Genomic DNA, 288,358 nt, shown 5'->3' with positions numbered 1-288,358 from the left:
CTATACATATTTTTGACCTAGGGGTGGGATTGATTGTGAACTGGAAAGGGAAAATGCTTAGGGAGCTGAGTACGGCTGCATCGTCACTGATTTGTAGAATCATTTTGATTCGATACAGGATCCGATTCAATTTGATTGGAATCTGGAAAGTTTTGCCTCAGTCAGAAATATTACAATTCTGATCATTTAACAGTATATATCCATAATTTCGTATCTATTAAAAGAAAGCTGACACATGTGAGACTTAATTAGAGATGTAAACAGAGAGTTATGAAACCTGCAGCTGCAGAAGCCAGCGAAAAAAAAAAGAGGCAAACACAGCGCGGACCCGCCGACACACCAAAATCTGACTCTGACGCGTCGGGTCCGCGCTCTGTGTTCACGTTTGTATGCAGAATCCGTAAACCCAGTTACTGTTTTAGCTGTATGGTGTTTGACGACATGTTGTGAGGTTTAACCTGAGATGCTGGCGTTTCAGGCATAATAACGTTAATTTACAAATCGACACGGGATTTTAATGAATCAATATCACTTTATTCAATTTAGCATGGATTGTAATCAGAAAGGCGATAATCAAAACCCACCCCTAATCAAGAACTTGCAAAGTAAAAACATGCTCTATGTCAGGTAGCCCTTTTGTTATTTACATTTAAAAAGAGGATTAGTGTTACTGTGCGCTGGCTGAGTCTGTTTCTTTTCTTAGAAATAGTTTCTCCTGCCCTGGAGAAAATCCACTTGCATGGAACAGAAGAGGCTGTGGAGTGCAGGAACTACACTGCAAGCTGGTAGATATGCAGGTATTCCTGGGTCCTGCAGACTATCACCTAAAAACAATAAACAAAATGATTTTCTAAACTGTAGCAATGTAATGTACGTATAGTGCCAAATACATTTTTGTAGTCTTCATTAGCTTTAATTCACATGGAAGTGTTCCTAAAGTCATATGCTGTAATGATATTTACATTATGAAAACATGATTTTGGACATTTCAAGTTTTTCACTTCGGCAGATAAAATGAATTGAGCAAAATCAACTCAAAATATTCCCACACGCCAGAACGTCCTCTCTTCCTCGCTGGCTCCATATCTGTCAGTGGAATGATCACCTCTTCGCTCTCTGTCACCATCAACACACTCCACGAATCCCGTGGATGATTCACTTCCTTATATCCGTTTGAATCGGGTACCGAAGCAGTTACGTGCGTAATGAAGCTTCGGACGTCACTGGTCACGTGACTTTTGCCAAACAAAGCAAGCCTCGACACAGTGCTTCTGAACCAGTGTGTTGTTTTTTTCGACACACGCTCCGGAGCGTCAGCTTCAAGCGGGCCATCACTACTTCTGCCTTTTATTTTTGTGCTCACTTCTGGGTCCTCACCACAAAATTTGATTAGATAGAACTTTATTAATCCCTCGGGTGGGTTCCTCTGGGAAATTCGATTTCCAAAAAAGCACAGCACCGACAGAAGTTACAGAGTTATACACACACACATATATATAAATACAGAGACAATATAAATAAAATATACGAAGGGGATAAATAGAATAAATAGGAATAAAAATAAAAATACAAGTGAAAAAATACACCACTACTATTCTGCAATGCACTTTGGTGTTATTACAGCATCTCGTGCACCTCCCAGTTTTTTGTAACTTGGATTATTTGCATGAGGATTCCGTTATTGTACAGAGTACTACATCACCTGGAAAAAACGAGGCGAAACATGATCACTTTGTTTCTGTTTGGACTTCGTCTATTCCCTTTCTAGTGCTGAAGAATTTATGAGTAGCCTGCAGCCAGTCAAGCACTCCGCACGCAGGATCACAAAAAGCCCAAAACAAAATGCCTCTGAATGAAACTGGATATCCTTACAGCAAACCAGATCAAGAAAACCTCTACTGTAGTTGTGAGTGATGACAAAATATCAGTATTGGTGTGTTCAATCTGCCCCACATTACATAAACAATTAAGATTTGTCTGAAACAGGCAAGCCTCATTAAATCCTTTTCAACATGGAGGGTGGCATCAGTGCATATGAAACACGAGCTCTCAGATTCATCTGATTCCAAGGCCGGAGGACGACTACAACATCCGAATATCTGCCTTCTGAAGCTTTAACAGCACATGTTTTAGGGAACAGTTTATTTAAACATTCAAGAGATACAGCACATCACAGGAGCTTTACTCCCCTTGCTCCCAGACTACACCAAGTTTCATGAAATTCTCTTCTTGGCAGAGGAACAATCAAAAATCCATGAAAATATACACGCCTCGGAAGAAGAACTAAGCTCAGCCAAAAGCTGATTTTTTATTTATTTTATTTTTTATCTTTTTTTGGATTTAATGAATTCCCATACAGCCAGGTTAAATATTTCAATGGAGCTAAGCATGACTGACCTCACTCTTTGCACTTAATGAGCGGTGTTCTTAACAAGCACCTTAACTCCAACCCGCTTAAATCTGCTTGTTATAAAAAAGCAGAACAATAATAATGGATTAAAATCATTAACATCTTGGTGCAAAGGCAGGATTAAAGTCAGCAAAGAGAGAACTAAGGAGATAGCTGGGAAGCGTGACTTGACAGACAGTGAGTGTCAACAGTTCATTACATAAACTGACACTAATTAGCAATGGGGAGCAGCTGTGTGGGCACAGCACAAAGTCAGGTGACAGGTGAGAGCAGCAAACCAATCAGTGGGGACTTGTGGACAGGTGGAGAAATTCCAGCGACAGGAGACAGGTAGAAAAAAATGACACACAGGAGTTGAGGGGGTGAGTATTAAACCATGACCACTGGGTCTGCATTTTATTCCACTCTGTTCTCGATAATCCAAAAAATGGAGATCCAATTTTTCCATAGAGCCTAAAAACTCGTCTTTTTTGCACTTATTTACTGCATATGTCTAGAATGCATTCCTATCTCTTCCCAACAAGCTTAAATTTGCAGGGAAGAGGCTGCTGTTTGGTGCAGGCTGAGCTCAAATAAGCGAATCCCAAACATGCTCTCGTTGACTCAACTCACTTATCTGCTTATGGATTTTATCAGCTATTAACTCGTTTTTATTCACTATGTCACAAAAACACACAGAGATAAACACAGACACACACACACACACACTCGGGGTCCCTAACTGCTTGTCCGTCCTGTTCCGGGCACGGTGCCAGAGCTCGCAGATGGCATTAGTGGAAGATGAAGTGCCCGTCTCTGCAGCCAGTGAAATGTGAATGCCAGTTAGTACCCTAACTGCAATGTGATCAGCCTCACTGAGTGTCAAAGACTTGTTGACAGAAAACAAAAGGAGCTACAGGTATTCTGCAAATATTTCAACAGTGAATGTCAGACTTTGTATGGATTGTGCAGAGGACGTGAGGTGTGTCTCCTAGGTTTGTTGTTGTGACGATACTTTTTCAGCGGCGCTTTTTTTTTTTTTTTTTTACCCCTTTTCAGTTCACATGTAAATTTCTGGCAGGAGAGCCAGATACTTGCACAGGGTTTCAATGAATATTATTACACATACAGTTGAAATTAATTTGCCATATTTGCAAACATGTCTCGTTAAATCACTTCAGTGCTTCAAAAGGTTAAATTGCTGCATTTATTATCCATTTAATGAATGAATGAATGAATATGAATATTCTTTATTGTCATTGTCACAGGTACAATGAAATTGAAAGATGTCTCTGGTCAGTGCAACATCACAAAAGATAAATACTTAAAAACTATAATTAAATACTTAAAAACTATAATGATAGGATATAAAAGATAGAAATACATATAAAATACAGTATTCTGATACCGTAGATACACCCAAGCAATCCAGGCCTAAGGCCCCATACAGACACTCAACATACGACCTAGTTGATATATCACTCAAACAATCAATCACTCAATCAATTTGTTAGCGCATCCAACAAAACATGTCTGAAAGCATTCCAACATCAAGGGCACAAATGACAACAGGGGCAATGAAAGTCATCTACTTTTAGTAGCATTGAGACATGATATTGCAATTGGGTAGAAACTGTGTTTGAGTCTGTTAGTCCTTGTGTATGTTGTTCTATACCGTTTACCTGAAGGCAGCAGTTCGAACATGGAGTGTCCAGGGTGTCAGGTGTCCTTTATGATGTTATGGGCTCTTTTGAGGCAGCGGGAACTGTGTAGGTCTTTCAGTTTGAGGAGAGGGCAGCCGATTGTCCTTTGGGCAGCGTTGATTACTCCCTGGAGTGCTTTCCTCTGAGCCACTGTGCAGCTAGCGTACCATATGCCTATGCAGTACGTTAGTATGCTTTCGATGGAGGCTCTGTAGAAAGACACCAGCAGTCTCTGTGTGATGTTGTTCTTCCTAAGCACTCTCAGAAAGTACAGTCTCTGTTGTGTCTTTTTCAGTAGCTCAGAGGTATTCACACTCCAGGATAGGTTTCCCTCTATGCTGACTCCCAAGAAGCGGAAGTCTGCCACCCTCTCCACACAGTCGTCGCTGATGATTAGTGGTTGGATTTCTGTCTTGTGTCTTCTGTAGTCAATTATGAGTTCTTTGGTCTTTTTCGTGTTTAGGAGAAGGTTGTTATCCTTGCACCATGAAGACAGCCGCTCCACCTCATCTCTGTAGGCAGACTCATCTCCCCCAGATATGAGCCCCACCACAGTAGTGTCATCTGCGAACTTTACAATGGCGGGGGTGCAGTCGTGTGTATAAAGCGAGTAGAGCAGTGGACTAAGCACGCAGCCCTGTGGCGACCCAGTGCTTAGATTTAGGGCTGGAGATGTGTAACATCCCACTCTCACTCTCTGTCTGCGGTCGGTGAGGAAGCTATTGATCCACTTACAGGTGCTGTGAGGAAGCCCTAGGTCTTTTAGCTTGGCGTCCAGTTTGTATGGAAGAATGGTGTTAAATGCCGAGCTATAATCCACAAAGAGCATACGCACATAGCTTCCTTGCCTCTCCAGATGTGTTAATGCTACATTGAGTGCTGTTGCTATGGCGTCCTCTGTCGATCGGTTTGCTCTGTAGGCAAACTGGTGTGGGTCAAGGCTGCTGGGTAGGGCTGCTGTAATGTGGTAACGCACAAGTTTCTCAAAGCACTTCATCACCACCGGGGTTAGTGCCACTGGTCTATAGTCATTTAGGCTAGAGATATGAGATTTCTTGGGCAAGGGTATTATGGTGGAGGTCTTGAGGCAGGGTGGGACGTTTGACTGTTCAAGGGATTGGTTAAAAATCCTGGTGAAAATATAGGCAAGCTGGTCTGCGCAGTCTCTCAGCACACGTCCTGGTACGCCATCTGGGCCGGCTGCCTTCCTCGGGTTAACAGCCCGCAGGGTGCACCTCATTTCATGCTCCTCCAGAGCGATGATGGTACTGCTGCTGTGGGCTGTATGGTGTAGCTGTTCCTCTGAGGCATAGGGTGCAGTGACCTCAAAGCGTGTGAAGAAGATGTTCAGCTCCTCCGCCAATGCTGGGTCACCTTCAGCCATACCTGATTTGGACTTGTAGTTTGTCAGCTGCTGGACACCCTGCCACACCAGCCGGCTGTTCTTACTCTCCAGGTGGTTCTCGATCTTCTTCCTATAGTCCGCCTTGGCCTTCTTAATGCCTTTTTTCAGGTTGGCTCTAGCCCTGCTGTAGCTCTCCCTGCTTCCGGACCTGAAGGCGCTGTTCCTCTCTTTTAACAGCTGCTGGACTTCCCGGGTCATCCATGGCTTTTGGTTGGTGTAAACCCGGATCTGCTTGTCTACTGTGACAGTGTCTATACAGTGTTTGATGTAACAGAGGACACTGTTTGTGAACATTTCCAGGTCTTGATGTTGGAAGATATTCCAGTTGGTTCTGTCAAAGCAGTCCTGTAGCTGTTGAGAAGCGCCCTCTGGCCATGTTGTTATAGTTTTAGTGATGGTCGACGCAGTTTTCCTGATTGGGGCATATGCAGGAATTAGGAGCAGGGATAAATGGTCAGATTGGCCCAGATGTGGTAAGGGTCTTGCCCTGTAGCCCTTCTTGATGTTGGAATAGACTTTATCTAAGGTGTTAGCCCCTCTCGTGGCACACTTCACATGCTGGTGGAAATTAGGGATAGCTGTTTTTAAATCCACCTGATTAAAATCACCCGCTATAATGTGCACTGCGTCAGGATATTTATTGAGTTTATTGTTGATGTTCGTGTGCAAAAGCGCTAGTGCCACTTTAGTATTTGCATCTGGCGGTATGTAAACAGTTGTTATTACCACAACAGTGAACTCCCGTGGAAGATAGATGGGCCTGCATTTGACAGTCAGATATTCTATGTCCGGAGAACAGTGACGGTCTATGATCACTGTGTTTGTACACCAGCTGTTATTCACGTATATGCAGATTCCCCCTCCTTTTCTCTTACCGGAATTGTTTGTTCTATCCTGGCGCTGTGCGGTGTAGCCTGCTAGCTCAATAGCAGAGTCCGGGATGGACTGATGCAGCCAGGACTCAGTGATTAGAAGAATACATGAGTTTTTGATGTGATTGTCCGTTGTTATTTGTAACCTTAGTTCGTCCATTTTGTTCGCCAAGGATCTGACATTCGAGAGATATAAACTCGGGAGCGGTGGTTTGAAAGGCTTCCTCCTTAGCCTGGTTAGCACGCCAGCCCGGCAGCCTCGCTTCCTCCTTCTCTCTCGTCGCCGTCTGCGTCTCCCTCCCGCCGGAATAGTAATCCAATGAGCGCCCGGTCTCCTCGCTACTTCCTCTGGTATTTTGTGTGAGTGGATAAATTCCATGGTCACGCTCACACGGTAACTCACTCCGATCTTAAGAAGATCATGTCTGCTGAAGATGTTATTCGCTTGACTGATCGCGCACAAAACAAAACACAAAACGTACAAAGATAACCAAACACCACACTGACCAGTGGTACATCGAGCTGCTGCAACTGTGTGCGCCGCCATTGCCTTACAGATACAGGACCAAAAGCATTTATATGGTACTCTCACTCCATACAACAGGTCACATATCACAACAGACCCTTTGACACCGGTCTAATCAATAACACTATTACTGCACACAGTTTAAGTCAGTCACAAGCAATGTTGGTCAAGTTACTTGAAAAAAGTAATTAGTTACTAATTATTGTTTACTTCTCCAAAAAGTTACTCCAAGTCCCGTTTCTTTACTGATTGCTTATTTTCAAAAGTAATTAGTTACTTAATTACTTTTCAAAAACATGACACAACCTGAAAAAAGCAACAGACCTTTCAGCCCAGTTCTATCCGGTCGTTCAGTCTGACGTCACTAGCCGTGTCTGGGCCTAATCCCCGCTGCAGGTCCATATATCAAACGATCACTATGGCATTACTGAGAGTTGAAAAACTGTCTAAAGTCTTTCATCTTTAATAAAATGATCAGCGTTCTGCTCTACCAGGTGTAACAATTGAGTTTAACATCCAGGCATCCATGAAAACGGAATTTATGAAATTTAACGGAGTTAGAAGTTAGCAGGAAGTTAGCTCGCTAGCTTCTATCTAAATACAATATAGCATGTCCTGACTGCGGGGTTTTGGAAACAAATTAAAATGTACAGCTCTGCTATCACTTCCAGCATAAATGAAGACAGAAAACTAAACAGCAGTGACGTTTGTAGGGTTACTGAAGTTTGGCTAGCTGGTATATAATGATGTGTTACGTGACCGCTAGCGACACAGCTATATTAGCATAATATAAACAAGCTAACTTTTTTTCCACTCGATAAAAGTTAACGTGAGTGTTCTCGGTGGTCAGGTACAAATGTAATCGCATGGCAGGATGCTGTAAAAGAACCAAACTTCAGCCAGGAGGACAACTGAGATAATCCATCCACAATACGAGGTTAGTCATTCATATACTGCTGCATGGGCTGGGCTGTAGCTACATCCTAAGGTTTTAAAAACTGATCTTAAATAAATGATTAGCGGTAATAAAAGCCGAGGGAGGCCAACAGTGTTTTCGTGTTTACGCTCACTCTTTCAAATAGATGCAAGTAAAACACAGCAAAAAATAGATAAAATCAAAGATTAAGCGACACATAGTCCTGTCGCTCTTAAATCTATTGTCACCTGTTTAGCAGAAGTGGGGCAGGTGGAGGTTTGCCCGGTGCTGCAGTGGTCATGTCAGTGGAGGGATCCACTATGTTGGGGGTTCAGTGGCGGGGTTTCTCTGTGAATTGTGGCTTGTAAGTGGTTGCTCAGATTTGGAAAGTAACAGTAATCCAATTACTTTTTTGCAATAGTAATCCCTAACATTACTTGTTACTTAAAAAAAGTAATCAGATTCTCTGGTCATGAGAGAACATTAACTTTTAGGAATGGCTTTTAACCACCTTCATCGTGAGATGCAGTCAGCAGAAATCCTCCTCACTGTAATGAGTATTTATAATTTACTGAATTTCATGTCATTGACTGCACTGCAGTCATTTATCATCATGCATTACTTCACATCACTCGTGTGTGTGCGCGTGTGTGTATGAGTGCCATTACCTAGCCATCCATACGTCCGGTGTACTTTAAACTTGGGAGGTGCATCACAGGGGACCCAATTAAAAGGCACTGCTGAATTTGAGGTATTTCATATAAGGGCCTCATTATATGTCTGTGTGGGTTCTCAGTCATCCAGGTCACTGTAGATGAAAGCCACTGGACTTATTTTAGATTAGGTTAGTTTTAAAGATCTAAAAACAGATGGAGAGTTCCCGATATTTGATGTAGGTGTGAATGTTTTGTGTCTTACACGTGACCCTTTACTACTCACACTGAGTCAAAGACTATTAAGACACACTGGCATTTTAGTGCTATGTTCCAAATATCTTGGATAACTTGGATATCACATCTGAGTTGGCATGATCCAGAGAAAGTGAGGAAAAACAGGATTTGTCTCTTGAACATTTGAGTTTTAAGCGCGGTAGAGCCATTCCGGTATCTGAGTCAAAATGGAGCAATCCCTGTTTTGGGTTTTTCTCATTGCTCTGTCCATGACGTCTTTAATGAGTCACAAATACACAACAGTACAGAGGCAGTACAGATTAAAGGTTTACACCGTGTCAGTAGTGTTTACGTTCAGTGCCGCCATTGTGGTTTGGTAACTCGGGCTCTTATAGTCCCTATAAACAGGTCTGACTCACAACAATAGTGTCTGCCTGCATCAGTAACACTGCACTAGCACATGACACGGAGCCAGAAAGTCCACAGAGGCAACAATTATTCAGTAATATCTGCACAGTAAGCAATCAATATGGCCATTATCTTTTCCTTCAATACAAATCCATTTGACCATTAAAACATGTTATCAGGCAGATGTGAGGCACCTATGTTTATCTTGCAGAAGTAACTATATCTTATCTTATTTACTGTTTCTAATGCCACAGGCTTATGCAGTGTCAGTGGTAAATTACTGAAGGGGGCTCGCAGAGATAAGAGTGCACCCAGCAAGAATAATGATGCTGCTCCAGCTAGCAAAGATGGCCTTCTCCAATTATTTTGAAGCTAATAATAACAACAGTGATAATAAGGCTGTGCATTAAAAAAAAAAATCCAGACATAATAGTACACAGAAAATGCTTCCAATGAACTCTGGCACTGGGTGCACTGACAAAAATCATTAGTAGGATGTGTCTCTTATTTCATTTTTTTTTTTCAATGATATGCAATGGTCAAAACATTGGGTTGTCTGATACAGCACTTCATTTTTTTTAAAATTTCATTTCACTTTATGTGCTTGACGAATGCGAGGCCAGCATTAGGAACATGCACACTTGTGATTGTTGTACATTTTCACAGTCGTGTGAAAAGTGAGTCAAGGCAATTGGGAAATGACTGTGACTGCCAGGCACAACCACTAATCAGTGCAAGGCGGTCCTACTTGCAGATGAGAAGTGGGCTGTTTGTGGTTCTAGAGCAATGCGATTGGCTACTTCTCTTTTATTCCTTCTATCTCTGCTGGTTAATGCCTGATTATGCGTGACTGCGTGGGCGAATTTACAGTTTGCTGAAACCACGTCTCTCCCCCCCCCCCCCCCCCCCAAAAAAAAAGTTGCTCAGCAGAATAACGAATCGAAAACATAGACCAGCAGTGCATCTTTGAGGCAGAAGCTCAAAAAAATAAAAATACAGTCTGAGTGTGTGCTTTTCTCTCTCTCGCTCTGATTCAGCATATGTCTCCAGGTTGGCTGACAGATTATGTGAGATATTTATGATGAAGTGTACTTTTTTTTTTTTCCCCTCTGAGATGACTGTGTCTTCACACTGTCAGAGATCTTCTAATAAATCCACTCATTCTAGAAGGTCACTGATTGCTAATTACAATGGCCTCATACAAGAACTGATCCCTTCACATTACAGCAGAGCATGAGTCTTTTCCACTTCTGCTCCAAAACACACACACACACACACACACACACACACACACACACACACACACACATGTTGCTATGGCAACACACACTCACACCTGGATAGTTTCAGTTGTTCAGCAGCTTGGCAAAAACCTTCCGGATGGGAATGGAATAATACACTAATAAGGCAGGAAGGCCATGGAGCCATGTGGCCAACACACACAAATACACAGATTCCACTGGTCCAAACACCAGAAAAGCGAACTTCTGATTAGATTGGTGGTACCTATTTTTAACCTATTTCCCGATTCCTTCGTCTCAAAGTTGTAGGTGTTCAAGAGAAAAACCTGAACCTTGCGGATTTATTTAAAAAGAAATGTATAGTCTCTCTTTCTGTTCTCCTATATTTCTCTCCTATGTTGGAATTTTTATTGATCTCTCACAGCACTCTTAGGCTTTGAAGGTGATGGGTCACAAGAACGCTGGCAGATAAGACGGCTTTCACTTTTCGAGGAAATTGAGCTAAAATTACTTGTTTGAACTTTGTACCGAGTGCACTTCTTCTACTGCTCAGCTCTCCTGCCGACTCCACACAGTAATGGCTGAATACAGAGGTCACCCACCCAACATCAAATCTATCTGCCATAATGGTCTCTCAGGTAACCTCCTCACCACCTTCACATAAAGGACTTTGGTTAAACCAAAGAGCGGCAATCTATTTTCTAGAGCCTACTGGTTTAAAAGTACAGCAAGTAAATTTTTTAAGGTTATTTAACAGAAAAAAGGAATGTTATACTCATAAATATGCATTGATTAGTTTATATAACTTAGAATTAATCTATCAAGAATATACAAGAGCTGGCGCTGGTTTGCAGAAGCTAACATGTTGCCCTTAATCCAGAGGCATCGATGTTCCATCTAATCTCTAACACACAAAAGCATACATAAACATACTTCCCTATATTATCATAATCATCCACAGATTACAAGGTAGCAAAACAACAAGTTAATTGTTATAAGCTAACATTAAACCAGCTAATGTCAGACTGGAGTGTCCTAAAAATCACACTTTTGATAAACTGTTTGATTACATTGTCACAATGAATGACAGTTTATTCCCCAAGTGTTCAACAATGTAAGATCTATTTGAGAGAAAGTTTTACTAACATTGACAAACATCAGCTAACACGTTAACAGCAGCTAGCAAATTAACATTAGCTAACAGTGGCAAAAACAGCAGTGCTGCTTTCAAACAGAAAAACTCAAGATATCCTCAACAACTCCCATCAGCATTACTGTCATTGGACAGAAGTGAGCTTCACTGACTCATCAATGACTATCGGACTCCTTTTACAAAGTTATACATACTCCTCGACAGTAAATAGCTGTGCACACATATTGGCAGCTAGGTAAACAGTCGACTGACAGGCTAAACCTAGCCAACGATGTCTGTCCTACACCAGTGACCGTATCTAGTAGTGCTTTTGATATCGATCTGATACCAAGTAAATACAGTCATCAAATCAAGCCTGTCTTAAACCAGAGACAATGGTAAAGGCATGTCACCTGGGCTAAAAAAGAACCGGGTTGTTGCTCAGTGGTCCAAAGTCCACCTTTTAAATGAAGGTAGATTTTGCATTTCTGAAGGAAAACTGGAGAGGCACAGAATACAAGGTGTTTGAAGTCCAGTGTGAAGTTCCCACAGTCTGTGATTCTAGGTGCCACAGCCTCTGCTGGTGTTGGTGGTGGTGGTTGGGCCACTGTGTTTTATTACATCCAAAGTTGAAAAGGTTTTCAAGCACTTCGTGCTTTCTTCTGCTGGCAACCTTTATGGAGATGCAAATTTCCTTTACCAGCAGGATTTAGCACCACGGTGCTAATCCAAGTGAGAATCCATGGCTTATTGTCAAGAGGAAAATGTGAAACAACAAATACAGACAAGCTAAAAATCCAAGACCATTAAAGCAACCTGTGCTTCAATAACACATCAACAGTGCCAGAAGCTTATTATCTACATGCTACCCCACAGTAATGCTGTAATTTGTTGTAAACTTTTTAGAAGTCAGATATTGTAAATCATTTTTTCATTAGGAATTCTAGTAATTTGAAATGTGCACATGGCTGATTTTCATGAGCTGTAAGTCATAATCATCAGAATTAAAACAAAAACAGACTTGAAATATTTCACTTCAAACAGGATGAATACAAAATACATAAAAGATAAATGACCAGAATACAAAAGTTAACCTTCGTTATATTAAATTCCAAAACGGAAACTTTTTCACAATATTACAATCGTTTGAGATCCTCTGGTATAGTCCTTTTATAAACCTAACAAAAGCAAGCAGATATCAATGTATGAATTAATAATTTAACCCTAAAATGAACTTATTATCCACTCTGAAGCGTTAAGCGTAAATTCAGCTGTCCTGCACTGAAGAAGGGCACTGAAGTTTGGTGCATACTGCATTGCTTGGCAGATGGGAGCAGAGGGAACAGGATGGATGGCTGGATGACTCAACTCCCTGACGTCATCACTGCTTGGTAGATGTTCGATCGCTCGGCGGGTTCTCGGCGCATATATTCACATGCTGGAAGAATATCCCAAACTCTTACTAGACTAACTGGTAGTGATGTGCGGATCGATCCTGAAATATCGATTCCTCCGATACCAATCATTTATGTTCTAGAATCGATTCTCACATTAAAATATCGATATTTTAGTAATTTAGAGTAAATTTGTAGTTTATCATTAACAGGAACACAGTGGAAAGAAACTATAACATTCGGATTGCCTACATTCAAAGGAACTACTTCCTCTTCCGCCTTTCATAGTCATGTGCGAAATACGGCTGTATAAATGTCTCGCAGCCCCTTGGCGTGCGCACTCACAACAATGGCTGAGCGTAATTGTGCGGATGTATTTTACCTCCACAAACAGCTGAGCCGTGGTTTGCAATAAATGTGGCAAAAAAAGTGAGGTGTTGTGGCCATACTTGCCAACCTTGAGACCTCAGAATTAGGGAGACATTCAAAAGGGCTGTTTGGGCGGATAAATATATTTTACAGGGTTTATTTATCGGATAAAATACGTTAAATGTCACCGTTATTATTGGCCGGCCCGGAAACAGCGGGGGTGTCCAAATTCAGAGGCTGCTTCCACCTGAGGACCGGCCTTCGCGGTCTAAAGAAAGCCGGGTAGTACGTCACGAGCTCCCTCGGTGGAGTGAAACTCTGCCGTCTGCTCCTTGCTGTCTAAAATATAACCGGACACTGACGTAAACTCTTCTGTTTAATCAGTTTTCTGTTTGACGTTTATTCAGCTGTGTGAAAACCCCGGAGGAACCCTCCCGAGGGAATAATAAAGTTTAATTTAATTTAATCTAATCTAATAACTTTAATCTCAGCCAAACCGATTTACTCACGAACAAATAAAACACTGAAAAAGCCAAACAAGAACATTTTTAAGTTATCAAAGTGACTTGTACATCATGTTTAACCCGAGTGGTGAAAGACCGCGGGGGTTTGAAGACGATGTGTCGGTCGGCTCAGATATTTGAAGTTTACACAGCTACATTCTCACCTGAAAATATGTTAAAAGTTTTTTTGCGACCCAGAAAGAGAAATGAGAGTGATATTAAAACTAAGTCGCTGCCGTCATTGTTGGAAACTGGAATTGGCTGGGCCACGCTATGAATTCTGCGATATGGTTTTTCAACTTTGTTGTCCGGGTGGAAAATCTGGAGAAAGGTGGGATTCTCCCGGAAAAATCGGGAGGGTTGGCATGTATGGTTGTGGCAACATCACTAACCTTGTCAAACACCTCAGAGTAAATCATATCACAAAATATGACGAGCGTATGTTGAGGCGAACTGAAGAGGAGGAGAGGGACAGGTGCTGCTAGGGTGAGAGTCTCTCACGGAGTCCTTTAGTCCTCCAGGCAGGCAAGGTGTTCAAATAGCGCACAACTTTAGTTTTTTTATTTCTATATGATGAACTCTGCATTATTAAGTGATAAGAAGAAGGTATTCTGATGTCCTGTAATCATTATGACGCTATAATTTGAGATACAATAAATAAAATCCGTTTTGTACAAAGTATTGGTATCGGATCAGTATCGTCGATACCACCCTGAATATTACTTGGTATCGGATCGGAAAGGAAATCAGTGGTATCGCACATCACTACTAACTGGACTCACAATCGAAGCAGTTTTATGACTTTTCTTTAAGAACCAGTGGCAACATCTGGTTTAGAGGCTGGTTTTAAAATCTTTAACATGTACAAGCATCCAAGGTTTACATTCTGATTGGAAGCAATATTAAGACGTGTCCATGTGTAATCTAGTCCACTCGGAATGATGAATTTTTAATGGGATCTTGCTGTCAAAATAAAGGTAAAGCCAAAATATGCCTTTCTTTGTACAGGCAAAATTGTCAAGTCAGGTTAGTCGATTCTATTTTTGAAAAACTGGGTCTTCATAAGGGTTTCTATATTTTACACATATCTATCTGTTTTTAATTAAAGTTTTACTGGATTTCTCCTAGAGTGCATTCTGAAAAAAAGCAGGTAAACACCCTTGATGAGTCATTAGTCTGGCGCAAGGCCCACAGACAAACCAACACACTCATTCTTAGTGGTGATTAAATTTTTGACATTCACCTGAGTGCAGGGTTTGGGATATGCAGAGACTGATTAATGCAAGTACAGTGGAAGTTTCCAATAAAGCTTTGCTGTGTTTTTTGTTTCTTTTCGTTCTTCAAATGCAGTTTAGTTTCACACGTATAGGCTAACCAAATCTGTCTACATGTGTTTGGATTCTCATGACTTCCCTCGTCAGCACAACTGCAACACAATCAACACTTAACACAGAATGCTATCAATATAACGGAGTCAGGCGCAGAATATTACTACACAAGCTTTCACACTTTTCATTCAAATGCCATAAGGACTGGATTTAGTGGAAGTAATTAGTGGCAATATTCCAGCGACGCACACACACACAAAAACATACAAACACGCACATGCACTGTCCTAGAAAAGTAAGTCTTTAAAAGCATTGTGTCTGTTCTTCAGTGACATATTAACTCTTTATTTTTCCAGAGGACGGATTTGTGAATTACAACCAATAATGCTTTGATCGATGGGAGAAAAAATAACGGCCCCATTTTCCATCCGACAGAAAAGCAGCAGCATATGTCAGTGTCATGGCATGTTTCGTAATTCCACGGCTCTGAAAATAGGGAGGAGAAAACATTTGTTTTGTGTTGTCTTAGAGGTGTGTGGAGTCACCGGTAGAAAATAAGTCTGGTGCAAGAAGTATCAATTTATTAAACAGGAATATGGAGCAAACCTTTGCTAGATATGCACACACACACACAATTTATTCGCACATTTCTGTAATATTGTATCTCCTCCAAGAGGTATTCTTTAATTATAATGTAACAGGATGCGTAAATATGAAAAAATAAAACCTTTTCATGTCTTATAAATCCTCTTGGCAAACGTATTCACTCACCCATCAGTTGTTTAATTTCATTGCTATTAAATATTCCACCATCAAATGTTAAACCAAAGCATTATAACAAAGTGGAAGTGATTGGGAATGACAGCAATTCAACCATGAAGTGATTGGCCGTGTAAAATTACAGAGCGGGGTCATACTCCCAACTTTGTAGGAACAGTTTGGGGATGGCCCCTTCCTGTTCCAGCATGACTGCACCAGTGCACAAAGCAAAGTCCATAAAGACATGGATGAGCAGGTTTGGTGTGGAAGTACCTGACTGGCCTGCACAGTGTCCTGACCTCAACTCAATAGTACACCTCTGGGATGAATTAGAGTGGAGACTGTGAGCCAGGCCTCTGGTCCAACAGCGGTGTCTGACCTCAAAAATGTGAAGTTTTCTAAACCGTGTGGAAAGCCTTCCCAAACAAGTTGAAGCTGTTATAGCTGCAAAGGATGTGCTGATGTGAAACTTTTTTCTTTTTCTTTTTTAACCTCTTAAGCCCCAACGCCCCCTGATACGGGGGGCAAAAGGCAGGAGATCAGGTAGGCTTGGGGCTTAAGAGGTTAATATATAATGTATGTATGCACCTATGACCTCAGCATCAACTGAAACTTTTGTTCCAGTAAATACAATACATAGATGGACAGTCAAAACATTTGCCTACTAGCTTTGTGGAGCGTTTCATCACATCTTCAACATGAGCTTGAATCTGCAAAGGGTCCATTCGTTGCCTGTGTCAAAGACATCTTGCCCCACTGTGGCCCTAAGGGCTGCAGACTCATGACACTGACATCACACATCATGAAGACCCTGGAGAAATACAACCAGCTCCATCTCATGGTCAAGCCACAGATGGACACCCTTGGAGCTGAGGACAACATTCGCTTCAGCACCATCAGACCAGCTGTCCTGGTTAATAAACTGAAAGCAATTAAGGTGGCTGTGTCACTAGTGACTTGGATAGTTAACTATCTGCCTAGCAGACGATACTGCGTGCGCCTGTAGCACTGCACATCGGATCAATATCACCACAGTCCTGCAAGGTGCCATCCTGTGTCCCCCTCTCCTTGCCCTGCACAGAGATCAGGCACCTTAAGGAGTTTTCTGATGACCCAGCTACACTGTTTGAGGAAGACCAGAACACCAGTGATCTCCCCCCCCCCCCCCCCCCCCCCCTTCGTTCCATCGATGCGGTCTGTATTAAAGTAGTGAATGACTACAAATACACTGACAACAATCTGCAATTCACTAAAAACAAAATGCCTTCAACAAGAGGTTAAAGCCATCTCTGTTATAGCTGCTGAGGTCTTTGAAAATATGCTCAGACATCAGCAGACTCAGGAAAAACAAAAACTACAAGGCCAATTGCATTGTGGGTGTGGAGCTTGACTCTCTTGAGTCTCTATCATGTGCTTGAGAGTTACAGCAGCACATTGAGTAATTCATTCCACCAACATGCACCATAGAAAACCACAGGAAATCACTCCTACTTGTGACACCTGGATTATTTTCACTGCCATTATCTTGTAGCTGTACATAATATTTGGGGTATTTATTTGAACATACTGCGATTTATGTTTTTCTATATTTCAGAATAAATACTCTGTAAAGAATGTAATTAGGATACTCTGTTTATGACTCTGATTCAAAGCAAAAACAATATTTATTTTATGACTTATTGCGATCAAAGGGCCAACTGTCTAATTTTGCTTCACCAGCAGCTGCTTCTCTTGCACTGGTTTTTAGAAAACAAGACCACCGTGGCCCCAAGTAAGGAACAGACAGTTAGCCTATTAGCTTGACTGCTCAGTAAGCCACAGTATGCTGGAGCACAGCTTCTGATATTGTAGCAAGGGCAGAGATGCCAGTGGAATATGAGGTGGCAGAAGATGAATATGGATGATACTCGAACAGCTGCACACAGTGGAAATGTTATTGGCATGTGCTGCTTAGTGTGCCAAAAAATGCTGTGAATAGAAACCACGATGTGGCTCATTGTGCCAGTTGGAACACTGACTGTGCGCAGGATGGAGATTTTTGTTGTTGTTGTTGTTCTTAACCCTCCTTTTTAGTTAATATGTCTAATAAGACAGCTTCTCCTGACTGAGCCGACTGCGCTTGACTGACGTCTCCCTGAACCATATTCTAGTTTGCATATTACCAATCAAAATAGAACAAGTTGTACTTTTCAATATACTGAGCACCGTGACATCAAGTAATTTCGAGGGTACGATCGTGCACCTTCAACCGATGCAGAAGCTTAATTAGCCGGAATAACTGAAAACACTTGAGCGGGTGTGAAGGATCCACACAAGTGTTATTAAAGTTGGGAGCTCAACGGCGTGCGTACGAGAAGCTGTTTATGGAAACAAATGTTTTGGGGTCACAACTGAAGCTTCATGTATCCTCCCTCTGAAGTTCCTGACTTCTATCTGCAGGATTTTATTGGTCCGACATCATGATTGGCTGATTAAGTATTTTCATTAACATAGGCATGTGCACACATTTCTACATGCTAGTTTAAAAAGGACGATTGTTTAATCTTCTCTTAAATCAATTTGGAGATGTGTTGCATCTGGAAACATTATTCTTTTTACAGCTTAATTTATTTGCTGTCTAATATATATATATATATATATATATATATATATATATATATATATTAGGGGTGCAACGATACACAAAATTCACGGTTCGGTTCGATACTTTGGTGTCACGGTTCGATATTTTTTCGATACAAAAAAATGTTCATGCATTTTTAATTTGTCATTTATTAAAATTATAAATATATATTTTAACTCAAAAGTACAGTTTTTAAATTTAACCCTAACCCTTGTGCGTGTTTTTTATTTTGACAGCGAATGCGCACCTGCGGACCACTTATGTGCAGCCCTGGTTATTTAGCTCATCATATTGCAGCCACAGAAATTCTTTTGTCCATGAAACCATAAAGCTGCACTTTCTTTTTGCCTTATAGTCTGATTTGTCATAACTTCTCCGTTTTGTGGTAAGCTTTTCTTTGGCTGTCACTTCTTCACCCTGACCTGTCTTATTTGGCTCAGCAGAACTGAAATGCTTTTACACACGGACTCACATAAGCTCAGCGATTCTCTGCGCGATCAACCTCTCACATGTTTAAGCTTGCTGTGGGAGATTTCACTTGTCATGTTTGCATAGTAAGCTAACGATTGATAAGACGATGTCAGAGGAATTGGTGCACAAATTATCATCACTCACAGATCAGTGCTGTCGCTCTCTATACACCGTTCGCACGATTGCAAAGTGAAAGCAAAAAACAAGCGCAAATTCAAACGCGACTTCAATATGTCATATATTGACAGTGGCTCACCGATGCCAATGACATAATTACCCAGCTACATTTCTGAAAGAATGCAAAAGCATTGACATATATTTTTCGTACAATAGCCCAACGGGCAGGGAAGAGATAGATTTTGGTAGCCCGACTGAAAAAATCGCTAGCCCCAGGACGTCAGGCTAGCGATATTGCAAGCCCTGTATCTGATTGAGGAATCACTCATCTTTGGAAAAGAGAGTTTATTACAGAGAAATGGCTCTTTCCAAAATAAAAGCTATACTATCCGCTTCTTCTGGGCTATATTCTCAGCAGCATAAGGAGAATCATGTGCTAACAGCTGTCTAAATGACTCGGCTAAAGTTAGTAGCATGCTTGTTGTTTTTGTCTTTGCACTAGGATGATGTCGGCGTAAACGTGCAGTCATATTCGTTGTGTTCCCACTAGTGCTTTCAGGTTAATCTCGTTGAAATGACCTTAACGCCACAACACGGCAAATCTCCGTTAACGAGCTACCGCCGATCGCCCCGTGCATGGGGCTAGACGGCCAACACGTTAACGAGCTAACTGCGCTAACACACTAGTTCACACCAATGTAATTGAGCATTGCATGGCACATCCAACATACTGTTTTACTTTAGTCCATGACTCGCTTACCTTCAGGGTCATACGTCACATGAAAACCAAAATAATTCCAAACGCCAGATCTGAATGAGGTTCAATTTGCCTGTTGCAAGTAGAGCTTAACTTCTGTCTCGCTAGCTTGCCCTGCGCTCTTCCTTCTGACTATGCTGTCTGTGTTGAGCGCTCAGTGGATCTGCGCTCGACAGTGCAGCCTAGGCGGAGTAGTCGAACGCAGATTCACTGAGCGCTCAACACAGACAGCATCGTCAGAAGGAAAATTGATAAAATAAATTACAAATGTTGTATTGTTCGATACATATGCGTACCGAACCGAAAGCACTGTATCGAACGGTTCAATATCGATACGAATATCGTTGCACCCCTAATATATATATATATATATATATATATATATATATATATAATTACTGTCTACTTATTAAAGTTTACTTTTTTGTTAATTCTTTTATCAAGACCTTGGCCCCTTGCGTATCCATGGTAGATCCGGTTACAGCGTTTGATGAAGTTTTCAAATAAATTTGAGCTCACATCAAAGAGATTCTGTAAATGTTGGAAATTATTCCTTGACACCGAGCGCATGATTACTCCAACAAGTGGCTCTCATTCACTGTCACACACTATCAGAGGTGCTCCTGATCAGTTTTTCCACGTTGTAGCTCTTTGATAGTACAGATGTGAAGTGAGAAAGGTGGTTTTCATAAACCAGTGCAGGGCGAACACACGGCTGAATGATGATGAGTCGCAATGTGACGAGGCTGACACGAGTGACTTCAAAGCCACCGGAGAGGAATCTACATTAACTTCCTTACAGCATTTCTGCATACGGCTGGCTGTGCACTGTGCAGGCGGGGCCGCGCAAGAATTGGCACGCGCACGGGCGACACATGCTCATACCCACGGAAAGCAAGAAACGGGCAAACAAACAGATACACAAGCGCACAAACACCCATCAATCTCCTTCCTTTCACCGCCGTGTCCCGTCTCTCCAGCTTGGCTTTTCCCCGCTCCATTCTTGCTTTCACATACAAACACACAGCCACTCAGGTGAGGTAATTAAATGTGACAGCAAATCCTGAGAGGGTTGTTGGCGGGTTATCAGGTTAACCTGTGAAATATAACCCACCTGACACCAGCGGGATGGCTCTGACACCTACAGCAGAAATGGTTGAACCATTCCAGCAGAGACTCCAGGGTAAACACGGTGGGTTCCTTTTCTTCAGCAGATGTATTTTCACTTGGCCCGAGTTCACCGTAACCTCCGAGTAATAAAATTAACATAATCAAGTCCATCTTTGCCATAAAATGCTTAAAAATGGAATCCACACTAAGGCCAGCACACAGACCGGAGTACAGCACCAGGAAAATTACATTCAAGCTTTAAACAGAAAAACAGATATTTAGTTAAGACTTCAATAGCCAATAGTTCTGACACTGCATTCTGGCAAAAGCAGGCCCTTCTTCCTCTGCACCAACTGTTTACCTGCATGCAGCCAAAGCCTGCTCAAACATGACTGGTCAACAGAAGTCAGATTAGAAGCAAGATCCCAACAGACGCTAGAAAGCTTTGAGTACCATTAGTCTTGTGGCTTGCCTGGAGATACCTTTTGACACTCAGGCTCTCCATCAAAGGTCCACACTGTGTCACAACAGTTTCATAATCATCATCTCGTCAGGAGTAGGAGTGAATTAGGTTACTGGTATGCTCTGCGCCTGTTGCTCTATAGCTCTAATTAACAGGTCTTTAGTTGAGTACTCCCATGTCAAATGCTGCAGTCTATTAGAGGGCTTTGCCATGTAAGATAGGCTTACGTGGCAAAGTTGTATTCTCTCCACTCAAATCTTACACCAGATTAAAGGAAGCACATGCGTAGCCTGCTGGAGGTCATTTTGGAAGGCTCTGGCAGTCTTTTCCTGTTGCTCTTCACAAAAAGGAGCAGATACCGGTCCTGCTGCTGGGTTAATGCCCTTTCACGGCTCTGTCAGCTCTCCTTGTGCAATGGCCTGCATTGCATGATCTCCTCCATGTTCTTGAGCCTGTGCTGGAAGACACAGTAAAACAAAGAGCATGTATTGGATGTGCCATCCTGGAAGAGCTGGACTACCCGTGCAACCAGAATGTTCTGCAAGTGCTGCTTCATGCTAATAACAGCAACTAGAATAGAAAAAATCTGAACTAGAGAAACATCAGTCACCTGGGATCAGGAGAGAACAATGGTGCGTGCTAAACCGTTCCCTTTTTTAGGGGTTGTCTTGTTGTTGCCTCTCCAGTACATGTGCACATAAAAGATTTTCATACTAACCTCATTCAACAGGTGGATGCTTCTTTATGTTTTCCAGAGAAGTAAAAATTCAGCAAATTTATTTCTCCTTTTTTTTTCCTGTGGTAAAATCTCTTGAGGAAGGCTTACGTCATTTATGTATCTTTCCAAGTTTGTTCCCGACATAATCAGAGACCCGTGAGTGGGAGCGATTCCAATCAATGATCAAGGCCGCATAATCAACTAGTTGCAGCAGAGCACATGTGTCTGGTGGCCACAAAATCAACCAAGATGTGGGAAAACATTAATCAAAATTCAGGAAGGAAGTGTAGGTCATGTGCGTGGAATAGCATGAGAAGTGTGAGAAGCGGCCTTGATTTTATTTGCATACACATATTAACGCCTTAGAGACTGAGGGTTCTGCACAGCATTCATGCTGTTCTATTACTGCATTCTTCTCAACAGATATTGCGTTGGGAATCTGCCGGAGCTCCTCTCCCACTTTGCTCCTTTAATCTCTTGCATGCTTTTAACTTCACCTTTCACATCTAAATGTGATTTTGAGTATGGTTCAATCACAAGTTATTAATAATCTCTGGCTCTCTTCCACAGCATGTTTTTTTTGTCCCGTCTTCCTCCCCTCACTCCAAATAAGATGCGGCAGATGGCTGCTCCTCCCTGAGCCTGGTTCTGCCAGAGGTTTCTTCCTGTTAAAAAGGAGTTTTTCCTTCTCACTGTCGCCAAATCATCTGATTGTTGGGGTTTTCTCTGTTTTTTTTTTCTGTAATATTCTTGAGTCTTTTCTTGAAAATAATAAATCTCCTTGAGACTACTGTACATGTGATTTGATGCTACATAAATAAAACTGAATAGAATTGTTGTTTTTTTACTCTGAATTTTATCGGAATTTAGAATTTTGTCTAAATTTGTAATGTAAAGATTTGAAAATTTGATGGGATTTGATCTCACTGTAAAAAAAAATTTTTTAAATTTTATGTGTACTAGGTAATAAACTTGGTGTGTTTATTTATTTCTTTTCTTTTATTCTGAAACAGAAGAAATGCCGTTTCCTCCTCTAAGCACAATACTCCGGTCTCATGCATATTAAATCCTTTTTGTGATGTTCAGTGCACTTCGATAGTAAGCACATACAGATGTTGCAGACAATATTGCTCAACGTCAGCATTTAAATCCCTCTTGTATCTGCTGTATGTCTCCTCCATTGGGGAGAGGATGTAGGTAGAAAGGGATTAGGGGCTTTATGCCTGAATTTACAGTGTCAGAAACATAAAGAAATGCTTTGTGAGAAGGGATGTGGTGAAATCTCAATTGTGATTCTTGCTTGGCAGCAGAACAATGTAACAGTTTACATAGAGTTGCAGTTGTCCTTAACTGATGCAGGAGTGTGGTGATGTCTCCTGCCATAGACAGCCATCGCGAGTCAGAGACCTGCCACAGTGTTATTGACAGCTCGAGATTCAAAAAACACCCATAACCAGTCAGTCAGCAATTGTCATTTCAACTTTTAAAATCTATGCGCAAGTCTGCTGCTGTTTAACTGATACCAACAAAGCTCACGCATGATGAAATGCAGCGCAATCGCCAGGAAGGTGGTACGTTCTTGCTATCAGTCACTTCTTCGACACAATGAAAGCGTTTTAACTCTTAGGGCCACAAACATCAGTCAGTGGTCTTCAGTCGCTCACTGCGACTTTGATCTGCAACGATAAAGGTGACTTTGAGGCTATCTGCACGCAATCGTCGCTTGATAACACAACGATGACTGACAGTGTAATGACAGATGACGATCAGGAGAAGGAAAAGATGGAGGGTTGAAAGAGATAACTTTGCTGCTGATCAAAGCGTGAGGGATGTGAGGGATAGAAAAGTAAGAAAACGGCCAACCCCCATAGCCCTACTTTTCTACCATTCAACCCACGTGCTGTTTTGTATTCACTGTTGGAGCCAAGTTTCCGTTCTGCCCCACATTCCCTTTGCCCGTATATCATGCAGGAGGATAAGTGAGTGTTTGATCGGGATTATATGATCATGCTGATGGTGCTCATTACAAAGACAGTGAATCCTGGACTCTGAGTTCAAGAGAGAAGTCTAAACATGTTCATTAAACCACACTAGGGATAGGGATATTGATCAGTCGCTTAGTCTGTACATTATTTCGGCCCTGACTGAAATATTTAAACAGAAACTGTATTCAGATTTTATTCATGTTCTCTACAAAGAGTCAATGTTAATCACATCTTAGTAAATGGCCTGCATTTGTATAGCGCTTTTCTAGTCCATAGGACCCCAAAGCACTTTACACTACATTCAGTCATTCACCCATTCACACACACATTCACACACTGGCAATGGCAAGCTACATTGTAGCCACAGCTGCCCTGGGGCACACTGACAGAGGCGAGGCTGCCGGACACTGGCGCCACCAGGCCCTCTGACCACCACCAGTAGGCAAACATGGGGTTAGTATCTTGCCCAAGGATATTTGACATGCAGCCAGGATGCAGCCTGGGATCGAACCACCGACCTTCTGATTAGTGGCTGACCTGCTCTGCCACCTGAGCTACAGTCACACTAGAGTAAAGCTAGGACAGCAATCTCCCTACTACTAGGAAAAAGTAGTGGTTGACTGATAAATGTATAGAGCCATCCATCCATTTTCTTCGCCTTATCCTGTGCCAGGTCGCAGCGACAGCAGCCCAAGCAGAGAAGCCCAGACCTCACTCTCCCCAGCTTATCCGGGGGAATACCAAGGCGTTCCCAGGCCAGCCAAGAGATATAATCTCTCCAGCGTGTCCTGGGTCTGCCCCGGGGCCTCCTCCCAGTGGGACATGCCTCACCCAGGAGGCACCCAGGGGACATCTTTGTCAGATGCCCGAACCACCTCAACTGGCTCCTTTCGATGTGGAGGAGCAGCGGCTCTACTCTGAGCCCCTCCCGAATGGCTGAACTTCTCACCCTATCTCTATGGGAGAGGCCAGCCACCCTTCGGAGGAAGCCAATTTCTGCCTCTTGTATTCGCGATCTCGTTCTTTCGGTCACTACCCACAGCTCGTGACCATAGGTGAGGGTAGGGGCGTAGGTCGACCGGTAAATTGAGAGCTTCACTTTTACACTCAGCTCTCTCTTCACCACAACAGACCGGCACAGCGTCTGCATCACTGCTGCCACTGCACCAATCCGTCTGTCAATCTCCCGCTCCCTTCTCCCATCACTTGTGAACAAGACCCCGAGATACTTAAGCTCCTCCACTTGGGGCAGGGTCTCGTCCCTGACATGGAGTGGGCACTCCACCCTTTTCCAGCTGAGGACCATGGCCTCAGATTTGGAGGTGCTGACTCTCATTCCCACAGCTTCACACTAGGCTGCGAACCGTTCCAAGGCGAGTTGGAGGTCATCACCTGATGAAGCCAACAGAACCACATCATCTGCAAAAAGCAGAGATGAGATCCTGAGACCACCAAAGTGAAAGCCTTCTGCCACTTGGGTACGCCTAGAAATTCTGTCCATAAAATTTATGAACAGAATCGGCGACAAAGGGCAGCCCTGGCGGAGCCCATCACCCACCAGGAGCAAGCCAGACTTATTGCCGGCTATGCGGACCAAGCTCTTGCAACCGTTTAAGTTTAAGACTGAATGGCCCGTAGCAATGGGCCAGACACCCCATACTCCCAGAGCACTCCCTACAGGACCCCCCGAGGTACACGGTCGAATGCCTTCTCCAAGTCCACAAAACACATGTAGACTGGTTGGGCAAACTCCCATGCATATCCTCCTTGAGTATCCTCGAGAGGATAAAGAGCTGGTCCAGTGTTCCACGATCAGGACGAAAACTGTATAACCATATAAATGTATAGAATTTCTTTGAATTTGACAACTAATTGCAGTTAGTTGCAGACTAACTACCTGGTAGGTAGCAACCAATCACTCAGATTGATGAAGGTTTACAAACTGCTATCTAACTCATTAACGCAGACAGGTTGCCAACATATTGCAATCAGTACGAGTCAGTTGGTTGCCATATGGTTGTAGTGTTTATATTGCAGTTAAATCTCTGTCATGCAGCAACTACGTCACTATTTATGAGGAATTTATGGTTCATATCTATAAAGTTCTGGCAGGATTCAGAATACAAGAAGTTAATGTGAATTTCTGTGTACCGACATGGCAATAGATTAGCAGTTATGAAGATTTTCAACAGTTAATTGTCACTGTAGGAGCCTTAGATGCAGTTTGTGGAGTTTATATGATTAACATAATTTGGATTAATAATTCAAACTAAGTTATGGCTCACTTGCTTAGATATTGGAAGTAATACAGATTGACATATTAAGAATAATGGAATATGTTTGTAACTTGATTTCTTATGCTTAAAACCTTTATTTTGATAGTCTGGTAGAGACAGGAAGTTAGGTGAGAGGAGAGTGGAGCCACAGTTCTTTAAGCTCTCAATCTCTCTGCATCCATTTGAACTGAACTTTGTAAGCCTTTGATAATTCTGGATTCAGTTACAAATGTGAAAAACAGGCATACTGTGAGTTAATATTTAAAAACTATATCAAGGACTCCTGTCAATTTTTGGATAAAGAAAAAAGGGGCTGGTGGAGCGACATTCACTGGAGAGCTACAGTCACAATGTCAAAACCAAATTTGGTTATTGTTCTTTAATCCTGCCCTGTCAGAGTTGTTGTGAGCTATGAGGTCATCATGGTGGTCCTGAACTTGGTACTGCAATATGAGCAAAGAAAGATACAATAGTACACAAAACACAACGGTTGTTGAATAAAACACAAGAGAATTAGGGGGGGAAAAGTCTCACGAAGCACATCTGAAGTGTTTTTTGGGAGATGTTAATATGACGGAAAAGCTGTGGAAGTGACATGTTAAGGATCACAATGCGATATACTTAAAAAAGCGGAGGATTTTTCCATGTTGTGAGGGAGGAAACAATGCAACGTATTGTATGTTGTATGTGTGTGTGTGTGTGTGTGTGTGTGTGTGTGTGTGTGTGTGTGTGTGTGTGTGTGTGTGTGTATTAGAAACTGTGGAATCACCAAGGGAACGCACCATGAACACTAAGCAGTTTAAATCCATGAATATAGAGAAAATGATTGCACAATATGAGTCAGCTGAACCGGTTTATAGAACATGGCCAGATCAGCAGCTCAGTTTAAAGTTAAAGTAATTAATTTGTTTCTCTTCTGTTTTTTAGCATTGAATAAAGTATCTGGTGATCTATATGTTTTTTATGCTTTGTTGATGCAAGCAGGTTATTTTTTATGTTATATATTCTAAGGCAAATACGCTCAAACGCCACCAAATTTGCACTTTGCCAACTTAACCCCATTCAATCGCAAACTAATTAACAGACAGACTCGGCCTTATTGCCATTATATTGACATATTGATGCACCAGGGTCACTTTGAAGATGGCAACTGACTGCGAGTGGTTGCACACCTGATCCCCCGTCTTCAAAGCAACCATTTCAAAGGCAAAAAGATAACAAGTTCATTGCACACAGTCGCAATTATTTTGCTCGTGTTGTAATCTGTTACCAAGTGTGACTGCAACATAGGTGATAGCGTACAGGCTGCCAGTCCTGCTTTTAACTTTGCACTAGTATTAGCATGATGTCAACCTTAGTAGACAGATTCAGCATTTGGTCACCACGTCAATACTCTCACCTAACAGTGGTTACACATAATATATTCTACATGTACCCCCCGTCATGGCCGCGATAGCCATGAGTTAGAGGAGTGGACCCAAAACAGATACGGGAGAGAAAACGAAGTATAACAAAAAGCGAGCCGTTTATTAAGGCTGATATCAACAAAAGAAAACAAGGCAAGGCAAACTGGGGAAAAACTGAACTAAAACCTAAACATGAAAACTATGATATGGACCGTTAGACTTGAAGTAGCACGACACAAGACAACACAAGCGACACGACACTGAACAGAGGGAGACAGAGTGGAAACACCTGGGGAAACACAGCAGACGCAAATGAACATGACAGGGGAAGCAAAAGTAAACACAGTGAACATGGAACACAAGACCTTCAAAATAAAACAGGAAACATGGAGAGACATACCCCGGGACGCACAAGCTTGACACAAGAAGGAGCAAGAGAGGGAGAGGGAAACTGAACGACAGGGGACATGAGAAAGAAGGAACGAGACATGACGGGCAGAGGAAACATACATGGATACACGCAGACATGAAATGCATGACAGATTGGGGAGACACGGAACACAAGGAGAGACACATGGGAACATATAAGGGAAACTTACACAGAGAACAGACAAACACTCATGAGTAAAGAGACATGGATGATAGCATTGACTAGACTAAGCCCTAACTGAAAATAACACAAGAACTTAACTTTATTCCAATCTATCATAAGAAATCAAAAGTACAAAATAAACTCAAAATGCTGGGTCACAGACCCGGCCCCCTGACACCCCCTTCCTAATGTAGTACCTTTGGGCATAAATTTAAGGCGCTGTATTGTGCCTTAAATTTATGTTTTTTAAATCAACTCAGGTGTACATTACTGCCTTGTATGTGTAGAATTTTGCTGTAATTTTTTCCCCCGCAAAAGAAGTCAGTTCAAGCATTGACAGTTTACTTAGTCTAATCTCTCAGCAAAATCAGTGGTGGGCAGGTATGCTTGAATAGGCAGCAATTTAAGTGTGTGTGTGCATGTGCGTGTGTGTGTTTGTTTGTTTGTTCCTTTGCAATTAATATTCTGGTTTCCAAATGCTGCTGTGAATCCTTTCATAATTGTGCATTTTTGTTAAATAAAAAGTGGTTATGACCTCTGAATTATAACCAAAAGCTCAGCTGGATCTGGTCTTGCTGATCAGGCTATACTTAAATCCCTCTTCACAAATGAATGTGAGCGTTGTGACACTATGATATTTCCTCCAGTTCCTCACAGGAGCTCGTGTCTGATAGTCATTGATGTGAGCTCCAAAGAACAGACTGCAAACTTTGTACTGGAATGAATTCTCTGAATTTATTTCGGGCTCCTTTTTCTGTGCATAAAGGAATTGGGTATTTGAGAGTGGATCACAGGTGTTTGAGAGATAGATATGGCTCTTTAACACAATTCCGTACTTCCGTACTTTGCGTACACATACATTAATGTGTAGCCAAGGGCAGCTGGCTCCATTCCTATTCAACAAGCTATTGGTGGCTTTGAAGAGCCATGTGGATTTTGCATATGCATATGTAAACATGCACTCACAATGCAATGCTGATTAAATTTTATCTGCATTAACAGTGGCTTACAGATACTGCGTGGAGCTCCAGAGTTTGTAGTTCTGTGTAAATATACTCACATCGCCTTCATTTATTTGAAACTGCAGGTCTATTGTTTGTCGTAGATACTGCAATTTGCCTAAAATCTGACAGACTTTGTTAGCTTTTGTGTTGTGTTTTTCTGCGCCCACATGGGATTTTGCATATCTGTGTCCTTTTTCTTTAGCACATTTGTGATTTTGGGATGTTTTGCTGTGAAGCTCCTTGCCTGCTAAGATGCACTGATTACATCTATATAATATAAGGCTACAATATACTATAAAATGGATCATTTTTATTATACTAAGTGTTATTTTATTCCTCTTTCAAGCAAGTAGTTTCATACAAAGCGTTCAGCTCCATAACTAATTATAAAGACATTATGTCGTCCTTCTACCCCTGGGGCTAGTGTACTGAATATGATCCTGATCAAAGTCCACCAAGTATCTTGTAGCTTGATTTTCCAGAAAAAAACAAGATTTCTGATAACATAGTATTCATGTGATTGTTGCAGAATTAGGTTTATACCCTGTGGGATGCTCACATGAGAGCAACTGCTTCCACATTACTGTACATAACAGACAACTATAGAGGAGCACAGCAGCCTGCGTGGATTGCCAGCTTCTTTGTTTTGGCTTTGATGTCCATGTGAGGCAGTACTCCCGCAGGACATGCTGCGCTCACTCCAGTGTGGATTGGCATTTCTGGCAGTAATATACACAGAATTATTATTTTGATTTCCACAGAGGCAAAGGGAAAATGGAAATATCCATGTGTCTATATAAGGTGGACAGACTTTATGTTTGTTTGTACTTGCATAAAAGAACGTGTGAGTATAGGTTCAAAGTAGAAGCAATAGACTCAGCAGAGAGCCTTTATGAGCCATAGAGTGCAGAGACACACTCCAGGGAATGTACAGATGGAGTATTTCTCTGTCCTCTGGGATTGACACACATGTAACATGTGCACTACACTGTCTAATACGGAATTTGTTGTGGAAAGATTCAAAAGGCTGTTCTGAGGTGCTTCATAAAAAGTAAGTTGACGAGTAAGACTTGGAAAATCATCAGTAAATTATTCATCCACCAAGAAAGTCTAAAGAAGTCAGACAATAATCAATAATCAATCCTACTCTGGGTTTAAACCAGCGTCTTGCTTTTTTTTTCATTCACACTTAACCTCTTTCTCTTGGTTAGTTAGTAAGTTGAAAATTTCAACTTACTTTGAGAAAATTTTGAGAAAATAAGTTAAAATTTTGAGTTAACGCTGCCAATCGCAAAGCTAAATGACACCATGTCTTTGTTATCCAGAAACAAATCGCACAGACACACTGAAAATCAGGTAGCAAAAGCAGCAGTGAGCTACCAATGTATAGTAAACATGAACAAACTGCATACAGTCGTTGTAAAATGAAAGTACATCCTCTTACATATCAGGACAGAATAAAACATTAGCTAGTCCATCCCATGTCTTAAAATTAAGTCAATACATTACAACCACAGATAAACAAATACATATTTATTAAATAAAAAATGAGCCCCACTGCAGAAGCATTGCTTCGGTTCATTGAGGTTTGCAAGTATTTATTCATGAACAGCTCTCCTAAAGTCTCTCTGGACTTTGACTCGGACATCTCAGCATCTGGATTCTTTTGTTTTTCAGCCACTCTGCTGTAGATCTCGTACTATGTTGAGATCACGGCCCTATTTTAATGACCCAGGTTTTAGCTGCCAGGCAGATACCCTCACAATTGACTCGAGAATAGTTTGGTACGCAGAGGAGTTCACAGTTGACTTGGTGACTGCAGGGTGCCTAAGTCTTGTGGCTGCAAAATAAGCCCAAATAATCACCCTTCCACCAACCAAATTGTTTTTCTTCTTGCGGTTTGCTCAGATGCAATGCTGCAAACCTAAGCTGTGCTGTTCTTATAAGAGTGAAGAAGCTTTCTCCTGGCAACGCTTCCAGACAAGCCATACAGGTCTGTTTCTAATTGTACGTTTAACATCCTAACTGAGGCCTGAGCTGGAGATCTGAATTCCAGGCATTTGTTTGCCTAAGTTAAAATTATTATTTAATTATGATTTATCATTTCCATATTGTTTCCCCCAACATTTTTTAAAATGTTTTTAAAATTTTGCTGAAGTTACATTACCATCGTTGTTCAACCAATTTTCCTAAAAGTTCAAGGTGGCAGTGTAATCGCTGCCTGAATTACTTTAATAAAACATTAAGCAACAGCTGGGATGTGCTGTGATAATAAAAAAGCACAGCTCTGCTTTGTATCCTATGCTAAAAATAGCTTAATGTATGTCAAAGGTTGAATCTGCACACAAAGAAAAATGGCAGTCTATGTCAAAGTCTGAATTTCCACTTCCTAGCATACAACAAGATCAGAAAGAGTATAAAGCATAATACCAGAGTTCTGGCTGCATTTCAAAAAACTTCTATGAAGTGTTGGAACATGAAGCCTAAAGGCAGGGAGTTATCTCGTTGGGTGGAAATAAAGGAAGCACTTGTTCTGCTTTGCTCAGTGATGAGACCTGTCACAGTGATGTATTGCTCTATAAGGAGTGAATTGGTGATGCTGGAAAGGATTACTTTTGTGATGATGCATTGGATAAGGTTCAGGATAGAAAGCCAGAGCGTCTTAAATGATTCAAAGCGGCACTAAGCATAGCACTAGTCCAAGTCAGCTTTATCACAGTTATCATTAAAGTTAGGTGGGTGCTGTGTTGGTCTTCTAGGCGAGGCTGGACTAGGCCATTGGCTTTGAGGACCAAACTAGTTAATTTAAAGTGTGTTATAGACTTCTGCTGTTTCAGTAACACTGCCCCAAAAACCCGACTGTGCACAATAATATGCTACTTTAATAATAGAGTACCACTGTGCCTTTATATCGCATATAAAACGGTTGTTAAAGAAAGAAAGTTATTAAAGAAATACCAAACATTAAAAGAAAATTCAGTTTACAGCATTCAGGTTCCTTTTTGGCATTTTTCATCAAGAGTTTTGCGAGATGTGTAAGGCATGCTGAGAATTAATCCATATTATTTTGTTGAAAAGAGTTGGGAAATTCATCAGCAACCAAAGTCAAATTAATTATACAGACTAAGACTTTTGCAAAACAAAAAAGACGTATAACCTCTGAAAATATTCACTGGTAAATGAAACGGCAGCTGCTGTAATATGTAATCACACAGCGAAAACACACAAGGAGCTTCAAGTATAATCTAATTAGTATGGGCAGAAGATCTCAACACTTAATTAATCTGCGGTCAATTGCATATTGTATTACAAGTATTTGTTTTGATCAGCGTATAAATAATGAAAGGGACCAGATCATAAAGCCCCCAAACGTGTTGAAAATAATGTTCATTTTGTAGAGCCGCCAACGCTGATCTTTAAGGTATTGAAAAGCAATCACTTCACTGAAAGAGTGTGGAGATCTGTCATGCTTTATAAAGAAAAAAGGTATTATAACAGAAAAGTCATTATTCCAGTTTTTTTAATAGAAATTCAATTCAGTTCACTCATTTATATAGTGCCAAATCACAACAACAGCAGTCGCCTCAAGGCGCTTTACACTACAGACCCAACAATAATGCAGAGAGAGCCCCAACAATGGCATGTTCCCTATGTGCAAGCACTGTAGGAAGAAAGAAACCTGCAAAACCAGGCTTGGGTTTGGATACAGAACAAGAAAGCTGTTAGAAAGTAGGATCAGATGACTGATAAGTTACCGAATGCTCAGGGAGATCGGGCATTTGCCTCTGCTACATTAAATGTATACCTATAAAAACTATATAAATAAATAAAAAAAATCAGAGATTCTTTTGTGTTTGGCTCATTAAGCAAAGAGAAAGTGAAAAATTAGCATTATGAATAAGTTTATACATAATTCAATTTGCATTAGGACCTTCTGTGCACAGTGGATTGGAGCAGAGTCAATTTATTGCAGTCCTGCACCATCACTGATTATGCCATCATGGACCGAAACCTCTAACCAGCTATCATCTCCCAACAAGATACAGACACCCTCTGGATCCAAATTCTTATTCTGTTTGGGTGTTCCCTTGAGCAGTAGTCTAAAAAGGCCAGGAGTTATTTCCATTTTTATTGTGCTGCTTCAGTCCCCCGATGAATAAATCAAAGGCGTAGCTAATAGCCTTCTACAGATTCCTTAATAAATCTCTGCTTTAATGCGGATCATTAAGTACTCGCTTGCGTGCGAGGTGGCTCAAAATGCCACAAGTACTTTGTTTTCATTTGCTAAACAGTCACTTCAAACACCTTTCAAAGTCCTTCCTTTCTCTCTTTGACGTTTTTTGCCACGCCTTTACTTCATGGAGGCAGTCTTGGGGCCTTAATCGTGGTACTCTCCCTGATTAAAATCAGTGTACTAAGCCAATTAGCATGCCCACAGGTGGGCAATTAGGAAAGTGAATGTGCAGCACAGAGCTGAAGTGGGTCAGCCAAGGCTACAGGTTGGGGACACGTGCTCCTTTGATTGTGAACACTGCACCAACACCAGCCACAACGTCTGTGCAGCACTCATTAACAGCGGTGCTAAAAATGGCAATTGTTTTCTCTGCTACATGCTATCAAAGAAGCCTTACTTTTACGATTGTCCAGCCACTTTATCAGTCCCATCAGATTTGGCCGTTACCTTGACTACACGATGGCAACATCTGTATCACTGAAATGGATCCTAGCATTAAGTCCTTCACACACCACTGGGAGCACACAGACCTGGCTTGGAAACACTTCAGTTTATTCCAGGAACAAAGGCCTGGATGGTTGGTCCGTTTGGCTGGCTGTAGAAGGCTGCTCTGATGTAGTACATCTCAAATGAGATGCTGGACTGTTGCATTGCGCAAACAGGAGAGAATAGGTCTGTGATTGGTGACAGAGATGGCAGTTGGAGGTCCTAAATTCTCTGTTTGAGTGTAATATGCTATCCTCTGCTTTGCTCCTCTTTACCCATTTGCTCTCCTTTCGTTCCACCCTGTCCTATCAGAATCATTTTCATTTTCAATCACACTAACACACACACAAACACACACCCTCTGTGCGTATGGGATGATTGTTATGGCACATCTGTTTGAGCAGTAGGGAGAGGACAGCAGTCAGGCTAATGCTTAATGCTATTCTATTGGTCCAGATACCCAGCTTGTGGCTTGGCTGAGAGAAAATAAACCCATCGCACAAACCCTTAACAGCCTCTTCCTCTTCTGCTGCTGCCGCCTTCTCCTCCAATACTGGAGGAGAAAAAAAAAGTTTGAATCCACAGCCTTAACTTCCCTTTTAAATAATTCAAGCACTGGACCACAAAAGTTTTTGGAGACAGAAGCTCCTGCCAAGATTTTCTCTCCAAAGTCTCCTGCCGGGAGTCGTTGCGCAGCCTCAGGTATGCACAAAGATGATTCTCAGGAGAAACAGGTTGGAGAAGGGAAGTAAAACTACAGCCACAAACAAGCATCTGCGCTATTCAAAGAAGTGCTCTCCAGAGGACATTAATGTAAACTTAAACTCACGTCCACGTGGTTCAGTATATTAACTTCAACCCGAATCGTCGCTTCTCAGGCGACCGCCAATTTGCTGCGTTTTGACGAGTGCTTCCTCTGATGTGTTCGGTATGATTTAATCAAGCAGAATCCAATTTCCATTCAGCTTCAAAGTGATTACTTTCTCTGCCAGTAAAGTTGGGAAAGAAAAGAAAAAGGTGATTTGAAAAAAAATTTAGCTGTCGCATTAAGGGTGATTGTATCAGCATACCAAAGGAAACCGACGTTATCCTTTCACCAGCAACGCTTGGCACAGCAGACCTGACAGTGTTCATTTGTCTCTATAAAAATCACAGTAGCATGTTTAGATTAAGTCCTCACACATCACAGTTAATTTGAACAGCTGCCTCAGAGCCATATCAGCTCCATGACTGGACAAACAGCCCTCACTGCTGCAAATAACCGTCACCAGGATGACACTGGAAAATTGGCTGCGCTGTGGAACGGACCTCACACAGGCAGCCCACGGATGTTTGCACACAGTGGTGGTTCAAACCTCAGTGGGTTTTTGAATGCTCTCATAGAAAAAAAAAGAAATGACCCAAACTACAACAGATAACTGGCATATGTTCACCTTTTTTAAAGATGCAACAACATGCTCAAGCAGTGCTACAATGCTTTAGTATCCCAATTTTTAATTTACACTGTTTGCTGTCCCATAAAGGCACAAATGGTAACCACCACAACCTACAATCTGTTCCCATAGAGAGACAGATGTAGGGAGTGGGTCAGATCTACCTCAGATCCATATTTTGCTCAGAAACTTACACATGACTGTGGCGACCATATTTTATATACAGTCATGTTAAAAAGACTGTTTTGCTGCAAAAAAACTCATGAATCCTTGGGTGTACTGTGCATAGAATCCTTTGCTTTGGTTTTCACCAGGCTGTAGAGTGGAGAAGCGGTCCCCAACCCCCGGGCCACGGACCAGTACACCAGTACCGTGAGTTGAGACTCGGGTGTGAAATTTATGGTTTTCGGGCCTTTAATCGTTAACTCTGTCTTTTCCTGTGTTGTAGTTGTGTGTCTTATTTTGAAAGAAATATTTTACGTGTTACCATAGCGACCAGAGAGCATTAACGGGCAGAGAGGAGGATGTCACTCTCAATGTTGTTGACGCATTTCAGGAGGACGCTGCTAATAAAGTTACACAATTACAGAGTGAATTCGGGTTTATTATTATATTTACAAAATACCAGTTTTTGTCTTGGTCGTATCATTTATTTTGTTGTATTTATCCGCGACGCCTTAAAGGCCAGTCTGAGAAAATATTGTCGGACATTAAACTGGTCCGTGGGGCAGAAAAGGTTGGGGACCGCTGGGTTATGGGCTTGTTATTGCTTTATGAATTTAGTGTCTCGTGTCTGTTTGGTCTCTATGTTCATCTTTGATCTGTTTGGGTGTCTTTGTCTCAGTCTCAGTATTAGTTATGTTTCCTGTTTTATTGTTATAGCCTCTTGTCTCATGTGCATTATGTTGAGTTTGACTTCCCTTGTCTCATTAGTCATGATTTACTTCCTGTGTTTCCCATGTGTCTCATCTTCCCCCAATCACCCTCCTGTGTATATGTTGTCCCAGTCTTCCCTGTTGTTTTGGTCAGAGTGTACTCTTTAGTTCCCTGTCTTTGGTCTCTAGTGGTTCCTTCCCCAGGGTTAGTTTAGTGCCTATAGTGCAAATGTTTTCATCAGCTGTAGAGTCTATATCTCTTCCAGTTTCTCCCAGATATTCAAACTGGATCAAAACCTTGAGTAAATCTATTGAAGGAGTGTGTCTCAAACTTAAAACACAGTGTTGTAAGTCACCCACCAGCATCCCACCTTTTTATTACTCCGCTTACTTCTCAGCAGTTTCCCTTTCAGACAAATATTTCATAGTTACAACTGGCTTTGGGAACTACTGACCAAGTTTTGACATTCATAAGAGGTGACCAGGGAGCAGGCATTTGGAGGAGCCTTAAATGAGATGACACCATTTTCAATCTAATCACAAATGCCCAACAGAGTATCTGCTTTCCGTGTCCACTAAGTACATCGCGGCTAATTCAATTCTGTCGATCATCACGGTTGACAGCCCCGTGCTTCTGCCTCGCACCACCACGGGTTGCACACAATCAATGAGGGGAAGGATGAAGGAGAAGCGGTCTTCACAGCCACCTGCTCAGAAGAGGATCCTCTATCATCATCTGTCTCCTAGAAAATGTGTTTATACCACTAATTTGCTTTGGCAAATACATTAATGAGTAAACATTAGAGCTCCCTGCCTGAGGCACTGCTTTTCTCAAATTCTGGTAATATTCTTACACTCTGACACCAGAATAAGGCCACAGCAGGCAACTTTGATTACTCGTTGCTCGTAAACTCAGCGCAACATTAACATTCAATCAGAGTCCAAACTGGTTTACACTCCACCAAGACTTGATGGAAATACTTCATTAGATCTATTAAAGCCTTAGATATGTTTTTAGTTTGACAAAAAGAAAAAAACAGGTCATCTTTTGCTCCTTTATATTCTATATATAGCATATTTGTTACTGCCTTTCGGCATAGTAAACACTTTGTGTGAAATAATGCTAAAATTTCATCATAAACATACAAAGTACAGTTTAGCCTGGATGGTCCATTTAGTGACCGAATGCTTTCACAAGCAAGCAGCAGATAAAGTTAAATGTAAACTGTAAAGCAGAAACACTTAAAAAAATTCAAGTGGACCTGATTCAACATGAGCTTTTATCAACTTGTGCTGACTTCAGTCAGATTTCACTAAGATGGAGACACAAGTTCTGACAACTTGGATTTTTTGTTTAACCTTGTGAGGTCACAGGCGCTGTTGTGTTACAGAGTAGTGAAAGCATGCTAGTTGTTCACACAGCAAGTAAACTGGAAGTGCGTCTGGGGCGGTGTGTGGCTTGTGGCTCGGCTGCAGGGGAGGCTGAGACACACCGGAGCTCCATCGGCCAATTACGCCTCCCCGCTTGCCACGCGGACGGCCCCCTGATCCAACTCATTCCTGCCACTGGTCCATGGGCTGGGGACGCAGGTGGTCGTGGCCAATTTCCCCCTCCCCCCATGGGGGTGGGGGTGGAGGGGGGTTGGCTAGGTCGGACAGCTCCCCGACCTAGGTTGGGCGATGGGGTACGTGGTGGGGTGTGGCTCCATCAGCCAATTACGTCTCAAATAAAAACCAAATAAAAACATCAAGCGAACTGTGTGGTTGGTGCCATCATTCGTGTGTCACAACATAATAATATGGAGTTTTATTTTGTTTATTTTTGCTGTGATGCAGGTATGATCAAGGGATCAGGCCTGTCATAAAAAGGGTGCTCCCCTGGGATTTTGTTGTGTTTGTTATTTCTTTCTTCTAAAGAAATACGGCCCAATAATTGAGGTGTTAACATGTGTACTGAAAGCTAAAGTGTGTGTGTGTGTGTGCATATGCAAGTTAAAACTTGTGGACTGGTTCTTATATAGCGCTTTTCTACTCTTCTGAGCACTCAAAGCGCTTTACACAACTTGTGCATTCACCCATTCACACCAGCACATTTTTCCTAGGTGCTTTCTAACTGACATTCACACACATTCATACTCCGATGAATGCATCAGAGAACAATTTCGGGTTAGTATCTTGCCCAAGGATATTTGGCATGCAGACTAGGGGAAGCCAGGAATCGAACCACCAACCTTCCGATCAGTAGATGACCTGCTCTACCACCTGAGCTACAGCCACCCATTGGGGGCTCGTCCGGGATGACAAGGATTTCTGAGTTACACAGACGACTACGGAAGTTTCCCTTGTATATGCACTCAAGTTTTACCAGCAATCAGTTTGATGCTCAGGCAAATGCAAAAGCTCATGCACATCGCACCCCCGCCACAAGGTGGCGCACACGCATGATGCCGTTAACTGCAAGGCTTCCTCAAGGGAAACTTCCGTAGTCGTCTGTGTAACTCAGAAATCCTTGTCATGCAGCTTTGTGCAACTTCAAATTTGTTGGACTGACAAGCTTTTACTTGCTGCCAGTGACAAATATTTATTTATTGAACGTTTTACTGAGACTAACAAATACTAGTTGTCATTTTTACAGTGCAGACCTGATGACAAAATAGTTTGAAAAGTAACAGATTGCCACAGTGCAATTCATCCTAAGAGAAACATTAAACTTTGAATTTCATTCATCTGGTAATTTTTCATTTTCCTCCTACTACATGCTCGTTCTGCTATGGCTGTTTATTACCCACTTGCTTCTTGGATCCATTAGTCTTTTTCTCTTCCACCATCTTTCCCAAATTCTGATCACCACTTACCCTGCTGCTTCTAATTCCTCCCACTTCTGTCTTCTCTCGGTTTCTTATCCCTCAGTCGTTTGCTCCCAGCCCTCCCAAAACAACCTCCAATCCCTCTGTGCTGCCTTCCATCTTCTCTCTCCCCTGCGTTTTCCCACACTGGCTGTTGGAAATGGCAGCAGGTTACATCAGACCTGAGCCAAGTTGTGCTGTTCCAGAATCTGCTATGCCTGGCCAACTGTTCTGCTCTGTTTGGCACACCTGACTGGGCTGGGATCTTTACAACAACCCCACCTTGAAATCCCCATCACGGTCATTCTGCTTCTCCTCCTCCATCTCACAACAATTAAACTGCGAGCCAGTCACTGAGCCCATTCTCAACTGCCATTAGCCTAATTGTCGCACTGCCTGCCTTGTTTTTTACTTACCTGAATGCCAAATAGTAGGGTCTCTAGGGAAAACTCACTGCTGGGCCAATACATCTTATTTATTCTCTTAACAACTCTGATTTTCCATCAGGGCTTTAGCACAAAAAGTCCCATATCTCTCCGTCCATTAATCAGAATCAGAATCAGAATCAGAATACTTTATTGATCCCTGGGGGAAATTATTTTTTGTTACAGTGCTCCATTTTAAACCAACATTAAGACAAGACAGACAATACGCTAACTAAGAATAGTACAATATATACATATATATACATACATACATACATAAGTCACTTATAAATAAATAAATAAATTAACTGATGATTCTCAGCTAAACTGGACAGAACAGCTTTAATGTGAGCACCTCAAAATGTGTAGCAATTACAGCACTCTGATTCTGCTAAATGTAATTTTTTCAAGAACATCCAGTTTTTGCTTGATGCATCTTTGACTTTACATTATTTGTCCACTGCTTTTATCATAAGGCCAGCATGAACGTCTGGACCAAGTTATGCAACAATCTGTCAAATAGTTGATAAGGCATATTTAAAATACATATATAAATAAACAGCTTCATTCCCACTAACATGAATTTCCTAGTCCTGAATTATTTGAGATGTTTTTGTTCCAAACAAAACATTGAAAATAGCTTAAAATATATAATTATTGCAATAATACTTGTCGACAGTAATATGGTAATAAGGTACCTGCAAACATTTTAGCACTTAAAGTAAGTGCAAATGATTTTTTGCTTTTTTTAGTAACCTTATGAATACTTTGTCTTCATGAAGTTAAAAACATTGGTATAGCCTACCTGTTCCGAGCATCTTGGAGAACTTGACACAGTTCCTCTGAGGATTTTACATTTTACGGTTAAATATTCCTTTTTGCTTTCTGTCATATCTCCCTTAGCATATGATGCTCTGGAATATTCTTTAAGAAAGTGAAATAATGCCATCTCAGCACCATCCATCCACATGTCAAGATAACATAAATCTAACTATTATGTTCATAGAGGCCAAGATGGTAAATGAGCCGGTTCTAATATAGCGCTATTCTACTCTATTCCAACACTCAAAGCACTTTATACAACACTCCTCATCCACCCAGTTACACACATTCGTACTGTTTTTTACAGTTAAGTGCTGTCTATCTAACATTCACACCCATTTACTGAAGTGTGTCTGATGGATGCATCTCAGACCAACTTCGGGTTCATTATCTTGCCCAAGGATACTTCGGCATGCAGAACCACTAACCCTCTCATTAGTAGATGACCTGCTCTACCTCCTGAGCCCCAGCCTCCCCATCAAGGGTCAATCCCCATAAAACTTTGAAACAGAGATAAACGTAGGGGAGAGTGAGGTAAGATGAGCCACTTTTTACTCATGTTGCCCTGGATGTGAGAAAAAATGACACAGAAATAGAATGATAACATATTCCTTTATTTCAGGATGTCTCCTTTCAAATGTAATGATCAGAATCTATGTCTGATGACGCTGCCCAAAATAATGACCTATTAAAAAAAAATGCTCCTTTGGCTCAACTTGCCCCAGATTAGGGGTAAATTGAACCTAGTCAGTGGGTAAACTGAGCCATCTTGGGGCAAACTGACCATGTAGTTTTTAAAATGTAAAACTGATCATATTGTGAAAAAAACCATTTTAACAGTTGTAAACCTGTGAGAACAAACCTGGAAACTGGTGGTTTCTAAACAAACCACCAGTTCAAAACCATTTATTCAAAAGAACTATTCAATATTCCAATGATCAAGGTTGCAGGGGAATATGAACTGTTGCTCCCTCCTTGCAGTTCCTCCAGCCTGTTGAGGTTGAGGTAGCTTCTTCAGCACATCCTTGCGTGGGAAAGATGCCTCATCATTTTCCTTGAACACAAACGTGGGTTTCTTACTGCTAGTGATCCCTCGGATTCTTCTGAGAAATCTGGCACTCACTTCGTTGTCTGCAAAGCTGTCAACCAGGCCAATGTAATGGTGGCTCCTGGATTTCATCGCTGGAACTCAGCGTGTCAGAAGTGTACTCAGAAGTGTCTTCAAATGGGATGGGAACATCACTCTCCTCAGAGCTGCTTTCCACTGCAATTTTTGTCTGGGTTTGTTTCCTCTTCCACATTCCTTGCTTTTTGTGGATTATTTCTTTTTTGCCTTTCAGTTTATTTGTCCTTTCTTCATGGGCTCTCTCTCTCAATTGCCTGCTTTTCAGGTGTATCAGTCAGGATTCGTGTCTTCACACGCTTTCGATTTGTTTGTTTCCTGGGCTGCTGACTTTTGGGTAAGGGTAGAATATCAGTGGGAGACACATATCGAGCATGGTTGGGGTCACTTCGTGAACCACATGCATGTACAGGGTCTGGTAAAAATTTGGAACTGCTCTGCAAGCTTCTTGATATGCTCTGCTAGCTCCTTCTCCACCTCCTCAGAGAAGACTCTCTTTGCTGAAGCTGTTCCACTATAGCCAACCGATTTGACCTCCTATGTGTCCCTCTTTTTAATATATCTCCTGAGTGTTGACCTGTCAATTTGTCTTTCTTTAGCCACTGATCTTATGGACTTTCCTCCCTTGACTTCACTCGCTGCCCTTTCAATCTCCTCCAGGGGTGTTGAGCCCCAGCTGGTCTTCCGTCTGTAGGTCCTTGGCATGATATCTTTTCTATAATAGTTAACATATGACAAATACAACAAAAGGGTTCAGTATACTGAACTAAAATACTATTTAATAAGTCAGAGCCTTAAATAAATTTCAGTGCCTTATGGTGGGGTAGGTTGAACCATTGGATCAATTTACCCCATAGCCTTTGGCTCACTTTGCCCCATAGCCACCATTTTGAAAAAAACGGGCTAGCTTAGCAATTTAGGCTAATCTTTAGAAAACTTCTTCAGATGATATTATATTTTAGAAACCCACCAACATGTATAATATATCATCTTAGACACAGATACATTTGTTTTAATATTACAGTCAATTTACCTGATATGCAGAAATTTTACTTTGACAAGCAAAAAACATTTTTTTGTGTAATACAGACTTACCCCTTCTCCAATGTGCTCCTCTTTAATATAGCAGGATGGAAATGATGAGTGCTTCCTGGATTTATGGTCACATGACAAAACATGTACACAGTTACCTAGATACAAGGGGTGGTTCAACTTACCCACTGGCTCATCTTACCTCACTCTCCCCTATGTGTATAAAAAAACATCTTCAACCCGTCAGTTCAAAGAGAACTAATGGCTAAACTTTTAATAAACAAAAAATGATATTTTCACTTCTATCTCTACATTTTGTGTTTACTTAGTCACTCTAACAAGTTGGCTATTCAGTTTTGTTTTGTTTGTTTTTTTAACTAGACTTCTACATTAAGCTGTAACCTGTAACCAAAACTTTAGCCTCCCAATTTAGTCAACTGTGAACTATAGATGCACCACGCTAAGCTAGCTTATGCTAGCATTAGCTGAAAACTTCCCTCCACTTTGTACTAGCAGCACAGCATTCTTTGCTTTAGCCATTTCAACCATTTTCTCAATGATTTGGAGACAGAGAGAAGACATGTAAGCACAGGAGGAACATGCTAACACCACACAGTAAAGCCCTAGCCTGCTAGTGGATGTAAACAGAATTTTCCTTAGGATTTCTTTTTTCATTGATCCCTTTTATTATTTTTCACTGATGTCAGGAAAAAGTTAATGATATACCATGAACCATAAACAGAGCATCTCCTGTCATTTCTTCATTCTGTCTGGTAAAATACTGTTTAAACTTTTTTAATTCTTTTTTAAATCTTGGTCTGCAGATTGAATTTGACACCACTCAGATCTTTACCAGGTGTTGTGTGATCGATAAGAACCTAAACATATAAAGTGCATATAACTTTTCCATAGTATTCTATCATATAGTGGCTGCAACAAAAATATTTGCCTAACACATTACTCTGTATGCTAAGATAATGCATTGTTATTCAGTATTGCGTTAGTCAATGGTATAATTACATAATCTATTTTTAAAAAAATCATGTAAATTACACCATTATATTTGACATTAAGCAGCAGTGTTGGTCAAGTTACTTGGAAAAAGTAATCAGTAACTAATTACTGATTACTTCCCCAAAAAAGTAATCCCATTACTTTACTGATTACTTATTTTCGAAAGTAATTAATTTCTTAGTTACTTTTTAAAAACACGATTTACAACCTGAATAGGTGATAAAGTGATAGATCTTTCAGCCCAATTCTACATTATCTGCATAATCCATCATACAAAATGTAATCAAATGGAAAAGTGTCTTTTTAAAACTTGTTTTTATTAGTTTTAATCCTTTAACTTTATGCATCAAGCAAACATTAAATTATATGCAACATTCACTGACTGGAAGAAATTAGTTTAACATTTAAATCTATTTTCTGCACATTCCAGCACATAAAATAAAATATTTTTTTGTGTTTACACTCAGTCTTTCAAATAGATGCAAGTGAAACACAGCAGAAAATAAATAAAATAAAAGACTCAGTGGTCCTGTTGCTCTATTTTCACCTGTAAAGCAGGAGTGGCGTAGGCGGAGGTTTGCCCTGGGTCAGGTGTGCCGCAGCGGTCACTGGAAGAATCCGCGAGTTTGTCTGTGAATTTCCCATTACGTGGTAGCGCACTGTCGGTACTTGCTCGGAAGTTTAGGGGTTTTTTCGCTGTAAAAAGAAGTTTTCTTCCCACGCAATGAACAGCGGACGCTAATGTCTGTGAAGGTTCTCAGTCATCCAGGTCATCGTAGTCAAAGGAGCTTGCAAAGAAAAGCGTCTGGACTTCTTTAAGTTGCTTGAAGACGTTTCACCTCTCATCCGAGAAGCTTCTTCAGTTCTAAGGTCAAATGGTGGAGAGTCCCAGATATAAACCTAGTGGGAGAAACCCCCCACAGAGGGACAAAAGGACCCCCTGATGATCCTCTAATCACCTGAGCCAAGGTGGGAAACTGGGCGTGGGTCCCAATCAGCCAGAGTTTCGGGTGTGTTCCCAGTTTCCCACCTTGGCTCAGGCAATTAGAGGATCATCAGGGGGTCCTTTTGTCCCTCTGTGGGGGGTCACTCCCACTAGGCTTATATCTGGGACTCTCCACCATTTGACCTTAGAACTGAAGAAGCTTCTCGGATGAGAGGTGAAACGTCTTCAAGCAACTTAAAGAAGTCCAGACGCTTTTCTTTGCAAGCTCCTTTGACAGCGGACGCTAATGTTTTTGTCACTTTTTATGGAATCAAACTCAAAGTAAGGTCAGTACTTCCACGCTTTAAACACTGCACGCTCATACTCTCTCCGCACTCGATATATTATCCATTGTTGATCTGCACACAGCTGTTGCCATGAACGTCGCACTCGCTTATGTCATGAGACATTCTTAGCAACGCAGTAACGCAGCGTGCTTACGGGAAGTAACGGTAATCTAATTACTGTTTTTGCAATAATAATAATGGATTGGAATTATACAGCGCTTTTCTAGGCACCCAAAGCGCTTTACAATACCACTATTCATTCACTCTCACATTCATATACTGGTGGAGGCAAGCTACGGTTGTAGCCACAGCTGCCCTGGGGCAGACTGACAGAAGCGAGGCTGCCATATCGCGCCATCAGCCCCTCTGGCCAACACCAGTAGGCAAGTAGGGTAAAGTGTCTTGCCCAAGGACACAACGACCAGGACAGAGAGCCCAATGATCGAACCGGCGACCTTCCGGTTGCAGATGCGATTCCCAATCCCCTGAGCCACGGTCGCCCCAATAGTAATCCCTTACTTTAATCATTACTTGAAAAAAGTAATCGGATTACAGTGCCCATCTCTGTTAAGCAGTGTGGTTTTACTTAGCACTCTATTACACATTTAACATTTGCAGCACATAATGACAAACATTGTTAGCTGCAATTACAACATGATCATTAGCTACATTAGCTGTTACATTCTATCTGCTGCCGTAATGCACAAGGGATTAGTGTTTTTGCATTTTGTTTTTATGTGTGTGGCGATTCGACTTTAATGTCAGGACTCAAGGGCATCACAGGAAAGGAGAAGCATGGGAGGAGACAGTGGGAGGGCTGGCTTTGACAGGTGGAAGGATGACAACGCTATCTACCTGTATATGAGCCTCTCTACGCTTTGATACACGGCAGACGACTGATTTTCCAACAGACAGATGTTATCATCAACAGGAGATACAGGTGACAAATGACTGTCTGGGAGACGGGACGCGGGTGTGGGTGGAGGGGTAAGATGAAGTGGCACGTCTAGGATGTATAGGCAAGTGAAGCTGAGGTGAAGTGGGAGAAGTTTCAAGGAGAAGGGAGAAGGGTTATGTACATTAGCAGACAGTCCAATAAGTGGCTCAACACCTGGAGGAATACATGTGCACATTTGGTGACAGGTAACTTGAAATAGAGTCAAAAATGACAGAAGCCACAGAGGGAGGATGGGGAAGAGAGTCAGCGGGATATGCCATGCTCGGTAAACTGTGATAACTGGCTGGATGAGAGAGATGTTGTTAGGCAGAGCAGAGCTGCTGCTGTATTGATCAATGCAAATTAAAAAAAACAAAACAAAAAAGAAAATGACATGGGGAAGACAAGAAAATAACAGTACATTCACGAGGCAGAGCAGCCATTTGCAGCAGTTTCAGATGTCATTGATAGTCAGCCAGCGTCTCTCGTCTGCACATGCTGACTGGAGACGTGTGGTAATATTCCAGTTATCCTGAAAAGAAACCACAAACCTGCTGCACTCTTTTACCCTGCGCTGCTGTCCTCTGAAGCATGAGACGCAGCTCAGTGCTTGTGAGCATCACAAAATGCAACAAGTCGAGCTGGACACACACACACGCACACACGCAAAAGCCCTTGTTGCTATGGAAACAAGGCCCTCAAAAGGGGCAAAGAGTTTTGGAGGATGCAAAAAAAATACCCACCGAGGTTCTGACTTGCAGGAAAACAGCAATGTTAGAAACGGGGAAAAAATGTTAGCACTTACGCCATCAGCCGGTTATGACAACGTGTGTTTGATTTATCTGTAAGGTTAGGACGGCTGCTCTGTGGCATTTTTTCCTCAGTGATTATTAGCTTTTCGGCTCTTTCAGCGCACTGAATATGGTTTGGAACGCAGCACGGCAGCAGCCCACTTTGTGTTTCGTTTTTCTCTTCTGGCATTTGACTCGACAAAAGACATTAAAATAGATGTCTTATCCTCCTATGTTCACGTCCTGTCACATAAGCACAGAGGGAGATGTGTTCGCACGAACGCGCACACCGAGGAGAGACATGTAACTTATTCCAGGATTTCAGACAGACCATTGTTATTTAGAGAGCTCCCACCATCAGCCACACCACCCACACGCACACACACACACACACACACACACACACACACACACTCCAGTCATACCCCTCCCACACTGCCGCCCATCATCCTACCTACATCACCACGCACAGAGACACACACAAAATCAATGCATCCTCCAAATATTTCACTCTTGGCAGCGTGGCCAATCCTTCAAAGCAGCATTTAGACATGAAATTCAGAAATTGGGACAAATTTTCAGTTAGTAGCTCTTTAAGAAATATCAACAAAAAACCCGACAACTTTACAATAACCAGGGGAAAATCCTCACACACAGACACACACCAGCCAGACTACCCCTGTTCACCCATCCGGCAGCCAAACAAATTAGCGAAGGAGGCTTGACCCCTGTTAAAAGAGAGGGCATTGCCAGGAAATTGGAATGCAAAACTTGATTAGAGACCCCGCGAGTGCCACGCACAGATGCATGTCACCGATATGCTACATCGCCCCACACGTGTTTAGGGCCCGTAATTAACACACACCACCGATGCTCGTCTGTGACAATGGACATGGGCCAGGGTGAGCAGATTAATTTTTACCCATCAGTGCATGAATATGCAATTGTAATCAAAGCTCTCTAATTACTCTCTTTTGGTCCCGAAGCCTCCGGAAAGGACGGAAAGGCTGCGAAACTCAAGAGTTCAGTCCATGTCTGAAGAGCTGAAATGTTATTAATGTTCTGTTCAGCTGTGTAGGAAGCCAAACAAAAATCTGTTGCTGTTCCGCCCACAAAAATTATTCTCAATTCTACCTCCCCCCCAAAAAAACAACAAAATAAAAGTTCACAATCCTCGTTTACCAGAAAGTGCACAATCAAGCTCTCCATTTTTTTATGTAATGGTTTTGTCAAAATTTTTGTTAACTGCATCTTAACATATACCCTGTTTCCACATTTAGCCCTTTTTCAGGTCATTATGCCCTATTTTGTCAATCTGCAGTCTATTGTATCCATCCCCGCGTCTCTCCAGCCACGTCAGAGTACATAAATGCCAGCAAGCAATGAGGAAGCAGGAGTGTTTCTAAACCCGAACAGACAGATAGATTTGGGCTGCTTATTCAATCCATTCGTCTTTGGATTGGCATTAATGAAAGAGCTATTAGACTGAGAACACATTAGGCTCTGTGTGTGTGTGTGTGTGTGTGTGTGTGTGTGTGTGTGTGTGTGTGTGTGTGTGTGTGTGCGCGCGCGCGCAAGTCCACAAAGAGAGAGAACATGAGATGGTATCGGCCACTAAAGGCCAATAGTCTTTAAAAAAGGAGTATTAGTCCTTATTACTGTTGAGCTTTTCTTTCAGCAGTTCTCCAGGTGCTATTAGTGTAACATATCACATTAATGCTTCCTTACACACTCGGTGTGACTCATCTTCGCAGATGGGCAAAGGATGTGAAGATGGGTCAGGTCTGTTTGCAGACCTGCGCTAATTACAGTCTTTAAATGTTGTAGTATGAGCTGTTTACTCCAGTAAAATGAGCCGGGCGAGGCCAGCTGTTTTCCTGTCACTTTAGATGAACCACGCTGCACTGCTGCTTCATTCCCCGTTGACATTTAAGAACAGATGAACCGAGCTTCCCTCTTAAGAAATAGGCTCCTCTATTACCTCCACCTGACACAGCGAGTCTGCCCGTCCCTGTCTCTGTCTGCTCCTCACACCACTGCAGTAGCAAACTCAATAAACAAACCACTTGTTCCTGTTCTAATCACTATCCATCTTCCTGAAAAAATAGAGTGTGACTTCAGTGATTGTCTCCAGCTGTTTTGGTGTCTTCTTTCCCCCCCAAAACCTAATTCACTTTAGACTTGATGATATGCTTGGTAAATTGGAGTCTGAATTAGGAATGGAAAGAGTGCCGGGTCAGGTAAAACGTATCAGTGATTGCAAAGAAACAAGCACTGTGTTATCTAAAACGGCTCCCATTAGGGCTCGAATGCAACATTCTCAACAACTTTTGTTCAGAATGTGATTGCGCAACAGGCAACCTGTCTCCAAACAATTGCAGTCCAACTTGGACTGATTGCATTCACCCTCAGACAGCCTGGTGAAGGTTTGAGTCTCTTTGCAATTGGGGACACGACTCAACTGGTTGCCAACTTGTTGCCATTTTGTTTCTATTCCTATGTCAAAGCAAGGTTGCTGAGCACTTGTGCCAGCTTAATTGCTATTCTTTAGCAACTATGTCACTCTTTGTGGAGGAATTTCTGAAGTTCTTATTTTTTATGCTTTTTGCTGATTTATCACAGTAAATCAGTCTCACAAAAAGAGTGGATGTATTTGCCAACTTGACCCCATTCAATCATAAACCGATAGCAGACTGTCTCACTACTATTTCTCACTGTTCTCATGCACTAAAGTCACTTTGACGACTTGGACTGACTGTGAGTGATTGCAGGCATGACCCCATCTTCAAAGTAACACTTTCAAAGGCAAGAAGACTGCAAGTTCATTGCACACTGTTGGCACAATTTTCGCCCTGCTGGAGTCTCTAACAACTGTTAGCCCTAGTTTGACTGTAGTATTAGAGATAGGGTGAAGACCTTAGTCATTCACGAGAGGCTTAGAGTAGAACCTCTACTCCTCCACGTTGAAAGGAACCTGTTATGGTCCTTTAGGGATTGAAGTTGGATGACTCTAAGGTGAGGTGCTCTGGGCATGTCCTTCTGGATAGAGGCTCTTTGGCAGACCCAGGACTCACCGGACACCCAAAGAAGAACTGGAGGAGGTGGTGAGGGTAGAGGGAGATTTGTGTATTTGTGTTTAAACCAGGGGTGGGCAACTCAAGGCCTCGAGGGCCGGTGTCCTGCAGGTTTTAGATGTGTCCTTGATCCAACACAGCATATTTAAATGGCTAAATGACCTCCTCAACATGTCTTGAAGTTCTTCAGAGACCTGGTATGAACTAATCATTTGATTCAGGTGTGTTGACCCAGGATGAGATCTAAAACCTGCAGGACGCCGGCCCTTGAGGCCTGGAGTTTTCCACCCCTGGTTTAAACTGCTGCCCCATGACCTGGACCTGGATAAAAAATAAAATAAAATGGATGGACAGTAGGAAGAATTCACTGTCACACTGGTTTTGTAATGAAGGTTACTCCAACATTAAGTCTTTCTTTTTGTGCTGGGCAGCTTTGGTTTCGAAGAAAACTGCTTACTACACCAACTGGACTTGGAAGTTAATGTCCTGGCTGCAAACAGATAACAGCAGGGACTGCTGACATCCTGTCTGTGAGGTGAGACCTTTACCAAACCAAAAGTATGGCTGAATAGAAAGTTTCAACCAGGCAAAAGCACACTGAGGATTGAAATGCCTGAATGCCTTTATAGGCAAATGCGTGTCCTCATAAAACTTCAACAACTCACCAGGCTGTCTGCTAACTGACTTTCTGTGGTATGTCATTGTCAGACTTAATGTGCAAAGCAGTGTCTCATGTCTTACAAAATTAGGCCTTAATGAGTATCTCCAGCCCCCGAAAAAGGTTGCAAAATCCTCCGAAAACTTTCTCCCCTCTAAAACTGCAGACACGCGGACGCCCTCGCTGACAGTACATGAGCATTTGATGAGCTCTATTGTCAAGGCGCTACATGATTTTACAGTGTCTCGCGCTTCCCTTTTGGCAAGCTCTCTTCACCCATCTATTACTGCATGTAACATCATGGACAAGCTGCTTTTCCTCCCCCTCCCTCCCTCCACTCCCCTTTTCTCCAAAAATGCCTCATCAAGGTCTGAGTCAATGTGAGCCTGTGAGAAATTAAATTCCCCTAATTAGGCCAGCAGATTTGCCTACTTTATCCTTCTGCCTCCCAAACCTCCCCTCATCGAGACAAATCTTTAATTAATCGCCGCATGCTGCTGTTGACTATACTTCAGAGGCCGGGCCTCAGTGAATAGTGAAGCTTCACTCTAGAAATAGGATTCTAAAAAAGGCTATTATAATCAGAGCTCTTCTAGTATATATGTGCATATTCTCTCAAGGGTTGTTCAGTGTTTACATCAAAGGAAAACTGATAGATGGCGTAACTGGTGATATATATATATACATATATGTGTGTATGTGAATTTAGCAAAGGCTTGTGCATGTTATATAAACCGTGCCTCCCTGTTCGCGTCCCATCGGCCGTGATGGACTTTTGAGTATCTCTGGAAACACTGCATGTGGACAAGATGGCTTAATTGCAACAAGAGGGCATAAGATGGGGGGATTTCTGCAGATTTCTTCAGCTAATTAAGGATCAAAGTTGCTGGTCCAGACGACTTCAGAAGTTAAGATTGCTAACAACTATGTCATCAGTGCTTCATACTGCTGCTTCAGATCTGCAAGTAGGAAAATAAAATCATTTTCTTAGAGGAAATCTGAGTAAGTGAGTGAGAATTTCTGCTAGTTCAGTTCATGAATACTTCTGCTGGTTTCTGTAGGGTTTTGCCTAAATGTGAGTCATGCAACATACAACAAGTAACCAGTGGTGAGAAGAAAATAGTCCAAAATAAGACACACACTGAAATCTCCTGGCTCAGAAACCTCCAAGTGCAGAAGTTGCCACTCTAACCATTATGACCAATATGGCCAATAAATTTGCCAAATAAGATCTTTGTGAGACCAGAACAGCAGTGTTTGATGCCAGGAGATGAAAATGCATTGTCAGCATCCAGAGTCGTGTTCACTTCATTAAAGACAACATTAGATTTCTAAAAATGTTTATATGTTTAACACACACAAGCAAGAGTGTAAATAGTTTTAATAGTTTTTGCGGGTTGGTTCACGGGTTGGTGGTTGCTCTTTTAATTGTATTGTAACGATGGTTAAATGTTATTTTACAGTGACAGGTTGGTTATCTCTGCACGCTGTTGTTATTTCTTTAAGATACATGTTTGTTTGTGCTGCAGGAAAAAGGGAGTTAATGTGTGCAGGAAGGGGAGGGGGGTCCTTGTTGTTGTGTGACTGTATGGGGCTGAAATGAGGTGTTGTACGAGATCAAAACGTCTGGTTCTTGAGAACGTTACGGTATTAATAGCACTCTCTAATCCTGCCACGGTGTCTTGGGCACCAAAATAATTTCTTAGCGGTATCAGTTCTTGACTTCTTTTGTAGATTTTCTTTCAATGTTATTTCTAAACTTCTAAAACATGACCGATCAATCAAGCATAAAGAAAGTTAAACACAGGAACTGCTAAAACAAAACAATGCTAATGTGCAAACTTGCTGAACAAGAGTCTCGACTGAAATCCAGTCCAAGACGTGTCATTTTATTACTGCTTTCTGTAATCTGTACCTGGGAAATGTCAGAGCAGGTGTCAGAGTGCTCTAAATGTGCTGCTTTAAAAATAATTTTTTAAAAACCTTTAACTCCTGTAGAGAATTTAAGAAGATACTAGTCCCACTGATCAGCCAAAGAACCATGAAAAAACCTGTGTGACTTTGATTTACAAGCAAATACAACAAACCAATTCCTATCTTGTCTCTGTCCTGCGTAGCATTTGTTTATAGATGGTGACTATGTAGATATAGTAGGTGTAATGCATAAGAAAAACCAATATCCCATACCCCACCCCATACATCCTCACACACACAACCACATAGAGTCACCTGCTGTTTACCCGGGCACTGCTCCCGTCCCACTAAACCTCAGTTAGAGAGCAATAGAAAATTCATCTCAAACTCTCAGCTAGTCCAAAGCAATCAGTGAGATGGGATTCAGCTAGCTGCTGGCTTTACATATTCAATCTGTCTCTATCCTCTTTAGATAAACATGGCTTGCCAGGGTCTCCAGCTGCAGTCGCAATGTGGCTTCACTGTAATGAGTCGAGGACAGCTGACAGCGATGAGGAAACGGAGACCGTTTCGACTCGTGCACTGATAGAACCGTGTGTAGCTGTAGGTGACTGCTGGACTACACGGGGGGAAATATGTAGGTATACATGCCTGAGCAACTGAAAAATCTGTGTACAGTCAAAGTATGTGAGTGTAATCCATCTTGGAGAGGGCCCATGCATACCCATTTATGTGGAAAAGAGGCACATTTCACCTTTAACCTCCAAACACAAACAGACAAACACAGAGAACCCTGAAGTTTCGCTTGCAGCTGCCGCATCTCTCAGAGGTTAATGCATTTCCTATGAGTGCAGGGGAAAGACTAAGAAAACACATTGTGTAGATGCATCCTTGTAACAGAAACACACACACATGCGCGCTTCAGATGCATGGAAATTGATTTTCCCAGGGGCCGTCTGGGCGTTTCGTGCTGCTCGACCGTAGTGTTTCTGCAGCTAACTGTTCATTCACGTGTGTCGTGCAGGGATCACAGCAGCACTCTGAAGCCGGAGTCTTTGTGAAGTTCTCAAACAAAATGCGAAACAGTGCCGCTTCCCTCTCCCTGCTCATGTGAAAGTCAGTAGCTGTCCATAGTTATTACTGCAGCAACCAATCAGCATCCTTGGAGGTTTGCTGGACATCACAAATCTGATCTAGCATACCGTTAATAAACACAAACAGCACATCTGTTTGATCCAAGTGTTTTTGAGGTCAAAGTCAGTCATTTGCTTGGATATAAACTGGGTTTTCTCATTTTGTCTTAATATCTTCAAACAGAGGGCGAAATTTAATGAACATCAGCGTTTCCATGGTGATGCGCAAAGGAATAAAAAAGCCCTGGTTGCCATGGGGTTTGAGGCGTATATTGAGTTAAAAGCTCCCTAAATACACTGTCAACACACTCAGCAGTCTCCCGGGACATAACAGGGAGGATCCCTCCCTCTCTTTCTCTCTCTCTCTCTCTCACTCACACACACACACACACGCACACACACACACACACACACACACACACACGCTGGCTGACTGACAGAGACACAGAGTGAAGACACTTAAATGCATGGGCACGTCAATCACCAGGGGGACAGACAACAGAACAAATATAATTATTGATTTCCATATAATTATCGGTTTGTTTTAAAGTTGCTCCTTACTTCTTCAGTTCACAGTTGCATGTTATGGTGAAGAGAAAAGTGGGGAAAAGTGTGCCTGTTCTGTAACCTTTATTTAATTGGACAGGAGAATAAATTGCTCCTAACAAATGGCGAATGAAGAGTTTAATTTGCTAAAACAAATGTGAAAAAATTCAAATAAAAATGTGGTTCTCTTTATCTTCTTTCTAAATGAAAGTATCTCTGTTTTTTTTCTATTCTGCGGCTGTTGTGTACTCTTTAACATGCAGGACAGGGAATGAGATATGAAAAAACACTTAAATCCTTCAGTTTATTTCATTTGTATAAATCTAATTCATTTTCATATATATATTTAATTGAACTTTTTATTTTATTTTCTGAGTCGCAGTAGAAACATTTCAATTTTAATTTTGACTATATCCTCTCAGCAGAACTCACTCTTCATGCTGCCAAATGCTTGCAGACATCACTTCTTGCCCTTTTTTAACTGTAAACTGTAGCTATACTGTCCTAACTTACACATTATAACATATGTATTTGTGGTGTTTCTGATTTCTTGCTCAGGAACATTCATACCAATGTCCAGCTGGAGGTCATTTTGTAGCTCATCCCTCTTTGTCAAAGGAGCTTGCAAAGAAAAGCGTCTGGACTTCTTTAAGTTACTTGAAGACGTTTCACCTCTCATCCGAGAAGCTTCTTCAGTTCTAAGGTCAAATGGTGGAGAGTCCCAGATATAAACCTAGTGGGAGTGACCCCCCACAGAGGGACAAAAGGACCCCCTGATGAGCCTCTAATCACCTGAGCCAAGGTGTGAAACTCATTGTGCTCATTGTGAAACCTGGCCCCACCTTATCATGCGAATTCCTGAGGTCAGATGGCCCAGGATGTGAGTGGGCGTTAAGGCGTCTGGGGAGGGAACTCAAAACTGGATTATAGATGATCAAAGATGGTCGCTCACAGTGGACATAGACGGCTTCTTTCACTCCTCTTTCAAACCATCTGTCCTCTCTGTCCAAAATGTGAACATTGGCATCCTCGAAAGAGTGACCTTTATCCTTAAGATGCAGATGGACAGCTGAGTCTTGTCCTGTGGAGGTGGCTCTTCTGTGTTTATCACAGAGGACCATCAGGGGGTCCTTTTGTCCCTCTGTGGGGGGTTACTCCCACTAGGTTTATATCTGGGACTCTCCACCATTTGACCTTAGAACTGAAGAAGCTTCTCGGATGAGAGGTGAAACGTCTTCAAGTAACTTAAAGAAGTCCAGACGCTTTTCTTTGCAAGCTCCTTTGACTACGATGACCTGGATGACTGAGAACCTTCACAAACTCATCCCTCTTTGCACAAAGGAGCAGATACTGGTCCTGCTGATGGGTCAAGGACCTTTTACGGCCCTGTCCAGCTGTCTTAGAGTAACTGCCTGGCTCCTGACATCTCCTCCATGTTCTTGAGGCAGTGCTGGGAGACACAGCAAACCTTCTGGCAATGATACGCGTTGATGTGCCCCCCCTGGAGGAGCTGAACTACCTGTGCAACCTCTGTAGGGTCCAAGTATCACCTAATGCTTCCAGCAGTGACACTGACCTTAGCCAAAAGCAAAAACCTACTGAAAAAGCAGTTAGAAGAGACAAGAAGGTGCATGTGGAACCACCAAAAATGGGGAAAAAACATTATTATTTGTCTATTCACAAGAGAAGAAAAAACATGAGTATTTGACTTGTATTTGATAGCTTGATTTATTTCATCCCATTTTTCCAGTATTGTTAGTATTCCAGACTTTATCTGAGGATTTAACATTTTCGACCTACTTCTTAGGTAGATAGATGTAAGTTTGCTTAAGACGCTCCACCTGTGACTTTCTGAGCAAACACCTCACAGATATTTCATAAAGACCAGGTCAACGGTCCTCCATAATCCTCTTGATTTCTTATTCATTTGTCTTATATCGTTAACATGCTGGTCTGTGGCTCAGGTGGTAGAGCAGGCTGTCTAGTTAGTTGCAGGGTTTGCTGCCGGTGTCTGACCCTTCCTTTCTATAATCTGAGGTATCCTTGTGCAAGTATTAGTGGAAAGTTTAAATCCCTTGGGCAACTGTTCGGGTAAAATGAAAGTATTTATTGCCAGTAAGTGCCTGATATCTTTGTTTTCGTGATGTTTTCTGATGGGCGAAAAGAAAAAGGAGATATTCTTGTTTTTGCCTTGACCTTGTCTTTGAGAGGTACATTTGGGAACTGAAGCAAACCCGAAATAATTTCAGTAATGCACATTATTCCTGCAGTAAATATACTGCACAACACAGGGGACTATCCAGCCTATCCACTTTACCACGTTGCTCTTGTTGACACATCCGCCCACGGCCACTAAGCAACCCAAATATGAATTGTCTCCGACCAGCTGCTTCTTTATCTGCTCTCAAATCCCATGCACCATGTTGGAGCAGAGACGTCCTCTTCCCGCTGTAGGTGGAGCGGTGGCTGTCTTCCAGATCAGACAGAGAGATGACACCCTCTGCCCTGGGCCACATGTAATTACTCCCACAACAGAAATCACAAGTGGGCAGAACAGAGGCTGCCAGAGATTTGTCTTCTCGCTCCTGACTGGCCCACAGTTTTGTCTTTTTCCTGATATCGTCTCTCTAACTTTCTCTCCTATTTTTGTGTCACCCACGCACAAACGTTAATAATAAACAGTAACAACTTCACCTAAATGTCCACCGAGTCCAAAGCGTACACACAACCCGGACACAGTCAAGCGGATTGCCAGATACTAACAACAGCAGCACCGCTGGGAGTGCTGAAGGTTATGGTTCATGGAGAGATTTATGTCTAGGCAAACAGTCCCAGAACAGAAGTGTGCTCTCTGGTGTCACCGCTGGAGCTACTGTACTTCCAGAAAAGCATCACTGTTTGTTTCTGGGAGTCAATACAGATCGCTTAAAAGTTGCTGAGATTTCTAACTTTCTCTATAATCTAGATTTGAATAAACCTTGTTTGAGACGCTCCCAATCCCCCCTCTGGATTTCCACTTGCATTTCAGCTGCTTAACAAAGGAGGATGAGAAATCACTGCCAGCGTGGGATTTAAAAAAAAAAAAGTTTCTTGCAAACAGAAAGAAAAGAAAGTGCTCTGGGATATCTACTTTCACTGCTATAATGTGGATGTATTCATGGGTGCTAGATGTATAGTTGCCAGTCTGCATGGAGATGCCACCTGTTCTGCAAAAGCAGCCACAAACTCGCTAAAAATGGAAGCGAACAGCTAATCACCGGCCGTGAAAGACCTGTGAAAATGAGGCGAGCGGGCTGACCGACCCGTGATGGTGTAATTGTTGCACTTCTCCGAAATAGCAGCAGTCGCCACTGTTGCTGAGAAATGAAGATAATTAGCGCACAAACAACAGAAGGGAGGCGAACGGAGTTAGGTGTGCACATGAGCAAACAGTGGCATCTTCCTTTGCAGTAACACTCGCGCGCACATAGACGCACTTACTTCCAGCAAAGCACCGACACTTAGAGGCATGTGAGGGAAGCCTTACGTAGGCGAGGAGGGAATCTACAGTACCGACAGTGTGATATTTCACAGTTTATCGTGTCGTCCTTCATGGCACTAAATCACAAGGATTCCACCTGTGACTCAGCAGTAAATAAAATTCTGCCATCAGAGGATAAATTGTCACTTTCTTGAGCTGAAGAAATTCTCAGTACATAACTCTAATATTAATAACACACTTAGCATTCATTGTGAGTTGATGGGGGGCTACATGGAGCAGATGCTGGCTGCTTTCAAGATGTTTCTAACCTTGAAGTGTATTGGCTACAACTGCTCCATACTTTTTTCATCTGACGGACTCCCACAACCCTGTTCGACAGACTCAAAAATCCCTTTCTACTCAAAACCTTTTATGTATGAAGCTGTTCAAATAAATTCTGATTTCTTCTCTGGACAAAAGCAGATTTGCTCTTGTACATTTGACATGTTTTCTGTGGTCTATTGTGAGTAAAATGTGGGTTTATGAGATTTCCAAATCATTGCATTTATTTTTATTTGGATTTTACACAACAACCCAACTTCTGGAATTGGGTTTGTACACACATGTTAGGTTAGCTGGTCTGAATCTGTTTCTGTTGTATTAGAGGAGGTCATCTTTCCATGAAGCCCCCGTGATGCTTGTAGCTGAATGAACGTCAAACCGACATCAATGATGTTTGTTCAAGGTATGTCTTTAGTGTTGCTTAGCCGTTGTTGTTAGAGCTTCAAGTAACAGAGGAGAGTTGGGTTTTTTACTACTTTTTCTACCAAAATGAAACAAAATAAAAATGTTTCTTGATGATAAGTTCATGAAAACTCCAACTACTTCAAGGGAAATAGAATTTGAAATAAATTACTTAAGTGTGTTTTGTTTTGTTTAGAGAGGCTGAGGTGTACAAAGAAAAAATGTTCTAAGGATGTCTGTTCATATCTGTGCAAAAAACTGGACAAATGTATTCCCTCATTCTTTCTTTGCAGTAATCTGATCTATTATCTGTTCCTCATTTTGTAAGAGACTACATGGAAACATCAACATCCGTCTGTGGTTCTGTTTTTGCTATTGTACCGCAGCGACGAGGGAGATGATGTAGGTGTTTCAACCGTATGTATGCATACACAGAGAACAGAATGATTTAAGATTTGATTGTACTTTGGGAACATTATGCTGGCCGTGTGTTTCACCTATGCGTCTCAGCACTGGACTTTTATAGGATCTGCCAGTCTGTGACTGAGTTGCTGTGGCTTTTGAATGCTTCCACTTTGCAGTAATACCATTTACAGTTGATCCTGGAAAATCAAAAAGCAAAGAAATTCCACAAATGGACTTGTTGCAGTTCAATGCCCAAATTCAGCGAGCTCCTTAGAGCGACTCATTCGTTCACAAATGTTTGTAAAGGCACAGCGAATGGCTAGGTACTTGAGTTTTAAATACCTGTGTCAGTGGAGTAAAAACATGACTTTACACTATAGGATTCAAAGATTAGGAGGTATCAGCTTTCGTCAGTGTAGTGTTTCTAGAGTGCCTCTTGATCAGTTCTGTTGTGTAGAAACCTATAAGTCCTTTAAAAACCTTCTAGAGTTAGAAGCAGTTGGTGAGAAACTGGGAAACCTTTTGATTTTCTAAAAAATCTACATTATTATCTTATTCCCTCCCCTAAAAACATTTGACTCTGAATTAATTGTATTTTGAAAGTAATCTTTGGGTTAACTTTGGGTTCCAAGCATGCAAAACTTGCCTTTTTACATCAGCCTTGAAAAGGCTAAAAAGACGAGGACTTTCCTGAATGCTGTCAAACCATGTTATTTTTCACCACTGAAGGCCATCCTGTCACTTTCTATTCATATGCAGCGCTGTAACGGCAACACCATTATGAATTCATAAGAAGCACCTGCTTGGCAGTCAAATATATTCCTTTCTGTCACCTGTGTGTCTGTTTACTGGTTACAAGACCTCACAAGATGGGATCAACCTTCATGTTTCCCACTGTGGACAGCCTCATCGCTCTTGCTTTTCTCGCTCTCGCGCTCTCTCATCACATGAGGGACCCTCTTGTCTCTGTGAAGAACAAATGAGGCTGACCTTGTCTGAAGCACATGAGATGGATCCAGTGTGGTGCATTTGCCAACTGCGACTTTGAATTCCATCTCCTCCATGTGCTCCATTTCTGTTTCTGAAGAGGATGGTAGGTGGCTAGCTTCACTCTGTCCACTCCTTTTAATCTTTGCCTCATTCATGGGATCTCTACTTTCTTCGGATCGTTCCACCTACTGTCCTCTTCTCAGTTCATTTCTTGTTACCTCCTGGTCCTGATTGGTCCTTAACCTCTTCTCACTCTCTTCCACTGCTCGCATCTTTCCCCCCCCTTCATCCTGTGAGCAACACATTTTCTCCTCTCTCTGTGTCCTTCCAACTTTGGCTCTTTTTTTTTGTCTGTGTGCAAAGAAAAGACATCTCAGAAGCAATGACAGGGGTCATAGTCCAGGGTCAGCAATTTCTGCATGGAGCTAACGACTGAAACTGTCAAGCAGCCAGAATCTTGGCTAAAGTAAGACAAAGAAGAAAGTAAGTGAAAGGAGGAATTTAAAGGTAAGAGAGAAAAAGTAAATGTAACTTATGTATACCTGTATGTGCAGTCATGCTGCAAAAAGGTGATTAAAGCCAGTCTTCTTCATCTTTTTCCTCCTCCACTAGTACATCCACCCCTTTCTTCCATTAAGGGCCATCAGTTCTAACTGTGAACACCACTTCCTGTGATTAAGTGTCCAATTAAAGCCCCATTTTAGTCCTACGCCTTTTTTTGGCTCATTGTATGAAAGCAGATTTGAAATCATGTCTGAATGATACTCCAATATGAAGAAAAGCCCAAGTAATCACTGACTGACTTCACCTGACTCAGATGTATTTAGGACATTCACGTGTTCTAATGTAATTTTACCTGCTGGGCAGAGCTGATTGTTCCTGTGTACGCCAGTATGTTTATTTGGAAATTAGTACCACGTAAGTGCTTCTAATTTTGCAACACTCTGCCCAAATCAAAGACTGTGCAAAAGGTGGTTTGGCCTCTGGATCTGAGAGGTTGTAAAAGTGCTTCAAACCTCCTTTCTGCCTGATAACCAGCAGCAGGCAACTCTTCTGAATGAAAATGGAAGTCTGATTGTGTCTATGACAGGATGAGGTGAATTCTTAATAAGAAAGGACACATTGTACTAGCTCAGAAGGACCAAAAGGCCCCAAAGACCACAGATAACAACTCAAGTGCATGACCACAGAATTATTTTTATGGTTAAGACATAATTTCACAACATCTAACCACGTCACAGTATTCAGGAGGCTGGTGCATCACTGTCAAGGTCAACAATTAAGAGACACATTCAAAGGTGCAATATGACACGGTGGACTGATATTGCCTGTATATTAACTCTACTCTATATTTGCTATAGGAAATGGGCACTAGTGTGGGAGTGGTTTTATGTGTCTCACAACTGCTGTAAGCCAGGTTGGGTTAACTGAAGACAGGTTTGCTTACATTCACAGTCTCGTCTACTTGTAGCCCTCACTGCAAACGCTGTATGTGGGACTGTTTCTGTCTCTCTCTGCAGGTATGTCATGTGGTTTTCATTAATAATATTTATAATGAACAACTTGTTGCTCTGACGTATACAATGAAGATACATTTGAAGGAGAGCATCATCTCTTTGTGCAGGCCAGGGCGTATTATATGCTGCAGCCTAAAGGCAGATTTGGCTTACTGAGGCTGGGATGATTGCCAGCCTACTACTTACATGGTGGTGGCTGTTTGGTCTTGGGTCTTGGAGGACAACTGCTGTTTCCTGTCGAAGTTGTCAGCATGTGAAGTGTAACTAATTTGTGGAATAGCTGGCCGTGACCCTGGACTATGTGTTTTTTCCCCCTTTACAAGTGGGACACCGGGCTGTTATAGATTATATTTTAGAATCTTATCGGTTGTGGTCTTTTGCCCACAGCTGAGGCTGTCGGTCAGACCTAGACTCTGTGTGTGTTACAGCAAACCACCAGCTACACTCAAGCACAACAAGGCCAGATCAGGCTTTTCTGTAAAACATGTCGAAGAGCCAGCGCTGCTCTGTAATTAAAAAAAGATTGAAACAGAGGAAAGCAAGATTAACATGTACCAGAATGAAGAGAGAAGTATAGAGCAGGAGAGAAATGGCTCACAGTCAAATGCATATCATTGGTCAGAAGTGTTTATTAATGATATGATTGCAAGGGGTTTTCATTGGAGTATTAAAAACAAACCTTTATATTGTCTAAGGAGCTTAGAAAAAAAAGCATCTGGACTTCTTTAAGTTGCTTGAAGACGTTTCACCTCTCATCCAAGAAGCTTCTTCAGTTCAATGCAAAAGGGGTTTAACAAAAACCCCTTTAATTAATGCTGAAAGTCGGCACTTAAAAAAAAACAAACTGATTGCTAAAACTTAAAATTCACTGTGATGGCGTACAGAGGCAAAACTACAGAAACTTTGTCCAGTAGATTAGAGCCCTACTGTAGCTAAGTGAACATTTTCCTGACAAGTCTGGTGTTTTGCCAAGTTTCCAGTCATCTTCAATAAAACATGAAGTTTATTTTGTAATTTAAGATCCCACTGAGATTAAATTAGACAACAAAGGGTATGCTTGAGGGCCCGGATCCTGTGTGATTGGCAAGTCCAGTATTTTTTTCACTTTAGGCGAGCATGAGCTCCGAGTCTGACCTGGATAGTTTATCTTACTTTTGATGAAATGTTTGGTAGATTTTTCTAGGGTCAAGCTGTTAACCTTTGTGGGTTCAATCATGCCTTTCCATGTTCACATGAGTTTTCTTTTGCAGTGACACTGACAGAACGCGTTTCTATCAGTGACCAAAGCACTGATAGAAAGCACATTTTTCTGCCTCACCAGGACCATGAGTGTGGCAGCCCACTGTAATCTTTGATGTAGTTTCAAACACACAGTTTATGTTGGCATAATTAAAAAAAAAATACCTTTCATTACCGGCTTGAGTATACCACTTGACCTTAGCTATCCATAGCATGAAGTAGAAGACTAGAGAGGAGCTCAGATTTTATTTTTTGTACTTTACACCCAGCTGTGATCTGTGCACACACACTTTTTGCAGTAGCGGTATGAGGTTGTCTCCTTTAAAGCTTTCAAGAGCTGACCTTGAAGTCCACAAGTGTGAATATAACCTGTGTGGTGGCCAGTTATGAAATGACTGTGTCTGCCTCTCCAGTGGAGTCGCCACCTGCCAGGTGTTTCTGTGCCCTCCACACAATAAATGCCAAGAATGACTCCAGCGTACGAATCCCTGCGAGAGTAAGGAATGAGGGGTCGTCTCCTTTTATTTTGAAAAATCAAACAGTGATGTTAGTAATATTTGTAAATGTATTTTAGGGTAAAAGTATACACATACAAATAATTAAATTAATTTGCATTTGTTTACTGAAGTGAGCTGTTATTTCTATGCAGCAGAGGTCAGTTATGCTGTTGAATGCAGCACATCATCAAATGCGGTTTGCTAGCTGTTATATGCTCTTAAAAGCTGTGGGAAGTTGGGCAAAAAAAGACAGGCAGGGGACAAAGACATGCATGTTAGGTTAATTAGTGACTGTAAATTGTAGGTGTAAATGTGAGTGTGAATGAAGTGTTGTCTGTTCGCCCTAAGATAAATTGGCAACCTGTGCAAGGTGTACCCCGCCTCTCACCCCGTTGATACCTGGGATTGCCTCCGACACAACCATAGCTCTGAATGGGATAAGTGAAAGGAAGGGGATTCATCGGTGCTTTTGGAAATCTGTTTTTTCCTATTTCCGTTGTGTTTTGTGTGCTTTTGCAGCGTTTTCCTTATTGCTGGTGTTTCCTTATGGTAAGTTGCAGTCCGTTTGGCCTCTCAGGGCCACCGTACATTCTCTTTCAAAGCGTCTGCAGAGACTAAATGCTAGCACCAAGCTAGTACTGTAGCAAAGAACCTAGGACCCTGAATGATGTTAAAGCTGAGTGCGTGCTGACCTGAGATAATTAGTCAGGCTTGTATTATTGCAGCTTCCATTTCCCACCATACTCGCCATGTACTCTATGATACAATGCAATGTGTGTTTGGTGGTGGGTACAGCAGTGTAACAGCATTTTTGCCCTCCAGGGCTTCACACCAGTCGCATAACAAAACTATGAAGTAGTGCGAGACATTAAAATGTCCTCCATTGCTTAACATTGCAGTCTATTTAGAGAAATCAGCATTATTTCCACCTCTGAGTTGGAACAAGTTCTCAGACACCTTCAGAAGTCTTGCCAGCGCTAGCAGCTGCATTGTTAGCGCAACGCAGGTCCCTCTCACCTCCCACTTCCTCCCCTGCTGCAGTTTAAGCACTTCGAGGTGTTCTGATCAAGCTTCTGGGCTGATTAAAAGAGTGCCATGGACTATTGTGGAAAGCCTGCGATAGCTTTGAGAGGCAGGTAAAGCACAGTTCAGGACCTGATTGCATTGTGAGGAGGAGGCAGGTTGCAGTTAAAGGAAAACTCAAATGAAGACAAAAACAAAGGAGGGCCTCGTGAGAGCTGTTGGTTTTCTGCAGTAGGAGCTGAATCCCAACCTGAAGCTGTGAAAATAAATGAGAAATTGTAAGACAATCCATGCTGCTTGTGTACTTTAAGCATTACCATGAAATTAACATACCATGCCGCATGCATATTTGATTCTTTTTTCTTATCTGGCCCCCAACATGATGAGAATCTGCACATCAGTTATGTAATTAACGCTGCTGCATGTTCCCTTCATACCGGAGACGTTTATAAACAGCTTAGGGATAAAGCACACAGTTTATTTCCCATGTTCCCAGAACTGATAGCATATTAATTAACATAATCCATTACAGCTTAACTTGGGATTTCATTTAGATAAGATACAACAGAAATGTATCCTCTGATCAGAGCCTTAAGTGATCGAACCCCCTGCTCCCTCCTTATAACTACAGGTTATGTGAACTTTGATGTAACAGGCAGGAGTCTGCACTCAATGCAGAATAAATTGAAAAAGATGAAAGGAGGGGGTGAAGAAAAGCCTGAAACAATCAATTTTCCAAGACACTATTTGAAGATTCAGCGACAGACGGCAGCAGGGAGAGTTGAGAGGAAAATCCTCCGAAGGGCTGGTTCACTCTGTCTCTCCTGCCTCATCGCCGAGTAGGTAATAAATAGAGGCGGCGAGTGACTGGCTGAGTAAATACAATGTGCCAAGCAGGCTCAGTCTCTGAAGGAACAAGGTATGGCAATGGAGAGAGAAAGGATGAGATTGGAAGTGGTGGAGGGCTTGAAGAGACAGGAAGGGATGGGAAGCAGTGTGAGAAGGATAAAGGTAGTCTTAGGGTTTGAGAGGCTAGAGAAGAGCAGGATAAAATCAGCTGCCTATAGGTGGAAAATGGAAGAATGGAAGAAGACATGGAGAGTGAAGATGAGGTGGGGATTGGAGAGCACTGTTAGAAATGAACATCCTCTGAGAGAGGGTGAGGGGCTGAAGGAGGGCAGGATGAACCTGAAGAAAATCAACAATGAAGGAAAAAACGAGGCAGAAAAAGGTATTAAGGTAAAAGGTAAGAAAATAAAAAGACAAAGGTGAGAGAGGGAGCAGAGAGGAGAAGAAAAGACTCAGAGAGAAAGAAGAGAATGAGAGAGCAAAATTTGAGAAGGTGCTGTTCATTGGCAGTGCAGAGGAGGGGCATGGCCCACCTGCAGGGATACAGTGAACATTTAATTTAGCTTCTGCCAGCTGAAGAACAGCAAGACTGTGAACACACACACAAAAAAATGCTCACGCTCAGATGCAGGTCGTGCTTTCTGACAAATAATCAAAACCTCCAAACACTGAGAAACACAAACAGCCAAGCTGAATCACAGGCTGCAGGGAACTGAAAACAGTAATAATTGCCACTTATTAACTCGTGCTAATTGAAAGGGCTTATTCTGGTTTTGGCATAATAGAAAATTCTCTGCAATCCTAACAAGCACAGGTAGGGATAAATAAATACAGTGGAGAGGGATGCTAAGTAAAATGCAAAATAACTATGGTGAAGGGTAGAGGTGAGGCTGTTCCATGTCGTTATAAGTAACATGCAATCCGATGCCACGTGTGTCTTGTAAAGAGAGCAGTTCTGCTTATACAGTGATCTTGTTCAAAGCAGGGTCTCTGTCTCCTTGATTCTTCTCACAAATGTAATAGCTGTGTAATTACACGCTGTCCCGTAAAATGATCCCACGAGGATCTCTGTGTCTTCAAGGAAAGGCTGGAGAGGCAAAGAAAAAGTGGACGGGGGATGAAAAGGTGAAACATGGTACATTTCTTTATGAAATTTAAAAAAAAAACCCAGGAAAAATTCTAAATTTGCAAATAAACATACTAAATATCTCCCAAAAAGACTTTTGGGAGAACAATGTCGTGCCATTCTCTCATTTCATGATGTAACAGATGTTTTCAACCAGTAAAAGGTCTGCACTGCAGGCAAGTTTGGAGTCTTTGACTATGAAGCCGCACTGATACACTGAAAAAGATGTCATCTGGATGGGAACATGTGTCATCCTAAAACATGTACATACCTTCCAGCACTGATTGTACCTTTCAAGATGTGCAGACTGCCAATTCCATAGATAATGATGCATCTCATCAGAGATGCAGGCTTTTGTTTTACGCGCTTATAACAAGCCGAATGACACGTCTCCTGTTTTTTTTGTCCGATCACGTCACAGATTTTTACTTTGAACCAAATCTAATTTAAAAAGAAGGAGATGGAGAAGTTGGCAGTGTTTATACATATGTGGCATTTTCATTGCATGACAGAGCTTTAACCTACGTTTGTGGCGAGCTGTGTTCACAGACTGATTTCTGAAACCGTTTCTGAGCCCATGCAGTGAATCATGCCTGATTTTAAGGCAGTGCTGCCTGAGGCCCCAAAGATCACAGGCGTCCAATACTGATTTTCAGCCTTGCTTTGGATTCTCTGACTCTTTTGATTATTTCGTGTACTATAGATGATGAGATATTCAAAGTCTGAGACAATCTGCGTATCTAAGATGCTCTTTTTATACCCAACCATATAACTGACTAATATGACAGTTGAACTAATTCGTTGCACAATTTTTCTCCAGCTGTTTCCTTTTAGTACCACATACTTTCTAGCTTCTTTTTTCTGCCTGATCCTAACATCCCAAAGGGGTTCAGTCTGGTTAAGGTGAAGACTGTGCAGGCCAGTCAAGTTCTCCCGCACAGGACTTGCTCATCCGTGTCTTTATGGACCTTGCTTCGTGCACGGTGCACAGTCATGTTTGAACAGAAAGGGGCCATCCCCAAACTGTTCCCACAAAGTTTGGAGCATTAAATTGTCTTGGTATGGCATGACTCGAATGGCATCCTGGTACCATGCTGGAATTCATTGAGCTTCTAAGAGCGATCCATTCTTTCACAAGTGTTTGTTAAAGGTGTTTGCAAGCCTAGGTGCTTGATTTTCACATGTAGCTGTGAAAGTGAATACATTTGGTAATATAGTGTATATGTAAAACACAGGAACATCCCAATCGTTCAGGTTTGCACCACTTAGGTTTTTTTAATCTCATAAAAGCCAAAGCCAAGCCCGGCAATTTTATTCCATTAAAACAATAGAAATGTTAGAGAACATGTCTCGTGCTCAACGCTCGGTGTTCTTGACTTACATGCAGCCAAATAATGTTTAAGCAGCCATCCACATCCTAAACGGGCTTGTAACCAATTTTCCGGTCAATGGACGACAAGCATTTTGTACACCCTTGCTGTTCTTTTTTTAAATTTTCCCTCTATTCCAATTGAGCACAGCAAACCCAGAAACGGGGAACTGTGTTTCCCAAAAGCTCAGAGAATGCTTAGTGAGGCAGTGAAGGTTAAGTATTCATTAAACCAAGAGGAAAACAGATGCAGCGAAAATCAAATCCACAGCATCCATCCATGTATGCATACGGTTCACAGAGAGAATGTGATGGGAGGACTGATGAGTTCATCTCGCAATATAAACACATCTACGCTTTACTACACACCTAATCTGTATTTAAATTGCACGCACACACCATCTGCATGCGTGCATAAATGCACTCTGACATGACTTCGCATTCTGAGCTTATTATGCAACAAATGTAGTGGCCGATTTGCTTTCATCCGTGAACGCGAGCGACAATGTTAACAATGACAGTAAGTGACACAGAAGTGTTGGTAGCGTAGATGCGATACTCTTTATTGTTCAGTCCCTCTTTGCTGTGACAGTGATGGATAAGGCCAGGCCGCCGACAAAAGGCAAGGACAGAAAAGTACATAAGAACAAACGAGGCATACTACAAAGAGAACAGTTTGGCTGCAACTCAATAAGCCAATTTCACTTTCTTTGCTTGTCATCACTCTTGTTACCAGCCTCAAGGTGCAGCAAGCAATTACGGGGGAAGGAGATGGACTCATTTGAAAGAATACTGATGTACTGAAAACTCTACCCAAAAAGAAGGGAAGCTCCACCACTGAGCATTTTAAGACTACCTGAAATACGTAAAGAAGTGTGTGATGTGCAGCAGTGGTCACAGAGTTTCAGTTTTAAAATAAGCCCTGTGGAGTATTGAGTGCTTTTTCTCCAAAATAAAAGAATTGCAAAGCTTTTTTTTATGTTTTAAATATACTGCATTGTTTACATCAACAGGAGATCGGGAGCCTTGGTCAAAATAGAAACAGCGTGTATATGGATGCTTCATAGTGCTATAAAAACCCCAAAGCGTATCAATCAGCTGCTTTAAGGGTTTCTTAAGTCTTAAATCACAAAAGCTTTTTGTTATTAGCGGGAGCTGCACAAATCTGATAAATTAGCTCCTTGTTTCTGTCTTTTAGGTTATATTAGCCACTAACAGCTAAATGCACCCTAAACTTCAACTGCAGCTGTGTGAGCTGTTTGATTAATGTGGACACCATCCAGTCTAAAGCTCAGTGATGGCGGCTTTCTGATTGATGCTGCATACAGTTGCTGTACAGGACACTACCACATATATCGTATGAATATTTGTGCTGAAAAGTTAAATGATTCCCACCTTCACTGTAAAACTGATGAATGAACAGCTGCTTTTTTATTACTACAATGAACACACGACATGTTTGCTAGCAGTACAGATTACACACAATCATGATCTGTGGGCTTATTTTCTATAAGGCAGTTCTGCACCTGCAGTGTTTTATTGTATCACAGTCATATAAAAGGAATGATAATAACTATCTCAGGGATTAAAAACCTGTATGTATTGATGAAAGTCGTGTGACAGTTTCCTGCCACGACTGGAGTGTTTAGCAGCGGCTCGATACTAGTGAGGGTCGTTTTTTGTGTGTTTTAGAATATCAACTTAATTAAAAACACACGAGGCTTATTCTGTTAACCTCCCATCAACAATAGTCAGGAGTGTTTACCACTTTTGCGAGCCGCCCCCTTTGATACAAGTTTCCCAAAGCCCTTCTAACACAATCACTCATTTGAACGTAGTCCGACTACTCTTGCGTAATCTATGCATATGCATGAGCTCCTGCTTTACACCACACTTGATGCTTGGCAGCACTTTGCTTGCACTCTAACAAGCAGCTTTTCTTCAAGTGTTTAGTCATTTTTAAAACATTCATTTGCAACATAACACCGCATGAAAATCTTGCTAAGACACATTAGCAAAACAATCATTAAATATTGAATTGCAGTTCAGTCAGTCGACCTTTGATAATCACCCATATTTATGTAATGAATAGGAGGGTAAACCTCCAAAACACGGCTATTTCACAATCGTGTTTCCCCCCTCCCAAAAACAAACCAGTTTAAAATATAATTAAAAACAGAGTGCAATGATATGCAAATAATTTAAAGACCCATATTTATTTGAAAATGGATGCAAGGACAACATATCCAATGTTATAACTGGTCATTTTTCTAGATATTTTTGAAAACGTGTCTGTTTTAAATATGATGTCTCTTGTCCCAAAGACACAATGTTTTCCACTAACTTGCATCATTTTAGAACTGAGGACACCAGCTGCTGTAGTTCTAAAAGTGAAATATTTTATTAATCTTACTTTTTAAAAAATAAGATTTCTAATGTTTCACAGTTTAGAGCCTCCTTTGTCATATCTTTTGTTTTAGTTTAGTAATAGGTCTGCACTGCAGGTTGGTCAGATTAACAGCCGTGCTGTTGTGACAAAATGCATTGTCTTGGAGAAATAATGGGTCAGCATTAATGGTGCTTTATAAATGTGCAAGATGTGCCTCAGTGCTTCCTGTGTACCATTTTCAATATCATGAAATCATTTGCAGATGATCGCGTTCTGTTTATTAGCATTTTACAGAAAAGTCAACTTTTTCGGTAAAAGAGTTATTTGGTAAATTTTAGTGGTATTTTGTTATTTTACCATTTTCTAATCTTAAAATATGTACGACACGAATTGATATTACACAAGGACAAATGTACTGGCCCATCTCATTACATCTATAGGAGCTGCTCTATCATGGGAACCGATGCCATGAAGCTCCTGGTGCACAGTTTCTAAGCTGATGTTAACACCTGCAGATATTGAGTCACTTTTATGCACTGTGTGCCTCAGCACTCGGCAACACTGCTTTGTTACTACACAGTCTGCAACTTTGTGGCTCGAGTTGCCGTTCTCCTAATGCTTCCTCTTCTAAGTGATACCTCTCACAGTTGGTTGCGTTTGTAAAATTTGCAAAGGTGGAGCACACTGCTAGGTTCTTGATTTTATAGACCTGTGGCAATGGGACTGAAAACCCCTGAATTCGAAAATAAAGAGGTGTGGGCCAATATTTATGTCAATATTATGTTTGCATTTACTCATAAAATGTGGCTGCTTTTATTCTAAGTCACAATCGTGGTTATCCCAAACCTTATAACCGTGCATCAAACTAAGATCACTGGTTATGTGATCATGTATTTTTGAGAGGACATACGAATTTACACTCATTTACAGCAATTCATTCATTTAGCAAGGGGCTATTCAAAAACTATGAAGGAAAGGAAAAAGGAAAGACTTTTTATTTTTCATTTTTAAGAAAAACTGACTCCCCAGACTTTTTCACAGTCTCTTAGATATTTTAGTTTACCAGTGGTGTTTAAACCAAATCCTTTACCGTGATTATTAAATTGGATTTCTAACTTCTTTTGATAATTACTACACCCATGGTAACATTAAGTTATGTTACACATATCACAGATTTTCTATAAAAGTCATATAATATATCAGAAGCAGGAAGAAGGAATGCCCGTTGCCTGGTGGTCCACGCCACTGATGGTGAATCAGTGTTGTCCATAAATGTAATGGCACTAAAATGCTGAGACATAAGCAGAGAAAAAAAATCATTTCCAACCAAAGACTTTAATCCCCCCCTTTGACCTCCTTCACATGCAAACCCGTTCCCTACCAACCCAGAGCAGGAATGCAGCTACAAATACTGTAGGCACTGTGACCATGAAATACTTTCACTACAAAACTTAAGAAAAACAACATGTCCCCATCATCCCAGTGTGTTTGAGAAAATAGAGAGGATTCCAAGCTAGTCCATGTGCAGCTTATAGAGTCTTACAAAGAGTCTTGGCAGAGAGTCTTTCAGTCTCTCAGTGAGGTAAAAGACACTATTTGATTGGGTCCATCAATAGGCAGTTTCAGGGGAGCAATTCATCCCTTACTTAGCCAGGCAACACAAAGAAATCTTTTGATATTCTCCTGGAATTGCCTGCAGTGAAGGTTTAGGTGACCCAGGCGTTTTATCTGTAACGCCTTTAGTGTCCTTCAGATGCTCCAAATGTCCTTTCACACATTTGAGCCTGTGGTTCACAGTCCAGAGGCACTGCAACATCGTCCCCAGATCTGAGTTCGAAGGCCCTCGGGTTAAAGGTCACCACTCTGAGGTTCAGGTCTGGCTTCCTGGGTGTTCCTGCGGCCCAGTCTGGGAAAACGTGACGAAGTTTTCGACCGTGGCGTCTTGGCTCCGCCATCGTTGGCTTGGGGTGTGTCTCTAGATAAGAGAGAACAGCAGGAAGGAGAAGAAAGACACATGGAGTTTAAACGAACATCTGCTGAAGTTTATTACCAAGTTTATTATTCAAACACACCACTGATGCTGCGTCTGGTGGAATAAATGCATCATTTCCCTTCTGCCACAGAACCTCTCCCCTTTGAAAACCAGCTAATAGATACATTTCCATTTTGCTTCTCTAATTGACTGTTTGTTTCCCTTTAGTTACTATTACTACATCTGCCAAGAGTCTCTCTTGGATGGCTCATTTGCAGTTTACAAAGGATTCATTATTCAAAATTTGGAGCAATTTATGAAACATGAGGTCATTGCTTTTAGACAGAGGGTGACAAGAACAGACTTCTCATTTCTAATTAGTGTGGTTTTTTTCTGTGACTAACTGATTAATTCAGGAATACCTGTAAGTACCACTACATGGACTATACACATGATAGTCACATGGGAATAAAATTAAAGAATTGTTTTTCCAATTCAATGCAATTTTATTTATATTGCGCCAAATCACATCAGTCGCCTCAAGGCATTTTGTATTGTAAGGTAAAGACAGTGAAATAATAGCAAGAAAACCCCAACAACTAGCCCCGCCCCCCATAAGCAAACACTTGGCGACAGTGGGAAGAACAAACTCCCTTTTAACAGGAAGCCAGCTTTTGTGTTGTAAAGCCACAGAGTCCTGTCATTAGTTGTGTAATTATAAGAAACGTGAGATCGAGTTCTAAAAGCCTCTTTTTCTTGGCTTACATATTTGCTTGGATTCCTAATCAAATCCTAAAACAAGACAAAATCCTTTAAACTGGATTACATAAACTTTTATAATATAAATTTATATAAACTTCTGCTACAGTGTGAAAAATGTTGCAGTATGTAAAGAAATCCATGGCTTGAGCTTTTGCAATGATTGTATAATCACTGTTAGTTTCACCCTTTTTTAATTTCAACCTGATGACATTGAACGAGAGCCACTTGTCTAACAAAGGAAATCAAAGGCAGGAGACCGAACACATCGAGTCGAATGCTTTCTCTGTGCACCTGTGTTCTCCTGCTCAGATTTGATTCCTTTCAGAAACAACCAGCAGCGACTGCAGCAAATTAATCATTATTTCTCAAATACAGCATATAAGCCAGTCACCTCTCACTGCTGCTGGTGACAAAACTGTGACCATTAAGTGTAAATAAAAAATGGACACAGTCAAAAAAAGTCAGCCATATTTTTTTGACACCTTTAGAAGCTAAAATTCAGCATCTCGGCTGCTTCACAACAAGCAAAAGGTGGATCAGACTGAGAAATCAGGGACACTGTATGCTCATATATACTTGGTCAATTGCAAAGTGGCCTCAACCTAAAGTAGACCCTTGTTTATTGTCAGTTTTGGCCTAAATGGGACCACTATTTATACAATATTTTTGATTAAATACCACATGACACTAACTTTAGGGCTTGAACTCATATCAGAAGAGTGTTTACTGATGTCTTTTTTGCAGTATCCTGCTGCACTTGGTTTCACCTTTGTTACCTGAATGCGCCATCTTTCTCATACACTCTGTAGCAGTGACTCTGTAATAGAAGCAGTGGGTTCAACTGTTCAAGTAGCAATAAGGAAGAGAGCATCTCCTTCTTGATGTCCAATTGGCCCAAATTAATGATGCGCCACAGCTGCTGGAGGTATGATTAAGATTAGCGGGGACATCTGAGCTATTCAATGTCAGGGACTTTCATTTCCACTCGAACAATACGGGCTAAAAATAAACACACTTGTGGCATGGTGAATGGGTGGAAGGCAGCAGGGGCAAAAAAGCTTCATGGTGGCGGATCCCAAAAACTCTGTCATGTTAAAACAGATGTATGCATAGAAGGAACAGTCACAGCACAGCCCTGCAAGCATACGTTTGCATTCAAAAATGCAGTATATAAATGCATGGCTCACAAGTGTCTGTGTCATAATCATCAAGATCAGAGAGCTTTGGGCTACAGCGAACTGCCTCAGATCAATTAATATATGGTGAATATTTTTTCCCCCCTCTGGCATAACGTACATTTAGCAGTGGCTCAAGTACCACTTATTCCCAGACCTCCACTGCACCAGGCAGACTCAATCAAACACAGTCACACTATTTGAATTTGACAACGATTGGGAAAAAAACTGATATGATGGGGAGTTTTATCAGCAAAAATCATACTAAATTGAGTGCAGCATGCAGAGTTGAAACTGCAAGCCACCTCATTTATTCATAGCAAACTGTGTAAAATAGCAAAATGTGTCAAATTAATTAGGCCTATAGATTTTTTTTCCTGCCTCTCAGCATGTGTTTGTCCTCCATTTGGACACGATATTGATTTGTGCAGGAATAATAACTTTCCCAGGCACTGTTGGAATATTAAAAACTTGAATGAAGAGAAATCTAATTAGAGTAAACAGGAGCACAAATACAAGCACGCAACTAAATGACTGCCTAACCCAAAGGTAGGTTATAATAAACAGTACAGTTTGAATAATTATCAATTCTCGGCCATACACACGCAAACAATGCACCACCGCAGTAAAAGGTTGTATACTTATTCTGAGGTCAAACTGCCTGAAACTCCTCAGCAGTGAGATAAAGGTCTACAAAACTCTTTTTTCCCCCTGATGCAGCAGGTCAGTAAGGCGAGAGCCCAGATTGAGTACCGTGTTCTGAGTAAACTGCAAAAGTGGTACTAAGTGGTGGCGAATCTAGGAAGAGGTGTTACCTCGTCACTGTTCCAGACAAGTGAGGAAAATTGCAGCATGCAAGACCGGAGAGAGTGTGGAGAGAGACGAAGATCTGCGGCCAGATAAGTGTTGGCCACCAAACAAAGTGTGTGCCTTATTTCTTAAAAAAACACAACAACAAAAAACACACTGCTGTAACTGAAATGGTAAATGAACTGCTCTTCTATGGTGCTTTTCAAGTCACAAAGCATTTTACACTACAATCAATGATTCACACACACACACACAAGAAAAAAAAAATAAAAAAATCACAGCTAGGTCTGCCCATGTTCGCCTCATCATCAACAATGAAGGACAGAATCACCGACCTTCTGACTGCTGAACTAGGTGTCTATCACAGTGAAGCTGGTCATTGTTAATAAAACAAGGGTACATCCACGCTAGCAACTTTATAATCCTGCTATCAATTAAGCAAACGTACAGGACATTTATTGGCTCTTCTGAAGTAAGTTTTCATTTGAAAAATGATCTTAAAAACCAAATCAATCAGTAAAAACTCCCATAAAATTGTGCACTTGAAAAATAGACTAAACTGTTTATAAAGCATCTTCTGTTTGCTTTTCTAAACCTTAACTTTAGCATTTTTGCTACCACCATGTTGGTTCATTGGAGCCAGAAGTCTCCAAACTTGAATAAGGTGCCTAAATGCCAAGTTATCAACTGATGCTAGAAAATTCTGTTAAAATGCTCCAAAAAAGCTAAAGAAGTCACTTGAATTAGCTTAGCTTAGAGCAGTGTTTCCCAACCACTGTGCAGCGACATATAGGTGTGCCATGAGAAATGATCAGGTGTGCCGTGGAAGATTATCTGGTTCCACCTGATTGGTACTCTCAGCGATTGGCTGAGTAATGGGCAGAACAATTACATTCTCTTCCACTAGAAGGCAGTACAGCTACCTGCTCTAATTAAGTGAGTTGCCAACTGCCAGTAAAACAAAAGAAGAGGCAGGGCATAATAGCGATAGCTAAATATTTAAAAAGAAAAAATCTGACCTGTGTCCTGGAGACAAACCGAGCTAATTCTGCTATACCTGGTGCACAGGGAAAAATGATCAATGTGCTTTTTGTGATATTTTTGTTTGGTGGTGTGCCGTGTGATTTTTCTAATGTGAAAAATGTACCGCGGCTCCCTTAGGTTGGGAAACGCTGGTTTAGACCTATCAGCTACAGCTAGTCAATCAAAGTGGCCACTGGACTCCCTTTAAGCATCAACTAAATCCTAAATGGGTGAGTTAGAAACTAAACCCATTTTCTGGTTTTATTTAGTGAAGACAATCTTTTTAATGTGTTAGATTTATGCATTTTAACATGGGAATCTCTGGAAACGGACTCACTTTTCCTTTTTTTCCCAATTTCTTCCTACACTTCAACTCCTCATAAACAAAGTTTCAAGTAATATCAAAAAGCACAAAGCGTTTACTTTTAGAGCCTGCCTCATGTAACCACTCGAGGAACACTGCATGTTAATTTAAGTGTGTTGTGCAGTGAAAAAAACAAACAAAAAAACACTGAAGATCACAGAAGATACAGCATACTGACATCAGATAGGATTTAGTTACACAAACTCTTTGTACTCTTTGTTTCGCATTAGAGACGTTTGAGCCTCTGGAAATAAAGACACCGTCCACTGTCACTTTAAAATCTCATCCTGTAACAGACTGCTGTGATCAAATAGATAAGCGTCAGTGCTTATGTCAAAATAATGCTAAGTAACGGGAACACTTCCAGCTCTCCGACACTTCGGACAAACCACAGGAGGAATAGTAGTGTTATAGCTGTTTAATGACTCAGCGATGGTAAACTTATTTTTGAAGTTTGTGACAAACAACCACGAATTTTCAGGTGTTGACGTCACTGCTTCAGCAGCAAAAAGCTGTCATATCAATTCTGGCTTTGATTGATGCATCTCTCTCATAGCGATCTTTGAGCCACTGAATTTTGTGTCTTTTTTCAATGCACTGCAAGATTTGTTATCTTGCATTTGTGGATCTTCAGTCTTAGTGTTTGCCATTGTATCTGCCAAATCAGCAACCATACCTGCTGGCATCTTGTAACCCCAGACAAATATTGGCTGTGCACAGTTAACAGAGGGGGCGGGGAAACAGCTATTAACAAAGTGAGCTGAAAAACTCATGTGCACAAATGCACTGAGTATCTGAAACTGTGAAGTAAACAATCGAGAGCTACTTTTGAGGTGAAGGTCACAGTTTATGTTAATGTTTCTCTCTGACACTGTGGTCAGATAATAGAGTGATGCATGGTTTCTTTAAAGGCCGAGCGCTACTCAACCTTGCGCCTCCTCCACCTCCAACCCCTCCCTCTTCCTCCATCAACAGGTTCATGACCACATTATTCAGGTGCTCATTCCTCACCACAGAGGTTAGACATCATGAAAACACCAAAGGCAACATTATCAAGGGCTGTTGAGATGCACGGCCCCTTACAAACCCACAGGAGTCGGTATTATTGTGGTACAGTATGCTGATCTGAGTTGATGAAGTGTCATCTACGATTTCACTGAGTCGTGTGTAAAGACTTCAGCGTCACTACAAATTACAACAAGAAGACAACAGCTATTCAGCAACTGACATATTTAGAGGCTCTCTGCTACATGCTACACGTCTGCTTGCACACCGACTACAAAGCTTAGTTGTGCGATGGTGTCACTACGGTTACACTACAAACCAGAGTTTTTTTACTTGTAGTTTTAATTGAAAACCAGCACAAATGAGCTTGTCAGCACGTTTGTTTTCCCTTTCTGCTCTAATACTTTGTTGTCTAAAAACCACACACAGAAAATATAAAATCTCAAGGACATGCTTTAAATGGGTACACACTGAGATGTACATCAGACACCAAATGACAAGGAAGGACTGCAGAAAGACTGCAGAGTTATACCACACACACAGACACACACAGACTCACTCCTGAGGTGAAAACAATATCATCCACGCTGGAAAAAATGTAGTCGTTTCATTTTGAAAGATGACGCCGATGTCTCGGGAGAAGAAACAGCATTCCACTCGGATGGCGCGACAGGTCAGACATGCTGGCTGATCGCAGTAAGTGGAAACTGATGTGAATATTGACAGGAAACGACTGGAACATCTCATTTTGAAATGTAGCCTGGGCGGTAGGTGGGCATCTGAGGCATCATACATTTTCACACTTGCTAGTCTGAGAGTGTGTGTGTGTGAGTGTGTGTGAGAGTGTGTGTGTGAGTGTGAGAGAGAGAGAAAGAGGGAGAACATACTGTGTATTTTCCATGTGTGAATATGAGTGTTAAAGTCAGGGAAAGTTTGTTTTCCAGAGACTTCCAGGATTCTGTCTGCTCGCTTGTATCCTGTGCAAACTCTTCACACAACACTAGTGACAGTTAACGCTTCCTACAAAATGTTGTATATTACAATGATATAATAAACAGAGACAAATGCCAGGAAGCTGTTATTTTTTTCTTTTTAGATGTTGTGTATGCAAACAGTGGTTAAACAAAACCTTTAAATAGGTAACCATGGGGACTATATTTGAGCTTCCTGTAGACAAAAAGCTAACACCTGCATTTGATGATAGATGTTATATAAAGGAAACTAGAAAATTATTTACATTACTCCCACTCAAATTAGTTGAGTTTCTTAGAAATTTCTGGCAAGATTTCTCTCGGAAGTTTCTATAAGACGACGCCAACCTTTAACAGACACGATCTGAACATGTGCTAGAAGCTGTTACCTGAATCTGTTGCACCTACGCACACAACTGCATGTCATATATTTAAGCTAATATTCTGTTTTTCAGGAGCTTATGTGTGACCACTTACTGACAGAAAGGCAGCAGCGACAGCAGCGTCTCTTTGGTGGGGCTGGCTGTGAACTCTGGCAGCGTCTGGATCAGTTTGTTCATCACCGTGCGAAGGTAGCCCTGCAGCTGCTTCCTTCTTTCCTCCACAAACTTGGCATCCTGAGACAGATGAAGAAGAGTTAGTCTGAAATAGACACTGAGGTTAAAGCTGCACCTGAATACATACATCATGGACTGCGTGTGACAGGATAATATTTCTTCATAGCACCGAAACCACACATGACTCTGCCTTAGAATCCATTTTCTTTTGGACTTCTGACCTGCTGATTTGGGTTCACTTTAACTGCTATTATCGGTATAGCACAATCCCACTGCAAATACAGCAAATTTTATTGGAGGATTTAGCCAAGTGCCAATGAAGGTGGACGTTTTCAATGTTAGGTTTACTGCTGTTCAGCTAATAGTTAGCAAGTGCTTGAAGACTAGCTGGCATCTGACATGAAAACTACATGTGACTGTGGAAACCTGCTAACAACCACAGAAACTCCTCTTCGTGACCAATTTCATCTAGTGACTCGCAGCAATCACTTGCTATCCAGTGGTTGCTCGTGGCCAGTGATTGTTCTTTAGGCTCGTGAAAACTGAGGCGTAAAGTAATTTAAAAAATAAATAAAGGAAAAAAAGCGCGTGTACGCCATTAGAAGAAATCAACGTCAACATTTGGAAAGGTCAAAGAGGACCTTTTTGTAGAAACAATTGCAAATACTGTATACATTTACACATTTACATTTTTCTTTCTTAACTGTATTGGTGACAGGAAGTATGTACATTTTTGCACATGTGTAAAATGACATAGATCATGTTGTGACAAGCTGACCGGGACCGTGGAAAGGTAAGGAGTTGCAAATTGTGACTTAAAGACATGTAACTGACGTGCCAGATTCAGATCCTTTGCAGGTATCCTCTGTGATGAATGGCTTTCAGTTTTTCTAGCATCCATACAAACCAAAAGCACCCTGCTGACTCTCTGCCAGCGGCCAGGCTGTCCAATCCTTTCCAATCTGCTCTGACAAGAGATATTGCATAATCCAAAAAATAAAAAGCATTTTTTAGGATTACCACATTTATTATTTGTGTTGATTTTGTCGTTTCATTTCTGATGTTGATAAAGCGCAGTGTTCTGAGCATTCAGACCCGCTTCCACTGTGCGACTCTGAAGGCAGAGGCACAGAGCCACATGGCCAATGTGAGCATGGCTAATCGGCATCCAGCAAGGCTCAGAACAAAGCCTGGGCAATGCTCCGTGTTACTCTCTGGTGTTTGGGACTGGAACAAACAGCCATTGAAGGAGGCCAATATTTCCCTTTTTTTTCCCCCAACTACTGCTTCTCTTTTGATCTCAAATCCCAAAACGCATGTGATTTAATTGTTATGACTTGAAATGCACATGTGGTTCTTTTGAACAAGAAGAATGAATACCAAGGCTGAATATGCAACCATGGGAAAACAACGCTTTATTTTAAGAAGATACAGCATGTGATAACACATCCAAAGAACAACTCACAATTAAAGTGAGAGCACAGGAGTGATACGGTCTTTCTTTTTTAAAAACATCTGGAATGCTTGGTGAGTTTTCTCAAAACTCATTTTCCAAGGAGCAGCCACATTCACACTTCATTCCTATCAATGCTTAAGAAATAACTATGGCAAATGCTTATAAATAAAGACAAAGCAAACACCAGGAGTCTTCCAGCAGTTTTTTTAAGATAGGAAACCGTCTGTATACCTGCGACACGATGCCTTACAGACAAATTGTGACTCAAGATTTGTTCCTTTCACGGGAACAAATCCACACCTCACTGACAACTATATCACTTCTAGTTTGTTAAACAGTGGCACTGATGCTGATAGGACAGCGCAGAGCAGACAGAAAAGTGGGAGACGGTGAGAGAAAGACTCGTAGGTAAGTATTCATGTGCTGTTCCCAACTAAAAATGAACCCGCCTAAAATCTCACATTTGAGTTGCAAGTCCTACATTTCAAAATTGATTAATTTAGATGGATAGCAAAAGGAAAAGAATTCATTTATTTTCCCATCCCAAAGTCAAATTAAATCAGTTTAACCCACAATACACACTTTCAGTCGGATCTTACACGCAACGCACGGCAGTGCTCCGATTACATCAAGTAGCACAGGACGTGGAAGCTAAAACACTGAATCCTCACCGGTTTTGCCAAAATGTTATCATACATTAATTTGAATTCTTCCTATTAAATATGAGAATATATTATATGATTTAATACTGAAAAACTGAACAAACTCAGTTTGGATTTTGTGTTTGAACATGAGAGGCACTCTCAAACCTTTAAAATGTACTTTAATTATTTTTAGATTATTCTTTTATCCTATCCTTCATGTACTTTATTTGAAATTGTTCAATAATGCAATGACTGGATTTTTCAATTATTGCTATTGTGAACTACAGAAAAATGAACTGAGCTGAGCCCAGTTATCTCTTGTTTGCGTGTGCAACCTCGGAAAAGCTCATTTTAATAATAATAATAATAATAATAATAATGGATTGCATTTATATAGCGCTTTTCAGGACCCCTCAAAGCGCTTACAATTCTACTATTCATTCACACACACATTCACACACTGGTGGAGGCAGCTACAGTTGTAGCCACAGCTTCCCTGGGCCGATGGTGCCATATCGCGCCATCGGCCCCTCGGGACATCACCAGTAGGCGTTAGGTGAAGTGTCTCGCCCAAAGACACAACGACCGAGACTGTCCGAGCCGGGGCTCGAACCGGCAACCTTCCGGTTACAAGACGAACTGCCAACTCTTTGAGCCACGATCGCCCTTAAATGGGGACCACTGAAACTCACCTCTCTGTCAGCATAAAGAAGTTCACCTACATATTTAATCCCTCAGATTTTTCAAGATTTTTCTACTCACAAAGAAATCCTGTTGTAGCACAGAAAGAAATTGATCAGCAACTCCTTGGGCTTAATTTCTCAGAAATAATAAATGAGTAAAATTACAGGAAAAGTTCTGGCAGCGTTTTTGCTATGTCACAGAAAATGTCCTTTTTTTCCTGTAGTCCCATAGAAAAAACAAAAAACAAAAACAGGAACAGAAACTTTCCTGTCATTTGATTGTTTATCTATTTCGTTGTTGGCTTGGTGTTGTATGATTGACCATGAGGGATCAAAAGTTGCAAAAAATTACAATACAATAAAAAAATTTACAATTAAAAAATACAGTAGGAACTATAAAGTCCTTCAAAGCCATGAAGTGGACCAAATTACGGTGTTTGCCAGGATGATTCTGGCCCTTGGGCCTCGTGTTTGACAGTCCTGTGGTAAAATATGTTTAGAATGAAGATGTTAAAGGTTGGATAACAACAACTAGTTATTATTATTTCAATCATTAATCATTACTAAAATCTCTACATTTCTACCAGTAGTCTTTTTAGCCTTGAGTCACAGCAGAATGGCAACAGTAATAATAACCAAGCTAAGCTGAACTTTGAATAGTACACTATTATTGCATATTTCATACAGGCAGCAAATACTAAAGGACCTCTTTAGGTCTAGCACTGCTCGGCTTAAAACAATTTAAAGAAAATCATCAGCACTTTTCTCTGTGCTGAGTTAGTAACTGTATAAATCACTGCAATAAACACTGTAAATGTGGTGACAAGAAACATCCTCTGTGGGAGGATATGAGCTGCGTTCGGTGCAGCATTTTCAAATTTTTCCTGTCTGAACCTACAAATGTTAGGTAGATGATATGCAGGGCAACAGCTAGAGAGAACTTTAAAAAAAGTTCATTGTAGCCCCAAATAGAGGATAAGTATGCAAGTTCAGCAGAGTGGGAGTGGATAACTAAACTCAGCTGCATGCTGGGTAAAGCAGACGGGGGTAAGAGCGGGTAAATCTGATGTGTCAGATTAGGCTGTGCATGCCAGCACGGGTTTCATGCTATGTCGACACAACAAGGGACACCCTGCCTGCTTTCACGGATGTCAGAGCAGTAATAACACTAATGGACATCATGACAGACTCATCCTCTTGTGGAAAAACAGAAGTTTAAAGAGAGGCCAGGTGCTGTGTCTTGTTTGCAGAGATGAACAAGAGGGCAGAGCAGAAACTACTGTGGCATACTGATGCTGGTACAAGGCAGATGCTGTCCTCTTAAATCTGTCCTCTTACCTCCTGCTATCATAACACTGCTCTTTACTTGCTCCCCCACACTACTACACTCGTGTGATATCACAAGGACATATAAACATAAAGGTGATGTTTTATGAGCATCTCAGTTCTAAGCTTTATACTGTGTGTCACACAGACTGTTCAATCAAGATGGAAAAAAGAAGAAGCAGCAAGACCGACTGTTTAGTAAAGTCAAAACTAAGATTTTGCATTTTTGTATGTTATAGAACATCTGTTCACTAGATATTATGAAGCACGTTGGATTGGTACATCTAGAATAAAAGACTGATTAGAAGCAAGTCGTGCATCTTGGCATTGCCTTCATTTTAAATTCCTTATTTACATAAAAGGGGAGACAGCAACAATTTTCATTTCTATGGTCCGAAGGACTCGCATTCATGAAATCAAAAGACAGATCTGATTTTTAAAAATGATTTTACATTTTGATGTCGCCCAAAATGAGATTCTTCAAAGCCCACAAGTTATAGTACAACTGCTACAACACAAACACTGCAAAACATTACAGCTTCATTAACTGCTCAGTGCAGAGCGCCGACACATCGACATCTGTGGCTCGTTCCACCACAGCACTAAACTAATGCCATGCTAATTCACATGAATAAGTTAACCAAGTGAAACAATAACTACACCTTCATATATCATTTCTGTGATAAAGAGCAGAGATGCCTTGTAAACTTCAACTGTGTATAAGTCAGTGTGACACTACGGCTGGCCCATATATTTCCTGTTTGGGCTGTTAGCTGGTTCTTTGAGGGCAAAACCAGGACAACCCTCATCTTCTTACTCCTGTAGTTAGCCACATATTACAAAGCAAACTTTTCCCATCTGACTGCTCCCGCCACTGATGATGTAGCTGATATAAGAACTGACAAAGACTTAGAGTGAGTGATCAGCGATCTTAAAACATTTAGTTAGATTAGCTAAAGTGTAAGTGCAGTAACGACCCTGTTTCTGTCCTTTTCATGGTCAACATTAAACCCTTGTTTCTTCTCTGCTGTGGTAGTTAACTCAAGCAATGTCCATTAATAAGTCTCTAAAGTCATTTGTTGCAGGAGAAATTGGGGTTGTGTCAGAAAATGCAATGCAAATGCAAATTCCCACTACTGAGCCATAACGACTCAACAACATGGTCTTAAAGTGCAATCTAGATACATGACATTATAATAGCAGCACTAGCTAACATTTAACTGTCACTTTCCCTAGATGTAATCCTTGTTGTTTATTTGATTCTTAGTGTTATTTATGGTTTATTTTGATTTTCATTCATTGCTGAGCCTTTAGCTCTTCTCAACTCGTAGATCTAGTTCATGTTTTACATTTGTGGAGTCCCTTCTGTGGTTCCACCTTCTGTTACGTTCATGCATGTTCTATGGATCCTTGTTCCAGTGTGGTTGTTATTCGTCTGCTGCTTTGCTTTGCTAGGCCTTCCACTCTTGTGTTTTGCATTTACTTCTACTGCCTCATTGACTTCACCTGCAGGATTATACACCCCTGATTAGCCTTCTGTGTATTGTCCGTCTCTGCTTTTCTTTGTCATCTGTAATCCTACCCTGTCTGTTTCCCTCTGTCTTATCAAGTGGATGTTGTTGCCCTGCAATTCAGTTTACTGGATCTTTTGTTATTGGAACTCTGCATTCTGCATCCTCTCGCTGGACATCTACGCCGATCTGCCCCGATCGGGGATTATGAAATGGTCGTGTAATGACAGACGGAAAAGCTGAATATATAGCACACATATGTACACACAGCACAGCTAAATGTCACCTCCCAGAGAGACAGATAAGCAGGAGACAGGAGCTGCCAATGGAACAGAAGTGTAAAGTAGTCACATATGCGTCAGGGTCTCCACAAGTACTCTGTAAATTTGCTGCCAGCTTTTCGGTATTCAAGTCTGGAGGAGGGAAGGAAAAAAACTCTAAATAGATAGTCGGAACGACGGAATGTTGCCTGGCAACAGAAAAACTCATTTAGAAGTGAAAAGTAACTACACCCTACGGTATCAAACATTCTTACCCCCCTGAGATAAAATCAATGCCTTTGACCAAGACTTCGATCCTGCTTGAGAATCTCGAATTACTGTGTTTACAATGAAATAAATTCCTGCTGTGGTTTTTTCCCCCCTTTTAAAGAGAGAAAGGGCAGATTTAAGGACTTTATATGATAGAAGCCTCAGGCAATGCCGTTTTTTTCCCCCAGCAATTCGCATAGTTATTAGAAGCAACATTTAAACACAGTGCTTTGAAAGCATCTGGCACTTGGTGTCTATCAGGTATTTCCTGGAAAAGAAGGTTTTTCAGCACTACCTACTCAGGTGAAACAAAAAAAATTATCATAATGAGCTACCCTTAGTCATCACATTAAAGAAGAACATCAACCTGGGCTCTGATTTAGCCTGCAGTCCACTTGAATTAAGAGAAAGGACAGCAGTGGTACATGCTGGCAACAAAACAAGGTCAAAATGTTCCACAAAGTCAGCCCACACTGGACCACAGTGTGGGCTGTAGAGGCTTCTCTCTTGATGCCTTGTTTAAACACTCTCAAAACTACGGGTCCGGATCATGAATAAAACATCGCATGCAATTCAAGAATGCCCATGCAAGACCTTCACAACGTCTCCTTTGTCATAATTAAAAGCATATAACATGCATATTGCATAATATGCGAGCACAACATACTAAGACTTGTTAATAATTCACTGTGTAGTTTCTGATTAATTAATCAGGCCGGCCTCGGCACTCTACTCACTTTTTGTCACCGTATGCATAGATGGGCCAACCGCCACCAAGGGCCATGCTACTTTCAGGAAACCTAAACAAATGTTGAATGATTGTGATCACTGTTCACACCCTTGAATTCACATCAGACTGTTTTAGCATTTTGTGCATTTTAATGTATCACACTGCTATAAATGAGTAAAGCTCATGACCTGGCTAATATCTGCTGCAGATTTGAGGTATGATCACCAAACCCAGCGTGACCCATAACTTCACAGCTGTATCTTAAAGATGTAGTTTTTATACATAAGCAAGGAGCTGAATACATTTGGCATCAACAGAGGTCATGGACAATATAAAGAGACCGCTTGCATGGTTTTAGTTGCAGGAGGAAAACAGGATACTTAAAAATCACTTAAACCATTTGATGCCAGAGAAACACCACATCTCCCACCTACCCCATGCTGTAGGTGATTCAGTGCCATTAATCAGCAGCACACATGAAATCTGTGTACTCTGGTTCAAAGTTTCAGCTCTGTTGCACTTCTAATCATGCACAACAGTGGCTTCAGAGTACACTCCTTCACCTTTGAGTACACCTGTTTTTACTGCAACAAGGTAAGAATTAAAATCAGTGAATATAATCAAAAATTAAGCTTTTAAGGAGCTCTTAAGTTACACTTTAGAGATACTCTTAAAGCTTTTAATTGCCTTTCTAATAACCAGTGTAGTGCTGTGTGCATATCTTGACAGACTGTAGGATTAAAAGTGACTACCCACCTCTACTGCTCTCTTAGTACTTTGATAATGCTCAATGACCACAGGGGAACTATCCTACTATTAATGCCAGGGTACGCTTGAAACAAGCTACCCTGACAATTATCAGACCTGTTTTCTGACCTCATCTGCAGGAAAAGTTTTCATAGCTCTTCAAAGGGTGCAAACTTTAGGATAACTTTTCCTCAAAGGCATTCATGGGCTCGTGCTCATTTACGCTTCCAGAAATAACAGGCAAAGCATGTTGGTTTACTCGTTTCAGAAAATTCCCAAAACTGTGAAGGTGCTGAACCTCAGAAGTAAATCAGTTTACAGTTTATATCCTATAAAAGTACATATTTTGAACCTTCCTATGGAAAATATTTGTGAATTCCCTGCTGTAGAGAAACTATTTCACCCCTGGACTGTTTGAGCCCTGAAAAACAAACCAAAAAGAAAAAAAGATTTGGGGGTCTGATAATAATGTCTCTTTGATGTCATCACTCTGCCTCCTCTGTGCCTCAACATTAGCAGAAGGGAGGAGGAAGCTGACAGACATGAACAGGGAACACTTAGGCTGTAAGCGTGGGCTGGTCCCTGACAAATCAGCTGTTTAAAGGCTGTCATAAGCAGAGAGCGTGCATGTGTGTTACATCTTCTGTTTTACTTAGTTAAACAGCTGGACAGTCTCACCTAAAGCATATGCAGATGCAAGAGTGGGCGGTGGGGGTGTCGCATTAGCTCAATAACAGGACTGAAGAGACACAGAATGAAAACAAAGACTGATCAGGTCCAAACTAGCACTGACTTTGGGTGTTGACACTAAAGGTGAAGATACCATGAACAATATTAAAATCTCTAATGTTTGCCATAATCAACGATCTCTTGAAGACACCAAAAAACCTACTGCATTAGGTTTGCCTACTTTAACAGACTTTGAGTCAGAGTTATGCAACTTAAATGTAACAAGACTCCAGGATGTAATTACAGTCTTTATTTTGTTTATTCCTGGCCTCATCAATCCTGCGTTTCCTTGGGACCTTGTTAGAACAAAGACGCAAAGGTAGGACTTACATGTAAAAGCTTTAGAGTAATTAATTTAGTGAAGTAAGAGGCATTCATCAAGTAACCTTCTGTTATTCACTGTACAGTGAATCTTTAAAGTGATTATGTCAGAGAGTAATGACCCACCTGCAGCCTGACATTGGACAGGAAAAAGCCAGTGATCACATTTAAATGAGACAAAAACAAAAAACAAAAAACCACATGATTTATGTGAGGCAGATGAAAGTTACATAAGTGGTCCAATCAGGGTGCTAGTTTAACTGCCCAAAAAGCCAGGCACATGCTTGCACATGCAGGGTTAGCTGTTACATGATAGAAGTATGTATCAAAAACTCGTCCATAAGTTTCCCTGCAAACATAAATCCATAGCGTAGCTGATGTTCTTTGACAACTTCAGAAACGTGTCTCTCTGAGATGTCAGTCACGTGTGTGCATTTATGTGCGCTCTTGTTAACAGGCATGAAACAGAGAGTAGGAGCCATGTAATACAGTTAGTAAGGGGTGTGTATTCACTCAGTTCCTCTGTTACCTGATATTCACTGACAGCCGCTGTGTTTCATCCCTAACACAGCGAACCACAGCAGAGCGCATATTCACGGTGCAGATAAAGCGCTTTTGAAGGTCTTTCTCCTTCTCTCTCCCTTGCAACACACCAAGTACCCTATTCCTAACATTAACATTTCTCCATCATTAGCTGGATATAATGGTGTGAGGCTCTGTGTGTGTATGTATCAAAGTCCGCTTTGGATTTGCAAAGTGTGTCTGTGATGGTGGAACCCTTGAATGAGACTAAAAGCACAACAGACAATAGGAAAAACAGATGGACTGGCAGCGTTTGTGAATGCGCGTTTCAATCAAGTCCTGGCATTGTAAACAGACAGGAGACAAATTAAAGGACAAACTACAATACGCTGTCTTAGAGTAAGGTGCCTCCACGCGCATCCAAAACAGCTTTAATACACCTTGACATTGATTTTTCAGGCCTCTGGGGCTTGTCTGGAGGGCAAAGCATCTGTCTGCTAAATGCAAGGTGGTCTATTCAGTGCCCTATGGATAGGAGCACTGTTATGCTAGAATATATCATTCCCATCAGAATAGAAATGTTTCATTAGAGTATTAAAGTTCTAAACGTGAACTATAAAGGCCAAAATGCCCCCATCAGCATAAAGGACCAAGGATCTCCTCACTGTAGGAATGAAGTTCAGGTTTTTTTCTTCCATGCATGTGGCTTAGGACATTTAATCCCTCCATAGCCAATTGTTCTGGGAAAACAACTGTTTTTTAATAAAGTAAAACTACATATTCTGATAGCATTGAGTTAGGGTAATCACCAATAATGACACATGACTCAGAGGGGTAAATTATTATATGTCATCCCCAAGAAATGACACTGCAAAACATTTACATAATCTTTACATTTCAGCTAGATTTACAGCTTCCTTTAAGCCAGATGCTCTGACCACAGGACAGACAGCTACTTCACCTCACACCATATTAGGAGATTAAGCCCAATGTTTCTGCTAGCTAGCTGGATACTGATACATTTTATATGTACACATATTAAGCTCTTATCTATTAATTTGTTCTTTTTTTCATTAACCATAAATAAATACGGTTTAAATGCTGATTAATGCTACACATGTACCTATGAGGGGGTTAGACATAAGGCACATGACTTTTTATAGTAAGTCATGTGCCTTATGACAACTCCATGTAGAAAACTGTGCTACAGCTAAGCAAGCACATGATTGTACAGTCACACCAATCTCCGTTCAATATATGATTCATTTTATGATATATTTAACTTCAACTAGAACAAAATGTATCCAGAAGAAACATCTTTTTTCAGCTTACAGTATATTTTCTTATTTCAATTTGGAACTATTCAATCCAGGGTGTGAGTTTGAGTAAACGCGCTGATATACTCCATTCCTGTTTTCAAAAGCAGCGCTGCTCTGTACTTCACCTGAGGTCATCACTGATACAAAAACTACAAAGTACTCCCAGGGAGCCAGAAACAAACGCTCACTGGACTGAAATAACAGGGAAACTCAACACGGCAGGCCTGCTGCTTACTGATACAACCAGGTACACAGGAACAAATACACAATAAATACACAACTAAATGCCATATACAAACTACATGCACTTACTTTCGCACACATACGCAGACACACGCACACATTTTGTTGTTTCTCTGCTTTGCTTGTACACAGAGACACAAACACTAACAACCACTTAATATTTATCATATTTTGAAGCGGTTCATCCCTCCGCCTGCTGCTGCATTTGATTTTAGTCAAGACCAAAGACTTTGAACTCTGTTTCCTCTCCCAACCTTTGTGCCTGGAACACCGGATTTTAGCATAAATGGTCAAATCAAATGAAATTTACAGACATAACAGAGGTCAAACAAAATGTAACTAATATGAAACAACTACATTTAATGCAAGCAAAAGGTCAAAGACTTTCAGATTTTGAATAAAAACAGAATATTATATATGCAAATCATTTAAACTGCATATCTGATTCAAAATAATCCAACGGCAACATAGAAAATGCTGGATTTGTGACTAAATAAAGGCTCATTTTAAATCAACAATGCCAGAAAACACTTTTCTTTTTTTAAAAACTGGGCTGGGCACATGGTAATACGGGAATGAAGCCGTCTTGCATTCGTTGTTTTGCTTCATAATACACTTCTTTTAATGGGTAAGAAGTCTGGACTGCAGCCAGGCCAGTTTAGCACCTGCACTCTTTCACTGCTGTTGGAACACATTTAGAAACTAGGTTTGGCATTTCCTAAAAAACTCTGCCTAGATATGCAGTATATGTTGCTCCAAAAACTTCGGTGTTCATAAAATCTTCACACATATGAGAGTTACCGCACCGAGTCCAGTAACACCCTCCCTGGCGTTTGTGTGCCGATACCAACTGAGCCATTTCCTCTTTAGCCTAAAGGACTATGCTTTCACAATTTCTAGAAGTATTTTAACATTAGCGCGGTAACAGAGTGAGAAAGATCTGCTCTGACACAACTTTTTGGTTGCTGGTGTCAAATTCAAAATAATAAAATGGGGATAAAATCCAAGCATTGGAGTTCTGTAGTGTGTGAACCACTAATTCGTCTCTATGTCGATTCACAGTTGTTGAAAGAGAAACAAAAGCATTTCTACTCATGTGCTGCTTCCAATTAAATATAGGTAATAAACAATATGTAAGTCATTGCATTCTGTTTTTCTTGACATCTACCATCCGAACTTTTTTGGAAGCATGTGTTTCTCTTCGAGAAGAAAGTGGTGTCCCTGCTTTAAAACGTGCTCAGAGTGTAACAAAGCCTGGACTACTTTTTCTGTCATGATGGGCGACTTTCAGGAGATGGTAAAAACCAATAATTCACACAGACTGCACTGTAATGGGCTTTCAAAGAGCTTTCCAGAACACAATGACACCAACTGTCAAGGCCTTTGATAGACACGTGCACTTCCACATGATACCACATCACAATGTGAGACAGACACACACACACTGATGGCCTCCTGCTTCTTCTTACATATGCAGTGCCTGCAAACACAGCGTTCGGTCCGCTTTCTATCCATGAAAGTGCGCCGTCTTTGAAGGTGGGAAGTCACACCGCATCGTTTTGGCTGTGGCAGCACTAAATCCAACCAGCCACAGAATTGAGGTCAGAGCCAAATTATCCCCCAAAGGTTGTAGGCAGACAGTGGAGAACAGGATGAAGAAGAGTAAGGGAATGGTGCGATGAGGAGAAAGGTGGGGGCTCTCCAACCAGACAGAAGGGACACAAGCTTTGAGAACCCAGGCAAGCAGATGAAACCGGTAAAAGAGGAGGAGTGATAAACTGATGTGGTTGTTAAGGTTGCCTTTTTCCCCTCTACAGAGCTTACCATCTTAAAAGGCTCCAATCAGTTTTTACAGTCTGATATAAAATTTTATGAACATTATGCAAGGAAAGACCTCTTTTATGGGGTTTAATGCACAATATATTGAAATATATTTCAGTAGGAGTGCTTCCTATAATCAAATGAATTCGTTTGGGATTTTATTTGGATTCTCTGAAACAAAAAATACACATTTGTTTAAGAGGCCAAGAACACACTGCCTGTATTTCTTAACAGCAGCCGATCCACATCATACTGTATCATACTGCACTGACCACATCACACTTGTCTGTCACCTTTTCATATGACAGACAAACACAGTTTTCTGGATTTATAGTAAATATGCACTTTAATTGTTTATGATAAACAGCTGTTATTATTTGTACAGTTTTTATTGTCTTCTTCATTTTGGTTTAAGAATATTTTGGAGGGAGAAATGTCATGCTTCTGATATTTTTATATGCTTACACTTTAGCTCAGTTCAATTCACAAATTTTGAAGATTCATATTGACAGACATGTTTAGAGTTCAGTTTTTCTGGTTTGTTTTTTTTGCTTGCGATTCATTTGTTGCACGTTTCTCTGTGATTCTGCTGTGATGTGTTTCTGTAACAGGTTGTGTTGGGTTCTTCTGCGGCTCTGCTGTAATTGATTTTTTTGGTTGTTGCTTGGTATTATTTGTGTGTCTGTTTGCAGGATTATTGAAAAAGTTATGGACAGATGTGAACAACAGTTTTATCAGAGGCAACTTAGCAATGATTAACAAAGTGAAACTGGACATTTCAGCTACCAAACAGCTTAGCAGGGACACACAATTCATCATTGCTGAAGTGGGTAAGTGAGAGACAGAGCGAGGGTTGAGGTGGCTGACAGTGAGACAAAGACACACATTAGATTTACTATCAGCTCACCTTGTTCCCTATGGCTTTCTTGGGTGGGAAGTTGAAGGTGTCCACCTGAGGAAACTGTGATCTCAGATGATTGTGGAGCTCCCTGAATTCGGTGTAACGCCTGTACACATTCCACTCATTGTCCAGGATGCGGATATACACCTGAAGACATGCAGACACATCACCATGGTTGTCATCAGTATCAACACAAAGATAAGTTAGATTAGCATGTCCTGATTTTCAAAAGTTCGATATACAGTTTAGGACCTCCATCTATAATTAAATCTAATTTCAGTTACAACACTATAATATGTAACCTAATTTCGATATTCTTGAAAATGTCAAACACACCAACGACCCGCTGTTATGCAACAGCCATTCTGCAGTTCACATATTGGTCATCAGGCTCTTGACGGTGCTTTACAATAACCCTTGTAAATGTGTATTTTCACTTACATATTGCAGCACATAACAGAAAGAGTCTATAGACGTAGCTGTGCAGTCACCATTTCTATGCGCCATTAGCTGCTTTATTCAGACTCACGAGAGATAGAGGGAGCAGAAAGAAAAGAAAAGATGAGCCTATTACAAGAAAGAGGGGGAGTCGGCTTCCATTTTCACAGCAGAAAACGACTGCACAGAGACAAAAGAAAGAGCAGAACAGCTTTTGAAAATTCAATTTTAAAGTGGCCTACCACAAAAAATACAGCTTTGATTCAAGTATATGAAAACAGAAACTGATTTAAAAATCCACCAAATGAACTTCAGCATAGCCCCCCCACTGCCAAGCAAATCAACAAACGCCCAAACTGTGGTTCAATAATGAACCGCGTCCCTTTCAAACCCACATAATACTGAATGTGTCCATAATGGAAATCACGCTTTTATGTATAAAAGCTGTGATAGAGTACGTTAAAATGATAATGAACACTGAGGCAACCTTAAAAATGGAGAAACCCCGAGTAGAAACATCCACGCTGCAATGCTGTGCAAAAGTCTTGAGCCACCTCACATTTTCAAGTATTCTTCATATTTTCCTAGGAAAACTGGAAATGGGTTCAGTTTGTCATTGAAACGTGGAAAAACATACACAGAAGTAACAGCTTATCATGCAAAAACAGAGTTTGAATAATTTGAACACATTTATTTCTTTAACTAGTCTTCAGGAAGAGTTCTCCAGACTTCTTGGAGGACATTCAAAGCTACTTTGGATGTTGGCTGCCTTGTGTTCTGTTCTGTTGCGATGACTGTAGAAATGGAAACAAATTGTATCGTTGCAAGATGCTGCTAGTAACAAAAGACTAAAGATATCATTTAAAACTGTTTGTCTGTCACGTCTAGACAACACTGAATTATCCTTTGAGTTAGGTGCTATTTTTATACTTAAATGATTTATAGGTCAGTGTTAAGTGGCTTAACTCTGAAAGACCTTCAGAAAATCAGGAGAACTACTGTTCATGACCACCACAGACTCCTTCAGAGCAGATATAAAGAAACGAAAACATTTTACAGAGTACTATACATTGATGGTTATCTTTAATGTAAACTTTGTATTTACATAACTCAGCTTACTAACTCTAGGTCTGTGATCAGCAGACTGATTTACAGCTACAGGAAATCTTTCTACATTTTGTTCATGTCGGCCTCAAAGGTGGTTTGACAGACAAAGGAGGGAGCAGATAATGACAGAATTTTTTTACTTTGAGGCAACATTTGCTTTACACCACTGAACTTTTGTCAGCATGGATGCTACCGTGCAGTCTAGACTACATAACAAACATAAGAAAATGTGGCACTTTTGACAGCCATTAAGAGCAAACCAGCAGCTGAAGCTCTCCAGAATGTTTCATGGTGAATATCTCAGCAACAGTAATAGGCAGGTCTAGACAGGGTTAAAGTTATAAAGGTAAACTTTAACTAAAACCGCATGATTGTTTAAAAATAGCATTTAATTCATTACAAAAGATATAAATGATAAATATCACACTATGACTCCATCTCCTTCACTTTGTTAATTGATTTCATCTACAGCACAATCACTGACTAGTGTGATAATATGCTTACAAAAAATATGAATTTAATACATTGTATCCCCAATAAAAACTAGTTGGTCAAGGTTCTGTTTAAGCAGCTTGTTGTGTGGAGAGCAGCCGTGCACAAGCAACGACCTAAATCTGGTAAGTGACAGTGGTTCATGACAAGATGGAAGAAGACAAGGCCACTAATGGACCGAAGACCTGTCATCTCAGCACTTCACATCTGACCTACAGAAGCACATTTAAGTTTCCACCAACTTCACTTTTGCAAGTTCAGAGAAGCACTGCCCCGATACAGTACGGTCTAATTGTGTGTGTGCGTTGATCAAAGTGGATGATGGAGACTCAGGTGACAAAACTGGGGCATGATGACGTCCTTATTCAAGACACATTAAAGCTGCTTTGACGTTGTACAGGTCTTCTTTTTGTTTACGGTAGATATTCTGACAGCTGATGGGAAAAACACAGGTGTAATTAATCGCACATCAACAACAACAGCTACTCTGCATTAGATGAGCTAGTTTCTAGTACCTGCTCACTGTCACTACTTTTGCTGACATAATGTGTTCAAGTATAGAAGTTCAAGTACGTATTGATTCTAACACATACATGTTGGAAAATGAGTGAAGAATACAAACGACTTAAACTGTGCTTTGAGCACACCCAACATATCGGGTGTCCTAGCCCAGCTTTCTCAGCATGACCGCTTTCCTTACACAATAGCCTCATAAATATTAGAGGTGGGGAACTAATACAACTAACAGGGCTGAGCATGTAACCCATATCATGCGAGATGATTGCAGGCCCTACTTTCTCTCCCACTTTTCCTGTCCACTTTCAAACTGTGAAATATAAGAGAATCTTCTAGCCACATGCAATATTTTAGTTTCACATGCTTAATTGGCTTGCAGTTTTCTCCTCCTAGAACTGGTGTGAAAGTCTATTGAGGTTTTAGGTCATATTTTTGCAGAAATAGAGACATTCTCAAACTTTTTCACCAACTGTATTGTCACGTCTGAACCACAACAGCTGCATTAGCAACAATAAGACGACAGAATCTGTGCAGTTTCTCAGCCATCACATGGCTCCTTACATATGGCTGTGTGAAGCTTAATCCACTTTACAGCGTCTCATTGGCATACTTATTTATGGCAACGCATTAGCCTTTGCACACAGCTACCAGCTCCTTTCCCTTGACAGGTCACAAATCTCTCTCATTATCTCCAACAAAGATCTTGGCACCATCTAAATTGTATCCCTAATGTTTGAGCACTGGTGGTTTGATATCTCCAATAAAACCAGTTTTCAAACAGTGACGTGGCCTTTAATGATGATTCAGATAGACCTTGTGGAAGAGAGTTGATGGGTTTGCGCTGTTCCTGAAAGCTTAACTGTGATGGACGCAGTCCTATTGTCAGTATTTGAATGGCTTAAAAGAATATCTGAGAAAACATAATAATACGCTTAATAAAAATACGCCCTCAGCGGGTCAACACAAAAAGGAAAGAAAAAGCATTTGGCTGCAAAAGCATAAGAAAGACTTTTTTGTTAGTACTAAAATCCATTCGGTGTGCTGAATATACCAACAAAATTAACTCAGTTACCTCAGTATTAAACTCCCAGCTTTGAGCTTCTGCCTTGAGAAACAGGCTAAAAAGTGCGAGCATTATTCATAATTCTTAACACAACCATAACTTCACATCTTTGCGTACTCTCACTGGTGCAGGTAGAGAAAGTTCCCTGTTTATGCCTGGAATTCCCACTTTTTGGGAACTATATGCACTTGAAACACATTTTTCTCTGGACAGATGCTAATTTTTTAGAAATTATTATTCGTACACAAATATATTAGCATTTTTTTTTCAAGTTTGCTGCCATTATCCTGTGTACTTTAAGGTTGTGTTTAATTCACATAAATAACTTGTGTTACTTATTTATCTAATTTTCAAATCAAGAGCAGTTCGTCTACAGAAAGTGTGAACACTGCTGATGGTTAACGGTGTTCTCACAGCTGTTTAGACTCTTTTTAACATTCACCACAAGCGTGGTCACTGCTAAACAACTTTCACTATGCTTATATAGTGAATCTCGCTGTGCACTGTATTTTTCCAGAACATTTGTATGTCAAAAGGCTGCTATGTGCTTCCATTTATTCATTAGCATCCCCTTTAACAGACACCTCAGTGACTGAAAGCTGGTCTGAGGTCCCCATAAGTCCACATATCCACAAAAACGTATTCAAAGTTTCTTACAACGTAAATTATCTAGAACATCCAAACAGCACACAGTGACAGAACCATTTCCGCAGTTTATCCAGAGTAGCTGACAGCCGAACATCTTCCTGTGAAAACGAGCCCTTGTATACTATGAAAACCCTTCGGAAACAAAGATCTGAAACAAAGTCTGTGAACAGATAATTGCAGCTATTTCTTTCCTTGACATTTAACTGGATCTTTAGCCTGAGGGTATTCCAACAAGCAGGTTGAAATGGGAGTAACTGTGAGCACAGCTAAGAAATGCAGAAAGTGCGGATGATAATTGATGTATTTCTCCATCTTATATCTTCCAGCACCACAGGAGACCCACAGAGAAAGCCCTGTTGCTCAATTTCCAATTTTAACAATATGCAACTACAGGGCACAGAGAAAAGATGGCTAATTATGGCTTTCATTCAATGTCTGACATCATGAATATCACTGTTTTTTGGAGGCAGCTTAAGCGGCTCACACTTAAGCTCTGAAAGATGGACATAGCCACCCTGACATCACTCGTAGGATAAGTCTCAAAGTGAAGCCTTGAGCTGGTGGTTGTGGTCATCTTGGTGTACTAAGACCAGATGTGATGGGCTAAGGACAGGTGGATCTGACAGTAGAGGTGACATGTACAAAATGAACATGCTATCATTACTTACTCATTAACTCAACACTAGTACTTGAGGTCATACACCCAACTAAGACAGCGTTTGCTAAGGTCGTACATCAAAGGTGCCAAACTTTTAAAGTCTGTTTTTCCAATAAAACACTTTAAAAAGAGGTTTAAGGCATTTCTGCATCCTTTTCACATTTCAGACCCAGAACCTCCATCGATCTGTAATAACGTGGCCTCTGCAAACATACATCTGTTTTTGCTCAAAGCTATTGTAAATTGTACCAAAGACGTTGAAAAAAACAAACAAACAAAAGTGCTTTAATTAAAAAACAAGTACCTGCAAGCTACACGGTTACTGTATGAATTAATGATAAATTTACAAAATAAACAACTAAAGAGGAAACAAATCTTTTGAAGCCTCAGAAAGACACAACAGACACCTGACTGTCATGAAATATTTGTGGATGTATGTTTGTTGAGAAGGGGAGAATAAGAGGTTTGCTCAAACCAAAGGAAAAGCAGCAGAGTTTCATATTATCACCAGTCTCTTGCAGGCCTAACCAGCTGCCCAATTAGGCAGAAAATAGAATCCATTTGGAGGCTTTAGAAGGGAGAAGAGCAGCGAAGGACCATGGAGAAAAGAGGAGTAATGTGCCCTTCCCCCATCTAGGTTAGCAATATAATCTGGTCTCTTCGGCCCAGACTGAAAGTCCAGACTATTGGGTGGACTGGCATTCATGGTCCCCAGAGGATGGCTTGTAATGTTTTTCTTGATTCCTTAACCCAGAGGTATCAAAGATAAGCCTCGGGGGTCATACTCAGCCAGACAAAGACTCCAACCCCGTCCACACTGCTCTTCTTCATGTTTTCCAACATAAGGTCAAAGCAGGCTGTATCTGGCCCACGATGTAAAATGATTTTGACATCCTGCCCTAATCTTTCCAGCTGAAATAATTATGAGGTTCGCACATCTTTGGTTTTGTGCAAAATATCTCAATAATGTACTCTATTGACTACTAAACAAAAGGATGTTTGTATCACCTTCATAAGTTAAAATGACAAGATGAACTCAAAGCACCACCTCCCAAAGGTAGCTGGTAAAATTTGGTCTATCAACAGAGGCCAATGAAAGTTTCTACGAATGGAGACGGGTCTCTCCACTATATGAACGCATAAACTTGCAGAAAGTTCATATTTCTATTATGTTTGCCACATCCTTTTCCAGGACGGTTGGTCTCATTTAATCGCGCTCTGTCACTGTGATTAGTTTCTTTCAATTTTTTAAAAGACACGTAATTATAAAGTAAGCACAACTAACTGTTCTTGAGCCAGTTTTAATTCAGTTAAAATTTGAAAACAGGTTAATCGGAAATGAAAACTCATAAGTAATGACAATTTAAACAGCCATAATTCAAAAAACAAAGAGATCATATAATAAGACAGAACCATTTATGAATCTGTGTTACTTGTTTATCTAAAAAAGGATCAAAGAAGAAGCAAAAACAAACAGAAGGTAGTGAATGGCTGATTATTGTCTTTGAATGCAGCAAAGGCGTTTGTTTTGGAGCGCTGGCATCCTGCAGAATTATAACAAATCAGACGAGGAAGAGATAAGGAGGAGGTGAAGGGGAGGTAGATGAATGTTGGTGAAAGATTAGAGAGGAGGAGGAGGAGGAACTAAAGATGTTCAGGACAAGGGGCAACTACATTTAGACAACTATGAAAACAAAAATCAAGAAACAAGGAAACAGACGCAGGACCAGGGAAAAAAATGGTGACGATTAAGAGAGGACGGAGGTGTGTGGATGGAAAATAAACTATGCATCTCTTTGATGAGTGTGTTTGCTTTTAACCTGTTTAGACCAGATGTGACATGTTTGTATTAAACGATCCGATCACACAATCAAATGGGGAAATTAAGGTTTGACTGAATGATTGATGAATGACCCGGAAAGCAATGGGTGGTGAGAAAATTAATAAGAGATTTTATTTACCTGGTTTTTTAAAACTAGTTTTGTTGATTTGGGTTTCATTTAAACATGGCCATTTCATTGATGGAAAAAATGCATGAATTACTGCCAAACAAGCCAACGCTCTCCTCACCTTTAGCACCCAGTTGTTCTGGGTGCTAATCAATCCAGAATGCTTAACGTGAGTCAGGAAACACTGCAGAGGATGCTACAGTGTAGAAAGCTGCTATCTGAAAGACCAACAGCCTGCTGTGTACACTTTATATTCATTTGCATGGATTAACTGATGAAGCAAAGCACCTTTGCTGCCTCAGTGAGAAAAGTCAACAGGAGATAACTTGAAAAACTGGAAGGAGCTCGTATATATTTGCAACTGACATAAAGATTGAGGGGAAACAAGTTTTCATCATACAATATTGAAAATATTCCTAGAATTCTTATTTGCGGTGCACACATCAATAAGCCACTATTGTGTTGCTCCCATTAGCTGGTAATATGTGACAAAGCCAGTGTTTCATGTAGGATTCTTCTCATTAAAATATAATAACTGAAACTAAAGGCGCCTGCACAGGGAAGGCTTTTCCACCGATTTTACCAAGTACCTGAGCTTCTCTTGCATCTCTGTTTGAAGCAACTCTGGAAAAGGAAAAAGGGGGTTTATATTAAACAGTTCTGTTTTCTATTTATCTGTCACATCACTCGACAAATCAAAGACACAAACACATTTCCATCTGCTACAGAGCATATTGATGCTTTAGGAAAACTAAATTACCTAAGCTAAAACTTGTTGGATTGCAGCATCTGCAACCTAATCAAACTGCATGTGGAGCCCACGCAAACACGAGGAGAACATACAAAGTCCATACAGAACTAGTCAGATGGTGGAGTTGAACTCAGGACTTTCTTGTAGTGAGGCAAGAGTGCCAACCACTATTCCACCGTGCTTTTGATGACTAAAATATAAAAGTTGCCGTCTTTTTTTCTACTGACAGTTGCTCCAAACACTTTACAAAGCATCTTAGTTTCCTTAACATCAAATGCAAAATTTCTGTTGCATTTTCATGAGAAACAGGGAGCACAGAAGCTAGTTGTACAGTTCCCTGATCAAATGTTTGCATTTAACCTTACTGCACAAGCAGATTAGTTGGGATTGAATCACTTCCAACTCATCCTGCCACGAGTCTCGTTTATATTCGCTGACCAAAGTCGCCGTACATTACATCAGTTTTTGTGCTCGTACATTCGTTTTTATTTAGTTATCGTCGTGTTTCTGTCAGGAAACAAAGGTTGTTGACAAAAAGTATGACGAAACTTACACTGATGGCACAAAGCAGCTTAAAAAGTTGTAGACTTTTAACTCAGAATAGCCATCTCAAGCAACACATGAAAGCAGGGAGAGTGAATCAAACGAGGTAAAGCTGTGGGTCCTAAAACAAAAAGAACGAGTTCAAAGGTTTATAAAGCCTTCATAAAGCACAGAGCTGACAAGGGCAATGACCGGCGACCATTCTCTCTATTTATCATCAGGAACAACCCCTTTCACAAGTGGTCCTGTGATCTATTATTCATATAGAAAATTGGATCGTAGCAGCTTGAAAACAGCATGAGCCAAGATTTAAGGAGGCCTAATCATCTGTGACAAAAGCAGTAACCTCAGAGCTGAAAAATAAAGGCACAACACAAGAACCAAAAACTGCAGTTTCCAGTATCCAAAAAAAGTCAACCCTGATTAAACTCTTCAAACGGATATCTGCATGAGGAAGGGCACACAGTCTGTGTTCTTTGGTACTTTCTTCTGATCTGGGTTAAAAAACAAACAGTAAATATGCTATAATGTGTAATTAGGTGCTAATGGAGCTTTGCTTCCATTCTGGTTTCCACCTGGAGACCACATGTAGTATTGAGTTTTATTAACTCATTCACTGCCAGCCATTTTCAAATCAGGTAACTCCCCACTGCCAGGGTTTTTGAGCATTTTTACTCATTTTTGAAGAGCCACAGAAAACTGTGTGTTATGATCATATAAACGCTGAACCTACCAAAATGAAGAACAGACTCTCTTCTTTCATCCAAAAAAAAAAAAGCTTGTTTCTACCATTTTCCATGCTTTAGTAATCAGCTGTAGAAGAGAGGTGGGTTCCACCAAAAATGCCTGTTTTGACCAAAAAAAGGGAGAAAACGAGCTTTTTGTGAAAAATACATTTCAAGCAGAAAAGTGCCTTTGACACTAATATTTCTTGCTTTGTGACACCTCTAACATATAAAATAGTTTTTCACTTCTATAAAACAGAAATAACACTGAGAAAGGTTATGTTTTATCAAAACTATTTATTTACAAATATATGAAAAAATAAAATTCACTGACAAGCTGCCCGAGGTTGTATTCTGGCCCCTCCCATTGAAAAACGTAATTGACGTCTATAGACGTCAATGGCAGTGAATGAGTTAATAACTCAGGATTATCAGGACAAAAGCTGCGACCAAAAACTAGCAGAGAAAAAAGCATAAGTGTAACATATACAAAGTCAACATAAGCAGGACTTATATGAATACAGTTTTTACATGTTGAGATGATATCAGTCCACTAATTAGAGCAGATTAAATCCATCGCTGAATATGAGCAAGGTCTAATTCTGTGCTCTCGCTGGTATTACCTTTCATCCTGGAAGTGGAAAATAAACCTCCTGGTTTTGTGTTACAGTGGGTGGACAGCTACATTAATTGACTTCAACAGTAAATTGCATCATAGCACAAACTTTTGCCTAGTAACATATGCAAGACAGAGTCGAATCATCTCATCCTTCATTTGTATGTATACTCTGTATTCTTCTTCTTAATCTATACAGTCTGACATGTCCTGTACTTATGGATGCGCCTTGCTAGCCAAGCTAAAACTGCACAAACAAAACTGAAACAAAACATTCAAAATGAAATCAAAACGGATGACACGAAAAGCAAGTAATAACACATGACAATGCCTCAGTGTGGTCTGTAATAAGGTGGTAAAACTCTTGCTATCATCATAAACGTAACCTAAGACTCGTAAGGCCTATAGGAATTATTCCACCGTGTTTTCCAGTCCGAATTGATCTATTCCTAACACAGAACAGCCATCGACACGTCAGACATGGAGCTTTTTAATCACCAGAGCAATCAGCTAAAGTTCTTTCTCGAAAACCGGCAGGTGGTAACCAGATATGAGCACTCAACATTGAAGTTGGAAACTACCCAGGAGAAACTGAGTGACGCCACAGCAGGAGGAAAATGGGACATGCCGCAGCTATTATCGCCATCTTTTTATCACAATTGCTTCCCTTACGCTGTTCTCTTCATCTCCCACTTCCTTCACCTGTCAGCGCTCTCCCTCCCACTCTTCGTATTTGTGTGTCCCACACCACCACCACCACTCCTCACTCACACACATACACATACACTCGCATGAACAAATGAGTCACTGACAGTTTGTGAGAAAGGGTTTTCAGCATAGTAAGGAAGTCAAAGATCAAGTGATTGAAGGATAGGCCACGCAGTGGATGATGCAGTGCAAATTAGAGCTGAATGAGACAAAAAAAGAGGGGAGGGGAAAGAGGAGTATCAGGAAAATGGAGCCAAGAGGAAGCGGCAGACAACTGGAGACACAAATAAATGTGTAAATATAAATTGAGGTTATCAGGGGAGAAGAAAGCATGGAGATGAGGCAGTCTGACAAATTATGTTCCAGCTCAGAGATCTAATCAGATATCTGGAGATTACCACATTCCCTTCTGACTCCTTCCACCAAACGACGTCACCATCCAAATCCTTCCATCAGTCCAACCTCCCCATCACCCTCAGGGAGAAAGTTCCCAGCCCCCCACATCCCATTTCCACCTGCAAAGACACACTTTGAAGTGTTTATTGGCGGGTAGGTCACTGATCAAGTGCCGCAGCAGGGCTTAGCCCATACTGCTGGGTGCCTTTCAAGAGCTCAGTGTTGCTTTGCTATGTTTATAAGGGTTAAATCCAGAAACAGGTGCTGTGCAAGCCAAACAGTAAGAGGTGTATGATAAGATAAAATAAAATAAAATAAAAATTCAGCCTATTCTGAACTGCCTTCATAAAGCAGTGTGTGGATTGATCTTTGCAAATAAAAGTGCAACAATATCTTTGTGAGATACAATATCTTTTGTTTGGACAGTTTTAGCAAGGAGGAAACTCCATCCTATAGTTTCTCCTGCAAATGACGCTACCCACAGGCACAGCTAGAGGTAAATCTCCTTCATGGGGGCTTGCAGTTATGATAAATAACGTTTAGTGCAGATAAAACTGAATCGAATAAAACTGCAAGTTGAGAAAATTAATCATCCTAATTCGTTACACCAGAAACCTTTTGCCTTTCCCATCTAAAGATATTTGTACAGGCTCTAGTTGAGGCGAACTGGTAATTCCAGTTTTACTCTTTTCCTATGCATTATGCAGGTGTTGCATTTTCTGTTCTCCCCCTCAAGTCAGAAGGTCACAGCCTCATCCCTACTCCTGCCAATGCCCGTGTCCTTCCACAAAAATGCATTTTATTTAAGTACTATTGAATGAGACACTGAAGCTCAACCTCCCCACTGTGAAATGCTCTGGATAAGAGCACTAACTTAAGTGCCTAAAATGGAAATGTAATGTAAATTACACTGATGCTGAAATTGATGAGGTGCCTGTGCTGCAGTGTACAGCAGCAAAAGCAGCCTCTGCGTCTTCCCGAGGGTGTTTAATCTATGACTGATGGATGTAAGACGAAGACAACGATTGTAATTATCATCATCATCTTTGTAAAACATTCATCATTACCATCATCAACATAACCGTTATCTCGCTCTTTCACCAACCAGCCATTATCATAACCATAATCACTCACGTGCACATCCATACAGAGTCCAATACGTGTGTGTGTGTGACAATACACACACACAAAAAAATCCTGCAAGCTCATGATCAGCGATATTCATGTGTCTTTAAATGCAACACCAACAAACATGCACAGCTATCTGCACATGCTCAAAGATCACATTTAATACATATGGATGTACTATCTCATCTGCACAGGGAAAGCAGTCCAGCAATGCAGATTAAGCCTCCGGCTAATCAGAGCTGCTCACGTGGAGCAGGTCTGGATGTAGGGCATGCCGGCTCAGTAGCCATGAGTCTTCCTAGCTATATCCAGTGGATAACACAGAAATTAAAGGTGTTAACACAGTTCCCAGTTTGCATGTCTCTGGGGGATAGCAGTCCATTGAAGGCAGCTGTGCACACATCTGAAAGAGTTTCAAGGACGTATCAAAGATTCACAGATGCGCTGATTTATATAGTTTATATACATTAAAGTCTTTGAGAGAAGCAAGTTAAACAAGGTTTATGTAACTGCTATTTCTGTAATTGAGACTCTGCTTGAACAGGCTTGAAGATGAGCATACGCAAAGTAGATAATAACAAATATAATTAATGAACTTTAATGAACTGCAGTAAAATTAATGGACTTAATGATAATTACATATTACTTTTAGAGATGCATCCCTTGTAATCAGATTAACAGTCGATGTGGTCAGTTAACTAACAACCGTAATCTGTAATTTATCACCATCAACAGTATTTTCTGGGATCATTTTTAAGCATTTTCTGGCCTTTGTTACAGTTTAAAGTGGACTTGAAAGCTGAGAGAGAGCAGGGGGAAGACACAGGGCTGGAGCAGATGGCAGCATGGAAACGGTATCATCACTTTAACTTAGCTTTGAGTGCACTACAAAGCAGGTAAGGTTATATTTACTTACCGATGTTTTGAGTGTCTAGCATTGTTGTGTCTGCATTATCGTTGCTGTTTATCTGCTGACATTTGAGATCTGTTTTATTAGTTCCAGTTGCCATAAATGGCAAAGCAAGCTTTGTAGCTCAAGCAGTTTTAACTAGCTATGGTCTGTTTAAAAACTTCTCAGGAAAAGAAGCCTGTAAATTTAACTGCAAAACAGCTTTTCAACCCAGGAGAGTGGAGCAGCAATGACCAGTGGACCCAATCCGAGCCTCCCTGTTACCCAACTAATAGGAAAAAAGAAAAAGAAAAAGAAAAAAAGAGCAACACTATTTCTCATTTCTTATGGTGTGTACAGTCTACACCTCATCTCCATCACACCCTCTTCTTATTATCTTGAGCTCAAGAAATACACAAGACCTCTGAAGCAGGCAGAACCTTCTGCTGAATAAAATTACCTCTGATGGCTTAGAGTGCATACGCGCGCGCACACACACACACACACACACACACACACACACACACACACACACACACACACAGCCTCGCTGCTTGCAAAAAATATATTTCATACATAATTTAATGCCGTTTTGTGGAAAAAGAGCAACAGTGTGAGGGACAGACGAAAGAAGAGAACAGTAGATGTTTCCAGTCAGATTAGCATAACTGAGTTTTCAGCACTGCAATTATAGGTGCAGCATTTGGCTGATCAAAGAGACGTGCTCCTCTTGTATGTGCAGATACTGTATATCTATTGAATCTATATGTGAAACGGCTAACGCGGACTGGAGACACCAGCTCTCAACTCCAGCATTTTCCATTGGACTCACTTCAAACTACAGGATGTTACATTTGTTCTTGATGCCTGGATTGTGTTTGAGTTTATGGATGGACGCACAGATGTAGGCATCTGTGCATCTACTTTGCAGTTTTGTCAGTTTGCTGTCCCCCCTGTTCATGTTATCTTTGTCTCATCTGGGAAGTTGTATGAGTTTAAAATTATGATGCATTAGTATTAAATTGCTGTGGAGGTGGAAAGATCCCAAGTATTTTGTCCTGGACTTTGTCAGCAGCACTAGAATCAATGAATAGAAAATTAATAGGTGAAAGAGGATTAAACCAGTAAAGGAGAAAAATAGTAATTGGAGGAAAAGTAAAACAGCAAGACTGATGAAAATAAAAAGAACAACAGATAGATAATAAAGCAAAGGAGAGGAAAGCAGAAAGAGCAATTTTTAAAAAGAGATTTGGAAAGGAAGATGATGAGGGGCTATATTCAAAAACTTTGAAGTGAACGGTGCATTTGTTGGACTATTTCCAGCTAAAACCCCAAGAAAAAAAAACAACTTAAGAATCTTCTTGCCTTTGGAGTTACAAAAGTGGTGTTTAAAAAGCTCTTTTTATGCAACTTTTCTCCTTCTTTTGATGTAAACTGAGGTGTAACTTCCCATTTTCAGCATTTTGGTTGGAAAGGTCCCAGACTAGCTTTCGCAATTATATGTCACAGCCCATGCAAATTTACTGAAGTTATTGCTTTACTGAAAAAAAGTCAGCTCATGATGATAATACCCGTTTCTGCTTTGTTAGCAGATAAAACTTTATCATAGGTAAATGCTGCTGTGATACAAAGAGCATATCTTTCATCTACACCACAGGTATGACGCCTCATAATCAACAAACTGAAAGCTCCCATCAGACAGCAGCACAGCAGTAAGCTTCTCAGCAGGACTACTTTAGAGTGCCTGACAAGAAATAACATAAAATACTTTTGAGCTAAATGGCACAAGGCTTTTATCTTTTATTGTATGTGAGCAAAAAATGAGCTATGGCGCCTAACCTAAGGCTAAAAGCTTCCCAGCTTCACTCTTGTCACACTTTGCCATGAAAATGATGTGTTAAAAACTTTATTGCAAAAAGAGGCATAGTATGGCACAGTCGTAGTGTGCAGCACGTTGCATCATCTGATACCTCACAGATTGCACAACAGACTGCAAGAGAACAAATATGATTGTCAGAATGTCCCAATGCAATGCATGCGATGAATTTGTTATTTCTCTATAGCCCCTGCTCTCATACCCTGACCCATCATGACACATCTTTATTACATCCTATTAGATTAATTTGTGGAACTGCATTGAAAACAACAACACTTATTTTATCTGGCCTAAGTAATATCTCCAAAAGGCACAGTAACTTTTTTTGAATTGAAAGATCAATAGGGTGTTATGTCCCTGAACATTTCTTGGTCAGGACCCGTAACTAGGCAACCAGTGAAGAATCCACAAAGTTAGTGCTTTCAGCAATGACAAAGGTGCGCCATTAGTTTTGCAGGTATTTGGTTGCCTGGGTCCACACGTTTTAATCCGTCTACTCTGATGTATCTGGCATTGTTAAATGTAACAGCAGTCTCTCCATTACAAAAAAAAAAGAAAAGAAAAAACAGTCCAATGAAAGCCGCAGACAAAAAGTGGCGGACCAATTTACCAAACCACTGACACCGCCATCTCCAGAGGCAAATACCTTACATTTAGTTCTAAGATGTCTTTCCCAGAGTGTTTGTTTCTTCTACTTTTCGCTGACAGCCTTGTTGCAAGCACAAGGATCCCATAACACACAAGCAGCCAGCACAGACACTTCTTTGGAGGAGAGTTCCTCATCAGCCTCTGACTGATGCTCTTTTCACAACACAATGCTGGTCCAGGATACACAGGTAATGAAAAGCACAGACGTTCACGCGCACACAGAAATCACCGCTTGTGCTCGCTGCCGGTGTGCAAACCATGCGTTCTCTCATTCTCTTTTAATAGCCTCTATTGTTGGGATTGTGTGGGAGCGAGTCAGTGATTTGCCACGGCCGGTATAATTCTCTCATTATGAGTTCAGAAGGGGAAAGTAAAGGGACGGAATGATGGAAGAATAAAGGCCCAGAGGCGCACAAAGAGCAGAACCCAACTTATAATGGAGCAAATCCATCAGTCTCTCTCTTCATCTCTGTCTGTCTGTCCAATGGCCGTACCACACTTCAGATGGAAGTCATTTTAGAAATCTTGGAGGGGGGAAAAAGGGGCTCTGAGGACATGCAAAGACGAAAATGGAGTACAAGTAGGCTTACCCCTGTCATAATGGTATGCAATCTGGCAGGGGGAGTGAGACAGATATGCAGGCTGAAAAGGAGGACAGTGAGAATGAAGCAAGGAGGCAGACGCGCTATGAGATGCGATGGTTAGATCAGCGCTTCCACCTCTCTGGATGGGTTTAGCAGCAGTATAGAGCTCCTAGCGAGCTTATTTTCACCACAAGGTTGCCGTGACCTAACTCGGGCTCAGGCTTCTGAAATCCCATTCACTCTCCAAGCCTTACAAAAGCCAGCTTTGGCTATGGCTCATTGCTCGCATCATTGGTTCAATTTTGCAAGCATATGAGTGTGTGCGCGAGTGCAACAATGAAGGAAAAAAAGACCCAAAAAAATCTTTGCACTCGCTTGAGGGTAATTTAAAGAGACCCCTGCCATTTCCTCATGATCCCCTCAGGTCTTTAAGACTGTTGGCTCAGTGTTCAATCACCACAACAGCCTCACCTTAACAACAATGACTCCAGTAACCTTGGCCATCCATTAACCTGTCTAAGAACAAAAGCCGTTTCCACAGGGAGCCATTAGACGAATATAGCTCTGTGAATGGAAGTATCCAATACACCAGATGGGTTGTGCTTTATACCAGCTCCAGGGCTGGACAGTAGTCTCTCAGAGACCATTTTTCAGATGGAGAAATTAGGCTAAATTAGCACAACACATGGAAAATGCTCAGCTTCAATACTGGAGTCCATCCATAAATCCGCAACTGCAGGTGGATGCTAATAATTGCCTGCAGCGCTGTACATGCCTGTGTGCGGTTCACCTACTTTTAACCAACCATTACATCGCATTCAGTTGAAAGCGTGGGATTCCCACAGGCAAAAAAAAATATCTTTAGACTCTCGTAAAGACTACGACTTTTTTTATTGTTTGTTGAACAATATATCCAGAAACGAGAGGCTCAAACTGGGTGTAGTGCTTAACAGTCTGTAATTATTTCTTGCAAAAAATAACAACAACCTGCCTTTATGGGAGCACAATTACAAAGCAGTCACCCGAATATAAAAGTTACCAACTGCATTGAACGACTCACTTCACCCAACACTGCACAGCAGTTTGAATGTGGGCCACTTTCCACTGAGCATTTTACTAGCAGCAAATGATAATTCTAAATTATTGCCATCATGTGTTTGGTGGTACATTTATTACTGTGCATGCATAATGCAGAATAAAGGCACTGCCCCGTGCGGCGTGAAGCTGCGAGCGGGTAGGAGAGAAATTAAAACAATGCGTCTCATTTGCCTTTGTCGCGCATCAGTCCTGCTGAGAGGACGGAGACAGTCTGGCTCAAAAAGATGTCACACAGCTAAAAGTTTGAGTCCTGAATTGGGAATTTACATCTATTATGTATAAGTTGAGCCAAGCTGAGATGGTAGCCAGTCACTCCTGCCTATCCGTTACAGCTAAGGATGTGTCACCTGTCTCTTCCTGTCCCATATGGTTTTCACTGACTAACATTACAGCTGTACCTCCTGGCTACAGAGCAGATAATACCAGTGTGTACACACATGCACTTTTCTGTCTGACAGGTGTATTTGTGCAGCGTGAAGAAGGTGTCCACTGTAGCAGCACTTGTGTGTGTGTGTGCGCATCAGTTTTTGTCTCATCTCCAATAGTGCAGGTTTGTGTAAACACCTGAGCAGGCAGGTGTGTGTGTGTGTGAGTTTGTCTGTCTGATGAAGCTCAACCATGGGACTTAATGTCTGAGTATGTGTGTGTTTCTGTCTCACATGGGGGAAGCAGGGGACAGCCACGGCGAGAGAGCTGAGGTGTAACACCTTGTTAATGTGACAGACACAGTAAAACAGCCACAGAGGGAATGAGGTGCCGTTGTCTACTTTGCTCGATAACTTGACAGATACAAGAAGCAGCAGCAGTTCGGTTTGTTAAGCTGCTCTCGAGTCCAGTTCCCAACACACCTTACTTAGATAAGTACCTGGCACAGAGCTCTGGAAACACTATTTTAGTTAAGTGGAGTTGCTTTATTATTATCGGTGTAAACGCTTAAAGTTCTGACCAAACTTGATTGCAAACTCAGAAATGGCAGGCTCGAGTGGGAAGCGCAGTGAGCATTCTGGGACTTATTTAGGTCTGCAACAGTTCTGGCAGGGCACCAGTCGATGACGAGGGACACACAGCCATCTTGGAGCACAGACTGCCCCCCAAAAAAAGCGACAGCTAGCCTTTTATTTCTTGGCGTTTCTAGACAAACCTTTTCTAAGCTTAAAGAGCAACTCACAGGTTGAATTTGTCACAGGATTTATACTCGTATGTATGATTGCAGAAGCTCAGTAACTTTATGTTCCTGAAGATGGAGTTCAGATGTGATGATGATGAAGCCAGGACCATGTTAGATTGATATCCGGTACAGACGCCCACCATGTACCAACATTAGAAATGATCCCAGATTCATCGGATAATTAGTTTCAACAAAAATGTGAACTATGCGATTTTTTTCCTGATGTATGCCAGCTTCTACCTTAGTCATCTCCCCCTCTTTCTGATGAGGCACAGTATTGATTTATGTGGTCAACGAATCCCAGCTGAAGCATTCGTTTCTGTTATGGACTGTTAGAGTTGTTACAGTTTTGTATTTTCTGACTAGTTTTTATTTTTATTTCCGTTTTACTTTTTGTTTACACAGTGGATTTACTCGTTTCTGTTCAGTTTTTATTAATTTCAGTGTATTTTTTTCTAGTACTCTTGTATGGCAGGCACAAACCAATGAAAACAGATTTTTAGGTATTAAAAAACTTTCAAACAAAACAATTTGAATAAAAACAGATGATGAGCTATTAATGCTCACGTGAGCGAATGTGTAATTATTTCAGAGCTTTCTCATTTTGTTCCTTCGCTCTGTGCCTCCATGAACTTTTAACTTCTTGTTCTGTCCATTACTTCCTTCCACTGTTTCTATTCCAATTAAAACGTTATTTTTGTCTTATAACTACAGCAGTCTGTACATCAGACATCAAAGTCAATGTTTAAATCGGTATATTTTGATGAAATGACTCGTTTTGCCTGGTAAACACAACGCGTGGCTCAGACAGAGATATTAATGTGGCTGTGTGTACCTGATAGACGTGGTAGGCGTTGGCAGCTCTGCCTTGCAGGAACACAGAGGGGATCCATACGTTGATGAGAGCGCGATGAGCCCTGAGTGACACAAACAACAAACAGTTCTCACCGCAGTCTTCATTATCATCATCATTATCCCGAGCAGCGGCAACATTAACAGTATGTCAGCACTGTGTTTGGACAGCTACCATTGTTTGCAGTTCACTCTGGTAAAACACCTGAAAATCTAATTTAGTTGTAAACTCAGAGGAAACAGTGCAAAGGGAGAAAAAGGGGTGAGAGACATCAAACTATGAGAGGATAGAAAGGGGTGAGAGAAAGATGCGTTGGACGGGGGATATAGAGAAATGTTCTTACGTCTCAAAATCTGACAGGCTAGGGTCATCTGACGTCTGGCTTAAATCACCTGGAACCTGGAAAAAAAATGAATGAGAGGAAGAACGCTAAAGAGCAGGGAACAAACAAAAGGAGGACTTTCATTTCAAATACAGGACAAACTCCTGCACAAATATGTTATCAGATACGCACAAAAAAACACTGGATCCATCTACCAGTGATCCCTACACCAGTGTGTTCCCTGTGTATGTATTCATCAAGCATGCATGCCTCCAGGTTGGTGAAGTAACCACATTAAACGTGCTACATGTTGGCCTTGTGGATGAGAAAGAGTATGTGTGTACATGGCCGTGGGAAAGAAAGGAGACAGCAACTGCCCCTGCCCAACAATATGTATCAACATGCGAAACGAATAACCAAGATATACACAGCATACCCATGCATCCATACAGTGTGTAATTACTATGTAATCAATCTTAAACTTCTAATACTATTCAATTTACTGCTATTGTGCAATGTCCAAACACTCAGACAAATTACATTTTGATGCTTTGGCAATTTTGTCTCTTGACACTTTCATGCCAATAAAAGCCTCGAGAAATGAAGTCAATCGAATTGATAAAGAGAGTGAGTGTACTTGTGTTACTCATGTTGTGTGTGTGTGTGTGTGTGTGTGTGTGTGTGTGTGTGTGTGTGGGGGGGGGGGGGGGGGGGGGGGGGGGTCCTAAATCTGTTTAGAAAATCATGTTGCCGGGATAAAGCAAGAGCCCGTAACAAAAATCATCAAATTTCACGGTGCGACAGCTTGGTTTTGATAAGGTTATGGTTGGGTGAGTAGTGCTTATATCTAAGGTTAGGGTAAGTCTCCAGGGAATCAATGCAAGTTAATGTAATGTCGCCTGAAGTGTTGGGAATATGATAGCTTGTGTGTCTTCCCCCAACCTGTCTCTCCCAGAGCTGGCATGTCAGCTATTCAGATTTCCCAGAGAGCCTATCTAAACCTGAGCAAAAACACTGTCACCACAGCCAGTGCAATTGGGCCGCCAGCCTCCAGGCTTTCATCAAACACACACACGCACGCACGCACGCACGCACGCACGCACAGAGAGAGGGTAATAGAGGAGCAAGACCAAGAAAGGGATCAGTGAGGCAGCGACCCTTGTTTGGCTGTCTGCAGCAGCTCTGAGTTGTAGAAAGCACGGAGCACTTAGGAAACAGAGATGGACATGCACAAAACACACACACGCCCACAGGAGTCCAGTACAGCAGGGCTGAAGCTCAGGGATAAGAGCTCCTATCTGCTACCTGGGGCTCCCTTCACTGAAGCTATACCAACTCAAACTGTGGGCAGGCTGTGTGTGTGCACGTCTAGACAGCTTTAGGCTCTCCAGAGCATGACCAGACGTTGGTAATCTGTGCGTTTTTCTTGTTAGTGTAGAAAGTAGTGAGAAAAAGTAGCTCTGTCTGTGTACTGTCTAACAAGAACAATGGATACTTAGTATTAACATCGATAGCCATCAAGATCAGGAGAAAGTCTCCCGGAGAAAATCAAATCTCACCAACAGAAAATAAGAAAGAAGATAACTATTATTGACGCCGCCGACTGTTGGGGAAAATGAACCGAGGGATGGACAAACAAACAGGACCAAGTAGAAATGAAAATCAAACAGAATCAGTGGGCAAGTCAAAGAAGAGAAAAGGAGAAAACCCGCAGAGAAATCAGACGAGACAGGATGCGTCTGTTGCTGTGTGCCACTCACCGGTCCTCTCAGGTCAATGAGCTCCTGTCTCATCTGGATTATGAGGTGGTCTTTGGCCATGAGCAAACGGTACAGGCGCTCATTAAACTCTATCAATTCACCATGCATCTCAGCCACCTAAAAAACACACACACACACACACACACACACACACACACACACACACACACACACACACACACACACACACACACACACACACACACACGAAGAAAACTTGAATTAATCAAACCGTGGACCACTCTTCTGCAGGACACAATTATGTACAGTGTAAAATCATTTAAACATCATTGTAGGAGTCAGAAAACAAAAAATTAATTGTCAGTTTATATGAAAATCACACAAAAGGCAAACACACTCCAGTTAAGACATAATGGATAAGGACAGCAGGACAATTTCCAACAGAGATAGGAATGATGGAGGGAGAGGAGGTGAAATTAGTTCCCATCCTATGTGTTCTCCTTCCTCCCTGCTATTCAAATGTCATGAGCTCTAACTAACCTTGACACAATGTTATTCCGTGTGTGTGCGTGCGTGTGTTCATGCAAATACAGCCAAGCTATCCAGTGTGTCTGTGTGTGTGTTCCCCAGCCTGTCTGCCTAACCAGGCTGGACGCTGTGGACAGGTCTCTGTCAGGAGACTGACAGCTGTGACACACACTGTGCTGTATGGAGGACACCTGCTGTCACAGCCACTTGGAAAGAGCGCCGTTGCCGGCTGACAGGTGAGCTGAGCATCAGTGTTGCTCCAGTGCTGACCTTCATACATTAACTTTATCCCATCGCATTTAGAAGCCACACACTGCCATAAAGAAGAGGGGAGATTTCTCGAGTAATAAAGACAAGAGTGTTGACGACGATATTAAATCTGTGGTTCCCTGAATATTTTACAAAATAGCTTTATGCCAAAGTCGGTTTGTGTTCTCGTACCAGGCAAGGTATATGAAAACTGCAATATTACCAAAGGAAAACAGTGAAAAGAGCAACAGGAAAGGCTCATTTCAAACAAAGGTGACAGTGAAAGTAGCCAGAAAATGTTTTTAACCAAGAAAAATGAAATATTGCAGCTTTATTTATAGAGTATGTGTGGCACTGAAAAACATTTACACAGTAGTTCTGATGCTGGTTGGCTGCGGTCTTTGCTGGCTGTGAGGACAACAACTCTGTTTCTCATTTAAGTTTTTCTTCAACTAGGTGAAATCGACTGAGGTTTAGGGGTGGGTTTTAATAATCGATTCATCGATTAAAATCGATTCTGGCTTGGAGAACGTGATATCGATTCATTAAAATCCTGAATCGATTTTTTTATATAAATTTATTTTGCCCAAAATTTCAGAATCTCAGGTGAAACGTCACAAAATTTTGACAACCACCAAACATTTAAAACAGTAAATGAGAGCAGGAACACGGCTTCTGCACAAAGACGTAAACACAAAGCGCGCATCAGACTTAGTGAGATGTCGCCTTTCTCACCCGACGGCACGGACACGCTCGGGGCTGAAAGCCGACAGCTCGCTGATTCCGATGTTTCGGCGGGTCCGCGCTTTGTGTTTACGCCCTTTTTGCGCTGATTCTAAAGCTGTTAGTTTTATCTCTCTCCAAATAATATTGACCGAACCAGCAGCAAAAGAAGATCCAAACTAAGCTTCACATAAACATCGTCATGAATTCACTCTGACTTTTGCTGTTTTGCTGCCACCACAATAAAATCCCACTTCATGCACAGCTCGCTCTCTCTCTCTCTCTCTCTCTCAGTGTACTTCAAGAACAGTTTCCCGTCTATCCCCAAAATCTGTTTTCTGCATCATTCGCTTGCTTGTTACGCGCAAGTCTACCGCTGTTTACAGCGCTGTCGGACGATGTTTTTTTTAACTTTTACTTACTTCCGAAAAGAAAACCTAATTTCTGCCGTTCAATAGGCTTTTGAACAAATTTAAACTTTTTAAAATTAAACAAAATGCAAAATGCTGTGTCTCTAATAAAACCGCTGTAACTTCAGAGGTAATGTTCATAAGTTGATTAATGGTTTTCTTTCGTTTTTGATGTACTGCAGAATATTTTTATAAAATCCCAGGCCAGGAAAATCACCTTCATGTTTTTATGTGTTTTATCTTCAGCTACTTTGACACAAAGGCATCTGCTGTGATGCTCACACCTTTGATAAAGTCTGGAACGTGTCAGCTTCCTTTTTATAGATACAAAAATATGTAAATGTACTGATCTGAGTTATAATATTTCTGACTGTCTGAGGCAAAATTTCCCAGATTCAAATCGAATCGTGGATCGAATCGATTCAGGACCTTGTGAATCGGAATCGAATCAATTCTAGAAATCAGTGACGATACCCAGCCCTACTGAGGTTGCAGCCCACTTTTACAAGCATCTGCCATTTAAACTTGAGTTTGTCACTTTATCGGTTTGTAACAATGATTGAAATTAAAGGGGCAGTATTATGATTTCTCTTCCTCAATACAATACAGTAGATGTACTGTTACGGCACATCTTTCGTGCTCTATAAGGTCATGAGAGTGGATATCACCAATTTGGTCTGAGAAACTGAGCATGAGCTCACAAGCCCAACCTACTTGCTGTTTAAACCTTGCATTTGTAAGAGAGAACCAATTAGGAGACAGCTGGCTTACAATCAGTGAAAAAAAAAAGCTTGTTTTACCAGTGACTACCACTGCCAGAGACAACAGTGCTGTCTGTCAGGGAACAACTGACGCGTTCTATAGGTAATTTGTCAACATTTATTGAACGTTTCAAAATTGTATCAAATTCACTTTTCAGTTGCCATGACAACCACAAGACAACAGCAAAGACAGCAAAGCTGCAGTGGAGCAGAGACGAGTTCTGCCACAAGAACAAATAACGAATCTCCTTGAAATCTGACTGCATTCAACTGGACAAAAGAATGAAATACAAATAAATAAATGAAAAAGAAGAAGATCACGCAGAATAAGCTAGTCTTAAGTATTCAATAGTGATAATGGGTTTTTCCTTGATTGCAAAAGACTTTACAGGTTTTGTCTTAATTGTCATTTGCTGTATTCATCTCAGTAAGGCCGCGGAGCACAAATCACACTGAGTCATGATGCCTGCCGTGTATTTGGTATAAACCGTGAGCAGGAAAAGATCATTTTGCCAACGTAGGTGGAGATGTTAAAATGCTCTTTTAGGTGATACTGCTGTTCACTTCTGTCACAGCTTTGTTATTTTCAGGCAAACAAATAAAGTCATGTGTTAGACTACTATTAGATTGAGAAAGACAACTACACAAAGTAGACACGATTCATTTTGTGTTATATGCACAATCTCAGCACATTTGTAGACTTCAAATGTAAAAAGGGAAACATGAACAACAAATGCACACGTCCAGGAAAAAATGAAGCCACTCCATGGTTTATTTTGATAAGTTATCGTGTTGACGTCGCCAAAGTTTGTGTTTCAGTTTTGCTATTACTTAGCACTCATTAGCATCATGTGGTGTGTGTGCCAGTGTAGTCTATAGATGTAGCTTGCTAGCGTTAGCTCATAAATTTGTATTCTCACTTCTCATCCAAACATGGCCACTCGTGCCAGAAAAAAGGACTAAACTGGTGAAACTCTGATTTTCTCAAGCTTTGTGCCAGGGCTTGTTTTTGTTTTCAGGTATTCCACGTTGAATAATTTTGGTCTGGCATTACAAATGTATGTATAATTTCAGAGATATTATCAGTACTGCAGATTTCATCCAGGGTGATGCAACAAATAAGTACTGTATGCAACTCTACAGTCACAACGACTGTTATCTACATAGTCGTAAAAGTATATTATATATATCTTTTTTATTTACCTGTGAAAAACAGACTGTTAGGGGGGCTGGGTCGTCGACCCAGTGGTTTTGTGTTTTTGGTCCTTTGATTGGATTAATTATATCTAATGGTTTGTAGGGTTGTTCTGAGTTTAGGTTCTCTGTGTGGTTTATGTTAGAGTTTTAGTCTTTTGGCTTCTGTCTGTATTCCTTAGTTGCTGTATCCCCTTCTCAAGTCTGCATCTCTGTGTTATGTTTCCTGTTTTACTTTGAAGTCCGTATCTCGGGTTAATGTATCAGGTTTTGCTTCCCTTGCCTCGTTAGCCCTGATTTGCCCCAGCTGTGTTTCCCGTCTGTCTCTCATTCACTGATTGCTCCCTCTGTTTTTAAGCCCTGTGTTTTCCTCTGTCCGTGTCGCGATCTACCCTCATTCTGTACTGTGTGTTCTGTTTGCCAGCCTGGTTAGTTTTTTGTATTTTTTCAGTTTAGTTTTTGGTCTGGTTCACCATTAAAGCTGTTTTCAAGTGCACCTTTTTCGTATCCAAGAGTCTGCACTTTGGGTCCACCATTCCAGTCCTGCCTGCATACAGCCACACATGACACAGACTCATTTTTCTTCAGAATTCTGTTTGAGCTCGGTTGATACTCTGCCTTGACGCTTTTTGTTTAAGCAGGTATACCAGTGCTCTCAGTCAATATAAAAATGTCTCTAAATACCCGAGGCAGTATAAATCACTGGATCAGACAGTGCTGCAAAGCAATAAAAACAGCTGATGCTAATCTTTAAACATAAAACATAACTGACAGTGGCTCAAAAATTAATCCCCCAACCCTTAAAGTTTCCATCTCTCTCTCGAGCCCAGACATTTGTGATGAGACGAGATGAAGATGCGACATGATTTGTACGAATGAGAAACACAAACGCACACTTTGAACTTCAATTTGATTTGGTAAGCCCAGGTCAGACAGGGAAGAGTAAGGGACCCCGCACATGTATGCTTAACACCTTTGACTGCCATGCAAGCCATTCATCACCTCTATTTATTTAGCTGCCATGACTCTTAAATAGGACATTATAAAGGAGGGAATTAATTTTAAGCGTGAGGAAACCCAATTAATTCTCAGTGAGAGTGTGCTAATAAGTTTTTCTCTGGCTGTAGATGTGTGCGTGTGTACAGTAGTGTATGTAGTATAGAGTATCCAAGTGTGCATGTGAAAATGTGAATTGCAATTTTACACGCCAAACACGGGTCTGCATTAAGCAGTAGCTACGTGCTAGCATTGCCAATTTGTTTCACCAGGCAAGGTCATCTCCTCTGTGTTATTAACGCTTCATTAAAATGCACAACTAAGTTTCAGCGTTCATTCACTCATATCTGGACCTCACATGCAATGGGCATTACTCAGTGGGCATTATCACATTCTTTAGCTGACCTTTCTCTAGACAAGGCCACCCAAAGCCTCACTTCAGTGTTGCATCAGCCAATAAATATCTACTGGGTAGCAGCTAATTAGTGGCTTTTGAAATTTCATCAGAAAAAAGACAAAAAAATCTGTACTTCATTATGGAGATTCCAGAAGTTAGCTTTAGAGTTCAATTTGATGCCGTAAATGGTTTAAAAGGAAAGTATATACATACGGTGTGGTAACATGCCAAACAGTAATAAGCAAACTAGGGATATGATGCAATTTAACCCTTGCAGAGAGTGTACTGCTAGACAATACACAAAGAACAGCAATAAAACCACTGTTGCATATGTCGCCCCTACTCTTCCTTGGCTGACCCGGGCTTAAAAAAATCAGGTTAAAACAATGTCCTTCTGGCAAACCTCAGACATGGATTCATGTGGATGTTAGACAACCAACTAAACACTGCTGCAGACACAAGAGGACAGGACAATGCGCCTCACCACAGTACAACAACATGACATGACAAAGAGCCCTCCAGCGTTTCCAGTGTTACCCAGTGTGAGTGAGAATCCATAGAATCCAACCCAAAATACCCCAGGACAGCATCAGAGGTCTCTTGCATCAAAGCTATTGTGGGTGGCACCTCCAGAGTTAGGAAGGTGGCAGGGATCTGTGTGTATGACATGTATGTCCTCTTTCTCCACCTTTATTTTCCTCCTAGTACCTTCTTAGCCTCAAGGCTGATGGACTAGCTGACAATTTCCATCAAGCAGCTTCAAACTCTAAAACCTTCAGTGTGGAACCATAAAACACAAGGAAAAGCCCTGACAACTCAAAAAGTCTGAAAAATGGAAGCCTGACAGGCAGCTGTTGTAGAGCTTTGTACAACTTAAAGTCATGGCTCAGGTAGGGATATCCAGAGGATATCCTATAATCAAAACTGAGAACCAAAAGTGACCAGAATGAGCTGCAATGGCCTGCCTGAGGAGGTAGGACATGTGATAACTGCACTCCCTTGCTCCGAACTAGGATGACTTAAAGGTGCTTAGGTTTGATGAATAGGCCACAATTCTGAATATTGTGCATGATAACAATATCAGACATATACTTGCTGACAGTTTCAAGCTATTGCACTGTTGGTTATGGCAATACCTTGGGAGCCGAGGACACACACAAAGCATTTTAATGACAAGCTGTGAACGTGAAACATTACTTTACAAGGTGCTTTTAATAAGCCATGAAGCCGAAGTTTAATTGCTCATTTTGCAGAATTTCATTTGCAAGCAATTAGATTTACTTATTGTAGGAATAAACACATTCATGGCTCGTTGCATTTCCTGGAAGCTGTGCTAATCAGATTAAAAATGATCTAGCAAAAACTCTGAAGGACAATATGCCTTCTCTAATTATAATCTTGCAGTATAACAGTATACAGTACCATACTTTTACGCATTTGTAAAAATAAGTGGAAATTAAACTGCAACTCACGCTGTGATTTTTCTGGGCTGAACGAGTCTATTATTTTAATTTTCTACAAAACTGATATAATTTGTACCGTTAGCAGCACTTAAGTGGGATTAACAGCTGGAACCTTTAAATAAAACAAACGAAAAATCTGATTCAACTGATTCTCTTCCTCTACCATTAATAATGACAAATATACTAAAGCTCCGTGATTAAAACAAATACCTTTGTTGGTTATTGTGTATGTAAGAAAGACAAATTGCTTTCTTTTATTCCAACTCTGCGACTCTGCGAAGTTGAAGTGTACGGCTTAAAAGCAAATACAAGGCAACATTTATTTTTAATCGCACTGCGTGAGCCTTCACCAACCTAACTAATCACATCAAATATTTGAATAAATTAATCAGTCATGTTTTATGTAAGGATGTCATAAAAATAGCCAACAGCTTCAAAAAACGAAAACAATCTCATCTTAGCTTCAAATGCCTCATCCGATGCAGATATATCCAAAATACCGTAATGACTGACTGTGACTGAAAACTGGACTACAGAAGAGCAGAAGTCTCTCTATCAGGCATGCAGGGCTGGTTTAGTAAGATGCACTGCCTCACTTCAGCAAAACTGCCACCCAAGTGATGTCGACCCCATACAGTAAAGACTCCCCGCTCGAGTGCTCAAAGGCCCGCTCGCACAAGGACAAAAATCTCATGGAGGAGGATAACGCCTTATTCTTCTCTGCTTCTCTCCACTCCCATCTCTACAGAATCTCTCCGTGCGCCTCTCCCTCTCCTCTCCTCCCGTTTATGATCTGATCTGTGCCAAGCTGAGCTGGCCTGAATAAAAAATGCCATCGTGAGCTGAAACCCCCAAAAGAAGAAAACAGACGGGGGGAGCAGTGGTACAGCTGACCCAAAACCTCATAACCTTAATTACACATACTATAAATGGGGTGGAGCAAAATTAGATGGAGAGGAGGAAAAGCTCATCAGGACAAGAGGAAACAAAAGGGAAAGCTGATATCAGGGTTTGGAGGTCACAGGCTGTGGTACGGTGACCTCCACACTGAGTAAAACAGGCATAGTGGGTGTAGGGTAATGTGTGGCTACATACTGACTAACAACTCACTACCACATGAGTGTGCGTTGTCCCTCAGTTTGAGTCATATCAAGCCCTCTATTAAGCTATGAGGTACCAGCTGTTCAGTTTTTACAGCAAGTACATTTTGTTTAACGTCGCCAAAATCGTCATCCGAATTAACATTATAGTGATTACAGGGATGTCAATGGGCAAAAAGTCAAACTCTAGCCTTCATCAGTGGGTGATGTTGAGGTTTTATTTGCATACCATTTATGGATTCAATAAGTAAAATTGTTTTAGGAGTTGCTGTCTGATACTGACCTAGAAACCATCATCAGAGGACTGTCTATGGACGCCAGCAGGGTGTGCTGTGATGGAGTACACCCAGACTTCTCCTTTCTTTTTAATACTTGATTTTAAGTGGGTTTCTGCTGAAGTGGAGGCCTGTTAATTGGAGTGACAACTTGACATGAATACTCTGATCACAGAAGACAGAGAAGCAGGTGCAGCAGCACAAACTGAACCTGTTGTCTATGAACACAACACCCTTTTTTCATGTTACACTTATCCACTTTTTGAAGTTCGCACATTAGTATGTGCTCAGTTCGAAGCCAAGCCCGAGTGTTTCCTCTTAAATAACAGAAAGCACTTTCATAAACGATAATGTTCATACTATTTTGCTTTTCCGGGAGATTGGAAGGTAGTGAGCAGCTGGAGACACAAAGAAAGGGGATGAGCATGAGTCAAAGTGGCACCGGTGTCCCTGTTATTTAGCAACTACACTGCATCAATACAAGCAAACAAACAATGCAAAAATCATACGTGGTTAAAGATATTATGAATCAGTAACAGACATTGTTTTTGTTCATTTGTGTCCTTCCCAGTGCGTCTGAATCATTTTAAAAATAGGACTTTGACTGTGAGATTACATAAACTGTTCATCAGATAGGAAACCTAATAAAAGGCATCAAAGGTTCATTTAAATGTTAAACCTGGGTGAGACCTTAACCATAACAGGGCCGGTACTGGGCTTCTTTGTACATCTAATAAATGCAGCTTGGGTCTCTATGTGCATCTCTGAGTCACTTCAGCACAGCTGCTCCTTAAGAGGAAGAGACACAGCTGAGAAATGAGGGAGGGGGGGGCAAGAAAGAGTGTGAGAGAGGACAAATATAGACATCACAAGCTGTGCTGTCCACTCTGAACTGAGGTGGAAAAAAACAACAACATACAAATAGAGATGGAGAGATGCGTTAAGAAGTGTGAGCTCATGAGAGCGGAAGATGGGCCGATAGAAAAGCTAGAAATAGAAGTTTATGGGGGAAAAAAAAAGAAGCTAAATCTGTCCTGTGGTACAGACGTGGGTTTTTGTCACTGCGGCATCACACGGCGAGCTGCCTGTGCACTTGGATCACACATTTTTTTGATTATGCAGTATTATTACTTTGAGACGCTACAGTGATGACAATGTTAAAATACAGTCTGTCAGCTTTAATTTTAGGGGTGTTTTCATCACATGCGGATGAGCATTCAGGAAATGAAAGCCCTGTCTTGGTAAATGTTCTCGTGGCCTACACATGCCAGAAGTATTTGGGTGGATTAAGATTAGGTTTACATTGGAAAAGTTGTCACTTTCACCATCAAAACTTAACATTTTAATATACACTGACAGGAATTTGTCGGGATGAAGATTGTGGATTAAAAGAACACTCAGCTGGTAGTTATAGATTATTGCAACACATAATAAATGTTTTCTCTTATTTGTGGACTTCTGTTCTTCCATGAATCTGAAGGGCTGATCTGTGTTTGCTGTGTGGTGTAAAACCAGCAGAATGAGACATATATTATGTACGCTGTGGTGAAAAAGTATTTTCTCCATTTAATAGGTTTTTTTTTTTTTTGCATATTTGTCAAATTTCAATATAAAGATAATCCAGGTTAAAGCCAAGCGTTTCATATTTGATACAAGCTTTGTGAGTTTTTGAGACTTTTACATCATCATCTTCATCAGTATGATTAAATCATGGCATAATGTGCTGATTTTAGAGATGTTTTAGCCTATTTCACTGTTTAAGAACACACCTCTCACATGTCAGGTGATAGTTGTAACTTTCAGGCAACAAAATAAATGTTGTGAACCACTGAAATAATCCAGTTGTTTTAAAAAACTGCAAAGAAGTTCAGTGATAAATCTGCCAGTGTCTTTAATATAAACAGCATCGTGTGAAGATCAGCAGGCAAAATGATGGAAACTTGGAGGAACCTGTCCTTGGTGAAAAGATAATAAGACTGGCTAAATAAATTCTGTTAATCCTTTTAGAGTCTGGCTCAACCAGCTTTTCAAATCTTACTCTGGTGCTGCAGAGCTTCTGTACAGTAGCAACGCTCAGGACTCCAGGATTCATCAGCCGAGTTCGATAGTAACAGAGACGAGCTGCGTAGCATTAATATACTTTGGCATATTGAAGCCCCGCATCAGGTACGCTGTGTTTTAATGCTGGTCTGGTGTTCGACTGCGTTACAGGTCTTGAATGATTCATCTGAAGATGAATAAAAATGCCCACAAATAGTAACTGAAATCATTAGTGCATTAAGGTTATGCAATCGAAGACATGAGAGAGCTTACCAGTCCAATCTGAACAAAGAAATCCATAATTCCTATAAAAGAGAGAATTTAATGCTCTGAAAGGCTTTTGTGCTCAGAGCCTGTCTGAACACTTCAAAGCAGATTCACCTGCATTATTTGAGAAAGAATAATATGCATTATGCAATATCTGGGCTACTCAAGGGTCACATTCACTTGCATTACACAGCAAAGACAAGGAGAATTATAGAAGCATGCTGGTTCATATTTTTCTGGTTATTAATATCGCTCTTGTGAGTCAGTAGCTTGTAATTGTTGCACTTGTTCTTGATGTTGTTTATGGTTAATTAATGAGCTTGTGGATCAAAGGGAGAATCCCTGATCCCACTGGAAGTTTCGACCTATATGTCTTTTCTACCCTGCAACAGCAATCTCATTCTACTTATCAATGCAGTACAGCAGATAGAAAATACTCAACACACTGCGTACTGAAACAAGATGAAAAATATCTGTAGTGTAAGACGTGACAGATCACTACTGAACAATCTGGCTAATGATGACAGAGGATTAGCCTGGTTAGATTACAGCACTACTGTATGATGTACCAAGCTCTCAAAATGAGGACAAAACTTGGCTGTTTAAATTAAAAATGAGCAATTTTCAAACTACTTTCAAACTCAAAAGAAATATTAAATGTTTCCAAAGACTAATTACTACATAATTATTAATCTCACCTTCCAGTTTGATTAATGGTTACCAAAATTAAAATGCCTGTTTTGGATTTTTATCAAATACATTTTGTTAACAAAACAAATAATTTTATGGTTTTTTAAAACATAAGTAGTTAAATCTCTGTCTATAACGTGCAATTATATGCCTAAATATGGGATATTTAAACGAAATGAAAAAAGAAATCTCTACATATCTGATCTGCTTCAGCAGCACTTGTTGGATTTAATTAAACTGACATTTGAAAAGTGCCCTTGTGTGCATTTTTTAAAATTTAATCTGGGTAAAGACTTCTTATCACTAGCGTACAAATTCAGTGGTTATGGCTAACAAGGTGTTTTATGAAGTCACAGTGACCTTGACCTTTGACCGAAAGATTCTCATCAGTTCTCCGATTTCAAGATTTTAAGAAATTACCAAAAGTTGTTCTTGAAACATTAAACGTATGGATGCAGTAATAATGCTTTTGCCTTATGAATGAAACTGCAGGACACTATGTACATATTGCAGAGTTAGATGTGGCTGTTCTCATGAAAAGGATCATCACTGGGCTGGGTTGTCAGGTGACAGGTGGGAACGTTATAAAAAGAGCATCTTCATATGATAAAAAGAGACGCAGCAGTCTGTTGTTGCCCACCGGTTCCACTTTTTTAAATGAGACTTCAGCCTATTCGTAGGCGACATTAAGAGGTTCTTAAAAAGATCCAAATTGGTTTTCAGAAACACAAAGAACTGATTTTACTCAAAGGAGTATTTGAACATCTCCTACTGGCTTAGAGGTTTCCAGGTATAAATCTGAATTGCCTAAAGAGAAGTAGCCTTTAAACTCTCCCTTTTTAAAATCATAACTAAGGAAGAGTTTTTCTTTAAAAATCTTTTCCTTTATTTATTTATTTTTTTAATAGGAGGACATTTTGTGCAAAATGTTCAATAAAAACATCCTGAATGGCTGAGTTAAGTTAACTTTAAGTGAACTAAAGTACTGCGCAAAAGCCCCAAGTCTCTCTTCATTTCTTTATAGTTTGCTTTAAGAAAATGGGAAATGGTTGCAGTGATTTATTGAAATGTGCAAAAATATTAAAACCTAGTATGAAAGGCAAAGATTCAGAGAGGTTTTTGGAATTCTAACAAACTTGAGTCAGTATGTGGTACGACCACATGTATTTTTCAACACAGCCTGAACTCTTAGGCATCTTTCTGGTCATTTCAGTAAGGATCGGCTGCAAGAATAGTTTTCCAGGCTTCTTCCCTGTCAAGATAACATTACTGGAACAATGTGGGAATTAAGGTTGGGCTCTGGAGGAAGCCAATCCATGACTGATAGCATGTTTTTCTACCCAGGTATGCTTGGACTGCATTGGGAGATAGTATTGCATAGGATCAAAAATTTTTTAAAAAGTGGCGATTTTCTCTGCAGTTTTGCAATTTTGACAGATTGGCCAACACCCCTGGCTGAAGTTGGAGTCCCAAACCATTTTATTCTAAATTTACAGCCACTGGTTCTTTGGGAATCACCCCATTGCTGCCTGCAAAAATACTATTTTATGCCTGTCAAACTGTTACCTCTGGTATTATTTGCTTATTCATCTAAAAGGTATGATTGCACTGTTTGCTCAAGGCCATTTAAAGAGATTACATGAAACTCTGCTTCTTTGGAAGCAAAATACAAGGACATGAAAGCTGGCTCGAGACTTTTGCAAAGTGCTCTGTCGGATCAGCTTCACAATTGATAAAAAAATATAATTAAAAATGAACAGTCACATCCTGGTGAGTGTGCATGACTGGAAGCCTGATAAGTTCATAGAGGTGTTTCTGTACTGTACACCTTCAGCCTGCCACCAACAGCCTGCGTGCGCTGATAAGACGATGTGTTACATCATCGCCTGCCCACCTTTTCCTTATCGCCCAACACTCACAGATCGGTGTCATGCAGTTTGGGTGTTTCTCAGAAACCTCGGTGGAAATCTTTACTGCATTATGCAAAGCATTTTTGTTGTTGTTGTTTTTTTATTATTCACAGACAAAGAGAAGTACAATGCCATAAAGATGCAAATTAAAATGGTTATGTCTTTATTCCCTGGAGTTGTTGCACTTGCTCCCCCCTCGTTTTCATCTCTCTGCATCTGTCTGTCTTTCATGTCCTTTTTGTTTATTTCACTCAGAAACAGATCCACTGGGATACGGTGACGTGCTTGCACACTGATAGCTTTTTTTAAACCAGCTTTGATCAGACATTCATGAAGATTTATGATAGGGATTCACGCAGTTGGCGAATGCAAGCGCACACGAACACGCCAGCATCACCCTCTGATTGACACGGCAAAGAATGAAAGGAAATAAGAGAAGAATGAGAGAAAACAGATTGTGGCACCAAAAACAAAGGCTTCTTACTCACTGAGACCGTTTGGTTATAGGTTGAATGAGTAAAACCAAAAACATTTTAAACAGATGATTTAAAGAGATGATTTCAAAACTGAGATGGGAAAAGCACACGCACAGCTAGCTGTTAGTCAAAGAGCAGACAGGCAAACGCAACCATACCAAAGAATTTCCAGATTTTTGACCTACATTACATAATTATTTAAGACACTTTTCTTGTTTATATTCATATTCATCATGCAAGACCATATAAAATGTGAAAAATTAGTACATGGAAACTTACCATTTAACCATGGCAACCAAGAACATAGAGTGGCATCCCATTATTGATAACACAAACCGTGATCATCTTCTGTCCCTACACAACTGTCTCTAGTTTAACACCTGGCTCATGGACCAGCAACAGCACAAGTAAGAATGACCAACAGACCAGCTGTCCCACAAACTGTGTATATCGTGTATATTTGTGTTTGGGTGGTTAAAAAAAACAACTACAACTCCCTATTCAATGTGTGTGCTGACATATAATGGCACACACCACAGTTGAGGTCATTTCCTGACAGATGTTGCCCCTCAGGCACCTCAGGATGTTACAGCAGGACTCTGCGTTGAGTGTCCAACACAGTGCATTAACATTCCTGACGGTGGTCTGGGCCTGAACGCAACACCTTCAAATTACTGCAGAAACTTTTGCCTATTTCACAGATAAATCCTGTTCGGTCTATAAAAGCTGGAAACTCAGCTCTCATCGCTGGTGATGATCCTCAAAGCAAAAGCTGGTCACTGAGATACAGAAACTGATGTTTGCAAGGTGCATATTCTAAATCTAAGAATGCGTCTTGCAGGGATCAATCTCAAACTAGCAGCCACGCTGGGAGGAAGTTCAGAGGTGTTCAAGGAAACTACCTTAAGGAGAGATCTGCAAAGTTTACATCTGGTAAGATTTTTGTTTCCTGTGGGCATCATCGTGGATCTTTTTGATCATACTAATAGTAACAACAGAGTATATCAGGCTGCTGTCGGTGTATTTCTCTTCACAGCCTTTTAGACTCTTGTAGCTCATTGTTTGATTTAATGGTCCACAAACTGTCAGTAGGTTCATTTGTAGCCCCAGAAGGCAGGCGCTTTCAGAGGAAGTCTGATAAACCCACTGTATACTACCTGCTTAGGCTTTACAAGCAGAGTTGGTAGAAACTAAAATTCAGAAACAAAAGTCCAAATGAATGCCAGTATGGCTCCATATCTGTGTAAATTACTTAATGATCCATTGAAACTGCCATAATAAGGCTCTAAGGTGATTATGTTCTTCTGTCTAATCTGCATCTGCATTATCAGAACACCAGCTAATGCAGCTTTAAAAACATTTAATAAAAGTGGTTTTATTGTAATGATAAACTGAACTAAAGTGAGCTCACTGAAACTATAACAAATGGATTTTTGTAGCAGCAGTAAGAAATACTTCTTCTTTGGAGTCTTCAGCAACCAGCCAATCATATTTGCTGCCTTGAATGGTGCAATCAGTAGCTTCAGTGGAATGGCCATATGAGGCTTCATTGCCCTTCATGCCTTTACAAGACATCACAAGCTTGGTTCTGGTAAAAGATGCCAAGCCCAAAACCAAACTCACAGGCCATCATTACCTGCATGTCAGGAAAAAGCTACCCTGTTGAGCAACCACTAAATTACTTTCATTTGTTGAGGTTTGCCTTGTGCACAGCTTCAAAGGCAACATGAAAAGGAAACGAGCATCGAGTTCTGAGTGCAAAGTTAAAGTCAATACAAGGCATTTGCATCATTAAATTAAAACTCAAATAGGTCAGAAACACGGGCGTGTTTCACAGGTTAATGAAGGTTGAGCCCCCATCCAGTATTTATTTGTCTCAGTGAGGCCTTTATGTATCAAACAAGGCTTGATGTGACATTTTCAAAAATCAATAACTTGGCTGCTCAGATTTTGTCTCAGTCACCGAGCGGAGACAGTGGAATCAGGAGTGTTGACAGCTGCTCGTGTAAATCACAAAATGTCAAATTCTTATATCAGGAGAAGCTGCGCTGCAGTTTCAGCTCGTGTGAGCGGTGCATTTATCACACTGCTAAAAGATGGACTGAGCTGTCAGGACTGAAAAGTATGGTCAATATGGAAGTGCCTTTACTCTATTTTTTTATTAAAACAGATTATTTTAATAAAAGTAAATTCAATTATTTTTATTGCTCACCAGCCATGAGCCCAGTTGTTGCTTTTTGTATCGTTTGAGTTTATTGGGAAAACGACCCTCATCTCCATTTGTCTGTGAATACAGCAAACAACTTCCTGATGAGTTTATGGGCTCAGTCTCCATTTTGAAGTTTATTGAATATAACATTAAGTGCATTTTGTAATTTCTGGCCATGCTAGGAGGCAGAAAAGTGGATTATCCAGGAATTGCTGAAGTGTGTGTTTTTGCAATCAGATCCACACCTCACTCATCACATTCGGCTTCAAAATGCAAAGACACAGCTTAACAAACCAGCGTTTTGTTAAGCTGTGTATACACTAAATCTAAGTTACGGTGAGATTAGGGTTGCAAAGGCCCAGGCACCTTTTGAGATTTCCTGCGGCCAGTCACTCTATTCATCTGTATTTGTTCTCCCAGAACAAACACTGTAGACTGCAAACTCCACCTTGAATTTATTAGAGGATTTCTTCTCAGCTATAGCATGCTAGCATGGTTAGCACTAAAAGTAAGCTGATACCATGTCACGTGCAATGCACACAGAGTTTGGATTTTTTATGTGTGTGTTTGCTTCAACTGTCGTTCCTGTGTGATTGATGCTGTGCCTGACAATCAATTAGTCGCAACTAGGGATGGGTACCGGTATTCTGACATAAACGGTAGTAACCAGACCGAAAAGCAGCGCACATTTCGGTGCTTTTTTTCCCTGAGATGTCATACACTTTGGATTCTAGCCAATCTGTCTGTGAAGGTTCCCAGTCATCCAGGTCATCGTAGTCAAAGGAGCTTGCAAAGAAAAGCGTCTGGACTTCTTTAAGTTACTTGAAGACGTTTCACCTCTCATCTGAGAAGCTTCTTCAGGATCATCAGGGGGTCCTTTTGTCCCTCTGTGGGGGGATACTCCCACTAGGTTTATATCTGGGACTCTTATAGCATTTTGTTAAAAGCCGAGAAATGCACCGTATTTGATAGCTTGCTGCGAGACCTCACATCGAGCACATCTACTGCGGGTGTGGTGCCTGTTATTGGACCCGGAGTTAGCAACATCCCCCAAAAACCCGACCGGGAGAGTCCTGGCCCCTAGCCCTGCCAGTGTAGCAGAAATGATGACGGACGATGGCTGCAGCAGCCGTTCTTCTCTGCGTGAGTAGCTTAATGTTGTCCCTGTGTAATTTACATTGAGTAGGCTAACCACGTTATTACATTAATGCACGTAAGGTGAACTAGCAAACATCATCATAGCTACATGCTGCTGTCTTCTTGTTTGATGGCAGATGCTCCCTTCACCCTGGCCAAAAAGGCTAAAACGACCAAAGAAAAAGTGGAAAACAGCTAAACATGAGAGGTTTTTGGACAAAGTTTGTGTTGTTTCCATTGATTAAGCACTGCTTCCAGCCAAGAGTGATGCCATAAATCCCCTATAGCTGCAGAAAAGGCTAACATTGTTACCTTTTTACAAAAAAAACAGCTGAACATGAGAGGTTTTTGGACAAAGTGTGTGTTCTCCATTCTTTAAGCACCGGTTCGGGCACCGGTTCGAGCACCGTTTAAGCACCGGCACCGTTTCAAAAGTACCGGTTTGGTACTGGTATCGGATAAAACCTAAACGATACCCTTCCCTAGTCGCCACATGAAGCCCAGACAGGATGCTCGTGTCCTGTGACAATTCCAATAATCACTCTGCATGTTGCTGTCTTCATTGTGCACAGAAAAGGCAGAATGTTGGCGCAAGATTGGACCGGCTCTGCCATCTTACTCCACCTAGCTTAACCCAAACCAGCAATCACAGCACTCCAGTGATTGCTGGACTTTTCTTGTTGGCAATATGTTGAATAAGAATAACTTAACTATTATGTCATGGCTCAAGTTTCTTATTTAAATAAAAATTTATAAAAAAAATTGTGCCATTTTTCTTCTTTTCAAAGACACTGAACTGGGACCAGTTCAGCCCACATATCACAACTCTGCTATTTCCGTTCATGAAAACACACACACACACACACAGAGTTTTCCATTAAAAGCCATTTTTCTGCTTTGCCCGTCTCTATTTCACACTAATATCCCACTGCACTGAATATTATGGTAAGTCCTATTAAGGGAGACAGCTGACAGCACTGGTGATGAACAATAATAAGAACATTCTGTATCTCCTGTTAGCTGCAAGTCTTTCTTGTTCCATTTTCCTCTGTGGTTTGCTGTTATCTAAAGAGCAAGCACTAGCCTCACCAGAGCAGTCACACTCACATTTTACAAGATCCCTACTCTGCAACTTATTACCAAACAGGGACGAGGAAAATACCTGCATCCTGCACGACAGGATAATTTATACCAAGTTGGATGAAGGACAGAGTCTGCAGGGTGATTGTGCTCCACACTGTCCTCTGGGCTTGCTGTAAAGGCCCAAATGACACTGACAGCTCGGTAAACGAACAAATAAATAAGTAAACATCATTAAAAATGCACCATACATGCATGTGCATAAATAAGTGAGGACACAGTTTGGGGAAACACAGACTGAATTATTTCTTATTAAAAAAATATAAAACCTCAGATGAATTATTCATGCAGACACCCTCACACGTGTCACTACCCATTAGAATACACTCTTACTGGGAGTGTTGTCATATTGGTCAATCTAACAGTAAACTGGACACAGCTCTCATCATTACTCAGACAGCAGGCAGAGTTATGCCTTATGTCCTATTATTATAGAGCTTCCTGAGATCCTCAATTGATGTTTTTGTAAAGAACCTGCTCGGGGAAAAGCTCTGTTGGCACTGTTATGGGTTTTAAATCAATGCAAATGCAGAAAGTCCAATTTCTCTACTTTATTTAGTTGGAGTAGCCTGGGGACATTTTCCCCCAAAACTAAAAGCTCTGAATGCAGGTATTAACGCAAATCATGACCTCATTTACTTTGATAATATATACAGTAAGTGAACACTTTGTATTGTGAAGTAGAAGCTGTGACTTCCCCCGTTCGTTTAAAGCAAACAGAAGCTTTCTGAAACTCGGGCACCGGCAGATGATCCTGAGAGTGAAATGCAGACGGGAACGTCGTGTTTATCCTTCCGAGTAAAATAAACAAAATAAAACTCAGAGTGAAAAATCAACTTCTTTGAATTGAGGCGCAACAAGGTTTATGTGGTTGGAATTTCAAAAGCTTCATTTCAAAGACAGACACAGCCACAGTCACAGCACATTACAGTTTCTGTACTACAGCGTGGCAGTCACGGTCATTTTTTTGAAGATGGGTGGAACTGGTTACCTAATCCTACAAATACAAGACTGAACAAACAGCGTAGCCCAAGGCATGTGTGTGGGAAAACCCTAAAACCTTCCCCACTTTATCAACTACTTTAGTCTAAACAGGACCATCATCATTTACTAAATTCAATAATATACTGTAGGGAAGTCAGAAGTGATGTTAAGTTTATGTAGAAGCACATTTAAGTGCAAACTGTTCGACAAACAAAAGAATATGAAATAAGATAACAACAAAACTGATCAACCTCAGTCTGTATGTCTGGGTGGTGGCGGTTAGTAATACTGGGTTACCACCTGTAGAAGTTCTTTGATGACCCTGCAGTGGTTGGCTGCACTAAGGGTGGGCAGGAGTTCAAGTACAGAAAGCTGGTCACTGCAATGAATGGCAGAATGGACTGGAGGACCAACAGCAATGCTCCGCACAAGAAGGGGATGAGTAAACTCTACTTTCTAAGGAAGCTCAGATCCTTTAATGTGTGCAGCAAGATGCTGGAGATCTTCTACTAGTCTGTGGTTGTAACTCCCATCTACTTTGCTGCTTTCTGCTGGGGGGAGCAGCATCAGTGCCAGAGATGCCATCGTTTAAGTCACTGAGGGCCAGCACGTAACTGAAGATTTAATGTACATATTATTTATTACTACTCTTTTGAAAATTCTCAAAAGTCTTATTTTTATTTTACTTCTCTATATGTAAATTTTTGGACTCTCTCACAGTATAACGCCCTCATTATGTGCTTTAACAAGAAAGAAAGAACCCACCTTCTGACAAAAATGGGGTGAAACATAAATCCAACAGCAGTAAACAGAAATCAGTATTCAGTCTGCTTTAAAAGCCAAATAATGCTCATACGAGTTTCAAAAATGAGTAATTTTGGAAAGCTCCTGATGTGAAGGTGCAGTTTGGTCCACTGCAAAGGCCTGATCTCTTTTATGTTTTAATCAGGACCTTGGGACAGCTAGGAGCATCTGCTCAGCAGACCTCATTGATCTAGTTGGAGTGAGCAAAGTTAAAAGATCAGAGACGTAAACAAGTGCCAACCCATGTAATGGCTTAAAAACAAACAAGAAAATCTTCAAATCAATTCTAAAACTCAGCAGGAGGCAGATCTAAGGAAGCCAACACGAGTGATATCTGGTCTTGCTCGCATGAGCCAGTTTAACAGCTGAGCAGCTGCAGTCGGCCAAGCAGTGACAGACTGAATAAAGACGCAACAGTCGAGACAAACTGAGGCCATGGATGCCCTCTGAAGCAGAGCAAAGAAGCTCGTTTTAACAACAGCATGGATCCGTTTATCAAACGCAAAAAGTGCCGTGCAGACCACTCCCAGGTTCCTCACACAGAGTTTTATAGATCCTTAAAGGCCTGAAGCAGTAGAAAAAAATGAACATGTGAAACTAGTGGTCGAGCAAAAGCTTAGCAGAAAACGTTAACTGAGGTCACAAATCGAGTGATTATTTTCTCATAGACCTCAATAAATCTGACTACTTTTCACAACCACAGGAGTCGCCCCTTGCTAACGATGAGATAAACACAAATTGAAATGGCAGTTTAGCTACAATTAATCTTATCCGTATTTATTAATGTGGTAGAAAACACAGGGAACCACTCTGGAACTAAACCCAGAGATACAATTTGTTATTTTATCTCTCCTGTTAGCACAATAATTGTCTTGAAGTGTGAAAATTGAGAGCAATGCAATGTCTCAAACATGAGGAACTAACATTTACAGTATGTCACTCATGTGATGAACTGGAGGGAACCTGGAAACTTCCTGGATTTTATTATAAACAAGCTTTAAAAACATTTGACGCTGATCCTTCTCTCTGTAGCAGTATGAATGAGGACAACACTCACCTCGATGAGTTTGCGTTCATAGCTAGCAGCCAGCTCCTCAATGTCGCCCATGAACTTATTCTGTGGAATTGGAGTCTGCTCTTCGCTTGACCGCAACACGGACAGGGCTGCAGCAGACAGAGAAAGAGAGAGAAGGAGCATTGACAAAGATGAAAAGATACTGAGACATGTCCAAAGGACACGCTGTGGTGAAAAGCTCTTATTACAGAGTCATCTTCTGTGGTGAGCTTTGACACTGGCAGCTGTTCCATGTCTTGTTTTGAACAACGCAACCATGCAAACACAATGAATCTCAATTTGGAATGCGATATGAGTATAACAATATAGTCTGCTTGAAAGACAACAACACGTCCACAGAGTATGCACTCTCTTAGAGTATGCATATATACTTCCTTTCATGTGCACTTAAAACCACATTTTTCTTTCTCAGAAATCTTCTTACTGTTCTGTCAAAATGATAAACTCCCCTTCTCTCACCATTGCCTGTTCTACTCCGACTTCCTCTTCAGATAGAGTTTATTGTTTCTTTGCACTACTGTAGCTTGCTAACTTGCTAAAGTCATCCCAGCAGAGCCTGAAGCGGCGCTTCTGAGCCTATTAACGTCAACTAATCCAGTTCCCTCAGCAAAGAACGGCAGAACACGCTAAAGTCAGAGCACTGAATCTTTTTTCTTCTTTTTTCCAGAAGGTGGGTGTAAGATGGATTGTTTTTTCACCTCAGCAAAAGCAAATGAACAGTGTTATTTCACTGCCACCACACATAACAAACACAGAGACTAATAGACTGAGGCTAGAAGGAGGGAGAGACAGGGAGAGAGACATGAGCCAAGACAAATAAAAGAGGTTGAAAATAAATTACACAGGAACATATTCAGCATGTCCAAAGGCCCGACAGAGCTCAAATAAACTCGTGGCAATGGCTCTTTAGGGGGAGGTTTTAGAAAATCTACAGCTAGACTGTAATTATAGAGAGAACCTCCAGCAAGTGTCTGAACGTCTAGACAGAGTGAGACAGGTATTGATGAAGGAGCTTCCTGTGGTTCCAAACAAAGGTACCGTAGGGAGAACAGCTGCTGAGAATCACAGGCAGGTACAAGTTCACAAATAAGAGGAGTAAAGTTATCCAAGTGGACTGCTGGTACGCACACATAGCTGTTCACATACTGTAAACATGTGCATGTTGTTCTCTGGAGCAATAGTTCTCCAGGTTTTTTAAAGGTATTTCTTTGTTTTCCTTTGGACATTGGCTGCTTTTTTCATTGATTTCCAGTCCAGTCCTTGTACCTGACCATTTTTACAGAAATGCCTTTCACAAAATAAGCTTGTAGCTAAAAAAGCTTAAACACTAGAGCCTATGAACACAAAAAAGTACCATCAGCTGAGTGACAATGATCCCAAACACACTTGCAATGCAATAAAAGCAAATAAAAACCTGGATAGAAAAACACACAATGGAACGCTATCCTTCATGGATCAGCATGAATTATTTTCTCGCTGAAACTGAACTGACCTGTCTTCCCCATGTGATGTTTGTGTAATGTATGTATGGTATGTATGGCAGCCTTAACCCAATTTTGGGATGAATAAAGTATCATCAATCAATCAAAAACTGTTCACTTGTATACCATGTTTCTATGTATGTTGCCAAAAGTTTCAATAAATCACTGCAGCTCTCTGCCAAGTGCAGTGATTACTTTGCCCAGCAATGTCTGGCAGAAATCACCATTTGTAATAATGTACCACTTTAACAAACAAGTCATCTGCAAAAAAGAAATCAAGGAATTGTGAGGTGGCCTTTAACGAGGAGAAACAGGAATAAGGATGGGAAAATATCTTCTCCATATTTTCATTAAACGTTTCCAACAGCAGTTTACACCCAAAATTAGTACATACAAGTGAACATATACAACAAACAAACAATTATGTGCAAGTAAATATCAGCAAAAAATAGAGTCAGGAAACCCTGAGCTGGGACCATTCTCATTGTAGAGTCACCGCATAAAAACCAGTGAACAACTTTTATAACAAAAAGCAACCTGTGACATTTTTAATGAGGTTTGTGAGTCCACTTAAAAAGTCACTCAGAGCTTCAAACCGGTGGTGTCTAGCCTCCTGCTGCTGTCTCGTAACAGCTCCAGTTTTAGATAAAACATTCATGGCTGCAGAGCTGCACATTTTAAATTATCAAGGTAAATTTTATAAAAGGCCAAAGTGTTTAATTAACTTATTTTCTGAGTAACATTTAAAAAGCCTAAAGGGATTCAAAGGAAAGCATAAGCACCCCACGGACTTGACAAAATCTTCATATTTCTCTTATATAAAGATGTATGTACGCATGCAACAACAGAAACACCTCAGGAGGCTGACAGAAGCACATCATCACAGCTCCAACAAAGCGGCAGCGGCAAAGCAATCCCCCAGCTTATCTCTGGCCCGCCAACAGCACTGTACTGTATACAACAGTCAGCAGCCTAATAGCCTAGAAAGCTACAGTACACCGATATACACGGAGATAGAGAGAATGAAAATGTATAAATACTATAAAAAATACTGAAAGACATATTTCCCCAGAGAGGAATCCAAGATGCACACACACACACACACACACACACACACACACACACACACACACACACACACACACACACAAAATCAAGCATAAAGAGGCAAACACACACACACAGAAAAATGCACATACATAGAGGACTGCTGACGGTGGAGCTTGCCATACCAATTTAACTCAGCTCTGAAGGGGTTTTTCCCCTTAAGTTGGATTTCTGTTACCTGTCACACTGATACGCTCTTAATAATGAAAATACAAGGAGTGTGTGGGCAGACGACAGAGGAGAGATAGTGAGAGGGGATTAGGAGGGAGGGCACACACAGATGTTCCTGACTCTAGGAAATTGAGCAGACAGCTGGTTTGGAATAACAAAACTAACTGAGCAACCGACCAAGCAGCTCTGTGTGTGTGTGTGTGTGTGTGTGTGTGTGTGTGTGTGTGTGTGTGTGTGTGTGTGTGTGTGTGTCCTGAAGAAAACCTCCAAAATATTGAGCTCTATGTGAGCAGATGCTTCAGCAGAACGAGCATTAGACATCGTCATAAGACTGTTTACTGGTGTTTGCGAGTGCCCTGTCCCACTCCCAGGAGTGTGAGTCTCCAGAGACATCTCTGAAATGATCACAGCGTGTGAGATAATTAGTCACTTAAGTGACGAGGTCCACTGAGACACACACATTGGGGAAAGACGGTGGAGTAAAGTTTTGGGTTTGGTTGTTAGGAGTGTTTTTGTGTTTTCAGTTACAAAGCAAGTTCATGTTTATAGGGAAGTCCATGTCATTTAGTCCATTGAGTTACTTTGCCTAAAATAAATGATTTAGTAATAAATGCATGAGAGGCTAAAATAATTCTGACCTTGCAGTACAAGGTAATGTGGAACATATATAATCTTTACTCTGACCCTGCACATATGATTGTTCTTACAGACAGACTTCCCGGTTAGTTGTGTCTTATGTTCACAGGACACAGATGGATGCGTGTATTTTCATAAAGCTTCCAATTAAGGTTCCAATTCAAGCAAAACAAAAGTACTCATTGCTGAATGACTCAATAACATCATGCCAAGTATTCTATTAGATGTGCAGTTTTGTATTTGTAAGTTCTTTTTGCTAATTCTTCAATCCTTGATAAGTAGGGCTAACACAAGTTAACCCCCTTTGTTAACTTTCCCTATCACGCACAAGGCCACAAGTCCAGACACGCCTGAGGCCACGTCCACACTAATACGTTTCGTTTGAAAACGCATCTTTTTCTCTCCGTTTTGGCTTTACGTCCACACTGAGACGACGTTTTCGGTCAAGGAAAACAGAGTGTTTTGAAAATGCTCTCCAAAGCATATACATTTGAAAACGCCGTTTTCGCGTCGCAGTGTGGCCAGCAAACCAAGCCTTTTCGAAAACGATGACACATTTAAGTCATGTGATGCAGTCATGTGACCAATTAACCTAAGATAGAGGGCATTATACAGCAGTTGTTTTGCTTGCTCTCAATTTTGACAGCCCTATTAAAGATTAATATCAGTCTGTACATGCTCCACATAGCTTTTCTTCTAATTCTTTAATTCTCACTCGCTTTTGCAACTTTGTACTTTAGTGTTAGTCGCAGCAACAACTCCACCTCATTGTGAGTCCGTTTAAAAAACTCGGTGCTTTTCTTCAACATTTTGCCGCCACGTTTCAAAGAGTTAGTAAATAAACGGCAGACAGAAATGAGGCAGGTCGAATCGTCTTGCGCTTCATGCATGCGCAGTACAGGAACATAAGCATTTTTGGTCGTTTCAGCGTGTACGTACAACTCTGTGAAAACGACTGAAAACGATAGTGTGGACGAGGAGCGTTTTCAGAAGAAAACGCCGTTTTCAAAATATCCTGGCTAGTGTGGACGTAGCCTGAGAGCAAGAGCCACACAGCCGCCTCCCTTAGTAATATAGTACCTAAAAATTGAGCTACATCAACCACCAGTGTGCAGTACTTTGCAAAATATGCCAGGAAACTGTTCATGCTAAAAGTGAAAACGACAAACCTGTTTCCAAAAACACATCGCCAAGTACAACCAGGAAGAGATACCAGTAGGTGTTGGCGTGGATTGTGTAGCTCCTGAAGATGTACAAGTTCCTTCAATGACAGTTATTGTTAGACTAAAATGTTAACCCATGATTTTATTAAATTTTCCAGTGAAAACACTACCTTGGCTACTTTTGTGCTTACACTTGACTGATAATACTGCTGTTGTATCCTTGTGGCTATAGAGTCATCCAGGTAGTCTGTCAGCATTTTGTTCAAATGAATGCTGCTGCTTACAAGCTGCAATCACTGAGAAAATATTCACTATATCACAATAAACATCATTATAGGAAATTTTCCATGAAAGATCATAACCTTGAGGCTATATTGCCCAACCCTACTTAATAGAAATCCTGGGAACAAGACCATGCTCCATATTTTGTTTTAAATTCAATGGTCCCTGAAACATCATCCTGTTAAAATTGGTGTCAAACCTGATTTAGAAAAAAAAACCTTTGAAAAACTTGGTTACTTTGGATCAATAGAAGTTTTTGATGGCTGTATGAAGCAAATGAAACTATATACAATCTCCCAGTGAAACACAGACGAGCAGAAATATTTCCTCTCTCCTTCAGCCTGATGTCGCCACAAGCTCAAACTATGCATAAGAAGAGTTGCCAGATAAACTCCATCTGGCCTTGAAGCACTTCAAAAGCAGGTTCATATGTACAGAAAGCTCCCATAAAGAATGACCTAAACCTTCTGTGAAATCAAGGAAATCCTGAAATATCCTTTCTAAAGTGGGAGCTTTGACTGGTGATAATAACATCAGTGCCAGCAGTCGAGAAAGCGGGGCAGAGCCTGACACACTTGACTAATGCTGCTCCGTCCATTAGCAGTAAGGAGACGTGGCTCTGCATCCACGACCCTGAGCACGCAGCAGACTGAAGAACAAACAAATGTCCATCCTGCTACAGATGAGCTGCTGAATAAAACATGCGAAGTGCTCCCACTACAACAGGACTTATGTGCAATCAAGTGAAGCGCTCCTTGTAATGCCGTAACGGCACAAACCTGCGGCACTCACACCACTGTGAAATTGGGGCTCTTCTGAATCTTCCATTTCTTATCTCTGTATGAAATCGCTCCATCCCTCCCAGCTCCCGTTTCCCATCCTTTGTTCTTACTGTTTTTGTGCCATTAACTTTCTTTCATCTCTTTGCACTTAAAAAAAATATGCGCGTCCTTGTTTTGCTTGAGTCTTCTCCTCTATTAAGAATTGATTTGGTTTCTCTTTTTCTCGTCTTTGCCGCGTCCTTCTTCCCAACTTTCTGCTCTTTCGTGCTGCCTTCATTCATCTCCTCTCACCTGCTTCTTCTTTTAAATCTTACTCATCATTCTTCCTTCACCTTAATGTCTGGCATCCTCTTTTGTGCAGGTAACTTTTAATCATGCATATGCACGAAAACTATAATTTAAAATGCACACACACACACACACACTTGGACATCAACAGAAACATAAGAAAGAAAGATCAAAAGATGAGCTGATAAAAAGGGGGGGGAAAAAAACATGTTTTTTTTTCTCTACTAATGACAACATGCCTTTCTCCAACTCACACAAACACACACAGCTGAGTTAATCACACAGCCAGGCCATGTATTGTGGATGGGCTGGCTGGGGAGCAGGCAGGCGGCTGACTGCGTTAATTAATGAGTGCTAATCAAAAGCAATCTTCTTTCATTTTCTAATCGTTCATACTTCATTTCTCCCGTTCTCCTCCTTCCTTTGTGTATCAGCACTAAGAAAGAAAAGACAGAGGGGAAAGATCAGAGCCGCCTTGCTCCCGTTACACGGGACAAATAGCACAAGATTTTCATTCACCCAAACGAGAGGCAGAAGGTGTGGAAATCACTATTCTCCTCGCTCTGATGGGTCCAATCAGGGGAGCTCTGTGCCAGCCTGGCTCAGTCAGGGGTTCGCTGATCATGAGTGGAGAACCGACGACATCCTGATCACACATGCGCCCCACAAGAGCACACGCTAGCTTTCTCTCTCTTACTTGTCTTTAGCCTTCCTGAGTTGTCTGAAGTGGCATAAAAGGAGCCGCTCCAATTATAATGAGCAGAAAGAAAGCGAAGGAGGAAAGGGTTTTTGTATTCTTTAGTATGAGCTTTGTAAAGGACTTCACTTCAACAAAGACAAATGAGAAACGTGAACAAACGACTAAATGTTGTGCGCTTAAACTGACAATCAGATTATCCTCTGAGTAAGCTATCAAACACAAAGGTTCAGGATTTTAATTTAAACGTTAAACAGCAACAACGTGCGCCATTCTCCTGGTTTAACCCAGAAAAAGTTGTTCATAAAAACACTGAAATCTGCAGCACAACTTTGAAAATATCTGTCTGCTTGCATTTATTCCTTTGCTTTCAATGGTAGTATTTGAGTTTGTTTTTTTTCCCTCCAGGAAGAGTCCAGAATTGCTCCAATCATAGCAAACCACCATCTATCACACCAAACTGCACTTTCCAGCCTTGCACGACACAAAAGGAGAGAAACAGTTCAAAGTCCTTTTCTTTTACCCTTGCGATATCTTTTGATTCGCAAACAACACGTCAACTTCTCTCACAGCCGTTTTAACAGAAATCTAAAATCATTCTTCTTCCTAAAATGGAACAGAGAAAGTTACTTGTTGTCCGCAAGCCGACCTGACCTCCAAACAATGCCTTTTTTTCTTGGTCTAGTTTCAAACAATCAGCTGGACGCTGTCAGATAGAACTTTAAAGCGTAAAATCAGATGCGGTGAAACGGACAAAAACATTTACAGCGAGGAGAAGAAATGTCACATGCCTGGTGGTGTAATGGCAACAACAGTATGGTCGTGACTCATGCAGAACATTTGCAACGGTGACGGCATGCAGGGGAGTTTTTGGTCACGATATTGTGGGACAATCACACATTGAAACACCGGTTTGATACACCTTTGCATTTGGATATTTATTAAAGTTTTAAAAGGTAAAGGTTTCAATATTCTTATATTTAATAATATAATATCACCCTGATCACTTGCATTTACAGCTTTAGTGAGAAGCTGTTTTAAGTAAAAAGCTCACCAGTTGTGTTTTGTTTGTTTTTTTTAAAAAAAGAAGAGAAAAGGAGCCGTTTGTTGGACAAAAGTGGCCAGAGGCATTAAGATGTGAGGCATCAACAACAAGAAATAAAGTGAAAAGTAAGTGAAAAGTAAGACGCAAACAGTAGACGTGACATTCGCCTTTTATTATCGTGTGGAGAATTCAGAAAGCTATATGTAACATTATTATTTTGAAAGTGACTTAGCTGGCTGAAATAGCTTGTAACACCTGTTAAAATAAGGTTTTAAAGGCTAACTAGATGCCGGGTGCTAAAATCGTCCTCTGACATGTGCATTTTTTAAGCGAATCAACATCAGCTTGTTAATGTTTTTAGTCCTGAACAGCAGCTAATGGAGCTGACTATTTTTTCCCAGTGGGCGTAGTTTTCAGAGAATGATACATGTGCTCTGTCATGGCGGCACATTTAGCAGCAAGAGCCTCGGGCAAAGGGTTGGTCGACACAAAATAATGACGGGGCTGGTAAATTGTAATGTCCCTCTGTGGCTGCGGGAAATGTAATGTGAGAACGAACATGTTTCAACATAAACATGGAGATGATATGAAATCGTGGATATCAACAGAATTGGTAGACAAGGAACTAACTTTTTGTTAGTCTTTCTGGTTTCCACTTGTACTCAGTGTTCTGACTACTATTAACCAATCACGGAGCAGGATTTAGTCTACTTATCTGCAACTAGCTAAAAATGCCAGTATGTTTTACTATCAATCTGATTTGGTATTTATGTTGAGTATTGAGGTTTAGCAGTCATGTGATCATTAAAAGCATTAAATCATTTTGTCCGTCATTTTGGAGTAAAGTGAATGAGGTTCCATAGACCTGGAGACCTGTCAGTGGGTGTTGTCCTTGATTTGTTAGGAAAAGCCTCCTTGCGACTGGTTTGGTCTTTATCAGATTTCTGCAGCTGCATGAAATTTGCATGGACAACAGCTATTTGTTTGCAAACAACTAAAAACTCTCAGCGATAGTGAAACTGTGAGAAATGCAATACAAATCCTACAAGACGGCTGCAACTTTCACTTGATCAGTTTCTGGATTGCGTCACATTTTTAGAAGTTTTACTACTTGGCTAATAGTTAGCGAGTGTTTGAAAGTCAGAGTCTTGTGTGCAAATCGCAGGTGAGTGCAGGAATCTAGGGACCAAAGCAATCACAGGCAGGTTTTTGGTGCAGCTTCCTGTTTGCAGCCAATTTCACCCAGCAACAACCAGGATTCTCCAGGAACCACTCAAAAACCAGTTGGGGAACACACATTTGTCACTAACGAACAGTGATTGTGTTGCACCCAACATGGCGGACAACTTTCAAGAGACTTCAAGTATGTGCACCTGAAATCGCACGAAAAACCTGTCTCCCCCCCTCAAGAAGATGAGGGGAGAAAAAAAAAAAACACTCAAATGCAGGCAAACATTTTTTTAATAGTAGTATTACTACAGTTTTGTGACAATAGCAAGAAATGTTAAATATTAAGAATCGTATGCAGTGAATATTGTGCAGGATTGTGTAGAATGAGAATAAGAACAAAGGTTTTTCAGTATGAGACTCCTCACAGTGCAGAAGATACAGAAGCCTGTGAATTTCTCCTCAGGAATCAGAAAACATGTTTTGTTTTATGTACTCTACAAATTGCCTTTTCTGAAATGACCCAATTTAGCTGCCAGGATCAATAAAGTTCATCTGACACTCTTAAAAGGACTCAGGCGATTAAATCTGATTATGTTAGCGCAGGTAATAATGAGAGTTTCAATCTGCAATCAAACTGTGCCATGTCTGCTACAACACTGATCAAATCAGCACTGATTGTTTGGACAAGCGCATAATCCGAGTAAGCCTGTCAGAGTGACCCGAACACGTTGCCACGCCGTATTCTCGTTTTTTGACGAGATTATTGCTTTTTCCAAGCGAGGCATTACATCTCTGAACGTGTGTTTTGAGCACGTATTTTCAGCACTGTCCTGATAAACAGCACATTTGTAAACAACCTGCTGCCTCAAATGTTCCCTTTATTCTGTGTTTTATTGTCAGCGCGGCATGTTCTTTGGTTGTAATTACTTGTATTACCGTCAAGTCTCCATTTGCTCTTCTCTTGTCTTTGGTTCTCTGCTTCTGAATGACCCAGTTTCACCGCTTAGATTATTAAAGTTTCATTTTATCATCTGCTCTAATCTGAGGTACTCCGCCTTTGTTTCAGCTCGACACCTCTCCGCATTACGTGAGCATCCACTGAGGTTTGCGAGCACGACGCTGTGCGAGCAGTGTGAGGTACAAATAATAAGATGGGACACCACTCGTGTAGGAGAGAGGAGAGGGATGATCAATATTTGGATAATGTGCAGCGGAAGGACTGAATAAATATTCATAAGAAGTGTGAAAGCATATAAATGGCTTAATCATAGAATCTCGTAGTCTGAATCAAAACAAAAATGGCATTGCAGTGTGCACATGTCACGGTGATGAAGTTATGAATGCATAAACCATCACAAGAAAATGTTTCACACACAAACACACAGAGAAGAGGCTTACAGGCAAAACACACACACAGAACCCACTGCTCCCTTCTCCATGAAAAATCTCATTTTACAAAATTAAACCTGAGTTAGAGACTTCCTCACGCGGTGCATATTTTGTACCTGAAAATCACCACAGGGAAAACTCGAGTTGAGTCAACATCCTGTCCACAGAACAAACAAATAAGCCAATTTCTTACGGTGGTCAAACTTTTACAACCCAGAAATGTGTTTTCCTCACTACTGATGGTTCGCTTGCCGTAAACTCAGACATGCAGAGGAGGGGGATCATCTTAATAACTATTTACTGCCCCAAAACAAACCAAGCTCCACAGCAACTAACTGAAACTTCCCTCCACATTCAAGTTCAACTTTAGTTATTCATAGGATCACTTGAGATAAAAAGACTCGGAAGGACAGAATCACTGCTGTGGGGGGCGGGTAATTGAATTTGGGCTTCTTAAGTCTGCACCTTCAGCACAGCATGCCAAGGTCTATTCTACAAATGGGTAGCTGTTAGTACAGCAGTTTCAAAAGAGTGACTATCCCTTCTTATCCTGGAACAGTTAAGCACAGGTTGCGTTTGAAATTCACATTATCTCGACGGAGCACAATCTGAGTGAATCTTTGATCTGACAGCGCGTCACTTGTTTTGTAGCCCATTCCTCCATCTCCTGTCAGTGTATGTTAACTGTATGTTACTGTACACTGAAGGCTGGAAGAAAAATCTGTGTGAACAGGTGACTGAGCCTGCTAATGCGTGTTTTCAGATGAGACAAGAAGAAAACCTAATTATTCCTATGATCAAAGCAATTATTAGGAGAAAGAAGGGGGGAAAAAACTCTGACCCAAAAACGTCTCAGCTGGAAAGCATCACAGCTCAATCTGCCGCGGCCTATTAAAAGAGTTATTAAGCATTCGCGGAGCGCTTACAGACACTCATGCATGACAAAATTTGCACATTTACAGAACCAATTCCGTGCAAAAATGTGAGCCAGCTCGCGTAAAATAATACTGACACACACAGTTATCACCCTTTTACTTACAGACTGACAAACAAAGGGACCTGCCAAAGACCTGGAGAAGAAGGCTGAAACAAAATATTTTTATTGAAATGTTTAACACCAGTTTAATTGCCATTTAGCATCCTGAACATTTGGCTAAAAGCTCTGCTATAGTTGGGTTGTTTTCTGTGTAAACAGAGGAGCCAATTTCTTATCTGATGGCTTCCCAACTGAGCTGACTAAAAAGTATTTAGTCAGCCACTGATTGTGCAAGTTCCCCCACCTAAAATGATGACAGAGGTCAGTAATTTGCACCAGAGGTACACTTCAACTGTGAGAGACAGAATGTGAAAAAAAAATCCATGAATCCACATGGTAGGATTTGTAAAGAATTTATTCGTAAATCAGGGTGGAAAATAAGTATTTGGTCAATAACAAAAATACAACTCAATACTTTGTAACATAACCTTTGTTGGCAATAACACAGGTCAAACGTTTACTATAGGTCTTTACCAGGTTTGCACACACAGTAGCTGGTATTTTGGCCCATTCCTCCATGCAGATCTTCTCGAGAGCAGTGATGTTTTGGGGCTGTCGCCGAGCAACACGGACTTTCAACTCCCGCCACAGATTTTCTATGGGGTTGAGGTCTGGAGACTGGCTAGGCCACTCCAGGACTTTCAAATGCTTCTTACGGAGCCACTCCTTTGTTGCCCGGGCGGTGTGTTTTGGATCATTGTCATGTTGGAAGACCCAGCCTCGTTTCATCTTCAAAGTTCTCACTGATGGAAGGAGGTTTTGGCTCAAAATCTCACGATACATGGCCCCATTCATTCTGTCCTTAACACGGATCAGTCGTCCTGTCCCCTTGGCAGAAAAACAGCCCCATAGCATGATGTTTCCACCCCCATGCTTCACAGTAGGTATGGTGTTCTTGGGATGCAACTCAGTATTCTTCTTCCTCCAAACACGACGAGTTGAGTTTATACCAAAAAGTTCTACTTTGGTTTCATCTGACCACATGACATTCACCCAATCCTCTGCTGTATCATCCATGTGCTCTCTGGCAAACTTCAGACGGGCCTGGACATGCACTGGCTTCAGCAGCGGAACACGTCTGGCACTGCGGGATTTGATTCCCTGCCGTTGTAGTGTGTTACTGATGGTGACCTTTGTTACTTTGGTCCCAGCTCTCTGCAGGTCATTCACCAGGTCCCCCCGTGTGGTTCTGGGATCTTTGCTCACCGTTCTCATGATCATTTTGACCCCACAGGATGAGATCTTGCGTGGAGCCCCAGATCGAGGGAGATTATCAGTGGTCTTGTATGTCTTCCATTTTCTGATGATTGCTCCCACAGTTGATTTTTTCACACCAAGCTGCTTGCCTATTGTAGATTCACTCTTCCCAGTCTGGTGCAGGTCTACAATACTTTTCCTGGTGTCCTTCGAAAGCTCTTTGGTCTTGGCCATGGCGGAGTTTGGAGTCTGACTGTTTGAGGCTGTGGACAGGTGTCTTTTATACAGATGATGAGTTCAAACAGGTGCCATTCATACAGGTAACGAGTGGGGGACAGAAAAGCTTCTTACAGAAGACGTTACAGGTCTGTGAGAGCCAGAGATTTTCCTTGTTTGAGGTGACCAAATACTTATTTTCCACCCTAATTTACGAATAAATTCTTTACAAATCCTACCATGTGAATTCATGGATTTTTTTTTCACATTCTGTCTCTCACAGTTGAAGTGTACCTCTGGTGCAAATTACTGACCTCTGTCATCATTTTAAGTGGGGGAACTTGCACAATCGGTGGCTGACTAAATACTTTTTTGCCCCACTGTATATACAAATAGCATAAAATCAGCCTCAAGATGTCCTGATATAATGGTTCTTCATTCTCTCTTCAAGTCAGAGAGCTCTCTTACATCCTAACAACATACAACCAAAACATCTCATGAGTAAGTACCTTTAATCTGTTTGGCAGGAAGACTGGCTTTTCACCGTTTTCCATGGAAATGTGTACTTTTACTGAATAACAAACAGACTGGGCTTTAGAGAGAGACCGGCACTCTTCAGGTTAAATATTTTCACACGGCGAACTTAACAGATACCTCATTTGAAATTTCAAGGATTAGAATCAGCACAGCCCATGTCTGTCAATCTGGTCTTCCCTTTGTTTCAACAGGAGACATAAGGCAAACCCAGATGTCTCACAAACAAAGAAAGTTTGTCGGAGAAAGCCCGGTGAAGCTTACTTTTATGATTAAACAGCGTGCTTTGTTCTTCAGCGTAACTCTAAGCCTGCTTATGATGTGTGACCGGACACAGATGGATAAAAAAAATGAAAACCAGAACTTAATACGACTTTTAAGAGTGAAAGAGGGATCAAAGTATAACTATACTAAATGGTGAAAGAATCTAAAAGATGAGATCAGACTTGAGAGCAAGGGGTCAGAAGGCCAGTTCCCATAACAACCAACTGATGTCATACATACCGATTGCATATAATAGACGGATGTAGCTACCCTCATGTCACCCTGTGATTTGTAGTTATAAAGTATCAAATTTGGAATTCACACATGAAGAAGAAGCTTTAGCCACACCCCTAGCAGCGATACCTCGTTAGCTTGGTAAGAAAGGTGCATCTGTTATTTACCTCAATATTAAGTGAAAATATCACCTGAGGAGAATAAAAGCTTTTAAATCACAGGGTAGCCCTACTTTATTAACTGTTTTACTTTGAACGAGGCAATAATTTAGAAAAAAGACCCGCGAGAAGTGGTGAAAGTAACAATTAAGACTATAAATCTTTAGTGAGGTCATAAATCAAATGAGCAGTAGGGCCATGTTCTTAACACACAACACTTCCTCCAGAATTACTGAATGACTGACTCACAGCTGAATTCTATTAAAGCTACTTTACACTCAATCATGAAAAAGGGGAGGGGGGGGGGATTCACTGGTGAATGAAAACTTGACATTTACTAGATGCTGTTGGACCGAAGGAATTTATATTGTTAAAAAATAAACATGACACTAAATGTATCAAGCGCACAAAGTGCTGAGGTTGCATTTTCTGTGAAGCAGAGGAAAACCTGGATTAAAGGCACGTTTCTGATATAAGATTCTTCATAAGTAGCAGAAATTGGATTTGCTTTTTTAAAATAACATCTTTGTCTCCACTGCACGAGATGAAAAGGTGTAATTAGAGGTTTGCCTCTGTGTGACATCACAGCTACTTTCCTGAAAACGTCAGCAGCCGCACAGCAGGCCATTTCCTTCTCATCACTTAAAGTAGAGGCAGCCAGCAGCACTTTCTCCGTCTCCAAGTATCTCTCTCACCTCTCCCACCATGCAGCTCAGCAGCTTTGCTAATTGACTGCCATTTTAGAAAGTCAATCTAATTGCTTTTTGGTTATCGTGCTAATAGTCTCTGTGCTGCTAAAGAGCACCTGAGCTTTCTAACATTCGACTTAATCACACAGACCATTCCTTTGCTCTTGGAGCCGCCCACTGACCAACTATCGTTTAACACCAGTGATTAATGAACTGTTAAAGGGGTCAAATTATGATATTATGTAACCTCACAGCAGCTAAACCTCAAAACCACAATTGGACGGTAGGTACTGGAAGCATATGAGATACTAGCAAGATACTTGGTGTATAAACGCTCACTTGGAAAACTTAGGGCTAATTGCTTTGAACTGGCTCAGCATGGTGGTGTGCTAACCACCACACCACCATAAATTGACCATAGATGTGGATGTGAATGGTTGTCTGTCTCTCTGTGTTATCCTTGCCACAGACTGACAACATGGCCTATGCCCATGCATGGATGGATGCATGGATGCATGCATGCATGGATGGATGCATGCATGGATGGATGCATGCATGGATGGATGGATGGCTGGATGGATGGATGGGAAATGGGCTACCATGTATTCAAGGTGGCCTTGGTCTGATGAATAAATAAATAAAGCATTACTGAGTAACACAAAAACCTCACTGTGAAGCCTCATAAAAATAAATAAATAAAGAGTTTTCTCTCAATCAGCCTTCGGTGGTGAAATAAAGACTGTAATAGTTGTCGGACTGAAAGGAAGAAAGAGTCAGAGAAGTCTGCTCGGTGCGATCTGTTTGCTTTGACAACAGTGAGAATGATTCTCTACTTGTCTCAGATTAATTACAGAGAAAGCAAACAGTGTCGACGGTGAAAAGAAAACATCCATTTAAAGTGCAATGGCAAAATAAATGCACTAAACATAGCTAAAGTAGCACTGTCACTAAAGTAGCATTGCCAAACATTTAGCCCTGACATCCTGGTGTGTAAAGGACCAGCGTCCCATATACTTAAAATAATAATTAAAAAATGACAGAAAACCAGAGAAACAAAGAAGCCCATGTTGCCATCCTGTCTGCCATGGATCACTGCCCAAACATGCACTGAGGTTTCAGAGACCTGAAGAAAGCCAGAAATAATGAATGATTTAGCACAGTATGATTTTCAGACTCTGCCCATACACTAAGCTGTGATAGATATACTAGTTTTGCTAGCAGCTGTACTCAATGTCATGCTCTCAAAAGGATGCTAATATGTTTATAATCACCATGTTTAACAGGTGTTGGCTGTTGGTGTCACTATTTACAGAATACAGGACTCTTTTACCATTTCAGTTTGGCTTGTTAACATGCTAATCTCTGTAAACTTGCACTAAATTCAAAGTGTAGCTGAGGCTTATGGGTGTTAGTCATAATCGAAGTTTCACATAATCAAGTATGTGAAACAACGAAAGGTTGACTTAATGATCGTGCTTGATGAAAAGGGTAACATCATCCTGAAGAAAAAATTTATGTATATTTGATGTATAAATGTATAACTTTTCCAACAGTCACCATCAAAAAAACATTTTTGAACCCATCAGAGGAAAAGCCTGTGGTTCATGAAGGAGATTAAAAGTTATCCTTTGGGATGCCTGGGAAAAAAATTCTGCTGCACTTCCTCCAGTTATTGCTGAGATATTTCAATCTCAACTCGCTGACCATCAAACTGTCATTTCAATCCTCATAAAATAAAAAAGTAATAATATCATGAGGATGTTTGAGGTCCTCTTTTCTCAGTCTTCCAGCATACAGACACAGTTAAGTATTGCACTGCTTGTTCTGCAGGGCTAAACATTAATGTTTTTGTTTGAACACGCAGCCGCTTTAACAATAACAACATACTGTGATAATATCTGAGCAATCTGTGATTCCCACTCCTACAACAGTGCACGGCACAACACAGCACAGAGAAACCTTAAATCCGTGGAGGTCAGCAACAACAACACTGCATTACGTATTTCTATACAGAAAAAACTGTGCTCCTCAAAGCTGTTTTAGCATCACTTCAAAACTACTTTATTTATTAATCATTTCACTTCAAAACTATGTCTTTTATTTCAAGCAACAAAAAAGTGGAAATAAAATCCTCCTCCGTGACGAAATAAAGTCAAGTTCCCCAAAAGTGAAAGCAATGAGCATGTAATACAGAATCCACCGTAGAAGCCAAAGGAGGCTGCCAGTTATCTCAGTGATTGCCTCGTTTGTTGAAAGTAGTTATTTTAATGTCTCAAAATTAATATGTTAATGATCTGTTGATGTGCATGCGCTGCATGAAGTACTCTTAATGAGGATTTGGCTCAGGTGTCTTGGGAGGGTTTATTAAAAAAATGAGAAGCCTCGATATTCTTCTAGGTGTTTCAGATGAGCCAAGTGAGAGGAGACCCTGTGCTCTGGTTTTGCATGCTGGAAGGGGGGGGGGGGGGGGGGGGGACCAATATGGCAGAATGAGCATTAAAAATTGATGTTTCCATCTGGAAGCAGAGGAGAGGGAGGAATTTTGTCCTTCTTTCAACAGTTGATAGGAACAATCCTTACATTTAGCATTAAATGAAATGTGTTCTGTCTCTAACACTGAATTATAAAGACAGAGATAAAGGACAGAGAAAGAAAGAGTGGAAAAGTAAGGGCTGCTAACGTATTAGCAAGTGTAATTTAGACATTTCCTATTTTAGAGCTGAAGGAAAGCCGAGGGGACGGTGACAGAGCGAGGCTACTCAGACATACGTGACACACAGAGAGACAGAGACAAGAAAAAGACAGAAAAGAGAGCCGTGAATGAAAGACAACGAGGAAAGGAGGCAGAGAAGAGAATATTACACACAGAGGTCATCTTGATCGAGAGAGGTCTTTGATTCGGAAGCCACCTGTGGGCTGTTACGACCTGCTTGAAACTAGCACATACAGACGCACACACTGAGGTACAAACTAATCTGCCCCAACAAAGTGATATTCTCGCATGGCTTCTGTGGATTAGTCTAGCAATCTTTAGCAGGTTAGACAGTTTTATAACTGAGACTGGACACCATGTTGGCCAGTACCACCAAATAACAAAAAAAACCCCCCAAAAAACTGGAACACCTGGCTCAAACTTTGTGGTTACCTACATGTAATCATGTTCTGGTGCTGTGGGATTGGCACAATTTCCCATAATTGCTTTTCCAAATAATTTCTTCTCAGCAAAATCTTTAACAGCTTCTGCAAGTTAAGTGGATCGATACAGTCTCCTATTATTTTGAGCAACAAACACAAATCTTAATCTGAAACTTTTTGTAATGTGTGTTTAAATTTAATACACTGAGTGGTTCATGATAAAAATAAAACGAATCAATCCTCATATTTTTTTTCTGAATATCAGCTGTAGTCACAGCAGTCGCAGACACAGCCTGCTAGCAGAGATAAGACATTGACGTATCTGTGTTAAAACATCGAAAATGCACATCTTACTCCTCCTGGTGCTCATCCATTATGAATGAGGAGTGTGACATAGGCGGCAGCTCCATATGAGCTTCAGGAAAAAAGAGCCATGAAGAGGAAAGAAAGAGGTTGTGGAGCAAAGAGGTGGTACATTCACACCAGACAGGCAGGGGAGCGTGCGAGCATGTGTCGATAGTGCTCGGTAATGCAAATCCGCTCTCCTAGTGCGAAATCAACAGGTTCTGATCACTTTGCGTTTTAACAAAAGCAGCATTAAAAAAAAAGGCAAAGACCAAGTTTCGCAGAGTTTTTCTTTGTCCTTACTTCCATAGCTCTTAACTAGTATCATTAGTCAAAGCTGTCTGCAAATCAGTGATGTAGTCTGGTGTTACACTCGCTCTTGGAGCGAGGTCAGGCCGCCGCGGAGTGGAGCAAGATGTCTTTCCAAACTATTTAACAGTGTACATCTCATTTCCTTGCAGGCCATTACAGTAAATCTACATTACAGAGTGCTGTCAGTGGTCGACTGCCTCTTCTCATGCTATTACAGAAAGGCAGCCACACTAAGAGCGTGCTACAGACTCATGGACACACTGCCATCTATGGGTAAAGGTTTTAGCCCTGCAGAGATCTAATGCATAAACAGCACAAAACTGTACTCACATAAAGTGGAGTCTTGTGTTTTACCCTCATAAGAACCACCAATACGCACAGCTTAGTCTCGCTTTTTTTGTTTTTGTTTTGTTTTGTTTGTTTGTTTGTTTTGAGGGGGGGGGGGGGGGGGGGGGGGGCTTAAAAGACAAAATGATGAAATTGAGCCAAATTGGATATTATTTCAATAAAAAAGTGATAAGCACTGCCACTACTACCACTCTCATATCTGCTGCTGTAAGTAAACAAATTTGCTGTGAGCCAAATTACTCACAGCACATCCAAAATGACCCCAAAGTTCATTTAGTTTTTTTAGTAGTGCTGAATTTTTAGGCCTACCAAAATAACTCCAGTAAGGCTGTAGTGAGGCAGTTTGTGATCACTGTCCATGGTGCTGAATCCAGAGCTGACCAGGGTGCTGCTTAAGATTAATGCTGTTAAACTTCCCACAGTAAATATTGAAGCTTTTACTGATACCTTAGTGCTGCTCTGTTGGTTTCCTTCACTTAGCTTTTTAGTTATTTTTCTGCCAAGGCCTGAGCAAAGGTGGAGGTACTTATTGTCGGTTTTATTATTTTTCTGCAGGATTACACAAAAAAAAAAACTCCTAAGTAAATTTCATAAAAACCTGATGGAGAGGAATAAAAAAGGAAAGATTTCATTATATATTTGGTGTGGATCCAGATCATTTTTGATTTTTTTTAAAAGTGCATAATAGGCCAAAGGCTTTAACGGCAGATCTGCCGAGTGCCCTAGTTTTATAAGTTAATTTCCTCTTGATTACATTTGGGCCGTAGAACGTGTCTTCTGGCCAACGTGATACATAAAATTAGAACTTGTTACAGAGAGTCTCTCTCTGTGCAGGATGAAGTCACAGTGTGAAGCCCTGTGAATGCCGGAAAAAATGTCAAGCACGCTCCTGGTCGCACTCCTAACCAGATGCATCCTCCTTCAAGCTTACAAAGAGACTCAAAAAACTATAGTTTGGTCTCTGGGTCATACCTGCAGACTTCACAGTAGTGAGGATCGCTGACATGAAAGTCAGATTAGCTTGACACAGATGCTGGTGTATGCTCTCTGCTTAAAACCTAGATCCAGGAGGAAATCATCGCATGTCAAACATTTGAATCCAATCTTGTATACCCCCCCCCCCCCCCAAAAAAAAATTAGAAAACAATCACACCAGCCTGCTTTAGAGGAAACTGTAGCCTTAGCTATAGTCTTTACAGTAATCACTGCATCGACTATAAATAGATGAAGCATTTATAGTTGATCGAGTAAGCCACAGATATAAAATTACCATCGTTTGCATTGAACACATTTAAAAGAAGTTCAAGAACTTCAACTTCCCAAGTTCCTAAACAAACATGAACAAATGCATACCTTATTTAATCAATACGAGAGCCAATTACACAGGAGATGAGGGTGCCATTACACACTGTAGTTCAGACACAGCTAATCACTTGAGGTGACAGCAGGTTTCAATCAGCGCCACCTGCTTCTCACTTATTGCTCTTGAAAACAACAGTGCCATGGTGGGTTTTGTTTTTGTAAACTCTTCAACTTCCCCGTGTGTGTGTGTGTGCGCACGCGCGTGTCTCTATGTGCCAAGCTCCTGACTCATTTATAACCACAGATCAGATCAGTGTGCTGTAACTAATAAGTTCTGACACCTAAACTTGTCAAAGTTTATTAGATGGCCTTTAATCACCAACTTATCTGCAGACATCTGAGCTTTTTTTGTTTGTCGAGCCTAATAAGCAGCGGTAGCCCTGCAGGAAACAGGAGGGGGAAAAACAAAGCCTGAGAGCTGCTGAAACAGTGAAGTGACCCCCGCCGCTGCGAGTCATCCACGTTACGCTGAAGATTCCGACAACACAAACGCAAACCGCATCACCTGTCTTGTCCCCGCCGTATGCAAAACACACACAGACGACTCCACACGCAGTCATTAAGAAGTGAACTTCCAGGAAGTAGTCTTCAACTTGTGTGATGTAAACCACTTCCTCCAAAACATCCTGACACTCCTTTCCATATTCATATTTACACAATGAGGAAAAGCTTAAAGGGGGGGAAAAAACCTTTAGAAGCCTTTTCCACATGCAGGGGATGAAAGGGACGCAGAGAGCAGCAAAAACTCTCTGAAGTGTACTTTTGTGTTTGCTCTTTTTTTTTCCTCTCTCCATTATTCTCTCTGGGATGACTGCTCAGCCACGGCAGCAGCTCCAAACACAGGTGATATTAGCTCTCTATAGCCGCTTTCAATGGGCGGTCGAAGGTTTGGAAGCCGATCAAAAACATACAGTGGTGTGAAAAAGTGTTTGCCCACTTCCTAATTTCCTATTTTTCGCATGTTTGTCAGACTTAAATGTGTCAGATCATCAAACAAATTTAAATATTAGACAAAGATACATGAAGCTGTTTATTATTAATGGGGGGAAAAAAGCAATTGCCGAACTGTGGTGTATCACATCTTTGTAAAGCTGAGTTCATTTTGTCTCTAGCCACACCGAGGCCTGATTACTGCCACACCTGCTCCCGATCAAGAAATCACTTAAATAGCACCTGCCTTACAAAGTGGAGTGACCCAAAAGATCCTCAAAAACCAGACATCATGCTGCAATCCAAGGAAATTCAGGAACAAATGAAAAGGTTACAAAAGGTTACAAAGCCATTTCTAAAGCTGTGGGACTCCAGCAAAACACAGTGAGTGCTATTTTCCACAAATGGTGAAAACATGGAACAGTGGTGAACCTTCCCAGGAGTGGTCAGTTAACCAAAATTACCCCAAGACCACAGTGACGACACAAAAGACCCAGATTTCCGAGACGAAAACCACTGCTGAGCGAAAGGAACATAGAGGCTTGTCTCAGTTTTGCAAGAAAACATCTTGATGATCCCCAAGACGTTTGGGAACTTTTTGGAAGGTGTGAGTTTTATCACATGTGGTGTAAAAGTAAAACAGCATTTAAGAAAAGGAACATCATACCAACAGTAAAATATGATGGTGGTAGTGTGTGGTATGGGGCTGATTTTCAGCGCTTGGAAGACTTACAGTGGGGCAAAAAAGTATTTAGTCAGCCACCGATTGTGCAAGTTCCCCCCCCTAAAATGATGACAAAAATACAACTCAATACTTTGTAACATAACCTTTGTTGGCAATAACAGAGGTCAAACGTTTACTATAGGTCTTTAGCAGGTTTGCACACACAGTAGCTGGTATTTTGGCCCATTCCTCCATGCAGATCTTCTCGAGAGCAGTGATGTTTTGGGGCTGTCGCTGAGCAACACGGACTTTCAACTCCCGCCACAGATTTTCTATGGGGTTGAGGTCTGGAGACTGGCTAGGCCACTCCAGGACTTTCAAATGCTTCTTACGGAGCCACTCCTTTGTTGCCCGGGCGGTGTGTTTTGGATCATTGTCATGTTGGAAGACCCAGCCTGGTTTCATCTTCAAAGTTCTCACTGATGGAAGGAGGTTTTGGCTCAAAATCTCACGATACATGGCCCCATTCATTCTGTCCTTAACACGGATCAGTCGTCCTGTCCCCTTGGCAGAAAAACAGCCCCATAGCATGATGTTTCCACCCCCATGCTTCACAGTAGGTACGGTGTTCTTGGGATGCAACTCAGTATTCTTCTTCCTCCAAACACGACGAGTTGAGTTTATACCAAAAAGTTCTACTTTGGTTTCATCTGACCACATGACATTCTCCCAATCCTCTGCTGTATCATCCATGTGCTCTCTGGCAAACTTCAGACGGGCCTGGACATGCACTGGCTTCAGCAGCGGAACACGTCTGGCACTGCGGGATTTGATTCCCTGCCGTTGTAGTGTGTTACTGATGGTGACTAGGGGTGGGTTTTTATAATCGATTCATCGATTAAAATCGATTCTGGCTTGGATAACGTAAAATCGATTCATTTAAATCCTGAATCGATTTTTTTAATATAAATTTATTTTGCTTGAAATGCCAGAATCTTTGGTGACATCTCACAAAATTTCAAGAACCACCAAACAGTTAAGACAGTAAATGAGAGCAGGAACACGGATTCTGCACATAGACTTAAACACACAGTGCGACCCGCGGATCAGAATCAGTTAGATGTCGCCTTTCTCACGGTTGGGGCTGAAAGCTGACAGCTCGCTGATCCTGATGTTTCGGCGGGTCCGCACTTTGTGTTTACGCCCTTTTTGCGCCGATTCTAAAGCTGTTAGTTTGATCTCTCTCCAAACAATATTGACCGAACCAGCAGCAAAAGAAGATCCAAACGATTCACATAAAATTGTCATGAATTCACTCTGACTTTTACTGTTTTGCTTCCACCGCGATGCACAGCTCTCTCTCTCTCTCTCTCTCTCTCTCCCTCCCCCCCCCCCCTCTCTCTCTCTGTACTTCAAGAACAGTTTCCCTTTCTTCATTATTCGCTTGCTTGTTACGCACCAGTCTACCGTAGTTTACAGCGCTGTCAGCCGCTGTTTTTTTCCCTTTTACATTCTTCCGAAAAGAAAACCTCATTTCTGCTGTTCAATACTGAACAAATTTAAACTTTTTAAAATTATTCAAAATGCAAAACGCTTAACCGTGTCTCTAATAAAACCTCTGTAACTTCAGAGGTAATGTTCATATGTTGATTAATGGTTTTCTTTCGTTTTTGATGTACTGCAGAATATTTTTATAAAATCCCAGGCCCGGAAAATCACCTACATGTTTTTCTGTGTTTTATCTTCAGCTACTTTGACACAAAGGCATCTGCTGTGACGCTCACACCTTTGATAAAGTCTTGCGTGTGTCAGCTTCCTTTTTATTGATACAAAAATATGTAAATGTACTGATTTGAATTATAATATTTCTGACTGTCAAAATTTCCCAGATTTAAATCGAATCGAATCGAATTAAATCGAATTAAATCGAATCGTGGATCGAATCGATTCGGGACCTTGTGAATCGGAATTGAATCGATTCTAGAAATCAGTGACGATACCCAGCCCTAATGGTGACCTTTGTTACTTTGGTCCCAGCTCTCTGCAGGTCATTCACCAGGTCCCCCCGTGTGGTTCTGGGATCTTTGCTCACCGTTCTCATGATCATTTTGACCCCACGGGATGAGATCTTGCGTGGAGCCCCAGATCGAGGGAGATTATCAGTGGTCTTGTATGTCTTCCATTTTCTGATGATTGCTCCCACAGTTGATTTTTTCACACCAAGCTGCTTGCCTATTGTAGATTCACTCTTCCCAGTCTGGTGCAGGTCTACAATACTTTTCCTGGTGTCCTTCGAAAGCTCTTTGGTCTTGGCCATGGCGGAGTTTGGAGTCTGACTGTTTGAGGCTGTGGACAGGTGTCTTTTATACAGATGATGAGTTCAAACAGGTGCCATTCATACAGGTAACGAGTGGGGGTCAGAAAAGCTTCTTACAGAAGATGTTACAGGTCTGTGAGAGCCAGAGACCTTCCTTGTTTGAGGTGACTAAATACTTATTTTCCAACCTGATTTACGAATAAATTCTTTACAAATCCTACCATGTGAATTCATGGATTTTTTTTTCACATTCTGTCTCTCACAGTTGAAGTGTACCTCTGGTGCAAATTACTGACCTCTGTCATCATTTTAGGTGGGGGAACTTGCACAATCGGTGGCTGACTAAATACTTTTTTGCCCCACTGTAGTGTCATAAATGGAACCATGAGTTCTGCTGTCTACCAAAACATCCTGAAGGAGAATGTCCGGCCATCAGTTCATGACCTCAAACTAAAGCGCTCTTTGGTTCTGGAGCAGGACAATGATCCAAAACACACCAGCAAGTCCACCTCTGAATGCGTTAAGAAAAATAAAACGAAGACTTTGGAGTGGCCTAGTCAAAGTCCTGGCCTGATTCCAATAGATGTGCTTTGGAATGACTTTAAAAAGATGGTTCATGCTTGAAAACCATCCAATAGGGATGAATTACAGCAATTGCAAAAAGATGAGTGGGCCAAATTTCTCCACAGCGCTGTAAAAGACTCACTGGCAGTTATGGCAAACACTTGATTTCAGTTGTTGCTGCCAAGGATGGCCCAACCAGTTATTAGGTTTAGGGGCCAATCACTTTTTCACACAGGCCCAAGTACGTTTGTATTGTTTTCCCCTTAATAATAAACACCTTCATTTAAAAACTGCATTTATGTGTTTACTTGTGTCACCTTTGTCTAATATTAAAATTTGTTTAATGCTTTGAAACATTTAAGTGTGACAAAAGTTGAAAAAAAAAAAAGGAAATCAAGAAAGGGGCAAACACTTTCACACCACTATATATACTCAGCCTCTTATTTCTATCTCTACATCTGCTCTGCATTTGTGTGAATTGCTAATGCAACAAGACGAGCAGCTAGATGAGAATAAAAGTGAGAGTAAAGATAAAAGACGGTGAAATGGCAAAGGAAAGAAAATAGGAGGTACCAAATGTAAAAGAGAGGAAACAAGAGTGAGTGAAGAAAGCTGCCACGCACGAGGCTCCGTGCCAGTATTAAATATTTCAATCACAGATTGAGCTGCTATGAAAATGCTTTTGATCCAGACTCCAAAGGACTTTTACAAAACAAGCATTTCTTTGAGTTGGCTGCAGCACAGTGGGATTCACCAAGGGAGCAAGTCCAAAAAAATCTGTGTTCGAGCAAGAAAAAAAACCTTTCACATTACGTGGATCCTCTCTAAGCGAGTTATCTTGATTATGATGTTGAAACCATTTCCCCCCTTTAGCATTACACTGTGCAAGCCCGCAGATATTAAAGCACAAAAGGTTAAAGCATGGAATGTCTGACTTTTTCTTTGTGAGGGGAAACTTAAGGGTTGTTTAACAAAAATAAAAATATATTTAAAAAAAACCTTTTCCAGCCTAAACTACGCTAAACTAACTGGAGGCTGGCTGCAGCTTCATATCGAGAATATATAAATAATGCCGATCTTATAGTTTGACTCAAGGCTGGAAAACAAAAACTTTTTTCTCAGTGTCTCCCCTCTGAATCTGGCAGCTTGACTTTGCAGTGTTTTTGGGGATGTGATTACCTTTTCATTCATTTGTGAAGATTTACAGTCTGGAAGTCAGATTTCTTTTTTTTTGAGTTGGTTAACTTGTTCGCTTTCAGGGCAGACTCATAAAGATGTTGGTGAAGTGATCTCTACAAAAAAAATGAGGAAAGTAACTCCAGTTAATTTTTTTTTCAGAGGTGACAGGGACGAAGGTCCTGATCCCCTGAGGTCCAGTCCACAGCTGATGAATCCTGGCTACAGCAGAGCGTCAAGTCTCTGATGGAAAAGGAGATTGGGCTAGAGCTTAATGTAGAGAAGTACTGGCTACTGGTATGCAGCCTGGGCCTGTCCCACTAAGGCGGGCAGGGATGGGTATACTTGAATCCCGCGGTTCAGTCCCTGTTTGTTAGGGTTTTCCCTGAAAAAAGAGAGGGTTATTTCTCTGCACTTTTGGGTGGGGCAGCAGATCCTTTTTATATGATAAATGGCAGTTCAGTGAATCCGTCTTTCTTGAAGTTGCCCTACTGGGGACTCCATTCTCCTGCTGGGCCACTTCAATGCTCGTCCCAATCTTTTGTGTGGAAAACGCCAGTCACACGAATACAAGGGAGAACAAGACAGAGATGGACTGTCAATGCAAGAACGGTACTTTGATGCTAAAAGAGGCTAAACCATTAACAAAGGTCCAACAAGAGCCAACAAGAAAAAACAACAACCCAAAAGTCAGAAAAGTGAAAAAGAAAACACAGACCAAGAGAGAGATAATAAAGGAACAGGCAAACGGAATCAAGACAATAAGGAGTGTGAGAAAAGTAACACAGAAGGCAAGAGAAAGCACAAAAAGTCACAAGAAGAACCTGCAAAAAAAAGCAGTAAACTGTAAAAAAGGACCAAGAATAAACTCAAAGAGACCGAGAGATCAGACAGGATGAACATGGAAAAGGAAGATACCTGAGAAAGATGAGAGCAAAAACGCAGCTATAAACCGGATCAACACAAAGACAATGACAACAGGCACACATGGATTGAGCAGTCTTCTATTTTTTAACAGTTGGAGGGTGTTTACTGCAATTCTGAGGGCAGGATTAGTGAAGAGCTATGTGCAGAGGCTGAAGCATCCTGCCTATTACACTGCAGTGTCTTGTTGTCTTTCTCTACACGTTTTAAATACAAAAGAGGCAGAGTGTGGGTGCAGAGAATTTAGAGTCATTAAAAGGCTCTTTTTATGAGTAAAGTAACATATACTTGTTTTTTACCTAGCAAAGAGTGACTGAGCGCTCCAGAGACCATTTCAATATCTATGCTCATTGCTTCCATTTCATTATTTATATCCTTCTGGGATATCGTTTGATCATTGCAATCTCCAAGCATATCTGAGATGCAATTATAACACTGAAAAAAGGGCCTGTTTGCATTTGTATGCATGTGAAAGCTGCCACAGATGATGTAAGATGTGACTGCTGAGCATGATGCGAAAGCAAAAATTGCAATTTAATTTTGAATACTTAAACCCAAAGATATATGGACCTCATTGTCATGCTAAAAACAAACTGAGGATTAAGTTAATCTTAACTCCCCCCATCTCTAAAGCCGTTGATCTAAACTAATATCACAATCAGGCACACGCCAAGACAGAAATTATATTTATCGCCATCTCATTCACAAGCCTCGACAAACAACAGTGTAGTCTATTCAGATCCATGAACTGATGAATCACATACTGCGTGCTGGCTGCCCAGAATCAAAGCAAGGCTGTTCACTTTATAAAAAAAAAAAAAAGACTTTTGATGAACTTCATTTTCTTCCTCCATCCCAGTTTTTGTGATGCATCTTTATGGATTTGGTGTTTTTTTTTAAAAACAAGAAAATTTTAACATTTGATTTATTAGGTTTGTGCTGTTTTCAGATTGCACTTGGGATTTTTCCATTCATCCATTCGCTTATGCAAAGTGGGGTCAGGAGAGGGGTCGGCCTATCCTAGCTGTTATAGGGGAAAGGGGGGGGGGGGGGGGGGGATAGTCTAACACAGGGCTAACACGGAGACAGCTATCCAAAGCTCACATTCACAACTGCTTTTTTTTTTTTAAAGAACGGCCAGCTAGCCTAACCCATGCAAACTCCTAACCAGGTCAAGGTTCCGGTGCATTTGGACCCCAGACCTTACCCCTGTGAGGTATCCACTAACCACTGTATCCCCGTGCCTAAGATGTAGAGATTTAATAATGGGGGGGGGTATTCATTCCTCAGCTGATAAATTAAAATGCAGAAGCTAAGTTGCCCTGATTTTCTGCTCTGAGTTGCTGCAGAATATGCTGCTCAGCCCACAAACCATTTCACCTTCATCAGTATTCTGCCTCTGATGTGGTACAGCTTGCTTGAAAGACAGGTAAAGCCCGTGTCTTCCCCCAGAGGAAGAAAGAGAGGCACAGCTAAGGACTTTAGAGACCTCTCCTTATGCTCTGCAAAGGTATTTGGCCAACACAAAAGAGACTAGTGGAGTGAAGATGAGAAGGCTGTTAGTATGTGGTTAGTATGAAAAACCCTCTGCAGCATCCCTCATCTCCTGAGTTGTTCCACTCTCTGCCTCTGCTCATCCTTCTGTCTTCTGTCTACTATCATCAGGAAACGCGTCATGTCAATACTGCTTTCATGCTGCTGCAAAAGACTGAATTCAATATTATTTCTAAGCACATTTGATTCGTTTACGAACTGTGCTCTGCAAGCTTAAATTCTTTTTCAGCTGCAAACTTCTACAAACTTGTAAGTTCAGGTGTAAGATGTATTGGAATAGTTTTAAATCGACTGCAGACTGAAATGACTTTTCATAGTAGAGCACTCAGGATTTTACAACTAGAAATCACTGCAATGCTTGGCAAAACACAAATTAATTGCATTTATTTCAATTGGATCTGCATCCAGAGTGGGAATGTCAGGAAAGTCCTAGGTTTGCAGAAGGAAATAATGAATGTTAGCTAAAAACTATAGGTATTCTGCAATACTGTGTTTGTTCAGCAATACATTTTTGTTACTTCTTAGCAGAACAGGAAATATGTGACAGCATAAGTGAAGTAGGTTGCTGGATTCATGGACTCATCAGACAAGTCCCCCCAAAAGGCAGAAGACGGACAGGACGAGGCAAGATAGTATTACTTGAGTGGGTGAAAAACAGGCTGCTTAAAGTACCAAAAGAAAAACTTCTCAACAAATATGAGTTGATCTAAAACCAAAGCTGGACAGATGCCAGCCAAGAGCAATCTGGAACGCTGCTACAGAAGCTCTGCTATAATACCCAACAAACAGAACAGGCTTTCAAATGTACTTCATTTCAAGATGTGAATGGAACAATGCTCAACTGCCCAGTTTTCTTTTATACAAACTAAGACAATGAAGACAAAATATCACCAAAAACTGAAAAACAAATGCTGACTGCAGGTCTATCAGAGGAGATGTAGACACTGCTGACCACCAGCTCTCCAACAAAGCACAGAAACCACAGTGCTTCAACACCTCTGTGTAAATGATAACATAAGGGTCTATAGAAGGTTTAAAAATTGAAATCTGGACTTAAGTTCATAAACTGAAAAGCTTTCAGTAAAATTAAGGCAATCGGTTGCCTTAATTTTACTGCATTTGCAGCATACTGGCAGATTTGTCTTTTTGAGGGATTCAGCAAAGAGACTCTCTTAACCACAGAACACTGCACACAAAGTAATATCACACATGCAGACTAAATTAAATACAGAGTAGCTAATAAGTTACAAGAGAAGCACGGCATGACGCAAACATGAGTTGGAAAGCGTCTCCAAACTTTATGGCCATTAAATTTATTATTATTTGGGGTTTTCTGGAGAAGAAATGGAAGAAAATCAGTGAAATGTACACTTTTGAAATGACAAGTTTGCTCCTCAGCAATACTGAATCAAATTTAAAAAAAACAAACTTCTTTACTGATGTGCTCATTCCAGTCTATGCTCCTCTGACAATTTCCTGATACTGCTCACCCTCACCTCCTCTTCCATGCAACCAAACTCATATCCATGCGTATGCAGACCCACCCCCGCTCACCTTCACCTCTCCTCTTAAGCCTGCGGGTCTTTGAAAGAGCGGAGAGCATTGCTCTCCGGCACATAAGAAGCAGGATTAAGTTGTTTATAGAGCCGGGCTGTTATCACATTGCACATTAACAAGCCGAACGCACAGACACCAGACAAACATGCACTCTCACACACAGAGGCACACGTACAGAGGGGAGTTCAGAGGAACAGCCACACGACTGGTGATTCGCTGCGAAGGGAGGGGGTGAAGTGCTCTGAGGCGGCGATAAAGAGATAGAGATTTGCTGGTTTGCTGGTGGCACTTATTCAGCAGAGAGTTGCTGCGGCTTCTCAAAGGCTCCATGGGGTTTCGAATGAAAAGGCTCCAAACAAGCGTGGATAGTTATCTGTGTAAGACTCTAAATATTCATATCCAAATCCCAGCAGTGCTCCAAAAAAGAAAAATAAAACTCATAATCAAGCCGAGACATATCACTCAAAACAGATTACTCCCACATGTTTGGAGACTCGATTTGAAACTAGACAAGAAGAATGCTTCTTTTGTTCTGTGCAGCATACTTGGGTTCCTTGAAAGGCACTCCAAGCTAAATTATTATTACTATTATTTTCACAGAGATGCTGGTGAGCAGCACTGCAACTTGTTTTCCTCTGTAGCTGTTATTTTGGTGCACTTTCGCAGCATTTACTCCACGACTCCACACTTATCGACTACACCTGCTCTGTTGTCTGAAATTTGTGGTGGCACTGTAGCGCTGACCTTTGCAGCATCTTGTAATATCACTTATCAAAGAATAACTGCTCATCCCTCTGTACTCACTGGGAAGATGTAAGGCAGTGGATAAAGCCAGGAGGATTATAAAGACATTAGTTTTCAATCTTGACATTCTTTTCCTTGTGCCCACCAATTAATTCTAATTATGTTCTATGTCACTGTGCAATTATCCCACAGCGACTCTGCAGTGAACGCTGTTCTCCAATAAAATCTACCACGGAAAACTGGAGCTGTCATATAAACAAAAGTACTGAAATCTTCTGTTTGTAGCGCAGAAGAATTACAGAGAACTCAATAAGAGATTACAGGATTCTGACCCATTTATCTGACTAAGCTTTGATAGAGAAAAAGGAAAACTCTTGTAAAAGTATTCCAAGCATCTTCCATGGATGTTCCACAGGCTTCCATAAATTCTCCGCCTAGCGAGCAAGGACATTAGCCTGCTGAATCATACCCATATACACCGTGCATGCCGTAATTCCCACTAACTGGACTGGTTGATTTCATGCACACATGAATGAGTTTTAATTAAAAGCAAAAATCATATTTTTAAATGTTCCTCATTAGTAGTATTTAGTTCACATAATGGGTTGGATTCATAACTCATTTGATGAATCAGTGTTTATAACTTTGCTTTCTGTAGAGATAACATGGTCTCTGATTTTTAGGGTCAGTCTGTTTTAAGTAATTTGCAAGTAAAGCACTGATCTGAGTCTATGCTTTTCATTTTAATTATCATATAGATTTAGAGAGGATATAAACTAAAAATAGGTTGTAAATTAAAAGAGTTTAAATGATCCAAACATTTGGACCACTGTGGGTTAATAAAAACAAAACAAAACTTAAAACCTGCTGAACTTTACCCTCGACTATCATGATTTGTGTCTCATTAAATACATCTGGCAGTAGTTCAAACACAAATGCGATCGACTCTAAATTATAAACCTAAATATAGAATTTTTGCAGCTTTACTCCATCCATGTGAGGCTGGAAGCATTTATTAAACACAATATTAAATATTGTACGACTTAGACATCTGATTAATTGCTGAAACTGTCCGTGTGTGCGCGCACTGCCGAGAAAAGCCACACACTAACTTTTTCGTTATGAATGATCTTGTGGACAAAATGCAAACTTATCACTCATGCTAACAATTTACTTGGTTGGCATATAAATTTAATAGTCTGTGAAGACTGCAACTCTAATTTAAAACCAAAGCACATCTGTTTTATCTAAACGTGAGCATCATTTTCATAAACAAATCATCAGAAAACTGATGAATATGTCTTGTTGATTAAATATGAAGAAACAACATGACCTGCGTTTCTTATTTATTATTGTGACTAAACATTTTATTCTCATAACTATGAATGATCTTACTGTGTTCTGGGCAGACTCATCTGTAATAAAGACGTCTGTGACCTTAAAAAACAAAAACAAAAAAAACAATCCTTACTTAAAAATTGGCCTTGAAGGAAAGAAGCTGATGTACAACGTCACAGAGCAAAAGCCATATATTTAATATGTAAGGCAATTGTTCTGACAGCTCTGTAATTAAACTGATCATAAGATAAGATGTACTGTAATCGATCAAACTGACTGCTTTTTAATCTGATTAATAAACTCCAGTTATTAATCAGAGCACGAGAACCTGTAGTTAAAGCAGAGGCAAATGTGTATCTGAGGTTGTTTAGCTGCTCTTGAAATTCTCCACCCAGTGCCATTAACTGTGGAAATACAACAAAAAGACAGAAGAAAAAATAACTTAATAAGGAGCACAGGGAGTGCACGTTCTCTATCAAGGTTACCTACTGCAAACTTCAAACAAATTTATCTAAATACTACAATGTCTGGTACAGTTCATTTATGGTTCACAACAGTTCTACATTTTTCTGATGCTGCATAGGGCTGTTCAATATAACGATATATATTGGATGACGATATAAAAACACCTATCGTTTCATTTTACGCTATAGTTTGTTTCGTGGTGTCGCAAAATAAACTGTTTACGGCAATATTTTTTTCATCGTTTTGATGGTCACTGTAGTGGCTATATTGATTTCTTAAAGTTCTCTCTTTCTCTTATATTTAATATAACCACACTACGGTCGGACAAGCGCCTGTTTTTATGCGTTGTGGTTAGCAACAACGACGGTAACACCATCGCATGTCCGCTTGTTTATGTTCCACACAAACCTTTCACAATAAAGCTCAAGATCCTGTTGAGACTTTTCAAAATAAACTGAATCACGTGAAAGAGCAGATTATTTACGGATGAGAAGTAAAAAAGAGCCGCCAGGTGCTAAAAAATAAACCTTAGACTCAAACGTTAGAACAGGCTTTTCCCCGCAGCACGGCGTGTAATAAATACTCACAAAGAAACAGCGGCCTTTACAACTTATGTCTAAAAATGTATAGTTTCATGCATCTGTTAAAACACTCGATCTGCATACTATTACTATGCTACTAGCAGCAGGTGCCTTTTAAACTTAACCTGCAGAGTGTTTAATTCAATTATTTGCCACAGACGGAGCAGTTTTAATAACAGGAAATGTAAAAACTGAAATGTTCAAAATGCTCATGGACATGATGGACAAAAATAAAAAGAGAAAGGACACAAGTGACAGATGCTCCAACAATTTCATTATCAGCTCCATGTGTGGGAAACCACGTAGGCTGGCTGTCACAGGGCACTGATGAACTGAGCCAATGTTGTTATTGCTACTAAAGTATGCTTGTAAGCCTCCACCTCCTACCCAGAGTGCACTGCAGCAACTGTGGGAGGTGTGAAATCGGCGGAACCGCCGCTGGTATCCGACATACAGCTGTAGTAATTAAAAACCACCCCCTTTAAACAAGTCCACAGTCACTCAACCTCAAACTCTCCGTCTGTCATTCAAAACACAAACACGCGCTTAACTTCAAAACTTTCCTCCTGTGCTTTGTGATGCACAAACCTGATTGTCACGCTACATCACAGCACCGTCAGACACTGGCGAGGCAAAAACATGCGAGTAAAACAGCAGCCGACATAACAAATGGGATACATGTCTGTACCCAACATCTGCTCGCAGCTGCCCAGACTGTTTCGCTCCTGACACCAGGCAGCATGTTAAAGTAAGTCGGCACTGGGTTATTGTCAGCACGGGCAGTCACACGGTAAATGAGTGGCTAATAGAGCACCAGGTCATGCACGGGCTGAAAGGCACGCAGGCGGACGAGCTCGTAACAGATGTAATCTGTTATGAGCAGATGAGTTTGCCAGTGCATCGTTGCAGGAAAGGAGAATCCTTGCAGCTTCACATACAAGTAAGCCAATGTGGTTGAAAGATAGCAAGATACATGATGAGAGACCATGAGGTAAGAGAGGCGATGAATCTCCAGATGTATCGCTTAAAGCCTTCCAACTCCCTCTGACTCGTCTCTATTCACACCCCATACCCACTCTCTCTCTCTCTCTCAACTTAATCCAGTCTCAGAGACGGCGCCTCACTCCATTACAAAGCTTCGAGAGGATTGAACCAAATATCAGAACTGTCCTCCTTAAATTGAGTTGCTCTCAAATTTTCCACACAATGCCTCAGTTGCCTGAAAGACTGAAAATCCCTCAGTAAGCTCATTCCCGATCCTTTCTGAAGGTGATTTGATAGTTGAAACAAGTACAAAATCTCAGCTTCCATGTAGATTTACAGAATAGAGCTATTTTGGGGAACATTTAAAGACTCTCTGAGAGCAGCAAATGTGCAATATTTATGAAACAATCTCAGTGCGCAGTGTTATTGGGATTTTAAATAAAGCTCATAAGAACTTAAAGTTCTTTATTTTACATGTATGTGGGGTGCTTTATGTGATGCAGGAAAACAGTGATCTCTGAAAGTTGAAATGTATGTTTTTCTTTTTAAATTTTCAAACTCAGGTACCGCTGAGAAATGTTCTTACTCTTCCTCTGGGCTGGGAATTTTCTTTTTTAATTCAATTAAAAATATGGCTTTCAGTGACTGTTAAAACAATATAAGATAATCAAGACAAACGTATTCTTGTTCTTCAGTCATTTTTGTAACGACGCTCTCATTTTGTTTTGTGCTTCAAGGTCTGGGGATCGCTTGGCTCTGCAGCAGTGTCTGCAGCCTCTCCTTAGCTGCTCAGTTTTTCTCCACCAGAGATGATGGTGGTCAACAAAATCAACAAAATTTATGAAAAGAAACAAAAGCTCTAACAGATTTTTTAGCGGAAAAAATGGACGATCAGTCGAATATAATAACTGTCATCTCCTCGGTCGTATGATTTTTGCCATAACCGAGCAGCTGTCAATCAAAAACACTGACAAGCAGTGAGCAGGTCATCTTCTTTAAGGCGCTGCTCTTTTCTTGGGTTGTTGAACCTTGGTGGTTATCACTGACCATTTTGTTTACCCACTTATTCTTAATGTTCCTGTATTTATATTTAGTTCTGTGACTCCTCAAACATGCCGCGTGCTCTTGCTGTCCATGTGCAGCATCTTGGTGTGAATGTATGTGTGTAGAAACTGTACTGAACACTGAGCAGCACTTAGCTGTTGTAGGTCAGCTACTAATCGGAAGGCTGGTGGTTTAATCTCTGGCTGCTGCAGTCAAATATAACCCCAAGTTGCTCTCCAATGTATCCATCAGTATAAGTGTGTTTAAATGCTAGAAAGCACTTAAAAGCATGATTCTTGTATGAATCGGTGTGAATGAGGCAAGCTGTATAAGGCACTTTGAGTGCTTAGAATGAGTAGAAAAGCACTATATGAGAACCCAACAATTTAGTAATGTAACACAACAGTACAACAATCAAAAAATGACTATTAGAGCTAGCAATGAAAGTACCTGAGTACATATTTTCATTCCTCACCTGAGTCTGAGTTAAGTGTAAAAACATTTTTTTCCCCACTAAAAGCTAGAAGGCTGTGGTTTCATGCATTTTTTTAAAAGAATTTGGGAACTGCTCAGAACAGCCGAATAACATTTAACTGGTGTGTGAAAATCATGTTTATCTATTTGTTTTGTGACATTTTAACAGCTTGCAGCGAACACAACCAAACACAGAAATGTTTGGGTTATCAAATCTTGCAACAAAATGGCAAACGCTCCAACAAACGCTTCGATTTGGTTGCCTGAAAGCCAAAAAACGTCTCCGATGGGAATCCACACCCCGCTGGAGTGCTTTCCCACTTCAGCAGCGCCCTTCCATATTTATCTTTGGGAAAGGCGGATGATGACACCCAGCAGGCTCTGGCACTCCGCGAGATGATTAAAATGTTCATTAACACCGATCCGTCCAGGTGATGAAATCTGTCACACACCCCTGCTGCGCCCACATGGAATCGCCTGCGAGATATGACGCTGCCGACGCATAAATCTATACGCGCGCGCACAAAGGTGCCGCACTCACTCCGACGTTGACCACCTGGCCCCACCTGTGACAAACAATACGCAATGTCACCTCTCTCGTGCCAGGTAAATAAGCAGTGTGTTAAATCCATTGTCATATACACACATACAAACAGACCACCCTCTGCTGAATAAATGAAAGTCCCTCACACCTCTGAGACAGTAAACATGCCCAAGCTGTTGGATGAAGACCTAAAAGGCTAAACAATGCGAGCTGCCGCCTGGCTTCTCTTCTGATGATCTGAAGCTCCGGCTGTACGTGTGGGCACAATTAAGTTCAATTCACATAGAGAATGACTCATCATTTGCGCTTTTTACGGTGGGCCTACAGGGACGCAAATAACTTTATAACATAAACCACACCAGTTACAACAGTTTCATATCCACCTACAGCCGCTAATGCACAGTTTAATTTAGTCTCCTCACACTAACGTCCGTATACACCACGTCTCACCTACACTCACACGGGGGGATATGATACTCGAAAAGACAATTAGCACAAATACGAGAGTATATTATGTAAATGTGCACACATATGCACAAAAAACACATAGCTAAACACAAATTTTCAAATTATGACTCCCCTCTTGTCACTGTGACCTGCTTTCCACACATTAACCCCCCCAAAACACACTCAGCAGCTTATTTGTTAACAACTAATCAAAGTCCACCTCCATATTAACACACACACACAAATCAAAAAGTTTGTACTGGCACGGCTTCACACTTTTATGCATACAGAAGGCAGGTTTATGCAGACAAACAAAAGCACAGGGCACACACACACACACACACACACACACACACACACGGCTGACAGCTCTCAGCAAGATGACCGACCTCCCCGGGGCCCTACAAGGGCAAAGTGTAGCACACACAGGGCCAGCGAATGCAGATCTATGTGTGTAATGAATAAGTTACACACTCCTATTAGGCCAGGCAGCAGTGACAAATGCCTCTCATTCACTCATTAGGCTGCTGGCTGTCAGAGGAAGGAGAAGGGAGCAAGGCACAGCAAGGGAAGCTTATTGGGTTTTAAATGGCCATGTAATCCATTTCCTTATTGGAGATGAATAAGCTGCTGTCCACGGTGGGTTTATTTATGGGCGAATTAAACACGTACGCAGAGACAGGCAAAACGTAGAATGAATCAAAGTGCCGGGATGCCATCCGTGTAAAATTCGTGGACGGAAAACACAGCTGACATGCAAAAATGAAAAAAAAAAAAGAAGTCAAAAATGAGGAGGTGTAGGGGATTGGACAGAACGGGCTGTAGAAAAGTAGGAATCATTATATTGCAGTTGCAGAGGTGGGCTGGAGGATTGTAGGAGTCACGCTGTAAATATTTTTGAATCATGAAGGGACTCATTGTGCTTTACTTTTGTTTCTGTCATGTGTATACTATTATATGTATTTTATTGTATTCTATATATTCTTATGTCAAACTTTGTCATGAATAAAAAGCGTGTTCTCCCATCTGGTCTCTACTTTTTAAATTTTCATTTATTGTCTGCTATACCTGCAAATAGATCGGCAAGTCGGTGCTCTGGGAATCCATCCTACCCGACAAACCATCCTACCCGTTGTTTCTATGCATGCGCACAACACAAAATTAACTGGCGAACCCTCCTACCTTTGAGAATATGGGCTACAAACATACTCTGACGGGTAAAATTAAGTGCCAAACCGTCCTACCTTTGAGAATATGAGCTAGAAACATACTCTGATGGGCAAAGTTAAGCGGCAAACCGTCATACCTACTTAAATTTGTGCTGGAATTTCTCTGTGACAGCAGAAATGTGCATAAACTACTTACGGTGGGACGTTTTGCCAAAGTAGGATGGTTTGTCAGGGTTCAATAATCTTGAAGACACACCTCTTGCACCAAGCTTCACCTACCAACTGTTAAGACTAGCCAGCCAATCAGAAAAGAGCTGGCTTAAAGAGAGCTAAAGAAGGTAACCCCTTCACGTTTATAAGTCCCAATACGTCCGGCATAAACCTAACATAGCAGTTCCATGATTTCTACCAGGAAATCCTGAAGAAGAATATCTGGATATCGGTTCATGTCCTAAAGCTTAAGCACACTTGAGTTATGCAGAAAGACAATGAGATAAGCAGACAAGTATGATGCTTCAGCGCGACCTTAGAATGGCTCAAAAACCCTCCAGTGTGGCTGAATTTTAAAAAAAATCTTCAAAGAAGAGTGGGTCAAAATTCCAGTTCTTGCTGCCAAAGGTGGTACAGCCAGTTATTAGGTTTAACTGGCAATTATTTTTCCCACATAGAGCCAGGTAGGCTTGAATAGCTTTTTTTCCTTAATAAATGAAATCAGCCAGTTTCACCGGCCCACAGGGGACCATCAGTTATCTTAGTGGTGCTGAAACTCCCAGAATCCCCACATCTGCCCAGATTCATTTACTGCCCCCCTCGGAGAGGCCGTTCCCTCAGGTAAAGGAGTCAGTCAAACATCAGCGAGTCGACCAGGCATAAAACCTCCACCTGGGACAATGAAACAATATCGCACGTCAAGTGAGAAAGCATCCATGTTCCGGGAAATGTAAAGTTTTAGTAATTCAGTCAAGCCCCTGATTTCATCATGTGACTTCACACCACAGCAATCCATCACAGTGCCAGCATTAACTCACTATTTTTCACCCGCTCACTACAGTTAAGAACAGACTGCCACCACCAGAGCTTTCTTTTTGAAGTCACCTGTATAGTTGGAGAGAAGAGCCACATGCTTTAATAAAGACTAGCTTGACAATAGTTTATGAGATATGTCAGTGTGCATTACAGTATTTTTGGCATTTTGTTGTGCGTTTGCCACAATGACAATAAAATGATTCTGATCCTGATATGTTCCACGACGCAGGTCACTGCACTGCTTGGTGCCTGTAGCACAGAAATTCAGAACAAATGTACTCAAAACCAAACTAGATATGCTCGAGTCAAATCAGTTCTGAGTAACCTAGATGCATCACATTCCCCAAGTAAGGCCACAAACAAATAGATTGTAATTGGGTCAGTTTAATGGGGTTGTGTAGCGCCCCACTGTATTGGTCTGGGTATTAGATTACCCTCAGAGGATCCGAATATACTTGCCCTTAGCTTAAAGTGTGTATGGCATCATAACCGTCGTCAGCGGCATCTCTCCGTTTGGTTGGCTTCACTTTCAAGCAGGTCCTTTTATCCCTGACTCTATTCAGATCCAATCTGACTAATCCCTTTCCCTTTCATTTTGGATCTCTATATTCACGCAGGTCAGATTCAGATACGTTACAGTGATTCAAGAGGGTGACGCTAAAACTGAAAGAATGAATTTGGGGTTTTTGCATATCTTACAAATGTCTTAAAGCCAAAGCAAAAACTAGCTTTCAATCTCACTACTGTAAATATATTATTTGAAAATCACAGAGATTTAGATTCTCCGCTGAGAATCTAAATCTCTCATTGATGCTCGTCAGGGAAAGGGTTTTTTCCCCCCTCTTTTCCCTCACCTGCGTAACGCCCGCGAGAAATAGATTTAGACCTCAAATGTTCGTTCACTGGGAGAACTTCCAGGAATGAATGGTAGTGATTGGTCATTAGACTGTATTTTTATACATTTATAGAGCTGTTACGGAAACACAACCTCTTTGACACATGTTAGAGAGGTTCAGCATCACTACAAATGGTGATGAACCCGATAATGTTAGTAGTAAACCATGTTCTTGACACTAAAAAAATCCAGGGATAAACCAGAAGTGAACATCATCAAGCCCCAAATCCTGCAAGTAACGTCCACAGAATGACAAAAACTAACCAAAGGAAAACTTCCACCTAGAGCTGGGCGATATGAGATTTATTCATATCACGATATGTTTTTTTCATTTCAGGCGATAACGATATCTATCACGATATAAGCCAAATAACTATATTTGTAAGATTTAAATGTGCCGTTGCTCACAAGTAAAATGTGAAATAATCAGCAGCTTGTTTTTATTTAAATATTTATTTCCCATAATAAGTTCAACAGGGTAGATGTACTTAAGGAACATGAGACTTTTTCAGATAAATAAAGGCAAATATTGCAAACTACACAAAAGGCAGCCGCTAAAGCGTTTAAGTTTCAAAATAGAACAAACGAAACAGACTAAATTGTCAATTCCACTTAGAAACAAAATATTAATTCTAAAAATAAATCTTAGTTTGTTTTACAGAAGAACAGACAAAACTGACTAACTTTTGTCAATATCAAATAAACTGAGAACTAAAAGGAAATTCTCAATCTCTCCTTGTTGTATAGCTGAGCTTTTCAAACAGTTTTAACAGTTACTTTAGTCTGACAAAAGCCGAATGATGAATTAGCGCTTCCAGTCAGAGACTGAGGCTACGTCCACACGTACACGGGTGTTTTTGAAAACGGAGATTTTCCGTTTTCGTTTTAAAAAAATAATCCCGTCCACACATAAAGGGAGAAATGAAGTGAAAACGCTGCTATGAACATGCCAAAGCAGCAGGTGGCGCTAGATTCCTAACCGTGCAGAAATGTTGGCCAATCAGAAGTCTAGAAGCCTCGGTGGGAAAAAGTAAACAAAGCTGCGGCATAGAAGCAGAACCGAGTCGTATGTGTGGACGGACAGTAACTGTGTGTATATGTAAGCATTTAAACACTGCAGAGAGTAGAAGTAACAGTATTGTAGAAATTCATTTCACCGAAACAATAACGTGGCGCACAGTGTGACGCATGCACCAGTTTATTGTATTTCCAGACTTGCTTTCGGCACAATTTACAGTGCACGCTACTCTGTTTTTTGTCAGACTTGAAATAGCCGAAATACCTTCACACTACGGAACTTCTTTGGCTCTTCCGTTCGACAATCTCTCCGGCATTGGAACCATCATCTGTTTTCTCTTCGGTCACGCTCGGTTGATTTTTCTAGTCGGCACACTCATTTCCTCCATTACGCGCTGGCTCCATTACCCGCTGGCTGCTTCCCAAACAAACACACGTGCGGCTTGGCACTTGTGCTGTACGTAACAAGTCACGCGACGTGACGCTGCGAGGTCTATCGCGATAGCTTAATTTCTCTATCGAGTAAAAGTTATATCGCGATACATATCGTTATATCGCCCAGCTCTACTTCCACCACAAAACACTGAAGCAAAGGGAAAAACAAGGAGAAAGGTCAGACTATCCTTACAAAAAAGTGGGAATGAAATGAAAGCAGGAAGTAAACCCAACATAACATAAGTCAGTGACGAATTAAAACAGGAGCTTTTTCTCTTGTGCACAAGTATGTCTAGTATATCTACCACTTATGCAACATATGCATATATTCAAACAGCATTCATGCATGTGAAATGATTTGCAATCAACACTGTAATAAAATCGCACTGCTCCTTCATATCCAAGTATAAGTGGTGTGGGGATATCCCCCCAAACAAACAGGGACACACAGCATCACACATGGAAACAACAATTATCGCTTCTCTGAAACAGAAGGAAAGGAAAACCATCTTTTGTGGGATGTCAGTGGGTCTGACAGCGCCTGAGGAGCATTTGAGATATCAAGTCTGCTTCGCTATCATTAGACAGGAGGGGTTTCAAAAACGCAGCACACTGATCAGGGGGAAACATGCTGACAGCTCATAAAAAAGGGGGTGCTTGTGTATCAATTGAAACCCCCCCAGCAGCCGTGATTTTCTGCTCCCCTTAAACTCCTCGCACGTTATTTTGCCTCCTTCATTCCCAACACACAACGGCAGGCTCTGGTAGTCGACATCAAAGCACGATGGAACGAGGCGCATCATTAGCAGGAGAAGACAGAGGCAAGGGAGGATGAAATCATTTAGACGCCGCTGCGGAGGGGGAATTACTATGCCTGTCGGGACGACGGTGGTGTGAATGGAGCGAGCAGGAGTGTGGATGGGTGGAGAGGAGAGAGAAATGGTACAAACGACAAGAAACTGAAAAGTCAACACGAGCAGGTAAGGTAATGAGTGGCGGCAAAACAAGAAGAGTGCAAAAGAAACAAGAGGAAGCCACAAAGTGAGGAGGAAATTTTTGATTGAGAAACTGCAGCGGGTGAGGGCTATTTCCTGATAACGCACACGCGTGAGAAAATCACCATTGCTCTTTCCAATCATCTCTCATCGTACGGTTCCTCCCCGCCATGGTCTCCAGTGTCAGCCGCTCAGGCGGCCGTGTTTCACAGGCTGAACACAGTAATTGCAGGAACCAGAAAGATGAAATGTGAACTGTTGTGATGTTTTAAACATGACTCTGTTGTAGGCCGAACTCGCACAGGTCTGTGCCTGCTTAACAACCGCAGACTCTCAGTGATCATCAGTTCAATTCTTCTGAATAGAAGCATCTTTTTGGTAATTAATATAAAACAAGTTTTTAAAAACCATCAGATTTTTTTTTTTTTATTGCAATTGAGATTAAAACTGCATGACAAGAAAAACTAAATGCAGTTTCATGCAGGGGTCATTCCATCCAAAACCAGCCAATATTTAGAACATTAGATGAAAAACTTATGGTGCAAAGCCTGAACACGAGTGCTGTGAAATTTTAGCTTCATATTTCAAATAGTTTTCAAGATCCATTTCTTTTAAGTGATTTATCGACCGACTTTCAGGCATTTTATTCACACACTGAAATCTGAGGCAATGTTTGAACATGAATATCTCAAAGACTATCAGAGATAAAAGCCTGAAAATTTTCGCTGCTGTTTCGTACCTTAAAAATGAAACAGGCTCTGTAATTTGGAACAGACAAATCAAAAATGTATCTGCCTGAGTACTCATAACTTAAAATAAAACTAAAAGGCCAGCATGCCCACAAAGTCCCATATTTGAGTACAAGCTAACTAAAAACAGGCAACTAGTGACAATTTCTACATGATAAATAGCAGAATTATACACTACAGTAAACAAAAGCATGTAGAACACTATCGTGGGATTAGTCACAAAAATGAAAAGATGCCATTTTTATTTAAATTTCATGCTGGATTGAACAAATATGACAAGTTGAAACACACAAAAAATATCAGTGTATCCCATTCGCTTCCACTTCCTTTATCAGGGTCGCGGGGGGCTGGAGCCTATTCCAGATGTCATATGGCGAGAGGCGGTGCACACCCTGAGCAAGTCACCAGTCCATCACAGGGCTAACACATAGACTCAGACAACCATTCGTACTCACATCCACTCCTGCATTCACACCTATGGGCAATTTTCCAATTAACCTACCCCCACTAAGTGCATGTCTTTGGACTGTGAGCGGACCGGAGAGAATATAACTTAGAAAATAATGTTGTTAAACATGTTCATATATTTTATTTTAGAGACCTGAGTCAAATATTTTAGAATATTTACTGCTCCAATTTGCACAAAAATTGTATAGTCCAAAGTTTAAATATGCAATATACAATGATTGCCTCAGTCTGTGTTTATTTTGTGACTGGATGGCGAGCGGGTGCTGGTGGTTCCTTGCTAATGCGAAGTCAAATTGGTTTCAAAGAGGTATACGGTGCAGCGCCAAAAACCTCTTTGCAATTTCTTTGGCTGCTAGCAGGTTTCCATGGTCGCCCATAGTTTGCATGGAGGAGTTTGCAAACCTGCAATGAAACTCTGACACAAACAAAAGGACAAAGTTCACCTTCAAAGTAAAAGCTGCCCCTTTGAAATGTGTTGCTTTCGGTGGAAGGCCACACGTTTTAGTCTGAAGGCCACCCTTTTTTTTTCCAGTTTCAAGTGTCTACAGTTCACAGAATAAAAGGCAGATTCAACATATTCATGAATCAAACAGTTTATTATTGCTAAGGACAGACGACCTTTAACTAGTTAATAACCTCCAGTTTTAAAAGTCATATGATAGCCTCAATGTTAATTAAATATAATGCAAAGTTAAGCCTTTTTATGTTTTATTCAAGGTGCTGAGGCACACTATGGCTGATTTATCACCCATGATTACATCATTGCTCACACACAAACTTTGACCTTTCCGTGTATCGTTGGGCCTAACTGTCCATCTGGTCATTGGACTTTATAGTGCGGATGCTGACATGTTTTATCACTGATATAAATAATTAAAAAGACCCACATTTTAATACAAATTGAATTTTCCTCAAAATAAAGATAATATTCATCTAGGCTCAGGTTTCGTGTTGGTGATAGTGTAGCGTAGACGCTGTAGTGCATTATTAGAAGGGTTACTGTTAAGAAAAACATCATAAAACATGAATTTAATAGGGAAAAGATGCACCGAACAAAAGCACAAAAACCTCAATGAACCCTCTGGGTTTTAAAGATAACCACTCCCCATTTTGTCCCATAGATTGCAATTGACCTAATATATGGCCCTCTGTTATCTGCAGTGTTCATTTTATTTGCATTTGACACAACAGAGGCTTATCTTGCTAGTTTTCACACAAAGCCTCGCTAACATCCCTCTGCAACACAAAAACAAAGTCAGAGATATCGAATCTTTTCAAAAACTAAAACTCTGGATAAATGAAAGTGAGCAGGACTGAGAGGGAAACCAGCTCTCTCTGTCTGACAGGGTCTCGTACTGTAAAAATAGAGGGTAGTCATCAGAGCCCCTGAGAAAAGCACCAGAACTGATCTGGCATATGAAAGAAAACCGATGACCTTATTTTTCGCTGTTTGCATCCATGTGCGCTGCTGTTTGAGAGCAAAATAGATGGACTGGGACGCTGATACAAAATCTAATTTCAGCTCATAATGATGCACGGAGAGAGAGCGCACACGTGTGTGTGTGTGTTTGCATTTTACCGTCATTGCCTTGGCTTCCTTCTCTCTTCAGCATCTGTACCGCCCCCACATATTTCTTCAGCTGGACCTTCAGGACCTCATTCTCCCTGCACAAACAGACACACAAAGCTTAAACAGAAGAAAACAGAGGGCTAAAACAAGAAGGTTATAGCTACAACGCATTGTATGCAGGTCGTTTTCAATGCCAAATATCCTTAGTGTCATTAAGTAAGGACACTTAAAGATAATGTACTGATTAATGGAGAGCTAGGATGGCAATATAAGTGCAAAAATATACTGCGTATGACCGGAAGGTTCTCTGACAAAGTTTCTAGAAATTGTTTTTTCCTCTGTTTCGAGCTGGGCCCTTTAGTTCCCATTAAGGGAAACATTAATGATACAGCGTATAGTGATATTTTAGATAATGTGCGCTTCCAATAGTGTGACAATAATTTGGTGGGAAATGTCCCTTAGCGTTTCAATATGAGCTCTTCCTCACAATGCAAATGTAGATGAATTTAATAAACTTCTAATGTTCTCATTCAAATATCTGATGGATCGTCTTGGCTTTAGCTCCAGTCTGACTCTGCATGGCGTGATTTGAATGCAATCATATGGAAATCTTTTCACTCATGCAGAAATGATCATTCTGGAGCAAATTAAAAAATTATCAGACTAATTACTGCAAAGGTACTTGATGTAAAAGAGAAAAGAGATCGTGTGTCTCGAGCTCATGAATCTCAGTTCTGAATTTTTTGTTTCTTCTTCTAGGTTTACTCTCTATCCAGACAAAGCAATACAGTTAGGTGCTTTACTATCTCCCAAATGAGGAAGAAGTCAGGCTGGCCTTGAGGCCTCTCTACAGACTGAAATAGAAGATGCCTGAGAAGAAAACACGAGGCCAAATACAGGGTCAGATCAGTGCACTGTAGTAAAGCTAGTAAAGCTAGGCATGGCCTTTTCAAACCTCCCCAAAACAGTGAGACCCCAACAAATAAAGAGACCTACTTTTCCCACCCTTCACAATTGTTATAACTTACAATTCCCTCAAACAACTGCACTGCAAGCTTTGTGCCATCTTTTAGAAACGCAGTTACTTGTAAATTTGGCGAGAATCCACTGTTACCTGGAGAAAAGAAACCACTTCAGCTGTTTCTAAATTACAGGCACATGTAATCATACTGCTTGACTATCCCACACAGATTCAGCACCAGTTGGATAAACCGGAACACTACTTATAGGTATATCAGGGCCTCTGATAGTTCGGAGATGCATCTTAAGAGCCCTTGAAAATGTAAACGCACATGTTGTACTGTGACCGAGGACACAGGCACAAAGACGCGGTGACAAAGAAAGGGACTGAGAGACAGACGCAGTCTCCTTACAAGCCGTAGCCGGCTGAGCATCGTCGACTTTGGGGAAGAAATCAATCAGAACTGGAAGTGCGGCTTTATGCCCTTGGCAGTTACATCTAACAGTCTTTGTCTTGCACCGCCGTCGCGCCCCCACACCGCCACCCAAACCCTCATTCTCCACGGGTGATGTTTGGTGCCCTGCTTATCAGCCCTCATTCACAACCAACAAAAGAGGGACCTCCGGGGAAACTTCCTGAAATCCACATGACGAGCTCTCAGTGGAGCCGTCCACACGGTTATCAGAACAACCCGCAGCCCAGATGCTTTTTCAGCCTGATTTAATTATAGCTAATACACACCGCCTGCTTTACAGAGTGTGTGTGTGTGTGTGTGTGTGTAGCGGGTCGGACAGATACGCAGATATTCAGAACAGAGGAATCATTTTACTGATAAAAGGCCTTGTGTCTGCAGGATTTGACATAATGTGAGACACGTGAAGCTCAGGTTAAAGTGTTCTTCTATTACGAACTCGATGAATTTGGCTCTTTTACTTGCCGTCTGTCACGATGGCGTGTTAGAAATTGTTTTTTCACCCTTGTACGCGCACACAGCCTCTGCTCACTTGGTGGTTTCATCCTCCTAATCAATAGTCTCATTTTAAGACCACACAAAATGTGTAAGGAGGTGGGGCTCTAAAAGCCTTAGCAGCTCTATTATCTTCATCTCTACCAAGCATCTTTGTCCTCAGATTCTGTTAACATTCACAACAGTGCACTGCATTCCCAGAAGCCAACGTTGCCAGATTAAACTGTCATCAAGACCTTCAGTGGGTGCCTTTAAAGTCACCTACTCATCGTAAAAGTAGTTTAGTGTTCTGTTTTATTAAGAAACCCGGCTCCACGTAAGAGATAATGTTATCTCTATAATAAGATATCTGCACATCCGCAGGCCAGGGGTGGAAGCTTTCCGGCTTGTCATCTATTGATCAATCATGCTGCAGGCTTTGATTGCATGTAGGTGAACAGTCTGAGTTTACAGGAAAAGAGAAATTAAATTTGCTCAAACTTTTTTGTTTGTTTTTTTATAAATAATAACCCACGAATGGAGCAGGAAGTCATGGTCCTTAAAAATTAGCTGTGGCCTTCAGAAGCAGTTAAGTATACAAGCTAATGGACTGCAGATGAGATTGCAGTATTGACTTACAAAAAGACATGGCCACTTTATAAAACCCCTAATCACAGAGCTTGCCAAACAACGAGAAATTCATAATAGAGTTTAACCAGTGTCACTATCTGGAAGCGACAAGAAAACGGTTCTTTTCTTTGTTCTTTTTTAAATGTTTACTCAGGAAACCCTAAGTTAAGTTTATCGACATAGAAGTGGTGAATAAGTGAAGAAAAGCCCCACATCACTGGGGCCCATTTACTACTTATGTCACTGTAATTTTATTCAATTACATTTGAAAAACTATAAATCATATACGGTGGCTCTGAGAGGTCAAATGCACTGCAAGTTAAAGAAATCACCAGAACAGATAATGAGAAGTGACAGAAACCAAAACGTGAAGGACTCCACTGGGACACTTTAAAGAAGCAGACGATTCGTCGGTGCTGTGCAGGTAATGTTGATTTTAACCGCATGATTCATATTATACTACAGATACAAGTTTGCTATTAGCATGTGTTCCACAGCTGATCCGTCATGTTGTTGTCTCCCCCAAAACACTTCTTATTTAAAAAACACACTTTTTGTGAGTTTTTGCAACATTTTTTGTACCATTTCCATTTTGTTTAGTTTTGTATTTTGCGCTTTTAAAGCTTTTTGTTTTTGTTTTGTTTTTTTTAAGTTGCAGTGCGTTTGACCTCTCAGGGCCACCGTAATAACACCCATCTAATAGACTACAGAAAACTAAACAACTGTATAAATATTAATATTTTTTTTCCAATAGGTGTTTTATAATTAGATGCCAGTTTGCATGTTTTCTAACAAAGAATTTATCCAGGTTTTTCTTTTTTGTTGTTGTTGCCAAAAATACCACAAGAGAAAAAAAAAGTTTTAGCTTCTCGGTCATGTAAAATGTAATCAGACAGGCACCAAACAGCAGACAGACAAAGCCCATCGGACTCAGCAGTGAAGAATTTAGCAGGTAAAAAATTAGCTCTTACCCAGAGGAGTCGATGACGACAACAGAGCACAAAGCGTGAGTGTTTAGCAGGAGCCTCGTTACTGTTATTAAATACACCTGTGCTTTTCTGCCAGGTATGTAATACAGGTGTAGTAACAAAGGTTAATCAGGCTGCTTGCTCTCTTGCTTTCTTATGACTACATTAAATGTTGCTCTTATGGGCGATCGTGGCTCAAGAGTTGGGAGTTCGCCTTGTAATCTGAAGGTTGCCGGTTCGAGCCCCGGCTTGGACAGTCTCGGTCGTTGTGTCCTTGGGCAAGACACTTGACCCGTTGCCTACTGGTGGTGGTCAGAGGGCCCGGTGGCACCAGTGTTCGGCAGCCTCGCCTCTGTCAGTGCGCCCCAGGGTGGCTGTGGCTACAATGTAGCTTGCCATCACCAGTGTGTGAACATGTGGATGACTGGATGTGTAAAGTGCTTTGGGGTCCTTAGGGACTAGTAAAGCGCTATACAAATACAGACCATTTACCATTTATTACTCGTTGCATTATTATTATTGGTGTTATATAAAACATAATACTGGGGAATTATTTTCCCAAAGAAAAAAATCCAAACTGACTAAGTATTGATTTCAAGCCTTGACTATCTTCAGCAGGTGCCGTCGCTGCCTGTCATCTACTGTGAGCCTTTTCAAATCTCCACCGTCATTCTGCTTTTTTTATACCATTTAAATTATTATGCACTCACAATCGTTTCAACAGTTGTTATTGCAAGCTGTCAATAGAAAATAATAACCAGATGCCTGTCAGCTATTCAAGAATAAAATAAATTAAAAGAAACACACACACACACACACACACACACAGAGTTTTGTTTGTTCTCGAACAGCCGTTCCGAAAAATCATTCGGCAAGATTTGTCTGCTCTGAATAAACGATTCTTTGAACAAACAATACTTAGCACGCTTGAAATTGAATTCCTTTCTCAGGTTACAACAGCACGATAATGAACACATTTTGCTGAATTATTGATCACTCTGATACAAGTAAAACACTTTGTGCCCGTGTAATGTGCTTGCTTTTGGAAAACAATGCCTGGGCCGGGAAAAACAAACAATCTTTCAACAGGATAAAATGTCACCTTGGTAAATACACGGCATCTGTCAACCTCAGCTGTGCTCTCCGCTGACAAGGAATTGTTGGTAATCAAGTGCATCAAGCTTGGAATTATTTGGCTCAGGTTTTGGGGACTGATTCGAATTGCTGATTAATTAAACTTGAGCGAACTTTGCAAAGTACACTGAACAATGTGTACAACTCCCTCCATTAAGAGCTGAGCATGTCTTTAGCACGGTAACATATAAGATAATATAAGTGGCCTGGTGGGGAATTTAGGGGAACGTACCCAAGCACTCGATAACACAGCAGCTGTCAGCGTGAGGATGATTCTGACCAAAGCCCCAATAACTGAACTGTTTTCAACTGAGTATTTTCAAATCCAATTTCAGGGCAGAGGGATAAAACACAGCCTGGAGGTGTGATAAACACCCTAGGTGTCCAGTATTGTGTCTGCAGTGGAGCAGCTTCCCTCAGGTCGTACCACAGCTCAGCCTCCCACATGCAATAAAAAATAATCCACCTGCTTAACACACAGCTCCTCTGTTTTTGCAAATACTTTTACATTTTTACTGGTTTATTTCAGGTTGTTTCTAAGTGTTGCGCCCCCTCAGCTTGATCCTTCCATGCAGGGCAGCAACCACACACTGTATTTTAAATACCCACTAAGACTGAACTCGTTGACTTTTGGTTTGCAGGAACTTCCTCAATGCCTTCAGTGAGTCTATCAAAACAAACTCAGTTCAGATATGTTCAGAACCACAGGACGAGAATTAAATAATGGATACGGAACAAAATTAAACCACAAAGCCAGAAGGGAGGAACGCCGCACAATTTCTCAATTCCGAAACTGAGAGCGATCCATTAAATTATCTGGTGCTTCTACTGGTGAGCAGGACGTATAAACGTGACACATTCAAACTCATCTAAAACTCGAAGTGGGTTGTCTGCCTTGAGGGATGCTAAAGTTTTAAATTAGCGTGTTGAAAGTTAAGGACTCGGCATCTCTGTTAAATAAACTGCATCCTTCATCCAGCAGATATGGGACCAGCCACACACTGCTTTCTCATTAGGGGCAAACGTCTGCTCTAGAAACATTTAGTGTAAACGTCTGCTTAGAGGATAAGCCTATTAACTACACTGGGCAGTAAAACTGTTGAAGTCATCTCATCTTCCTCAGTGCGAGATAAGTAAGAAGGATAAACCGTGTGCGTGCAAAAGATTTAGAAAAAAGCAGGATTGTTTTGTGCGTGAAGGAAACAGCGGGGGAAAAGAAAAGCTACGTGGCTTAGAAACATTTAGAAAAGTATTTTATGTGCAAGTGAATGGGAGTGGGGAAAGAGCAAAAAACAGTGTGTGCTTAAGAGATAAAGAAATTATGAATATTTTGTTTAAAAGAAAGCAAAGAATGTGAAGTCTGAGAATGGGTTTTATATAATGGAAACACTGTAAGACACTGTTAGAAAGCCAGTAAAAAAAGGAGGGGGGGGGCTCTTATCTTCTCTTAGAGTACAAGCAAAAAAACTATCTGAAAAGGAAAGCTTAAACTCAAACTACATACAGTAATTACTTAAACTGAATAGATGCCCTGAAGTGATTTTTTTCGCATTACATTTCCACATCCCTCCGTTTATTATCCCATGGTCTAAAGCCATCTTAATGTGCAATAAACACAGCATAAATTGGCTCTTCTTCAGGTACAGTCTGGCTCTGTTTGGAAGTAGTGAATGAGAGGTTCAAAGACGCCTTCAGAGATCAGCAGCTCAGTCGCTAGGTAATGCTCCCGAGTGCAATTTACTGCACTGCCATCTTTAAAAAAACATAAATAAAAAGCCCTTAAAGCATACATTCTCTCTCCTGACACACTTCTAGAGGCACATATATGCATTAAACATATAGATAAATCCACGCAGAGGCACAGCATGGCTGTGGGGTGGAGGACTGGGTTGTTAAAACTTCCGTTTGGGCAGAATGACATAACTGACTAAACACCTCCAACAAATAAACCGGGCAAACATCACAGCCGCTTGCTCTGCCACTTTATTTTATTTTATTTTTTTTTAGAAAAGCCGTACCAGACTGCTTGGAGAAAGGCGGCTCTGCCAGCTAAGAAAAAGGCATCTGCTCTCGTTTCTTTTGCATGCGAGTGTGTGCGCGCACGTATGTGTCCGCCTGTCCAACCACCCCCTCTCCCTGTGACGAGGAACTGCTAGCTGGCCCGAGCCCACTCGACTGGCCACCTTCCCGTCTTCCTGCTGCGAGAGGCCTGCTTTCCGCTCTGCCAACTGTCGCATGAAGAGGGGGGCAAGAAATAGTTGAGGGGAAAGATTTTCTGTGTGTCTGTCTCACTATTCTCTGAGGAATGAGCTTGAGGGTTAGACATTTAGAGCAAGGTCAATTGGTGTGGGACATTGCTATTTAGCAACAGCTTTCTGGTGACTTAATGCCTTGTGTCATTAGAAATGAAGAAATTAATATTAATCACAGTATTAATTAATAATATTCCAATATGCATTGCCATTAGGGAGTCATCATATTGATAACAAATTCATTTTACGGTGTAATAATGACGAGGATCATCTTAAGTGACAACAAAAACAAGGAGGCATCCAGATGGTAAGAGGAAAGGGCAACCAGTTTCAAAGTGCAGATCCTCCAGACTTTTTTGTTTGTTTGTTTTTGCCACAGTAGCTACTGAAGATAAAAGTCTGAAGCTTTTACTTTCGTTCTTATCAAGAAGATAATTCAGGACCTGTAATTTGGGACAGATACATTAAAAAATGCTTGAGTATTGGCTAGTTAAAAATGTCAAGTAAAAGCTCGAGCACTATTGCAAAATCCCACATTTGAGTACAAATTAGCAAAAAACTTTTTACACTCTTTTGAAATATAACTATATGAAATTTAGCACTCGTCACTAGTTGTCTTTTGATGTATGAAGTTTCTTTTTTATTAAGGTGTACTCAAATATAACTAGTCAATGCACAGAGATTTTTTAATGTATCCATCCCAAATTACAGGTCCTGATTCATTTTGATCATAAGAAAGAGCAGTGAAAATTTCAGGCTTTTACCTTTAATGGTTTTTGAGACACTGATGTTCAAATATTGCCTCAGATTTTAATGTGCTGACAGTAGGTCGATGGACCATATTTCTAAAAAGAATGTGTCCTGAAAAATATTTGATATATGAAGCTGAAATTTCACAGCACTCGTTATATAAATTCAACTTTTGGACCATAAAATTGTCACAAATAAGAGAAGGTTGAGCATAAGGCCCATGTTGATTTCATATGGAAGGACCCAATTATAAGAATCAGTCTAAACTCACTGGACGGTCACACCAAAAACTACGACTTTTATCTATCCATCCATCCATCCATCTTCATCCGCTTATCCGAGGTCGGGTCGCGGGGGTAGCAGCCTAAGCAAAGAGGTCCAGACCTCCCTCTCCCCAGCCACCTCCTCCAGCTTGTCCGGGGGAATACCAAGGCGTTCCCAGGCCAGCCGAGAGATATAATCTCTCCAGCGTGTCCTGGGTCTGCCCCGGGGCCTCCTCCCGGTGGGACATGCCTGGAACACCTCGCCCAGGAGGCGCCCAGGGGGCATCCTTGCCAGATGCCCGAACCACCTCAGCTGGCTCCTTTCGATGTGGAGCAGCAGCTGCTCTACTCTAAGCCCCTCCCCTTTCCTGCAGTATATAAAAGTGGTTTTGCAACTTTTATCTATTAGCTCCAATTTATATGAAGCAAAACATTTAAGATTTGACTTGCTACATGTGCAATATTCCTTCATAGGAAATCCAACAGGTGATGGAAATACAAAGAATGCAAATTCTTGGTGTGCGTACAGGAGCACAAGAGAGGACTATTACATATGCGCTTGGGTTGTGGGTAGGGCTGCTCAATTAATCGAATTTTAATCACGATTACGATCTGGGCTTTCAACGATCATTAAAAATGACTGAGCCGATTATTAGCCCCTCCCTCATTTATCCGCGACACCTTAAAGGCCGGTCCGTGAAAATATTGTCGGGCATAAACGGTCCGTGGCGCAAAAAAGGTTGGAGACCGCTGATTAAGAGGACCCGAGGGAAGCTCGGAAAGCTAAGCAGAAGTTATTTGGAGAGGAGAGTGACTGCTGTTGGTTGAAAAGAGAGGTAAAAAAAAAAAACTTCAGTGGTGTTGCACACTATTTTATATTATTTTTTAAAGTCATTGTTAACCCTTTAAATCCGGTCAGAGCAGCACGCTCCGTTTTGTGTAACTATTTTTAAATCCCTGTAGAACCTGAACCGTGTAAGCTAGCGCAATAATTTGTTTTGCATATGAAACCAGAGGAGTTGTACTTACATCTGATGCCATCAGCTTGTCCTCGGTCACGGTTTCCTTCCACATAAAGCTTTGCAAAAATTGCATAAAAAGCGCTTGCAGGAACAAAAACGTAACATTCCAGAAACACGCTTTGCCGATCCGATCAGCTGTTCGTAACACTTCCCACATTGAAAAAGTCGTCAGCCCGAACTGTTGCATGTCCGCCATTTCCTGGCCGAAACCGGACGTGACGTCATTTTCGCGGAAATGTAGTTTTTTACTTGTAGGCCTTAAAAGCCTACACTGGTCATGTTTGACTTTTCTGAATAGTTGCTGGGATGCTTAGAGCTCGAATTGCACTGCTGGAAATAGTTTATTTTGATGCACCTGCTGTTTTCTTTGCAAATTTGCATCATAGGATTGTTTTTTTTGTTTTTCCTGCAGTATATAAAAATTGGTGTATCTCCAAGATAAAACTATGAAGACACTCAAAATAAATTTCCTGTTGTTGTAAACTATTTTTTGCAACTTTTTTGTATTTAAAGTTTTGAGGGATAAACCTCTTAAATTTCTCCAAGTAGAAATATATGTAAAAAAAAACCAAAAACGATTTTCAATTTTTTTTTGTAATTTATTGCACTTTTTTGCAATTAATGTAGTTACTATGGACTTAATGCATACATATTATTAAAATATGGGCTATAACAGTTATTTAGCAACTTGAAATGCTCCCACAAATGGCACTACAACATGTAAAAAAATAATATAAGCTCTGGCGGACTTGGTTCTATAGTAGGTCTTAAAGGGTTAAATAAATACCGTCAAATAATCGAGATCTCAATTTCAGTGAAAATAATCGTGATTATCATTTTTGCCATAATCGAGCAGCCCTAGTTGTGGGTTGCAATGTCACAATGTGTGAGTATGGGTCTTACACTCTCGTGTTATATGTGGATGGATCTGTGAGTAAGTCGGTAAAGTGGGCAGCTGCTCGTTTTAGCCCACTCCCCTCTGCCTGAGTCTACGTCAGCCGGAATCTATGTATGGAGGCTTGCTCATCCTCCGCCACCCCCATGTACGACCAGGCTCACACACACGCAGGCATCCATACACGCTTTGTGTATATAAGACACTTCCTTTAGTATGGGTATCACTCTACTATGTAAGAAGGATCGTTCAGAAGATTTCTAAAATAAGATGACTTCCTCAAACAGCAGGACCATCTGGTGGTAAAGATAAAAAGTTAACCTGCACAGTGCCAGAGGCAGCAAAGTGATTCCTCTCAAATTAATCTCAGATTAAACAATGTCTCGATTAATTAAACGGGAGTAAAGCACTTCCATCGGGTCAACAAGAAAAGCAGTCGTTCTTATGAGTGTTAAGATGTTACCATTTCAGTGTCAAAACTGACTCAATTCACCATTAACGCAGTAATGATGAAGAATTGTGGGGCACATAGCAACAGTTGCCAGTAGCCGCTTTCACAGAATGATGCCGACAGCTCCAAGCCCTCATTCAGCGGCTAGCTGCTCCTTCAACGGTATTTATAGCCGCTATTGATCGAGACAGATTTGGCTGAGAAGGAAAAGCAGCACTTGAGATTTAGCAGCAGACTACAGAAACGGATTTATGTGTCTGAGTGCGATTGATTGTGTGAAAATGCAAACTGTATGTCACAGTCCTCTCTTGTTCTCACTGCCTCTCTACCTCGTGTCATTTCCACCCCATTAAAGTGCTCCATATGAACATCATCACATATTAAACGGCTCAGTCAGCTGCTGCCCTGTCCGCTCCCAACAACAAACCCATCAGATTCAGTCTCCACACACTTAACTTGAGTCACCCAATCAATCCCAGCTAGTGGATTGATTTACTGTGGGAGGCTACAATCTTGCTTGCTGGGGGTTTCTGTTTCGACTGCTGCAGGATGACTAGTCATCTATTTAAAGGGCTCAGGGCTTGACTGAGGACTCTGGGCACATGCCAAGGTGATAGAGGCCACTTTCAGTGAACCGTAGATGGCCAATTATTGGGATAACACTGACTGTATCTGCGATTTAGGAAAAGGAAATCTCACACACAGAGTATGAATGGGGTAAAGTTTCCTACTCTGCTCTGACGTGTATCCTCTAGTTCTTTTAATCATGAGTAGACTGAACTCGATGGGGAAACTTAACAGTGCACAAATATAGTTTCCTTTTCCTGTCTGCGTAAAGCTCTTGCCATTAGTGGTAATTACTGTTATTATGTGTAAAACAGTGACGCAGGTACAGCAGGTCTAAGGAAAGGCCTTGCACAATCCTCAGCAACAAGGCAGCTTTAATCACAGACATGAAAGTCCTTGAGGCTATTACAGCTTTAACACAGTGTTTCTTCTGCTCTGCTGACTGAAAACTTTTTGGTTTAAATATGTGGATCCATACAGCTAATGAATGGAGCAGTCAATAACACGCCTGTATCTTTGACTCCAGTCCTACTGAAGTGTAAAACACAGGTGTAACTGCTTAGGACTATATTCAGTTGCAGTCAGTGTTTTTGCTGCACTGCCCCATCTGGAGACACTCTGTTTACATGACTTGGATGATCATGCAGTTCCACCTGCATTCTACTGACAGTGTCAGTGCAAACAAAAAGCCAAAATGCATTGTTTTTAACGCATTAAGCGGTTAATGCTCAATGTGCCAGAATATAAAATATTTAAATGTCATGCAGCTCCATTTCTGGAATTTTAAAAGTGTTTTCAAACACTGGTGTGACAAATCCTCCCACCACAACATCATCCATACACCATTTGTCCTTAAACTACAATCAGCAGCCATTTGGGTTTTTATGTTTGTTTGGGTGCACTTTGCTGGCGCTGGGCTGGGTGCCCTTTTGCTTTTAGAACAGACGTAATTCTTCATGACATAGATTTAGCAAGGTGCTGATAACATAATAGCATCACACAGTTGCTGCACATTTGTCAGCTGCACATCCATGATGTGAATCTCTCGTTTCAGTCCAGACGACTGGATTGAGATCTGGTGACTGGAGGCCATTTGAACATGACACAGGACCTGAGGGATACACATGGCCCTGAAGCCTCATCAGAAATGATCTCAGTGGAAGGGTGGCTGTCAAGAAGCCATTCTTAAGGAGGGGAAACCAGGAGAAAAAGGCTGAGGTATGAAAAATTACACAAGAATTGGACTCAAAATATTCTTTTATGGACTCAAAATGTATGAAGGAGAGGTACAACAGTGTCTACAGCCATCTGTAAAGCATAGTGGAGGCTCTGTCATGGTTTGGGGACGCGTTTCAGCCAGTGGTGTTGGGGATTTTGTTAAAAGTGACAGAATTATGAATGCAGAAAAATGCAGTCAGATTTTGAGCCACCATGCAATGCCATCTGTCATCTGTGACGCGTGCCATTAGAAATTGTTTTATTTTTCAGCGTGACACTGATTCCAAACACACTGCCAACGGAGTGAAAGCATACCTGGATAGAAAAACAAACACTGGAACATTATCAGTCAACATTACTGAAGCAGTGTGGGATCGTCCTGACAGAGAACAGAACAAAAGCCAACATCAAAGAGCTTTGAATGTCCTTCAAGAAACCTGGAGAACAATTCCACAAGACTACCTAAAGAAATGACAAGAAAGCTGCCTGACAGAGTTCAGACTGTGTTAAAGCACAAAAGGTGGTCCTAACAAGTATTGACTTTCAAACTCATTAGAATTGTGCAAACTGTTTTTCCCCTCTTCCATACATGTGCGCACACTTTTCAATCCATGACTGCACCTATTTCTCATTTTCCCCGCAAAATATATTGACTCAAGAATATATAAATTTAAAACTACTGTATGGGTAAATATGTGCCAGAAAATCATAAATGTTACAATTTCTTGCTAGAGGTGAAACCAGAAGATCATTTGACATCATATTCTGCCACTATTTTGTGTGCCCAAAGGGTTATAGTGTGGAAGCTTCGAATGGGACTTCATTTGTTATATCAGAGGTGCCATTAACAATTTTCTGACTGAAAGTCAACAAATTGAATAACCTGTGGTCCAAAGTGTCAATAAGAGTAAAAAAATGAGTTTTCTGACCAGTAGACAAAAACAAATAAATCGTCTGTTTACGTCAGCGTGCAAATGCTTTGGCGCACACAATAATCTAAATTTACTGTCACCTGAAATCAAAAGCAGTATTTTTAAATCTGCACTCTTTGCTCTCATTCATTTGTTAAGAGTGCATTAACTTGTTAAACGTTAATAGAATAAGTCCCCTGCTACGTGCAGTTTCAATCATCCACTGTGCAGGCAGATGTTACGTATTAACGTATGGTCCGCAGTCATCACGTGTTACCTGGCCAGCGCCTGGACCTTCGCTGAGTGCCTCTCTTCCAGTTCTGCCAGCTTCTTCTTCAGCAGATCGGTTTCCTGCCTCAGGCCTGCTGAGTGCTCCATCTCCCCATCCAGCAGACTGCGAAGAGACCTAAAGAAAAAAACAATTTAAAAAGCAGCTGCCATGCATGTTTATGCATAAATAACACAGGCTTCTATCACTATCACATTCAGGTAGCATCCCATACACAGGCTTAATCCTCTAAATGTTAAAATACTGGGGATGTTATTTTCATAAACAGATTAGATAAACTGACGATACTTGCTTTAATTGCAGCACTAACTGACAGACTGATTTACATTTAGCTCTGATATAAAATATTTAATCAGCACTTAATCTGTGCCTGTGTCGTTAATTTAATACCCTAAATTTAAATCATTTAGTATGAAATTCTAACCTCTGCTTGGCAGGAGATTCACTTTAATTATATAGAGAGATCCTCGCCTCTCATCTTCTTAAGGAAACCCTTCATAATATTCAGGCTAGTAAATCCTTCTTTGTCATCGGGTTGTGTATCACCTGCTTTCATATGCGCTGTTGTGCAGCTTTTTTTTCAAAAAGAAAACTTCTTAAAATCGACTTTAATCATCAGACCTTTTTAGACACTTGTGGTATTTGTATTTTAATGGTCTTTTCTTAACTGCTGACTCTGGTTTTTCTGCTCTTTTAGTTATTTTAGATTTGTTGTGGCGTACCTCAGGGGTCCATGTTGGGTCCTACTCAGTTTTCATTATATATGCTGCCTTTGGGATCGATCTTCAGGAAGTACAAAATTCACTTCCATTGTTACGCTGACACCATCCAGATTTATTTTCCTGTCTACGAGATGTTAGAGACGGGTTAACACAGCTTTTATCACCTGCGTCAGATTCCCAAAGCAAAATCCCATCTTCCTCCAAAAGGCCTTAAAAATCCATATTTATGCTTTCATCAGCTCTAGATTGGACTACTGCAATAGCTTGTATCTGTTTGTTGCTCGCAGGCAGTCAAAATGCTGCTCATTTAACAGATTTTGCATCACTCCAGTTTCATCAGGTCTATAAAGGCTCCCTGTCCATTTTTTATATTAGAAAATGTGAGATCCTTTTACTTACTTTTTATTTTTAAATGGCAACCAACTATTTAACCAGGCAGTGCAACTTAAACAACTCCAAATTCTCATAGTACAGCCATGGTTCCCATTAAAGCAGTTTAGTCTATTTTATTGTATTTTTGGTTTTTATGTTTTATTTCACTGTATCGTTTTTAATTTATTGATCAGTTGTTTCATCTTGTTTTCTTTAACTAACTTGTAAAGTACTTCAGTCAACCTTTTTGCTTTCAAATCTATAAGAGAAATAAATATGTATTGTATTTTTGAGCTTATCAATAGGACTATTGACCTTTGACTTTCAGCATGCTTAACTTCTTTTTTAGCATCTATTAAATCGCTGCAAGTCACAGTCTCTGGAGGCTAATAAGAGAAGTTCTTCCAGCCTAAGTACGTGTGTGTGATGGAGCATTTGAAAGTTTGCAAGCAGCAGGTAAGAGGAGTGAATCCCAACGTACGTGTTTTGTTCTTCCAGTTCGTCCTTCCTGTTCATCATGGCTACAATGGCCTGACGCAGCTCCACTGCAGAAGAGACACTGCGGTGAGATTTCTGCATAGAAACTGCTTCCAATGCATCACAGACACACAAAGACTACACACAGTAATATGCATAAACTCATATCATACAGCTTTCAAATGTAGAAATAACAGCATCCCACACGCCGCACTTGCTGTATTAATGTGAGATTTTTGTTCTGTCACAAAGATGAACTGCTTTGATAAAATCAGGTTTAACTTTTTTTTTTTTTTTATTCAGCTGATAGGAGTTATACAGAATGAGATCCATCGGACTCACAGAGAGCAGCACTTTTATTGCCACAATAAAACATACTTTTGTGGTAGCTACTAAAAACTTTGACGAAAGAAACAAAGCCAAGAAAATCTAAGAGTGAATCCAGGTTTAGATTTGGGTTCATGTAAACTCTGCTCTGCCGTGCTAGTAAACAAAAACACAATTACCTCACAAATATCTAATAATTACAATCATCTGAACATAATTTGCTTTTATTTTACTGAGCAGGCATTCCCTCTTTTGTACTCGATTCTCACAAGGGAATAAGGGATTACAGTACCAAGGTTATACTAGGTTTTCTACCTTCTGAACTTCTCTCCGACTGTGTTGATCAGTAATACAGACCTTTATTAGCCAACAGTAGCCTGACTGCTGTTACCGAGAAATCCTCAGACCTGAAAATGCAGCAGGCCTCGGGTTCCCTGGTGTAGGAAAGTGCTCGGCCATCGATGCCACTGACTGGACCTAACATACCCCACAATGCATCCAACTAGGAACCTCTGGGATATTATGTGTCATGCATCCAAAGCCACAACATAGCACCACAGTCTGTCCAAGAGCTCACTGATGCTCGGATCCATGTCTGGGAGGGCATCCCCCGGGACAACATCCACAGGAGTGTGCCCAGATGTTATGATGAGTGCGTACAGGCATACGGTCTACTTAGCCACAGGATCACCTGATGACTTCATCCAGCCCTCACACTGTTGGTGGTTTCGCTTTGACTGACTGTTAAAATCAGTAAAGATTTTAAGCTTCAATATTTAGTTCATCAAGATGTGTGATTTAAGTGTTCCATTATTTATGTATTTGTTTTCGAGCAGTGTATTAACACAAATCCATGGGATCAAATTTAGATTGTTTATATCTTCATAGTGGCAGGAAGGCAATAATAACAGAATGGTGGCTGTCAAGTGCCAGGAGCAAAACTGTGCGACTAAAACTCGGGAACAACTCAAGAAAAGATTGAAACGAATCACTGAAAATCAGAGTTTGAGTGCACAGCAAAATATCTGAAACTGGGCAGGACCACTCGAAATTTTGGATACTGTCGCTCTAAAGTTTGGCTAAAACAAAAAAAGAGAGCAAGCTGAAGCAGTAAAAAATTCTTGACCTTATGAATTATATATGTCTATGGAGTTACATCAAAAAAGACAAATCAAATAGCTCTGAGGAAAACAGTTTTTTTTCTTCCAATTTCTGACATTTCATAGACCGGAAAATCAATTCACAGAAAAAATAACCGACAGATTAATCCCTAATAAATATAACGGTGACATTTGTGTCATATGTGTGGCAGCAACTTCAGTTTAAAGGTCTCCGGGTCTTTTTCTTCCAGCTTAAAGCGTCAGTCAGTGGAACTGTATCAGTCGCAGCCAAAGTCTGCCAGCAGTCTGCTGCCGGGTGATGTTAATCTCCATCCTGATGTTGAGGACAGATTTGGGCCAAGCTGCGCAGTTGCACGGTGACTCATCTCCATAGTTACGCTCGGAGGTGAGCGTTGAGGTTTCAAAGTGCCTAACTAGGCTGTTACCAGGACTTCCATAAATATTAACCGTGAGACACAGAGCTAATCCATCCTGCATTTTGCATGTCCTGAATTACACACATGCAAAGACCTTAGCTTTGTTTTCATGGCTAATGTAGGGTGTCGATATAGCCACAGACATGAGCAGGTCTCTCATCTAACCCCGGGATAAGTGCCTGTTTGGAGGAGGACGAGGAAAAAGGAAAGGCGAAGAAGAAAAGCGATGACAAGCACAACAGTGAGGAGAAAGGGGAAAAACTCGATTATCTCCACAGCTCCATTCTCCACATCAGCAGGCCAGAAATAAACGTGACCTTTAGTCCAACCACGCGTTCACAGCGGCTGCCACGGACGAGCCATTAGGGACTTCAGTAGAGCCAGACGCCCCTCTGTCCGCACAAGAGGACGTGAACAAATTACAGCACAAGTCTGTGTGCAGCAAGACAGACGCACGCACCTCTGTGCTCAGGCTCTGCGTGGAAGAGCCATCTTTCCAGGAAAACAAGACAGCGTGCACTTCCGCCAGCACGTGCACGCCCCGGCTCAATCGTTCCAATAACAGATGCATTAGGCGAGAGCTACGCCTTGTAATAAGGGAGTCTTGTGAATTACAAACTCCATACTCTCCAATCAGTGGACCGCTTGGCCTCATGAGCTGTCAGACCCAGAAGGAAATCACTGAGGCCGAGCTCACACTGCACCCCTCATCCTTCTTTTTTCTCCTAACACAGTTTTTCCTTCAGGTTCTCCAGCACGCCTTTAAATAAATCCAGCACCTTCTGAATTTATCAAAAATGTACTCACTAAACAGGCAAACAACATCATGGGCTGTTTTTACTGCCCTTCAGTGTGCTCTAATAACATAGTACAAATGTATAACACAATCTAAACCTAATCAGTTCGAGTAATTTAGTATTTTGCATGCATCACTCTGGTGTTTTCACAGGCTCACCGTTACTCTTGTTGACAAGTCCACTCAATTCCACGTATGAAATGGTGGCACGTCTCTATGGAAAGTTTAACCTGCAGTTTAGATCAATACAAAGTGGATTTTACCTAAAGGCAAAACCCAGAGTGAAACGCTATAAAATCAAGGTTTAATCAGACATGTTCTGCGTATTTTTCCTTCTCCTTTCAGACGATTCTGCACAAATCTCAGGGGGAACTGTTGTTTTGGCTTAGGTGCAAAAGCAACAGAGCCAGGGAGAGCAAAGTGAATAGGAGTTTTTCAGCTGAGAAGAAGCTCTGATCTTTTACTGAAAATATAAAAACTGAATCAAGTCAAAAACGGTATCTCTGCCTCTGTCCACTGGTTTCCTCCTTGTGTGATGTGACTCAGTCTGGAGAGAAGCTCTTTTGCTCTTTAAGGTCTGATACCTAAATGTGACGTTAGAGTTTCAGGCAGGATTTGTCTTTGAAGGAAGAAGAAGCTATTGAAATCTGCTATTCTACATCTTTTAAAGGCCTTGTGTAACCATGAAAACCATCCTCTCTGCTCTTTGCCTCTATGAGAGAAATTTCAGATCAGCAGCTCTCTCCCCTTCTCTCTCTTTGACCCTCTGGCCTCCTCTTACTGAGGACTAATAGACTAGACGACCACTCAGTCCCGGTGCTTAAGAGCAGTTCCCCCTCACCTTCCCTCCTCTGGCTTTCTCCGTCTTTCTCTCTCTCTCACACACACACTAAATCCCAAAATCTCAAACAGCATCCGTCTGGGCGTCTAAGGGTCTAAGCTCTGATTAGCTCCGGGGCACTGAGCAGAACACCAAGCAGACTCCAGGCAAGAGGAAAAAAAGTCTGTGTGTTCAGTGAGCTGGTCGCACACACCAAAATGTCCATCATGTGATTTCATTTTAGTTTTCTGTGTTTTTGTTTTTTGTTTTCTTACAGATCAGAAATTTGATGTGAACTACAGGCATTCTCACAATCTGATTTTTGCCATGCTCCCAAGCAAACAGCGAGTCCATAGAGTCATACAGTAACATGTCAGAACACTGGAACAACAGCGCCACCTGGTGGATGATTTGACATAATGAAAACACAATGAACAGTCTCTGGACGAAGGGCTTAACTCACTGCAATTAGATCAGTTTATCCGCCAAGAAAAATGACAACAAGGTTTGAAAACACTAATCAGGAAGTTCAATTTCATTTGCTCCGGGTTCCACAGCTGTGGAGAAATTTCCCAAGAAAGACATGTCAGGACTTTCAAAGGATTCATTACGGTCACAAACTTCTGGGCCTACAGCTTGAAATCTGATCATCTTCTGGGTGAAGCCTCTTGAGGAACAGATAATTTGACAAGTGAGTTTCCTGCAGTCAAATCTAATGTAAGGCGTTTGTATGTTTCATTCAATTTAGGAGAGGTTTGTGGCGTTTTGGGCCACTCGTTATTCAGCTGCGCAAACTCAAATTTCTCACACACACATTTTGCTGATAAAAGCAAGTTTAAATGTATGTTTTGAGGTTAGACAAAGTGTGTGTGTGTGTGTGTGTGTGTGTGTGTGTAATGCACATATCACCTTTTGGGCTGAAGAGAGTCTCATGCATGTTGTTTTTCTTGCATGCATCAGTGCACAATTTTACAAATTCTACAATCATGCATGCAAGAAAATAAAAATATTAATTGAAAACATTTTTCTTTATCTGAAGTTTTGCTAGCTAAATGAGTATTTTGTTGTGTATCCAGCAGGTGCTTCTTAGCAATTTGTAATTAACTCTTCTGTTCCTCTTAAGGCGTTTTTTACTCGTACTCCCAAGAAACTAATTGAGGGTCACGAATAAATGCGCGAGTAACAACATGTTTTTGTTTGGCAACCAACCCACAGCTCCGCACCAAAAGAGATCAAATCCATCTTGTTCGTGGGCATGTTTGAACCTTTCTTGTCAGAGTGACTGAATAAAATATGCTGCTCAGCTGTCGTGAATACCATGCGTCAAACGCCGCAATGATTCATATCACTGAACAGGTTTGGGAACATTAAGAAGAGAGGGGAGGCGAGAAATAGTAAGCGACAGACAGACGGATAAAGAAAGCACACTCACCCACTGTCATGGACTCGGGCAAAGCAGATGTTGACAGCGCGCTGGAGAGCGGAGCAGGCTGCGTTGTTGGACTGGACTCCATACTGAAAGAATTCGAAAGAGGAATCACATCTTGGAATTGCTTCTTATTTTATTTTGCACATTAAGCTGCAGCACAACGTCACATTGAGGAGGCCTGGAAGTGAAGAATGTTTCACAGCACTTCTGCCTGAAACAACAGCTTACTTGAACGTGAGCTGAGATCTGCTGCTGCTCTCGCAGTTTCCCACTGATCCTGCCGACTCACACTGAACAGGAAATGCGGCCGTGTCTTCCACGGAGCTCACTGAAACAAAGTGAAAGTAAAGCTGGAAGCCAAAAGAGAAAGTCCCTGCGTTTCATTCGATGAAATAAATCCTTCACGGAAAGCCGCTCTGATCAGCAGTAAAAACACAGCATGCCTACTGCAAGAGAAATAAGGACCATTTCCCTTTATGGCCTTTCAGGTCCCCCATCAAAGACTGCCAGAGGCACTGATGTGTGAATGTTATGTTTGCCTAGATTGCATGAAATTGTGTACTCCTGATTGATCCTCGTGATATCATTTTGGGACAAGAAATTTCATGAGTTCCCACAGAACTACAATCAATCTTTGGCTATTTGTGTGAATTGTGCATTTCCACTGTGACGTGAGCCACTAACCGCTGCTGCAGTACCTGACTGAGGATCGGCAGGGTTCACAGGAATGAGGATGTCTGCGCTGCTGTGTCCAGCCATGACTTGTAGAGGGCTCCACGTGGACACGCTGGACAGGCTGCCCACCACCACCCTAAAACAGCACAATTTCACTCTTGGTCAGTTTGCTGCTTGAGGAATCAGTGAATAAATTGACCTACAGGTCAGTTTATTGTGGTGTGTTCAAAGTCTGACACACCTGTAACAGACACACCTGTTAACACAGCATAATAATGATAATCAGCCAATCACACAGCATAAACCAAGTGCATGTAAGCATACAGACATGGCCAAAATGAGAGGTTGAAATTAAACCAAGCTTTTTCTGGGGCAGAAGATAATTTAAGTGACTTTGAATGTGGCAGGGTTGTTGGTGCCAAATGATGGTTTGACTAACTCAGAGACTGCTGATCTGCTGGGACTTTCCCACACAACCACCTCTAGAATCTAAAGAGAACGGTCCAAAAAAGAGGAAATAATCATCCAGTGGCATTTCTCTACAACAGTAACCACTCTGTCCAGCCTACAGATGGACTACAAAAGCAGCAATAACTGCACCAGCTGCCACTACTGTCAGTTAAAAACAGGAAACTGAGGCTACAATTAACACAGGCTTGCCAAAACTGGACAATATGAGACTGGAAAAGTTGCCTGGTCTGTTGAGTCTCGATTAACTGCTCAATGTTTGCATGTGCGAGTCAGAATTTGACATAAAACCATGGGGTATCAAGGGTTCAGAGTGATGATGGTGGTGGTATAATTTAATTTAATAACTCTCTACCCGAGTATTGTTTCTGACCATGTCCATCTCTGTTCGACCACAGTGCACCATCTTCTGATGCTCAACTCAAGCAGGATAACGCACCACCTCAAATCATCTCAAACCCATTAGCTGAACATGACAGTGAGCTCAGTGTACTCCACATGTGCAGCCGACAGTGTGATGTTGTCAAGTCAATATGGACCAAAATCTCTGAGGAATGTTTCCAGCACCTTGCTGAATCTCTGCCATGAAGATTGAAGACAGTTCAAGTTGAAAAAGGGATCCAGCTCAGGACCAGCAAGGTGTGCCTAATAAAGTGTCTGGGGAATGTGTATCTATTTGAAAACTACAAATTAGAACTTTCTGCTGTTCATGTACGTCTCCGCCACCCTGGGAAGGCGCGGCTCACAGTTTGAAAACCTTTGGTATAAATAAATTCTATATCTTTTTGTGGTATTATACATGCATACATTTTATACATACATTTAAAATTGAGTGCTAAAAGTATAAAAATGCAATCTAACTGAAGTAATTTTCTTCTGGTCTGTAGATGGCAAGTTTTGTAGAAAACAATTACAGAAAAAGGGCACCGATCTCTCTTTCCAGAAGTCATGATCATGACCCGAACTATTTTTATTTTCTACCAAAACTAAACAACCCGCAGCCGGATCACCGTGCAGGAGCAGCGATGCATCTAGCTGTGACGAAAGGCTTATGCTCATGACAGTGTGACAGTCAACAGTCCTTCAGCTCAAATGTAATGTTAGCGAGCTGCACGCAGAAAGAAGAAATCTCCTGCATTCAAACTGCTCACATGCTGCTTTTTGCTGAATTTCTCAAATATATTTTTTCTGCTGTGAGCACCAGAGTCTAAAGTACAACTACTACTAGTCTACTTCGGTTCTTTTCACTTACTGATCACTCGGTATCCTCTCTTCCTCTTGGGTTTGTGCTCTAGGCTTATATATCTCCTCCTCTTCCTCCTCGTTGTCTACACTCTTGGTGTCAGGCAGCGGAGGCGCCGTTATGGGAGGTGTGCGGCAGGGATGCGGGGACCCCACCCAGTTGACTATGCCCGGCTCAGACATGCCATTCTGGGCAAGCGACTCAGAGAAGACCGGCTCCAAAGGGTCAATCCCTTCCTCCACACTGCTCTGAGCAGGAGCGGTGTGACTTTTCCTCATCCCGCCAATCTTCTGGGAGTCGTCTTCCCCGTCCTCCTCATCCTCAGCTCCTCCATCCAGATCATCATCAAAGGAAATGATGTTGGTGATCTTCTTTTTCTTCCGCCGCTCCTTCCTCAGCCCTGAGTCTGGGTGGAAAAATATATTTCTTTTTACAAAGGAGTGAACAAAAACTTATATATTTTTAAGGTTTATACTTTCATCTTACAAACAGCTGTAATGCTTAAAAGATTAAAACGCTAACTTAGACTTAGATAACCTGCATACTGACATTTTTATCATGTGTAATAACTGAGACACAGGACACATAACAGTCATTTTATTCATCTTCTATAGAGAAAGCAGTAAAAGCTAAAAAATCAGCACTAAAATATCTATGGATTACAAGCTGTAGCTACTGTGATGCCGCTCACTGATCAGTGAAGTCCCATTTGATGCCTCAAACTGAGTATTTTGGCCAGAGGTCGAAGACTGCATGAAAAATTTAAGGTCATCACCTATTCAATAATGGTTGAAACACTTGACCGAGACGAAAAATGTTTACCGATGTCATAGACTGAACGAGAAGTCGGCTTGTTTTCTCATAGACCTCTATATAATCTCTTTGCAACCAGAGCGCATCTATCTTTTATATACAGTCTATTTTATCAACGTAGCACACTGCGATTACCAGCTGCTTTTGCAGATTTTGCATTCATGATTTAAGTGTAAGGTGAAAGAACTGTTTACAGTTTAGTTTAAGTGCTTTTAACTGGTATTTGTGCAATGCAAAACTCAAAAATTGGACTGAGAGGAGAGAGGGAGAGGACTGGCAACAGAATTGGGAGCAGTCCTGTTTGCAAATTACAGAACATGTGCACTTCTATCCATCCTCAACTGTGCATAATGAGGAAAAAAAAAACAATTATGTGTATTATCTGCCGATTCTGCCTCTGCTGACAAAAGTGATGAATTTCCTGGCGCCGTGTCTTCATACTTGAGACCAACACTGGCTTTGGTTTTTCCTCCTCGTTTGGAAAGTAGCTGATATGCTAGACTCATGATGACTGTTAAGCAATTATCGTCATTTCGAAGGCTTTTGTGAGGAACAGATGAATGATGATAAAAGAAAGTCTGTCTCCTTCCTCTCAGAGCCAAAGAGGCTGGCTGTGCATTAGCAAGTCTTCTAGCGGTGAATAATCTGAATAGGCTTTCCCACTCAGAGGAGCCGGCGCAGCAGCTTAGAATTTCATTTACATTCATTTCAGCAGAAAGTTTCAGCAGCGCACAGTTAAAAGTCTAAAGGCGCTTTAGTCCCGTTGAGGAGAACATATGGAGAGAAAATGGTGTGAGTTTCCCCCCGACGGGACAGACTGGGGCAGACTTCTAAATGAGGTCAGACTTCACGGTGGGATTCTTCTCTGCTGCAGATGCCTCGAGCTGCATCCTTGTTTAAGCACAAACTGAGCCATATGTTGCTTTTTGCTGGTTTTGTGACACTTACAAAAACACATATACTGCAATACTAAAACAAAGCAAATAAACAGAAAGTGTTTGGATCAATCAAGTGCAAAACTAAAAAAAAAATCACCAGTTTCTTGCATATAAGAGCAAGTCAAACACTGCTGTTGCCCTACCAGCAGAGGTGCTGCGTGGCACCACAGGGAGTGGGTCGGAGGCCCCATCCACTTTAGGGGTGAAGCCAGGCACCACAGCTGTGGCTGTGCCGATCTCTCGCAGCAGGCTGCTAACCCCCTGAGTGGACTCTTTCCACAGGCTGCCAATGCCCTGCGTGGACTCCTTGAGGAGGTGCGACACTGAGGACCCTCCGCGTGTTACGGCGCCGTTCAGGTCGCTGTTGTCAATGTTGATGGCAAACAGAATGGAGTTCAAACCTGAGCACAGCAGATGGAGAGAGAAGGAAGTGAAATGTACTTTAGTTCCACTAGAACACATGAAGCTTTTGAACTTTCTTTGTGCTTGCTAAGTATTTCTGGGTGCACACACCAAATCTGCCCGAGATGTAAAAAAGAAGAAGAAGAAGAAGAAGAGAGGAGAAATGCTCTGGCACAAGATCAGTGGTTTACATTCTAAATAATTTTATGGTTTGTTTTCATCCGAGTTGTGCTCATCAATAGTTCAACAGCACCAGTGCGCCCATTAACATAAATGGGGTCGGAGCTTAAACTGTCAGCAAAAACCCACTCATGCTTAACAAGTAAAGTGCAAAGTCAGTCAGTTTCCTGTGTTTTACAGCGGCTCCGTTTGTGTGAAGTCATTTCAGAGAGACTGAGTGTGGTTAGTAACACACGAGAACACAACATTTAAAGACTAAAAATGCAGCCATAAGTTGGCTGAATTTAAATCTTCCAGTGTGTAAATTCTAATAATGGGGCAACAAATATAGCCCAGCAAAAGGACCATATTTTAAAAGGGAATTTTAAACCTCGGGCTTAGTTGTATGAGAGGGGCCACAGAAGAAGCTGAAAAACGAAACCAGTGTGGAAATGCAGCAAACTGCACGTCCTAGAGTGGAGTTTTATTTTATGAGTCTCCAACAATCTGAATGCTGGATGGGAGCTGACATGGACATCCGTAGCTCCCTGGCTGCCTGTTAGGCATTATCTGAGTCGCTGAGCTGACCTTTTTAACCTTGTTTATCAGACATAATATGCCCTGCTGTGTGGCTAATTACACCAGCAGGCCATCCAACAAGTTGGTGCTTTGTTTTAAGCTGTGGTGAAATGTATGCAGATGTGTTTGGGCTATGCAGGCATACAGTCTGTGGATGCATTCAAGCTACCTAGAGCCTTCAGTCTGCAACTAAATAGCTTTAGCCAAAATGCTAATATTCAGGTGGCAGTAAAGAGGCTACTGTCTGATGTCAGAGTGGCTACATCCAGCTTTAACAGTTTGAGTTGCTTCCACTTATGTTACTTAAGCTTAACTTATAACCAACTCATAAAGCACTGTGCAAAAGTCTTGCACCACTCCTCATTTCTTTATATTTTGCTTGAAAAAATAATTTTTACAATTATCATGAGCATGAAAATGAAAACTTGGTATGATCACCTTTATTGTTAAATGGAGCAAACTAATACTGAGCAGAACAGTACAGCTTATTGGTCTTCTGGAATAGTTCTCCAGGCTTCTTAAAGGACATTCAAAGCTCTTCTTTGGATGTTGGCTGCCTTTTGTTCTGTTCTCTGTCAAGAGATGTTTAGGCCCGGGCTCTGGGGAGGCCAATCCATGGCTGATAGTGTCCTGTTATGCGTTTTTCTATCCGGGTATGCTTTATATGTACTGGAGGTGTGTTTGAAATCATGTTCATGCTGAAAAATGAAGCTGTTACCAATCAGATGCTTGTGAAATGATGACGTATGGCTGATCAAAAATCCGATTACAAGAACTTCCTGGGTGACTCGAGACTTTTGCACAGTGCTGAAAGTCTGTATTAAAGTTTGAACCCTATACTCTCCTGCTGTGTCAGCAAGCTGTTTAGTGTGTTTACCACCAATAATTTAATGCCAAAACACAAGCTCACCTGCAGCCATGGTGGGAAGCATACTAGCTCTCTCTTCATCAAGCACAAAAGCCCAGTCTTCATAGTAAGATCTAGAAAACACAAAAGATCTATAAACAAGCGAAAAAGAAAGAAAAAATCCCACCTAGCTGAGAAAATGTGTGCGGAGCATAACTGACGAGGGGGCTTGTCACTAACCCGAGACGGGGGCGGTCAGCCAGCAACGTGTGCAGGTAGCGCTCCAGCGAGTGCTCATTGAGGGCGCAGCGCAGCCAGGCACGACCTCGGCCGAGCTCTGAGGAGATCTGGCGCAGGGAGTAAAACCGCTGGAGCTCGTGGCGGTTCAGGTGCTCCTTCACGTAGAACCAGAAAGTCAACTCTAGCGAGCGGGACAAAAGGAAAGAGGAAGAATAAGCTCCACCTCCATTGTGAAAAACAACTGCTCTGGAGTTAAGTAAGAGTTCAAAAGGGCAGAAAAGAAGCTGCAAAAGACTCTCTCAGCACATCCCCCCTCTCATTAACAGAAGAGGGGACCCTTCACGCACCACTCACACAGCTCCATCCCGACCGTCTCCATCCTTTGTTCTCTCCTCAGAACTCAAACTAGGTCTGTTTTAATGTTGTGTTTTCTGAGGTGTGGTAATTAATAGGGATGAGCGTTAAGCTGCTGGTTTGCATACAATCACCATGTGACCTCAGAGAAAATTGAAACTCTGGCTATTATTGTATTTCTAGCATTGTCAGAGGCCCTAGCTTCATTAGTAAGCTCTAAATCCTCAGGTTCAGGCACAATCCTGTCTTCTAACTGCCTGTGAAATACAGAAAAGCATTGCATATGGTAATAGATATACATGACAGAAGTCACGCATTTGTCCTCAATAGCAACACTGTCTTAATATTCCACAGAATAAGCTGTGTGGTTGTAGTTTTTAAGGATACCTTCCGCAAGTCTGCTTATCCAAGGTCACAGAGGGCTAAAGTGAAGTTTCTGCTCCACTTTTCAACTCTAAACCCACAATTTCACAGCCGTACGGGAACCTGGCGTACCTGTTTCAGTCTTGCTGCTGAAGCCTGCGGCCTGTTTGAGAGCGGCAGCTGTGAGGGCCAGACCTCTGCTCTTCCTCAGACCGTGCTGCAGCACCGCTTCAAACTGTGCGCACAGACAGATCACCCTGCAGAGACAAAGACAGGTTAGGATAACATGAAGACAAGCGGGTGGGGGTGTCGCCTAATAGTCAGAACAGCCCAGTTCACCCTGCTGTGCTTTTTATGCTGCACTGGAAATGTTGCTTTGGCTGTACATTCAGATGAAACTACAACTAATCCATGTTAATGTTAATGTTCAATTAACTGAGTGCATCACATATCAAATGATTCTCCTAATGCAGATAGTCTGAAAGGCCTGAGGTTAAACCCAGCTTCACTTTATGGGATTTGGCCTCACATTTGAATCTCATAAATCTACTATAGATATAAGATTTCTCTCATACAAGACTGCAGTAGCTCTCACACGCCTTCTCTGGATGACCTCCAGGCTCTGTTTGTGTATCCCTTTTCTACTGAGCTCTCCAAGACCCTAATGTGGCAGCTTTACCTGAGGTTATCTCTGCAGCTTCAACTCTCCGCCCTTTTAGCTCCTGAACTTTCTGAGCTTTAGTGTCCGAGAATGAGAGAAAGCGACATTCCCTTGTGTCCCATGTTTGCGCTACGCACCTATACTGAATGTACTCCGACTATGTGTTTTTCTGTTTTGTTAGTTCTGCCAGAGGCAAAGTTCTCTGTAAGCAGAGGCCCTCTCGCTGGATTGTGGAGGCCATCTGCCGAGCAGGGGCACGGTAACATCACAGTTTTACATTTAAAGCGCCGTTTGTGCTGCAACCAGCTGGTCACTGCCACACACTTTTTCCAGCTCTACTATTATGATGTGATGACGGGGAGGGGGGGTCCTTTTCTGCTGGGTATACCATGCATCACGGTACTGGTCGCCAACTTTAAGATGAACTGAGGAGAGGTGGAAAACTATACTGTGGACCATACAGTAAAAACAAATTCCTTTTGGAAGTCGTGGCTACAGCATCCTCTGACCTAGAGAGGAGACAGGTCATTCATCCTACTACTAGCACGCAGTTTTAAAAACAGGTGCATTAGTGCCACTAACCAGTCTTTTATAAATGCTCTTCATCTACAAGGCGGACATAATATTGAATCTTAAAAACCAGTACTCAGAGCTGAAAATGAGATCTGAGCAGCACAGAACATGAATCAATAGTATTCTCTCTCAGCGTGAAGCTCTAATGGAACAAAGTTGATACATCATTTTTCTTACATAGCCACCATTAACATCACAAAGGAGAACATTCTCACTGCTCGGATATGATGGAAAGTCTGCTAAAGCTCTCAGACCGAAAACAACAACAACAACAAAAAACAATTATTTTCCATCTAAAAAAATGATTTTGCTGTTTAGAAAGTAACCCTCAAAGCTGGGCGTACAGCCAGATCGCTGCACTGAAAAAGCTGGAGGTAGCGCGAGCACATACTGGAGCCTAAAGCACTACATCATCTATGACCTGGAGCTCCACACGTAAAACAAAGCACCTTTTAGAATGATAAATAACCATCGTGATAAAGCAAAAGAATTTCTGGGTAACAGGCAGCTCCTCTTACCTGCTGTCTGAGTCTGTGGCGATCTCCTTTCTTCCTCCAAAGCGGATTTGGCACTGGGAAGATATGAGGAAATTGCTTTTTTTTTCTTCATGTATGTCTGCTAAGTTAAAAAAGTCTAACAGCACTTTTCAAAGCCTTAAATTGCAGATCGGGTCCTCCTTTAGTCCTCTACGGACACTACAGAGGGTATCTGTGCTACATCTCCTGGCCTGTGGTTACAAGGTTACAGACAAAATAAAGGAATTACAGAAAATGATTTAAAGGTCAAACTGTGTTTCTGATCTGACCTTCAAGAATTAACTGTAGGGGCTTGGCTGGTGCTGCAAACCTGAGAAGGAAGCTTGTCTGACTGGCAGCACTGGTCTCAGTTTTGATATTTACATTTGACACAGTGTCAGAGTCCAGCCCAGCTCCGATACCGTACATGCAGTTTCATCTTCCCTCAAAGCATCAAGCCAAACCCGATCCAGTAGAATAAGAGTTAAGGGGTTTTTTTCTCCTCGGACGTTAAAAAGTATCCCGTGTCAAAATGAGTTGAAACACTCTGTAAGGTATAGATAAAAATCGAAAAACACTCCGCACCCATTTCGGAATTGAGAGCAGCAGCTGCTGTGTAGACAGTGAAACAGTATATTTCATTTCCATATATTTGCTTAATGTGGGACTTCAGCTGCTAAACGGACATGTTTTAAATGCAACCACACTGTGCAGCCCTGCTGTTATGAGACAGGGAGGACGTGATCTGGCACTGTCAGTCAAACAGGTACGGCCTTCTCTGGCAAAGACCTCGCCCGGACGGCACCATATGTGGCACCAAATAAAATAAGGAATAACTATGAACAGGGTGGAGAAGCTTCCTACATCTTCACTTATGAAAGACACCGATCATTTTAGTCACACTAGAGTAAAAACAGAACAAAAATAGAGCACATTTGTGAGAGTTTTTCAGTCTTTTATTGGTCCTGTGCCAGCTTTTTGAAACTGATTCCTGGCATTTAATACAAAACGTGTACTAGGGCTGTTCGATATAACGATATATATCGGATGATGATATAAAAACATCTATCGTTTCATTTTGCGCTATCGTTTGTTTCCTGGTGTTGCAAAATAAACTGTTTACGGCAATATTTTTTCATCATTTTGATGGTCACTGTAGCGGCTATATTAACTTCTTAAAGTTCTCTCTTTCTCTTATATTTAATATAACCACACTACAGACGGACAAGCACCTGTTTTTATGCGTTGTCGTTAGCAACAAGGATGGTAACATCGGTGTCCGCTTGTTTATGTTCCACATAAACCTTTCACAATAAAGCTCAAGATCCTGTTGAGACTTTTCAAAATAAACGGAATCACGTGAAAGAGCAGCTTATTTACGGATGAGAATTAAAAAAGAGCCGCCAGGTGCTAAAAAATAAACCTTAGACTCAAACGTTAGAACAGGCTTTTCCCTGCAGCACGCCGTGTAATAAATACTCACAAAGAAAACAGCGGCCTTTACAACTTATGTCTAAAAATGTATCGTTTCATGCATCTGTTAAAACACTCGACTCCAGCTACATGACGCGCAGCTGGAAACACTTCCCGCAAGACGAGCTGCAGAATTTACAGAAAATGTTACATTTTTGTGATTTATATCGTTATCAGGACGATAAAATTCCTATATCGGGATATGAGATTTTGGTCATATCGCACAGCCCTAACGTGTACCGTAGTTTTCGGGTCATAAGCCACTACTTTTTCCCCACACTGTGAACACTGCGGCTTATACTGACGTGCAGCTAATGCATTTTTTTTTCATGCAGCCAAAAACATTTTGCCTGGTAACAGTAGACCAATAAAATTGATAAGTAGTATATATACGGTATATATTTTTACCGGTTGTTAAGAGATGTTGTAATGTTGTTTGTGCACTGTTCCGTAAAAAAACCATAAGCAACGTAATTTGTGTGTTACTGATACGTATGTATACTTAAAGGTAGCGCTGTTCGAGGAAAAAAAGCATTTGCAGTATGTATTTTTGTATGTTAGCATAACGTTTATGTTACCTTACGGATTAAATTAAACATTAAAAAGCCTCACGTGTAATATTTCTGTGTAAATATCTCATATTACAAGTGAAACGCATACAGCTTAAAATCGGGTGCGGCCTGTACAAGTACAAAATTGATTTTCTTTCTAAAATTAGAGCATGCAGCTTTTTATCAGGTGCGCTCTGTAGTCCGGGAATTACGGTATATATTTTTTCATGTTTTTCAACTACTTTCAATTAAGCATCCTAGGTTTGACTCTGTCTTTATTCATATTTTACAAACAACCGCAGCTTTTTTGGAATGGGGTTTGTATTCATGGTCATTGTATTCTTTTAGGTAGGACTCTACCCATGTTTTTAACTTTGTTCTACAGAATATTGGGTTACAGAGGCCGTCAACAGAACTCTGTTTTACTTCCTCCATTGTGTTTATAGAAAGGGAGATAGAAGGAACTGTAACAAATTCAGTCACCACAAAAATGTTGACCGGGAATTTAAAAAAAGCCTGTTCCAAAGAAAAGATCACTCACAACTAGTCACACATTTAATGTGAGCTGATTTCCTGACCATAAAAGCAGAGGCTTAAAATTATTAAACCTCGCTCAGTCTATGTGGACTGCAGCACTGATGATAATTTCTCGTCTCCAGCATAAAGAACGTCCAGATAACCGGTAGCTCACCTGCTTCACAGCATCCAGCAGCCTCTCCAGGAGGTTCTGCCTCTTTGTATCAGTCTGCTGGGTGCCTGCGGAGGGTAACACAAACAAAAACAAGAGGAATGAGGAAAATGACGTTGCCACAGATTAAATTTCCCATCATTTATCGTTACTCCATTCATTATTCATGACAATGAAGAAGGAAATGAAGTTGTGTGGCAAGTAATGGCTGCTCGGAATCAACATAAATAATCAAAACTGACTGCGAAGTTCTGCGTTTAAGGACTGCTGAGCTCCAACTGCGACAGGAAGCGCCTATGGACGTTAATATTACAGGGTACTGTGAGGATTCTTTAACCTCTAGAAGCACTGTGGAACAATGTTTTATATTAACATTTTATGGGCTGAGTGAATTATCCAGAAAAAAATAGCAGACGAATCAACATTAGTAATCATTAACCCTGCAGCCCAGACAGCATATTCACAATGGCAATGATGATGCTCCTTATCTCAAAGGTTTTAAGTCATCGAAGAGCTGCCAACCCACTGGAGCAGCTCCCCGGTCATGTGTTTCCTCTGGAGCACCTGTGAGTTTGCAAAGGGACTTAAGTTACTTTCATCCACCAGCTTGTTTACCTGTGAATTTAGGCCAGGAGCTTGTTAAACACACACCTCTTACCGTAAGCTTCAAGGCTTTCCAGAGACTTCAAGCATACTTCCCTCATATAAAAACTATTAGGTGCTTTCCAGCTTTCAGTCACAGTTGGCCTAAGCATTATGGGGTTTCCAGTTGTTTACACACTGGAAACATTTGCAAAAATAAGACCGTTTTAACACTTTCATTCCTGAGAAACCCCACTTACATTGTGCGGAACTGCTTCGTTTTCCTGGAGCATTCTTGACCTCGATCTATCGTTTCAACAAAGCTAGCAAAAAGGGGGGAAAGCCATGTGTCGAACAATATCAGACATTATGGAAACCAACTAAAAGGCCCCCAAATGAAACTTAGAAAGTCTCGCCAAGTTTCTGAGCAATCTCCTGCAGGCGTGATTTGACATGTTGTGATTTTATGGGTAAGAAACAGAAAGCAGTGAAACAGCAAATCTTACCGTTCATCCTTATAAACAGACTCCAGTAGCATCCAAGCTAAACACTTCCCCACTGATACCATTCATCCCTTGCTGTCGCCTTTAATCACAAGAGGCTAGCGATGCACCGGGACCATGCTGTCTCTTTGGCCGAGCCGGACCCACCCAAGGGCGGCGTGAGGACTGATGCTTAGTCGGTGAACAGCGAGGCCTGCCGGTAAGCTGCAGAGCTGTGAGTCTACCACTCTGACATGTAGGAGTTGCACACAGCCAAATACACGGGTAAAGTGCGACAAGCACGAACCGGAGTGTGTTTTCTAACCAGCTACAGGACGGGTCTAAGGTGTGTTGGGCCGTTTCGGACAGAAACGGACTGTTTTCGGTTTGCTGCCTGCGACACTGCGAAAAAGGGAAACGGAGGACTGACATAGCAGCGCCAGGGTCACATGACAAAACACACAGTCGTCATATGACGGCTAAGCGGAAGTGGGAGTTGTAGTCTTTTGTAATATAACTCTAGCGTTTGAAACAGAAGTAAAAAGCATTAAATATTTTATCTGAAATCAAAAGTGTAGAAAACGTTTTACACCAGCCCTGCCACAAGGGTGCACAAGCTGGTTTTCCCCCAGAGATGTCCCTAATTCAATTCAGTTTTAATTATATAGCCCCAAATCACAACAATGGTTGTAGGGTAAAGACCCCATAATAATACAGAGAAAATCCCAACAGTCATATGTATCCCCTATGAGCAAGCACCTGGCGACAGTGGGAAGGAAAAACTCCCTTTTAACAGGATGTTAACATGCAGCAGAAGCAAGTTCAGGTTTGGGTGGGGTCCGTGTTAACAATGGCTGCTTCAGGTGCTGTTGGCCAACAAGGTGCCTGCAGAAACTAGTCCACCGCAGGATCATAAGGTCACATGAAAAAGGAAAAGTTTTCAGAGGGTAGTTTTCAAGCTAAAGCTCAGCCAAAATCAGTTCGTGCAAGAAAGCAATGATCTCAAACACAGCAGCAAATCTACAACAGAACGGCTGGAAAACTAAATAATGAATGTGCTCCAATGACCCAGTTATTTCAGTCCAGACCTCAGCACCCCTGAAATGCTGTGGTGCCACCTTAAGAGTGCCGTGCATTAATGAAAACTCCTCCAGTGTGACAGCCTCATAAAGCAATACAGAAAACAGTTGCTTCATGTAATCGCTGATAAAACTGGTTCTACAAGTTATCGAATCATTGGGCGCACATAAAACTTTCTTTTTCACATGACTGTAAAATAGATCTCTTACGACAAGAATAACCAACTAAAGCTTTAAAATAAGTGGTATGGAGTCCAAAGAACAATATCTATACCCGTAATGCAGTGGGGTATAAGCAAAAGAAAATGGTTTATTGTACTTGGTTAAATTGTGTGCAAAAAGGGTGCCATGATTAAATTGTGTTCATCCAACAACAGATTTTTTTGAGTGTACTAACAGCAGTAGGAGAAAACACGAAAACATAGAAATACTTGAATAAAGTAAGAGTACATTAATAATGCACTTTAATAAAGTACATTCGATCACCACATCCTGTGGTGCTCTACTTTGCAAGGTTAACAGTAACCTTGTTTCTAGTTTAAACTGCTGCATTTGTATCAGCTGACATCAACTAAGCACATACTGTAAATACCCAGGTGTTTGTAGAATGAATAAACAGTTAAACTGCTATGTAAACTGGCATCTAAAAAGTATCAAGCAAAACTGATGATTGAATATGAGACTTACCTGAGGACAGCACTGGGGAGAGATGAAAATTCCACATAGCCACTTATTGCAGGCCATGCAGTGTCAGGTGGAGCAAATGCTGTATGCAGTCTTGTGAACACGAGTCATGTGAAAGAATTTACAGATTTTATGTATGCACGGCTAAAAAGTCTGAAGGACCTGATGTAATGATCAACTTCAGCTGTCATAAAAAAAACTACTCTTGCATGTTTGACATTCAGCCTGCAACAAAGGTTCACAATGATAGACTTTCATGGTTCTATGACTCAGAAGACTCCATAACTGCATTTATCTTTGACTGTGCCTATTATATGTTTTATAGCAAATCAGGGTATGTGTTTAGGCAGGTGGACAGAGAGTCTGGGACAATAACGTGGCAAAACGAGCACCAACATACTAATTTATGGTATTACTACTTGTGTATGATTAACATGATATCAGTATTATTATTATTATTTGATTTAACATGGGTGGTTCAGAGTTTAGCACCCTGAAATTCATACTTTGAACAGAGTTTATGAGCTCACAGCTGGTCCTGGACCAAAAGATAACTGGGAGTCGAAACACTGGGAGGTGATCGCTGTAGGTTTTTTGGATAAAGGAGGAGGTGTTGGTGGCATTTAACAGCTCTCCAGCCCAGTCATTTACTCTGGGCTTTGTTTTTTATCCAAGAAGAGGTAAATCTTCAGTCATGTCTGAAGTAGATCTTCGAGCTAACAAAACTCAAGTAGAATCGCTTACAAAATAAGATATTGGCAATGTAAAAAGTTACTGGAAACCTACGCTCATGTCCAACTCAGTATTTTTTTTTCACAGTTAAAAGAAAAAAAACATCTTCTTTGTCTTATACTGAGCCTTAGTGCAGCTCTTCACACCATCCTCTAAAAGAAGCTGTTTTAGCTCCCTCCCTTTAAGTCTTCTTTCTTCTGATTGGCTCGTCCAAATAAAAAAAAGTTCTAAACAGCAGGTTTGTCCTCACAGCCATTACTCAAATGACCATATTAAAGATGTTTTTAGCCAGTAGTAGAAAGAAAAGAAAGAAACACACCTGATATCGAGCATTCAGAGCACCTTTTCTTTTGCTCATAGTGATAACTTGTCCGTATGCTCAGCAACCTTTTTCAAACTTTGGGTATGTTTAATGTAAGCATCTGCAGACGTTTACAAAATTGTTGGTACCCTTCGGTAAATGAAAGAAAAACTCACAATGGTCACAGAAATAACTTTAATCTGACTAAAGTAATAATAAATAAAAATTCTATAAATCTTAACCAGTAAAAGTCAGACATTGCTTTTCAACCATGCTTCAACTGAATTATTTAAAAAAATAAATGCATGAAACAGGCCTGGACACAAATGATGGTACCCCTAGAAAAGAATGAAAATAATGTGTCCAGTAATCAGCATCACAGGTGTCTAAAATCTTGTAATCAGTCAGTGGGCCTATATATAGGACTCCAGATAGTCACTGTGTTGTTTGGTGACATGGTGTGTACCACACTTAACATGGACCAGAGGAAGCAAAGGAAAGAGTTGTCTCAGGTGATTAGAAAGAAAATCATAAAATCAAAATCATAAATCATCCAAGCAGCTAGATGTTCCTGTGACTACAGTTGCACATGTCATTCAGAAATTTAAGATCTGCAGGAGGAAAATTGATGACAGATCAAAGAGACGGATAATCCGAATGGTAACAAAAGAGCCCAGAAAGACTTCTAAAGAGATCAAAGCTGAACTTCATGCTCAACGAACATCAGTGTTAGTTCACACCATCTGTTGTTGTTTGAGCCAAAGTAGGCTACATGGGAGACGACCGAGGAGGACACCATTGTTGAAAACAAATCATAAAAAAGCCAGACTGGAATATGCCAAACTACAGTTGACAAGCCACAGAGCTTCTGGGAGAATGTCCTGTGGACAGATGAGACAAAAATTGAACTTTTTGCCAAGGCACATCAGCTCTATATTCACTGACGGAAAAATGAAGCATATCAAGAAAAGAACACTGTCCCAAATGTGAAACATGGAGGAGGCTCGGTTATGTTCTGGGGCTGCTTTGCAGCACAGGGTGTCTTGAATCTGTGCGGGGTACAATGAAATCTCAAGATTATCAAAGGATTCTAGAGAGAAATTTGCTGGCCAGTGTCAGAAAGCTTGGTCTCAGTTGCAGGTCATGGGTCTTACAACAGGACAATGACCCAAAACAAGCAGCTAAAAACACCCAAGAATGGCTAAGAGGAAAACATTGGACTATTTTAAAGTGGCCTTCTATGATCCCTGACCTCAATCCTGTTGCGCATCTTTGGAAGGAGCTGAAACATGCAGTCTGGAAAAGGTGCCCTTCAAACCTAAACAACTGGAGCAGTTTGCTCATGAGGAGTGGGCCAAAATACCTGCTGAGAGTTGCAGAAGTCTCACTGACAGTTACAGGATTCGTTTGGTTGCAGTGATTGGCTCAAAAGGTTGTGCAACAAAATATATAAAAGTTGTGGGTAACATCATTTTTGTCCAGGCCTGTTTCATGCATTTATTTTTTTAAATAATTCAGTTGAAGCATGGTTGAAAAAGCAATGTCTGACTTTCACTGGTTAAGATTTATAGAATTTTTATTTATTATTACTTTTGTCAGATTAAAGTTATTTCTGTGACCATTGTGAGTTTTTCTTTCATTGACCGAAGGGTACCAACAATTTTGTCCACGTCTGTACTACTGTAACTGTAACATACGAAAAAAAAATGTGGAAAGTCATAATAAGTCGTCTTATATTTGTAACAAAACCTTCTTTGACAGAAGGTCAGACCTGCACAATGTTAAAGAATTTGTGTACCTTCATAACTGCAAGGCTTCAGTTGAACCACACTCTGGGCTGAATCGCTTTCTTAGGGTCATCCCGTCACATGGTTTATTGATTTATTGTCTGTGCCTCTATAAAAGGTCTAAGTTCTTAGTTTGAAGCCAATCTGTGATAGATTTTATTTACCATGTAGGGCCATTGATTGTTGCAACACATATAAGCACACAGGGGGACCTGAAACCAGACAGCTGGTAGCAAATAGCTGAATGATCTAAACTTAGCTTGACTTATCACTTTCATGACGCATAAACAAGCATGGAACTTTCCTGTGTCATCAAAACTACAATGTGTTTATTTTGGGTGACGACATTGAAGCTTTTTTAACATAAAATATTAATTTGAGTAAATGTTATAAATTTAACTTGTTACAAAAACCATAAAAACCACACATCATTCCTCTGATCGTGTTTAGCACACTTCTACTGCCGTTCTTTTACAATAAAAGGCTGTCCATAACACATTTATCAATATACCTTTTCATTTTCTATTTACAGTCAAAATCTGTGACGCGAATAATATCAGAAATAGTGATAAGTGAGGAGGCTGTTGTCTCTTAATCGGTGTCATGTAAAAACACTGTTATAGTGTGCAAAGTTTGCATCTTATCAGCAAGGTACAATCATGTGGCTCTTGTCAGGGCAGCACTTCATTGTTACCTAATCATTAGTTGTGCATGTTGGTAGAGCAAACACAAAATCCTTTTCAACAAAAGGCAAATATAATGATCGCAGTCCGTGTCTCTGTGTTCTGCCGTGGAGCAGCTCACACTGACAGTGTCTCTCTCACAAATTCGTTTGAAGTAGAAGCCAGGGTGCCGTCGTAGATTGTAGAGAGCGACACATCTGCACCGGCGTTTACAACTCCGTTGTCGGCCGGGGGGCCCTGTCTAACCAGCCTGCCGCTCTTTCTGAAGGAGTTCCTGATCCCGCTGGCGAGGCGATCAGACAAGCGCCTCACCGCCCGGCTCAGTCCACGGTTCTTCTGCTTCGTCAAGCCCACGTCGTCCTCCAGCTCCTCCGGCGGCACGTCGATGTTCCCCGTGTACCAGAACACCCACCAGATCAGGCTGAGGAAGAGGATAATGGCCCCGCCGTAGACAAACAGATCGTGGATAACCAGTCCTCCAAACACCCCAATCATTATAATCAAGACACCGAGTATGTCGTGGGCCACTGCGAACCAAAATGAGCACTTGCAGCGGCCAACTCCTCCGTACCTCTTCTCCATGATGGGCTCCACCTGTACAGGTGTTGACATGATAACTTATCCAAAGAGTTTATCCAGACGTGGAAGAAAATCCAAAGCGACAAACTTTAGCAGCCGGTGTAAAAGCAAAGACAATCAAGTCTGATCCTCGCTGAGAGAAACATAAAACAACCTGCTGTGACACGGTCAAAGTACAGTGTACTCAGGCCATTATCAGCAAGAGCCACACCAGCTTGACTGTACTGGATGTGTCAGAGCACTATAAAGAGCATTTAATAGCATTTTATCTTTGACATCATCAAGTCTTTTCCATCTTCTGCTCAAGCCCCCTGGCTGATCCGTTTCCGCCTTTCCTTCTCTTTCAGAATGGCGACCCACACCAGCCCCATCGCCACAAACATCAGCCCTAAAGACAGGCAGGCCGAGGCTACAGAGCGGGACGCTTCAGTCACCCCTGAGTACTGGAGCAGTAAAAGTACTGCGCCTGCTACAGACATCAGAGATCCCATCACAATCACGATGATAGGTTTGTGGAGGTAAGCACGGCCCGGGCCTTCAGCAGCTGCTGGCTGTGTGTCTGGGTACAACCGCTGGCTCCCAAAGTCACCCGAAAAAGAAGTTTCCATAGTTGAAACAAAGCCTTGTACCTTTGATGTACAGAGAAGGGAGATGATAGCAAGTGGACCTCAACAGGACACCGATTGTCTTCTTTAAATCAGTCCCGAGCCGTTCTGTTCATTCTCTCAGTCCATGCAGACATCTGTCATGAATGCAGCACCTCCCAAAAGTCACATGAAAGAGTTGTATCATCTGCACGATGACCAAGTGTGTGACTGCCTGATGCATCTCTTAATCTGCTGCTCAGTAACCCGTGAACACGCTGTAATTCCAGATGGGCCACCACACCCACACAGCTGAGTGAGGACAGACAGTCGCAGCCCACCTGATGACAACAATGTCATCACCTCTCATTAGCTTGCTGTCAGGACGATCTTGTTACAGTACACTTCCAAAACAAAGGCTGTCTATTCGAAAGCAGGGAAAAAACAACCCAAAACTGCTTATTGTCACAAGAATCAGATGGTGTGTAGAATGTTATGCATGCTTGCAGTTTCTGACATTATTATGTTGCAAAGAAATGCAGAGTTTCATATATTGGATATACTCCACCCTCTCCACTCTCTCTCTCTCTCACACACACACACAACGCACTATTACTTGCTGACAGCTGCTGCACAGGCTAGGTATTATAGGTATTATTCCCATTAACAATGGGGATGTCATCTGATACAGCTGGATGGCTTTGCAAGCACAGAGCCATATCCAGCACAAGCAAACAAGGCTAATACATGTTAGAGCAAACAACTGTTCATACATATAGATAGATAGTCTGTATAAATCCTCAACCATGTAAGCCACATGATTATTCCTTGCTGATGTACGAGCTAATCCTCCTTGATGTAAGGTGGATGGTGTTCCGGTCTCCTCTGAGACCTGAGTGAGCTCCTTGGACAGTCTGTGTAATTTGTGGCATAGATGCACTGATAAATCATGTCCCAGAGGTTCCCAAACAGAGTGCAGTTTAGCAGTGTAGTTGCCTATTCACAATTATTTTGCTGCCATTTGACCAACAAGTGCAGCTGTAAATAACAGGAGTAGCTGAAAATACTCATCTTTCCAGGCCTAAAAAAGCAGCATCTCATTATCTTCTCTAAATTGTTCACAGGATTACACATCAGGCTTCATCCACTGCTCGATTACTTTATGCATCTTTGCAAGTTTCCAAATATTAGAGAAATTGAAAAAAAATCCACCTTTCAGAACTAATGAATGTCATAATAAAGAACTGTGATTCATTTACAATAAGCAAGGCTGTGCCTGCACATGATAGCAAAAACATTCTGAATATGAGGTTGGCAAACAGTTAAATTCAAGTGTTTTATTCACATTGCTGCCTTATTATAGCTTTTAAATGGAGACTCGGGTTTGATAGGTTGAGCAACAATGTTTTTTTATAGTGGAGGAATTAATCCATTTTTGTGTGCACACTCCTCTACTTTCAGGAAGTCATTGTAATTGGGCAAATTAGCATCACTGTACATAAAATCTTCATTTTAACTTGTCATGAATATTTGAGGGCATTGAATCTGCTGACATCACGGAGCAGCGGGGTTTCTCGTTTGTGAGGTTACTGCCATTAGCGTCACGTTCAACAAGTAAAATGCACCAATAGATTGACTCACCTGCTGCACAATATTCCCCCCACAATTTTCAAAAACTCACCGAGTGCCTTTTTCAGCACATTTTGGATCGTTGTCAAAATTATACACTCATCAACATTTCCCACCAGCCAAACTACTCAAACACTGTTACTAGTGAAGTGTCTGTAATCGAACACTTGAATCTTAGCAGAAAATGGCTGCAAGCCTTCAACAACAAACTTTTAACATCTCCAATTGAAGCTGAATTTTATAATCCCATATTAATCATATAAATATAATTTGAATGCATTTCCATTTGTCAGTGGCAACAAGTAATCATATTAACCAACTACAGCCCTTAACCCTGTAATACCATGTGTATTGTATTTGAGCTTGTGTAATGTTTTCACCCACAAAACGTAAAAGAATTGCACATTTTTTTTGCAATAAATTGCATAAAAACCATCCAGGACGTACCCCGCCTCCGCCCTATTGTAGCGGGGATAGGCTCCAGCCTCCGCTGCAACTCCTCCAGTTTCAAACACATTTAATGACAAAATATTTCAGCGTTCAGGTTTTATTACAACAGCACGTAACCCCAACACTGTATATGAAAACTGGGAATTGTGAGAGAATCTTTCACACGTTAGCTGCTTGATTAGGTCGAGTCCAAGGCACTGACACTGTATGATGACTCAGCACAAGATGGGCTTGAATCAAACACATGAGTAGTTTTGTCTCTGTCATCAAACAGTGACATTACATTCACAGAATACAACAAAACTAGAGGGAAAAAGAAGAACAGAGAAAAAAAAATAATTCAATGTCCACGTTAACGATCATTTCACTTTAGGTACTTTTCTTTTTACTTTGGAGTCGGTCTTCTTGATCAGTTTGCTCTGAGCTTTTGTTCCTTTCTTCAGCGCTGCGGGTTTGGGGGCTTTCTCCAGCTTCTTCTTTTTGGACGCCTTCTACAAAAAACAGAGGAAACGTTAACGATGCCAAAGAAAAACAAAACCTGAATCATCTGCTGAGGTTCCCTTCAACTCAAACAGCTGTGAAAAGTACTGACCTCCAGTTTAGGCTTTTTGACAGGGGTTTCTATGGGAACCAGCTGTGGGATTTCTTCCTCCTCTTCAGCTGCTGCTTTATTTTTCTTCACCTTCTTCACCTTCCTCTTGCCCTCTGCAGTAGCATCTGCTTTCTCTTTGTCCTCCGTCTTATTTTTCTTTGTGGATGCAGATTCCTGAAATGCACACAAACTTGTTACTTTTCCGAATGTTTCAACAAATGCAGCTTATACAAAAAAAATAATAATACATTTTGAGTGCTAACTTGTACTCACCTTGTCTTTAGGCGTCTGAGCTTGTTTAGACTCCAGGACAGAGAGATGGCCCAAGTCTGAGGTGTAGACAGGCAGAGCCACCGACGTCTGACTCTTAATGTGGATGAGTTTAATCACTGGTCCTTTCTGTAAAACAGCGATCAAATCAGACACGGCAAGAAAAACTTGCATCGATACATAAAAGAACGCTGTGCAACTTTTTGAATTCCAAACTGAAATTGCAAACTCTAAATAGTGTTGGACGATATACTCGATGTATCGTAAGTTTGTCCACGTACCATGGTTAAAATAGCTTTATCGTAACCATCGAGTATAGGTTGCCATGGAAATATTAAGCTGTCTGCACATAATTCACTGAGTTTTTTTTCTCCCACAAGCTGCAAATGCATCATTAATCCCCCCTCCCAACCGGAAAGTTTTCTACCCGGCACACTGCACTGAGCATGCGCGTTTATACACCATCAGAAAGGAGAAATATGGCGACGGCAGGCGATTCAGACTTGGATTTCACGAGGAGGACGTTAAACAAAATGCGGTAATTTGCAAATCATGCCGTTAAACTATTGCCGGAAAAGGTCGAAGAACCACAAAGTTATTCCACCAGCTGAAAAGTGATCCACTGCAAAATGAAAAATGTTTTAAACTCCACGTGTGAACGTCTCCCCGCACCAGCTGTGACCCGACCTACGACTGCGATCGGCGAGAGAAAAACAGCACGGTAAGTTTAATTCCATGTTATTTTTTATCAAACATAAAGTTATTTTGGTCTGAATCTGTGAGATCTCTACACGTGCCGTTTGCTTGGTTACGTAAAGTCAAGTGAGTTTGTAGCTTCCTTGTTTGTGTTTAGGCACATTTCACGACATTGCGTAACTGCGTTTTTAATAGTTTGCCGTTTTCGCTGTTCGATGGTTGTTGAAATGGTTTATTTGAGCTTTTAGCTGAGATTCGGATGTTTCTGTGGATCCACACACGCTGACTTCACTTAGGCTTAAACTGCAGCTCACTCCCTTTGTCCCCGGTGCTGGGGACACTGAGGCTCAGGACATATTGTGATATTTTATCGCGTATTGCAACATAGCCACAAAATAATCGGAATATTAGATTTTCCTCACATTGCCCAACCCTAACGCTGATCAGTGCCCATTTTACTGCACAAAAATTGTGCCGTTTGATACCGAGAGGTGCGTTTTCTTCCATACATGAAACAATCAATTAACAACTGACTGCACGAAAGACCCGATCCCACTGAACGCATCATCCATCACGTTTAATCACAGGCAAAATAAAAACTGCTGAAGCCAATGAAACAAATCAGCTGTTATCTACATGCTATTATGACATGTACGACTCAAAACTCTTCATTTCTGCACCGAGACGCTGGATTTTTGTTTTTCTCACCAGTAGACTGGTGCTGGAACCAGTTGTGGGGACTTCCCTCCCACGCTAAAGAGGCAGAGCCTTACTGGGGATTTATGTTGCCATCACTTTGATGCAACTACAAAGCCTTCTAAAACTACTGCGGCTTCAAACTACTGTGATTTGCACATTTCTACACAGCTACTTTTCCTATCAGTGAGAGAATAACAATTACCATCTCAATATCAGGAATATTATTGAGAGCTGGCATAGATCAGCTCAGTCGGGGTGTGATAAGTCTAAAATCTAACAACCAAATGTAAAACAAAAAGTTCTCACCATGCGCAGTTTGGTGACCACTGTTTGCACGGCAGCCTCGATGTTTTCCGTCACCTCGTCTGCAGTCATGCCCGAGTGGGCAACACGTGCCATACTGCAACACAGGCAGAGTGCACGAAAACACAGTGTTACCAAACACACAGATCACAGCAGCAGTATATGAAGCACCAATGTGACTTTCTTATTTTTTAACCGAGTAAGATGCTAAACATTGTGTATCAAAGTTGTAGAGACAGGCTCCACAGAAAGAGGAGGTCCATCTGGATTTACTTTGAGTTTCTATAGCACCAGTCTGACCCGTATCGATTACAGAGAATCGACAAGGTTGTACTGAGGTGCAGTTAAGATCATCTGCTACCGAAGAGTTTTTAATAAAGGGGAATTTCTGCACAAAAAGCTGAAACCAGGGACACGTGAATAAATCTCACCAGCAGCAGCCCTTGTTGGTAACCTTCAGGCTGGTCCCCTGGATGACTCTCTCGATGTCTCTGGCCAGATGCTTGCTCTGCAGGTTCACGCACAGCGGCTCTCTGGAAAAGAAAGCAAAAGGGTAAGAATAGAACCGTCGCAGCTACACGACACCTTAAAGTCATTTGCAGCAAAGTATCCAAAACAGAGAAACGTTCAGAGAACACAAGTGGGGGTGAAAAATTGTGGGAATAAGGGGCTTTGCTTTCAATAATGTTTCAAATGACATTAAGCTCTTATCTTCTTTGGATACCTGGATTTGCTCTTTTCTCCTCTGCTGCTGAATTTTTTTTAATGTGATAGTTTGTATTGCTTTGGCATGTTCTCCCTCCACGCTTCTTAGTGGCTTCTGTGGCTCAATGCTATATTTTCAAATCCAATTTCTTGCATTCATCCTCATACAGAAGCACGAGCAGCTGCATTGCCAAGGGCTCGGAGAATCACCTGCAGTGAGTTTCTGAGGAAGCCGACGCGAAAAGAGAGGCAAGTAACATGATTGGTCAATCTGTTTGTATTGGGGCACTTTTACACTGGTCTATCATCTCGAAATGAGAAAAGACATATGGAGGGCGTTTCTGTCTGTTGGCTGATTTGGAATTAGAGTTTAATGTTACAGTGTTCGCACAGACGCAAGTTTATCTCCCATCTTCCACTGTCTTTTTCCTCCCCAATAGGTGTTTGTTGCTCCAAGACTCGACTGCATGCCAGGATGGCACAGCAAAGAGTGCAGGTGAGCCCACGACTTGCCACGGCCGGCCGTGGCGTTTGGGTACGATGCCACGATTGGCCAGTCTGCCAGAATGTTTGGGTGCGATGCCGCGACTTGCTACGACCTGCCGCGGCATTTGGGAGTGATGCTGCAGCTTACCACGACTTGCTGCGGTGTTTGGGTGCAATGGTGCGACTGGCTACAACCTGCCGCGGCGTTTGGGAGTGATGTCGCGTTCAGGGGTGAGACTGGGACTTGCCACTGCATTTGAGAGGGATGCTGCAATCTGCCACAGTGTTTGGGAGTGATGCCGTAACTTGCCACGACCTGCCACTGCGTTTGACAGTGATGCCGCAAATTGCCAAGGTCTGCCGTGGCGTTTGGGGGTTATACTGCAATCTGCCACAGTGTTTGGGGGTGAGGCCGCGGTTTGCCAGTCTGCTGCTGCGTTTGGGGGTGATGTTATGACCTGGCATAAACCCATGAAGTAAAAAACCTTGTATATATAGTATAGTTTACAGTCAAACCGTAGTTCTTATTTTTCTAACACACACACTAAACAGGACAAACTGAAAAGCGCTCTCACTTTTTACTTTTGTAGAAATGTTTCCCGAGGTGCGATGGCAGCAGTCGGCGGATGCGGTCATCAGAAATGAACAGGTCAAAGTTTCCCAGCAGGCGGCGCTTGGCTTCGTATGGTTTGTACTCCGTCTTCAGGACCTTATACGGTATGATCTGCCACAGGCAAACACATCCCTGAATGTTTCTTACCACTGACAAGACGGTTTAAAGCAGAAAAATGTACACTCAGGATAGCAAAAAAAACAAAAAACCTTGCCCATGTCTACTTAGGAAAAATTCCCAAAAAGGTGGCAGTTAAGCCCTTCTTCCTTTATACCTACTCTGAGCAGCTTAAGTGGACTTGACTCCTCTTTGCCAGATTTCAATGAGGGTGGGAACATGATCATGGTTAGGATTAGGGTTGTGGGACTATAGTTATGGTTATTGTGTTAGGTGAGTGGTGTGATGTGATGGCTTTTCCATATGCTACTATGACCTCACACCAATATGATTGGTTGCTTGCAATGCTGAACCTGGACCAACATCAGTTTAGAACAGCATACCTCTGATATGCCTTTGACACCTCTCTCCTGCAGAAGCTTCTTATAAAACCTCTGGGTCTGCTCTGAGGTCATGTTGGGCTCATCTCTGGTGAAGAGGCAAATCTCTTCTGTGTCTGACCGCTGGCCATGGGGCAAGGGACTGCGGATAACAAAAAGAAAACAAAAGAAACACAATGACTCTGGGGGAATGCCATTATCAACGAATTACTTTAAATTTGGAAAACATTTGCTGCGACGGAGGAACTAAAATTCAGTCGCCTGGGCTGCTCACATGCGTATGGTCTGCGCTTCTTTGGGTATCTTCCACAGGGTGAAGAGCAGGCTGATATGCTGAGTCTCATCCAGAAACGGGGCTTCACCACTAGCTTTGTTTTTTAGGAAGGCCTGCAGGGCCTGGACGGCCTTCTTTACCTGTCAGACACATTAAGTTAAGACACCACAATACAAATGAGGCAGCTTAATACCTGAGCTAAAAGTTAGCATTTGCTAACGCCAAACGTGTTAGCATGTTGAAGAAGCTAGTTGGAACCAGCTGGCTCATTAGATACGTGGTAACAAACTTTATTAACAAGCAGCGTAACCCAAACATTCTAAAAACGACTAATTCAAACAAATCTGAAATCACAAATCAATCAAACTTTTACCTGCGATCGGTCCAGTAAAGCTTTCTCTGCCATTCTTCACACGTGGACCCCCCAAAAAACACCAGGGCGCATGCGTTGAGCGTCATGCTATGACGTAAAATATATGTGTACATAAAATCAATATCGGATTCCACCAACAAAAAGGTTCTCAAAACAATACATATATGTGGATTTTGGGGTGTATTTATATAATCATTATTATTTTTACCCCTGGTTATTTGTATTCATGTTCTATTCTTTTGTATATTTCATCTGTTTATATGTTTTATACTCATTGTTTGTTCAATAAAGTTCCTGTAAAAAACAAAACAAAAAACAAACATCTCACCTATGGAGACAGCTCAGGATGGACTAATCCTTTCTATCCTAATGAAAATCCTAGTCTGTGAAATGCTTCTAAAATATCTGCTGCCCTATTGGCCTTATCTATCTTGAAAAATAAAGTTTTAATGTCAGTGTGAATTTTACATCCAAAAATAAAGGATATATAAAAGTAGCTTTGCCAAAAAAATTTTTCTCTCTGGCTTAAAATGGAACTGATATCATTCACGGGAAATATGTTCAACAAGTATTTCACAGCTCAGGCCAGCAAATACCGGAAATCCCTTTTTTGCACATCGGTCTTTCTGCTTCCGGATCTGTGACTCGTCACATGACTCTTCTTCCGGCTGAAACGAAGTGCCACCAACTCCAATCAGAGACATAACAGATGATGACGCTAACGATAAAATGGTGATTCAAAAACTGTAAGGAAAATTATAATATAAATAAAAGCATAAAATATAACAGTAAAATGCAGCACTGTGGCAAATAAGAGATTAGTGCAGAGCAAATCGTTAATCACGTGATTTAGCCAGGTTTTTTTTTAAAAAGTCACTTTCCTCACTTGCAAAACTCTGACGTTAAGCTCAACATAGCTCGTTAAGACATTAATCTGGCTTCGTAATATACCTCAGATCTCACTACCACCTGATAAACTTTCCCTTTCTGTTGCTGCTACCATTACTTCACTCTTCTCCACCCTGATATCTTTTTCTCACCTTGAACCCGTCCACCTCCCTGCCCTCACACCTGTCCTGCATCTCTGCCACTTCAGACTTCCTTAATCTACCCTCAAACACTCTGCATAGAACATTTACATATTAAAAACCTAAATTAAAAGTGCATCAAACAGATTTGTAAGGTCATGGGTCTTTTACTGTTAGACATTTGTTATTTGGTTAAATAAGGAACAAATCTAAAAGAAATGTGGTGTATGAGTGCAGTCGTTTAACCTGACAATACATCCCTGCTGTAAACCTGTGGTACAAATCAGACAAATACACCTTTCAGTTACAGCTTGATCTTTTATTTTCCATTTCGATTATGTAACAGCTGTGTGGGTCTGTCCGTGTGAGTGTGTTTACCCTTGGTTCATCAGAGTAGTATGTGAGCTCAGTCCAATTAAACCATCTCATGTGGAGAGAGACCAAACTAAAGACTCTGGCACAGCAATCCTTAAAATCAAATAAAAATGTCCTCTCTGGACTCTAAATCCTGCTCTTGAGATGGGAGAAGCACTTAGCAAATGATAATTATAGACTAACTCTGCTCTTTTTGCAGGATATGAAATCATTCTGGACTTTATTTGTTTTTGTTGTTTTTTTTCCTTCCCCAAACTCAACAACACTGCATCCATCTCCATTCAAAAAACAAATGGCGCGGCCAGCAGACCGTACGGTCAGGCCTGGGAGTACAGAAAGGGGCGGGGCATGTAGCTACATTAGTGGCATAGCTGAGCTCTCAATATGAGAAAGCTGACACACTGGACTTGGTCTCTCATTTCATATGGTTCATCATAAAAACTGATTCAGTCATGTTTTCTTCATTTGACATGATTTTATTCTTCCCTCCTTTTTTGTCGTTGTTCGTCTCTTCAGCATAGTTGTGTGTAAAGAGAGAGTAGCTGTTTGGGTCGGCTCTAGCAGCATTTCTCCTCTGGGAACGAGTGGAAGAACTCCATGCATGCTGCCATTGTTGCATTTAGTCCTTTTCTGGCACCAGCTTCAGCACTTTGCCAATGGCGATTGTTTTGCCTAATAGTATCAAGAGAATTGAGGGACAAAAGGGCGATTCAAAGATGCCTGAAAACAAATCCAGCTAACTTCAAGCCTGCACAGTGTCCTTACCTTCGTCTCTCAGTGTGAATCGCCCCATCTGAGGGAAGTCTTTGAAGGTCTCTAAGCAGATGACTCCTGCTGCCCGGAGCCTGGCGATACAAACCTGGTCCTGCTTCACAAAGCGTGGTCGTGTTTTGCTTTTCTCTCCCGTCTTCTTGTCCACCAGACAGATTAAGGCCTGTGGTGAGAATTGCACAAGTTTAGCACGAGTAATCAAATAATTAAAGAATGAAATAACCAAATAACTAATATGTAAGCCCAACAGTAACTTACTGTAATTTGCACTTCTTCGATGCAGGTGTGGATGTGAAGGACTGCATTGTAACCAGGACAAATGATGGATTTGTGCTCGATGATGACGATCTAAAAAAAACCCAAAAGAACATTTCAGAGGACTTGAAAACCAGATTGTGTCTTTAGATACTTTGCTGTTAGTAGCCTGTTACAAAAGCACATCATTTGTTTTAATTTCTTGAATATAAGAAAAATAAAGAGTAAAAAACTGAAAAAAAGGCAGTCAACATCCAAAGAGCAGCGTTGATGTCCTTCAAGAAGCCTAGAGAACTATTCCTGAAGATTACTTTAAGAAATTATAAGAAAATTTGCCTTCTTCTGACTCTTTTTTTTTTGCCTTATATGCTGTATTTTCTATGTGTGTTTGGAGATGTTTCAATACATACAGTACAGGAAAAGCTGACAAAAGATTCTGCCCGAGAATCCCAGCTGTGCATGAAAACAGCCAAGGAATGACACAATCAACAACAAGCAGGCTTCGCAGTATTCCCAGTGTTTGTTATCTTAACTTCAACCGAGCCACGGGGGGGTCCCAAGCCCGGATGAAATGCATCTTTGATCTTTTCCAGATCAAAAATGCAGATAATCAACAACTAAAAGTGAGACCCGAGTCTCACTAGAGACTACTAAATGGGAAAATCATTTTTTGCATGTTAACAATCTCTTGAAGCTTTGAAATTTTAGGAAACATTTGGTAAAAAAATGAACGTTTTGGACTACAGGTGGGTTTTTGCATGCTGCGTCACATATTCTCTTATAATACCAGAAAAGATCCTTTGAACCTTGTGACCCCTTAATATAAAGCGGTGTGTATACTACGATGTTTAAATGGATGTCTTGCCTAAGCTTATTTTCAGACCTGAAGGTAAGCATTTCACAAAGAAAAGTACAGATTATCAACACATAAGTAACTATTTGTCTGGCAAAAGTCTTACTTTATAAGCCTGTGTCTGCTCAACTTGTCCAAAGCAAGCTCCATCAGACAACTCTGCAATTAACACAGGCTTGAAAAATGTGTCTCCAAAGCTCTTATGGAGAAATGCCTCATCTTTGATAATTACTTCTGCTGGTCTGTGTAGACCTGCTGTGAACACATGATCATCAACCAGAGTGGCGACTGCTTTCTAACATAGCCAACCTGCAAAAGGATGCATTTAGTTTTGTTTTTAATATGAGACACAGCAGAGACACGGGAGCGGATTCATTACAGGAGCCTGTGGTGAGGAGTTTATTTGCTGGCATTAAATTAAATAAATGGCATCACCTGTGGTTACCTCACCCCCCTTCATCCCCCCAACTTCTCCCCACAGTTAACGACTGTCAAAGTCAGGAGTTAGAAGCCAGCATGCAGTAATTATCCAGTCTTTACCTGCGCATCAAAGGTGCGCCCAGAGTGGCAGAGGTTGTCGGGGCTGCAGAGGATAAAACCAGGAAGGATCTCTTCCTCCTCTATGCCCTTCAGCCGCAACTTCAGGTTCTCCCCAGGACTTGCGTCGTCCGTCTCCACATCGTCACTCAGCAGGCTCAAAACCTCCACCGTGTGCTGCAACACACACATGCATACAGCTACACGTGAAGTGAGGAAAGACTATTTCTGCATTGATGCAGAAATATATATGACTGGCAATGAAAATGAAACTGAGTATTTGTGGTTACAGGATCCTCTTTCAATCAAGAAGAGGACTCACCCTGTTTGGCATCATGACCAGCTGCTGGGCTTTACTAATGGATCCAGATTCCAGCTTTCCAAGGATAACAGTACCCATATCCTACAAACAAGGAAACCCACAGTTAGAGGCAATATTCAAGTAAATGCACTATACTTTGCTAACCGCTAATACACCCATGTGTCCAAATAACATCTGCCATATAGATAATTTTACACTGGTGGAATGTCATATCAAATATGGTCAAAGTTTCTTTGCTGTTTGCAAATAATCCCTGTGAGCACAGAAGCTCCGCCCCCCTTCTGTCCAAATCTCCTGTTTACGAGGAGCAGCCAATCACAGGAAAGTTGGCTTAAAGGGAAGGTGGGTGAACTGAAGGAATGCACCATAGCTCAGAACAAGATTATAATAAGGATTATCTTGAACTTTGAATCATGCAAAGCTACTCTAGTAGAGTCCAAAAATAAAAATATACAGTTCAAATATATAAGTTCACTTTAAACAGTCAGTAAATCCATTCTGACTGTGGTGGGTGTGGCTCAGGAGGTAGAGTGGAAGGTCAGAGGACTGTTTCTCCAGCGACTCAAGTCTGCATGTCAGACTATGGTTGGGGAAAGATACTGGGCCAGAGTTACCCCCGACACATGTGTGAGTGCAGGAATGTTAAACAAACCCTTAGGTACAAACAAAAGTGCTATATAAATGTGTAAGTGCCAGTCCATATCCCATTTACTTTAGTCTTAAATACTGCATTTCCTCATACTTTCAATAAGCACATAGTTCTAATGCAAGCCTTAGAAAAACATGGACTCTTGGAAGAAGCAGCTTGCTGTATAAGATATGATACTTTTCTTTTGGCAGTAAAAAAATGAAATAATGATCATGACTGTGAGCTTTCAGACACCACCAAAATAATGCACAGTGTTTTCTCCACAGCTGAAAGGTTGCTGTATCAAAGTCCTGGCAGTCTCGGTGACCATTAGTATGCAGCATCCAGTTGACTGAACCATAATCCCATTACTTCAGGAGAACATCAATTGAGGCTACTTAGTCATATAACTGCTACATAAGGCTCTTATGCAATCGCTGGGAGAGAAAGACAACAGGATAAAGACAGATGATGACATATGAAGAAAGGAAGAAGAGCCGATGGTCAATTTTTGTTTCAAAATAATTCAATTCCAACAACGCTTACAGTGTGTGATGAACTGCTTCCAACATCTAAACCAAGCTGAGCGCCAAGGAGCTCAATTATCTCAAAGAGGAATGGCTGTGCGGAGGCCACAGTGTGTGTGTGTGTGGCTCATTGTGTGACTGTCTGTGTGTTCTGGGAAAAAAACTCAAGAGGAAGCAAAATGACAAACTGACAAGAGAGCGAAAAAGGATTTTGGCAAAGTGAGCACGAACCAAAAGAAATTTTACACCCACTCATCCTCTGAGAGCGGAGCTGTGCAGAACACAAGCTGCCAATGGTTTTGGTTTTCTTCTTACAGGAAATGAGGATCAAAAGCTTCCAGTTGTTCACCTTGTATTTGTCTACGATAGGTAGTCTGACAGGCCCGTCGCTTGATCTGGTGAAGTTTGGCAAACTGTCCAGGTGGGCAATAAATGGCAAACCCCTGTTAGAAAAAGAAATAAGCAAAACAAAAGTAAACAGTAAAGGTTTTTATTGTAGTCAGCATTTGCTTCACACAAATCAATGCACAAAAAAAACAAACAACACTACAGAAAACAGAACAAATCTGTGCAGTCTTATTTCTCTATGACTTATGAGTTCTGTAAAGCAAAAAGTCAAAGAAACACCGCACACACCGGCTTCCTTCATTATAAATGCTGGAAATATTTAAATCAGCATGTGTAAACAAGCCTTACCTCCATCTTTTCATTATTACCCATCATTTATGCATACTGTTACAATTACAGATAGTCAAACACAGCCAAAGCTAGCATATAAATGTGACTTTAATGCTCCGGCTTCAGACCTTTTTTTCCACTTTTTTCCGATTTGCATATTATGAAGTGTGCATGTAGAAAGCAACACATTTGAAATGTTCCCCAATTTATCGCAGTTAACTGCCACGTTATCAAAAACACATTGCATCCAATTGCCAACTTGACCGCCCATTCAATGGCAAACTGATAGCAGACGTTTTATCGCCGTCTTGAAGCGCCAGTCTCTTTAAAGATGGCAGCTGAACACAGGTGGTTGCAAACCTGGTCCCTGTCTTTGAAGCAACCATTTCAAAGGCAACAACATCCCAGATTCACTGCACACTTTTGTAATAATGTTGTTTATGCTGCAGTGCCCAACCTCTGTAGAGGGCCAAATGGAGAAGAAATTTAAATGGAGAGGTTATGAAGCGCTAACGCAGCGTGCTTCAAAGAGTTCATTAACTAAGTGGCTGCCTCAAGGCCTAGGGTAAAATACATAAGTCTGATTTTAAACTACTTTGACAGATTACAACAGAGAACTGTGGAGTTTGAACTCAGCATAATAGATCACCTCCTTTAATTCAAACAAATTGTCTTTTTGGCCTCAGAATTTTGATCCTCTGATTCTCCCAAAGTCACCAGAGGCTGAAGGAGTGTGAGCTGAACACTACATATTGATTCTTTCTTCACACATAATTATCAACTTATGCAGCAAAGCAACTATCCTATCACCCCAGCTAAGCTTTAACATGGCCATTATGATCACTGTGTACTTCAGAATCACTGTTATTATTGTTATTTATAGATTATTATACTGTAAGAGATGATTAAGGCAGTGACCAGTTGGATGACGGGGACTAATTAGTATATTTATGTGCTTAAAGTCAGTAAGGTTGACACAGTGTTGTGGTTTTTTTGGTACTGACCCTTCTCTCTGGTGAGGTCTCACTTTATCTTATAAAGGTTCAAGCCTGGTGATGCCGTTCAGAGCACAATGACCTAACTGTGTTCTGTTTGTCTTGTGTTCTCGCGCTGTGAAGGCTTTCAAGGGCAGCCTGTCTGCTTGTTGACAGTGCAGGACGTCACCATGTGTCTTTACATCCAGAGGGGTATAATGAAAACTCTCTACTCTACACAGTAATATAATAATATAACCTGAAGTGTTGACAGAACACCTAGTGCCCCTCTAGTTGTTGCTCATCATAATCATTCATATGGTCAGCACCATAATTACAAAGAATCAAAGAATCCTCCTCACTCGACAGCTCATTTATTCATTTTTTTAATTCACTCACATATTTAAATTACCGTATTTCCCGGACTACAAAGCGCACCTGAATATTAGCCGCACAAGCTAAAATCAGGGGAAAATCCTGTTTTGTACATACATTAGCCGCACCTGACTAAAAGCCGCAGGTGTTTCAATGTTGACTTATCATATGTAAGAGAATATGCACAAAGCGAATTGTCAGGAAAGAGATGGCTGTTTGGAGACACACCCCTTTTATTAATATTTTGAAAAACAAGTTATGGGTACATATTTGCACAACTTTTTAGGTATATGTACAAGTAGCGGTAATTACAAGTACGAAACATGTGCTGTGCTTCAAAAACGAGTAACAAATGTAGTACATAACAATAACCTACACACCAGAAAAATAGATTCAGACTACCTTTTAGGCTCAGGTGGATGGATGGATGTTTTCACACTTTTCCACGCTGTCAGATTCCACCGGTGGAGTTGAGCATAACTTGCTTTTCGCAAGTTTATTGCCGCACATCATCCACGACTCCCGCTGAACGTGTAGCGCTACTTTGAAGTTTGTTTTTCGAGCTACTTGTACGGCACTATGTTGCCTGGCGGATGGACATGTGACCAACATACCACTCTTGAACCCCGATACTGTGTGTCTGATCACATGCCCTTCCGCCAGGCAACGTAGTGCCGTACAACAGCGGAACAAACAAAACAAATCGTCTTACGATATGACAAAAATCAGGGACAATCCATAGAAAAGCCGCACCTGACTAAAAGCCGCAGGGTTCAAAGCTTGTGCAAAAAGTAGCGGCTTATAGCCCGACAATTACGGTAGTACCCTTAACTTTATTTTTTCTTAAAAAGCCACGTGTTTAAATATTCATTCTTTCTTTCTTCCCCTTTTATCACTCCAAACATAACATTTATTCACAGGCTTTGTGTCAGCTACTAATCTGCATATCTGTGTAATCTATCCCTTTGTTGTCTTTCTCTTTGATTTGTCTTCCTGCAAAGCACTTAGCGTGCATTTTAAATAAACTCTCGCACGCAAATAATAGGCCGAGCCGGGCACTCATCATTTTGTACTCGTCATAGAGCAGGAAATACAGACTGCAAGAACTATATTTGAATTCGCTGAAATATAAATAAGCGTGACATACTCAGAAAGAGCTCACGCGTTCAACGCCTGATGACTTCAGGGGCCGTTCAGAGAGCTGACTTACGTGTACCAGGGGCATTCGGATACAGGGTCCTTGAGGTTGGCACCTGTGAGTCCAGAGCAAGGCATAAAGTGGATGTCCTTCTTAGGGTTGAAGCCCACCTTCTTTAGAAATGGCACCAGCTTCTCCTTACACTCCTCATACCTGCGAGAAGAAAACAAAAAAATTATTAAAATATTTCTTAACATTGTGTTTGACATAAATATCACACTGGAATCATTAATGAACAAATAAAATCAGTCACTTAACCACAACTGGTGATGCTTTAAATGCCAAAATTAATACTAACACTTTCCTGGAGATACTGCATGTTTTTCTTTTTTAAATAAAGTCCGAAATAAACATTAAAATTCCCAAATTATCCATTTTAAATCACCTTTCTAGGCTCCAGTTGACAGTGGGGTCATCCATCTTGTTGATGAGGACAATGAGATGTTTAACTCCTGCCGTTTTAGCCAGCATGGCATGCTCCCGCGTCTGCCCACCCTTTTCGAATCCCGTCTCAAACTCGCCCTTTCTTGCCGAAATCACCTGGCAAAAACCAATAAGGCAAGAGAGAAATATTTAGAGAGCGCCTTTTATATTAAATCAACCCGTGAAAGAACCGGGTGATATGTTTCTGAGGTTCAGGGATAAAGATCTGTCTCACCAGGACTGCTAGGTCAGCTTGTGACGCCCCACCGATCATGTTGGGGACAAAGCTCTTGTGTCCGGGGGCATCGAGGATGGTGAAGTGTTTTTTCTCCGTCTCGAAGTAAGCTCTTCCAACCTCGACCGTCTTCCCTTTGTCTCTCTCCTCCTGATTTGTATCCAGAGCCCACGACAGGTACCTGCAACAACCGCGCTCGTGCATTCATTTATGTTTTACAAAAAGGTGCGTACGGTACAAAGAAGGTAAATGCCGTCAAAACACGATGCCCCTCACCATGTCTCCCTGTTTTTTTCTTTCGCTTCTCTTTCATATTTCTCCAGGGTTCGTTTGTCCACCATTCCAGTTAAGTACCTTTCAATGAGGGCACAAAGGGAGGAAACGTTAACAAAACGTGCAGCCCAGCGCACGTCCGAGACGGCCACAGGTTTCGGCTGTTGTAACAGATGATTCAACTCTGTGTTTTTATTCTCCTGTATCGCTAGTTGAGCTAAAAACAACTCCATAAAGAAACGAATCAAAAACAACACAAAACATTTAAAAATAAATGGATCACTCACATGATCTGTCCTCCGATCGTCGATTTCCCGGCATCTGGCAAGTACAACCAATTTTTTAGTGAACATAACTTTGCATAAACAGCCTTAGATGAAACACAACCGAATGCAACGCACCAACATGACCAATGAAGACCACGTTAACGTGTTCTTTCTTAGGAGCGTCTGGTGGCGCCGGAGCCACTTTGGGCAGGGGCATCTCCTCCTCTTCCTCCTCCATCATCTCCTCGTCCTCTTTCTCTGCTGCGCCTCCCTCCTCCGCGCAGGTCTCCCCAGACCCCAGATTCTCCTGTCCGCCACCTCCTTCGTCTCCCCCGGGCTCCTCCTTCTGCTCCCACGTCTCTTCCTCTGTGGGCATGTCTGCCTCTGTGCTTCCATTCTCCACTGGAGCTGGAAGCACACATTTTGCACATTTCTAGTTATCTAACTCCGCTGTAATAACCGGCATCGCACCGACAACTTGGGGGCTGCTTTTCATTTGCTGGGAGGAACTTTAAAGACGCTGTATGATAGGAATAAAATCAAAAGTGACAACTGACTTATTGCAGATCCTGGGCTTCAGTCAAGCTGATGTACATCTTGCCAGATCTTTTAGCAAACTTAAATCTTTTCAAGCACATTTGCACAAAGATTTCAATCAAACAACTTCAAAGACAGGCCTCACCTCCATTTATCTACATCTCCTGCATAGTCTATTGCTTTAATTCAGCATGCTTTGTAATATGTGCTGCAGGACTTTCTAAATAACCTAAAAAGCACCCTATTGCTACATATCCGTGGTCTGCCCACTTTATAAAGACAAAATCAATGCAATGTTCTGCAACGCAAGCGCGTCAAAAATAAATAAATCAGGAGCAAGAGGACGCTGAAAATGTGCTGTGCCTTGCAGAAGAAGAAGCATCTTCCCTTGGCAACACACAAATAAGCCTCCAGTTTCCGTCACTATGAAATTATGCGGCCCAGCAGTTGAGTACAATGTCTATTTTCTTCTCCACGCCCTTCATTTATAATCAGCTGACTTTGTAGGCTGTCTCGTCAAGCTGTACTTATATTTTGAGACATGTTCGGGGACATCTGAAGGAACAAATGTTGCAGCAACCATCTCCATGAATGTGTCTGCAGGCAATGGGACTAAGGGAGGTGACTGCAGAGCTCGCTCACTTATCTGTCCTTATGTACACTACACGGTCATCTGGTTTTGTGTCCCTGCCTCAGCCACTCTTTGAAAAGCAAAAATGAGTTCCCCATAACTCAAGCAGAGGTGTATGACATCCGGGCAAAAGGCCAAATATGAGGGAAATAAAGCCTCACCAGAACAAAGTTAATATGTTCCTGGTGTAACCAAACACAGTGCACTGACACAGAGCAGGCCGGGGCCTTGGACGGGCAGCTCTTGACACATACGAATCACGGCATGTGCCAGTAGGAGATCTATTTTGGGCAGGAGCGAGTGAGGTTGCACCACATTCTACCTAGGCCCATGCACGTGGGTTTCTACCAATGACAGAAAACCAAATATGGCTCAGTAACTACTTACAAGTAGTGAGCATCCAAGCTTTAAAAACTGCATGAGGTCTGGTGTGATACTTATAACGTGGATGTTAAATCTTGCACACCTGAGCCTGTATCTACCCCCTGAAGCCTGAGCTAGAGCTGTAACTTAACCAAGTGAACATGCAGTGCACTGGAGTACACTGTGGATGCGTACCGACTGTTTCTGACACCTCCATACTGGCAGCTGGATCAGGGGTACCTTAAAGATAAGAAAACAAAAAATACTTTCGTAACTACTCATTAGAAAAGATTGCCCGCGGCTCACATACTCGTTACTACTACGTCATGAATCAGCTATTGCACCACAGCCGCACTTGTGCCGACTTGTTGATGAGTTAGAGGGTATGCTGTGCTGTTCAGCAGAGCGAGTTACACACAGGAAGGCTAACTTAGCTGGACTAGCAAGCAAGCTAGCAAGTTAAGCTAACTTCCAGCCAGCTGTCTGGAATTTAACCTACCATCTGAAGCCGGCATTTCCACAGCGCTGGCTTGAAGGAAGCTTGGTACAAACACCGGGGCGTTAACGTTGGGGACAAACGGCTTGGCGTTGACGTTAAGGGCGGCGAAGGCGGTTGGGAGTCCCGCCGCGGCAGCAGGGGCCTCGGCATCCTCTTCCAGCTCCCACGAATCCGGGGCTGTGTCTCTCGTGTCCATCGCTGCTTTTTCCAGAGTTGACAGGCTTCCCACCACCGGGCAAGGCGAATGATTTTTGTGGTTCCGTTTATACGGGTTTAGTTGCTGGTGTGTTTTAGACTCTTAGCAGCACGCTCGGTGAAGTTCCCATTGCTTTGTTAAGCCTTGCCTTGACAAGCATATGGATCCCGTAGCTGACGAGAAGTGGTGCACGGCAGCTGCACGTCCCTCGCACACCGCCAGAGGGCAGCACCGGACACCTGCAAACCCGCTAAGTCTACAGTCAGTCTTGCAGCCCCCCCCCCCCATGAAACCCAAGTATGAAACATCAGAAAAGGGATTTTTATTCTTTATTAATTTCATAACAATCTCTCAAACAGAAACAACACCACCACCAAATAGTACAATACTATATGTCAGACTTTAATCTTTAACAAATTACACAAGGTTAATGAAGCTATTAATAAATAAATAAATAATATAACTAACAAGTTGACGGGTTAGCAAGGAACAGTGTTAACATGCAAGTCTCATCTTTTCCTTTTATTATACTTCAATTATACTTCAATCTTTGGCATCAGTAACTCCTCCAGCAGAGATGGCAAAGGTTGCCTCATTCTCAGGCATATCAGGACTGGAAGCAAACACGAAGAGACAGATGAGTGTAGAACATTTATCTAAGACTTTTCACGCTTTGCTCACGTTCACATCTTTGTCACTACAGTGTCATATCATGTCTTATACTTGATCCAAGTCATTAATAATTAAACTGATCACTATGAAAATTGCCCTTGAACTGCTAAATACCTGTCAAATATCTTGGCGATTCTCATCTCCCCACGCCCCTTCCTCAAGCTGATGCGTGTGGTGGAAGCGTGGGCCAGGATGTGCCCACCAATTGGCTTCTTGGGATCAGCTTGAAACCTGAAATGGGTGAGAAACTTAAGAACATCTCAGCAGTGTTTCACACGGCGTTTTTATCAGAAAACCTCCTATTTGTAAGCATGAGGGAATCTGCGCTATCTTACGTCATTCCGGCTCCAGGATCAGCTGTCATTTGGTTGGTAATAAACACAGCTACGTTGTACTCTGACGAAAACATAGATCAGAGTCAGTGAAGTTTGAACGCAAGCATCGGTTTAAGAATCGCAATCACCCACAGAGATAGTTGAAGGTTTGTAAATAGTTGCTGTCTCATGAATGCAAACAGACTGCAATCAGTCTGAATGAGGCATTGTCAATGAACACAGACTCAGCTGGTTGTATTCTAGTTACATTCTTATAGACCAAGAAAGCTGCTGAGCTCAAAAGTGAAAGATCAATGTAATATTCTCTTAAGCAGCTCAGGAGTTGTTAAGCGTGCATCATGGGGTGCCTGGTGACTCCCACCTCTAGGACCTAGCTTCCAGGTTGGAAAAACGAAGCCAAAGTGGAAGTGCTTTAAACCTAAATCAAAGCTTTAAAAACATTCTGTCTCCATGTTGATGATTGTTTATCCGACATTCCTTATACATAAAGGTTACTATATGAGGAAAATGATCAGGGTGCTATTTCCAGTCAACCACCAGCAACTTCTGTTTCCAACAGTTCGTGTAAAAGATAAGGTGTTAATGGCATAAATATTTACACACAAAAACCGAGAATCCTGATTCAGACCTTCAGAGATTTTCTGCAGCCTTGAAAGCATCTGGGCCAGTTTCTGCTGCCGCTCAGCGAGCTCCCCTCTGCCAGAGAAGTCCACTCTGAACAGAGCCATGATGGAGTCGATAATCTACCAACGACGAGCACACAAGCAGAGTGAAAGGCCAGAGAAACAGGGAAACCCGGTTTCTAGGTGTTGTTCTCCACCTTGATTAGATTTACAGAGTTGATGACTAAAACCAATATCAGAAGAAAAGTTCTCTTGCTTACCAACAGCTTGAACACGCCTCCTTCTTCATGAAATTTGGCTGCTACAAAGTCCAACAGCTCCATCTGGTGTTCACCTGCAGAGTTTTCAGTTCTTTATAAAATGCTCTAAAAAAGTCAGTCTAAATCAACTGTAATGCATGTTCATACTAGTGTAGGCTCGGGCGTAAAGCACGTTGTCCAGCACGGCATCATGGTCCACGTTAAACCTGTCAGCGATGTCTCTCAGTCTGTCCGGGCGACTCAAATCAGACAAGTACAAGTCAAGGAAAATAGGAGGCAGATTACCATCAGCGTTACATGGCAGCGTTTCAGCTGGTATATATTTGTGCCGTGCTCATTCCAAGGATACAAGGTGTTCTCCGTGTCAATGAAGATTACTTTTCCGCCCGAGTATCCATCCTCGCCCGGCAACTGAGCAGTGACTGAATGACAAAGAACGCGTTTTAAACTACTCTGTATCAGGAAGCTAAAAACCAACAAAAAAGATTCTTTACTCACCACAGAGCGTGTGAGACAGCTGGGTTTTTCCTGTGCGAAACTCTAGAAGAAGACATACTGAGAGTAAATTCATGAATTTGAAATGTATTCATGAATTTAGATGAGAAAACATCAGAGAGGAACGCATTACAGGGGGGCGTCTGCTAACCTCCAAAGGCCTCTGTGATCGCCATACTCTCTACACCTCCACCCAGCAATTTACTGCAGAGACACAGTTCACATACATGTAAAATCATCGGTTTAATCAATACTAACGCTGCTGTTGATAAATCTCAAAAACCTCCTATATCCTCCATGTTACTGCCAATTTATCTATTAATATGCTAAAGCTATGAAGCAAAGAAGAAAGTCTAGTGTGATTACTGCGTGCACAAAGTTCAGTGAAAAATAACCCTGAGATTCACAACTGTGTGTATTTTATTGAACTACAAGCATTCTGAGCCAGTAGACGACCGCTCGCTACCTGTTATCTGCGTGAACTGCGGGGAAGTTGAAAAAAACAAACAAACAAAACTGGATAATTTATGACTGAAGGAACTGAAACAGTGCCTGAGGAGGAAGCCAGAAAGTGCACAGCTTTTAAAAAGAGTCAGCTGAGAAGGGACAATGGTTAATAACAAAAGGGAGGTTTCGGGTTAAACAAATAAACAAAGTGATGAACTTTATCTCCCCTGAGACAAGAAGTCTTCTAGGGTAAGAAAAGGAAAAGTTTCGACATAAAAAATTATACAAAACAAACAGAACAACCTAACGGAAGAAAATGTGCAGTCTGAATGTGTGCTCTGAACACAGACCACACAAAAGGAAGAAGAGTGAGGATCTGAGGAGTGTCTGATCTGTCAGCTCAACAATGTCAATGACTTTTTTGTTTAAATAGCACAACTGATTATACTTAAACTCAGTCTGATGAACACGGGAGACAAAAACATAAAAACCTATGTAGGTTTTAAGGCAGTGAAAACAAAATAAAAGCTCAATTACAACAAAAGCTCAATTAAACTTTACAAAGAACACACATGCACCGCTAATTAATGTAACAAAAACATTTTGAGGGTTTTTTTTTAATGTCGGCACAGATGCATATGACCTCTGGTCAGCAGGCAGCTTGTTCCAAAGAACAGGACCACAGTAACCAAAGCAACCTCAGCACAGTGAGAGGTTTGACCGGGTTATAAACAATTAGTAAGTCAAAGACACATTGGAGGGGTCAAGCAACAGAGAGGCTTATGAACTAGCACTGAAAGCCAATGAAGTGACTTCAATAGTGGGGTCACATTTTCACATCTATAAGAACTGATTCGTCCTACTGATGACCTGGAGACTCCTGCAAATTGAGCGTTACAATAATTCAACCTGCTTGTTTGCTAACCTAAAAGCATGGATCAATTTCTCACCAATCTTAAGTTTTAATATTTTCTGAATATGATTATCAAATCTAAGATCATTCTCCAAAATAATTTCAAGGTTCCTGACTTGAGAAAGGGATGATAAATATGAGCAAATTTTCTGTCTCTGACTTTTTGGACTAATACCAAAAACAAAGACGTTTGTTTACATTTTTTGTGACCTTCTAGCCTTCATCCAAGTGGTGAGAATTTATGCATAAAGATAGTTTGAGGGAGTTCTTAATTAAGGTATGGACGAATTCAGGTGAGAAACTACTGATGAATGCTGGACTTGCGTGTAAAATGAAAATAGGGTACACAAGGTTTTGTCCACTGTTTGTGAATGAGGCCCAATATGAGGAAAACTTAACTCAAACTCTTGGCTCCCAGTTGTGACGTGGAACACCTGCTTCCTCCTTGCGCTGTATTCAAAAGCCGTCTGGAAACCGACATTCTACAACATAAAGAGAATCAACTATAACACAAATCGTCTTTTCAGTCACGTTTTGATCCCACTACAGACATAAACAGGACAGAGCAGATATTTAAGGATTCAAAAAGCAGTGTCTTACCAGCAATTTTCCAGCAGCTTCCTTGATTTTTTCCACTTTTGCTTCTGACAGGCCCTTGATGTTACACAGAGCTTTGCGGGTAGTCATCTGGATCCCCTTAACAGTGCAGATGCCCACTGACTTCAGCTTTTTGATGTCTGCCATGTTCTGTGATCACACGGCAGGAGGGTCAGATTGATGCTCACACACTCAAATTGCTTTTTGTTAGATGAGTGATTTTGAGCTCAGCTGTTTACTCACTATCCCATGTTTCTGCAGGAGATCAATGTCTTGGAAGAAAGACTCCTGTGAGGTTCAGAGGAAAAATCTATATGAGCTAACTGATCAAGAGTAAATATAACATTAAAAAGCCTGCAGATTATAGCTTTTCATAATGTTTTAATCTACTCTTCTGTATTATCTTTATACAATATTTGTAACCAAAATATAATATAGCTTAAACTTTAAGTTATTTAAACATTGTTTTTTTTTATCTTAAGGCAAATCTTCATTTAACATATTTTTTTCCTCTTTAAAGAGGGACACTATAGTATTAACACGCACTGAATAAAATAATACTCAAATCTTACCTCATCATCCTGGAAACTAGAATCATCTTCAACAACTTGATCCTCTGCAACTTTCATTTTAATGCAGAATGAGGTCAGAATTAAAGATGAAAGGTATTTTGATTACTCAGCTAAGATATTTAGCCAGTCTAAAATCAAGCTAACTCTTTGCTAACCATACACCGCTCTTTCAAGGCAAACAAACAAACAAAGAAAAACAGGTTAAACTACAAAACAAGACTGTCAGATTATCGTATGCTTATTAGCTATCGGACGCCAACTACAGTACGCTCATGGATGAAAAACAAATATAGTGTCTAAAGTTTAAAAGATAGCTTTTTTGTGTTCATGACAAAACTGGCCTTTTGTCACCGGCGGGAATTTCTGACTCTTCAGGTGCAAGCGGAAATTTCTATTTTGACCAGTTAAATGAACGTGACCAAACAATAGTTAGTATTAATGTTGCGTTTAAGTATTCCCAATTACATCATCGGACGTTAAGGCTTTAAACAAATATCCCCATAAAATATCTGAAGGAGTTATGTCTCTCGAAATCTTTGGAACACATTCCTATCTTAATCCTTTGGAAACAACACGTGAATGCAGCATTGTCCTAAATACTACTTTCTAAACTTCTGAATTTCTAATCATTTGTATACAATAAAAACATTTTTCTATGACAATGGAACTTTTTATCTGAAGACAAGTTACTGATTGTCAGAATCAGTATTGTTAGATGGTTCTTACAAGCTAAAATATCTCATGTAAATAATAACCAATATCAAGACTTTATGATCAAAATGTGGTGAAATAAATACAGACTCTATGATTACAAAAATAAATGAATGACGATAATTTCAACGATACCTCTTGTTGATTATTTAATACATTTGACAAACACCTCAAAATATTTGATCTTACACACAAAAACAAGGTGAAAGTAGACACAAGGCTTTCTATTTGATTTGGTGTTTTAATTGTGGCAGTAATGTTGAACACAAAACAAAATCATGGGGTTGCTCAGTGGAGATTATAAAATACTGTCATATGAATGACAACAGAGGAAAACTAAATTACATTCAATTAAGACTGGACACATCAGCGTCATTTAACCAGGAGGACACGATAAAACCAATAACTGTGGAAAGTTCAAAGCGAGAGGCATTACACTCTGACATACTATACACATATAGTACACTGGTGATCTGAGACAAAGACGGAACCACAGCACGTGGTCAATGTAGACACCAATCTTATAATTTAATAAAACTTGTCACATATGATCAGATATTCTAACTTCATTCTTCACATGCAAGGGGAACCAATAAGCATATGAAGATGAACTGAACTACCAATGAGAGTACCATTCTTCTGACTACAAACACCGAGCTATACCACCGCTAACCTCCACACTTCTCTTTTCACTGTATCCAACTTCAACTGATATCCCCTATGAAGAAATTATTTATGCTGATATAAGTATTTAAAAAAAAAAAAAAAAAAAAAACCCAAAAAAGAAAAATAACAGAAGCTGTGCTTCTGGAAATCAGTCTCTGCATGATCCTGGGAGTAAGGAGAGACAGCGAGAGGGAAGTGTTGGACACACATCACATCCTCCTCCACAATATTGCTGGAGTGAGCTGAACGCTGCTGACATACAGCCTCTGCCTTTTTTTCTTTAAACTTCAGGTCTTTGCTCTTCTCTCTTGTCTCTCCTTCCGAGTGACTCTGCTGCCTCTCCAACAGCAGATCTCAGGCTCCTGTCGGCCCTTCCTGCCCCCTCACATCTTGCCGGGTGCAGGAGGCATCATGCCCGGCATCCCACCGGACATTCCAGTGTTAGGTCCCAACAGGATCTAAAGGGGGAAGAATCGATTATTCAGGCTGCACACTGAAATTTCCCAGTAAATGCTTTTCCCCTGAACAACTACCAATTAACGCTCAAGTGCCCCATAACACTCACCTGTCTCTGCTGTTGTAGCTGCTGCTGCTCCAGCTGTAGTCTTTCTGTCTCAAACACAACAGGCAGCACCAGGATCATGAAGGAGGTAGTGCCGACCCAGAGCGCAGAGCGGGAAAAACTGTAACAGAACACCAACCTGATTAGTACCTGCAGTTTAAAATGTGTTATACGGTACCCTTTAGTTACTCTAATACTCCTTTTAGTTAGACTCTAATATGCAAAGACTGGAATAATATTAGTTCACCCCCAGACCCTGTAAGCTGTAGAAAATCCATGGATGGATATTGCATTTTGCTATATGTAAATCTGTGATTTGGTGTTTTTCCATTCTTTATAATGTTGTAGCATTTACCCAATGCATACTTGAACCAACAGATTTAAGTTAAGAGTTGACTTAATTGGCACGAGCAAAGAATTTGTACCTGTTATATCCTTTACTGTGGCCTCTTAACAAACACATTCGTGCAATTACTAATGAAAAGCAACAGACGGGGAGAGACATACCTGTAGAACTTTTTAATCAATGAGACTGAGCAGTGTGCAGACACCTCTGCAGCTGTGCGCATCGTTTCAGGAAACATCTCAGTCAGGCCCCACAATCTCTCCATCAGCGTCTCATCCAGCTTATGGACGACCACAAAAAGCAAACATTTGAGCCGTGCATTAGAAAATAAAGAAGCATCTCTAATGAGTAAGAACATACAGGAAAATTAGCTAACATCTAAGTGGGAACATGAAATACATTCGTGTACAGTGAAACTGGTTTTTAGCTTGCAGCATTGTTAGACAGACCGTATACCTCAGGTAGGTAGCTAGCTAGTTAGCTTTGGTGTTGCCCTATTTAGGCAGGGGAACTAACACAGCAAATAAAACAGTGCAACACACTGCTAAAGTCCCATTTTCATTCAATCTTTTTTCAAGAGCCCATGAATAATAAGGGAATTACATCTTCATCTTCGTCGTCGTCAATCTCGTCCTCTGGGGGCCGTACAGACACCGAACTCGTAGCGGGGGACAGTTCCTCGACTCCGGCCATTTTTTCCTTCCTGTTAAATCCGCGACTAAATCAGAACAATGAGAGTCACTGCGGCCAGAACAATGTGTTTCTGAGGTTTTACCTGCTGCTAAAGGTAAAGCTCGGAAGTGTGCTGACTGTCTGAGGTCACAGTAGGAAAACGTGAGACTCAGGGTTGGATGACGACAGGAGGTCAGGGGTCAATTTGTACGTGAAGAGAAACGTAGTGCGCCCCTTGCTGTATGGACTGTCTAATGGCAAGCTCGGGAGTATTACTGCCACTTGCAGGATCAGCCGCTTAGGTTAACTCTGTGAGGTCTAAGTCAAGTCTTTGGTAATCAGGGGACAATAAAAATAATTATTCTATGTGACTCGCATCAAAAATTAAAAATTTCCAACAATAAATATTTCTTTCATTTCTCCAAAGCACAGGGTTAAGGTGTTGGCTATGGGTGGGGTTATCGATCAATGATGGCAAAGACCTCATTAGGTTATCCTTGTGTTCAGGGGTTAAAGTGAGATTTGGTAACCCTAAGGTCCAATGGAGCGACTCATTTGTGAATACAGTGTGACAAATGCAGCGCATATGCACATCAGACTGTGTGATCAACCTCATCCTCAGTGCGCCAGAGAGGAGGAGATGCTGCTAATGGGGATAATCCCACTTTCCACATCAAAATATTCACAATCATATTTTGAGAGTTTAAAAAACACTGCATTGTTGTCTTAGTGAGCAATGCTGTGATAAGCAATTCTTCTGTGTGTTCTAAACATTTGTGTCATGGTGCTGGGTCTGTGACTCAGTGTTTTGTGTTTTTTAGATGAAGTTATATTCTTTGATTTGTTGTTTTTCATGGTTTATGTTTTCTTTATTGTTTTCTGCTTGTGTTATATTTATAATTCCTAGTGTTTAATTTTCTGTCACTGTGCTTTCCCTGTGTTCCATGGTTAGTTACTCATGTCTCCATGTTTCAGGTTCCCTAGTCAGTCATGTCACTGTGTCAAGTCTGCGTCTTTGTATATGTCTCTTGTTTCCTGTTTTACTTTGACAGTCTTGTGTCCCATGCTCAGTGTTTTCAGTTTTGTTTCCTCCCTGTCTTGTTTTATCAGATTAGTCCCAACTGTGTTTCCTTCCTGTTTCCCATTCCCTTTTTACTCTCTTGTGTATTTAATAGAATAGAATAGAATAGAATTCAACTTTATTGTCATTGCACATGCACAGGTACAGGGCAACGAAATGCAGTTTGCATCCATCCAGAAGTGCTTTAGTGATATAGATATATTACAATATATATTAGCAATAATATAGATATGTGAGTATATTACAGAAATGGGTCTATTATGGTATGTTATAATGTACACGGTATGAAGTATGTTGTGAATATTCTATAACTATAAGTATGTACAGGCTGTAGTGAGTACAAGCTATGTACAGGCTACGAACAGGATATAAATATGAAAAACTATACAGAATATGAAATAAATAACTTTACAGAATCTGGGATATACAGCTATACAGAAATGGGAACTATGCAAGTTGTAAACAGTTGTAGGATTAAAGATTATCGAATGTACAGAATGATTATTTACACAGAGCTATACATTAGTGGAGTTAAGATAAGTGAGGGTGTAGATAGTTTCTACAGAGGCTATATAAAGTGCTAGTGGTTGTGAGTGGTGGTTCAGTCCATGTTATTATTGTGTTTGAGGGTACAGTTGTCCATTGTGGGGGTGTGTATGTTCAGTCCATGAGTTTAACGTGGGTCAGATGTCAGGAGGCAGAGTTCAGGAGTCTGACAGCTGTGGGGAAGAAGCTGTTTCGGTACCTGGTGGTCTTAGTCCGGAGGCTCCTGTGGCGCCTCCCAGAGGGCAGGAGGGTGAAGAGTCCATGTGATGGGTGACTGGGGTCTTTGATGATTTTCCCAGCCCTTTTCAGACACCGCTCCCTGTAGATGTCTTTTATGGCAGGAAGTGGTGCTCCGGCGATGCGCTGGGCAGTTTTCACGACCCTCTGCAATGCCTTCCGGTCCGAGGCAGAGCAGTTCCCGTACCAGACTGTTATACAGTTGGTCAGGATGCTCTCGATGGTGCAGCGATAGAAGTTCACCAGGATGTCTGAGGACAGGTGGTTCTTCCTCAGAGTCCTCAAGAAGAAGAGGTGCTGGTGAGCCTTCTTGACCAGCTTGGAGCAGTTGGTCGTCCAGGTGAGATCCTCGGAGATGTGGACTCCCAGGAACTTGAAGCTGCTCACACGCTCCACAGCCGTCCCCTTAATGTGGATGGGTGGATGTGGGTCAGCATTCCTCCTGTAGTCCACGATGAGCTCCTTGGTCTTCTCGGTGTTAAGCAGCAGGTTGTTTCTGTCGCACCACTCAGCCAGACGATCCACCTCCTCCCTGTAGGCGGCCTCATCGTTGTCACTGATAAGCCCTGTGTTTTCCTCTGTCCGTTGTTGCGTTGTTACCTTATAAAATGTTTTTATAGCTCAGTAAAGCTGCCTTTTTGTGGTTATTCCTCCGTGTTTGTGAGTCCTGCATTTGGTCCTTCATCCTGTAGCTGCCGCAGCCACACGATAGAACGACGCAGCCATCACACGAACCTAGCAAACAGCCTGAGATGGGGACCTCCTCCGCACCGCGCAACCACCTGCAGGAATGAGCTGCGGGAACCACCAGTGGAACCGCCTGCTCCTGCCATGCTGCCACCTACTCAACTACACCAACGTCTGTGGAACCGCCTGCTCAATCGCCTGCTCAACCGCATGCAGCTGCCGCGGCGCCACCTGCTCTACCATCTGTGGCTGCCGCGCCACTGCTTGCCCAACCGCGCCGCTGCCTGCTGGAACTGCATCTGAATGGCCTGCTCAACCACCTGCAGATGCCGCGCCACCACCTGCTCAACAGCCTGCGGCTGCCACACCACTGCTTGCCCAACCGTGCTGCCGCCGGCAGAAACTGTCTGTGGAACCGTCTGTGCAACCGCCTGCTGAGCTCCCTGTGGCTGCTGCACCGCCACCTGCTCAACCACCTGTGGCTGCCGCGAAAACCTCCTGCTCAACCACTCGCAGTTGACATGCCGCCACCTGCTCAGCCACCTGCCCCTGCTGCGCCGCCACCTGCTCAACTGCCTGAAGGTGCCGCACCACTGCTTGCCCAACCGTGCCGCCTCCAGCAGGAACTGCCTGTGGAACCATCTTTGCGACTGCCTGCAGGCGGCCTGCGGCTGCAGCACCGCCACCTGCTTGATTGCCAGCGGCTGCCACATCACTTCCTGCTCAACCGTTCACAGTTGCCGTGCCGCCACCTGCTCAGCCCCTGCTCCTGCCACACCGCCACCTGCTCAACCACACCACCGCCTTTGGAACCGCCTGCTCCTGCCGTGCTGCCACCTACTTAACCGCACCACCTTCTGTGGAACCGCTTGCTCAACCGCTTGTAGCTGCCATGGTGCCACCTACTCAACCGCCTGCGGCTGCCGTGCCACTGCTTGCTCAACCACGCCACCTGCTTCACCGCCGCCTCCCACGCAGTCAGTCTCCTGAACTGTTTTGGCACTGGAGCCAGGCGGGTGACCACCAGAACTGTTTCCCCCCCCCCTATTGTGGACTGTTGTGGCCTCCTGTTTTGATTATTTAATTTTTCAGACATTTTAGAGTCATAGCAAAAAGAAAGGACACCCTATTTTAGTGCTAAGGTTTGTATCAGGTATCATAGCAGATCTTCAAATTAGGTAACTACAACCTCAAAAAACAATAATCATCAGATTACACTGTCATTATTTATTTAACAACAACTGAGCCAAAATGGAGAAGCATTGTATGAAAAACTAAGTACAGTGGTCCTTCATTTATTGCGGGAGTTACGTTCCAAAAATAACCTGCGATAGGTGAAATCTGCAAAGTAGCCAACTTTAGTTTTTATAATTATTATAGAGATTTTAAGGCTGCAAAACCCTTCACTACACACATTTCTCTCAGACAGGCATGGATATTTTAACACTTTTCTCTCTTGTTTAAACATTCTCAAAGTTCAAACCTTCGTAGAAAAATAAGTCCAGTATTACAGAATGAAACCAAAGGCACCCGTGGTTGCCTTTGGTTTCATTCATTCTCGGTGCAAAACATTTTGTCGACATTGTTGTGTTACAAACATACAGTACCGCACTTCAGAGTCACGCTGTTAGCGATCGAAGATTTATCTAAATTCCGCTCTCTCAGATCTTTATCTGCCACTCATCTTGTTGTTCCTTCTGCTTGCCTTACCACTTTAGGGCAGAGAGCTTTCAGTCGCTCCGCTACTCGGCTTTGGAACTCACTCCCTTAAGAAATATAAGCTGTGTCCCAAAACGTCGGCTGCATCCTTCGGAGGACCCGGCCTTCGCGGTCTACGTGGGCCGGGTTTAATCTGAGTAGCGAAAGACAGCGGGAGTCTGAAAACGATGAAGCCGGGAGTCCGCTGCTCTCGCCGGCTCGAGTGACCATTGAACCCCCCGGCTAGCTATCAAGCGGGCGGGTAACAGACGTCTCCGAAAACATCGGCGCACCTTTGCAAATATGTGATGTCTTGATAAACCAAGCAGATATTTGAAGTTTACACACCTTCTCGCCTGAAAATATGTTAAAAGTTTATTTTGTGACCCAGAAAGATTAATAAGAGTAATTTTAAAACTTAGTAGCGGCCGCCATTGTTGGAAACTGAAATTGGCTGGGCCACGCTATGAATTCTGGGATATGGTGGGCCACGAAGGACACACCCGACCCATCCTTCAAATTCGAGGAAGGTCAAAAAACAATATGGGCTTTGTAGATAATTGAGAAACTTTCTAGAGGAAACCTGGTCTTGTTAGCAGAGACGGCATCCATCCCACTTTGGATGGAGCAGCTCTTATTTCTAGAAATCTGGCTAAATTTATTAAACTCCCCAAAATATGACTACCCAAATTTGGGACCAGGAGGCAGAGTTGCAGTCTTACACACCTCGCTGCAGCTTCTCTCCTCCTGTTATCCCCCCAAAACCCCATCCCCTTAGAGACTGTTTCAGCTCCCAAACAGACGAAAAACAAACTAAAAACCAGCAAAAAAAATGACTTAAACACTTTAAAAACTTTTTAAAAAAATCACAAAGAACGAACAATACAGTATCCTCAACAGCACCAAAGAGTAAAACAGTGAAATGTGATTATTAAATATTAGGTCTCTCTCTTCCAAGTCACTGTTAGTACATGACTTAATAATTGATCAACAAATCAATTTACTCTGCCTTACAGAAACCTGGTTACAGCAGGGCGATTATGTTAGTTTAAATGAATCAGCACACCCAAGTCATTCTAACTATCAGAAACCTTGAAGCACAGGCCGGGGGGGCAGGGGCAGCAATTTTCCACACCAGCCTATTAATCAACCAAAGACCCAGACAGACTTTTAATCCCTTTGAAAGCCTGATGCTTAGCCTTGTCCACCCCAGCTGTAAAACTCAGAAACCAGTCTTACTTGTTATCATCTATCGTCCACCTGGGCATTACACAGAGTTTCTCTCTGATTTCTCAGACTTTTTATCGGATGTAGTGCTCATCTCAGATAAAAAAAATTTTGTGGGTGATTTTACCATCCATGGAGATGCTAAAAATGACAGCCTCAACATGGCATTTAGTCTGTTATTAGACTCAATTGGCTTCTCTCAAAATGTAAAAGAACCAACCCACCACTTTAATCACACTCTAGATCTTGTTTTAACATATGGCATAGAAACTGAACATTTAACAGTGTTTCCCTCTCCTGTCTGATCATTTCTTGATAACATTTAAATTTAAAATAATTGATTACACAGCAGTGGGGAGTAGACTTCATCACAGTACATGTCTTTCTGAAAGCGCTGTAACTATGTTTAAGAATGTAATCCACTCACTGTTATCAAACACGTAGCCTAAACCAGATAACTTGTAAGCTGGAGAGGAAATGACGTGTCATAAATTTAGAAGATCATTTAGCCTGGAGAAATAGTTTGTTGCCTTTTAAGAAAGCCCTCCAGAAAGCTAGAACATCTTACTATTCATCACTGATAGAATAAAATAAGAACAACCCCAGGTTTCTCTTCAGCACTGTAGCCAGGCTGACAAAAAGTCAGAGCTCTGTTGAGCCAAACATTCCTTTAACGTTGTCTAGTAATGACTTCATGAACTTCTTCACAAATAAAATTCTCATCATTAGAGTAAAAAAAAAAATACTCATAATCATCTCACAGTGTGACATTGTCTACAGCTTCTTTCAGTACCGTTGATATTCTTTTTCTCAAACGGATCTTTCTGAGTTAACTTCAATAATTACTTCCTCCAAACCATCAACGTGTCTTTTAGACCCCATTCCTACAAAACTGCTCAAAGAACTCCTACCATTAATTAATGCTTCATTCTTAAAAATGATCAACCTATGTCTAATAATCGGCTATGTACCAAAGGCCTTCAAGCTCGCACTATTTAAACTGTTACTTAAAAAGCCATCTCTAGACCTAGCTATCTTAGCTATTTAAAGGCCAATCTCTAACCTTCCTTTCATATCAAAAATACAACTTCACCTACTTCCAAGGTGCAAAAATTCTTGTCAAACAGCTAACAGATCATCTGCAGAGGAATGGTTTATTTGAAGAGTTTCAGTCAGGTTTCAGAGCTCATCACAGCACAGAAACAGCTTTAGTGAAGGTTACAAATGATCTTCTTATGGCCTCTGACAGTGGACTCATCTCTGTGCTTGTCCTGCTAGACCTCAGTGCAGCGTTCGATACTGTTGACCATAATATTCTGTTAGAGCGATGAGAGCATGCTGTAGGTATTACAGGTACTGCGCTGCAGTGGTTTGTATCACATCTATCCAACAGACTCATGTTTGTTCATGTAAATGGAGAGTCTTCACACACTGAGGTTAATTATGGAGTTCCACAGGGTTCAGTGCTAAGACCAATTCTGTTTACATTATAAATGCTTCTGTTAGGCAGTATCAAGTCAAATCAAGTGGCTTTTAATGTAATTTCAACCATGTACAGCCGGATTTCCAAACCTCCCCCTCTTGTTAGTCCTCCACCTGCAAAGATTGTCTTGTTTGTCCCTTTCTGGATCACTGGGATTTTATCATTGAAACACTTCTCCTTTACTTGCAGTGCGCCGAGACTCCCGATTGCATTTCCTGGTGCCCGTGCCCGCCTTCCCTGCCTCAAGCCAAAATCCCCTAGAGAATTAACGTTTCTCTTGTTAGAAGTGTTTTTGTGGTAAGTCCTAGTTGTAGGTTCTCATTTAAATCATAGACCCAAGATAGCTAAATTCATAGTTCACAGTTCGAATTTCTCGTTTCCTTTTGGATTCTCAGTTGATAGTTCAGGGTCTTGACCTTTTGCAATTTGCTTAAAGCCTTTGTCTGTACTGGACCACAGAGGCAGAGCATCATTCAATCCTGCCAGCTGCCTATCTTGGTAGCATTTCAAGGATGACAGACTCCACTTTCTCTGCAGCAAGACAGCTCATAACGTTTTAACAGTCTCTCCCTGTCCTCATGCTCCTATATCATCTGCTATAATCAAGAGCCATACACTATCATTGCATCTACACTACAGCTCAAAAGTTTGAAATTAAATAGAAATGTCTGATTTTCTAAAAACACTGAAATTCATGTTCCAATTTTTTATTAATTCATTAATCAGAAATGTCAAGAAATATGAATGTTTAAAAGTGACATTGATCACAGTTGATGAATGAGGTTCAGTGGAATATCTACATAGGTATACAGAGGCCCAGTTTCAGCAATAATACTGTAAATGTTGGCTGAAGGAGGACCCAAACGCAAGACTTTCTGGTTGGAGAAAGTGCATTTATTTACAATGAAAACGTATCAAACAGTGCCAAAAATCCACAGCATGTCCCAATCCAGGTGCCATGATTCGTGAAGTGTTTTGTCTTAGTCGTTGCTTCTGTACTATAGTGAGCTGCTCCCTTCACACCTTTCTACAAACAACCGGGAAACAATGCCACAATGAGTACAGTCCCCGCCACCGGCCGGCAAAAACACCTTCACCATTTCAGCAAGAGAATGATTGAAAACATGATAATACGAGCCAGAGAACTAACTGAAGTTCTGGTGTAAAGAACCAGCGCCGACTGCCGCTCCACTGCTCTCTTAAGTAGGACTCCGTGACTATGCAGATCAGCAACAGGTGAGTGACGATCCTCAGGTATGTCTGGCTCAAAGGAGGGAGACTCTCCAGGCTTGATGTGGCATGAAAATCTTATTCTTTGTCTGTCTGTCTGTCTGTCTCTCTCTCTCTCTCACACACACACACACACACACACACACACACACACACACACACACACACACACACACACACACGAAAGTGTGGGGACAAAGAGCAGATCACACCAATGAACAGTCATACTGTAAGCGATCTGGAAAGACCAAAACATTAATAATATTCAATGTGCCAAAAATGAGCCCTGGGTCTCCTGACAGGTATCTGCTGTGTTTCAGTGGTACATTGTGTTAACTACTGTCAGTTTCTCATGTGAAATCCTGAACTTGTCAGTCAAGACATAAGCATAGACCAAAATCATTGTGCAGATTCAAAACACAGCACAATCTGCAACATTCATGTCAGATCATCCCATTTTCACTTTGTAACCTGATTAAACCAAGTTTGAGCTTTTCTATAACAACAGTGGCACACCCAGATGTTCAACACCTTCAACTGTTTTTTTCACTTTTATGTATAGAATAATTTTCATTTCCTATAATCATATTTCATCAAACCAGTTCTTAGAAAAAAAAAGTTTTTTCTTTCGTTCACTTTCAGACTGATTGAAGCCATAAAGTTGAATTTCCAGACCCCAACTAACCAAATTTAGTGTTTTTTAAGCTGCAGAGTAGTTTTCAGCTCTGCTTGTCAGTTCAGTTCAGTTCAGTTCATTTTTATTTCAAACATTTCAAACATGTGCCTTCACAATCATTACAAAATATCATTCCATTATTTGTTTGAAAAGGAGTAGGCTGAAGTATTTACTTATTTGTCCCTACCCCCTCAAGTTTTACCTCTCATTCATTTAATTTTGTTTTTGTCTTAAATTAAACAAACAACATATGAAACATATAAACATATGAAGTAAAACAAAACATAACATACATAAATCAAAAACAAGAAATTAGCAAGCCCCACCACAGTATAGTTTCTTTCATATGAAAAATACAGAATGTGTATATTTGCAGATACACAAGTTATGGAAAAACAACAAACCAAAACAAAACAAAAAAACAAAAAAACAACCAAAAAAGAACCGCAACACCATTACCAGCAACATTACCATCCTGGGTTAACCCCGTTTTCTTCATTCTTATACTTATTTTAAAATTAGGTTTTTATATTTTACTTTAAACTGTTTTATGTTTTGACTGTCTTTTATTTCTTCTGTTAGACTGTTCCATAATTTAACTCCTGCAATTGAGATTGACATAGTTCTTAAAGTTGTTCTAGCACTTTGTATTTTTAAATTCCATTTCCCTCTTAAGTTATACCCACCTTCTCTTTCTATGAACAATTTACAGATTTCTTTGGGAAGCAATTTATTTCTGACTTTATACATTATTTGCGCTGTTTTAAGCTTCACCAAGTCTTGGAATTTAATAGCTTGCATTTTGACAAAGAGTGCATTTGTATGGTCCCTGTACCCTACATTATTTATTAATCTAATGGCCCTTTTCTGTATTATAGTTATTGTTTGTGTGTTACTTTTGTATGTGTTTCCCCAGACCTCTACACAGTAGCTCATATATGGCAGTAGTAAAGCACAGTATAAAATGTGCAGTGCTTTCTGATCCAACATATGCTTTGCTTTTCCCAGGACGGCAATGCCCCGTGCCAATTTCCCCCGAACATAAGTAATGTGTGGCTTCCAACAGAGCTTGTGGTCAATGATCACCCCAAGAAATTTTATTTCATTTACTCTTTCTAAATATACATTGTCAACACATATTTCTACTTCGATGTTTTTCTTTTGGTTTCCAAACAACATAAATTTGGTTTTATCGAGATTCAATGATAATTTATTTATATCAAACCACTTCTTTAATATCGTTAATTCCTGTGTGATCATTTCCAAAACCTGTGGCAATTCCCCACCTGCACACAGTATATTTGTGTCATCTGCAAATATTACAAACTTTAAAATCTCCGATACTCTGCAGATATCATTTAAGTACATAATAAACATTTTTGGACCCAGTACTGAACCTTGAGGTACTCCACAAGCTATATCCATCAAATTAGATTTATATTCATTTATTTGTACATATTGTTGCCTATTCCCTACATAGCTTTTTAACCATTCCAAAACCACTCCCCTAAACCCGTACTTTTCCAGTTTTTTAAATAGAATTTCATGATTAACAGTATCAAACGCCTTCTTTAGATCTAAGAAAACTCCGAGCGCATACCTCTTATTATCCATACATTCCGTTATCTTTTCCATTAAATCTATCAGTGCCAAAGCTGTTGATCTGTTGTTTCTGAACCCATACTGACTATCTGTCATTAATTCATATTTTTCCACAAAACTGTCAAATCTTTTTATGAAGAGTTTTTCCAGTATCTTAGAGAACTGGGAGAGTATTGACACTGGTCTATAGTTTGTAAAATGATGTCTTTCACCGGTTTTGTAAATGGGAATAACTTTAGCAACTTTCATTTTTTGTGGAAAAACTCCTTTTTGAAACGACAAGTTGAATATATATTTTAATGGTTTTACGATACCATCAATAACTGTCTTTACCGTTACCATATCAATATCATTCCAGTCTGTACTGGTTTTGTTCTTAAGTCCTCTAACCATGTCATAAATCGCTTTCTCTTCCACTGCTCTTAAAAACATTGAGCTACTATTCCTTTCAATATTTTCACCAGTGTCCCTTTCTATTCCATCAACCTTTATTTCTTCTGCCAGTTTTGGCCCTATGTTTACGAAGAATTCATTAAAGCCATTTACTATCTCCTCCATGTTATTAATACTTCTTGTCCCTTCTATAAAGTACCCAGGGTAATCATTATTCCTTGATTCATTTTTGATTATTCTGTTTAATACATTCCATATATCTCTTGTGTTATCTTTATTGTGTTCTAACCTTTTAATGTAATACTCTCTTTTACAGGATCTCATTATATTAGTTAATTTATTTTTGTAAGTTTTATACTTCATTTCAGTTTCTATTGTTCTCTTTTTTATGAATTCTCGATATAAGGTATTCTTTTTTTTGCTGGCATTTTGTAGTCCTTTTGTCATCCATGGTCTTCCTGCATAGTTGTGTTTCCTATTGATTTCAATTACTGGGCAGTTTTTATCAAGTAATGTGTTAAATGTTCTTAAAAATCCTTCGTAAGCTTTATTAACTTCTGTTTGTTCATATACAATATTCCAATCTTGCTTTAAAAGTTCATTTCTAAGACAATTTAAGGTCTTCTCTGTTCTTATTCTTTTGTAAATAATCTTATGTCCATCGTTGTTCACTTTATAATGGCAATTATACGATGCAAAGACTGGTAAATGGTCACTTATATCATTGATTAACAGCCCACTTTTTATCTTTCCTTCTATTATATTTGTAAATATATTATCTAATAGAGTTGCACAATGAGATGTTATTCTGGTCGGTCTTGTTATCAGTGGAAATAAACTTATGCTGTACATGGAATCAATAAATTCTTCTGTACTCTTATTATGATTTGGATTCAATAAGTCAATATTAAAGTCCCCACAAATAAACATTCTTTTCTGATTTATATTTGTAAATAAGTCCTCCATATTATCCTTAAATATCTCAATCTTAGATCCTGGTGTTCTATATATACAACTGACAATTAGGTTTTTCCTTTTTTCTATAATTATTTCCACTGATAAACATTCCATCACTCCATCAATAACAGTTGTCATTCTTCCCATTCTTTTGTACTTTAGGTTTTTATCAATGTAAAGTGCCACCCCACCTCCTTTCTTGTTGATCCTGTCTACATGAAGGAATTCATATCCATTGTCAGTAAGATGATTCGAATCATATATTAACCATCTGACCTGATACATTTGCATTAAGTACCACCATGTGACCTGTAAATACAGGAGTCATTGTTACTGAAAAGTGGGCCCCTGTATTTACTGTGTAGAGATTTTCTAAAACAACATAACTGATTTATGTAAAAAACAACATCTGTGCAAACATTACTGTTAAACCTCATGTAATATTACATGTAAACCAACGGAAATTTTTCTTTTAAACAAGGACTTTTCAAACTGTTGAGCAGTAGTGTGTATTGTATGCATGTATCTGTCTGTATCTGATCAGGATTTTCTCCTCACTTCCAATCCAAGGTTACATTTTTAAACTGTGTCCTTCTTTAAAAAGTGACTTCAAGTGTTTCAAGGCTGATGGGAAACTCTCCCTAACAAGTCCACTTTATTGCGTGCTCATTTATTCTCTCCTATAAGTGGCTCATAGGTACTAGTCCACTTTCTGCATGCTTCCTAATCTGTCACGCTTATCAGTGGCTCATGGTTGCTTAAAGCCTATGTCTGTACTGGACCACAGAGGCAGAGCATCATTCAATCCTGCCAGCTGCCTATCTTGGTAGCATTTCAAGGATGACAGACTCCACTTTCTCTGCAGCAAGACAGCTCATAACGTTTTCACAGTCTCTCCCTGTCTTCATGCTCCTATATCATCTGCTATAATCAAGAGCCATACACTATCATTGCATCTACACTGCAGCTCAAAAGTTTGAAGTGCACCAGAAACATCTGATTTTCTAAAAACACTGAAATTCATGTTCATACTTTTGTCAAATTAATCAGAAATGTCAAGAAATATGAATGTTTAAAAGTGACATTGATCACAGTTGATGAATGAGGTTCAGTGGAATATCTACATAGGTATACAGAGGCCCAGTTTCAGCAATAATACCTGCTGTGTTTCAGTGGTACATTGTGTTAACTACTGTCAGTTTCTCATGTGAAATCCTGAACTTGTCAGTCAAGACATAAGCATAGACCAAAATCATTGTGCAGATTCAAAACACAGCACAATCTGCAACATTCATGTCAGATCATCCCATTTTCACTTTGTAACCTGATTAAACCAAGTTTGAGCTTTTCTATAACAACAGTGGCACACCCAGATGTTCAACACCTTCAACTGTTTTTTTCACTTTTATGTATAGAATAAATTTCATTTCCTATAATCATATTTCATCAAACCAGTTCTTAGAAAAAAAAAGTTTTTTCTTTCGTTCACTTTCAGACTGATTGAACCCATAAAGTTGAATTTCCAGACCCCAACTAACCAAATTTAGTGTTTTTTAAGCTGCAGAGTAGTTTTCAGCTCTACTTGTCAGTAAGATGATTCGAATCATATATTAACCATCTGACCTGATACATTTGCATTAAGTACCACCATGTGACCTGTAAATACAGGAGTCATTGTTACTGAAAAGTGGGCCCCTGTATTACTGTGTAGAGATTTTCTAAAACAACATAACTGATTTATGTAAAAAACAACATCTGTGCAAACATTACTGTTAAACCTCATGTAATATTACATGTAAACCAACGGAAATTTGTCTTTTAAACAAGGACTTTTCAAACTGTTGAGCAGTAGTGTGTATTGTATGCATGTATCTGTCTGTATCTGATTGTCAGGGTCCTGGGACTGGGCGACCCAGGATCCCTGAGCAGTCATGTATTTTATTATTATTATTATTATTATTATTATTATTATTGTTGTTGTGTATTTTGGTGTTGCTCCCCCTTCCCTGTGCTAGTGTGTATGTGTGTGTGGGTGGCTGAGCACTTGTTTATAGGCGGCGTCAGGCCTGGAGGGTGTGGCCCTGCAAGGGGACTGGCCACACACCTGCTGCTGATCAGGCCTCGTCGGGGGAGCTACTTAAGAGAGTCTTGGAGCTCCCACCGACGCGGGATCATTGCTTGGGACTCCACGAGGAGCGTGGAAGGCTTAAGGAGCAGCGAGCACCGGGAGTGCAGACACGGGAGCAGAGAGCACTTGGAGGACACGACACGGGAGTCTGGGGAGAAACACGGGGATTTATTGTTGTTTGATATCACCCTCTGTAAATAAACACTGTCTATACGTAGAGCACCGCGCCTGGGTCCTCCTTCCCCACTCCTTCCACGGTGTGCCATGCCGCACCGTGACAGAATGATCCCGCCACTTATGGACCCAGCGGTCTCTGAGGAGAGGCTCAGGAGGGAAATTATGGACAAAGTGTACCGCATGTGTGACTTATGGTGGGAGAAGCCAGCGGAAGGTTTGCGCCGCGCCGTGGAGAGGCGGCTGCAGGAGATGCTTTTTAAATTCCCCTGGCTGGTGGACTCCCTTAATGCGGTGGTCCTGGACTTTCTACTTTCCACCCTCCACCTCCACTCTCCTCCTCAGGCTGCCCACCAGCTCGGACAGCTGGTGGTTTCACTGCCTGAGACGCCGGCCCCGACGTCTACACGGAAACGACGTTCGCGCCGCCAGCGTTCCTCACCGCAGCCACATCCACGGTCATCTCAAGAGCCGGCTGTGGTGAGTAGTACGGACAATTTTCCATTTCCCTCACCATCTGTGTTTGTGTCTGCAGTGGACGAGCTGACAGCGCAGGTAACATCACCTCGGTCAGAGGTCTTCACACCACTCGCTGCTTCACCATCTGCGGTTGTGGCGCTGTCGTCATCTCATCCACATGCAGTCATCCCTCAGCCATCTTCTCCACCAGCGGCAGCCTCCATTCCACTACCCACTCCAGCAGCCCTGTCCGGAGGGGGCGACCTCACACGCGTCCAACGCCTGATGGACTGGGTAACTCACACCACCAACGCAAGGGCAAGAGTGGTGGGGTTAAATGCCATCGAGGCAATCCTGGAGGGAAACCCCTACCTCGGCCAGCTCAAGGGAGTTTCCGCCTGCCTTGGCACCCTGCGTAAAGCCCGGGGGGTGGTGCAAGCTCGGGAAACCTCAGACTTCGTCCAGCTGCAGCAGGAGCTCGGCATGCCCGAGCAGGAGCTCAGCGAGCCGGAGGAGCCCGCACCGCCAGCTGAGGAGCTCAGCGAGCCGGAGGAGCTCAGCATGCCCGAGCAGGAGCTCAGCGAGCCGGAGGAGCCCGCACCGCCAGCTGAGGAGCTCAGCGAGCCGGAGGAGCTCAGCATGCCCGAGCAGGAGCTCAGCGAGCCGGAGGAGCCCGCACCGCCAGCTGAGGAGCTCAGCGAGCCGGAGGAGCTCAGCATGCCCGAGCAGGAGCTCAGCGAGCCGGAGGAGCTCGCACCGTCAGCTGAGGCGCTCAGCGATCCGGAGGAGCTCAGCATGCCCGAGCAGGAGCTCAGCGAGCCGGAGGAGCCCGCACCGCCAGCTGAGGAGCTCAGCGAGCCGGAGGAGCCCGCACCGCCAGCTGTGGAGCTCAGCATGCCCGAGCAGGGGCTCGGCGAGCCGGAGGAGGAGCGCTCGCTGCCAGCCGAGGAGGAGCGCTCGCTGCCAGCCGAGGAGGAGCTCTCGCTGCCAGCCGAGGAGGAGCTCTCGCTGCCAGCCGAGGAGGAGCTCTCGCTGCCAGCCGAGGAGGAGCTCTCGCTGCCAGCCGAGGAGGAGCTCTCGCTGCCAGCCGAGGAGGAGCTCTCGCTCGAGCGGGAGCCGGAGCTCAGCGAGCCGCCAGCCGAGGAGCAGCTCAGCGAGCCGGAGGAGCAGCTCAGCGAGCTCTCGCTGCCAGCAGCCGAGGAGGAGGAGCTCTCGCTGCCAGCAGCCGAGGAGGAGGAGCTCTCGCTGCCAGCAGCCGAGGAGGAGGAGCTCTCGCTGCCAGCAGCCGAGGAGGAGGAGCTCTCGCTGCCAGCAGCCGAGGAGGAGGAGCTCTCGCTGCCAGCAGCCGAGGAGGGACCCGCTCAGCCGGAGCCGGAGATCAGCGGACCGGAGGGACCTCCACGTCTAGCGCGGCCTCCTCGCCATCTACGTCCGGTGCGTCCACGTCAGCGATCGGCGCGTCATGGACCTGTTGCCACGCCTCGCTGTTGCTCACCGGAGCAGCGACGTTGCCATCGGACCCGTGGCAGGCCGCTAGAGGGGCAGCGCCGCCGCCACCGGACCCGTGGCAGGCCACCGGAACCGTTCCACCGCCACCGGACCCGTGGCAGGCCGCCGGAGGAGCAGCGCCGCCGCCACCGGACCCGTGGCAGGCCACCAGAACCGTTCCGCCGCCACCGGACCCGTGGCTGGCCGCCGGAGGAGCAGCGCCGCCGCCACCGGACCCGTGGCAGGCCCCCTGAACTGTTTTGCTGCTGCTGCCAGACCCGGGGCCGTCCGCCGGAGCTGCTACGTCACCGCCGTTGGGCTCGAGGTAGGCCCCCTGAACTCTCTTGTTGTGTTGATGGGCCGCCTGTGACTGTTTGTGGCGTCTTTTCGTTTTCTTTTTGCACCGCTGCGGGATGCGCGGTCTGACTCTGAGACTGTGGACTGGGTCGGTTTGTTGTTTTGTTGTTTTTGCTTGTTTTGGTTCTGGCCCTCCGTCCTGGTTCCCCCAGCCGCCCGCCCTGGGTTGGTTGTGCTGGTTTTTTTTGTTTTGGTTTTGGGGTCGTCGGGAGCCGACCCTTAGAGGGGGGGTACTGTCAGGGTCCTGGGACTGGGCGACCCAGGATCCCTGAGCAGTCATGTATTTTATTATTATTATTATTATTATTATTATTGTTGTTGTGTATTTTGGTGTTGCTCCCCCTTCCCTGTGCTAGTGTGTATGTGTGTGTGGGTGGCTGAGCACTTGTTTATAGGCGGCGTCAGGCCTGGAGGGTGTGGCCCTGCAAGGGGACTGGCCACACACCTGCTGCTGATCAGGCCTCGTCGGGGGAGCTACTTAAGAGAGTCTTGGAGCTCCCACCGACGCGGGATCATTGCTTGGGACTCCACGAGGAGCGTGGAAGGCTTAAGGAGCAGCGAGCACCGGGAGTGCAGACACGGGAGCAGAGAGCACTTGGAGGACACGACACGGGAGTCTGGGGAGAAACACGGGGATTTATTGTTGTTTGATATCACCCTCTGTAAATAAACACTGTCTATACGTAGAGCACCGCGCCTGGGTCCTCCTTCCCCACTCCTTCCACGGTGTGCCATGCCGCACCGTGACACTGATCAGGATTTTCTCCTCACTTCCAATCCAAGGTTACATTTTTAAACTGTGTCCTTCTTTAAAAAGAGACTTCAAGTGTTTCAAGGCTGATGGGAAACTCTCCCTAACAAGTCCACTTTATTGCGTGCTCATTTATTCTCTCCTATAAGTGGCTCATAGGTACTAGTCCACTTTCTGCATGCTTCCTAATCTGTCACGCTTATCAGTGGCTCATGGTTGCTTAAAGCCTATGTCTGTACTGGACCACAGAGGCAGAGCATCATTCAATCCTGCCAGCTGCCTATCTTGGTAGCATTTCAAGGATGACAGACTCCACTTTCTCTGCAGCAAGACAGCTCATAACGTTTTCACAGTCTCTCCCTGTCCTCATGCTCCTATATCATCTGCTATAATCAAGAGCCATACACTATCATTGCATCTACACTGCAGCTCAAAAGTTTGAAGTGCACCAGAAACATCTGATTTTCTAAAAACACTGAAATTCATGTTCATACTTTTGTCAAATTAATCAGAAATGTCAAGAAATATGAATGTTTAAAAGTGACATTGATCACAGTTGATGAATGAGGTTCAGTGGAATATCTACATAGGTATACAGAGGCCCAGTTTCAGCAATAATACCTGCTGTGTTTCAGTGGTACATTGTGTTAACTACTGTCAGTTTCTCATGTGAAATCCTGAACTTGTCAGTCAAGACATAAGCATAGACCAAAATCATTGTGCAGATTCAAAACACAGCACAATCTGCAACATTCATGTCAGATCATCCCATTTTCACTTTGTAACCTGATTAAACCAAGTTTGAGCTTTTCTATAACAACAGTGGCACACCCAGATGTTCAACACCTTCAACTGTTTTTTTCACTTTTATGTATGGAATAAATTTCATTTCCTATAATCATATTTCATCAAACCAAATCTTAAAAACATTTTTTCTTTCGTTCACTTTCAGACTGATTGAACCCATAAAGTTGAATTTCCAGACCCCAACTAACCAAATTTAGTGTTTTTTAAGCTGCAGAGTAGTTTTCAGCTCTACTTGTCAGTAAGATGATTCGAATCATATATTAACCATCTGACCTGATACATTTGCATTAAGTACCACCATGTGACCTGTAAATACAGGAGTCATTGTTACTGAAAAGTGGGCCCCTGTATTACTGTGTAGAGATTTTCTAAAACAACATAACTGATTTATGTAAAAAACAACATCTGTGCAAACATTACTGTTAAACCTCATGTAATATTACATGTAAACCAACGGAAATTTGTCTTTTAAACAAGGACTTTTCAAACTGTTGAGCAGTAGTGTGTATTGTATGCATGTATCTGTCTGTATCTGATCAGGATTTTCTCCTCACTTCCAATCCAAGGTTACATTTTTAAACTGTGTCCTTCTTTAAAAAGTGACTTCAAGTGTTTCAAGGCTGATGGGAAACTCTCCCTAACAAGTCCACTTTATTGCGTGCTCATTTATTCTCTCCTATAAGTGGCTCATAGGTACTAGTCCACTTTCTGCATGCTTCCTAATCTGTCACGCTTATCAGTGGCTCATGGTTGCTTAAAGCCTATGTCTGTACTGGACCACAGAGGCAGAGCATCATTCAATCCTGCCAGCTGCCTATCTTGGTAGCATTTCAAGGATGACAGACTCCACTTTCTCTGCAGCAAGACAGCTCATAACGTTTCACAGTCTCTCCCTGTCCTCATGCTCCTATATCATCTGCTATAATCAAGAGCCATACACTATCATTGCATCTACACTGCAGCTCAAAAGCTTGAAGTGCACCAGAAACATCAGATTTTCTAAAAACACTGAAATTCATGTTCATATTTTTGTTAAATTAATCAGAAATGTCAAGAAATATGAATGTTTAAAAGTGACATTGATCACAGTTGATGAATGAGGTTCAGTGGAATATCTACATAGGTATACAGAGGCCCAGTTTCAGCAATAATACCTGCTGTGTTTCAGTGGTACATTGTGTTAACTACTGTCAGTTTCTCATGTGAAATCCTGAACTTGTCAGTCAAGACATAAGCATAGACCAAAATCATTGTGCAGATTCAAAACACAGCACAATCTGCAACATTCATGTCAGATCATCCCATTTTCACTTTGTAACCTGATTAAACCAAGTTTGAGCTTTTCTATAACAACAGTGGCACACCCAGATGTTCAACACCTTCAACTGTTTTTTCACTTTTATGTATAGAATAAATTTCATTTCCTATAATCATATTTCATCAAACCAAATCTTAAAAACGTTTTTTCTTTCGTTCACTTTCAGACTGATTGAACCCATAAAGTTGAATTTCCAGACCCCAACTAACCAAATTTAGTGTTTTTTAAGCTGCAGAGTAGTTTTCAGCTCTGCTTGTCAGTAAGATGATTCGAATCATATATTAACCATCTGACCTGATACATTTGCATTAAGTACCACCATGTGACCTGTAAATACAGGAGTCATTGTTACTGAAAAGTGGGCCCCTGTATTACTGTGTAGAGATTTTCTAAAACAACATAACTGATTTATGTAAAAAACAACATCTGTGCAAACATTACTGTTAAACCTCATGTAATATTACATGTAAACCAACGGAAATTTGTCTTTTAAACAAGGACTTTTCAAACTGTTGAGCAGTAGTGTGTATTGTATGCATGTATCTGTCTGTATCTGATCAGGATTTTCTCCTCACTTCCAATCCAAGGTTACATTTTTAAACTGTGTCCTTCTTTAAAAAGTGACTTCAAGTGTTTCAAGGCTGATGGGAAACTCTCCCTAACAAGTCCACTTTATTGCGTGCTCATTTATTCTCTCCTATAAGTGGCTCATAGGTACTAGTCCACTTTCTGCATGCTTCCTAATCTGTCACGCTTATCAGTGGCTCATGGTTGCTTAAAGCCTATGTCTGTACTGGACCACAGAGGCAGAGCATCATTCAATCCTGCCAGCTGCCTATCTTGGTAGCATTTCAAGGATGACAGACTCCACTTTCTCTGCAGCAAGACAGCTCATAACGTTTTCACAGTCTCTCCCTGTCCTCATGCTCCTATATCATCTGCTATAATCAAGAGCCATACACTATCATTGCATCTACACTGCAGCTCAAAAGTTTGAAGTGCACCAGAAACATCTGATTTTCTAAAAACACTGAAATTCATGTTCATACTTTTGTCAAATTAATCAGAAATGTCAAGAAATATGAATGTTTAAAAGTGACATTGATCACAGTTGATGAGTGAGGTTCAGTGGAATATCTACATAGGTATACAGAGGCCCAGTTTCAGCAATAATACCTGCTGTGTTTCAGTGGTACATTGTGTTAACTACTGTCAGTTTCTCATGTGAAATCCTGAACTTGTCAATCAAGACATAAGCATAGACCAAAATCATTGTGCAGATTCAAAACACAGCACAATCTGCAACATTCATGTCAGATCATCCCATTTTCACTTTGTAACCTGATTAAACCAAGTTTGAGCTTTTCTATAACAACAGTGGCACACCCAGATGTTCAACACCTTCAACTGTTTTTTTCACTTTTATGTATAGAATAAATTTCATTTCCTATAATCATATTTCATCAAACCAGTTCTTAGAAAAAAAAAGTTTTTTCTTTCGTTCACTTTCAGACTGATTGAACCCATAAAGTTGAATTTCCAGACCCCAACTAACCAAATTTAGTGTTTTTTAAGCTGCAGAGTAGTTTTCAGCTCTGCTTGTCAGTAAGATGATTCGAATCATATATTAACCATCTGACCTGATACATTTGCATTAAGTACCACCATGTGACCTGTAAATACAGGAGTCATTGTTACTGAAAAGTGGGCCCCTGTATTACTGTGTAGAGATTTTCTAAAACAACATAACTGATTTATGTAAAAAACAACATCTGTGCAAACATTACTGTTAAACCTCATGTAATATTACATGTAAACCAACGGAAATTTGTCTTTTAAACAAGGACTTTTCAAACTGTTGAGCAGTAGTGTGTATTGTATGCATGTATCTGTCTGTATCTGATCAGGATTTTCTCCTCACTTCCAATCCAAGGTTACATTTTTAAACTGTGTCCTTCTTTAAAAAGTGACTTCAAGTGTTTCAAGGCTGATGGGAAACTCTCCCTAACAAGTCCACTTTATTGCGTGCTCATTTATTCTCTCCTATAAGTGGCTCATAGGTACTAGTCCACTTTCTGCATGCTTCCTAATCTGTCACGCTTATCAGTGGCTCATGGTTGCTTAAAGCCTATGTCTGTACTGGACCACAGAGGCAGAGCATCATTCAATCCTGCCAGCTGCCTATCTTGGTAGCATTTCAAGGATGACAGACTCCACTTTCTCTGCAGCAAGACAGCTCATAACGTTTTCACAGTCTCTCCCTGTCCTCATACTCCTATATCATCTGCTATAATCAAGAGCCATACACTATCATTGCATCTACACTGCAGCTCAAAAGCTTGAAGTGCATTAGAAACATCAGATTTTCTAAAAACACTGAAATTCATGTTCATATTTTTGTTAAATTAATCAGAAATGTCAAGAAATATGAATGTTTAAAAGTGACATTGATCACAGTTGATGAATGAGGTTCAGTGGAATATCTACATAGGTATACAGAGGCCCAGTTTCAGCAATAATACCTGCTGTGTTTCAGTGGTACATTGTGTTAACTACTGTCAGTTTCTCATGTGAAATCCTGAACTTGTCAGTCAAGACATAAGCATAGACCAAAATCATTGTGCAGATTCAAAACACAGCACAATCTGCAACATTCATGTCAGATCATCCCATTTTCACTTTGTAACCTGATTAAACCAAGTTTGAGCTTTTCTATAACAACAGTGGCACACCCAGATGTTCAACACCTTCAACTGTTTTTTCACTTTTATGTATAGAATAAATTTCATTTCCTATAATCATATTTCATCAAACCAGTTCTTAGAAAAAAAAAGTTTTTTCTTTCGTTCACTTTCAGACTGATTGAACCCATAAAGTTGAATTTCCAGACCCCAACTAACCAAATTTAGTGTTTTTTAAGCTGCAGAGTAGTTTTCAGCTCTGCTTGTCAGTAAGATGATTCAAATCATATATTAACCATCTGACCTGATACATTTGCATTAAGTACCACCATGTGACCTGTAAATACAGGAGTCATTGTTACTGAAAAGTGGGCCCCTGTATTACTGTGTAGAGATTTTCTAAAACAACATAACTGATTTATGTAAAAAACAACATCTGTGCAAACATTACTGTTAAACCTCATGTAATATTACATGTAAACCAACGGAAATTTGTCTTTTAAACAAGGACTTTTCAAACTGTTGAGCAGTAGTGTGTATTGTATGCATGTATCTGTCTGTATCTGATCAGGATTTTCTCCTAACTTCCAATCCAAGGTTACATTTTTAAACTGTGTCCTTCTTTAAAAAGTGACTTCAAGTGTTTCAAGGCTGATGGGAAACTCTCCCTAACAAGTCCACTTTATTGCGTGCTCATTTATTCTCTCCTATAAGTGGCTCATAGGTACTAGTCCACTTTCTGCATGCTTCCTAATCTGTCACGCTTATCAGTGGCTCATGGTTGCTTAAAGCCTATGTCTGTACTGGACCACAGAGGCAGAGCATCATTCAATCCTGCCAGCTGCCTATCTTGGTAGCATTTCAAGGATGACAGACTCCACTTTCTCTGCAGCAAGACAGCTCATAACGTTTCACAGTCTCTCCCTGTCCTCATGCTCCTATATCATCTGCTATAATCAAGAGCCATACACTATCATTGCATCTACACTGCAGCTCAAAAGTTTGAAGTGCACCAGAAACATCAGATTTTCTAAAAACACTGAAATTCATGTTCATATTTTTGTTAAATTAATCAGAAATGTCAAGAAATATGAATGTTTAAAAGTGACATTGATCACAGTTGATGAATGAGGTTCAGTGGAATATCTACATAGGTATACAGAGGCCCAGTTTCAGCAATAATATCTGCTGTGTTTCAGTGGTACATTGTGTTAACTACTGTCAGTTTCTCATGTGAAATCCTGAACTTGTCAGTCAAGACATAAGCATAGACCAAAATCATTGTGCAGATTCAAAACACAGCACAATCTGCAACATTCATGTCAGATCATCCCATTTTCACTTTGTAACCTGATTAAACCAAGTTTGAGCTTTTCTATAACAACAGTGGCACACCCAGATGTTCAACACCTTCAACTGTTTTTTTCACTTTTATGTATAGAATAAATTTCATTTCCTATAATCATATTTCATCAAACCAGTTCTTAGAAAAAAAAAGTTTTTTCTTTCGTTCACTTTCAGACTGATTGAACCCATAAAGTTGAATTTCCAGACCCCAACTAACCAAATTTAGTGTTTTTTAAGCTGCAGAGTAGTTTTCAGCTCTGCTTGTCAGTAAGATGATTCGAATCATATATTAACCATCTGACCTGATACATTTGCATTAAGTTCCACCATGTGACCTGTAAATACAGGAGTCATTGTTACTGAAAAGTGGGCCCCTGTATTACTGTGTAGAGATTTTCTAAAACAACATAACTGATTTATGTAAAAAACAACATCTGTGCAAACATTACTGTTAAACCTCATGTAATATTACATGTAAACCAACGGAAATTTGTCTTTTAAACAAGGACTTTTCAAACTGTTGAGCAGTAGTGTGTATTGTATGCATGTATCTGTCTGTATCTGATCAGGATTTTCTCCTCACTTCCAATCCAAGGTTACATTTTTAAACTGTGTCCTTCTTTAAAAAGTGACTTCAAGTGTTTCAAGGCTGATGGGAAACTCTCCCTAACAAGTCCACTTTATTGCGTGCTCATTTATTCTCTCCTATAAGTGGCTCATAGGTACTAGTCCACTTTCTGCATGCTTCCTAATCTGTCACGCTTATCAGTGGCTCATGGTTGCTTAAAGCCTATGTCTGTACTGGACCACAGAGGCAGAGCATCATTCAATCCTGCCAGCTGCCTATCTTGGTAGCATTTCAAGGATGACAGACTCCACTTTCTCTGCAGCAAGACAGCTCATAACGTTTTCACAGTCTCTCCCTGTCCTCATGCTCCTATATCATCTGCTATAATCAAGAGCCATACACTATCATTGCATCTACACTGCAGCTCAAAAGCTTGAAGTGCATTAGAAACATCTGATTTTCTAAAAACACTGAAATTCATGTTCATATTTTTGTTAAATTAATCAGAAATGTCAAGAAATATGAATGTTTAAAAGTGACATTGATCACAGTTGATGAATGAGGTTCAGTGGAATATCTACATAGGTATACAGAGGCCCAGTTTCAGCAATAATATCTGCTGTGTTTCAGTGGTACATTGTGTTAACTACTGTCAGTTTCTCATGTGAAATCCTGAACTTGTCAGTCAAGACATAAGCATAGACCAAAATCATTGTGCAGATTCAAAACACAGCACAATCTGCAACATTCATGTCAGATCATCCCATTTTCACTTTGTAACCTGATTAAACCAAGTTTGAGCTTTTCTATAACAACAGTGGCACACCCAGATGTTCAACACCTTCAACTGTTTTTTCACTTTTATGTATAGAATAAATTTCATTTCCTATAATCATATTTCATCAAACCAAATCTTAAAAAAGTTTTTTCTTTCGTTCACTTTCAGACTGATTGAACCCATAAAGTTGAATTTCCAGACCCCAACTAACCAAATTTAGTGTTTTTTAAGCTGCAGAGTAGTTTTCAGCTCTACTTGTCAGTAAGATGATTCGAATCATATATTAACCATCTGACCTGATACATTTGCATTAAGTACCACCATGTGACCTGTAAATACAGGAGTCATTGTTACTGAAAAGTGGGCCCCTGTATTACTGTGTAGAGATTTTCTAAAACAACATAACTGATTTATGTAAAAAACAACATCTGTGCAAACATTACTGTTAAACCTCATGTAATATTACATGAAAACCAACGGAAATTTGTCTTTTAAACAAGGACTTTTCAAACTGTTGAGCAGTAGTGTGTATTGTATGCATGTATCTGTCTGTATCTGATCAGGATTTTCTCCTAACTTCCAATCCAAGGTTACATTTGTAAACTGTGTCCTTCTTTAAAAAGTGACTTCAAGTGTTTCAAGGCTGATGGGAAACTCTCCCTAACAAGTCCACTTTATTGCGTGCTCATTTATTCTCTCCTATAAGTGGCTCATAGGTACTAGTCCACTTTCTGCATGCTTCCTAATCTGTCATGCTTATCAGTGGCTCATGGTTGCTTAAAGCCTATGTCTGTACTGGACCACAGAGGCAGAGCATCATTCAATCCTGCCAGCTGCCTATCTTGGTAGCATTTCAAGGATGACAGACTCCACTTTCTCTGCAGCAAGACAGCTCATAACGTTTTCACAGTCTCTCCCTGTCCTCATGCTCCTATATCATCTGCTATAATCAAGAGCCATACACTATCATTGCATCTACACTGCAGCTCAAAAGCTTGAAGTGCATTAGAAACATCTGATTTTCTAAAAACACTGAAATTCATGTTCATATTTTTGTTAAATTAATCAGAAATGTCAAGAAATATGAATGTTTAAAAGTGACATTGATCACAGTTGATGAATGAGGTTCAGTGGAATATCTACATAGGTATACAGAGGCCCAGTTTCAGCAATAATATCTGCTGTGTTTCAGTGGTACATTGTGTTAACTACTGTCAGTTTCTCATGTGAAATCCTGAACTTGTCAGTCAAGACATAAGCATAGACCAAAATCATTGTGCAGATTCAAAACACAGCACAATCTGCAACATTCATGTCAGATCATCCCATTTTCACTTTGTAACCTGATTAAACCAAGTTTGAGCTTTTCTATAACAACAGTGGCACACCCAGATGTTCAACACCTTCAACTGTTTTTTTCACTTTTATGTATAGAATAAATTTCATTTCCTATAATCATATTTCATCAAACCAGTTCTTAGAAAAAAAAAGTTTTTTCTTTCGTTCACTTTCAGACTGATTGAACCCATAAAGTTGAATTTCCAGACCCCAACTAACCAAATTTAGTGTTTTTTAAGCTGCAGAGTAGTTTTCAGCTCTGCTTGTCAGTAAGATGATTCAAATCATATATTAACCATCTGACCTGATACATTTGCATTAAGTACCACCATGTGACCTGTAAATACAGGAGTCATTGTTACTGAAAAGTGGGCCCCTGTATTACTGTGTAGAGATTTTCTAAAACAACATAACTGATTTATGTAAAAAACAACATCTGTGCAAACATTACTGTTAAACCTCATGTAATATTACATGTAAACCAACGGAAATTTGTCTTTTAAACAAGGACTTTTCAAACTGTTGAGCAGTAGTGTGTATTGTATGCATGTATCTGTCTGTATCTGATCAGGATTTTCTCCTCACTTCCAATCCAAGGTTACATTTTTAAACTGTGTCCTTCTTTAAAAAGTGACTTCAAGTGTTTCAAGGCTGATGGGAAACTCTCCCTAACAAGTCCACTTTATTGCGTGCTCATTTATTCTCTCCTATAAGTGGCTCATAGGTACTAGTCCACTTTCTGCATGCTTCCTAATCTGTCACGCTTATCAGTGGCTCATGGTTGCTTAAAGCCTATGTCTGTACTGGACCACAGAGGCAGAGCATCATTCAATCCTGCCAGCTGCCTATCTTGGTAGCATTTCAAGGATGACAGACTCCACTTTCTCTGCAGCAAGACAGCTCATAACGTTTCACAGTCTCTCCCTGTCCTCATGCTCCTATATCATCTGCTATAATCAAGAGCCATACACTATCATTGCATCTACACTGCAGCTCAAAAGTTTGAAGTGCACCAGAAACATCAGATTTTCTAAAAACACTGAAATTCATGTTCATACTTTTGTCAAATTAATCAGAAATGTCAAGAAATATGAATGTTTAAAAGTGACATTGATCACAGTTGATGAATGAGGTTCAGTGGAATATCTACATAGGTATACAGAGGCCCAGTTTCAGCAATAATATCTGCTGTGTTTCAGTGGTACATTGTGTTAACTACTGTCAGTTTCTCATGTGAAATCCTGAACTTGTCAGTCAAGACATAAGCATAGACCAAAATCATTGTGCAGATTCAAAACACAGCACAATCTGCAACATTCATGTCAGATCATCCCATTTTCACTTTGTAACCTGATTAAACCAAGTTTGAGCTTTTCTATAACAACAGTGGCACACCCAGATGTTCAACACCTTCAACTGTTTTTTTCACTTTTATGTATAGAATAAATTTCATTTCCTATAATCATATTTCATCAAACCAAATCTTAAAAAAGTTTTTTCTTTCGTTCACTTTCAGACTGATTGAACCCATAAAGTTGAATTTCCAGACCCCAACTAACCAAATTTAGTGTTTTTTAAGCTGCAGAGTAGTTTTCAGCTCTGCTTGTCAGTAAGATGATTCGAATCATATATTAACCATCTGACCTGATACATTTGCATTAAGTTCCACCATGTGACCTGTAAATACAGGAGTCATTGTTACTGAAAAGTGGGCCCCTGTATTACTGTGTAGAGATTTTCTAAAACAACATAACTGATTTATGTAAAAAACAACATCTGTGCAAACATTACTGTTAAACCTCATGTAATATTACATGTAAACCAACGGAAATTTGTCTTTTAAACAAGGACTTTTCAAACTGTTGAGCAGTAGTGTGTATTGTATGCATGTATCTGTCTGTATCTGATCAGGATTTTCTCCTCACTTCCAATCCAAGGTTACATTTTTAAACTGTGTCCTTCTTTAAAAAGTGACTTCAAGTGTTTCAAGGCTGATGGGAAACTCTCCCTAACAAGTCCACTTTATTGCGTGCTCATTTATTCTCTCCTATAAGTGGCTCATAGGTACTAGTCCACTTTCTGCATGCTTCCTAATCTGTCACGCTTATCAGTGGCTCATGGTTGCTTAAAGCCTATGTCTGTACTGGACCACAGAGGCAGAGCATCATTCAATCCTGCCAGCTGCCTATCTTGGTAGCATTTCAAGGATGACAGACTCCACTTTCTCTGCAGCAAGACAGCTCATAACGTTTTCACAGTCTCTCCCTGTCCTCATGCTCCTATATCATCTGCTATAATCAAGAGCCATACACTATCATTGCATCTACACTGCAGCTCAAAAGCTTGAAGTGCATTAGAAACATCTGATTTTCTAAAAACACTGAAATTCATGTTCATATTTTTGTTAAATTAATCAGAAATGTCAAGAAATATGAATGTTTAAAAGTGACATTGATCACAGTTGATGAATGAGGTTCAGTGGAATATCTACATAGGTATACAGAGGCCCAGTTTCAGCAATAATATCTGCTGTGTTTCAGTGGTACATTGTGTTAACTACTGTCAGTTTCTCATGTGAAATCCTGAACTTGTCAGTCAAGACATAAGCATAGACCAAAATCATTGTGCAGATTCAAAACACAGCACAATCTGCAACATTCATGTCAGATCATCCCATTTTCACTTTGTAACCTGATTAAACCAAGTTTGAGCTTTTCTATAACAACAGTGGCACACCCAGATGTTCAACACCTTCAACTGTTTTTTCACTTTTATGTATAGAATAAATTTCATTTCCTATAATCATATTTCATCAAACCAAATCTTAAAAAAGTTTTTTCTTTCGTTCACTTTCAGACTGATTGAACCCATAAAGTTGAATTTCCAGACCCCAACTAACCAAATTTAGTGTTTTTTAAGCTGCAGAGTAGTTTTCAGCTCTGCTTGTCAGTAAGATGATTCGAATCATATATTAACCATCTGACCTGATACATTTGCATTAAGTACCACCATGTGACCTGTAAATACAGGAGTCATTGTTACTGAAAAGTGGGCCCCTGTATTACTGTGTAGAGATTTTCTAAAACAACATAACTGATTTATGTAAAAAACAACATCTGTGCAAACATTACTGTTAAACCTCATGTAATATTACATGTAAACCAACGGAAATTTGTCTTTTAAACAAGGACTTTTCAAACTGTTGAGCAGTAGTGTGTATTGTATGCATGTATCTGTCTGTATCTGATCAGGATTTTCTCCTCACTTCCAATCCAAGGTTACATTTTTAAACTGTGTCCTTCTTTAAAAAGTGACTTCAAGTGTTTCAAGGCTGATGGGAAACTCTCCCTAACAAGTCCACTTTATTGCGTGCTCATTTATTCTCTCCTATAAGTGGCTCATAGGTACTAGTTCACTTTCTGCATGCTTCCTAATCTGTCACGCTTATCAGTGGCTCATGGTTGCTTAAAGCCTATGTCTGTACTGGACCACAGAGGCAGAGCATCATTCAATCCTGCCAGCTGCCTATCTTGGTAGCATTTCAAGGATGACAGACTCCACTTTCTCTGCAGCAAGACAGCTCATAACGTTTTCACAGTCTCTCCCTGTCCTCATGCTCCTATATCATCTGCTATAATCAAGAGCCATACACTATCATTGCATCTACACTGCAGCTCAAAAGTTTGAAGTGCACCAGAAACATCTGATTTTCTAAAAACACTGAAATTCATGTTCATACTTTTGTCAAATTAATCAGAAATGTCAAGAAATATGAATGTTTAAAAGTGACATTGATCACAGTTGATGAATGAGGTTCAGTGGAATATCTACATAGGTATACAGAGGCCCAGTTTCAGCAATAATACCTGCTGTGTTTCAGTGATACATTGTGTTAACTACTGTCAGTTTGTCGTGTTAAATCCCATCTAGTCATACAAGAAACATATTCACAAAGACATCAACACTCTCCAAAAGTGTTTGGTTTCTCTTCCCAAGAAACCAAACACTTTCCCACAATATTGTACCGATCATCCCATGTTTTTTCTTTCCAAGGTTGCACTTTTCGATCAATAATCAAAGTCAGGTATTCAAAATTTTTTAGATTTTTCTTGTTTCCCACATTGAATACTTTTCATATGCCACAATAAGTTTCCCACAACAAGCTTTTCATTTTCCTGTTTTTGTGTCTTTTCAGACCACTTGAACACATAAATCTGAAGCTTTTGACCCTGACCTTATCAAATTTAATATTTAATTTAATCAGTCCAAAATATTTCTCTACTCTTAATGTAACTGCAGCTAACCAGGATTAAGATACTTTGAACTTGAACTATCTATTAATTTTCAGCGCTCTTAGTGTGTTATGTTACTCACAGTTTTGCCGTCCTTCTCTTTGACTTCATGATTTGCTCTGGTCTCTCTTTTTTGCTGTTTTTCTCTCTCCTTATCCTGTACGTTAATGTGTCCTGTCTTCAGATGTAATCCTGACTCCTTCCTCCCTGTTTCCACCTTGACTTGTATTGGTAAAATTTCCAAAGTTAAGAGTAATCCAGAAAGGTTTTTCCTCTTCAAAAGCTCCTGTCTTCCACTTATCAGTCTTGTTGTTGTCCTTTAAATTTGCTTAGTTCAGTTTCTGTTCTTGATTTTTTTAAACTTAATGTTGCCGTGACAACATAACACAAAGCATTATGGCAGATTAAATCAGGGGGTTCTGTCCTTCTGATGTCAGATAAATCCAAAACTGTGTTAATGATGTTCATCTTTAAGACACTTAATGCCTCAATTTACATAAATTATAAGATTTTACAAAACAGGGGTGTTTTCTCCTTATTATTATTTTCTTGTTTTTTTTATTTTAATTAGATTTCTTTACAGAAAGAGAAAATCCAGGTCAAGTCAAATCGACGTCATTTTTCTTTGACCTTTTTAAGCACAGCTGTCTGCACTGATTTCTACTGTGTATTTTTACTTGTGATTTCAACTGTTTGATTCTAAATAAATGTGTGTGATGGCCCTCAGGCCTCTATATCCACTTCCAGGATTTTTGGATTAGGAGAGTGGCTCATTTGGAACAATTTTTGTTACTTTGGTTTTGTTTGAATTTTGTTAGCTTTGCACAGCACAGAAACACCCATACACAGACTGCACACATTAACAATCAACTGATGACACAAGACACTTTTTAATAAATGTACTTTTTATAGTACACATAGTCATGTGTCATGTCCATAATATGCCCTTCCTGTTGAGCCGGGGGTGTGACATGGTTGATTGTCCTAGGATGATACATTTAATGACACTCACACATAACTGAAGGCACAGACTCGACTTAGTCATCTCTCAGTCTTCATATTTTTAAGGTGGAGGTGCCTGATACAATTCTTGATAATCTTTTTTAGATAACTATCCATGCACCGGTCAGTGAATTACATTTTTAGGTATGAAAGAAATTTTCTAACATACCAAAAATATGTCTTAATATAAAAAAACCTTCATGTGTCAGCAGCAAATGAGCATCTGTCCTCTGAGGCGTGCAGTGAGTGTAGCCATCAGACTCTCTGCTAATAGTCAGCAGTCGTCCTCCATTAGGTTTTCCCAGCCTGATGTAACAAATATTTTCATGCTTCTTCCATCAGGATGTCAACCACAGCACAGCACTGAGACGTTGCTAGGTAAAGTTACAGACATGTACATAAATACGGAGCGCATTCATACAAATACTGGCAGATGAAGTCTCTGTCTCTGGTCGTATTTTTACGGCAGAGCACGAGAGTGGACCCAAAAGCAGATTCATACGGCGGCACTTTACTTGATCGAAATAACAAAGCTTTATTTACAAAACACGAGGATTGCACTTGAAGCTCCAAACATAAAGCGTGAGTTACGGGTGATTCGAAGATGGGGTCATGGTCCGAGGGACGATAGTCAGAGTCACTGCAGCAGAGGAAGAGATATCAGAGGTGCACTGGTGAGATCATGGGGAATTTCGACAGGTAATTCTACTGGTGAGTATCCAGCTGGTGGGAGTGGTAGCAGAGAGTCCAGGTGGAGCGATCCAGAGATTCTGAATAGTGAAGACAGAAGGGCAGGCAGGCGGAGCCTGGAAGAGTATGAGTCGCGGCAGAGATTAAACAGAGAAGACCAGCGTCCGATGACGTGAGTATTGCAGAGTGGGTGAGTAAAGGATCCGAGGAATGACCAGTGTTGGGACTAACGCGTTATTAAGTAACGCGTTACAGTAACTACGTTATTATTGTGGTAACGAGCACAGTAACTAGTTATTATGCCAAAACCGGGAACGTGTTACTCGTTACTGGGATTTAGATAGTGAAAGAAATCTCCGTCCCGGGTTTCTCCGTGGATCGGGTTTCCTCCAAGGCGTGAGCACCGATAAGCAGAGTTTTGTCCTTTCCTTATAAGATTCCTAATTATTCAAAGTAACGCTCAGGTATGCCGTTCAGCTGGGTTAGTTACGACGTCGGGAGCAGTTAGGAGAACAAAATGATACAGAGACTGTTCAGGTTGCTTTCCCAAAATCAACTCAAAGGTTTATTCAGTATACAACAGTTTATATAGAAGAAAAAAAGGTTCGTGTGTCAGCAGGTTCTCAGTTCAAACGGGTACAGACCAAATAAGGAAACGTCTTCCTGCCTTCTGAGCAAAGAAGTATCCTTTGTGTAGTTTATCAGTTCAGCTACAATTTATGATCATCCCAGCAAAATACACTCCTAGACATAGAATACAGAGTTCTTTCATTAGTGAATTCTGAAACAAACCACCTGGCCTTTAACAAGCTCTTTTCTAAAGGATAAGGAAGGGAGGATGGGAGTAAGGAAGTGGTCTTGTCTCTGTGGTATTTTCGACCTTGGGGTACCAGCCTGTGAGTCTTACACATTAATTCTTGGGTCACAGAGAAAGAGAAAAACAACTAGTAAATGGGCCTTATTGAGTAACAGTTTTCCTGTATAATATCACTATAAAACAATATCCTGTAAATGCTACCATGGTATCAAAATATCACAACAGATAGGCTCGTTATTCGTTACTTCGTGTGGTGGCTATCGCTGAGCTTCCACAGATTCAATAACATTAGCAAGTGGTGGAAGCCAGCAGGTGGACGAAGGAAAAGGGAGGCAAGAGGAGAGACCCGAAGCGGCCGCTGGTCCGAGTGTCAGGTGAACTGAACTTCAGGTAAGAAGTTATGACCTGCAGTCCATCTGGGTCAGATATGAACCAAGTTTAGGTGGAGTTTATTTTCGTTGTGCTGACTTTTTCGTACTGCGTGCTAGCTAGCATGACGGAGTTTCTATACAGCTGGGTGGTGCTATGTTACTGATGTTGAACTTTATTTTGTTCATAAGGTTAATTATTAGAGTTGCCAACCGTCCCGTAAAAAACGGAATCGTCTCGTATTCAGAGAAAATATTACGCGTTTAGTATTTAGGTGAAAAGAAACACAGTTTGTCCCGGACTTCAGCTACAATGAAAAAGACACAAAGCTGGAGTTATTCTGTGTTTACGCTGCACAGCTGCCTCTTCTTCTCTCATCCTCTCACCCTCCCTCTCCTGTTTCTACTTCAATCATGAAACTGATCAATGATCAGCTGATCGGCTTTTCTCTCTTGTTTGTTTATCGCCCACTTTGCGCCAGAAAGAAGAAACCAGCGGATGTCGCGGTAAACAACAGCAGCACGGTTAAGCTTGATCAGCTGTTGTTAGAATTTATTTAATATTAATTTCTACTATCAGCTGATGTTTGCTGGAGCCACAGCTGTAAAGCTGCTGGTCATGATATTGGTTTGGTTATGTGGTGAGATGGAAACATGAAGATGAAACCAGGAGATGTCCTTACTGGATCATCAAAGCTGAACAGGTGATGAAGAGAAGTTATGAACTGTTTCTGAGAGACAAATAACACCAGGATCCTTTTTTTACTTAGCTGACAGCTGGTAACTGTGCAGGGGCGGGTCTAGCAAAGTGTTGCCAGGGGTCCATGTAGGGCATTAAAAGGGAAAGGGGGGCACAAGGAAAGACTTTCTTATTCTCATTTAAAATGTCTCACTTTTAAAAAAATAATTATCTGAGTCTTACAACAAACGATTGATAGATTGATACATATATACCATCAGAACAGTGTACATCACTGTCACAACAGTGTTTATTTTCATTCAAAGACTTTATGATTTTTCCTATAATGGCGGCCGGTCTCTAGTCAAAATGCCCGGGACGATTTTTTTGTCCCAGTCCAGCCCTGTAAGCAGCTCATCTGCAGTCTGGTGTTACCTACATTTTCCTATTCAGAAGGCAGAATTTCTGAGTACAATTGAAAGCACCACGACTGCAGTTTTTGTGTTGGATGTAAAAAGCGAGGATAGAATGGCTAGGATAGAATCAGGCGTGGGATTTCTCTCGTGGAAATGTGCACATTATTTTTTCCTTTCTATTGGTAGGTGGCACAGTGCACTTGTGGCAAGTAAGCAAGCTAGAAGACTGGCAATCTTGCTGGGTATCCAGTTACGGAAGCAACACATTAACAAGAGAATTCTGAGTTAAACCAAAGTTACTTTCCCTAGTAACTAGTTACTCTGAAAGTAACGAGTAACTTGAAGTAACTGAGTTACTTTTGATAGAAGTAACTAGTAATGTAACTAAGTTACTAATTTAAAGTAACTTACCCAACACTGGGAATGACTAGAGCACATAGAAACCACAAGGTAAGTAAAACAAGCACAGATGGTAATATATACTTTTATAGATTTCAAGCTGCAGCATTTACCCCAAGTACAATCCACATTATTAATTCAAAGCTTCTTTGCCATCTTTTGAATCTGGTATCATTTAGTTTTCAGTAGCTCCAAGTAATTATCTGCATTGTATCTAAATAATGAAATCAGATGGGGCTGTTTTGACCCCACGTACTGACATGGGGTGCATCTTATAACCTCTCGCCACCACTAGTTCCATCTAGTTTTGCATATGACAGTGTTTTCTGTTAAAATAAGCTAGTACTGATGCTTTGAGCAAGTCTAGCTACAATTAACTTTAAATATGAATTCTAAAACTGAGTGTATCACATAAGGACCCAGTTCAGGTCATACAACATACCCCCCTACTTTTATCTTGTTGTCAATAGCAACCAATGCCACGGTCTATGACGACACCTATGATTGCTGTCAGAGGAGATTTTGATCTTAAAATGATTTCTGAGTACATACAGTGTGGGAATGATGACAAGTAAAAGGACCAAAGGTATCAGGTAACTTACCTTAACATGTATCAAGAGAACAGAGTGGAACCCAAAACAGACCCATGTGTTACAACAAATAGGGGCAGAAGAGGAGTTTTCCCCAGCAACAGAAAAAGACCTCTCTGACAGGTATGATTTAAAAAAAATGATACAACGGTGCCTTTAAAACCAAAAACGTGTTCAAATCTCGATAAAAGGATGTTATGATCAACCGTGTCAAAAGCAGCAGTCAAATCTAAAAGGACTAAAATAGCAGAACAACCTGAGTCGACAGTTAAAATAAGATTATTTAAAACTCTTAAAAGAGCCGTCTTAGTACTGTGATGAGATTAAAGCCAGACTGGAACTCTTCAGAAATGCCACGAGTGTCTAAAAAAGTCTGAAGTTGCTTTTTAATAATTGGTTGCACAACAGCGTGTTTGAAAAGAGCTGGTACATAACCTGATCACAAGGAAGCATTTAATAAAAGTAAAATACTAGGCCCAATAACGTGAAAAGCTTCCTTGAAAAGGCGAGAAGGGAGGACATCCTGAGGGGAATTAGAGGGTCTTAAATGATCGATTACTGCCTTTAAGATAGAAAAAGTAACAGGTTTAATGTGCTGAAAAACTGTATTTAGAAGACGAATCTAGGTCTAGCACTGCCTGTGAATGTGGAGACCTTAAAGCGGAGATTTGTTCACCAAAGTATTTCAAAAAGTTTGCACAAAGTGCAGAGGAAGCCTCCTTAGGAACAGTGGCACAGGGGTTAATCACTGAATAAAAAATATTAAGAACTCGGGGCTTGTCATTGTTGCTAGAAAAAGAAAAGCAGATTCTACGTCTTTAACAGTCATCTGATATTTTGATAAACAGTCATGTAGGATTCCTAAAGACTGAGCCCCAGTTTGATACGGATTGCAGCTGTGCGTCCAGAAACTCTTTGACGTGGATGCAGTGGACCTGAGTGGGAACATGATCAGGAAAATTAATCAGAATGTCTGTTTTGGATTTGCACGACAACCACGTGAGCATGGCAGATAACTCTTAACGTTTACCTGCAGTTAAAGAGTTAAAAAGCCAGTGAATCAATCGTAGTTACTGTACAGCCACAATACTGAGGTGCCTCGTGGGAAGGGTAGTTTCTAAAGTTGGTGTAAAATTGTAAAACTCAGATGAAAAAATGTATATGCAAAATACAATTAAAATACAACTAATACATTTTCTAAGAAGATACCCAGCGAGAAGAAACATTTAAGACAGAGAGAGAAAGTTTCTGTGCAAAGCTGAGAGGAAGAAGCTGATAAATACCACACTGTGTTCCTAAATCTTGACTCTCATTCATTTTCTTTGTGTTTGTACAGTTTCTAGGGCCTAGAGGGCAGCAGAGACCACACTAATACTGACAACCTCGTTCTCAAATACCACTTTTCTTTCCACGCACTCCCCATCGATGCTGATGGGCTGCAGCACAGACTTCCTCCTTCTGAAGTCAACTACCAGCTCTTTTCTCTTGGTGGTATTGAGGTCCAAGTTGTTGTCTGCACACAAATCTGACAGCTTCTGAGCCTCAGCTCTGTATGCTTTCTCGTGGCCCCCAGAGATGACCCCCACCATGGTGGTATCATGTGCAAACTTTGTCTGGGGCGGTACTGACACAGTTATGAGTGTATAGAGTGTACAGTAGGGGACTTTGTACACAGCCTTTTGGAGAGCCAGTGTTAAGGCTGAGGACTCAGGAAAGATGGGGACCCACTCTAACTCTCTGTACACGGTCCAAGAGAAAGACTCTGATCCAGCAGCAGGCGGTAAAAGGAAGTCCGAAATCCGGTAGTTTTACTATTAGTCTGTCCGGGAACACCTCAGAGGACTATACTGTTTCCATTCCTGCTCATCTTGTACACCCCAGACTTTCATTACAACACCTACAGAAATAATTAAACAATTCTGCAGTGGCTGATGGGCAGGTGGAAGAGTTCGTAACCCCTGTGGATGATTTTCTGAAGTGGTCAGGAGGAATCATCTGCTTCTGAATGTGAATAAGATAGATGCCAACCAACTTCAGAAGGAAGAGGATGGCTACATGGTCCGTGTCTGTGACAGGATGTGGTGGAAGCTGAACTGGGAGACCAACACGGAGGCTGTAAACGAGAAGGAGGTGACCGGCGCCAGCGCCGTTGCCACAGGATAATACAGGAATTCTTTCAGACCTCACACTACCATGTGTGATACCATATGTCACTGTTATCTGGCACAGTCTGATAATAATAATAATTTATGTTACATATTATTTTACGAGTTATTTTTATCATTATTGTTATCACTCTATTTTAGTTACTGTTATGACTACTCTTAGTATGTTGTTACTTCAACTGCTGCAACAAAATAATTTGTTGGAAAACCAATAAACTGCTTTGCCAAGAGGATGACGTCTTTAGCTTCAGTCCTCAGATTACTTCCCTCTATCCCACAACCTTAAAAGCAATTCATTCTGTTTTCACTATGTTCTCATTTGCCTCACTATGTCCAGTCGACTCGATACCATCTGAAAACAGGGAATATCCTCTAAGGCTCATGTCATTCACTTTCTACTACAAGCCAAAGACTGCTGAGTAGACTGGATTAAGATCTCCGTACACACAGGCTCATTAAGATGCCTTCTCTCTGGTATTGACTCAGCATACTAGTATACAGTGGAATGATCTTTATTTAACTGCCTCCACCAGCCACCTGGAGACTGGTCAAACTTGAAATGTCCTGTGCGATCTTCCTGGACACACGGACTCTGTCAGTGCTATTGAAAATCCATTCGCATCCATCTACAGATGTCCGGTCGTTCAGTTTTTGCCTGCTTTTTCCCCTCATCTATTTCAGCTGTCTCCCAACCCCCATTCTCCGTCAATCAACCAAACACAAAGGCAGCTTAATGAAAGAAACACAACTGCTGAGCAGGCAAAGCAATGTGGCCACAAATAGAATCTAATTAATTTGGATTGCACAGTGCTTCTCCTTTATTTTATACAAGCTGGCAAACAAAGCTGGACTGTCTCGTTTCTCTAGTTAGATTCAATAGTAATGGAAGATACAATAGTTTGTGGCTGCGTATATACACATCCACAAAACACATCCAACGCTTATCCAAATCAGGGTCAGCTACCATAGAGAGACTGGCAGGGTACACCCTGGACAGATTGCAGTGCTAATGCAAAGAGACAGACAACCATTGGCACTCACATTCACACCTATAGACAATTTATAATCACCAATTAACTTGGTGACTGCATGTCTTTGGACACCAGTAGGAAACCAGCCAAGACCATTTGCTGAATGACTATGCTCACCATCTGGCTGCTAACTATGACCAGGGTTAGAGCACGCAGCACAATGGAGGTTTGAACAAAGCTTCTTTGGTTCACTTGCTCATTACTTCAATATACCTTCAAAACTTCAATCACAGTACTGCATAATAACATGACAGGTCATAAATACTTTGCTGTTGATTACGAATGAATGAAATGTGTCGTTGGGATTGTTAGCAGCATGGACACTCCTTTTTCCAATGCTTTCAAGAGAGAATGAAAACTATTTGTTGTTTAGCTCATTAGTTAAAACCAACTTACATTAAAATATCAGTTAGATGTCAGGTGTTGTAGCTACATGGGCAGGCACTGTGTTGTAGAGTAAGACTGGTGTTCTGCAGATCTCAAGCTAATGACTAGCTAGTCTCTGCACTAGCTTTAGCACTCACTAGTTAAAGTGTGTACAAGATAAATAGGACTTTGGCAGGAAAGCTAATGTTGGACTGTCTTCTATATCTGTCTGTTTAAGCAGATTTACTTCAACTTGAATGAAATAAACAATCTAGTTAAACAATCATTATGGGGTAGCTTTCAATCATGGTGAGTTTGTTTATTACTCAGAAGAACATGGGTGGATTTACACAACATTTTTAACTGAGGCAGATCTTGGCCTTACTTAGAAGTAATTTGTTATTTAGAGTTGTTCTGGATTTGGATCTGGGTCTAAAATTCGTTACCATCGCAAACCATTCTTCATCATATCGTCACAAATATGTATCAAATTAAAATAATTTTTTAAAACCACTAATCTACCACACTAGCATTATCCTCGACTCGGTTTGTGCAGCTTGTTGCATTCTTCAGGCTGCTGCCCAGCTCAGTGTGGACTCTTCTGCTTGTGACAGAATGATTATGATGATGATGATGTTACTCCTCTATGCATCTACACCGGCACACTCTTTCCACTCTCTAACTCTTGCACCTAGACTTCCTCAGGGAAACAGACTTTCTTTCAGAAGACACCGTGACACCATGTCACAGCATGGAAAGTAACGGCAGAATTCATAATGGCTCACTTCCATTAAGTGTCCCAGAAAGCCACGACAGTGAAACAGCATGAACAAAAGCAGGACAACCCCCCTGAGGGGAATGGAGCCATTATTAATACTCCTGTGCTACAGTGACAAGTCATAATGTCTGCCATGAAAAAGGTTTATTGGCTGTCATGGAGAGATTAACAGCTGATTCAGTTCATCTGGCACACGTGCTTACTGTCTCTGACCTTTAAGATTTGTACCGCCAGCAAGTGATCTGCTTATATTGCTTATGTGTCATATATATTTATTTATTTATCACCAGTATTTGAAGTGTTATCATTTTTATTTATGCAGTCAAAAATACACTAGTTTTGCATATCTTATAGCATTATCTCAGCAGATGTGTGGAAGCAGTACATCTGCAGCTGTAACATAAATTAAGCTTGTTTTAAATAAAGCTCTGGCTCTCTCCACGTCACGTTTAGGTAAACACGTTTCTTTATATAGAGAAATGGGGGCATGGAGGTATGTAGATTACAGGTAGCGAGCACAAGCCTGCTGATTTACACTGCATGATTTAGCTTGCTGTTTAGTTAGTGGAGTCCTAAATGCACATATGCATCAACCCTAATGTAGGAAAAGGACAGAGTAAGAAAATTCAGATAAAGAGAGGGGAAGTCAGACAAATGTCATCCATATTGCATACACCACAGTCTGCTCTCCTGTCTGCTCCTCTCACAGCCATTAGTGGATGAAGTCATGGTTCTGTGCTAATTGTCAGTGACAGAGGAGTAAGGGAGGGTAATGGGGGCAGAGTGGGGTTAGAGAGAGATAAAGACAGTGGAAGACAGACGGATAAACCTCAAAGGAAAACACCTGTGTGTTGTGTGCAAATTTACTTTCCTTTCTCCCAATTAAAGGCATTCGATTTATTATTTGGGCAAATTTAAGAACATTTGTACCAGTGCGATCCACATCATACTCTGCATACAAGCCAAAGTGCAATTAAAACTGCATAGACACCTGCACTAGGATTGTGGGGACAGATCCCAACTGCTTTTCTGAATTTTGATCTAATTGCTTCAACAATTATTTTTTTAAAGCTTTGAAATAGAGCTTCAACCAATAAATGAAGAAACTAATAAATTTGCTGCAGGCAATGGGAATGAAGGCCATTTCCCCTTTAGAGACTTTCTGATAACCTGTGTGGGTGTGGTGTAGTTTAGCTAATAAAAAAAAGATTTGCCTTTAGGCCTCTTTTACGCAAAAGCTCGATGATTGAGAAGTCATTTTGACCCTATCCATTTCTAAAGCAAGTGTGCTTTTGACCAAAACCAACCAGTGACAACCTCAACCTTCCTAAATGATGATAAGAGTAGTAGATGACTAAAGCTAAATATTTAACAAAATAGATGCACAATAATTGAATGAAATGCTATTTAGACTAAGAGCACTTTCTATAATAGCTGATACAATAAGATAGGATATTTCACTGCATAGATGCAAGCTGTATGAATATATAAAATTCTATGATAGCTTATAAATGTTATCTTGGGGGTCTAGGTTGTCATTTATTGCAACCCTAGTGTTGTTTATATGAAATGTTTTCCACATAATTATTTAGATGGCATTAACAGCACTATAGCCAATGCTGGTGAACTGCTGCCCATCACAGTCGGTCAGTGGTGATCAATAAGTAATGCTAAGTCAACAATCACACCTTCAGTAGCCACCCTGTGATTCTGTTTTAGCACAGCCCATCAGTGCCATTATGAAATTTTAATCATTCTCACTATCAATATTTGAAAAGGTTTTCCAAACACTGTGGACTTATTATCATTCTGACCATCATCCCCAGTGACATTATTTGACCTCAAAGGTGAGGAAAAATAAACACAATTATAGACTTGGAAAATTGAAGGGAATGTGTTGGGCGTCACTGCTTGTCGAACTAACAGTCCTGTTCATCCAATTGCTAAATTTGTGGAAGCTCTTCTAGCAGGAGCAATCAATAAAAACAATGCAAAATACTGATTTAAATCACTGATCACTGCAGGTCATCCCAGCTACACAAGCCATGTATCTCTAATCTGAATATGACAACAGCTTCTCTTTCATTACTCATCATACATGTATCTATCTATCCATTGTCCTACACTGTCAGCAACAATATTCAAATAAGTTGTGTGTTTAGATGATGTTTAGCTGCTACTAAGTGGCCCAGTGTGCCAAGAAAATATCTACCACACCATTACAACACCAGTGTGAACCGCTGTTCCGAGGAGGATGCTTTCATTTATTTACACCAAGTTCTGACACTACCATCCGAATGTTGCTAGGCGGAATTGGAAATGTTCATCTTGGAGTGGCTGCATTGCTTGGATTCAGACATTTGCATCAAATGGAGTGGCTTTTTCATTGACAAGCAGGGTATGTGCTTAAATTTTAAATTCCCTGATCAAAGTTGTCACCGTGTTCAAGTATCACTGTAATCCAGTGTTGGGGAGTAACGGAATACATGTACCGGCGTTACGTATTTAAAATACAAAATATGAGTAACTGTATTCTGTTACAGTTACAGTTTAAAAATGTGGTATTCAGAATACAGTTACTTTGTTGAAATAAAGGGATTTCATGGCGGTCTTTTCCTTTTTCATATGTTAGGCTGTCCCCTCTGTTTTTTTTTTTTTGGTAATTCCACACCAGAACAAAACACGCATTAAGAGACTCTGACACCTGGGTCTCAATCCCATGTCACCTCAAGTTGCGGCCCGCATAATGACGTGATGATATATTTTTAAAAATTATTGTTCAAAAAATGTTTTATTATGAAGGCAATAGGCAGAGTGTTACAGGCATAGCCCTAAAGAATGTAGCCTCATGGGCAGTGTAGCCCAGCTGTAAGTAAGCTATTAAGACTCGACTGTACACTGTGTTCGTGTTTTCCTCCGAAACAATAGGTTCCGTAGGAGCAGTCTTTCAACGCCTCTCCCTGTCTCTCGCTAGCAAAGTTGACCCAGGCAAGAAAGTAAAGCTAGTTTTCGGCTATAAGCCCGACACGAACCCGACGTATTAGCCAGAGGTCCCTTTACTACGGTTCGGACCCGCCTACCTGTTTTATATACGTGCGGAATAGTTTTCTATATGAGATCGCTGCAAAAAGTGCAGCCTTACCTAATGTCCACCCTACTGTTACTCATTTTATATTAAGATTTAAATATCTAGTTGGTATTGATATGACGAGTAACCTTCAGTAATTGTAATAAATCACACAGCAATAGTACATTCATGTAGTAGTAAAAAGCTTGATAATATATTAAGTAATCCAAAATATTTCAAATACGTTACTCTCACTGAGTAACGTAACAGAATACGTTACAAAATACATTTTGGGGCATGTATTCTGTAATCTGTAGTGGAATACATTTTAAAAGTAACCTTCTCAACACTGCTGAAATCGGACCAAGAGGAGGGACGGATGGATGGACGCCTATTTGTGTAAATTCAATGGTCCTTGAGCAAGAACCTTTCTACACTGTGTTCAGACAGACATTCTATATACAAGTTACTGTTTTAACTCATGTTAAACGAACGGTTTTATTGTTGTTTGTAATTCTTAAAAAAATCATACAAGGACCTTGACAACTGGCCGGAGGAAACTGAACAGTAACTTCTTGAATTAGACCATATGAGCAGCTTTATTCAGTTTTCAGTTATGTTCAAATATATTGGTAAAAAAAATTAAGCTCGTTCAAGGGCCTGAAAGGCTTCTCTGACTCTGATCTAAGCTGGTCAGTCGAAGTGAATTTAGTCTTTGCTAAGGACTCCACTCTATACTACATTAAATCCACAACCTCTTTAAAAGCCAGGTGAATGATGTTCTCGTCAGAGGCAAAATCCAAATGAAAGTTTTCCAAACAGTCAGATTCAGCTTTTCCCATCCCTGTGCCAGACAGCTGATGGCTGAGTGGTGTGTGTTTATTTTGATGGCCACTGCCTTGTGCGTTACAGGGTCCCACTTGTATACACAGCCAAAAGCTTGTGTGTGAGACACTGGAAAATGTACAGAAAGGAAAAAATCAAGAAGGCGTAGGCAGAGGTACAGGAGAAAAAGTGTCACCCTTCTTTAGTACATCCTGTCTCCCTCAGATTGGACAACCTGACATTTAAGCAAGCTCTTAGGCCCAACAGTATATATCAGAGTTCTGGTGAATGTGTGGTGTACACAGAGCACTGGCCTGTGGTTATGGCTAAACAACAACAGAAAGGGTTGTTTGTGGGTTGCTCTGTTGGTTTGCCACTGGTCTCACTCTGTGGCTTCATATGTCCAGTCTCGAGTCTATCTTGCTTCTTCCTCTTTTATCCAACATTCCACACTGTGATAACACAACAACATGTGGATGATTTGGGTGATAAATATAGAGGGAACAACGCTGAGAGCCACACCCTGCACCGTGTGGCCACATCGCTTTAACCCAGCCTCAGTCTTAAAGGGAACGCTGGCACCGAAGGC

General features: G+C 41.1%; 6 protein-coding genes and 1 non-coding gene across 9 annotated transcripts; all 7 read right to left on the bottom strand.

The window, feature by feature from the left end:
- Positions 1 to 67,727: 67,727 nt before the first annotated feature.
- snx29 (sorting nexin 29) lies at positions 67,728 to 210,885 on the bottom strand. Its single transcript, XM_004557625.3, has 21 exons — positions 210,467 to 210,885; positions 209,382 to 209,446; positions 206,670 to 206,722; positions 205,050 to 205,174; positions 204,201 to 204,381; positions 204,024 to 204,094; positions 202,117 to 202,374; positions 200,232 to 200,628; positions 198,535 to 198,647; positions 198,065 to 198,164; positions 197,840 to 197,922; positions 192,932 to 192,995; positions 191,345 to 191,473; positions 178,109 to 178,194; positions 133,410 to 133,516; positions 112,639 to 112,755; positions 110,900 to 110,955; positions 110,539 to 110,620; positions 91,709 to 91,849; positions 78,140 to 78,279; positions 67,728 to 71,555 (listed from the first exon to the last, which is right to left on the bottom strand). Exons 1-21 carry the CDS (start codon positions 210,471 to 210,473, stop codon positions 71,429 to 71,431), a joined length of 2,502 nt encoding a protein of 833 aa, XP_004557682.1. The 5' UTR covers positions 210,474 to 210,885; the 3' UTR covers positions 67,728 to 71,428.
- A 2,680-nt stretch (positions 210,886 to 213,565) lies between these two features.
- Positions 213,566 to 216,571, bottom strand: LOC101481281 (transmembrane protein 238-like). The gene has a single exon (XM_076887290.1). It carries the CDS (start codon positions 216,318 to 216,320, stop codon positions 215,826 to 215,828), a length of 495 nt encoding a protein of 164 aa, XP_076743405.1. The 5' UTR covers positions 216,321 to 216,571; the 3' UTR covers positions 213,566 to 215,825.
- A 2,460-nt stretch (positions 216,572 to 219,031) lies between these two features.
- Positions 219,032 to 225,107, bottom strand: rsl1d1 (ribosomal L1 domain containing 1). 2 transcript variants are annotated; one of them, XM_023153377.2, is made up of 10 exons: positions 225,055 to 225,107; positions 224,459 to 224,545; positions 224,086 to 224,225; positions 223,815 to 223,953; positions 223,277 to 223,425; positions 221,942 to 222,043; positions 221,514 to 221,607; positions 219,816 to 219,941; positions 219,543 to 219,716; positions 219,032 to 219,438 (listed from the first exon to the last, which is right to left on the bottom strand). In XM_023153377.2, the coding sequence occupies exons 2-10, from the start codon at positions 224,489 to 224,491 to the stop codon at positions 219,310 to 219,312; spliced, it is 1,086 nt and encodes a 361-aa protein (XP_023009145.2). In that variant the 5' UTR covers positions 224,492 to 224,545; positions 225,055 to 225,107; the 3' UTR covers positions 219,032 to 219,309. The 2 variants fall into 2 exon arrangements, with proteins under 2 accessions (XP_023009145.2, XP_004557680.2); XM_004557623.3 differs by having other exon boundaries at positions 219,032 to 219,441; positions 225,055 to 225,073.
- Positions 221,725 to 221,852, bottom strand: LOC111500848 (small nucleolar RNA SNORA55). Its single transcript, XR_002721280.1, has one exon. It is a non-coding gene; the product is annotated as a small nucleolar RNA SNORA55 (small nucleolar RNA).
- Positions 225,108 to 225,784: 677 nt separating the features above from the next.
- On the bottom strand, positions 225,785 to 236,628 carry gspt1 (G1 to S phase transition 1). 2 transcript variants are annotated; one of them, XM_004557621.5, is made up of 14 exons: positions 236,207 to 236,627; positions 235,903 to 235,947; positions 234,312 to 234,584; positions 234,198 to 234,231; positions 233,914 to 233,991; positions 233,638 to 233,818; positions 233,365 to 233,519; positions 232,992 to 233,132; positions 230,104 to 230,197; positions 228,600 to 228,680; positions 228,281 to 228,454; positions 226,891 to 226,980; positions 226,627 to 226,795; positions 225,785 to 226,533 (listed from the first exon to the last, which is right to left on the bottom strand). In XM_004557621.5, exons 1-14 carry the CDS (start codon positions 236,400 to 236,402, stop codon positions 226,481 to 226,483), a joined length of 1,764 nt encoding a protein of 587 aa, XP_004557678.3. In that variant the 5' UTR covers positions 236,403 to 236,627; the 3' UTR covers positions 225,785 to 226,480. The 2 variants fall into 2 exon arrangements, with proteins under 2 accessions (XP_004557678.3, XP_004557679.3); XM_004557622.5 differs by lacking the exon at positions 235,903 to 235,947 and having other exon boundaries at positions 236,207 to 236,628.
- Positions 236,629 to 236,709: 81 nt separating this feature from the next.
- Positions 236,710 to 241,699, bottom strand: dmc1 (DNA meiotic recombinase 1). Its single transcript, XM_004557620.3, has 13 exons — positions 241,317 to 241,699; positions 240,988 to 241,032; positions 240,748 to 240,894; positions 240,547 to 240,629; positions 238,939 to 238,991; positions 238,791 to 238,832; positions 238,642 to 238,714; positions 238,440 to 238,531; positions 238,293 to 238,366; positions 238,038 to 238,152; positions 237,410 to 237,470; positions 237,189 to 237,305; positions 236,710 to 237,015 (listed from the first exon to the last, which is right to left on the bottom strand). Exons 1-13 carry the CDS (start codon positions 241,371 to 241,373, stop codon positions 236,946 to 236,948), a joined length of 1,029 nt encoding a protein of 342 aa, XP_004557677.1. The 5' UTR covers positions 241,374 to 241,699; the 3' UTR covers positions 236,710 to 236,945.
- A 460-nt stretch (positions 241,700 to 242,159) lies between these two features.
- On the bottom strand, positions 242,160 to 244,471 carry tomm22 (translocase of outer mitochondrial membrane 22 homolog (yeast)). The gene is made up of 4 exons (XM_076887289.1): positions 244,205 to 244,471; positions 243,763 to 243,881; positions 243,259 to 243,376; positions 242,160 to 243,151 (listed from the first exon to the last, which is right to left on the bottom strand). The coding sequence occupies exons 1-4, from the start codon at positions 244,292 to 244,294 to the stop codon at positions 243,077 to 243,079; spliced, it is 402 nt and encodes a 133-aa protein (XP_076743404.1). The 5' UTR covers positions 244,295 to 244,471; the 3' UTR covers positions 242,160 to 243,076.
- Positions 244,472 to 288,358: the final 43,887 nt, after the last annotated feature.

The sequence above is a fragment of the Maylandia zebra genome, linkage group LG8 (genome assembly GCF_041146795.1).
Source record: "Maylandia zebra isolate NMK-2024a linkage group LG8, Mzebra_GT3a, whole genome shotgun sequence".
Taxonomy (NCBI): Eukaryota; Metazoa; Chordata; class Actinopteri; order Cichliformes; family Cichlidae; genus Maylandia; species Maylandia zebra.
This window is presented reverse-complemented; position numbering and strand designations above follow the sequence as displayed.

Excerpts from the sequence above, each read along its gene's own strand:
- rsl1d1 (XM_004557623.3), bottom strand. The coding sequence starts at position 224,491 with ATGGCAGAGAAAGCTTTACTGGACCGATCGCAG. Across the intron at positions 224,226-224,458 it reads CTTTACTGGACCGATCGCAG|GTAAAGAAGGCCGTCCAGGC; the intron begins GTAAAAGTTTGA and ends TGTGTCTGACAG. Across the intron at positions 219,942-221,513 it reads TGGTCACCAAACTGCGCATG|AAAGGACCAGTGATTAAACT; the intron begins GTGAGAACTTTT and ends GCTGTTTTACAG.
- gspt1 (XM_004557621.5), bottom strand. The coding sequence starts at position 236,402 with ATGGACACGAGAGACACAGCCCCGGATTCGTGGGAGCTGGAAGAGGAT. Across the intron at positions 228,455-228,599 it reads TGGTCATGATGCCAAACAGG|CACACGGTGGAGGTTTTGAG; the intron begins GTGAGTCCTCTT and ends TGTGTGTTGCAG. Across the intron at positions 226,981-228,280 it reads GGCGCACCTTTGATGCGCAG|ATCGTCATCATCGAGCACAA; the intron begins GTAAAGACTGGA and ends GGTTTTTTTTAG.
- tomm22 (XM_076887289.1), bottom strand. The coding sequence starts at position 244,294 with ATGGCCGGAGTCGAGGAACTGTCCCCCGCTACGAGTTCGGTGTCTGTA. Across the intron at positions 243,882-244,204 it reads ACGACGACGAAGATGAAGAT|CTGGATGAGACGCTGATGGA; the intron begins GTAATTCCCTTA and ends GTCGTCCATAAG. Across the intron at positions 243,152-243,258 it reads AGCTACAACAGCAGAGACAG|ATCCTGTTGGGACCTAACAC; the intron begins GTGAGTGTTATG and ends TTCCCCCTTTAG.
- snx29 (XM_004557625.3), bottom strand. Across the intron at positions 133,517-178,108 it reads AGGAAGCCAAGGCAATGACG|CCCTGTCCGTGTTGCGGTCA; the intron begins GTAAAATGCAAA and ends TGTCTGCTGCAG. Across the intron at positions 91,850-110,538 it reads ACGCCTACCACGTCTATCAG|GTGTATATCCGCATCCTGGA; the intron begins GTACACACAGCC and ends GCATGTCTTCAG.
- LOC101481281 (XM_076887290.1), bottom strand. The coding sequence starts at position 216,320 with ATGTCAACACCTGTACAGGTGGAGCCCATCATGGAGAAGAGGTACGGA.
- dmc1 (XM_004557620.3), bottom strand. The coding sequence starts at position 241,373 with ATGAAAGTTGCAGAGGATCAAGTTGTTGAAGATGATTCTAGTTTCCAG. Across the intron at positions 240,895-240,987 it reads TCCTGCAGAAACATGGGATA|AACATGGCAGACATCAAAAA; the intron begins GTGAGTAAACAG and ends GTGTGATCACAG. Across the intron at positions 238,153-238,292 it reads GAGGCGTGTTCAAGCTGTTG|ATTATCGACTCCATCATGGC; the intron begins GTAAGCAAGAGA and ends CGTCGTTGGTAG.